General features: G+C 34.2%; 18 protein-coding genes and 2 long non-coding RNA genes across 41 annotated transcripts; 7 read left to right on the top strand and 13 right to left on the bottom strand.

The window, feature by feature from the left end:
• The first annotated feature begins 1711 nt into the window (after window positions 1-1711).
• Window positions 1712-11083, top strand: LOC105341898 (uncharacterized). Of its 4 annotated transcripts, none has more exons than XM_066080784.1 (3): window positions 1784-1809; window positions 8036-8148; window positions 9348-11083. In XM_066080784.1, the coding sequence occupies exon 3, from the start codon at window positions 9369-9371 to the stop codon at window positions 11031-11033; it is 1665 nt and encodes a 554-aa protein (XP_065936856.1). In that variant the 5' UTR covers window positions 1784-1809; window positions 8036-8148; window positions 9348-9368; the 3' UTR covers window positions 11034-11083. The 4 variants fall into 4 exon arrangements, with proteins under 4 accessions (XP_065936857.1, XP_065936856.1, XP_034306925.2 ...); XM_034451034.2 differs by lacking the exon at window positions 1784-1809 and adding an exon at window positions 7144-7680 and having other exon boundaries at window positions 8061-8148; XM_011448655.4 differs by lacking the exon at window positions 1784-1809 and adding an exon at window positions 7144-7680.
• LOC117682750 (uncharacterized) lies at window positions 3151-5410 on the top strand. Its single transcript, XM_066080786.1, has one exon. The coding sequence runs from the start codon at window positions 3166-3168 to the stop codon at window positions 4828-4830; it is 1665 nt and encodes a 554-aa protein (XP_065936858.1). The 5' UTR covers window positions 3151-3165; the 3' UTR covers window positions 4831-5410.
• Window positions 11084-14088: 3005 nt separating the features above from the next.
• LOC117682754 (tripartite motif-containing protein 3) lies at window positions 14089-18031 on the top strand. Of its 2 annotated transcripts, none has more exons than XM_034451070.2 (3): window positions 14089-14629; window positions 15022-15109; window positions 16296-18031. In XM_034451070.2, exon 3 carries the CDS (start codon window positions 16317-16319, stop codon window positions 17979-17981), a length of 1665 nt encoding a protein of 554 aa, XP_034306961.2. In that variant the 5' UTR covers window positions 14089-14629; window positions 15022-15109; window positions 16296-16316; the 3' UTR covers window positions 17982-18031. The 2 variants fall into 2 exon arrangements, with proteins under 2 accessions (XP_034306961.2, XP_034306960.2); XM_034451069.2 differs by having other exon boundaries at window positions 14997-15109.
• Window positions 18032-19471: 1440 nt separating this feature from the next.
• LOC117682752 (E3 ubiquitin-protein ligase TRIM36-like) lies at window positions 19472-25387 on the top strand. The gene is made up of 2 exons (XM_034451036.2): window positions 19472-19680; window positions 23687-25387. Exon 2 carries the CDS (start codon window positions 23708-23710, stop codon window positions 24554-24556), a length of 849 nt encoding a protein of 282 aa, XP_034306927.2. The 5' UTR covers window positions 19472-19680; window positions 23687-23707; the 3' UTR covers window positions 24557-25387.
• Window positions 25388-26340: 953 nt separating this feature from the next.
• LOC105321646 (cysteine and tyrosine-rich protein 1) lies at window positions 26341-39354 on the bottom strand. Its single transcript, XM_011420017.4, has 3 exons — window positions 39034-39354; window positions 27624-27914; window positions 26341-27457 (listed from the first exon to the last, which is right to left on the bottom strand). The coding sequence occupies exons 1-3, from the start codon at window positions 39089-39091 to the stop codon at window positions 27216-27218; spliced, it is 591 nt and encodes a 196-aa protein (XP_011418319.2). The 5' UTR covers window positions 39092-39354; the 3' UTR covers window positions 26341-27215.
• Window positions 39355-52411: 13057 nt separating this feature from the next.
• On the bottom strand, window positions 52412-72510 carry LOC105321665 (sortilin). 3 transcript variants are annotated; one of them, XM_066080781.1, is made up of 24 exons: window positions 72244-72510; window positions 71175-71234; window positions 69644-69708; window positions 69240-69345; window positions 68614-68790; window positions 67923-67943; window positions 66790-66860; window positions 66148-66224; window positions 65687-65829; window positions 64833-64916; window positions 64412-64472; window positions 63753-64003; window positions 63046-63148; window positions 62747-62823; window positions 62027-62312; window positions 61589-61712; window positions 59551-59625; window positions 58778-58894; window positions 57776-57908; window positions 56960-57029; window positions 56858-56891; window positions 56406-56526; window positions 55872-55985; window positions 52412-55767 (listed from the first exon to the last, which is right to left on the bottom strand). In XM_066080781.1, exons 1-24 carry the CDS (start codon window positions 72478-72480, stop codon window positions 55753-55755), a joined length of 2622 nt encoding a protein of 873 aa, XP_065936853.1. In that variant the 5' UTR covers window positions 72481-72510; the 3' UTR covers window positions 52412-55752. The 3 variants fall into 3 exon arrangements, with proteins under 3 accessions (XP_065936853.1, XP_065936852.1, XP_065936855.1); XM_066080780.1 differs by lacking the exon at window positions 56858-56891 and having other exon boundaries at window positions 56926-57029; XM_066080783.1 differs by lacking the exons at window positions 56858-56891; window positions 67923-67943 and having other exon boundaries at window positions 56926-57029; window positions 72244-72509.
• Window positions 72511-73548: 1038 nt separating this feature from the next.
• LOC105349098 (lysine-specific demethylase 7B) lies at window positions 73549-91675 on the top strand. Of its 2 annotated transcripts, XM_011458771.4 has the most exons (22): window positions 73549-73693; window positions 74275-74360; window positions 74594-74652; window positions 74771-74829; window positions 75847-76010; window positions 76637-76778; window positions 77844-78042; window positions 78602-78852; window positions 79118-79224; window positions 79807-79901; window positions 81002-81019; window positions 84044-84193; window positions 84703-84897; window positions 85224-85396; window positions 85588-85769; window positions 86388-86598; window positions 87054-87241; window positions 87506-87592; window positions 87730-87839; window positions 88336-88432; window positions 88873-88941; window positions 89413-91675. In XM_011458771.4, the coding sequence occupies exons 1-22, from the start codon at window positions 73590-73592 to the stop codon at window positions 89493-89495; spliced, it is 2829 nt and encodes a 942-aa protein (XP_011457073.2). In that variant the 5' UTR covers window positions 73549-73589; the 3' UTR covers window positions 89496-91675. The 2 variants fall into 2 exon arrangements, with proteins under 2 accessions (XP_011457073.2, XP_011457074.2); XM_011458772.4 differs by lacking the exon at window positions 81002-81019.
• Window positions 91676-93599: 1924 nt separating this feature from the next.
• On the bottom strand, window positions 93600-204559 carry LOC136274309 (interferon-induced protein 44-like). 2 transcript variants are annotated; one of them, XM_066080769.1, is made up of 7 exons: window positions 103854-103956; window positions 98659-99205; window positions 98150-98235; window positions 96567-96764; window positions 95400-95546; window positions 94598-94769; window positions 93600-94381 (listed from the first exon to the last, which is right to left on the bottom strand). In XM_066080769.1, the coding sequence occupies exons 2-7, from the start codon at window positions 99182-99184 to the stop codon at window positions 94071-94073; spliced, it is 1440 nt and encodes a 479-aa protein (XP_065936841.1). In that variant the 5' UTR covers window positions 99185-99205; window positions 103854-103956; the 3' UTR covers window positions 93600-94070. The 2 variants fall into 2 exon arrangements, with proteins under 2 accessions (XP_065936841.1, XP_065936842.1); XM_066080770.1 differs by lacking the exons at window positions 98659-99205; window positions 103854-103956 and adding an exon at window positions 204119-204559.
• On the bottom strand, window positions 109348-121116 carry LOC105345733 (interferon-induced protein 44-like). Of its 2 annotated transcripts, XM_066080760.1 has the most exons (8): window positions 121009-121101; window positions 120228-120450; window positions 113310-113856; window positions 112813-112898; window positions 111947-112144; window positions 111580-111726; window positions 110834-111005; window positions 109348-110635 (listed from the first exon to the last, which is right to left on the bottom strand). In XM_066080760.1, the coding sequence occupies exons 2-8, from the start codon at window positions 120240-120242 to the stop codon at window positions 110325-110327; spliced, it is 1476 nt and encodes a 491-aa protein (XP_065936832.1). In that variant the 5' UTR covers window positions 120243-120450; window positions 121009-121101; the 3' UTR covers window positions 109348-110324. The 2 variants fall into 2 exon arrangements, with proteins under 2 accessions (XP_065936832.1, XP_034306975.2); XM_034451084.2 differs by lacking the exon at window positions 120228-120450 and having other exon boundaries at window positions 121009-121116.
• On the top strand, window positions 126508-129302 carry LOC136274307 (uncharacterized). The gene is made up of 6 exons (XM_066080758.1): window positions 126508-126647; window positions 127163-127430; window positions 127659-127798; window positions 128049-128252; window positions 128607-128829; window positions 129165-129302. Exons 2-5 carry the CDS (start codon window positions 127234-127236, stop codon window positions 128822-128824), a joined length of 759 nt encoding a protein of 252 aa, XP_065936830.1. The 5' UTR covers window positions 126508-126647; window positions 127163-127233; the 3' UTR covers window positions 128825-128829; window positions 129165-129302.
• LOC136275167 (uncharacterized) lies at window positions 128606-135678 on the bottom strand. The gene is made up of 4 exons (XM_066083490.1): window positions 135086-135678; window positions 130564-130703; window positions 130205-130311; window positions 128606-129850 (listed from the first exon to the last, which is right to left on the bottom strand). Exons 1-4 carry the CDS (start codon window positions 135676-135678, stop codon window positions 128978-128980), a joined length of 1713 nt encoding a protein of 570 aa, XP_065939562.1. The 3' UTR covers window positions 128606-128977.
• On the bottom strand, window positions 140097-142570 carry LOC117689209 (uncharacterized). The gene is made up of 4 exons (XR_004601519.2): window positions 142372-142570; window positions 141831-141900; window positions 141167-141241; window positions 140097-140686 (listed from the first exon to the last, which is right to left on the bottom strand). It is a non-coding gene; the product is annotated as an uncharacterized lncRNA (long non-coding RNA).
• Window positions 153596-165067, bottom strand: LOC136274308 (interferon-induced protein 44-like). Of its 2 annotated transcripts, none has more exons than XM_066080767.1 (7): window positions 164937-165067; window positions 159536-160082; window positions 159030-159121; window positions 157501-157698; window positions 155647-155793; window positions 154582-154753; window positions 153596-154375 (listed from the first exon to the last, which is right to left on the bottom strand). In XM_066080767.1, exons 2-7 carry the CDS (start codon window positions 160059-160061, stop codon window positions 154065-154067), a joined length of 1446 nt encoding a protein of 481 aa, XP_065936839.1. In that variant the 5' UTR covers window positions 160062-160082; window positions 164937-165067; the 3' UTR covers window positions 153596-154064. The 2 variants fall into 2 exon arrangements, with proteins under 2 accessions (XP_065936839.1, XP_065936840.1); XM_066080768.1 differs by having other exon boundaries at window positions 164941-165067.
• LOC136274311 (interferon-induced protein 44-like) lies at window positions 175220-178223 on the bottom strand. Its single transcript, XM_066080775.1, has 5 exons — window positions 178088-178223; window positions 177233-177430; window positions 176866-177012; window positions 176140-176311; window positions 175220-175941 (listed from the first exon to the last, which is right to left on the bottom strand). Exons 1-5 carry the CDS (start codon window positions 178187-178189, stop codon window positions 175631-175633), a joined length of 930 nt encoding a protein of 309 aa, XP_065936847.1. The 5' UTR covers window positions 178190-178223; the 3' UTR covers window positions 175220-175630.
• On the bottom strand, window positions 179557-194434 carry LOC117682758 (interferon-induced protein 44-like). 2 transcript variants are annotated; one of them, XM_066080778.1, is made up of 7 exons: window positions 193901-194029; window positions 193318-193435; window positions 186660-186745; window positions 181900-182097; window positions 181537-181683; window positions 180551-180722; window positions 179557-180335 (listed from the first exon to the last, which is right to left on the bottom strand). In XM_066080778.1, exons 2-7 carry the CDS (start codon window positions 193361-193363, stop codon window positions 180202-180204), a joined length of 783 nt encoding a protein of 260 aa, XP_065936850.1. In that variant the 5' UTR covers window positions 193364-193435; window positions 193901-194029; the 3' UTR covers window positions 179557-180201. The 2 variants fall into 2 exon arrangements, with proteins under 2 accessions (XP_065936850.1, XP_065936849.1); XM_066080777.1 differs by lacking the exon at window positions 193318-193435 and having other exon boundaries at window positions 193901-194434.
• A 1191-nt stretch (window positions 204560-205750) lies between the features above and the next one.
• On the top strand, window positions 205751-207954 carry LOC117681988 (uncharacterized). The gene is made up of 3 exons (XR_010712583.1): window positions 205751-206105; window positions 207009-207060; window positions 207673-207954. It is a non-coding gene; the product is annotated as an uncharacterized lncRNA (long non-coding RNA).
• Window positions 207955-215323: 7369 nt separating this feature from the next.
• Window positions 215324-222472, bottom strand: LOC136274310 (interferon-induced protein 44-like). Of its 2 annotated transcripts, none has more exons than XM_066080772.1 (7): window positions 222390-222472; window positions 218708-219255; window positions 217432-217517; window positions 216927-217124; window positions 216564-216710; window positions 216143-216314; window positions 215324-215927 (listed from the first exon to the last, which is right to left on the bottom strand). In XM_066080772.1, the coding sequence occupies exons 2-7, from the start codon at window positions 219231-219233 to the stop codon at window positions 215620-215622; spliced, it is 1437 nt and encodes a 478-aa protein (XP_065936844.1). In that variant the 5' UTR covers window positions 219234-219255; window positions 222390-222472; the 3' UTR covers window positions 215324-215619. The 2 variants fall into 2 exon arrangements, with proteins under 2 accessions (XP_065936844.1, XP_065936846.1); XM_066080774.1 differs by having other exon boundaries at window positions 222394-222438.
• A 4920-nt stretch (window positions 222473-227392) lies between these two features.
• Window positions 227393-232508, bottom strand: LOC117685517 (uncharacterized). 4 transcript variants are annotated; one of them, XM_066080756.1, is made up of 9 exons: window positions 232308-232508; window positions 231933-232038; window positions 231502-231620; window positions 231296-231370; window positions 231085-231204; window positions 230306-230434; window positions 229811-229894; window positions 229523-229598; window positions 227936-228012 (listed from the first exon to the last, which is right to left on the bottom strand). In XM_066080756.1, exons 1-9 carry the CDS (start codon window positions 232323-232325, stop codon window positions 227987-227989), a joined length of 753 nt encoding a protein of 250 aa, XP_065936828.1. In that variant the 5' UTR covers window positions 232326-232508; the 3' UTR covers window positions 227936-227986. The 4 variants fall into 4 exon arrangements, with proteins under 4 accessions (XP_065936827.1, XP_065936828.1, XP_065936829.1 ...); XM_066080757.1 differs by having other exon boundaries at window positions 232232-232310; XM_066080755.1 differs by lacking the exons at window positions 227936-228012; window positions 232308-232508 and adding an exon at window positions 227393-227906 and having other exon boundaries at window positions 231933-232299.
• A 13554-nt stretch (window positions 232509-246062) lies between these two features.
• Window positions 246063-260306, bottom strand: LOC105344777 (interferon-induced protein 44-like). Of its 2 annotated transcripts, none has more exons than XM_066080766.1 (7): window positions 260175-260306; window positions 249850-250396; window positions 249345-249436; window positions 248544-248741; window positions 248173-248319; window positions 247546-247717; window positions 246063-247346 (listed from the first exon to the last, which is right to left on the bottom strand). In XM_066080766.1, exons 2-7 carry the CDS (start codon window positions 250373-250375, stop codon window positions 247036-247038), a joined length of 1446 nt encoding a protein of 481 aa, XP_065936838.1. In that variant the 5' UTR covers window positions 250376-250396; window positions 260175-260306; the 3' UTR covers window positions 246063-247035. The 2 variants fall into 2 exon arrangements, with proteins under 2 accessions (XP_065936838.1, XP_065936837.1); XM_066080765.1 differs by having other exon boundaries at window positions 260171-260290.
• LOC117689419 (integrase/recombinase xerD homolog) lies at window positions 255078-260126 on the bottom strand. 6 transcript variants are annotated; one of them, XM_066080763.1, is made up of 3 exons: window positions 258916-260113; window positions 257427-257490; window positions 255078-256580 (listed from the first exon to the last, which is right to left on the bottom strand). In XM_066080763.1, the coding sequence occupies exons 1-3, from the start codon at window positions 259357-259359 to the stop codon at window positions 256546-256548; spliced, it is 543 nt and encodes a 180-aa protein (XP_065936835.1). In that variant the 5' UTR covers window positions 259360-260113; the 3' UTR covers window positions 255078-256545. The 6 variants fall into 6 exon arrangements, 4 of the variants coding, with proteins under 4 accessions (XP_065936835.1, XP_065936833.1, XP_065936836.1 ...); XM_066080764.1 differs by lacking the exon at window positions 255078-256580 and adding an exon at window positions 256589-257293; XR_010712581.1 differs by having other exon boundaries at window positions 257427-260126.
• Window positions 260307-260970: the final 664 nt, after the last annotated feature.

Below are 260970 nucleotides of genomic sequence, written 5' to 3'. Positions count from 1 at the left end.
TTTGTCAACCGTCGACCTGTTTCCACTTCGACAGTGGAAAAGTGTCAACTGTCAACCTGTCCTCGGTCGACACTAGAAATATGTTATAGGAAGTGTCAACTGTCAACCGTCGACCTGTCCCCGGTCGACACTAGAAATATGTTATAGGAAGTGTCAACTGTCAACTGTCGACCTATCCCCGGTCGACGCTAGAAATATGTTATAGGAAGTGTCAACTGTCAACCGTCGACCTGTCCGCTTTGCGTCGGTTGACAATGGTTGTCTCGGGGTGTCAATTTCAACAGTTACCCTTCCAAGCAGGCACTATTTATATTATTACACATTCTTGACAGTGTAGTTCACAATATTTTTGGAATGTTTCGGACAAATCGGATAATCAGGGGTATATCCTTTTTAAGTGGAACCACTTTATGATCTTTTGATACATCTAAAATGTAACTAGAAATGGACATTGATAGTAACGTAACAACAAAACTTAATGATAAACGCGATGACTTCAATTTTTCTGTAGTCAACTTTTCTTACTTATGTAACAATATACCTTCATCACCTGCATGCTGATCCCGCCTCTGAGGTTTTCCAGAGGTCCATGATTGCTCTGCTCTGGACTATTGATTGAATACTGCATTGTCCACGGATTTTTCTCCGTTTTTCCCGATCATGATATTTTTCCCAAATAACAACATTTTCCCGATAATGACATTTTTACCGATATGACATTGGGCGCACGGCAGGTGTGACCAGTCAGCATAGGATGCTTACTCTTCCTAGGCACCTGATTTTTGGATTGTTGCTCTGCTTTGAATTTGTATTTATTTTTATGGATTTTTGAGATATTTGACGATTTTTTACTGTCATTTTTTTTTTATTTCTTCTCAACGCAGTCTTTATAAAGATCCGTGTGACAGATACCACAATGCATAGGAGCTGCAGAGGTTTAACATAGGGTGCAGAGACTTGAATGTCCTTGAAAAAGCTTATATTGGTTATGGTGATATAGTTTATTATATTATTATTATATATAATAAAGATCATTCTACGAAGCTGTAAATATTTACGACTTTGTTGTAAGTTCTTTTGTAAAATGCAGTCCTGAATCCAAACAAAGTATTTGAAAATAAGCTGATTTAATATAAAGTAGCAAATGAATGATTAATATTTATCAATAAGAACACGGATAGAACTGGAAAAAAAAACAAAATCAGGATGGACAGGATGAGAAAATATTTTAAAAACATACAAGATTGAAATAAAGAATTTCAATCTTTATTTTTTTATGGTCATGTATGACAGTTGTGACTGTTATAGTTCGTAAAATGGATTTTTAAAGACATTAAGTAGAATAATTCAAGGAAACGTGTATATACTTTCCGTGTGTGGGCCTTTTAGGGCAAAAGAAACTTCATTCTCAAACGATGCACTATTAAAGCTAACTATGAAACTATTAACGGATTTAAACGTTCAATTATCTGGTATTATATTTTTTGTGAAAGCTATACATGTTATAATTTGCGTCAGTTTTAAATAATGGAAAAATGCATGTGTTTTATAACCTTAAAAGTTACCTTTTTGTCACGTGATCAAATTAAATATTTAGAAGTAATTAGACACTTGCATTTTCCCCGTTATTCAAAAACTGACTCAAATAATAGCGTGTATAGCTTTAAAACTGATTCAAATAAAATATTTCACGGTTTTCCCGCCTTTTGACGCAACGGATATAGATCAACTCAAAACTCGTTGTGCTGAAGGAAACATCATCAAACCGAAAGTAGACAGGGAAGAAATACTTTGGACTGATCAAACTGGGTAAGTAATTTTTATAATTGTATCCCACTAGATAATAAATTGTTAGTGATTACAATAGATGATATTCAAGTTATTACTAAGCACCGGCATCTAACAATATTGTATCTATATTTTTGTTTGCTATGTTACAAAAAAGTACACCTCCTTCAAAATTTTTATCCACTCTACCTACTGGATTTTTTTTTTGATTTTGAGCCATATAAGCATGAATAAAATCATCCCGAGTCTTTAAGCTTACTAATTCATACCGTTTTCGCATTCTGTTTTGTATATTGCTAATTTTCAAGTGATTGAACTTATATCCCACTAAGGTCATTGATATAGAGAGAAATAGGTCATCTTGATAAATAGTTGACTTCAGTGGGAATGACGAATATACTGTATGCATTATTTTCAACAAAAAGAAAAGATATTCAAATCAAATAGAGCAAATGTGATTTTTTCATACAATATAACTAATGTCAAGAATTATACAATATTTGTACATGTGCAAATTGATCCCCCTATCAGCTGCATGGCTTCTTTTGAAAAAAAATCAAACTTTTTAAATTGGAATTTAAATAGATCAGAAGCATATTATTTGGCAGTTATAAGTAAATAGATTCAAGTTTTAAATTAAAATTATACGGAAGAAACTATGCAGCTAACATTTTTTGTACTTAAAATATACTAAAATGTAGACCAAATGGTATTTTTTTAAGTGTTTGATATGATATTTGTATATGAAGATTCCCAAGTTAAAAAAACACTTTGTTTGTTTTTTTTTCTTCAAAAACAACAATAGACGTACTTAATAATTTCTATCAAAGATTTAACATTCTTTAGTGTCGATTTTGTATCAAAAAAGCAAATAAAAATTTTCAATATTTAGTTATTCTTATACTAGAACAGTAAGGGAGACAACATTTAATATACATGCACCAATGCTTCTCATGTATATATGCATTTATGATGTAGGCTCTATTTTGAATTATTGATTTATAAGATTTTGTCATCATGACAATTTGCTGACACTCGCATACATTTTCAAGGCTTAAATAATTTATTATGTTTCTAAATAATTTATTATGTTTCTAAATCATTTTTGAAATCGGTTGAACAAATTATTATCTCTAGTTCGAAAAAGAAACAGTGTTTTGTTGTCATTTACCGATTGATTGGTCGTATCTCTGTTAAATAAGTTCTTATTTAGACGGATAAAGTTCAGTATAACCACCGGTAGCTTAATGCATCATTTGTACATCTAAATATTGGGTTAACTTAACATTCATTTTCCTCCCGTTAAATAAATTATCTGGTAAAAAGAATAAAAAGTTTGATTGTTGCTTTATTCAGGGGTCGAATAACAACAGGAAAATGGCTACTGATGCTCATAGCACTTGGGCCCAAGATGTCATCATCTGCGAGCTTTGTGAGACCCCTGCTAGACAATTCTGCAACAGTTGCCAGGTCAGCCTATGCTTAACTTGCATTGGAAAACACATGGACAGTATCCAGACTCTGAAACATGATGTTGTTCAGTTCAAAGACAGAAAAGTACAGCTGGTTTACGAAGAGTGTGGGAGTCACTCTGGCCAAAGATGCGAGGCCCATTGCTCTCGGTGTAATATTCCAATCTGCATGTTTTGTGTCATTAGTAATCATAATGGACACACTATCAAACCTATGAAAGATGTAGTCACTGAATTGAAGAGCGAAATTCAACACGAAACACGGGATATTGAATCCAATCTTCTTCCACTCTACAAGGAGATGAAGAAAAATACTGATAAGGATATTGGTAAATCAACACAAAAATTTAACAGTCTTGAATCAGACATAGAGAAACTAAGAAAATCATGGCAACAAGAGGTAGACGCCATCTTTAACAAATTCTGCTCTTTGAACAAGTCAATGCGAGAGAACCACTTGTTTGTCCTGACATCTCATCAGTCCCTTCTTGAAAACCAAATTCAAGAGATGACCAAAACAGTTCAGCAAAACAAGGAAATTCACCAATCGAACAAGGTTTCAGAGGTCACCAAACACCAATCCAAGCTGACTGAGTACAAAGAAATCCCTACAATCGTACAACAACCGATACCATCCCTGAAAAGCAACACTGACCTCGGAAAAGAATTAACAATAGAGTTAGGAGAATATACAGCTACTCTGAAACAGGCAGAGTTATCAAGTCAGAAAGATGCGAAATTTTCCTCTATGACAACAAGGGATCTGCTGGACAAAGCCAAAGTGATTTCTACTTTTCCTACAGGAGTTGAATCCTTGTGGAGGATTTCCTGTTTAGGAACAGATGAAGCGTGGTTGAGTGGAAAGGGCAAGACCATTACACGTGTCGACGTCGATGGATTTGTTCGAGAAAGCGTCACCAGCACTTGCCAAAAAACTCCAGTGGATATCGCTGTAACCAAGAATGATGAATTGATATACAGCGATTCCGACCATGGAACGGTTAACATAGTCAAAAATGGGGTATCGGAGACTCTGATCACTGCACCACGAGGATGGTCACCAAAAGGACTGTGTTCCACTGAATCGGGGGATATCCTGGTCAACATGAATAGTGGAGTCCAAAATAAGGTTGTCCGCTATAAGGATAGAAAAATTGCGCAGGAAATCTTTAAAGATGATAAAGGAGACCTGATATTTGGAAAAGATAAGTGGATGCTGTTTTTGGTAGAAAACAGAAATGAAGACATCTGTGTTTCAGATTACAATGCCGATAGCGTAGTCGCCGTTGATAAGGCGGGAAGAGTTCGCTTCCGGTATACTGGCTCACCAGCAGGGGGACCAGAGCCATTCAGTCCGAGGCAGATAGTGACCGACTCCCTTGGTCAGATCATTGTGGCAGATTACAACAATGTCTGCATCCACATACTTGAGCAGAATGGACAGTTCCTGAAAAGCTTAGACAAGTGTGGGTTTCACTCACTCTGTGGACTTAGTATCGACAACATGGAGAGGCTATGGGTGGGACTAATTGACAACGGAAACGTGAAAGTAATTCAATACATGAAATAAGTATCGCAGATTTAAAGGGAAATCAGAGGACAATAATATGAATTAAAAAGCAAGTTGTTTGTGTAAGGATTTGTTCAGATGGATGGAAAATCGTTTTTCACGTGACAGAGAAACATAAACTTGAATGCACGTTCTATGCAAAAAGAAAACACAATCCGATGCGTGAAATAAACGTCCCAAATTTAATTTGTAATTGATTGATAACATAAAATAAAAATAGAGATATTGATGGACAATATACTATAGATTTAGCTAGGATTTTAAAACATTTTTCAATTATTTGGATTGATACTAGTAATCGTAAACAGGAATACAATACCAAATTTAGAGTGAACAATATCAAGGGGACGCTAAAGTGTACTAACAGTGAAAACATCTGGATTAATAAACGGTATCTAGAACAATGTTATGTAACGTAAAGACAGATCACGTTCAAAGACCGAATTTATGGAGTTTGTTAAGGCTTCTGATATTTGATGCGACGAAATGTGACTTTTTGGTGCATGGCTTGTCCGATTTATTATCAAAACTTTATAAATATGAATAAATTTCCAGCCCCCCCCCCCAAATAAAAAAAACATTTCATTGTTTTCATAAATCACTACCTCTTTGGGTTAACGGTATTATATTCTTGTAACAACGTTTTTTTAAAGTTAAAAAAATAAAGTTCACTCGTCCTTGGGTTAACTTATATATATATATATATATATATATATATATATATATATATATATATATATATATATATATATATATATATATATATATAATTATTACAACGTCTTTCTTTCTGAAAGTTAAAGAAGAATCGTGAATTTTTGAACAACAAAAAAGGACAAATACGAAAGATGATGTGAAACACCCGATCCTTTATTTTTTGTGAAATAATTTTGAATCAAAACAACAATTTAAAAATTAAAGTATTTGTTTTTAGAATATGAAAATCATTGGTATGGTATGCCTCCATGTCAATTACACTTTATAACACGTCTTTCACATATTGTATATATACCTGTATTATTTTGCATTACTAACCCTTTTATTAATATCTTCCAAGTGTATGGTTGTGATTCTATATGTGCTGTGTATGTTACAATTGTATGCTTTGAATGGATAGTTTTATGAACTTGAAATATAACGTCTAGCTTGTCATTTTATAGAACCATCTTTAACAGGAGGGATCTTAACACAATTTGAAATCATATTTTTTGTTCATTTTCTTTACATTTAAAATGACTGACCAACGATAAAATAATAGACGCCATGTAAACAAAAATGATAATTGTTGTTATGTTTACAAAGCTTAAGCCTTGCAAGCTTTTTATTTACTTTATTCATGGCATAAAAATTTACTTATTCAATTTATTAATAAGTAAATTTATCATTAAAGGAAAGCAACATATGATTGAAAATTATACCAAAATAAAACATATTTAAACAAAAACATGACTCAAATTAAAGAAAAATTCTGAACTCTGTACTTCGTTTTAATTTGCCATTTGACATTCAAACATACGAGGCATTCCAAATACTCATGTATTCCATTCTAAACATAAAAAGGAACTGAAAACTTTGAGCTAATGTGGTTTCTTTTAAAAGTTAATGTTAGTTTCAAATAAAATGTTTTGTTTTTAAATATATTACGCTTAGGTTAGAGAAAAAGAAATTAAGGATTTCGTTTACGTATTGAAATATGATATGCATTGATAAGAAATAGTAAGTTCTCATTTTTCACATTCCCAACGAAACAGGGTTTTTTTATCAGCTTCTCTGAAAATAACACACAAAAAGAAAATAATTGAGGTCTTCTATCTGCTTTTCAATTTTGGAAATTATATATTGGAAGATATACTTTATATATCCGTCACAAAAGGTGGGTCGGTAAATCCACATTTAATTCATTTCTTTAATGTAATACTTTTTCCTTATGATCTCCAGCGTTGATTTTACATATTGATGGCACTTAACACTTCATGATACCTCACAGATTTTTAATTTCATTTCCAAAATCAATAAATCTAAGTTGTAAACTAAGCAAAAACCTTCATTGTTTGCAAATAATATTATGATATTTGTCTTTTTTTCATTACAGTGAGACTATATGAAAGCAAAAAAATTTAAGGAGGTTTCATGTGTTTTGTGTGTAAACAGCACTAGAGATCAAGTAGATGCTGATACAACAAATTAATATTGCGTTTTGCTTTCAGTATGTAGAACGGTCCCAAAAAATAGAAAAAATGTATATATCGGAGTGGTTTTTTTTTTCTTTTCTTTTTTTTTTTTGGTGGGGGTGTTTTGATGTGTTTTGTTTTTAAAAAGAAAACCTTTATTGTCGGTTTAAAAAAAAGCCCCATAATTTATTGGTTAACAATGTGCTTGTGTTGAAATCTCTAGACAGCTCGTAAGTTGTTCTCACTTTTCAAAATTAACTTCATTAGATGATAAGTATGTAATGAATGGGTTTTTCCTCTAGGTATTTGATAACTTCCTACTAAAATTGTCTTCCTTCAATTTCTATTTTAAGATAAAACGACACCTTCCTCCAAACAAAATAATCGACTTCTCAGAACACTAAGCCTTTTTAGTGATGGGTGTAGGAAGGAAATACCATATGCTAGCTATATTGTTAATAGGGTCATCTCGATTGTGTATATTCAAAATCAAAACGGATATATAATAGGGCAAACAATAACAGCCTCCTGATTTCCTGCAGACATGTGCATGGAGGTCGATTTTCCTCTTCAGTCTTCAATATTCATGAAAAGTCTTTACTGTCCTGGCAGAAATAAACGATTAAAATCTACATCTTTGTAACGAGATGGATTCACTATTGTAATTTACAGAAGAAAGGTAACTTTAATAAGTAGACACACTTTTGTTTCAAACGTTTTCACTCCCATTCATAATTGACGCAAATTATATAGCGTGTATAATTTAAGAGGATAACATTATTCTGGAAATCGGACAACCTTAAATACCTTCAGATACAACACAAGTATTATAACTGTAATAAATACATTACCAAGATTAGCCTAATATACGTCAAGCCAAACACGCTATGATTGTATTTTGTCATGCGATTAAATTGAGCATTATAATTAACCGCATAAAAGTAACTTTTATAAGCAATCAAACGCATGTATTTTTCCCGTTATTTAAACTGACGCAAATTATAGCATATACAGCTTTAGAACTCATTTTTCAGATTCCCGCCTTGTGACGCAATGAAGATAGTTCAACTCGAGACTCGTTGTGCTGAAGGAAACATCAACTAACTTTAAATAACAGGGAAGAAGTACTTTGGACTGATCAATCTGGGTAAGTAATTTTAATAAATCATATCTGTAGTCCAGTTGTTATTTAATTGTTAGTGATTACGATAGTTGATATTCAAGTTATCACGAAGAACTGTCATTAAACAATCTTTTATCTATTTATTTTGTTTGTTATGTTAAAAAAGGCACACCTCTTCAAAATTGTTATGCACTTTATCTATCAGTTATTTTCATAGATTAAGATTTTCAGCAACATCTGCATTATGAATGACAATGGTCTCAGTCTTCCAGAGGAGCTTTTCAAACCGTTTTTCATTCTGTATGTTTATTGTTAATTTTCAGAAAATAAAAACAAATTAAATGATGCCCTCAATAAACCACTATATTTTCTGTGTTTTCAATATAGCGTATTATAACCTTCTCAAGCTCTCATTTCTCTCATCTCTCTCTCTCTCTCTCTCTCTCTCTCTCTCTCTCTCTCTCTCTCTCTCTCTCTCTCTCTCAGATATGTTAGTGATTTTACTTGTTTTCCATTAAGTTATTGATAAATAGAGAAATTGACAATTTTGATATATAATTGACTTGGTGAAAGGAGAAAATGAAGAATATATTGTAGGCATTGTTTTTAACAACGGGAAATAAAATTCATATGAAAGAGAGCAAACATGTCCTTTATGATTTAATTATGGTCAAGAATTACTCAAATTTTCCACATATACAAATTAATCCCCAGATCAGCTGGCTACTACTTTTTTAAAGAAGTTTTTGAATTGATATCAAATATATCAAAAGTTCATGTATATGTTATTTGGCAGTGATGTGAATTCAAGTTGTAACTGAAAATGATACGGAAGAAGCTGAAGTACTTGATTTTATGCCAAATACGCTAAATAGAATACACAGACAATTGTATTACGTTTACAGCATAAGATTAAGTCAACACGGCAATTCGCTGTAATACATTCTTTTTAAATATTTGAGGCATCATTGAGCAAACTGATTTATCAAATTAGAAAAAAAAAACCAGATACTGTTTTGTTTTCGTTTTCCAATTAATTGATCGTATCTCTCTGTTAACTTAAATTTCAAGTTTTCATTTACATGGACAAAATCAGTATGCTCATCGGTAGCTTAATGAATCATTTGTACATCTAAAGTTAGGGTAAACGTAACATTCATTTTCCTCCCGTGAAATGAATCTTTTGTAAAAAGAATAAGACGTTTGATTGTTGCTTTATTCAGGGGTCGTATTACAAATGGAAAATGGCCACTGATCCTCACATCACTTCGGCTCAAGAGGTCATCATCTGCGACCTTTGTGAGACCCCTGCTAGACAATTCTGCAACAGTTGCCAGGTCAGCCTATGCTTAGCTTGCATTGGAAAACACATGGACAGTATCCAGACCCTGAAACATGATGTTGTTCAGTTCAAAGACAGAAAAGTCCAGCTGGTTTACGAAGAGTGTGGGAGTCACTCTGGCCAAAGATGCGAGGCCCATTGTTCTCGGTGTAATGTTCCAATCTGCATGATATGTGTCATAAGTACTCATAATGGACACACTATCAAACTCATGAAAGATGTAGTCTGTGAGTTGAAGAGCGAAATTCAGCACGAAACACGGGATATTGAATCCAATCTTCTTCCAGTCTACAAAAAGATGACGGAAAATACTGAAAAGGACATTGGTAAATTAACACAAGAATTTAACAGTCTTGAATCAGACATAGAGAATCTAAGAAAATCATGGCAACAAGAGGTAGACGCCATCTTTAACAAATTCTGTTCTATGATCAAGTCGATTAGAGAGAACCACTTGACTGTCCTGGCATCTCATCAGTCCCTTCTTGAAAACCAGATTCAAGAGATGACCAAAACAGTTCAGCAAAACAAGGAAATTCACCAATCGAACAAGGTTTCAGAGGTCACCAACCACCAATCCAAGCTGACTGAGTACAAAGAAATCCCTACAATCGTACAACAACCGATACCATCCCTAAACAGCAACACTGACCCCGGAAAGGAATTAACTATAGAGCTAGGAGAATACACAGCTACTCTAAAACAGGCAGAGTTATCCAGTCAGAGAGATGCCAAATTTTCCTCTATGTCAACAAAAGATCTGCTGGACAGAGCCAAAGTGATTGCAACCTCTTCTACCGGAGTTGAATCATTGTGGAGGATTTCCTGTATAGGAACTGATGAAGCGTGGTTGAGTGGAAAGGGCAAGACCATTACACGTGTCGACATTGACGGAATTGTTCGGGAAAGCGTCACCAGCACTTGCCAAAAAACTCCAGTGGATATCGCTGTAACCAAGAAGGATGAATTGATATACAGCGATTCCGACCATGGAACGGTTAACATAGTCAAAAATGGCGTATCGGAGACTCTGATCACTGCACCACGAGGATGGTCACCAAAAGGACTGTGTTCCACTGAATCGGGGGATATCCTGGTCAACATGAATAGTGGAGTCCAAAATAAGGTTGTCCGCTACCAGAATAGAAAAATTGCGCAGGAAATCTTTAAAGATGATAATGGAGACCTGATATTTGGAAAAGATAAGTGGATGCTGTTTTTGGTAGAAAACAGAAATGAAGACATCTGTGTTTCAGATTTCATTGCAAATAGCGTGGTTACCATTGATAAAGCAGGAAGAGTTCGCTTCCGGTATAAAGGCTCACCAGCAGGGGGACCAAAGCCATTCAGTCCGAGGCAGATAGTGACCGACTCCCTTGGTCAGATCATTGTGGCAGATTACAACAATGTCAGCATCCACATACTTGAGCAGAACGGACAGTTCCTGAAATGCTTAGACAAGTGTGGGTTTCACTCACTCTGTGGACTTAGTATTGACAACATGGAGAGGCTGTGGGTTGGACTAATTGAGAACGGAAACGTCAAAGTAATCCAGTACATGAAATGATAGTCCCAGATTTAAAGGGAGGTCGATTGGAAATAATTTGAAAATAAAAAGCAAGATTTTTTTTTAAAGGATTTGTTGATCAAATGGATGGAAAATCTTTTTTCACGAAACAGAAATGCACGTGCGATGCAAAAAGAAAACACAATCCAATACACGTCCTAAATTTAATTGGTAATTGATAGGCAACATAAATGTCGTTTTCAAAGTGGCAAAATTGTATACATTTGAATGCATGTGCAAAACTTAAAATGAATATTCCAATTTGAAAGTCATTTTAATGGAAAATAAGAAAAAAATTTAGCTAGAATTTTGAAACATTTATCAATTATTTGGATAGATACTAGTACTCGTAAACAGGAAAACACGTACATGGTTAATAGTTAACATATCCGAAAATATGAAGTGACAAAAGGTATCCATTGATTTTGATGAACTGTAATTCACATTTAAAAAGAAATAATCCAAAAGAAGAATCCAGCATTTAAATCTATGAGTGAAAGAGCCTTAGAGTAGCAAGTGGACGCTAACGTGTTCAACAATATCCAGAATGATGTTCATATCATGACATGACAGATCAGGTTCAAAGCAAAATTCATTAAATTTTTAGGCTTTTGATATTTCATGTGATAAAGCGTGACTTTTGTGGTGCATGGCTTGTCCGATTATCTGTAAAAACTGTTTATGTATGAATGAATTTAGAAATATATTTTGTTTATAAAGCACTATCTCTTTGGGTTACCTATTCTAATATTTTAACATGGTCTTTCTTTTTAAAAGTTTAATAAAAATCATGCATTATAATATGATATTTGTCGTTTTTATTTCATACAGTGAGACTATAAGAAAGCATAAATATAAAGTTTTATATGTAATGGACTGTGTGAAACACCTATATGTCAAATAGAGGCTGTTACAACAAATTGATATTACGTCTTGCATTCTAGTATCTTGAACGATCCCCCACCCCTTCCACCCCCTCCTCCCAAAAACGATCGGAATTTTTTTTCTGTTTTTTTTAATTGCTTGGCTTTTTTTTTGCAGGGGGTGGGGTGTTTTTGTTTTTAAGCAGAATACTTTTTTCGGTTTAAAGGAAAACTAAATTTATTGGTTAACAATGTAAAGAAATTACCATGTTTTTCACAAAATAAATCCTGGCAAACAAATTCAACTCATTCAATTTACCATATTTTAACAAAATAGACTCTGTGCTTGTATGCCTGCTTGTATGCTCTAGAAAGTTCATAAGTTGTCCACAGTTTTAAAAATTTATTACTTTAGATAAGTATTTCATGAATTTTTTTTTTATCTGATTAATAAATTACTATCCAATCGAGTATTCTTCCTTAATATTCTACATACCCTAATGTGTATGTAACAATTGTAGGCTTCGAATGAATAGTCTTATGAACTTGAAATATTACGTCTAGCTTGTCATTTTATAGAACCATCTTTAACAGATTTTGTGTTACATATTGAATGATTCACAATTATATTATCTGCACTGATTATTTGTGTGTGTTTTGTCTTTTTGAATTAAATAAGTTCAATGTATCAACAACCAATTTAGTAGGTGATATTTATTAGGTGAATTTATTAGGTGATATCTTTCATTACCTTAATCTAAAACCAAACCAATGAGAATTCCAATAAAATGTAACTTAATCAAAGGATGGTATCAAATATTTTGCTTTGTTTGATGAATGTTGTACATTGTGCATGTTAAAACACTTTCTTACCTCGCACAATATTTTCCTAACTGTTAACATCAATCGGGAACAAGTTAGTATGAATGAATTGTTAAAGTATACATATTATTATTTTAACCGGAATCATAGATTTGAAAATAAGCAATAATTATTAAAATAAGTTTGAATTTCTTATGGAGGGACCTTAACACAATTTGAAATCATATTTCTTTTTAATTTTCTTTCCATTTAAAATGACTGACCAATGATAAAATAATAGACGCCATGTAAACAAAGATTGTATCTTGTTGCTATTTTAACAAAGCTCGGGCCTCGCTTTTTATTTACTTTATGCATGGTATAAAAATTTACTGTTTCAATTTATTTATAAGTAATATTATCATTAAAAGAAAGCAACATATGATTGAAAATTATACCAAAATAAAACATATGTTAACAAGAATATGACTCAAATTTTCTGAACTCTGTATTTCGTTTTAATATGCCATTTGACATTCAAACATATGAAGCACTCCAAATACCCATGTATTCCATTCTAGACATAAAAAGGAACTGCAAAATTTATGCTCACTGTGTCTAGGTCTCTTTAAAAAGTTCATGTTTGTTTCACATAAAAAGCTTTGTTTTCAAAAAAAAATTATGCATATGTTAGAGAAATGGAAATAAAGGATTTCGGTTTTTTTGTTGAAATATGATATGCGTTGATAAGAAATAGTATGTTTTCGTCTTTCACATTTCCCACAAAAACAGGGGTTTTTTTTATCAGCTTCTCTGAAAATAACAACGCACAAAGTGAGAATTTATAATTGAGGTCTTCTATCTGCTTTTCAATTTTGGAAATTATATTTTAGAAGATATATTTTATATATCCGTCTCAAAAAGGTGGGTCTGTAAATCCATATTTAATTCATTCTTTAATGTAATACTTTTTCCTTTTGATCTCCAGCGTTGATTTTATATATTGATGGCACTAAACACTTCATGATATCTCAGAGTTTTTGAATTTCATTATCAAAATCAATTAATCTAAATTGTAAACTAAGCAACAACCTTCATTGTTTGCAAATAATATTATATTTGTCTTTTTTGTCATTACAGTGAGACTATATGAAAGCAAAAAATATAAGGAGGTTTTTTGTGTTTTGTGTGCAAACAGCAATAGAGATCAAATAGATGCTGATACAACAAATTGATATTGCGTTTTGTTTTTAGTCTGTAGAACGGTCCAAAAAAAAAGAAACAACAAATGTATCGGAGTGTTTTTTTGGTTTTATTTTGTTTTATGTTTTGTTCTGGGTTTTTTTTTTATTTGTTTCTTTTTTTGGTGGGGGTGTTTTGATTTGTTTTGTTTTTAAAAAGAAAACCTTTATTGTCGGTTTGAAAAAAAGCCCCATAATTTATTGGTTAACAATGTCCTTGTGTTGAAATCTCTAGACAGCTCGTAAGTTGTTCTCACTTTTCAAAATTAACTTCATTAGATGATAAGTATGTAATGAATGGGTTTTTCCTCTAGGTATTTGATAACTTCCTACTAAAATTGTCTTCCTTCAATTTCTATTTTAAGATAAAACGACACCTTCCTCCAAACAAAATAATCGACTTCTCAGAACACTAAGCTTTTTTAGTGATGGGTGTAGGAAGGAAATACCATATGCTAGCTATATTGTTAATAGGGTCATCTCGATAGTGTATATTCAAAATCAAAACGGATATATAATAGGGCAAACAATAACAGCCTCCTGATTTCCTGCAGACATGTGCATGGAGGTCGATTTTCCTCTTCAGTCTTCAATATTCATGAAAAGTCTTTACTCTCCTGGCAGAAATAAACGATTAAAATCTACATCTTTGTAACGAGATGGATTCACTATTGTAATTTACAGAAGAAAGGTAACTTTAATAAGTAGACACACCTTTGTTTCAAACTTTTTCACTGCCATTCATAATTGACGCAAATTATATAGCGTGTATAATTTAAGAGGATAACATTATTCTGGAATTCGGACAACCTTAAATACCTTCAGATACAACACAAGTATTAAAACTGTAATAAATACATTACCAAGATTAGCCTAATATACTTCAAGCCAAACACGCTATGATTGTTTAATATTTGATATTTTGTCATGTGATTAAATTGAGCATAATAATTAACCGCATAAAGGTAACTTTTATAAGCAATCAAACGCATGTATTTTTCCCGTTATTTAAACTGACGCAAATTATAGCATATACAGCTTTAGAATTCATTTTTGAGATTCCCGCCTTATGATGCAATGAAGATAGTTCAACTCGAGACTCGTTGTGCTGAAGGAAACATCAACTAACCTTAAATAACAGGGAAGAAGTACTTTGGACTGATCAAACTGGGTAAGTAATTTAATAAATCATATCTATAGTCCAGTTGTTATTTAATTGTTAGTGATTACGATAGTTGATATTCAAGTTATCACGAAGAACTGTCATTAAACAATCTTTTATCTATTTATTTTGTTTGTTTTGTTAAAAAAGGCACACCCCTTCAAAATTGTTATGCACTTTATCTATCAGTTATTTTCATAGATTAAGATTTTCAGCAACATCTGCATTATGAATGACAATGGTCTCAGTCTTCCAGAGGAGCTTTTCAAACCGTTTTTCATTCTGTATGTTTATTGTTAATTTTCAGAAAATAAAAACAAATTAAATGATGTCCTCAATAAACCACTATATTTTCTGTGTTTTCAATATAGCGTATTATAACCTTCTCAAGCTCTCATTTCTTTCTCTCTCTCTCTCTCTCTCTCTCTCTCTCTCTCTCTCTCTCTCTCTCTCTCTCTCAGATATGTTAGTGATTTTACTTGTTTTCCATTAAGTTATTGATAAATAGAGAAATTGACAATTTTGATATATAATTGACTTGGTGAAAGGAGAAAATGAAGAATATATTGTAGGCATTGTTTTTAACAACGGGAAATAAAATTCAAATGAAAGAGAGCAAACATGTCCTTTATGATTTAATTATGGTCAAGAATTACTCAAATTTTCCACATATACAAATTAATCCCCAGATCAGCTGGCTACTACTTTTTTAAAGAAGTTTTTGAATTGATATCAAATATATCAAAAGTTCATGTATATGTTATTTGGCAGTGATGTGAATTCAAGTTGTAACTGAAAATGATACGGAAGAAGCTGAAGTACTTGATTTTATGCCTAATACGCTAAATAGAATACACATACAATTGTAATACGCTTACAGCATAAGATTAAGTCAACACGGCAATTCGCTGTAATACATTCTTTTTAAATATTTGAGGCATCATTGAGCAAACTGATTTATCAAATTAGAAAAAAACCAGATACTGTTTTGTTTTCGTTTTCCAAATAATTGATCGTATCTCTCTGTTAACTTAAATTTCAAGTTTTCATTTACATGGACAAAATCAGTATGCTCATCGGTAGCTTAATGAATCATTTGTACATCTAAAGTTTGGGTAAACGTAACATTCATTTTCCTCCCGTGAAATGAATCTTTTGTAAAAAGAATAAGACGCTTGATTGTTGCTTTATTCAGGGGTCATATTACAAATGGAAAATGGCCACTGATCCTCACATCACTTCGGCTCAAGAGGTCATCATCTGCGACCTTTGTGAGACCCCTGCTAGACAATTCTGCAACAGTTGCCAGGTCAGCCTATGCTTAGCTTGCATTGGAAAACACATGGACAGTATCCAGACCCTGAAACATGATGTTGTTCAGTTCAAAGACAGAAAAGTCCAGCTGGTTTACGAAGAGTGTGGGAGTCACTCTGGCCAAAGATGCGAGGCCCATTGCTCTCGGTGTAATGTTCCAATCTGCATGATATGTGTCATAAGTACTCATAATGGACACACTATCAAACTCATGAAAGATGTAGTCAGTGAGTTGAAGAGCGAAATTCAGCACGAAACACGGGATATTGAATCCAATCTTCTTCCAGTCTACAAAAAGATGACGGAAAATACTGAAAAGGACATTGGTAAATTAACACAAGAATTTAACAGTCTTGAATCAGACATAGAGAAACTAAGAAAATCATGGCAACAAGAGGTAGACGCCATCTTTAACAATTTCTGTTCTATGATCAAGTCGATTAGAGAGAACCACTTGACTGTCCTGGCATCTCATCAGTCCCTTCTTGAAAACCAGATTCAAGAGATGACCAAAACAGTTCAGCAAAACAAGGAAATTCACCAATCGAACAAGGTTTCAGAGGTCACCAACCACCAATCCAAGCTGACTGAGTACAAAGAAATCCCTACAATCGTACAACAACCGATACCATCCCTAAACAGCAACACTGACCCCGGAAAGGAATTAACTATAGAGCTAGGAGAATACACAGCTACTCTTAAACAGGCAGAGTTATCCAGTCAGAGAGATGCCAAATTTTCCTCTATGTCAACAAAAGATCTGCTAGACAGAGCCAAAGTGATTGCAACCTCTTCTACCGGAGTTGAATCATTGTGGAGGATTTCCTGTATAGGAACTGATGAAGCGTGGTTGAGTGGAAAGGGCACGACCATTACACGTGTCGACATTGACGGAATTGTTCGGGAAAGCGTCACCAGCACTTGCCAAAAAACTCCAGTGGATATCGCTGTAACCAAGAAGGATGAATTGATATACAGCGATTCCGACCATGGAACGGTTAACATAGTCAAAAATGGCGTATCGGAGACTCTGATCACTGCACCACGAGGATGGTCACCAAAAGGACTGTGTTCCACTGAATCGGGGGATATCCTGGTCAACATGAATAGTGGAGTCCAAAATAAGGTTGTCCGCTACAAGAATAGAAAAATTGCGCAGGAAATCTTTAAAGATGATAATGGAGACCTGATATTTGGAAAAGATAAGTGGATGCTGTTTTTGGTAGAAAACAGAAATGAAGACATCTGTGTTTCAGATTTCATTGCAAATTGCGTGGTTATCATTGATAAAGCAGGAAGAGTTCGCTTCCGGTATAAAGGCTCACCAGAAGGGAGACCAAAGCCATTCAGTCCGTTGCAGATAGTAACCGACTCCCTTGGTCAGATTATTGTGGCAGATTACAACAATGTCTGCATCCACATACTTGAGCAGAACGGACAGTTCCTGAAATGCTTAGACAAGTGTGGGTTTCACTCACTCTGTGGACTTAGTATTGACAACATGGAGAGGCTGTGGGTTGGACTAATTGAGAACGGAAACGTCAAAGTAATCCAGTACATGAAATGATAATCCCAGATTTAAAGGGAGGTCGATTGGAAATAATTTGAAAATAGAAAGCAAGATTTTTTTTAAAAGGATTTGTTGATCAAATGGATGGAAAATCATTTTTCACGAAACAGAAATGCACGTGCGATGCAAAAAGAAAACACAATCCAATACACGTCCTAAATTTAATTGGTAATTGATAGGCAACATAAATGTCGTTTTCAAAGTGGCAAAATTGTATACATTTGAATGCATGTGCAAAACTTAAAATGAATATTCCAATTTGAAAGTCATTTTAATGGAAAATAAGAAAAAAATTTAGCTAGAATTTTGAAACATTTATCAATTATTTGGATAGATACTAGTACTCGTAAACAGGAAAACACGTACATGGTTAATAGTTAACATATCCGAAAACATGAAGTGACAAAACTTTTCCATTGATTTTGATGAACTGTAATTCACATTTAAAGAGAAATAATCCAAAAGAAGAATCCAGCATTTAAATCTATGATTGAAAGAGCCTTAGAGTAGCAAGTGGACGCTAACGTGTACAACATTATCCAGAACGATTTTCATATCATGACATGACAGATCAGGTTCAAAGCAAAATTCATTAAATTTTTAGGCTTTTGATATTTCATGTGATAAAGCGTGACTTTTGTGGTGCATGGCTTGTCCGATTTCCTGTAAAAACTGTTTATGTATGAATGAGTTTAGAAATATATTTTTTTTATGAATCACTACCTCTTTGGGTTACCTATTCTAATATTTTAACATGGTCTTTCTTTTTAAAAGTTAAATAAAAATCATGCATTATGATATTATTATGATATTTGTCGTTTTTATTTCATACAGTGAGACTATAAGGAAGCATAAATATAAAGTTTTATATGTAATGGACTGTGTGAAACACCTATATGTCAAATAGACGCTGTTACAACAAATTGATATTACGTCTTGCATTCTAGTATATTGAACGATCCCCCACCCCTACCACCCCCTCCTCCCAAAAACGATCGGAATTTTTTTTTTTTTTTTTTTTTGGCTTTTTTTTGGAGGGGGTGGGGTGTTTTTGTTTTTAAGCAGAAAACTTTTTTCAGTTTAAAGGAAAACTTAATTTATTGGTTAACAATTTAAAGAAATTACCATGTTTTTAACAAAATAAATCCTGGCAAACAAATTCAACTCATTCAATTAACCATATTTTAACAAAATAGACTGTGTGCTTGTATGCCTGCTTGTATGCTCTAGAAAGTTCATAAGTTGTCCACGGTTTTAAAAATTTATTACTTTAGATAAGTATTTCCTGAAATTTTTTTTCTCTGATAAATAAATTACTATCTAATCGAGTATTCTTCCTTAATATTCTATTTTAAAATAAAATGACACCTTCCTCCAAACAAAATACTCGACTTTTCAGAACATCAAGCCGGTTCAGTGATGGGAGGAAGGAGATACCATGTCTTAGCTAAATTGTTAATAGGGTCATCCCGATAATAGTTATTCAAAATCAAGAAGGATTTGTAATCAGGCAAAAAATAAGAGTCACCTGATTTCCAGCAGACATGCGCGCAATGAGGTTGTTTTTCCTCTTCCGTCATCAATATTCATAAAAAGTCATTTCTGTCCTGGCATGAAAATAAAACTTATGTTGCTGAAGGAAACATCATCAAACCTTAAATAACGGGGAATAAATACTTTAAACTGATTAAACTTTGTAAGTAATTTTTAAAAATCATATCTGTAGTCCAATTGATATTTATTTGTTAATGATTACGATAGTTGATATTCAAGTTATCACGAGGAAATGTCATCTAACAATCTTTTATCTATTTATTTTGTTATGTTTAAAAAAAGCACACCCTTTCAAAATTGTTATCCACTTTATCTATCAGTTATTTTCTTAGATTTAGATTTTGAGCCACATCAGCATTATTAATGATATTATCCCCAGTTTTTCAGGGGAGCTATTCAAACCGTTTGCGCATTCTGTTCTGTATATTGTTAATTTTGTTCAGAATATTAAAATTAAATTTAATATTGTCCTCAATAAACCAATATATTTACCATGTTTTCCATATAACCTATTGAAACCTTCTCACTCTCCCATTCTCTGTCTGTCTGTCTGTCTGTCTGTCTCTCTTTCTTTCTCTCTTTATCTCTCTCTCTCTCTCTCTCTCTCTCTCTCTCTCTCTCTCTCTCTCTCTCTCTCTCTCTCTCTCTCTCTCTCTCAGATATATGTGATTGCACTTGTATCCCATTATAGTCATTGATATAGGAAGATTTGGACAATTTTGATAAATAATTGACTTCTTGAAAGGAGAGAATGACGGATATACTTTATGCATTGTTTTCAAAGAGGAGAAAGAAAATACAAATGAAGCAGAGCAAACATGTGGTTTTTTCCCTTATGATAAAATTGAAGTCAAGAATTACTCAAATTTTGCATATTTTCAAATTAATCCCCTTATAAGCTGGTTACTACTTTTTAAAAGAAAAAAATTCAAGTTCTTGAAATAAGGAAGGAGTCTTCTCGTTATCAAAAATACTTCTTATAATAAGAAATTCATGAAATTTTGACACAGTCAAACAGATCATATTACCAAATGATTCTATCAGTTTAATCAAATTTGACCTTTTTGTTTCGAATAAAGGTCAGGTCAAGGTCACTACCTTTTTCCGAAATGTAAAGGATGATAAAAATAAGTGAAGCTCTTTGTAGTTCTATAGACTTTTGTTTAAGATTTGAAGATTCTATTCTTCAATGAAATGATAGAATATCAGAATGTCTATCAGCTTACACTACTAAATTGGAATAAATATTTATACTAAAATTGATATCACTTAGCCCGCATTTCCTCTAATTTTCTTAAATTTTGAAGATTATTTTTTTATGCTTCCAATAATAAAATATTTCTGATTTTTATGTATTATGAAGACTTTGTATACAGATATAAATTGACAGAAAAGCTAATATATTGACCATTTAATAAGAGAGAAAAACTGATTTTAGTAATTTTTTTCACAAAAATCAATGTATAGAATGGGCGTTTTAAAAAGCTTATAAAAATGTAATTTGATAGGCAATTCATATTTTAAAAACATATTCTGAAACCTAAGTATCATTTCATTAGTTAACATTAGTAAAATAAATCCAACATTAATGTTACTGTTTTTAAAACGCTAAAACGGACGCATTAATCTGCAGCAATTCTGAATTGCAAAACATGTGATATTTTCCTACGCCAATACTACGCCAAAAATATAGCCCTTGTTAGATTCTAAACATCGATTACTTTTTCTATGCCAAATTGTATGATAGTAAAAAAAAAGAAAAGTATACTATTTTAATTTCCTTTCATCTTGATTTAATGAACAACTAATCAAATTTACGTTTGACAAGTCGAAAACCAGAAAAGACTCCTTCCTTAAAGAGGTTTGTTCCTGTGTTTTTGGGTAGCCATTTTGGTCACCTCTATTCTAAAAAAATATGTATCATATATTTATTCTACTCATAAATTCTAGTCTTATAATGCCAATAAAACTATCTTAAATGAAATAGTAAAGATAAAATTACTAATTCACAGAGTTTGATATGGGACTAAATTTTGTGGCGGAAGGTTTTTAAGAAGAAAATGAACATTTTTCATAACTCAGTTGTTTTAGAGCACCGTCACTTTAGCTTCCTTATTTTCAGTTCAAACAAAAATTTCCAGATAGTTTGTGCATAAGGATATCTTTATTTTGTTAGGAAAAACATAATTTCACAATTTTTTAATATTTCTATCGACATATATTGGCAAATTTAACTTATAATTCATAAAAGTTAAAGAAAAATGAATTCCAGCTTATTCCATGCCATGTCTCAAATTTTACATAATAGACCAATACTTTTTGTTTTATTTTCTGAAATTTTAAGCATTTCCTGACACGTTAATCGTAATTTGAGAAAAAGTTTGAGACTTTTAAATAATTTCATTACATGTTAAATTGGTAATGGATAAAAATAGCGTTTTATCAGTGCATAAAGGTCAAAATATCAATTAGATGAAGAAATTGTAACATTATTCTTGATGATAATTTCAATCTTATTTATTTTAATAGTATAAATTTGTATTTGATGCCATGGTTCATTCCGATTATAAAATATAGAGGGAAAAGCAATCTACACTTTCAGTGCAGAAAGGTCATTTTAAATACACCGTAGCGCCAAATGAAGCATATAGAACCCAGAATTTTGTTTTGAATTTTGATTAAGCCATGTTTGTAGATTTTAAAAAAATACTTTAGAAAAAAACTTTAAGACTTTTGATTGCAGGATCCAACGTCCTTAAAATCAAATAGATCAAAAATATATGTTATTTGGCAGTAATGTGGATCTAAGATGCAACTAAAAATGATACGGAAGAAGCTATGCAGCGGACGGGATATATTAATTTTGTACTTATACACTGCTTCAAATGTAGACCAAATGGTAATTTTAGATGTCAGGATTATTTTAAAGGACACTATTTCATTTGTAAAATTAATTCTTTAATATTCAAAAAACAATAGACATACAATCTTATTTCTTCCAAAGATTTATCATTATTTTGTGTCGATTTTTTTTTTGAGTAAGCAAAAAAAATTTGTAATATTTTGTTTGTCTTAAACGACAACACGAAGGGAAACAATATTTAATATACAACCACCTTGGACTTCTAATATATACATGTATATATGCCGATAATATACATGTGTATTTGAGGCTGCGTTTTGTATTATTGAATTAGATTTTGTCATCACGACAATTCGCTGTAATACATTTTTTTAAAATAATTAAGGCATCTTTGAACAAATTGATTTATCAAATTAGAAAAAAACAAATAGTGTTTCGTTTTTATTTTCCAATTGATTGATCGTATCTCCCTGTTAACTTAAATTTCAAGTTTTCCTTTACATGGATAATAAAAGTACTGAAGTACTGACGGGAGTTGATTTTATCGATTATTATTCATTTTAAATCAACGACATGTTACTTTGCTTGGCAAGTAGTTTATAACTTGTCTTTGAATTATGCACATTTTTATAATATGAATTCTCGGAATTTTCCGACAAGAATTTTTAGAAAAACCCCGTATCGTGTTGTGTAATGATTAAAGATAGAATTGATTCCATCAAACTAGGTATAAGTAATCGAAATATACAAAAAGTTTTATGGATCCAAGCAATAATGACTTCTAGTCTCGTTCAACCAGATGCTCGGCTGTCTCCGTTTATCTCCAGCAAGCAAGAGAATATGTACACCAGGTCACGTGAGAGCTTGATGACGCAAGCTCTAAATATAGAATGATTCTCTGCTTGTCGGAGATTTACGGAGACAGCCGATGGTTGAACGAGACTTTATTGAACTCTGGCGTATGAATACATACGACTGCAAAAAATATCTAAATTGTTCGTACTATTTAACATGTGACTATTTTCAAGGTATTCATAAGTTTTTTTAAAAACTAAATCTTGTCAGCGGTGATGATTTGTGCTTAGGTCCAAACACTGTTTCACTTCGGTTTGCCAGAGTAACTGCATAGGAGAGTCGATTAAAATCAACTCCCAAAATAAATATACTCACCGGTAGCTTAATGCATAATTTATACATCTAAAGTTTGGGTAAATCTTTTCATTTTCCTCCCGAGAAATGAATCTTTTGTTAAAAGAATTACTCGTTCGATTGTTGCTTTATTCAGGGGTCGTATTACAAGTGGAAAATGGCCAATGATGCTCACATCACTTGGGCTCAAGAAGTCATCATTTGCGACCTTTGTGAGACCCCCGCTAGACAATTCTGCAACAGTTGCCAAGTCAGTCTATGCTTGGGTTGCATTAGTAAACACATGGACAGTATCCAGACCCTGAAACACGAGGTTGTTCAGTTCAAGGACAGAAAAGTACAGCTGGTTTACCAGGAGTGTGGGAGTCACTCTGGCCAAAGATGCGAGGCCCAGTGCTCTCGGTGTAATGTTCCAATCTGCATGTTTTGTGTCATTAGTACTCATAATGGACACACTATCAAACCTATGAAAGATGTAGTCACTAAATTGAAGAGCGAAATTCAGCACGAAACACGGGATATTGAATCCAATCTTCTTCCAGTCTACAAGGAGATGAAGGAAAATACTGAAATGGACATTGGTAAATTAACACAAGAATTTAACAGTCTTGAATCAGACACAGAGAAACTAAGAAAATCATGGCAACAAGAGGTAGACGCCATCTTTAACAAATTCTGCTCTTTGAACAAGTCGATTAGAGAGAACCACTTGACTGTCCTGACATCTCATCAGTCCCTTCTTGAAAACAAGATTCAAGAGATGACCAAAACAGTTCAGCAAAACAAGGAAATTCACCAATCGAACAAGGTTTCAGAGGTCACCAAACACCAATCCAAGCTGACTGAGTACAAAGAAATCCCTACAATCGTACAACAACCGATACCATCCCTGAAAAGCAACACTGACCCTGGAAAGGAATTAACTATAGAGCTAGGAGAATACACAGCTACTCTAAAACAGGCAGAGTTATCAAGTCAGAAAGATGCGGAATTTTCCTCCGTGTGAAATAATTTTTAAACTAAACAATAATTTAATTTTTTTAGAGTATGAAAATCATTGATATTGTATGCCTGTCTTGTAAATGACATTGTATAGCATTTTTTCACATATTGTATATACATGTATTTTATATGCATAACTAACTCTCTTATTCATATCTCACAAGTGTGAGTGATTAAATACGTGCTCTATATGTAACAAATGTATGTCTTGAATGAAAAGTTATCTTAACTTGAAATATTACCTTTGATCTTTTACAAAACTATCTTTTATATGCTTTTTTTTGTTGATGAAAATATGAAACGAGTCAGAATTACCCCCCCCCCCCCCGTACTTATTACCCTTGCCTTTCTTTGTTTTTATTTATGGTAAAATTAGAAAAGTACAATGAATAATGTCCCAAATCAAAAACTATTATATTACGTGATATGCATCACAAACGTGTCATTATATTAATCTGTAACCAAACCAATGAAAATTGAGCTCAAATGTTACTAGATCAAAGGATAGTATCTAAGTTGTATAACAATCATATGTCAAATATTCTATTGTGCATTGTCCATGTTAAAACCACTTTCCTAGATCGCACAACATTGTTCCTAACTGTTTTTAGTAATCGATAAAAAGCTGGTAGGAATAAATCGTTAAAGGTTATAGGTTTTAATTTATTATTTTAACAGTGATCATAGATTTAAAAATAAACAATAATTATTAAGATGTATTTCAAATCCTCTTAATAGGACTAAAACAAGATTTAAAATCAAAATTTCTCTTTTTTCTTTTCATTTGCAATGTTAAGTGGGATTTTAAATAACTGTCCAACGTTTGAATAAGAGAGGTCAAGTAACAAGTGAGATTTATATATATATATATATATATATATATATATATATATATATATATATATATATATATATATATATAAGTTATAACTTATATAAACAAAGCTAAAGCCTTCACTGCTTTTTTTGTGTTACAAATAATATACTGTAAAGAAATTACCATAATTATAACAAAATAAATCGTGGCAAACAAATTCAAGTCATTCAATTTACCATATTTTTAACAACATAAATCGTGTGCTTGTATGCCTTAAAGCTATAAAAAGTTCATAAGTTATCCACATTTTACAAATTTATTACTTCAGATAAGTATGTCATGAACGGAATTTTCTCTTATTAATATAAGCTAACATCCTACTAAAGTTTTCTTCCGTAATTTTTTATTTTAAGATAAAATGACACTTTCGATCAAACAAATTACTCGAATCCTCATAATACTATTTTAGTAAAAAATTTTGGAAGGAAATACCATGTGTTAGCTACATTATTAATAGGGTCATTCCGATAGTGGTTTTATATATATATATATATATATATATATATATATATATATATATATATATATATATATATATATATATATATATATATATATATATATATATTGTATGTGATATACTGAACAGTTTTGTTTATCATTTTATTGTTATTACAAAGTGTCGTTGACTTTTGAAATACATTACCAACTACTGCTAAATCAGTATCCTAGTAGACCCTTATGTTAAAAATATTTCAATGGAAACAAAATATGCAATACGATTTTCAGTTTAATAGTTTAATGTTGAAAAAAAACCTGACTTTACATAAAAAATAAAAGGCTGTAATGTAATGCAGCCAGTATTGATAACAACAATACCATACATCTCTCTCTCTTTCTCTCTCTCTTCTCTATCTCTCTCTGTGTCTGTCTGTCTGTCTGTCTCTCTCTCTTTTCTATGTCTGTCTGTCTGTCTGTCTGTCTGTCTGTCTGTCTGTCTGTCTCTCTCTCTCTCTCTCTCTCTCTCTCTCTCTCTCTCTCTCTCTCTTCAAATTTTACAAATATGATGGGTATTTAAAAACGATGATCGATAATATAGCCATTAAAATAAAGTCTAAATTACGCATAGCCATTATTGCACCCGATCAATTTTTCACGGAATAAGACCAGATCAATCTTTTCAAGAATAAATCACAGGTGTACCGGAAACATCCGATAAAATCAGGTCCTGACCAGCATCCCTGCACGTTTGGCCACAAACACAAAACATCGCGCGACGGGGAGCGCCAAAGTGATCAAATCCAGTGTGAAGCTAGATTCTGCATTGTGTGTTGATTGTTTGGTATAATATTGACAGATATCACGAAAAACATTCACTGGGAAAAAAATGAAAGAATAAAATACAACATGCAATGAAGACTAAAATTACTAATTGGTTTTGGTGGCGATAAATTTAGGAGACTGAGGTCGCGATAATTTTTTAGTAAGAATGTATACTAGTATTCCAAAAGTAAGCTACAAATCATTATCAAGACGCCCCTAAACAATTATAAAAAATTAAGGAAATCAAGGCTTTTCTAAATAAACACATGATTGTACACTTATCATTTGTTAAGTAACGAGAACGTTATTAACAAAAAATGTGTAAAAATATATAAAGTTCTCGGATTTTCCAATCGTTAGCAGTTCATTTTATATCACAAAGTCTCATATACACGTATATTTTAATACAGATATATTGTATGTACACGTATATTTTATATACAAGTACATTTGTATACACGTACATTGTATATACACGTACATTTTATATACACGTATATTCAGTCGAACACTCGTCAGTCGTCTAGGACACAGGGGGCGGTCCGTCGCTGGCGTTTGAACGTCCGACCAGGTTATCGTCGCTCCCAATGCTGTGAAGAGTGCTTCGTTGTGCTGGGTTCTTTGCTGAGTAAGGGGGCGGGGTGTTCGAATAAGGGGGTGGGGAATATTTAGGCGCCTCTGGAACTTCAGCACTATAAGGAGGCGGAAACTGTTGATTAAAAGTCAAATCGTAAGGGGAAAATACCGGATTAAGTGTCGATGAACCTGAAATGAAAAAAAAACATATGAACAAAACAAAAACTAGCGAAAATACATAGATAAAAACAATCATATTTCAACATAACATTTAAAATTTCATCTCATTTCCAAGCATATATCAATCCATGTACATGAATAAGGATTTAGATGTTTGGGCAACATCTGCACCTACCTGTGGTGAAAGCCATTGTCCTAGACTGATGAAGCACAGTAACATTTGCTCCTCGACAATTATGATTGGACACCGAGACTGGGTCACGTGCTCCCTTCCTCCAATGCTTTTTAAGCCAGCAGTATACAATCCCGGCAATCACTGCGATGAGCAGCGCCACGCCAATGATGATGCCCACGATGAGCCCCGCGAAAGAGCAGCAGTGCTGGTCCTTGTAGTCCCCACAACAGCCATGTTCACAGGGAAACTTGTCATTCTTGTTGACGCAGAACGTCTCCTCGGCGAACACCTCTGTAACGCACAAAACATTTTATTCAATTATATGCCCATAGGGATTAAGTTCTAGTAAATTGTTCCATGTCTTTTGGGTACCAGATCCATTATAACTTCATAATTGATTTTTTTGTATCTTATTCCCGTTTTTATGACTTAATAGCAATTATGTAGAAAATAAAACGTTCTTTTTGAAATCCTATAGAAAGTAATTCCGACAATTATGTTCAAATAACGTTATTCTATAGAAGGTTTCTAGAGCATTTTATACCGTTCGCCGTTTTTAGAGAGACTGTTGGCATTCTGGTGATATATCATCCGTAAACAAGAGGCGCACGGACCCATCACCCACTTGAACAATAATTCTTATATCATTTTATTTCGAAATGTTTGAATATTGAACTATTTTAAAATATTGTTAAACTCTCATATATTTCAAGATTTGACAATAAATCAAACAATACATAAAAAAGCCTACTTTTCTTACACATATCCTGAGATCTAAAACGCAACTAAGCAACATTATCCTAGGCCACAATGTATCAAAATAACAAAATTGTAAAATGAACTATATGTAATTATTAAAAGTTAAAAGAAAACAGCATTGAAATTATTTCGGTGCACATTTACAAGTCCGGTTTTACAATTAAATATCTTTATGTTAATTTAGTGTCTGGATCACTTTAAAAACTTTATAATTGTAGGATAATTCTAGTATAACTAATCAGTGATATCTACGTGTGTGTTAGTTAACGTATATATCAGACCGGGTTATCCAACATCCAACGGGTCCCACTTTCACGAACTATCGTCATCTCAATTCTCTGTATAAAGATATGTTCTAAATGGACTTGTCTTTCAGGCATTTGAGTTTCCTCAGAACTATAGGATTTATCTCAAGTTTGTGAAGTGGTATTTCAAGGACTAGACTTAAGAGTTACATTAAGCAGTTTCGAAATATTAATGACGGCTTGGTGTTTTTTGTGTCAAAGGTTTGATTTACGTTATCATCTGATATTACATTGATTACATTGATTATCTGTATACTTAGATGTGATTCAATCAATCATATATAAAAGGGATGCAGTGCTTTCGAATTTATTCATTTGAAATATATCTGAGATATCAAAATTTCATCTTTTGATAATCATTTTAGAGAAGGTTCCAAAATTCTGAAAAGAGTCAGCAAGCTTTACATTAAGGATTACGTTTACTCAGGGGCGAAAAAAAAATCCACTAATATGAACGAAAAACTACTTATTGTTCAATGTAGCCCCACTATTGTGGTGCTATTTTTCACTTTAAAATAACTAGGTCAATGACCTACTTTTCCTGCTAGTGACCTCTGAATGTTTTTTGAAAAAATTGTCAAAATTTGTCAAAATTATCCACCATTTGCAAGGTTTTCTTTATTTTGTAATTCTTAGAAATAATACAACAATTTGTAGGTTGTTAAATGATAAAATACGAATAGTTTTACTAATTTTATATTTGATTGAATCGTTTTAAGCTCATATTTTAAGTTTAATTTAGTCCGAATTCCCTCTATAAATTTCCAAAATTTTACCCATTTTTGAACGCGTTTTACAAAAAACTGACTAATAGGAGCTCCAAACCATTGACTGCCTAAAACTGTTTTTATTGTCTGTATTATGTTGACATTAACATTATATAAGGTCAATGATCAAAATTTCGAGATATTCTATCTTGAATCGATTTTATGTAGTTTAAATATTTTTCCAAATGCGTGTCAGCCAGTGATATAAATTTATAGACAAGTAAATACAACCATAAAATTTGTAAAATGATATGAAAAAACATATAGAAACTTAATTTTTGCAATTACATTGGAACAGAAAGTTTTTAAGAGAAAAAAAGAAAATGAAAAAATCAGTCCGAATTTCCTCTGTTTTAATAAATAATCTACCTTTGTCGGAGCATTTCTTTCTCAAATAAGCAAATCATGGATATCACTATCGATATTTGTTAATAACGTTGTTATTTTGTGTTTTTAAAACAACTTTGGACTTCAGATATTGAACTTTGTAAAAATATTTTTTGAAATATCAAACCCTGAGTAAACGTAATCCTTAAGGTCAACATACGTACAAGGTGATAAACCAACGTTACTTATTTGTAAATACTATCCCTTGAAATCCCATAATCTTTAAAGCCATAAACACTATTACCAAAAAAAAGTGATCATGGTTGGGAGGTAAAACTAAAACGTAAAAACCCGTGATATGCAACAATTCTTACAAACATCCGCTTTCAACAAAATATTGATTTTATGCACAGTTAAAAGTTAACGAATTTAAAGTACATTTTGTTTGATTAACACTTCAGTTCGTATGCATACGAAACTCTAGACCACGTGTCATGTTCATTTTATATGTTTGTCGATGTCATTTTATTTATTTAAAAGTGTTTTAGGGCCTATACTTAAGGAATATCATTATAATATTGACTTTTTCTCCAACATGTGATTGTTCGATTGCTATCACATGATCGTGCTAAAAAAATTATGATCTTTTTAATACTTAAAATGGATAATTTTTAACTTTCCTATACAAAAAACCCATTTTCATGACTCACATTGGCGTTAGCATATGAGACATTTTGACGTCACAATAGCGTAATCAACGCCCTTACAATTTGAATCAAAAATTGCATTGTTTTACTATTGATGAAAATAAGAGATTTTATTTATTAAAATAAAAGAATTATAGCCTTTTGATATCGGTCATTACAGTTATGAGAATATATCAACCATGGACTTCGTCCTCATGCAATATGCTCTCATAAGGTCTCTAAAACCATTGCAATCATCAGAAGACTATAGCCCATACGATAATTATCATATTTAATTTAGCCTATATACACTTCTTGTTGTGACTTGGATGACTCAGTGTTGAGAGTAAGAGAGAGGGAGGATTGTCTACAGGAATCGAAAATTTACTTGAAATGATTGGGTTTCGATCCCAAACGTTATTGTCACTTCGCAACATTTTTATGCTAATAAGGTTTAGTAAAAGTGATAATTAAAAAAAGGGTTTTTTTTAGATTTGGGAAGGTCGATCAAACCAGTTGGTATTTTAATTAATATTTTATTCGCACGTCTTGAAACAACTAACGCCACTCTTTCTGCCCAATTGCAAAAATTAAGTTGTGAAATGAATGATTTGAATGAACGACATGTCGACCTGCAGTCACGGAGCATGAGGGACAATTTAATCTTTCATGGAATTGTCGAAACAGATAACGAAAATTGTGAAGACAAGTTAAAAGAGTTCATTGCAGAAAAGTTAGAAATAAGGCACACCGTAGAATTCCATCGAGTTCATAGAATGGGGCGCAGGGTGCACGGAAAAACGAGACCCATCATTGCGAAGTTTGTTCAATTTAAGGAACGGGAACTAGTGCGGAAAGCAGCCTTTACTAAGTTAAAAGGAGAACAAAATAGAAATTATGGAATTAACGAACAGTTTCCGCGTGAAATTAATGAGAAGAGAAAATTACTCTATCCTTACTATAAATCAGCAAAAAGACAGCAGAAGCGGGCCCAACTCATATATGACAAACTTTACATCGATGGCGAATTATTCACACCACCACCCCAAGATGACACAAACAATCCACAACTAGATCCTCCGACACGTTCTGGGCCCACCGAATCGAGACGGCTATCAGCAGCGGCACCGACGTTCACACCAAGACCCAGGGGCGGAGGTCGAGGAGGCAGAGGACAGAGGAGATAGGGAAACCATGGAGGGCGCGATGAAAACGTGATTGATGACCAGCATGATTTCTATGGCACCGACTCTCTTAACTATTCTCAGACTGATACTTCTGATGATGTTAACCTACAATATTCTGGAAATATTCTCAAACTATTATCCATAAACGTCTGCGGTATCAACAGACGTCTCAACTATCCAGAGTTCATAGAACTAGTGAACCGTTATGATCTATTGTGCTTCACCGAAACAAAAACAGACGACCTGGACACCATCGAACTGGACAATTACGTATTGTTTGCGAAAAATAGACAGGTGTGTGCGCGAATCCGGTCGGGTGGTATCGTCGTCGGGTGCCGTGAAAACTTATCTAAATGTATTACGCCTATAGAAACAGAATGTAAATATGTTTATTGGTTTAGGGTGAAGGGTGAATTGTTTGATTGTGAGAATGATGTTTTATTTGGTTTTGTATACATCCCACCTCAATGTTCAAATTATAGTTCATCAGAAGCATTTAACGAAATAGAACTTGAGTACTTAAATTTAATTTCTCAGTTTGACTATGTGTGTTTAACAGGCGATTTCAACGCCAGAGTATCTGACAAGAAAGATTTTTTTGAGGAAAGTGATTTGTCAAATTTTGAAGTATCGATAGACACAGAGTGTGATATCCTAACTGATGTAAACAAGTTGAATATTTTTAACATTAATATTGATAGAAAAAGTTGTGATAAAAAAACAAACTTTTTTGGAAATCAGCTGTTGAATTTTTGTAAAACAAATAGTTTATATATAATGAATGGAAGAGTTAACGGAGATGCAGATAGTGGGAATTTTACCACTACAAGATCAAGTGTTGTTGACTATTTTATTTGTAATGCAGATTTTTTTAAGTTTGTTAAACATTTTGAAGTATTAGATTTTAACTGTCTGTACTCTGATATCCACATGCCATTGACTTGTCAGTTAAGCTGTGAAATGTTAAATAACGAAAATTATAAGGATATATCATATCATGTCAATCCTACACAAAGAATCAGATCATGGGATCAAACCAAGTCGAGCGAGTTTTGCCAAAATATAAATACATTAAATTTATTAAGTATTGAACAAACTATAGATGATAAAGTACGCGACTCTGTCGAAATACAGAAGGGAGATGTAGATTTTTTGTTCAATAGTTTAGCTGATGTACTATTATCCTCAGCCAAAACCACTTTTGGAACATTTTTACCGCGCAATAAAACTTCGGTTAGAAATAGCAAAACAAAACAATGGTTTAATGCGGATTGTTTCACAGCAAGAAAAAATTGTAGGAAAATTAGACGCAAATTCAAGTTATATGGAACCAGCGTGTTTAAATCCGAGCTGCAAGGAGCACAGAAAAAATATAAGCGCATATTAAATAAATCTTACAAAGTTTATAGAAATAACCTACAGCGTAACATTAAAACATTAAGAAGTTCAAATCCAAGAGAATACTGGAAACTCGTGAATGATAAAAGCTGTAACGAATCTAACGATATTAACATAGTAGATTTTTATGACTATTTTAAAACTGTTAACGCGAACGAACATGATTTAGATATTGAATTAGACTATTCTTCCTTCAATGATAGATGCGAAGATACATTTTGTAACTCTTTGCTCAATGACCCAGTTACCGCGGCCGAAATTCTTGAGGCTGTTAAAACTATTAAAAATAACAAATCGCCGGGACCAGATACTGTTGTTAATGAATATATTAAGTCATCCATTAATATCATGATACCATTATATGTTAAACTTTTTAATTTAGTGTTTGATACTGGTATTATTCCGGAAGCCTGGTTGGTCGGAAACATAAAACCAATATATAAGAAAAAGGGTAGTTATGCTGACCCACAAAATTACCGTCCGATTACTCTTTTGAGCTGTCTAGGAAAGGTTTTTACTTCTGTATTGTGTAGAAGGTTAACTACTTTTGCTGATAATGTTAATCTTATCAGGGAAAATCAGAGTGGTTTTAGAGAAAATTATTCTACAATTGACAATATGTTTGTTCTTTACTCCCTGACTGAACTTTTTTCACTTAAGAAAAAGAAACTCTTCTGTGCTTTTATTGATTTTAAAGCTGCATTCGATAAAGTGTGGAGAATAGGATTATGGAAAAAACTCATTGAATATCAAATTAAAGGGAAATGTTTAAGGGTTGTTGTCAATATGTATAATGGTTGTAGATCAAGAATATTTTATAATAATGATTTTTCCGAATATTTCCCTTGTCAAAATGGTGTCCGTCAGGGAGAAAACTTATCTCCGTTTCTCTTTGCATTATATCTTAATGATCTTGAAGATTTTTTATCACATGAAAATGTCATAGGACTAAAAAGCCTGTCTGAAGAAATTGAACAAAATTTAAATTGTTATCTAAGAATTATGATTATGTTGTATGCAGACGACACTGTGCTGATGTCCGAAACCGAAGATGATCTACAATATCAGCTTCATTGTTTTCAAATGTACTGTGAAAAATGGAAATTACAAGTGAATGTTGAGAAAACTAAAATTATTATTTTTGGTAAAGGTAGACAAACCTCAAATGTATCATTTTTATACAATGGTAACGAAATAGAAATCGTTAAGGAATTTAAATATTTAGGAGTTATCTTTTCAAGAACATGCTCTTTCTACAGTACTAGGAAATATGTAGTGACTAGAGCTACCAGAGCTATGTACGCAATAATTAAAAAGTCAAGAGAATTAAATCTATCGATTGATTGTCAACTTGATATGTTCGATAAAATGGTTGTTCCAATTTTACTGTATGGTTCTGAATTGTGGGGTTTTGAAAATTTATGTATCATTGAAAAATTGCATCTTAAATTTTGTAAACTTATACTTAGTCTTAAGACGTCCACACCAAATTTTATGATCTACGGTGAACTTGCTAGATATCCATTGTGTGTGAAAGCAAAAATTAGAATGTTGAATTTTTGGATAAGATTGTTGAAAGGTAAAGAATCAAAATTGTCATATATATTGTATACTTTTTTACATAGCCTAACACAAATCAACAATTATAATTTCAAATGGGTTGAATGTATACAGAATATTTTACATGAATGTGGTCTAAGCTATGTCTGGTTGACGCATAATGTAGAAAATGAAAAATGGATTTTAAATGTTGCTAAGCAAACTTTGATTGACCAATTTCAACAAAAATGGGTCTCTGATTGTAACGCATCTAGTAAAGGATTGATCTATAACTTGTTTACCAATAACACTTTTGTACCTAGAAATTACATAAACTCTGGTGCTTATATGAATAACATTACTACATTAGTTAGATTTAGAACAAGCAACCATAAACTGCCAATTGAGACAGGCAGATGGAACAATGTACCTAGAAATCAACGATTTTGTAATTTATGTAAAAATAACATTGGCGACGAATATCACTATATCATGATATGTCCAGAATTGAAAGAATATAGAAAAGCTTATTTACCATCAATGTATTTTAGACGACCAAATGCTTTCAAATTTTTTGAATTATTTTCATGTAAAAAATTAGCTGTTATTAATAACTTATGTAAATTCATCAATATCATTAATAAGAGAGTCAACTCTCCAGGTTGATGTGTACAGTATACACTCTTGCTTTTTGTTTAATATTGTATGTATTGTATATTTTCTCTATGTTGTTTTATACAATATGAGAATAAATAAAATGAAATGAAATGAATGGTTCTTGTTTTATTTTTTATCAGACATAAAGCTTTGACAAAGAGGTTGGATTGCAGTGGCCGTGGTTTAGATTTATCAATTTGCCTGTTCGGGTAGTCGCTCTCTCCATCATTATCTCTACGACTTGGAGGACACATGAATAATTGATGGAATGAGATGTCACTGGCTTTTATTGTACAATAATCAATAAAAACAAAATTTGAAATTTGTTCAAATTTCGTCGGCTTTAGAGGATACTTTGTGTTATGTTGAAAGATTAATTTTTCATCGATTCATTTTAATGAAGCCGTCAGATTTAGCCTTGTTTAGATAAACCTAAAATAAAATTGAAATTTCTTAGAGTTGAATGTCATTTCTAAAGATTTTCCGATCAATATATATTCTAATCGATTGATTTGCGGAGATATATGCCATCTTAAAGGGGAAATGGAAATCGAATTTATATACAATATAGTTAATTTCCACAGTTCTTTCTCATTAACCATTTAGAGACACGTTGACCATTAGCGTCCAAATGACCATTTTTTAACTACAAAGGGTATTGATTGTGTGATCAAAAATTCTTGAAGAAAAAAACACGAAAATCTAGAGAAATAAGAATTTGAAGAATGAAAATGCACAACACAATAATTAGGTTAACAAACAGGAATATATATATATATATAATTTTTTATGGAGAATTCGTTTTTTATTATTAAGTATTATTGCTTTCAAGTAAAAAATTAAGTTAAATAAAATAAACATAATTTACATTACACGGATGTCAATTTTTTTTTTATAGATTTATCTCTTACCTACGGTAATATTGACATCTATATGAATATCAAATTTTCTTCAGATGTCTGTTAGAATATCTTTTTTATATTTTTGATTACAAATGGGGTTTTTTTCAGAGATATTTGTTTTTATTTCTTGTATGTTATAATGGTTTCTCTTTCATATAGATTATAGAAATGTCAACATGTATATATAAAACCCATCTTTTTTTTTTATTATTAAAAGTGATATCTCTTTTAGATAAAAAAAAATCTTTTCTTTTAATTATTTAAATGTTTGTTATATTAATAATACTGTGGAATCATTAGAATTTGTGGTGGCTAAATGTTCGTGGTATTCAAGGGAAATCGGAATTTTTTTAAAAAAGAATTATCTTAATCCTACTGAAACTACAAATCTCAACGTATCCAAGAAATTACACCCCCACAACAAAGCAAAACGCTCACAATCCACAAAAATTTGCCACCACGAATTTAAATGATTCCACATTATCTTTTTTTTCATTAGATTTAAAGGGGCATGGTCGCGATTTTGGTCAAAAATAATTTTTCCGATTTTAATCTTTACACTGCTTTCGTAAGGCATTTTTAATAGGCAACGAAAATCATAGCGCCATTCGTTGATTTATAAGCGAGTTACAGAGCTTGCAATTCTTTGCTATTTAAACAAAGGGTTGTGTTTACATTTTGAATGTTGAAATGAAAATTTCAGTTTTAGACTTAAATTAAATGTGTTAAACGTTATAAACTGTTTATTTATGCTTAAAATGAATAAGAAGGTAGACAAATCAGCTTGAAAAAGGATTTTTACTGGTATATTAAACCTATGTAAACATAAACAAGGCACGAGCCTTGTTTACATGACAAAGAATTGTGAGCGCTGTATCTTGCTTAAAGCTCAACGACTCGCACCCAAATTTCATTTGATCATTAGAAATGCATTCCTAAAGCATTGTAAATAATAAAAACAGAAGAATCGAATTTGACCAAATCGTGACCATGCCCCTTTAGTTTTTATTATTTTCAATGCTTTAGGAATGCATTTCTAATGATCAAATAAATTTTGAGAGTCAATCGTAGAGTACATATTTCCTTAAAATAGCATGCAAAATGCATTTGAATGCTTATAAATAAAGTTGTATTATATATTTTCAATTGAACACTTTATATCTAAATAAAAAAAGTATCATATAACATAAAAATATAATCATAAAATTACTTAATGGAATCTTCACATTGTGGAGATAAGAAAAAAAGAAAAGAAAAAAGTACTGAAGTACTGAAAGCCGGGCTGCATATTGTTTAGTAAAGACTGAAAATCTCTCTCTCTCTCTCTCTCTCTCTCTCTCTCTCTCTCTCTCTCTCTCTCTCTCTCTCTCTCTCACGCTTTTAATGTCGGCAAAGCGTCAGAGAACGACCAAATTTTGTAAGCGAAAAACAAAAAAATAAATCTGTCTTGTAGAAATTAAAAAGTTCAACAGTTGCTGCCTTGAATTTTGCAATAAGCATTATAAATTCAATCCCAATTTCTTCATCGCGCAGCAAAGAAGTTCATGGAAATTCATGCGCATTGTATGTGTCCAAAATGCAGTCTTGTTTTTAAAACAGGTTATTATTAAGAAAACTAAAAAAAGATAGACAATTCTCTCGAAATTAAAAAAAAGAAAAGAAACAAAATGCCAACACTTTTGACAAAACGTGGCTCTTTGTGTAACTATTTGGTATAGCGGAAGCTTTTACTCTGAAGCTGTTTGGTTTTTTGTTTAATTTAGAAGTTGTGCTATTCATAGTAACATTGGCGATTTGCCTGCCTATAGCCAGGACTCTGCTTTCAGCAGAGCCCGGCTAAAAAATGGAAGATAGGTCGCGTCTGACCTTAATATTAAAAAGCAGATTTGATTTAAGTCATTTTAAAATTTATTTCAACCCAATCGATTCAGATTGCTTAGATTCATTCAACCAATCCAGTTTATTGTTTTATTGACACGTCCATGCCATGAATGCCATTTTGATTTAAATAAATGGGTATGTTATATATCGTGTATCGTTTTCAATCGTTTTTCCTATATTTATTTATATATTGCAGACAGCTCCGCTAGATCATTAGTAATACTTAAAATTCACGTATACCAAAGCCTTTTACAGAGGCTGTTTGGTCAACATATTAACCATTAGACTTGCCTTAAACTTTTAGATGTGATACATTTGGTCATGAACTATTCATTTAGTATAAAAAAAAAATGAAAACATTGTGGTTTTGAAATTTGAACATTTCCCTTTTTTTATATAGAGCTCTTTGTTTAAAGAAGGCAAATAAAGCCTACAAATTACAACGACTATCCAGCTCTCTTAAAAAATCGACACCTCCCTAAAAATGAACAACAACACTGAAAAGAGGTTTAAAAACGCGCACCTGCATTAAACTTTGTATAGCTATCAAACAGGCGTATAGGAGTTCATTATCTAATTAGCACAATTGATTATTGATTCATTTTCTAATTAACCAAGTAGCCAACGAATCAATCAAGTAATGCACCAGTTAATCAACAAAACAAAATGAATCAATCATGCAATCTTGTAATAAATATCACAAAATGTGTAAATTGTGTTCAAAACTCACGCGTATAACAGTAAGATATATAATGTTTATAATATAATGACAGACGGACATATTATCTGAATTTTCTCTCTTCCGTAATCATTCACTTTCCTCCCACGGGAATAATGGACAAATTAAAGGTTTTACAGGATAAATTATCACAATAAAGAGTGATCTCAGGGACAGGTTTCGATCGTTAGAAAAAGAATCATCTCAAGTTTGTAACATTTGAAGTCTCCTATCCCCTTCTGGCCCAACCTTATTCCCCACACCGGGGTTTACCTGTAATTTACCTGTAATTAGGAATATACAGACTGACAGTATCTCCGATACCCTCCACTCTAAATCCATGGAGGCCTCTGTTAGAGAAGTAGTTCCAGACACATCACCAGAACCGGTGTATCCACATCACCGCTCAATTAATGGCCCTCATCCGAGATAGCGATGGATTTTAACAATTATTTAGCTACCAATAATGCACTAAGCCAAGTTTTAAAAAAATCAATCAATTGTTTGGTTGGAGTTCTGAGAGGTTTAATTGCACTGCGTTCGTCTGAAGCCCACTGGCCGGGTCGCCATAGGTACATTGTATAGATGCTATCGATCTATGACGCGGGTGAAATTCGCGTCTGGATCGATCTCGTTTAAAACTGTAAAACTATCGACTAAACTCTTTAAGAAATCGACTTAAAGTCACACTCCGAGGATTTGATAACACGTTTTGATTTATTACAGGTGAAATAAGGCACCGGACTTCCATCTTGGCACAAATATTACGTCATCTTCAGGCGAAATACTCCATTTAACAACAAACGGGAAAAAATTAACAAATATGAAATGATGTCTGTTAGGAAAATTAACTAAATATAGCACCTAACTGACTGCGTGAATTACTAAAAATAAACTGTCAAAGATGATAAAGTCCATCAATTTTTTTATGTGTAAATATACCCAGACTTAACTCAACACAACCACTCAGTGCTTGTATCAAAGGTGTCAGATGTGTAAATGTTTAAGAGGCTTTAATGTTTGTGGTTACTAATAAAAACACAAAAGTTTTTATAATTACGTGAACAATAATAAGAAATAGACGTTTGAGAACCTCTCTATAGCAGATAACGTGTACTAAATCATGTATCCGACATCTTTAATTGAAGACAGGACACAACAATTCTGTGGACTTTTACAGCTTCTATTTAAGTCTGAGATGGAACAAACATTGAAGCAAATTCCCAATTAACGGGAGATTTTTCTTTGTTCACAAATGAAACAAATCATTTCCTGCTTCTTTATTTGGTATTTGTTAAACAATCGATCTTTACGTCATCAATTTTAAATACATCATCAAATTATTCATTTCTATCTTTCATAGGCATTTTGATTTTCGCAACATACTTTGACGCAAATATGATTTATAGATCGACGATAAATTTGGTAAACTAAGCTTATTTGAACAGATTTCCCTTTAAAACCCCATTCAAATTTGTTGGTGATGGTTCATCACGTTTAGAATGAAAGGGCAATGATAGACGAGTTTGGAAGCAATGTCGCTGACATTTATATTTAAGTTCTTGATTTTTTTTTCTTTAAAATCTAAAATGCAATGAATGGTGCATGCAAATGGTTCCAATAACCTCCAGTGACTATTCAATCACCCGAATCGTTTAAAATAAATAATCTTGTAACGTGTAATGTGGGTTTAAACCCCGGGTAATATTTTTCCTTTAGTTTCCTATGTTTCTAAATGATTGTAATTAAAATTATTATCAAACAGAACTAATCAAAAAAAGTCAAATACAATGATTATTTTTATCTCAAATAATCATACATGTATATTTTTTCTTAATGCTATCCTTTACGTTTAAAAATTAAGCCTATGCTCCCGGCCCCAGGATCATGAAGCAATCTTAAACTCAAGTCAAACATTTGAACTCTGTCTTTCTTGATTGAAAATACTGAAATAATTGACAAACCATTAAAAGTGTCTTGATACAACGCCATTTTATGATACACAACCATTTCATGTAAAAACTGCTTCATGATCCTGAGGCCCGGATTATGGTCTAATGTATCACGTGGTAACCTCCCCCTCCCAGTAACTTGGGTCCCGCAAATGAACAACAAACCGCACCTAACTCCTTGGTCGCATGAATTTCCTATTCAATGCTATCTCCTTAATCCTCGATGTTTACAAGCAGACTAACACTGACGCTTCCTGCTATTACCCTTCAACAATTCTGCTGAATCATTTCAGGGCCATCAAAACTACAGCAAACAATGAATAACTTATGATTGACAATATTTTATTGAGACTGATTGCTTTATTTACAAAATCAGGGAAACTTCACAATTTTACATTTAATTTCAAAACGGTTTACAAAAACGTAATGTAATGATGGAAGTATTTTTTTTATTGGAATAAATAACCTTTTAATGACAATGTATATACATTTTGATAGAACCGGTATTGTATATGAAAAAACGACAATAACAAACTGTCAACCATCTAAAAAATCCATAAAGCAAATTACAAATTCAAAGCAGAGCAGCTAAAAGATAGAGGTGGGATCAGGTGCCCAGGAGAAGTTAGCATCCCCTGCCAACCGTTTGCGCCTGTCGTGCGCTCATTGTTAAGATCATGAAAAAAGGATGGAACCGTAGTCAGTCCGGTGTATAAATAATGGTCTAACAAGTATGAAAAACGTCGGCATGTGTCCTAATGAAACATTGTACTTGCTGACAAGGTCATTTTATCGACCATAGAACTTGCATAAAGATGATTTTAATCGAAGTTCTTGATATTCTTGTTCAAACAACTTGATTGTTAGTAGCTTGCCTCGTTTAAGAACTTTTTTACATGTAAAGCATACTCTTGCATAACGAATTATATATATATATATATATATATATATATATATATATATATATATATATCTATATCTATATATATATATATATATATATATAAATTCAGAAGATAATTGAAGGTTGGAGAAGATTCAGAAATTCAAGCATCAGAATAGTTTTTAACAAAATTTTTTTGTAGATTTCGAATAACAAGGTAAGAAAATATATGAGTTCCATTTTTATTGAAGAAACAACTGTCGATGGTATCAAAAAGCCTAGATTTTAATTTATCATGGGAATTGGTTGTATAAAGCGTTGAGAAATCGTACGTTTTGATGTTATTGATTTTGGTAAGATAATGTGACCTCAAGTTTCTAGTAATTTTCAAATTTTACGTATCTACAATTGATTCACACCACTTCTGGAGTATACTGTTGTACGGTACTCTTGAAGTTTCTCCTTCACCACTGTAAGTATTATTGTAGGGAGTAAAGAGTCTTGGTAGAACTTTTACTGGAACCTGTTATATATCTTAATTTGTTTGTAAAGATGTTTGTGAAGGTTTAGAATCCAGTATAAATATGGTAAATCTAATTTATTTTTTTTCTTGGGGAAATTAAAGATATCCAAAACTGCAAATTGTTCGCTTATTTGACACATGTACAGTTAATTTATCACAATATCTTTCATAATCAAATAATTTCTTGTTGATTTGAGTGACTTTTTCCAGGTGTGTTCTGTAAACAGATAGCCATGCTATGACCTTGAATTGCTAGTATTACATAATGGTCACTATGATATTTATGTGTACCTAGATGCTGCGCACTGAATAGTGTTAATGATAATTGACAGAATGAACTCTGTGACTCTTGTAGCAATGCGTAGTATTCCTAAATGATGTTATGAAACCAGGTGCATAATACGGGCATAATAATATCCAAATTGAGAGTTTAACAACATGTGACATATTTGGCGATTCTGTGTCTGCAACGATAGCTCTAGTACTCTATATTGAGTCATGTATTGTGTATTCTATATATTAACCTTTGTAACCTTTTATGCCGTGTATGAATGAACGTATTGTGAGTAAGTGATGCCTCATACTAGGTGGGGGACTCCGAGACCCAGGACTCGGAGACTCAAATCCTGCATACAGACTCTTTGATTGGCAGTTTTGACGGTTTTGTTACTTTATTTAGGAATAAACTATTAATCTTAATTTTGAACACTAAATGCTCACTCATGATCGCCGTAAATGGGCCGAACTAGTCAGAACTGTCCATCATAAGTAAAATGTTATATATACCCATGTAAAATGATGTTGAACAGATTTAGATAGATTCTGCTTATTGAAATGAGATTGAGCAGACTCCTGATTTGGGCTGCTATTAGCTGATGTAATTGTAACTATACGATCACGCTTAATAAAACCGCTTGAGAAAGAAATACTGGACTTGTCATCACTAAGTTTGAGCTGACCCTCAATTGGATCCGTAAGACGGAAGGCTTACATGAACTTTCTTGGTGCCCGTGACCAGGACTAAGCGAAGTCAAAACAGAATAAGGTAAGAACCATTTCTATATGTCTCTTATAGCTATCTCGAAGTAAACAACTTTGTCTAAGCAACCAATATGGCAACAGGTGATGGGTTTGATAAAAAAGAATTTAAAAATCAAATGGAGCAATTAGAAAAACAATTCGCGGGGTTGGGTCAGAACAATGAAAATAAAGGGCAAGAAACAGGTCAAAAGTCCCCAGAAAAAGAGCAGATTAAACAAAATACTTTTGAAACATATCATGATGCTAGGCCGTATGAAACTCGTGAAACTCGACACCGAGTCCCAGATCAGGATGATGAAAAAGATTTTTTTATTGGTCAAGTAAAAGCTATAACAGCCGCACTCTCAGTGCCCCTATCTTCTGTGATAACTCCTTTTGAGGGAGATGCTCAAAAATTTAAACAGTGGATAAAGGAAGTTGAAAAGTACAGTGTTATGTCTGGGAAACAAGGTCATGAAATCCCCATGCTTGCATACATAACGAGTAAGGGTTCAGTTGGGGATTATATTAAAAGGTATTTAGATGAAACAAATGCGTCTGAAGAAATCCCATCTTGGAACGATCTTAAGGAATCCCTTAAAAATAGATTTGCAGAAATAACAGAACCCCAACACGCGTTAGCAGTAATGCGTAAGACTCGACAAAATTCAAATGAAAGTGTTCAGTTGTTCGCCGAGAGACTATTGCAAATCGCGGAAGACGCCTACAGTAATGACAGACTAAAAGATCCTTTGATACAACAACAGTTAGTAGATATCTTTTGTGACGGGTTGACATTCGACTACCTCAGAATGAAAATTTTGCGAGAAAACCCTAAAGATTTAGAATCCGCAATTCAAATAGCAATGCGAGAACAAAATCTGAGACAAAGGCTAGCGATAAGAGGGTCAAATATGACAGAAATTGTACAAAGTAATGACAACAGACGAACTCCTTCAAATTTTGATACTACTCTTCCCTTATTAAAGGATAGAGCAGATAATCTTACCTCAGTAGAAACAAGGCATGTAGAACCAATGGAAATTGACCATGCGCGTAATAGTAGGTGTTTTAAATGTAAACAGACGGGTCATAGGGCTCGATTTTGTACTCAAAATAAATCCCAAGTCAGGTCCCGTCCTCAAATGAATAAACCACTCAGTCAAAACAAACCCGTCCATAATATAGAGCAGAGACCCCGTTCACCTGTGGAATGTTGGAATTGTGGTAAAGTAGGTCATGTGCGTGCAGATTGTTGGGGCTCGCATATGTATCAAAGAACGCAGCAAAATCGGGGCAGACCATCAAATCGTCAAGGCCGAACATATAAATCTAGCGACCAAGTAAATAGGGGATCGTCTCAAAATTTCAAACCTCGCTCTTATTTTGACAATCAAAAACAGGAAAACTAAGACGTTCTTCCTTCGTTGAAGCCCGAAGAAAGAACTTTAAACAAAGACCTACATATGAAATTAATTTTACTAACAACCCCAGTAGCTGTTTATTAAAAGTAGGTAAAAATAAATTTAGAGCTTTGGTAGATACAGGTGCAGCCGTATCTCTAATTAGTAAGAAAATGTATGATAATCTATTTCCCCGCCCCAAGTTGTTTAATAATGACATCCCCTCTTTACAAGCAGCAAATGGCAATTCTTTAATTGCGATAGGGTATGTAAATATTTCCTTTAAGATTTCAGGGTTAACTTTAGACCACAAACTTTATGTGACAAAGGGACTCAACCGAAACATGATTCTCGGTCGTGATTGGCTCAAGAAAAACAACGTTCGTTTATACTTTGATCTTGGACTCATGCGTATTGATGGCAAAGTATACGCGGAACTTAAAGAAGATTTACACATCTCAACTATTGTAAGAACTCCTAAGAAACTTATTATGAGACCAAACACGGTGACTGTATTCTATGGAAAAATAAATAACAATTTTCCTCTGAAAAAAAATGACTTGGTTGAAGTGAACAGCATAGACAATAACTGCATTATGGAAGACCCAGGACTATATTTAAAAGACGCCGTTTGTATAGTTCGGAAGGATAAGAAAGTTCCAATGATCTTCGTTAACCAAACTAACAAAAATTATAAAATTCCAAGAGGCTACATAGTAGGACGAATTACCGCATTAAAACAGAAGGAAATCTCAGAAATACAGACTACTCAAGACACAAAAGAAGAAATTGATGTACCTAGAAGATTTGAACACTCAATCAAAAGACTTGTGAGCAAAAACAATGATTTATTTGCAAAGAAAGACAGTGACCTTGGAGTGACTGATACTGTTAAAATGAAGATAGAAACTGGAGATCACCACCCAATAAAGAACAGACCCTACCGTGTACCCTTAAATAAAAGACAGATAATTGACAAGGCCATACTGGAAATGATGGACGCAAAGATTATTGAGAGATCACAATCGCCTTGGTCATTTCCCTTAGTAGTGGTGAAGAAAAAGGACGGATCAGACCGGATGTGCGTTGACTTTAGAAGCTTGAATAAGATAGTGAAACCAGTATCATTCCCGCTACCGTTGATTGATGACATCCTATGTTTACTAGGTAAGGCAAAATATTTCACTGCACTAGACTTAAAGAGTGGATATTGGCAAGTGAAATTAGAAGATTCAAGTAAAGAAAAAACGGCCTTTGCATGTCACAAAGGACTATTCCAATTCAACCGGATGCCATTTGGGTTGAGTAATGCACCGGCAGTCTTTCAAGAGCTGATGAACATAGTTCTTCAAGGACAAGAGGAGTTTGCCATAGCATACCTGGATGACATTCTTATATTCTCAGAGACACCGGAAGATCATCTTCGGCATATTCAAGACGTTTTCAACCGCCTAAGGAAGCATGGACTTAAAATGAAGCTAAAGAAATGTAGTTTCTTCAGGGAACAGACAGAATATCTTGGTTTCATCATTGATGAACATGGCGTTACACCTGATCCAAAGAAAGTCGAAGCTATAAGAAAGTTACCAGCGCCCACTACAGTCCGAGAAGTTCGTGGCTTTATAGGTATGTGTAGTTATTACAGGAGATTTATACCGAACTTCTCTAAGATTGCAGAACCATTGATTGACTTAACCAGAAAGTATGCAAGGTTCAAATGGACACCATGTTGCCAAAAAGCGTTTGATTTTATTAAAGAAAGTTTAACGGTAGTGCCTTTGCTAGCATATCCAGATACTAATAAGCCTTACATCCTGTACACCGATGCCAGCGACAATTGTATTGGAGCGTGCCTTACTCAAAAGACAGAGGAGGGAGAAGATAAGCCAATATATTACTTATCCCACAAGCTGAGTAAAACTCAAGAAAAGTGGTCAACCATAGAAAAGGAGGCATTTGCAATCCATTACGCCCTTCAGAAGTTAGACCATTATTTACACGGTGCTCAGTTTACTATAAGAACAGACCATAAGCCGCTCAAGTATATCTTAGAATCTCCAATGCAAAATAAGAAAATTCAACTATGGGCATTAAGTATCGCAGGATATAACTGTAAGGTAGAGTACATAGAAGGAAGATTTAACTGCTGTGCAGATCTCTTATCCAGATTACCGACAGTCAACCTCGAGTGTGAAGAGGAAGAACAATCAGAGCATGATGAACCAGATGTTAAGGACAATTTCTTTGAAGTGAACGTACTTAACTCCAATGCCTTTTCGCCTAAGAGATTGGCCAGATGTGAAGTTAAACAACACGACGAATTGGTCAAACCCTTTATTGATCTACCAGAAGAAATCAACATTAAAGAAAGTCAACAACACGATGAGCAGATCAAGAAACTGAAGAATCGGTTAAATAAAGGAACAGCAACAGCAACTGAAGAAAAGAAGTTTCTGGAAATTGATGGTTTAATGTACTATCTTTCAGATGGAGACTCAGAAGGCCCAAAACTTCGCCTGTATGTACCACGTGAGTTAGAACTTTTAGTAGTGCAGCAGTATCATGACAGACTTGGACATATGGGAGTGGACAAAACATATGACGTAATCAGACAAAAGTACTACATACCAAATTTGTACAAAAGGTTATACTCTTATATAGAAGGATGTGTAGTATGCCAGACGAGGAGCAATAAGAAAAATCAACCTCCACTTCAAGAGACAGATATACCACCTTTTCCAATGGCTAAAGTAGGACTTGATCTATCAGGACCATATCCAACATCCTTGTCGGGAAACAAGTACATAGTTTCTTTTATTGACATTTACTCTGGTTGGCCAGAAGCTTTTCCCGTTCCTGATAAGTCAGCTGACAACATAGTACATCTTATCTTAGAAGAAATATATCCAAGATATGGCTGTCCTCTTCAAATCCTCACAGACAACGGAACAGAAAATGTGAATAAGAAAGTGGAAGAAACTTTAAAAGAATTGAATATCAACCATATCAAAACATCTTATTACAGCCCTCAAGGTAATGGTAAAGTAGAACGATTTCATAGAACTCTACATGACGTGATGGCTAAGAAAACAACAGACAACGCTCAAACATGGGATATTCATCTTAATCAGACGTTGGCAGCCATTCGTTTCCATCCTAACGATTCGTCAAAGTTTTCTCCATATTACCTTATGTACAACAGAGATGTCGTATTACCTCTTGATACGTTGATGAAACCTCGAAGGAGATATGCGGGAGAAGATCAACACAAGATCGCCCTTCAAGAACAACATAAAGCTTTCCTGCTAGTACGTCGTAATATGAAGGAAGCCAAGAAGAAACAGAAAGCGCAGGCCGATAAGAAAAGCAAAGACGAAAATTTTCAGGTAGGTGACCCTGTCTACCTTAAGAACAACAGAAGACAAAATAAGTTAGATAAGAAGTGGCTACCATATTATCGAATCATTGAGCAGAAAGGACCAGTTAGTTTCGTGGTGAGAGATCAATTGACTGGATTAACCACCAAATGCCATGCACGACAATTAAGACTGGCAGACATTTCGCACTGGCCCCTTTCACAAACTACTGAAGATGGTGGAAGAACTCTAAGGAAGACTAACTATGTGGTGCCACCAGAAGATGAATCGTCGTCAGAAAATGAAGACATGCAACCAGAGCCATTGGAAAGAGCTATACAGTCCAAACAATGGGAAAGAGAAGGATCTTCAGACGAAGAGGATATTCCCCTAGCAGAACTTCAAAGACGTATAAGAGCTAAGAAGATCATGGATGATCAGCAGTATAAACACGAGAACGATCAGACCGTAGATTCAGAATCGGATGAGACCCATGAGTCAAATCAATGTGGTGAAAATAGTGGTCAAGACTATGAAATACCCTTAGATAACCCTAATGTACCCTTAGATGAAAATATGGAAATAGATGAAATAGTCTCTAAAGTAGGTCTAGGCTTCAAACCAATCCCTAAACCGCGTAAACTAACCCCTAAACCCCGAAAGAAAAAATGCAAACAAGAATATGCTGAAGATTGCTTGGCTATTTTGAAGCAATTAACCAAAGTACTGGAATAATTAAGTTGCTTTAATGTAGATGTAAATAATCGTGAATGAGCTTAGCTTTGTATATATTGCACGTTTTTAAAAATATATGACAGGATGACCCCCTGTGACATTAAACCATGTATTGAGACACGCTGACTAGCAAACGCGAACATAGCCCCTCGGTTATTTGTATAAATATGCGGAGTTGAAGAGATTTAACATATACTCGAAATATATAAAACAGCGAGTAAGTAAGGAAACTATACGACTGATTTTTGTAATGAATTAAAAATTATTGGTAAAAACAATCAAATATTACTATCGACATCTTGAGTAAGGGACACGGTTGCTCAGGTTTTCATGGTTTAATGTTTTAAGACTAAAGATATTAAAGTTTTCCCTATGAATTCACTTATGGCGGAATTGCCAGTAATTAATTTGCAACCCATGAAATCCTCGTCTTGGGTGGGAAGTCCCTGGTTTTATGTGTGTTTAACTTTGGCAGTAACAATAACGATAGGACTTTGTATCAAGAAACGCAAAACTATAAAAAAAAAAAAAAAAAAAGTGGGGTGGTATAGTGGTATATGCTGTGGTGGTTGCTGGACAGGTTGTCGAAAAAGGGGTAGTGACGGAGATAAGAAAGGTTCTTCCAAAGACACTGTATTTTGTTGTGTGAATCCAGAGAAATGGACCTCTAGTGACATTATTGAACTTGAACCAATCCCGAAAGACACTAGGATCCAAGAGAAACCCCGACGAAGCGGAAGAATCGCAACTCGCAAATTGGCCAGTAACACGGGGACCATTTCGACTAAACTAGCACAACAATTTCGTGGAGAGGAGGAAAATGAAGACTATCCATGGACCAAATACTATCGACCGGACCCAGAGCTGGCACGTAAATACCTGGAAGAGAAGGCCGCGATGTCTACGCAACAGAGGAACGCAGGAGACGCTCCGCGAGAAGTCGCCTCGCCATCCGCGCCGACCCTCTATCCACGGGTGCCGATGATGGATGAATAATTGAGCTACAGCCGCGAAGAAGTTGTGTATTCCTTATGAAAGGATTGTGAAATTTAGCGAAAGTTAAAAAAATGTGAAATGTGTAAAGTAGAAATGTGCGTTATCTTGTGCTAATGTAAATCTTGTATTTGTTGATTCACTCTGGAAAAATTCAGGAAGAAACCGATGGACTCCGAACTTATGACGCGAACCTCGCCCCTAGGAAGGAAGAGATATTTTTGTGAACTTATAAGCATGCACTGACTTTGTATATATATATGTGACATCAAGCTTAACCATACTTAGTATTACTTTGATGATGAATTACGATTATATTCAACTATGGTTATTTCATCTTGGTCATTATTATCATACTTTATTCATTATTGTTTTCATGATTGTAATGCGATATAATCAAGCTATATGATTTTATGAACATGTATACATCCTGGGTATAGATTTGTTTTTATAGATAAATGGTGTTCCAAGCCGGAGGTGGAAACATGTCACTTGTTACTATCTCTTAACATAGATGTTCTGACTGGTATGTCACTAGGAAGTTCGTCTGATCAAGGGTAGATCAAGGACGCTTTCCTATTCCGGGCGCCAGGCATGAGAAATCTCCCTTCGGGATATTTCTTTTGTTTGGGGGACGTATGTAAACAGATAGCCATGCTATGACCTTGAATTGCTAGTATTACATAATGGTCACTATGATATTTATGTGTACCTAGATGCTGCGCACTGAATAGTGTTAATGATAATTGACAGAATGAACTCTGTGACTCTTGTAGCAATGCGTAGTATTCCTAAATGATGTTATGAAACCAGGTGCATAATACGGGCATAATAATATCCAAATTGAGAGTTTAACAACATGTGACATATTTGGCGATTCTGTGTCTGCAACGATAGCTCTAGTACTCTATATTGAGTCATGTATTGTGTATTCTATATATTAACCTTTGTAACCTTTTATGCCGTGTATGAATGAACGTATTGTGAGTAAGTGATGCCTCATACTAGGTGGGGGACTCCGAGACCCAGGACTCGGAGACTCAAATCCTGCATACAGACTCTTTGATTGGCAGTTTTGACGGTTTTGTTACTTTATTTAGGAATAAACTATTAATCTTAATTTTGAACACTAAATGCTCACTCATGATCGCCGTAAATGGGCCGAACTAGTCAGAACTGTCCATCATAAGTAAAATGTTATATATACCCATGTAAAATGATGTTGAACAGATTTAGATAGATTCTGCTTATTGAAATGAGATTGAGCAGACTCCTGATTTGGGCTGCTATTAGCTGATGTAATTGTAACTATACGATCACGCTTAATAAAACCGCTTGAGAAAGAAATACTGGACTTGTCATCACTAAGTTTGAGCTGACCCTCAATTGGATCCGTAAGACGGAAGGCTTACAGTTCTTCAAAGGCTCTCCTACCTCTGTGATATAAGAGGCTTTTTTATGTATAAGGGGACATCACTCCTACTCCATTTTCTTTTTCCTTTTTTATGAATTGTCAAATAACTTGAATCCTTCACGACATTGCTGTTTTTCAAGAGTGCATTTGATATTTCATTCTAACCTAATGATATTTCGTTGTTACGTTTTACTTTGTACATTGAGTTGTTAAGACTTTTTTATTATTTTTCGTCAAATTAGAACTTAAATGTCATATAGCCACTATCGGTTACTAGTAACTTAGTTTGCTTTTGCAGTCTTTCAAGATACCATATATTTTAGTTCATCTAAAGCAATATTGAAGCTGAAAATGTTTCACACCCATTCTAATCGATACTTGCTTTGTCATCTGATCATTAGTGTGCGGGTTCCATGACGAAGAAAATCAAAGGATGAATATGAGATTCAAAATTCAAAAATGCAAATTATTTATGTACTTGAAAGTAATACATATGTAACTGTAAGGACTGCGAACGATAGCATTGTCTAGCCGCCTAACTAAAAGTCATTTTTTGAAAGTTGTCCAATTAAAGTTAATTTTTTTTATAATAATGTAAACATTTTTGTATATTTTCATTTAATATAAATGATTTGGTCAAACAAAGAGAGATAACTTTGTATTTTGGGTTAAAATAGCTCATTTCATAGTAGAAAATAGCGGAAAACGGAAATGTTTTTTAAAACATCTTTCCCCCCCCGTGAAACAAAAATTCCTTTTGAGGGGTTTTAATTATTGTTATGTAGCATATTTTTACCAAAGGGTTTGTTGTTTCACGGGGGGGAACATATGTCTACTGACCGCAATACATTCCAAAAAAAGAATTTTGCTTTGTAAATTTTTGAAAACTATTTAACAGATATGAATTAATATGAAATTTTACCTTAATATATATCGTAAATATGTTATTATTAAGTTTTTATGCACATATTGGCCGCTAGATAATATTTTCCTCACTCATAGAGATCGATTTCAATGAAATTTTTTTTAGACCCGTGTTAGCAAAACTTTTGTTTAAAAATGAATAATCTGATTACAAATTTTATTTTGATATAAATTGATTAGGATTTGATTATACTTTTTAGTAGAAAACTTAGTTTTTGAATATCTGACAGGAATTCCGAAATATTTGAATGTAAAATGTAGGCGGGAAACGGGCGTTAGCGTTCGCAGTTCTTTTGAACATTGATTTTGTAATACTTTTGCTAAAGAGAAATGCTCTCCAAGACAAAAGAGATTCCTTCAGGATCTAATTATAAATACATGAGGGTGTCTGTGCCTCATCTAAACCACATTAATATTCCCAACAATCCACTAGTCTTTGGCTGACAAATGGGACAAACAGGTTTGGTCATGTTTTATTATTTAACAAGTAAATAATGAGAAAATAAACAGCATGGTCATTATAACATTGTAAATAGAGAGAATTTATACAACTTGGATTTCTTTGTATCAGTGCTATTTCTCTATTTCTTTCTCCCCTCTCTCTCTCTTATTTCAAATCAAAATCAAACTAAATCTTCTTGTCTTGTTCAGAGCACAAATACTGGTATGTTCTACTTAGAGATAAACAATGAAAGACCCATATAATTTACAAGATTCAAAATTCCAAATAAAAATTTTGTTTCATGCCAGAGTCAGACGGAAACATTCAAAGAAGACTACTGGCCCCTGATGCTAAGAACACGTACAATTCTTGGGTCGGAATATAATCCATATACTGATGTCGAAGAAAACTATTTCAGAAAAATATACCTGGTAACCAAAAATAAAAGGAAAATAAATAATAGAAAATAAATACATACAAATATTCTCTATTCACACACATAAAAATTCTTTGATCTCTTAAAGAGGCTGGCCATCTACAAACTACTCATCAGATCTAATTTAAATTATCATCTGTGATTTTTTGGCTGATATCAATAAGTATTAAGTAAAGACAAGTTCTAAATATCTTTTATTATGCTTTCATGTTAAATACTGAAATCTGATTGGTTTAGACGCAGTTGATAATCCATTCTATTACCCTCAGCATTAGCAACACACTTGGCAACGGGTAACACAACGAATTGTTAAATGCGAGTAAATTATGCGCGTACGGTTCGCCACAGAATTCACTTAATTTTTGTATAAAAGCAGTAAAACGTTCTTTAAAATTAAGACATTCAGTATAATAAAATAAATAGATTCTGTTTGGGAGGTAACTGTTGAAATTCACACCCCTCGAAAACCGTTGTCAACCTCCGCTTCACGTTGGTTGACAATGGTTTCTTCGGGGTGTCAATTTCAACTGTTACCCTCTCAAACAGGCACTATTTATATGATGTTAAGATTTGAGAATTGTCCTACATCTTTATATAAAGCTCTTCTTTTCAAGGAAATAATAAAGTCTGAAAAATGGCCGCCACCAAGCCCTCTTAATCTTCACACAATCATGCAAACGTCACTGTACATAACTGTTCTGTACATATTTAAGACTGAATAGATTATGCATAGTTAAACTTCCAATGAAGTAAGTTACAAAAAATGAAAAATCACAAAACAAAATAATTTGAATTATAAAAATAAAGTAACATTACAAATTCCCAGATTAGCTTATTGCCAATTAACCATTTGGATACATTTAAGATGGCAAAATATTTTTAGCAAAAACAAAATTGCATTCTTTTGTTAATAACACATTAAAAATCTTATTCTTAATTTTTTATTATCAATATAAACTATTCTAATCAATTTTCTCTCTGGCAAACAGTATAAAAGAAAAAAAAATAGAAATACACATTTAGCTACATTTGAGTACAATCATCAAGTGACAATAAACAAAGTCAAATTTGGTCAAGTTAGAAGTCATATTGAATGACTAATGTGAAAGCTTCATCTGACAGATTCAGTCTCAGTGGATTTCATGAAACAAAATACTCTGTACCACTAAACTATGACAATGTACCAGTACTGATAACAGGCCATGGACAAAAAATGGCTATGCTTCTTATTAGGTATATGTAATATAACAGGAATGAATTACATCAAAACATCACGCCACTGCAGTATTGTCATCAATCTCTGGGCAAACAAATATATATTTAAACGCACATAAATAACTAGAAACAAAACAAGATATGTAAACAAGGAGATCCCACATTAAACACAGAAACACAAACCCCAGCAACAGAGTAATTAGATGGCTACACAAGATTACCAGTGACCTAAATCCTCCACACTGCTACAAACAATGTAATGGGGAGTGATCACCTAATACAAATGACTGGGACCCTCTTTACTGCTACATTTAGTGTACAGGGGAGTGATCACAATGATACCTCTTTACTGCCACATTCACTATACAGGGGAGTGATCAATGATTGAGCAGTTAATGGAATGTAGAGTTTAAGAGACATGTGTTCTATCACACAGGTGTAATATTATTCAGGGACCAGATTACACATAGTACAAGACGGGTGTCACTGTGTGTAAGTATACATGGATTACACTGTATTACATTGTACATAGCTATACTCTGATTACAAGTGTTCACAAAGAAGCAGAAACCTTACATATAACATACGTAAAATAAAGTTCCCTTATTATTGCTCAATAAACGTGGTGCACTAAGTAATCTACTATTATATCCAGTGAGTTAATGATACAGAAAATAAAAAACAACCACCTGTGCAATCTATAACATGTTAATATAAAAAGAAACCTCCATAACCTCAAACAGAATAAATTAAAGACATATCCAACACACAAATCCCCATCTGAAACCCATAAATCAAAGCAACTGTATCACAAAAGAAGAAAAAATATTTTAATAATGTGGTTTCATTAATATCCGTGGGTATGAATTTTCATGGATTGAGTAACATTTTAAGGAGACGTAGGTACAAGCGTATGGACAATACTCCTACCAATAAATCTCATCTTTCAAATCCACAAAAATTCAATCTTCAACAAATAAGGATGAGACCACAGTTCACATCAAACACATACTGTAAACCAATTTTTATTTGCGGCGACTTTATTTCGCAATTAACTGCCCATAAACTGGTTCGCGACGACTAATGTTCGCGACCAAGCCTTATTCAGACCTATATTGTTATAAAAACTATAGACAAAGAATTAGTTCGCGGCGAAAAATATTCACGACGACAAGGCTCTCTCTAACCTCGCGAAAATTTCTCGCACGCTTTAAAAGTTGGTTTACAGTAATCCTGGTTAGCACTTCTTATAAATAAAATTGTTTAAACCCATGGACTTCCAACAAACCGATTGCCCTCAAGATTGAGATAACTTGAAAAGTCATCTGCAAATGTTTAAACCAAGACATAACTAAAGATGAACAAGAAAATCTTTGATGGCCCAGACTTGCAGAAATCCCTGCTACATCACAGATAGTTGACAAAATTACAGATGAGTCTATCACTCTGCCAAGAATCCACTTTGGTAATTCTTTGGGAAACAATGTTGTCCAAGAAACAGAATTCCATTTCCTTGGTCTCCGAGGCAACAGTTAAGACAGGAAGTAATTTGTTTCTAGTTTCCATGTTTCTTTTTTTTTTTGGTCTCTGTCCGATATTTTAACACAGGTTTACAGAATATATAAAATTTATATCCATTGAAACCCCCGGGCCCGAGTTTGAAAGTCATTGAGGAATGTTGACGCAGATCTCTCTTTCCTTCTGTATCTATTCCAGCATGTCCTGTAAGGATACAACAGATGATGATTGACAATCACAGTACATTAAATACTTATATACTATAGCACAAGTCAACAAATATCTCTATCAGTTAGAGTCACTCTTACCACGTCAGAGTCATCGTGATAAGACTTTACGACGGTACCATTGGACTCCTTCTTTAATCCATTCGTTAATCCATAGCTTCTATTGTCTTTCTTCACAGCTGGAGAGTTCAGTTCCTGGAAATCAAAACATGGCCACATAATTATAGATACACTTTAATGCAAAACAATAACATAAAAACCAATTTTTAACACATGTAATTTGAAGGTTACCTGAATAATGAAATTATGTCTTAAATTGCAACAGAACACCCTTTTGTGAATGCACAGATTAGTTACATTCTTTACAGAGAAATTTCATAGTGAACCACTTAGACATGAGTTAATACTTTATCATAGGTATAGGCAAAAATTAACCCCATTAAATGTAATGAAAGTTTTTATCTTTATACACAGTGCGTGTTCTGAAGCCTCAACTGATAAAAATATAGGACATACTTTGCAAACTGTGTATGACATTTTTTTTATGCATTGTCTGTTGCTCTTAAATTGGAAATGTAGTTACGATAGCTATTTTTAGGACAGCGATTATCTTACTTCGTCATCATCAGAATCGTGGTAGACTGTCCCAGATGCCGCTGATATGGCCGTCTCAAACTCATTATCGCACCGATCGGCATCATTCTGATTCAGCAGAGAATATCTGTATACTACTCGACTGGAAAAAAAAAAAGGACAAGACTTAGAGCTGTATCCAGCTTTTACCAATTAACAGTGACTCAAGTATGGTTATGTGTTTAATATTCAAATAAATATGGGGTGTGATGCCTGTCCATTTTTGTTGGAAAACAGGCAAACTTCTGTGAAACAGTGTCCAAACCAAATTCATTAAATTCCTCCTAAACAATAAATATCAGATAGGGCTTCACACTGTCTTCTGACACCCTTAACATCCAAATGATTTTGATGAGTCCTCTAAGACCTACCTTTCCTCTCCTGACCCCCCCCCCCCAATAAGATAATAATGATAAGTATATAGATATACTCACTGCCTCCTGAGTACGATACACTTGTGGACCAAGACCACCCCCATAAGATGATAAGTATCTATACTCACTGTCTCCTGAGAACAATATACTTGTGGACAAAGAACACCCCCATCACCACCACTAACAACACCACAATGATCAGCACTGCCGCCACCACGCTACCGTTGGACTTCTGAAATAATAGTTACAATTCTAAGAGCTGTCAACAATACTTTTAAATGTTTCGATTGACTATTCAGGTGAAATATTTTTTTTAACAATGGCAGCTTATTTTCATCCCTGAAAGAACCACATTGCTAAAAAGTTTTGTCTACTGACTACCAGGAAAGGTTATGACTCTGTTAAATTTATTTATTTGTTCCTCTTGATGTCTAACAGTGTAGTAAAAAGTGTAAGACTGACCACTACTCATTAATAAGCACTGTCACACAGTTTATAAACCCTTCTATTTCATCAACCACATAGCACACCTAAATCTTGTGGCCAACAGGTAGTATTCCTTTGGTGGTCTTAGCTTTTGTGGTTTTATTTCTTGATTTATGTACATATTCTGATTGTAAATAATGCATTTAACTGTTAATTTGATGTTTGTTTTCTCCTGGCTTGGAAAAAAGTGTAAAAAAACTGATAATTTCATGATTTTCATCATGACTTAGTAACACAGCAACTAAAGATGTATGTCCACACAGGTGAGACCTCTAGAGCGAAATACTTTAAACTGTTAAGAGTTTCACGACTTACAACGGGGTTGTTGGGATAGCGGTGATGAAAGAGAAAATATGGCTGACAATGTCTTTATTGAGTAGTGTTCAGCTTTCTAGTGTTAGCTACTGATCTCCAAGTCAGGAGTTCGACTTTTTGATGTTATAACATCTAAAACAATTCCAATTTTGAGGTCATCATTTTTTAGATACTAACCGATTTTGTCTGAAACGAGACTTCTTCTATCACAAGCTCTTTGGAGTTTTCAGAGCACTGTATGGCCATATCAATCTGTCGCCCGGTGGGGGAGAACCCTCCCTTACACTTGTCCCCTGGGATCTTCCTGTACCTGTAACAAACGGTTGTACTCTGTATAACAATGTACAGATGATACACAGGTACATTTTACTCATGTCCTCTCAATCTTTCTGTACCTTAACAGAAAAACAATTTTTTAAGTATAAATTGTTAAATAAAGATACAATGACATTACAGAGATTGTAGACACACATACTTTTGTTGGGTCAAAATTCGTTGTTTTTAAATCAAATAAGATTTTGTCGACATTCATTTTCATCATATTGTAATCTCTTTGTATTTATTGATACTTGGGTTAAAAATTCATCAAGGATTTAATTTCGTTCATTTAAACTGCTAATGAAAATAACGAAATTAGATCCTCGATGAATATTTCTGCTTCTACAGTATTTTAAATCAAAGTTTTGGGGTGTCCAAGGCCTTGCATCATTTTATTGGTACATGTATTATAACGAACTCAGAAATAACAATTTTACATCATTCAAATTAATTTTGAGTCCTACAGAAAAAAAATAAAATTTAAACCAGTCTTTTAAAACAAATTGTTTTAGAAAAGAATTATTTTCCACATTAATCTTTCAGTGTGCAAACTGATATTTTTTTTATAAGTGTCTAGAAATTTTAGAATTCAATGCCCCAATGAGCACATACAGGAGACAGGTAGAACACAGGGATCATTGACAAGAGTACAGTATTGCATGTATCTTACATCATTTGGTTCAGTTGTTAAAAACTCATTAAACCCAAATCATGCTAAAAGCTGAGCATATCTATTCTGAAACGAGTTGAAATGCCTGGCTTCAACTGTCACAGATCAAATCATTATAAATCTTTTGAAAACTCTTTAACTGAATAAATCCTTAAATTAATTCTTTCATTGAGTAATGACAGTAATCTTACCCCTCTGTCACTATCTGCTCTTCGTGACCCCGCAGACAAATGTCAATCTGGGGCTTCCTGAACGCCCGGTCTTCCTTACATATATCAGAGCCAGTCTCCCTCAGGAAACCATAATCACTGCAGGGAAAAAAACAGGATTCAGTGAGACACAGCAGGTTCTATGCTCACGGTAAAACACAGTAATAGCGGGGCACCAGGGATAAGCTTTAACACTCAATAATCTTACCATGAAAAATGACAATAACAAACTGTCCACTATCTCAAAAATCCATAAAACTAAATACAAATTCAAGCAGAGCAACATGGACCTCTAAAAATATAGAGGTAGGATCAGGTGCCTAGGAGGAGTAAGCATCCTCTGCTGACCGGTCACACCCACCGTGTGCTCTTTGTCGTAATCGGGGAAAAAACGGAAAAATCCATGTACAGATATAGCAACCATGTATCAATAATCCTTCCCTGACTTACTGTAACATAGCCAGCGACCATGCACTTACCATTCGTAATCTTCACGGGTACAGATATAGCAACCATCTATCATTAATCCTTCCCTGACTTACTGTAACATAGCTAGCGACCATGCACTTACCATTCGTAATCTTCCCGGGTACAGATATAGCAACCATGTATCATTAATCCTTCCCTGACTTATTGTAACATAGCCAGCGACCATGCACTTACCATTCGTAATCTTCCCGGGTACAGATATAGCAACCATGTATCATTAATCCTTCCCTGACTTACTGTAACATAGCTAGCGGCCATGCACTTACCATTCGTAATCTTCCCGGGTACAGATGCACTCGGTGGCTTTCTTTTCTATAGTGTAGTTATATCCATTGGTGCACCTGTTGGAATAAAAAACTGTTTAAATCACACGTGTTACCATAGAAACTTCTATTTTTGAAGCACAATGAAACTAAGTTAAAAATATACTGTGTTTGTGACTTTGTCGGAGCTAAAAGCACTCCGCATCATGAGGTTAATAACTAGGTCAGTTACTGTATATACTCGCTTATAAGTCGGTATTTTAGGAGTAGAAATTTGAATATAAATTAGGGGTCAGACTTATAGGCATGACATACAATCAGATAATTCTTCCACTGAGTAAAACTTCGTTTTTGGGTGCCATTTTGCTTCCAACTTTTGACTTGCAATCCCTATACTTGACATTTTAATTTTTTAATATTACTAAAAAGATAAATACTTAATAAATGCATTGAAAGTTTCAACTGTATTTCTTAAAATATGAACAAGGTTTATTTTATAGTATTTTATATTTAAACAGGCAATTATTTACGCCTGAGGTGATAATAGCTGTAGGTATAACTGTACTTAAAACAACACAAGCCAACACTGAGTTTAGAAGGCTAATTACCAACCCTAATCAGTCAGTAGGGGATAAAATCACTGTCATTTTATTTCCAGTAGCATTTAAAATAGATTTTGAGCTATAATCAAGTTGTAATGAGTGTTTAAAAAATATAATGGCGTCCAAAATCGTAAGTTACAAACTTCAAGAAAGATAACTGTTTACAGAAAACTATTAAAAAACATGGCGTCTAAGGAAAGCGACTTAGTGGGATTACAGAACAGCAATTTCTGTTTAATACTTAAAAATTAAACACAAGAATAATTGCTGGTTTGTTTTTAAAAAAATAAAGATCATTTTATAATTATTCATAATTAATTACACCTGAGGTGAAAATAGCTATATTGGTGGCTGTAGGTGGCATGTCACCTAAAACAACACAAGCTAGCACACCATATTTAAAAGGGGCTATACCATCTTAATCAGTCAACAGGGGATCAAAATCACTATCATTTTATTTTCAATAGGATTTTAAATATTTTTAAAGCTTACACCAAGTTTTCATTAGTGTATCAATAAAAAAAATGGTGTCCAAAATCGAAAGTTATTCATCCAGGATAGATGTCTTAACTGAACACAACACTTTTAAAATGCATTGCATCTAGAAATGATAACAGAGGGGTCAAACACCAGTATTTTTTTATCTAGAATATAGTCATGCTTGATAAAATGTGCTTATTTGATTGACAATCTGTAGACTGATTATCCAGAAAAAATTACCCGACTTATAAGAGGGTCAATGGCAAAATCTTGTAAATAAACCTGAAAAATGGCAACCGACTTATAGGCGAACATATACGGTACTGTTGACTGATAGTAAAAGTAGAGCATACTGTGAGAACAAAACCACAAAAGTGGATGACAAACAAACAACACCTACGCTAGTACATAATGGCTGCTGTGTATTCTAATATGTTCCAGAAACTTGTGACTTGGAAAACCAAACAGTCAACAAACTGTCTAAGGAAACAAGAGCTAAATTTTCAATCCCTAATCATGTGACCTTTGGTCTGACCCCACATCAACTCCAAGCTGACCTCACACAACTGCTGCAAGATCACCACATGTTCTTGGCCGGAAAGAAGTGACTACTACAAACAGCTGTCCTTCTTTAAATATAATACTAACTCTCAGTAGACCCTACATGACAATATCATGTAAAAGTGGTCCTTTACGTGTGGGGGAAATTTACACTAGTTGCGCTTTAGGCCTAAAACCGCATAAAATACCCCCGCGCATATTGGTAAAAATTCAACATTTCAGAGTGGTTTATCACACATCTGCATATTACCGGTAAATACCCAAGCGTATTGCTGACCATAGAAAACACATACTCAACCACCAGCATAAAAAACCTCTTTTACAGTATTTGACCTATAGATGTTCAAGGTCAGTGACCTGACAACAGATTTGACCTCTAGATGTTCATGGTCACCTACCAGTTGTCCTTCTTGATTCGCATGAACTCCTCCCTGAGCCCCAGGAGACAGCCCCTCACGCCCGCCTGCTCCGCCTTCCTCAGCTCAAAGTGAGGCTTCCACACCTCATAGTCATCATGGCCACCTATTGAAACAGGCAAGCATGTCTCTTAACTAAACTTTTATATGTTAATGTTAATAAAACAAATTCATCAAATTTGATTATAATGGAATCATTAAATTTAAAAGGGGCCAATTTTCAATTTTGGATTGACAACTTTTATCGTGGGTTTCTATTTTTTTTTTAAATTTTGACTATGATTGGTGAATGACTCTACATGAAAATAAAATATAGCATCTATTTTGATATACATGTACATGTAGTACAATTTATTTGCAAATACAGATTGAGGGTATCATGGAAGTATAATAGGTCCTGAAGTAGTTTTTAATACTTACATTTCCTTGGAATGGCCTTAGCAAAGTCTATGGCAAACACGGTCCAGGTCTTGTTTGTGGGGTGGTACCCCCACACCCCGACCACCATGGCTCGGTTCTCAGGCTCGGTCAGTAGACCAGTAAGTATGATGGCCTCTGAGGTGTTCTGTATAAATTTGTACTCGTGCCAGCATCGCCCCTCATCCACAGAGAACTTAATGACCGTCGGCTGGGGGTCGGACGTAGAGATGGCCACTAATAGAGCCCCACTGTCAGCTATCTGGTACATGTGGGGACCGTCTAGTGCCTGGAAACAAAATCACAACACCATCAGGCCATAACAAGGTCAGTAATTATAACAGATAAAGTTATTCATTAATGCGTACTACAGGCCTTAGGGTTTTTAAAGCCCATTTATTTTTAAAAATTAATTTAATTTAAATGGAAATTAATAACATTTTGCACATAGTTTGCAATGAAATATATTTTAAATGTATATATATAAATTTATATTATAGAAATTAATATGTTGTTGCATTCTAAGTTAACCTATGCATATGCAAGCTATTTTTAAAACATCGCATATTGAAGTTCTTCTAAACTTCATAAAGTATACATTTTGGGTACTGGAGCATATTCCCTAAATTATGTGCCTCTCATTTCACAATCCCATACCTTTAATTACTACACCTGATTCAGGAAACACACCATTAATTACTACACCTGATTCAGGTAGCATACCTTTGCCCAGCTGTATCCTCCATCACTGGTGACGTACACATCAGGCTGGGTTGTCTGTAAAGCGTCCGCCACGTGACCTGAAAAAACAACAAAGATTACAATGAACCTCTAACACAGTCCCCGTACATTGTTTACCCCCCCCCCCCCCATTCACCACACAGAGTGCAGAATGTAAGGGATGAATGTAATAAATCTCTAGCACACAGTCCCAGTCCTCGCTGATTACAATGAACCTCTAGCAGGTCCCTGTCCCTGAACATTAAATAAACCCCATAGACAGGATGTAAAGGTTTACTTGCCATGGACGAGGACTATCCCTGGAGCAGACTTGGAGCTGAGGGGAGGGCTGGCAGACACACCCCTCTGTATACTGTAGGTACCATGGATTTGTAGATGGCAGGGCTGTTAAACATTTTCAGAAGTCTAATAACAACTGTATCACATCAAAAATATCAAGAAAGCAATCATTCCAGGAAAAAAAATTATCTTAACATTGAATCATGAAAGATTTCAAGACCCACATTGATTGTCTCTATCTTTTCAATAAAGAGGCCAACAAAATTAGTCTTATGCCTCCATAGTGAAAAATGACAAGTCCTAAGTTCTTTTGAATCCAGTGGTCACTGTCTCATCTTTTTCTTGTCCTTACAGATAACGTTTTGTGATCGGAACTGTGGAAGTTACTGTTAGCAATAACAAATTTTGTGGAATCATTAAAATTCGAGGGGGCCAATTTTCGTGGATTGCTTTGATTTTACAGGTTCGTGGGGACGTAATTTCATGTATTCTCGTATACCTACAAATGGAAATATGACTTTATTGCCTTAATTTATTAATTGGTGGAGGATGTTAATTCGTGGATGAGAGGTATCCACGAATTCAACAAAAATTGAGCCACCACGAAATCTGATTATTCCACAGTAGTTATTTCCCTTGGTTCCTGTTACCAATAACTGATCTCCTTGTCTATACACACTGGTACAATAACTTGTGGACACGGACTCACCTTTTTCTCGTCCTTACACATGGCACCCTGGGGTCGCGGGAGAGGCTGCCACGTGGCGCCCCGGTTGTAGGTTATCATGCTATGAATGCTGTCGTCCTCGGACATCTGACTAGTGATGTAGACGCCCCGCATTGACTCAACGCGGTAGAAGTCGGTCACCTCCCCGTAGTTAGGGTACAGGTGTTTCTGGAGAGACTCTGAGTACACGAGTCCCCGCACGCCGGACGTGTAGAGTGTGCCGTGACCGGTATCTACAATAACCAATTAAGTACAGCCTGTAAAGAGGGACTCAGAATAAACCAGGCCCCACATAACCAACATGTACAGCAACATGTACTGGGTCAGAATACACCAGCCCCCACATAACCAACACGTACAGCAACATGTACAGGGTATCAACAATAGTGTCTGCAATGAAGCAATTGAAATTACAGCTTGGAAAGAGGGACTCAGAATACACCAGCCCTTGTACATCCTATCTGTTGATTGTACCATGAAAAGTGTATACAGTAGCGAGACAAAGATAAAGAGTAATAAAAAATACAGCTTATGGCAGAGAACTCATACTTTAACATCAATATAGGAAAAGAGTTTTAAATTTTGGTATATTGTTATCATAGATTTGTCAACTCACAGTTAGGTGGGACTTGCTTGCTTACCTCCAGGGTTATCTACATGCATAAACACCAACTTCTCATTCATATCAAGCACCGAGTAAAACTGCAATAAAAAAATGTATGAATATTTAATACATAATCAAGCAACTGTAATATTCAACAACCATGATGATGATGATGATGATGTTACAAAAATCTGAAGACTTCTTTTTCATGTTTGTTTAACTATACATAATTCTGACCAAAAAAAATTAGAACATAATTTGAAAAGTCAAACTTTTTGTCAACTTCTCAAATACTGTTGTATCCAAAAATCACAATTTTTCTTTATCACAATTTTTCTTTTCACATAACTATAATTTACCCACTTGCTATACCGAATCTATAGATAAGACAGAGAATACATTTTCATGGCTTTACTGATACCTGTCAGTACTTTTAGTACTTTGATTCCTTTCCTTACCCTATCTCCAGTGATCGTTGGTAGCTGGGCTGTATTCCAAGATTTACCAAGATTGGCTGAAATCTTCATCAAACGATTTCCTCTCTACAAAAATAGCCTTTAATTAATACTGATTTCATAAAAGATTGAAAAACTAGCATAATTAGCATGCACATTTTAAAACAACACTCAAGTTTCTAAATTCACATTCTTCTGTGAGAGAGGTAGATATTTATAGTGCTGCTACAAACACTATTACTGTCTTTCCTAAATAAAGTATACACATGAGATATAGGCATTGTATTGCTCTTTCATAGAACTCAAAGGGATATTATTTTCAAAACTCAAAACTTATGTTAATATTGACAATTTAGGCTTGATCAACACACTCGAACCTCAATAAGATACCATCCATCAACAATACAAGCATTTCTATGAAATTTCATTGTTGACAGTAAACTAAAAGTTTTGTTAAGAAAGCACTAAAAATAGAGCACAGTAGTTTGAGTTACTTTTCTTACTCCCAGAAAAGTGACACCCTTAGCCAGTACAAGACTGACCCTCACACTTACACTCATGCCAAGTTTAAGACTTACCCCCAGAGAAGTGACTTCCTTGCTCTGTTTAATATTTGACACTCATGCCCGTTTAGACTTACCCCTAGAGATGTGACATCCCTGGCCAGGTTAAGACTTACCCCCCTAAGAAGTGACGCCTTTTTAATCAGTTTAAGACTTACCCTATGCGATAGGACAACCATGCCCAGTCAAAGACTTTGACATCAAGGCTCAGTATGAGACTTACCACTTGCTCCGAGTACACTGAGACGTACAGGAACTTGTCCTGATGACCAAACGACACAACATGAGACTTACTACTTGCTCCGAGTACACTGAGGCGTAGAGGAACTTGTCCTGATGACCAAACGACACAACATGTTCCAGAATCTTGGTCCGTTTAACTAATGCCCCATCCTTTTTATAGACATATTTCTGGAGAACGTAATGAACTGAGACAACTACAAAGCAAAGAACTTGTATCTTAAAGCTCATGGTAAGGTCAAAATATATTTGTTTACAGTTTTCTCAGGCCAAAATATAATGCAGCAGACTGGGTTTTTTTTTCATTTTCACTGCAAAATTTGCAAAGGGAAATAACTCAATTATAATATTTTAACAGTTATTTCTTTTTATCAATCAATGCAGTGCTAAGAAATAAAACAATTAATAATATAATTATCTTTTTTGATTATTCATGAAATACTATCAAAAATAAACGCCTGACTTGAACTTAAACTGCAGTTAAAACACTGAACACTTTTACGTCATCCACTTACAGGAAGCCAGGAAGGGGTGGGTCTTCTCGAGGTCGATCGTGGCGTAGACTGTCTGTGGATCATCTTCTTCTGTGCCCCTGTAAACAAAGTCAGAGAAAAGACTTTTAAACTACCGGTAAAACAGAGAACAATAAAAAAAAAAACAATATTTTTTTTACTACTGTATGCCAAACTGGTGATATCAATTTAATTCCAGATAAAAATGTCTTAGATGTACATGTACTATGATAATTGCTAGAGATCTTGGGTGTCACAAAATCTCCTCAGGCAGCCTCTGTCAGCGAGTCTACAATCATGTCACTCTTCATGCTACAAAGCATTATTTCACACCTTACAAGAAGTTTGATTGGCCACAACATGTACCATGTAGCATTCTAAGGATCCCCCACACCATGGACGTCTACTTTTTATGACAGCACGTCACAAAATGGCAATTTTAACCCATTGTGAAAAAGTTTATATCGCTGGTGAAACTTCAGTCTAACAACCCGCATGTCCAGAGTTCGAATACTGCAGGGATTTTTATTTTCATGAATAGAAGAAAAATTTAAAAAGTTGATATTTTCCCCAAAATTGAGTCCTCCATTCAAGCCAGTGACACCCGGCCCAATTGTAATTGAACTCAGTCTTTGTATTGGTTACCATTTATAGTTCTGTATATAGGAATCCACCTTCTTCCATGTTCTGCCATTGTTAAAGCTGGCATACAGAGTCTAAAATAGAAACAATTATAGAAACTATATAGTGAGGTGTTTAGTTGTACACGGACATATTACTGACATGTACAATGTACTAACACAAAGGACTTTCTAAAGAAATATTCCTCCCCCTCCCCCATCAGTTCACAGTGCATGCACAGAATACCGGTATATCAGTAGAATACAGCATTGTTTTTCAAAGAGACAATTGAATTTCTGAATATTATGAACATCTCTATCAAATGCCATGCTACAGACACAATAAACAGCTTCTATACACTCGACACAATACACTCAAAAACCAGAGGTCCACAGGCCTGGGTATAAGGTCCCCCATTTATGTTCTATATTCTGCTATTTATATAACACCATAGAAACTATAACAGACTTGGTTGAAATTCATTCAGTAGTTTCAGATAACAGGAGTGGTTTCCTACCACTGACTAATTAATTACTGGTAGGGAGGAATGGTAACAGATTACCAGTGTTTCTGCTGCTCGAATCATATGACTATAAACTATAAGGTAAATGGCATTGTATAGCCATAATTCTTACATATTATGTAAATGATGCAGTGATTGAGAAGGTCTCTATGGTGAATATGTAAATGATGCAGTGATTTAGGAGGTCTCTATGGTAATATGTAAATGATTGAAAAGGTCTCTATGGTGAATACATAAATGATTGAGGAGGTCTTTATGGTAATATGTAAATCATTGAGGAGGTCTCTGTGGTGAATATGTAAATGGTGCAGCAATTGTGAAGATCTCTGTGGTGAATATGGTTGCTGAGTTTGTTATGCTGATGGTGTAAAGATTGTGAAATAACAAAATGGCAGACTAAGGATTGACAGAGCTTGTGAATTTATGACTTAACCTGACTAGGTTTTATATACGGAATTTGAAAAAAATTATTAGTGGGTTTTAGCAAAGTTTACGTGAACATTGATACATTGCTCGAGCTATTAGTTACTATAACAACACTGACACATTCATCGAGCATCTAGATTACAGATACAATACACAACATGGGGATCAAGCCATGACAACGACACCATGACAACGACACCATACCTACCATTAGGTGATCCCCGCTGATCTGTGATGAACAACGCAACAAACATGTTAAATCACTCAGTGCAAAAAGGGCAGTTAGACAATTAGAAATTCTACACAGTTGTTGTGCCTAAATCATTAAGGATTAGTTGTGGAGGAAAAACTTAAAATATTTATGATCTGGCTTGCCATCAATGAAAATGAGTAACAAAGTTAAAGAAATTGCTGTTTAAAAATCTGTAGAGTTCTGTGTGTCTAAATTAAAGAAAATATGATTTTGTCTGGTGATGGAAAAAGTTAGTTTATGATGATGAAAGATTTGTGATAATCAAGACAATGGTTATGATTCGTTTAAAAGTCAAAGCTTTTAAAAACATCTGCAAAATAAATTGTCTTTCCCTATTTCTCAAATAAAAAATACTCTTCCTATTTATACATGTTATATGTACGACAAAATTTACCTTCTTCTAACAAATGTTTCAGATACAATCTTTGACTTATGACTGACATCAGTACACAGTGAGTTAATCTATTAGCTCAACAATAAGTAACATTTTCATTACATTTACGGTACATGTAAATTGGATCACATCCGTATTCATTGTCCAATAACTTTCATCAAACTAATGTAATAAGGGATTGAAAGCTCTTTATTGTTGGGTTAAAATAATCTTTAAAAGATTTAATATTCTCTCTCTCTTTCTCTCTCTCACCTTTGTACTAAGTATGGCTGAAGAAGCTAATAGGTAGTCTTCGTGCTCTTTCCTTGGATAAAAGGTAATGTCTCCCGTCAGTTGGAAAGGAAGGGCAAATTTAAAAAATGTGTCCCCCCCATCCTCTGTGACGTAGAGGGAGGAGCCATACTTGTCACCCACATCCACTAAATACACCTGTAATAGGACATAAAAGGCTCACCTCAACTCTGAATTCTTAGGCCAAAAATGTATCTCAAGTTTCTCAGGTTAAACATTTTTTTCAAAATATAATACATGGGAAAGAGTAAAAACTAATATGTTTTATTTTTTTTAAATCATTTTCAACTGAAAAAAATTCCTTTTTCTTTTTACAATTTAATCGATTGATGCGATAGCAATGAACAAAACTCAGTGGTGCCTAAGAAACTAATAATTGATGTTTCTGAGGGTAAATACTTCCACATTTCCTCTTCATTATTTAAGTACACATCCCCCATGATACTGGCAGTTATATGCAGCATTTGTATAAAGTATAAATTTGAAAATTTATTCTGTAACATAACAAGTCTTTCAGTTGTACATAAAGGCGATAAATCTTTAAAAAAAAAAATTAGATAAATGAACAGAACGACAAACAGACAGACCTTCCTGGTGTTGTGAGGGTTTCTAAACACCCCGTTATGTCGTAGAATCCTAGGAACACCTCCTAACCTGTTGGTCACATCATCAAACTTGGCACCATAGTTAGGGCTGTAAGAAATTAGAAAAGGGAGCAAACTCAGTCGTCAGCTGATACAAGATGTAAACTTGACAGGAACTTCATAAATAATTCATGACGCAAGTTTCAATCTGATATCTCTATATATGTAAAAGGTAGAAACCCTTGATCCTTTCAGTAGATTTTTTTAAACAACCAAAAAAGTGCATGCATGTTTAGCATGTTTAGCATGTTTAGTTTCATCTCCATGGTGAGGACTAATCAGATATAAATGGGAAAATAAAAGATCCCTCGCTTCTCATGTTTCTCTCTACAATCTTCATGTAATACCTTTGAAATATCTTGGAGGGACTAACGATGCCATTACCCTCTTGAGTTATTACTACCAGTAAATCCTGCAAAATAAAGTCAACAATGTACATGTACAAGTAAAACAGTGCATTACACAGTCTACCTGCAATTACCAACACCCAGGGCTAACGATTTTAGAGGCCCAGCTAGCACAAACCTGTTGGGTTTCGGGCTAGTGAATCTTAACCAAAATGAGTCAAATCAATTAAGTCTCAATATCACGTCAACTAAAATTACCTACAATTAAACTTTGTTGGAAAATCCAGATTTTTGTGCACTAAAAAATGTATATGTATAAGCATTGTACGTTTCTATCCTCGACAATGACAAATATTAAACAAGGAGAAGTAATTGATGATTACTAATTGCTATTATCATGAAACTGTTGTGAATCTATTACTGGACCAGCTACTCCAATACAGATTAATTAAAAAATAAAATATATGACATTTATTTAGCAGTTGTATCTTTGGCTATTTATTTCACCTTGTACATTTTTAGTTTATTGTTTTGAAAAGGTTTGTTGGTTAGTAACTATTTACCTTGAGCCAGTAACTTGGTTACTGCCACCTGCCCCGGTCTGGGCTAGTGGCCAATTTTTGTATATGCACACCCCTAGTTTATTGTATAAACTGTATATCATATATAATACTGTACATGCAGTTATTCTAAACATACAAAAATGTTCCTGCATATTCATTAGGCCTTTGCCAATTGTTGTGTTTGTGCCAATAAATATTTGTATTTGTATTATAAGGTTCGTATAAAATCCAGGGGGGGGGGGGGGGGGTTTCTGGGTAAAAGCATGATGGGAAGGGATTTTCCTGCTATTTTTATGCGGTATACATGAAAATCAATTTTTTAAATTTTCAATTGCAGAATAAAGAGGTTTACCTTTCGAATACATGCAAACAGTATGTAGAAAATTTTTAAAGACTAATTTTGCGAGATTCTAAAATAAAGGGAGGTAACTCCAAAAACATCCAGATTTTACACCTGCAGAATTTCATGATTTTTTAGGGGATAATATAGCTCTTGAAAAAGCTGGCGAATGTACCCTGAAAATACTATAAAACGATGCCTTAGGACTTGCTCTTGAAAATGCACAGAAATTAAAAAGGCTAATTTATTTGCATTTTGCTGTTAGGGGGAGCCTTAAATGCATGGATGTTCTGCATTTAGAGGCATCCTTTTGTCTATTTTCCTCATGTTTTTAATGGCCAAATAAAGACCTAGTATTAAGTTACATGTGCATTATTCTTAAATATTTACAAAAATCACAATTTTATCTTTCTGTTGATATTTGTACTTAGATGTATATGTTATTGTCTTTAGAATTTAATTTTATACGGGTCAGTTTTGCTTGTCTAAAAACGTCCTTATAACGTTACATATAAAACAATGTACAAAGTGTTCAATACATATAATTGTATTAACATTTCAGCATATATTAACTTTGTTTGTGTTACATGTATTTGTATTCCTAGTTTATAATGATATCATTTTTTACCCCATTGTTTCCACACCAGGCTAAGGCTAGGCTGTAGTAAGACTCGTTTCCAAAGGAATGCTGAAAAGGAAAAAAAAAAGGAACATTAGAATGCAAGCTGTTGCCGATCTGCGATTGGCATCCAATATATACAACTCCTTGGCTTCTGCAGAAAGCAAAAGTTCCTCACAGTTATGTCTGTTGGTCTTGGTAAAAAACATAGTGTTGTAAATTTTATAGTCTGTCCCAAGTTATTCTTGCCGCATATTTTCTTAAATTATTCAATATCTATAAATAACTCTTGATTCAGACAATGTTCATTCAATACTATAAAAAAAATTCCAAAATTTCTCTTTTGAAACGCCCCCCTTTAGCTTGTCAGGTTTCAATATACGGCTAAAAACAGAAAGTCTACAGGGATTTTGCATTGCATCAGCCATTATTAAGCCCGGATGATAATGTTGAAAAATTGTGCGAGGTATTCCAAGTGACTTCCAAATAGAGAAAAGATGTCAACATTCCCCATTATAAATCTCCGTAGGAAATCTGTTTTCGTTCCTGTGAATTTTTACGGGGGTAAAATGATAATGTGTGAATGAAGTTATCTTGGAAATTTTCCCTTTCATCGATTTTAATTGCACTTCTTTCACAGGTATGTGTATTTTTATTAAAAATCGTCCAAATGTGCAGCATAAATATCTTGGGACAGACTATAGATGATTACAAGAGAAATAGACAAAGTTTTTTGTGTAAATTTTAAAGTAAAAAATAATTAAACTGCAGGAGAAACCTTAAAGAAAAATCATTTATAAAGATCGGCGCAAGTAGGCTAATTCCTTTTTCTTCACTTCTCTAGAATGCCTGAACCATTTCTTTTTAGAGAAAAGCCTTTATTCTCATTTGGGTTTTTCATACAATTACACTACCATAGATTTTGTAGTTAGGATCATGCGAATTTCCTCTGTTTTATGTTATATAACCCAAATCCCCATTGTTCGGTTGTCAGATTCGGGCGAAAGTTAATGGCAGAGATATTGTTCCACGGTTATTCAATTACCAAGATATGTGATCTTGTGCGAGTAATACAAACCTTCTGTTCTAATTTAACTTTTCCTGAATTGACTTCCTGCAAAAAGCTAGACTCCTGTCTTTGGCACGCGGCATCTGCGAGGTCTCGTCTGCTCCTGATGGCAGACTTATACTCTACGGACTGCGTTAGATGTCTAAGATCAACCTCGAACTGATGGACATGTGTGGCAATACACACATACGTTATGCATAACGAGAGGAAGACCTGGGAGAGAAACGACAGCTCTGTAGTCGCCATGTTGTTTTGATGATTCGTACATCACGTGAGTATGGAGCGACCTCTACAAACACTACTCGTATCCGCTCTCTTCCCCCCCCCCCCCCCCACCCACCCCCCGCCTTGGCTAACTTGGCTAACGAGGGGGGGGGGGGGCATAGATCCGAAGAACTTGTATTAAAGTCTTCACTTTTTATTTAAAACTGTATACGGTTTATTTAGTATGGAGCGTAAACATACTAAATAAACCGTATAAAGTTTTAAAAGCAGCACAAACATGGAGTCCCCCCCCCCACTTTTCTGCGACCCTTTAAAAATTGAATTGGAAATTAGGAAATAAACAGTGAAATTGAAGATTGAAGTGAAAATTTCTTTTCTATGTCAAGATTTTTTGGTTGAGTTTGCCTCCACTTTCAAAAACGATGCTACGTGCCTGAAAAGGAAAAAAAAACTACAAACACACATTAGTTCATTTTTTTTTTAAAAAATAAAGTAAGATGGAATAAAATTAGAAAAAAATAAAATGAAAAATATAAATAACTACTAAGTAAATAAATTTCATTTTTAGAGAGCAAAGAGAATAACATGAAGGTTAAAATAGTTCCGCTTTAATTTTAAATTTAGTTTCACATTCATGAATGTTAGTTGTAGTTTTAAATAATTCAGATCAAATGGTGAGGTACATTGTAACTTGCCTTTTTAGTGGAAATTTTATACCATAATCTGGATATACTGTGTAAAACATGATTTTCAAAAATTATTTTGGACTAATTAGCTAGCAAAAAAGCTTATCTATAATTTGCTTGAAGCAGGTATATTGATAGGCAGATTGAACCTGTAAAATAACTTCATCCGCCAGCACCTAAAGATCTGGATAATGTACAACTTTTGTCGCCTATAATTTATTTTTAAAACGTTGGAATAGGTCAAGCTGTTGTTGAAGATTTAAGATTGTAACATTTACTTGGAATAAAGTATCTAAATTAATCATACCCCACCCAGTAAACCACATTATTTTCTGTACACCCATGAGAATATTCTGGATTTTGATTTGAAGTGCCCGCTGGGTTCAAACTTTTTAAAAGTTTGCGCATGCGGAAGCGGATGTCTTTGTCCCGCAAATTTTCAACATGGCGTCAGACGAAGAAACTGTATATTGTTTATGTCGAAAACCTTACGATGAAAACGAGTTTATGATCGAATGTGACATATGCAAGGATTGGTTTCACGGAAGGTAATGTTATTCCATATCTGTGTATTGAAATTAAAAAGAGAACCGTTTTCATTAGCATGGAATCTGGATTATATCGTTTGACAAGTGCAATGTTGACATTTGTTGTAAAAACAATTTATAGTATAAAATTCCTCAATGACGTTTGATTCTCGGTATACTCGAAATAATACCAACTTTAACACTAGAATTCTGCAACTCGTACTTATTATATAGTAGTCATGGTAGTACGTTTGAATTATGATACTTATGTCTTTGTTAACTGGGGAAAAAACAAACCCGGCCATTAATGTCACATTGTATTTGGGTCATGCAAACTCACTAACAGCACAACTGCTTACATCACTCATTGCACACGTCAAAATTGATGCACGTTATTTAGTTCAGAAAAAGTTTAGTTGATAACAGATTTTCATCTTAAATAACCTGTGCAGTGTACAATACTAACTTGGAAGATATTTTTTTAAGAACAAAAATCGAAATGTTGCATGAAATATAAAAGTAGTAGGTACAATCAAGACAATATGATACATATCATGTTTTACAGGTCTTGCAAATTTAAACTATCTGTCTTTTTTGTTTAGCTGTGTTGGGGTTCAGGAGTACCAAGCCACAGACATTGAGATTTATCACTGTCCCAACTGTCAGCTAGCCCATGGACCTCTAGTCTGTAAGTTTTATGTAATAGCTTGGCATTGTAATGGTATTGAAAAAAATATGTCCTAAGGAATTGCTATTTGGAAGGCAAAGCCAAAAAACACCGTCATATTTTCAATGTCTTTTTGTGATTCATTTGAAACATTAAAAGTTGGATCAATTAATTTCACTAAAGGTGGCATGAATGATGTGTACTGTGAAGTAAGTAGTTTTTGTAACAAATTAAAATGATTAATATTTTGACAGTGAAGAAAAGAAGAAACTGGCACAGACATGATTATTCTGAACATGATGACTCAGGGAAGGTAAACATACAACAAGTTCTACTAATGCTACTTGGAATAAAACCATTCAATTCATGAATTGTTATCATCTATTGGATTTCATATTTCCAAGGTTACATTATTCATCTCTCTTTGACAGGCTGTTCAGACAGGGACAGTGGTTTTCATCAAGGAACTCAAAAACAGGACATTTCCAAGGTATGAACTATACATGTATGAAACAGGTGACGGAATCAGAGCATTTCTCAGTATATCAAGAAAGCTCTTTAATACAAAAACTCCCTTAAACCATCATTTAAAGGACAGTGAATTTTTAAGGTGAGCATGAAAGCCCAAAAAACACTAATCACTTGTCTTTGAGGTAAAACAAAACTAGTATAAACCTACCAGCGCTTTAACTATAAGGATAATTGCTACTGCTAAATCTATCTATCCCTCTACCTCAATTTCACCCCCTACCCCTCCCCCCCCCCAAAAAAAAAATTGCTAGGTATTTAATTAAGAAATAAGTAGAAAAGGAAAACACAGGATATATTTTTGAATGCAGTAAATGAACATTAAAGCTTTAATGACAAGAAAACCAGGAAATTTGTATTGACATATTTATGTAGAAAACACAAACAATCCAATGCAATTCACAGCAAAATAAAACAAACCAGGACATTTTTGAGGTAGGTAGAAATGTCAGATCAGGTGGAAAAATAAGTGAATGAGTAAATATAAAAAAGAGGGGAAAAATAAGGACAATATATAATTAAGGCAAAATCTTTATTTCAAGATTATAGTGTATTTTTAAGGTAAAATAATTCAATTGAGGTGGTATGGGACATCTGTCAATATTTTTGTGGATTAACATACATAAAGATTTAAATACTCTCACAGGTTTAGAATTTTCAAGTTTTACACTATTTAACCAAAAAAAAAGGCTTTTGAAAATTTTTGGAGAGATAAAAAATGTAAAACCTCTTGTGGGATTCAAACTCATGAATTACAGATTCGTAGTAAACCCTCTAACCCACTGCGCTACATTGTTAGGTGACAATATAGAGAGAAAAAACTACCTAAAAAATTAAACTTAATATTTATTATTTCGATAAACAATACGTCACAACATGAAGGTGTCCCATACCACCTTGACATATTACTTTTAATGTTGATGTTAGATGTATTACACTATTTATAGTATGAGTTTGCAAATTTTTGTGTCTGTTTTAGTGCGGACGAGATTCCTATAGCCAGGCTTCATGGCAGCGAGTTAAATATAGAATACTTCAGAAAGCATGGATTTAGTGCGCCCATGGTTGTAGAGAAGAAAGATGGATTGGGACTGGTTGTCCCCCCTGCTCAATTCACCATTCAGGATGTAGAGAATTATGTTGGTACGGTAATGTAGAGAATTCCATGTATGTTGGTATGGTGACATGAGAATTATGTTAGTATGGTGACATAGGAACTACATTGTTAGTTCTGTAATTTGATGTTATTGTGAAACATTATTCTAAGGAAAGCATGAGCGTGGCAAAGGCTAACTATAAAATGTAAAATGAGTGTAAAATCAATGCACAAATCTCATTTCTCACAAAGTTTGAAGAAAGTTTAACATTTTCATCCAGTAACATTATATATGAATAATAATACAGTATGTGAAAATAACAATCATCCCATATTTTAAATGATGAATAAGGTAGAGATGATCAGGATTTCCACAGATATTGATTATATTAATGAGTTGTAGTCAGTGAATACTACTGCCTCATCCTAAACAGTCTTGATACATTTGATCACCTCTAGTTAAGGGCAGTAACTCTTAATTCAGTCTTCTCTTTACTCCGCTGTATCTAAAGCAATTAAAATACTCAAATCAATTATTCATATTACTGACCAAATCTACATTTAAGACTTATGTTTTCAAGAAGATCAAGTTTGCATTTGAATTACTAGATGCTTCTTCAGTTGTAGAATTTGAAATGATCTTTCATTACATCTTTATTGTGATTTAATTTAGGTTCCATGAGAGAGGTGGATGTCATTGATGTAGCCAAGCAAGAAGACTACAAAATGTTGATGAGAGAATGGACAGAATATTACAATAGTCCCAATAGACACAAAGTCTACAATGTTATCAGCTTAGAGTTCTCTAACACTAAGTAAGTACTACAGTAGTCAACAATGTCTTCAGCCTAGATTTCTCTAACACTAAGTAAGTACTACAATAGTCCCGTAAGACACAATGTCTACAATGTCATCAGCCTAGATTTCTCTAACACTAAGTTAGTACTACAATAGTCCCGTAAGACACAACGTCTACAATGTCATCAGCCTAGAGTTCTCTAACACTAAGTAAGTATTACAATAGTCCCAATAGACACAAAATTTACAATGTCATCAGCCTAGAGTTCTCTAACACTAAGTAAGTACTACAATAGTCCCAATAGACACAAAGTCTACAATGTTATCAGCCCAGAGTTCTCTAACACTAAGTAAGTACTACAGTAGTCAACAATGTCTTCAGCCTAGATTTCTCTAACACTAAGTAAGTACTACAATAGTCCCGTAAGACACAACGTCTACAATGTCATCAGCCTAGAGTTCTCTAACACTAAGTAAGTATTACAATAGTCCCAATAGACACAAAATTTACAATGTCATCAGCCTAGAGTTCTCTAACACTAAGTAAGTACTACAATAGTCCCAATAGACACAAAGTCTACAATGTTATCAGCCCAGAGTTCTCTAACACTAAGTAAGTACTACAGTAGTCAACAATGTCTTCAGCCTAGATTTCTCTAACACTAAGTAAGTACTACAATAGTCCCGTAAGACACAATGTCTACAATGTCATCAGCCTAGAGTTCTCTAACACTAAGTAAATATTACAATAGTCCCAATAGACACAAAATTTACAATGTCATCAGCCTAGAGTTCTCTAACACTAAGTAAGTACTACAATAGTCCCAATAGACACAAAGTCTACAATGTTATCAGCCCAGAGTTCTCTAACACTAAGTAAGTACTACAATAGTCACAGTATACACAAAGTCTACAATGTAGTTACAATAGTGCAATAAGACACATTAAACATTCAGAATTTTTAGTTTATACATTAGATAATTTTCTCTTTAGAATATGATGATTATTATTGAATTGTTTCCTTTATGGCAAAATCTCTCCCTTTCAATTTCTTCAGTACTGTATGCTATGTTTTACAACAGGTTGTCTGAGTTTGTCTCCCCGCCATCGATAGTCAGGGAACTGAGCTGGGTCAGTAACTACTTCCCCGAGCAGTTACCCGAGGACTGTACCTACACTCGCCCCGAGGTCCAGAAGTACTGCCTGATGGGGGTCAGGGACAGCTTCACCGACTTTCACGTAGACTTTGGAGGGACGTCCGTTTGGTACCACATCCTGAGGGTAAGGTCTGGCAATGTGAATGCATAGATTATCCCAGTGTTCAATTACCACGTGGTTCCAAATATTATATGACACCGGTAAGGACATCAATGAGATATACTGTAAATCTGGAAATTTTTATGGTAGATAAATTTCTAGCAAATTTGCCATGCTCTGCATTCGCCAGAAAAATTTTCTTAAAAATTAATTAACAATAAAATAAAGTTTAAATTTGTTTTACCTAAGACTGGTCTCTACTGCTTACTATATGCCTTTGGTACATGTATTTTTGATAGGATATCCTCTAAATGATTGAAATTAATTTAAAAATGTATACACGTATGATTAGAATGAGTATTTTTGTTATAAATCTCTACACTTGTATGTTGAGATTACAGATGTGTAATGAAAAATTTGCACTTGTAATTAAAGCGAACACCATTTTGATAGGTGCTTAAACATGTCACATGCTTTGAAAATTTACACCAGTAAAATAAGAAGCTTGTGTGATAACTTGTACACTAGCACCTGTTGAATTAATGTTCACTCCTGTGTTACCAAAGTATACATCTGATTTCAGGGGGAGAAAGTGTTCTACTTGGTGAGACCCACCCAGGCAAACCTCTCGCTGTACGAGACCTGGGTGTCTTCGGCCAATCAGAGCGAGACGTTCTTCGGTGACCAGGTGGACGTGTGCTATAAGTGTGTCATCAAACAGGGACAGACTCTGTTCATCCCCACTGGGTGGATCCACGCTGTCTTCACCCCCATTGACTCCCTTGTGTTCGGAGGGAACTTCCTGCATGACTTCAACATTTCCTTACAACTTCAGTGAGAAAAGTCCATTGTTTGTTTTTAAGTCCTTTGAATATAATTTAAATATGTTTGTAGACTGAAACACTTTGATTTATTGATTTAGTGTAAATTTAGTAATTACCAGAGTTCATTTTCTTTAAAAAAATTGATGTATTTGTTTTGTTGAAGAAATATTTTAAAATTCTTGAAAATTAGGCAGCTATAAGAAAGCTGCTTAATAATCCCCCCCCCCCCCCCAAAGTGATACTTAGAGTAACCATTTGATGTTTGGTGATTGCAGGGTGTACGACATAGAGAAAAGAATTAAGACCCCGTCCAAGTATCTGTTCCCAAGCTTCGAGACAACTCACTGGTACGCTGCTAAACATGTGCTGGACACAATCAAAGGTCAGTCAATACGGTACAGTAGACACGCTTATAGCGAACATACTTATAGCAAACATGCTTATATTGAATTGACGCTTATAGTGAAGTGATTTTCATTCCCTGTAGCTTTCAAACATCTGTGAACCTATCGAATATATAACGAATGAAGTTTAAAGCCAAGCAAAATCACCCATCCCTGTCACTTCGTTATAAGCATGTTTTACTGTATAGTAAGTGTAACAACTTACTGGTATATGACCTGACTCTGTTGGTTGATTATCATCTATTGGACTCCTTTATCACAGAGAAACGTACGTCATTGTAATATGGAGTTTGAATGTATTGTATAACCTTTATGCCTAAGGGGCAGTAAGTCTTGAATTTATATCTGTATGAAAGATTAACATATGCAATTTACAAATTATTTTCTTAAAAAATAAGCACGGATACAATAAATGAGAATAAATGTATTATGCAAAGCAAAACCCCGCCTTCCTTGAATTTGAGGACAACTTCAAAGAAATTATGTTTTCCAGCATATTGAAGGAGAAAAATATTTTCTACATACCATGAGTTTGATGAGATGTTGATTTTGTATCACAGATTACACAGAGGAGGGTAGGCGGCCCCCGGAGTACCTGCTGAGTGGTGCCAAGTCACTGACCATGCACCTTAAGTCCTGGACACAGCGCAAAGACGTAAGTCATACCGTGACCAACTATCATGGCTAAAATTATGTCATAGAACAAAATCCTCAGGAGTGCTGTGAGGAATGTTTAGGGGTTTATGATATTATGTGGCATTTATATCAAGGTTAAGGAATTTAAAATATCTTTAAGCATTCACTTTGTGATAAGGGAATTCAGGATGTCTTAAATCAATTTTCAGTGATTTAATTCAATTAATATTCAAATATTCTTATTAATTTTGGATTATTTTAAACTTTTAAGTAAGAATTTAGCCACTTCCATTATTGATTGTTAATTTAATCGAATATAATATTATGTTCTTCATCATAATTTTTTTGTACTATGATTTTTCCAATATGGATTGCTGGACTTGCATTGTATATGATGATTACATTAGTTCAAACAAAACTCAGCCACTGGTGATGTGAAATGTATATTCAAATAAGTGAGGCCTGTGAATTGACTTTTGGGCGTTAGGGCATTTATATTAACACGTTTGCAGATTAATGGCGCAGGTTATGTTAAAATTAAGGAGAATACGGATTATATGAAGCAGAGTTCAGTATGGGGGGCGGTGAACATGGTAAACTAGACAAATCGGTAGATGGATGTAGGCTGGTGCTGTTATGAAGGAAGTGCATGCTTAATCTTACTAAGGGGAAATAGGTATTGCTATCGTTGTATGATGGTTAAAACATAAAGGTAATAAATTTGTTAGACAATGTTATCCAAGAACTGCATAATGTAATTTTCAAACTCCAAGTGTTCTAGCAGGCTGTATATTTTCAAAGATTGAAAATCGTGTGGGAAGTAAAGAATCTCCATTCAAACTTTTTAAAAAGCTGGTTCTGTTTATAAATTTTTATCTTTTTATAAAATAATGGCTAGAATATGTTGTAATCTAATGATTATTAGACCAGACTTAAGTTAACTGAATAAAATCAACTTGTCTGGAATTTTTTTTTTTACATCACCAGTGGCAAGCATTTCTTTGAAAATGGAATTGGTTCTATGCATAGCCAGTGGCTGGCGTTTCTTTGACGCTGCTCTACAACCCTGGGCCTGTCATGAACTACTGCTCTAATATTCAGATTCGCTTCCTTTTACAGTTAAACAACTCCTATCTCGTGAGTGACCTTTGACCTTCAAGCTTGTTGGTTTTGTAGCCTCCCCTGATTTGTACAGCTTTGTTTACGTTGTTCTGGGTTTTTTTATTATTGTATTTTTTTCTGTATAGAACTTTTAGCATCTCTTTTTACACTTGATCACAGTTCTGCTTTTTCTTTGGGTGATTTTTTATTTTTCATTACTTTTCCAAACCTTTTTTTTTTCATTAGAAAAAAAAATTAAAGGTTAAGATGATGATAAGTGAGTTTAAGACATACATAAACATTTGTCGTGGCAAAGATCAGACAGGTCAGAGAATTTTATACACATGTGCAGCATTTTCAAATGCATATTTATGCAATATATTAAGTTAAGGTATTTTAAGTTTATATGATAACCTTTATAGATACCGTACTTGTATGTGCTGAGAATATAAACCTACTCAGTTTGTTAAAATTATGATATTACAGAAGTTAATCTGTTGTCCAGATAAGATTGATATAATTATTATACCCCCGCTCCGAAGGAGAGGGGGTATACTGTTTTACCCTTGTGTGTCTGTCCGTCCGTCTGTCCGTCCGTCTGTCTGTCCGTCCGTCTGTCTGTCCGTCCGTAACAAAAATTTCTGTCGCATTTATCTCAGCAACTATATATCGCAGATGCTTGAAATTTTAACACAGTGTTTGTTAAGGCATGCCATATCGTGGGATATATTTTTGTACCAATCGTGAGTCAACTTCCTGTTAAATGACGACTTTGCTTATTTTTTAACCAAAATTTTCAAACAAATTTTCGTCAAAGATTTCTCAGCAACTGTTTATTGCAGATGCTTGAAATTTGTACACAATATTTGTATAGGCATGCCATATCGTGGGATATATTTTTGTACCAATCGGGCGTCAACTTCCTGTTAAATGACGACTTTGTTTATTTTTAGCCAAAATTTCCAAACAAATTTCCGTCAAAGATTTCTCAGCAACTATTTATCGCAGATGCTTGAAATTTTAACACACTATTTGTATAGGCATGCCATATTGTGGGATATATTTTTGTATCAATCGGACGTCAACTTCCTGTTAAATGACGACTTTGCTTATTTTTTAACCAAAATTTTCATCAAAGATTTCTCAGCAAATATTTATTACAGATGCTTGAAATTTGTACACAATATTTGTATAGGCATGCCATATCGTGGGATATATTTTTGTACCAATCGTGAGTCAACTTCCTGTTAAATGACGACTTTGTTTATTTTTAGCCAAAATTTCCAAACAAATTTCCGTCAAAGATTTCTCAGCAACTATTTATCGCAGATGCTTGAAATTTTAACACACTATTTGTATAGGCATGCAGTATCGTGGGATATATTTTTGTACCAATCGGACGTCAACTTCCTGTTAAATGAGTACTTTGTTTATTTTAGCCAAAATTTTCAAACAAATTTTCCTCAAAGATTTCTCAGCAACTGTTTATCGCAGATGCTTGAAATTTTAACACACTATTTGTTTTGGCATGCCATATTGTGGGATATATTTCTGTACCAATCGGATGCCAGCTTTCTGTTAAATGTCGACTTTGCTTATTTTGCATATTCACATCAGAGGCGGGGGTATCACTAGTGAGCATTGGCTCACAGATATCTTGTTGGCTACAAAAATCCAGAGAAGTAGCTATAAACTTAAGACAGTTATGCTTCATATTAAGTATCTTGCATATGCTCTAGACTAGCTATCTTTCATGATATGTGGATTCTATTGTTATTGGGGTTTTCTTTCGAGGGGGAGGGGGCAGTTACATTTTCTTACGGTAATAAAAACAAACAAAGAACCACAAGGCAGAATGAGGACCAAAGTTAATGTGGACAATGAAAAAATAAACTGAAAGTAAAAGAAGGAAACAAAAACTAAAAGTAAAAGCAGAGAAATCGGAGATTCATGATTAGCTCACTTGTTTGTCATTCTAACTGTATATGTAATTCTTCACAAAGTAGAATTTGTCTGTCTATCTGTATTATTAGCCAATCTGATGTTTGTGCATGATCACAGTATAGCACTATATGAGAAGAGTGATTCCAGTTAGCTGTGACACTATAACTTTTAGGATAAATCTTATTTCATGAATGTGCTATCACAAAATCTTTAAAATTGTGTTGTAACATCCTCAGAATGTTGTGAGGGTTGAACGTTGCTAATTTAGCATACATTGGCCAGTTTCACCTGCTGTTAGAAACAGTATCATTAGTGAATGTATCCAGGTGTAACATAGAGGGTATGTGCGGTGGTCACAGACAATCTGATTTTGCTTCCTGATAAATGACAGAAGGAGCCAATGATTCTTGCTGTGCGACTTCATTACTCAGTGAATGGTTCCACAGATTAGACTGTTCAGTTAATGTCCTGCTTAAACACTGACAAGTACCTTTTGAACATCCCCCCCCCCCTCCCCCTTTCATAAAAAAATTTAAAAACCCAGTTAAAATAAGACTACTGTGAAGTACCACAGCATTTTTACTGATCTTATGAGTGATAAATCCCAAAGGCTGGCAATTGAGTACAGGCATGATGAAGTAAGCCAATGTATTGAGCTATTTATAAGGACATTTCTCAGAACTTGTCAGAGTTAGGTTTGACTGTATATTGTCCCCCATGTAATGTAGAGCACACACATGTTAATTTCTTAGAGCTATTAACAAATCCTGCTTCTATAGTGAAACATCATGATATAACCAAGATGGGGCATGGGAAACTTCTATATAGCAAATGTACAAGTGTTTGTAAACCTTAAAATGGGCAAAATTTCACAGACTTGTTAGATGCTTATTTTTCTTTATGCGCATGATTTATAAATATGTGGTTTATCTGCTCAAAAATATTTCTTATACATACTGCTTTTTGAAGAATAGGAATGTAGAATGAATAGTATCACAATAAATTGTTTTTTATATTTTTAAAATTTTGCCAAAAATGAATAAACAGTAATTTGAAAAGCAGTTCACCTTGTTGTACACCAGTAAAATATAAAAAGTGTGTGCCATGTTTTCACAGTTCCTGAAGGATGCGAAACACGACGTTCCGGAGCACCTAAATTATGGTCGCCTACTGAAGGACCTTCAGAAGGAGATCCGTGCATTCGACAAGGAAATTCGCACGTCTGACAGTGACCTCCAGAGGGAGCTGCTGTCCTTCCAGACCTCAGTACGTACAGGAAGTTACAAATGCTAAACGTTGTAACAAATGCTAAAAATTGTAACCAATGCTAAACATTGTAACAAATACTAAACATTGCAGCAACTACTAAACATTGTAGCAAATGTTAAACATTGTAACAAATGCTATAAGTTGTTCTGTTAATCCTAGCCAGAGAGGTGACGGGATGGTGGCAGTATTGTTGACTGATACTTTTATGTATTCAGTGATGGGATGATGCTGCAGTAATGTAACTTTGAATTGGTTTAATGTGGAATAAAAAAGTTTCACATTTTATTGTTAAAGTTTATAATATGATGGTTTTAATTTCATAATTTGCTTGTTTTTGTGTTGTATTAGAATATACTGGAGTCTAAATTTCACCTTGAAAGAAAAACCACTGTTGAAAAATCTAGTGTCAGCTTGAACACTAGAGAAACTTTTAAAGCCTTGAGAACTTATAAATGTGCTTTTTTATCAAATATATTTAACCAGGTTTTTATTCCACATTTTTTTAGCCAAAGGTCAGTCCTGTGAAACTAAGGGCAAAAGGTAATAAGTTAAAGGTAGAGAAGGTGAGAGGGGATAGGAAGAAAAAGAAGAAAAATCTCCCGACCAAGAAACAGATGAAGAATATCGATCTTCTCCATCAGCACACCACTGAGGCCTTACAAGCAATGGAGGAGGAACAGAAACAGTCCTACTCCAATACAGTAAGTGCTTGGCTAATACTCCAGTACAGCGATACAGTAAGCCCCTGGTTAATCCAATACACTATGTCCCTGAATAATTCTCCAATACAGTCTCTGGACTACAATGCAGTCTTCAGTCCCTTGTTTATATAATCCAACATGCTAACTCCCTGGATAAAATTCAAATACATGTAAGTTCCTGGTTTAAACTCCAGTACCGTAAGATCCTGGCTATTACACTAAATCAGGAGAAAAATGCCATAAATTTAAAACATTCAAACCTGGCTTTTTTCCAGTTTTTCAATAGTGACCAAACAATAAATGGTTTTCTATTCTCTGATTTGTAGGATGATGATTCTAACTCAACTTCTCTGAAAGTGAGAATTCCAAAGGCGGGTGCTTACTTAGATTCCTCACTGAAGAAAGAGAGGTTTGTTAAGCTGGATCCAGATGTCAAACAGGAAGTCGAGGACCAGGGAACAGGACTTAAACTGAAGGTCTCAAAAGGAAAAATCATCAGGTATACAAATGGTGCATCTCAAAGTTCAATATTATGAGATATACAAGCATAAATGCTCGAAGGAAAATCGACATTAACAAACTGAGGTACTTCTTCCACTCTTTAAAGAAAAAGAAAAATTCGTCATTTTAAATTTTCAAAAGTTCAAGCTCTATCATTTCCCTGTGTGTATTATAAATTTGATTTTTTAGTGATGCAAAAGAGAAGTTAGGCCACCCAAGTCATCCCAGAAGGAAGGGTGAGAACGAGGAGAATGACAGCGACTCGGATAATCTGGTTGTGGATGAGAATCCCCGGAAAAACAAGAGGCCCATGGGATCTCCCTCCTCAGCCTCCACCATGAAACCAGGCTCGCTCAAACTCAAGTTGTCTTGTAAGTTAGTCAAGTTATCCTGCAAGTCAAATAAGTTGTTTTTTAGGTCACATGTCATAACATACTACCTCAAGCTCAAGTTGTCATGTAAGTCAGTCAAGTTGTCTTGTAAGTCACACAAGATATTGTTTTAAGTCCCTAAAGTTGTCATGTAATGACATGTACATCACTTGTCAAACAAAACTTCCTCAAACTTAAGTTATCATTGAAGTCATTCAAGATACTGCTTGAAACAGTCAATTTGTCACGTAAGTCATATTTCGAAGTACCGTATATATGGTAATTTTCGCGATGATCTAATTTTCGCTTTTTTCGCAATCTCTATTAAATTGCAAATAACTGTATACGCAGAAATTATATCCTGTATCATTTTCTATAAGAAACTTTTACAATAACAAAAATTGACTGATGCAAATTAAAAATGTTACAGATTTTCCTCATTTTCGCAAATTTTGTGACACACAAAAAAACCCCGGATCTACGGTATACTCCCTGAAATAAAGTTGTCCTGATAGCCAGATGACTGAGATTCTAATCTAGCAGAAACCATGATATTTACTTTCTTTAAACTCAAACAATTCTGATTTTTTATCAAATGATCTTTTTTGCTCTCCCCAGTTGCTGGTAAGGCATTGCCCTCGGACCTTTCCTCGGGACAGGGAAGTACCCAGGAGTCCGAGACAGCCACAAGTCAGAGCGAGGCTGAGGAAGCTGGGGGGATTCCACGGGCGAACCTTCCCACAATCCAAGGCGGGCTCAACTGTAGTATATCAGACATCTTGGAGGCCAGTGGTTATGGAACAGAGACAGATTTCATTGTTGACAATGAGTAAGTTACAATAATGTTTGAAACTTGTTTGGATTCATTAAGTAATCTCCCCTTGCGTTTATTGTTAAAATGTACTGGTTGCAAATTAAACTTCTGTAAAAACTACTCAGAACTTGAATGTTTCAAAATTTACGTGACATGAAAAATATTATAGTTAAAATAAAAAATGCCCACACAAAATGTTAAAATGGAAAAGTTTTTTTTTTAATTTTATACCTATGCCATGATTACTTATTACTATATCCATTTCAAGCATGCTTGAGGCCATACAGGGCATGTTGTCCATGAGTAGAACCTAATACTGTGTTATTTTTTCACTAATTAACATAAACTTATAATTGTAGAAGGACATCCTCGCCAAGCATGCGGGATGTCATACAGTGCATGCTGTCCATGAGTAGAAAATTGTATTGTGTTTTTTTTATCACTAATTAACATAAAACTGGTAATTGAAGAAGGACGTCCTCACCAAGCATGCGCGATGCCATACAGGGAATGCTGTCCATGAGTCGGATGGGGGACGATAGGCAGCAACTGTTCCGTAACAAGCGATCAGCCGCGGCTCAGCGACTCCAGCAGCGGAACCAGATGATCATGGAGGAGGAGGCCAAGCTGGAGCAGTGTTATAAAGACGAGGAGTTCAGTGAGTGGTGTAGATTCCTAATGATCTACGTAAATACATCTGTCTAATTTTGCATTTGCAATATTATTAATATAACTTGAAATAGATATTGAATTGTTTATTGTATTCCATACAATTTATTTAGAAACGCAAATATGAATGTACACAAATATTAAAAGTTGGAGTTTTAGCTCATTTTTGGGAGATTTCAAAATGCGAAAAAACCTGATATATGATACATGTAGTTATTGAAGTGATGTTTCACTAAGCAATGATGTTTTATAGTATACCCTGGACTTGATTTGTCTGACGATGAAATGGAACAGACACGTGACAACAAAAGATCCAGGGACGATAACTGGAATCCCAAAGGTCAGCAGGTCATGAAGTGACCAGCCAATCAGAAACACTGTCTTCATGTCTTGATCAGCTTTTGTTGTAGAATTGTAATGAAAATGGACATTTACATTATTGTCATGCTCTTAAGATAGTTTTTCTCTGAATAACAGCTAGAGTTCAGGTGTCAGGGGTCAAGGGTGAGCGACCACAAAGAGAGGGAGTAAAGAAGGAAGCCGTGGAGCAGGTGCTTGCTGCCGCCGCTGCAAAGCCAGCCCCATCAGTAAGTGCTGAATTTCTTGTCACAAACTTTGATTAAATCTGTAACATTTGTGATGTGAGCAAGTAACTTATTTGTGATTTAGAAGACAAAACCAGACACAAGTTCAAAAAAGCCCAAAAAACGGATTATCACAAAATTAACCAGATATACTGATCGTCAAACCTTAAAAAGAAAACTCTGTTCAAAGCTCAGAAAAAAACCTTTCCTTGATATAAAACAGAGAAACAGTAGAAGGGACCTCTTTATTCACTTCTAGATATCATAGTGTTCAAGTATTGATAATTGAGATACCAGAATAAAAGTGAAACCAATATTTACAGAAATAGGGCTAATACAAATGTACTATTAGTTATTTATAGCATTAGTCTAAAGTAATGAAACCTTGATGCACAAAGCTAACATACATGTACATGTAGGCATACTGTGTACCTGTATTTACTGTATAATTATATTGTGTACCTATATTTACTGTATATATTGTTCTTTACCCATCCAGAAGCCAAAGAAGCCGAGGAAGCGGTTAAAATCGGAGAGTTTTTCTGAGAGTGATCCCAGCAGTGTGCCAGGAACTGCCTTATCTTCTTCTGCTCCAGGTATGCAATGGGTCAGAATGGAATTGCAGACAGCAGCAAAGTCTAGACTTATTACAGTTCACCTTCAATCTTCTAAATCTTTATGATTCACAAATTTTATTCATTGTTTACTTGATAAATTGGGTTCATTTTGTGGGAAAAACTTTACGTAGTTGAATATTTATCGATACGTCCTGTGAAGTTTTTGATTCTATTCAGTATAAAAAAGTTCTAAAATTACTGTCGCCTATTGTATTGCATTCTTTAGTCACATATATTTGTAAAACTTTCAATTATTGTCAAATTTTCAACCTTTTCGTTGGTATTTTTCTTGAGTAAAATTTCAAAATTTTCTGTATTGATTATTTTAACAGCTATGTTTCTTGCAGCTTATTGATAAATAAACATTAGTTTCCTGTGGATATTGTCATTTATGATCAATATTCATTATTTTTTTTCAGGTTCAGCATTCCGTCCAAACCTAGTCAAACCAGCCAAACCTCAGGGTGAAATGTCCAGTCCCGTCAAAGGTACGTACAGGAAGCACGGGGACCAGTTTATGTTATGGTGTCAACCAATGAGATGTCTGGGATTTAATGTTATGTACAGGTAGCATGGGGACCAGTTTATGTTACGATGTCAACCAATGAGATGTCTGGGATTTAATGTTATGTACAGGTAGCATGGGGACCAGTTTATGTTACGATGTCAACCAATGAGATGTCTGGGATTTAATGTTAAGTACAGGTAGCACGGGGACCAGTTTATGTTATGGTGTCAACCAATGAGATGTCTGGGATTTAATGTTATGTACAGGTAGCACGGGGACCAGTTTATGTTACGATGTCAACCAATGAGATGTCTGGGATTTAATGTTATGTACTTTAGTATACTTATCTGAAATAGAATCTATAACTTTTAAGACCAACTTTGCTTGGTTTTGACCAGCTATTGAATGTCATTAATTTTTTTTTTTAATTGTTGTAATTTTCTGATTGCAGCCAAAAAACCAAAGAAAGGATTAGCAACAGCAAAACAGAGACTAGGGAAAATCCTAAAAATCAACAAGTTAGGAATGTTTTGATCACGTATGTCTTCTTCAACTGTCAGTGTGCAATCTCTGGAATCCGACAGCCTTCCTAATTAACTGTTGTAATTAGAAAAGAAACAATCAGATGTGGATACGCTGCTACTTGACAAAGAGCAGGGAGACTTAGTATGGGACCATTCTCTGGATTGTTTTTTGTTTTAAACTAACAGCTGTGACAGCTAATTTTTTAAGTAGAATTGCCCTGTTGTGAGGTTATGGGAATTGTTTCTTAAATTGAAGTTCATTCTTCTGAAGATACTATATTTTATGCCACATGCATTATATTTATACCAGACTTGTGTTTTGTGCAGGAGTTATACTAAACTCTAGACAGGGACTGTTTTCTACTACAGTCGACTCCCCTTCGTTGTGTCTGCTATGCAGATATATAGAGGACGGTGTTGGAAATTTGCAATAACCGAGATCTCAGGACTCCACAATGTTCTAGGCTTCATCACCTGTCAACTCATTCATTATCAGTCATTAATACAATCAGTCATTTGTGGTGGATGCCAGCTCTGTTTTCATTGCCCCTCTGCTTCTTAAATTCTGATTTGAATTTTGAAATATCAGTTTTGGTTCTACCATAGAGTTATATGAACAGAACCATTTTAAATGTTTTTTTATTTCTAGTAATGCTACCTAATGATTTGTTTATGAAGTGTCTGCTTTTTCTTTGTTGGTTTTAATTAACATTTGTTAAGACTATTTATTTAGAATAGATGAAGTGAAAAGTGGCAATGCAGATATTGGATAAAGACTTTTGGGGACGAAGAAACATATGTACATACAGAGTATAAATGATGCTCAGTTTAGAATCAGTGGGAGGGTGTTGTTGAAATAATTTACTGTACTATTAGTACTACGTGAGAAACAGGTACTATTTGATAACTTTTGTGGGTTAATTTATTGTATAGATAAACTTGTGGTCTGTTATTAAATTATGCTTATTTATTAGTCATTTTAAGATTAAATGAGTGTTAATATATTATATTTTTGTTGATATTACATTATATTTATATTGTTTATCATGTGTAAATACAGAGGATTTGGCAGTTTTTAATTTTCAGAAAATAATCAAAATATTTTAATGTGTCTTATGTGTATAATACTGTCCAGTTGTTTTGTTTCCATTTGATTTTGTTGTTAGATGTTAGAGAGAGAGATAAGAGAGAGAGAGAGAGAACTTGACATCGGTTTTTCATTTTAGGATGAAAAAATTAATTTTTAATTAGTTTTCAAATAATGTACTATTTTTCACTTAAATATGACAGTATCATATTTATTATTATGAGTTTTCTGTCAACACATTTTTCATATCTATTTTTTTTCTCAGCCCATCTTTTTCTCAATAAGGGTACTGTGGCAATACATTCTGTCATGTAATGTTTTATAAAGTATTAAACGCACAAAGATAAACAACAGTTGGCGGAGCTTGATGCACATTATATTCCACGCACAACTTTACAGAGCTACAAGTGTTGCTTATTCCTCAAGTAATGGTTATATATGTTACTTTCAGGCTTACACCTCATGAAATAAGTACTTTAATTGTCATTTTATACAATGCTACACGGCTTCAGTAAATCAGTATTTTTTCTGCTTTTTATTGACAATTGCACTGATACATGTACATGTACCTCTTGAAAATGTAAAAATCAATTTAGATTTATAATAAAAGTATATAGCAATAGTAAGTCAAATGTAACAGCAGCTTTATTAGCAAGTGCTGCATTGTTTGTACATCTGCTTTTTCAATTGAGTTTTTTACTACTCAGTTTGAAATGATAAAAAAAATTCACTGTTTAATTAGTGTATATTTTTTTTCTGATCAAGGCTGTACTTAAGTTTTAAGCATTATCTACAAAATACTTCATTTTAATTTCATATATTACCAAATTATTTTATCACTTATGTACAGATTATGGACTATTTGTTCAGAAGCCAGCAATAATTTCTCTTTGATGACAAAGTTGTACAATGTACACGTAGTTTAAAATCTTTTATAGATCTTGGCCTATGGTTTGTCACTGAACTCATGGCGTTCATCTACATGTATCTGTAACCATTGATCTAGTTGACAGACTTTGTACTTTCTGCTACAGGTACCCTCAGACAGGCAGCAAACATCCCACATTGTACAGTGTGTAAATAAACCACATATCACATCACTACCCACCACTTCTTGTTGTTTGTACCAGTCGTCTTAAAGCATTCAACATTTGTTGCTATATCGTAAAACATTAATTTTTCCAATTTTAATTTATTTGGAATGGGGGGGGGGGGGGGGGTGAGAGGAGGATAACTTGCATCATAAGGTTTATTTTTAATCACCACAGAATGTCAAGGCATGCTACAAAGTTGACTTGCAAATGAGTGACTAAACCTGCTTTGCCATAATAGTGTGTATTCATCAGTAAGTCTGCCTACAGTTAGTCATGTTACCTTGTCAGCAAAACCCAATATAACCGCTCAATGAGGTGAATAAACGTTTTGGTAAATAAGTGCATAATGTCCAGTCTCTCAGTATAACTCTCCTAAAATTGCTAACTAAATTTTTGAAACTCTGTAGCTTCTAGGAAATGTCTCAAAAATTTGCAGGAATTTCTTCCTCTATAGATGTATGTCCTGCTCTTGCAAGAGCAACTTCACTGAAATCCCTCAACAGAATATTATGAAAATTTGTTGTCTTTTAACTGAATTTGTCTTCTGGTGATACCTCTTGCCCTACATATAAATTATATGTAGAATCAATTTGATAAGCCATTCCCAAATACCACAAATTCTTAACTAATGATTTCAATGGTAGTCACATGCAGACAAAAAAATATGAAATATTAACTCTTTGAAATTTATATTTATAATTAAGGCGTTGATTTGATTTGATTTGAACATATTTTTATTGTACAAAAATTACAACAGGGATTGGACACAAGTTCAAAAACTTAGATCGCCCTCTCCCAATCTGCTTTAAATTAAGGCGTTATGGGACACCTTTCAATATTGGTCATTTCTTGTATATCTCTTACAATTTTATGCTATTTTAATATATCCTATAAGAATTCAGTGCAATGCTATGAGATTTGTATGCTAATTAAGCTATGAGAATTTGAAATGAAGGGCTTAATGATATGGTATGCTATGCTATGAGATTTGAGCAAAAAACGCCTCCATATACAGAAGAGTTCTAAACATTTAAATTAAAATGATAAGAAGCCAAAGTTTACCACAAATCTGCAATGTGAAGATTTATTCTTTTAATGAAAGCATTTAAAACGGAGTTGTATGCTATGCTATGAGGAATGAGAAGCTATGAGATTGAATATGCTATGGTATTAGATTCCAATGCTATGCTATGTTGCAAAAAATATGCTTGAAATGACTGTAATATGGATAAAAGAACACAATAATCAAATTACTTTCTCAGTTTTAGAATTTTCAAATTTCACAATATTTGGCCCAAAAATAAGACTAGTTTTAACAATTTTTGAAAGGTAAAAAGTATAAAAGCCCAAGCAGGATTCATATAATGACTTACAGATTTGTAGTTAACGTTCTAACCAATTGCGCTATGCTGTTTAGTAACAATTTCAGGAAAGAAAAGAATTATAAAATTATACATGTACTTGATTTTGTTGTTTATTACGATCAGAAATATGTCACAATATAGAGGTGTCCAATAGCACCTTAATTAATCAGTTTAATTTTTTACTGTGTTGTTTGCATGTGGTCATATTCAATTCTGTTGGGAATGTGACCATTTCGTTGAAAAAATTACACTGATCAAAAGAGGGATAACTCTACTAAGGAATATTGGTGACAATTTTGACACTATATATTAAAAAATGAATGCCCGACATAAAAGAAAATTAAAATGTCAAAGATTGAACTTGTTTGAAAATAAAAGCAGGTCCCGATGCCGACACCAACGGTATAGCATAAGCTTCCCCCAACTTCGTCTCGGAGAGCTAAAAAATATATTGGGTAAACAATGCATGCTTACCGCCCCTTGTTCTTTCCAGTGGTGTTGTCATACTGTATCAATACACAGTGATCCAAATGTCATAAGTTTCCTTGCAGATAAAAATAACACGACAATTTTGGGGGTTTTTTTTATATCATAAAATGTCCTTGTATTTAGGTCCTGCTAATATAATACAAACTAAAAACAAAAGACACTGTGTTTTCTTTTTCACTTAGAATCGAAAACAATAAAATTGCACAAAAAGTTTTGATAAGATAAACTTATCATTAAATCACGAGTAACACGATGTACACAATGATGAATCCAGTGTTGTTCTTAGTTAAATCATTGACAACTGATATTTTTCCCCTCTGCAAATCTGCTCATATTAAATCTGTTTTGATAAGTTTTGCTGTCAACATTCCTGGTATTTTATTTCGTATTAACTTCACAGTCTTTCAATTTAAAAAACTGTCTGGAATAGTGCATCACCATTTACTGTTTGTTTTTATTCTCTTGTCCATTTTGTGCCAACAGTTTATCAACTCGCTTTTATAAACTTTTTAGTCTTCGGTTATGTTGTTCTTAAATGGTGCCATTACCATTTACTCTTTCTCTTTTCTTCCTTGTCCATTTTCCGCCGCCATTTTTTCAACCTGTTCTTCCATGTAGTCGTCAGCAAAATCTGCTGTCTGCTTCAAAGCTTTCAGAATCAAAATATCTATATTCTGATCTAAAATAGTTTCACTCTCGTAGTTTTTGATTGGTAGAACAAAACCACGTGGTAGTCCCATGACGTCAGCTATTTTATCCACGGCTTCACGGATCGCTGAACTGTGGAACGTGTGACCTGCATCCTCCTCCACCATTGGACAGACTTTGTCTAGCTTTGTCAGGTAGACCACTTGAGGGATGTCTGCATTGTTAAAAAAGAACTGTACGTAAGAAATAGTAATTTGACTGCATTGTTATCCATGATGACTAATACTAAACTAGGCTGACTAATGATATTATACATGTACAATTGTTTGGTCATTAAAAACAAAAACAAAATCCATGAATGCAACAGAGAATTTTAGTATTATTCATATTCATAATTTCAATCTTTTGAATTTGTGCAAGTTGTATTTACTTCTCTGGTTCATCCGACTCTGCATGGCTTTCATTTGTTTGAGGATTTTCTCTGGGATAACATCAATAGTACTTCCGTCCACTACAAAAGCCACACAATGAATCCTGTCCCCTAGATGGGGGTTCCTGATGAACCCAAACGTCTCTGTAGTAAACGGGGCTGAGGGGTTAAACTGAAAATAAAGATTGCTTCATTGGACTACTGAATACAGGGAAATATTTGCCCCATTTTATTTTCGCCCCTTTCACCCTCGTTGTCAGCGGGCCAATTTAAGACTGTGCGAATCCCAATGTCTCATATCAAATCATAGTACTAAACACAAATGTGTCTGGGCGAATTCAAGACGGGACGAAACTGTTTGAAAGTGTAGAAGGGCAAAAACTTCCCAGGGAAAAAATAAACAGGTAATATACAGTATTTGTGTTTTACCATTCTATTTCAAAAGCAGTTTCTCTCCAGTCTTTGGGGGTCCTATTGTGAACAGTTTGCCAATAATTTCATTTCTGAAGTATATTACCTTTCCCTTAAGACAAGTTGATTCAATTTAACAAAAAAACTGAGCAGAGCATACGTACATGTTTAACTTCTACCCCCCCCCCCTTCTCTAACATACCTGGTATCTGTACTAACATACCTGGTATCTGTACTGACATACCTGGTATCTGTACTGACATACCTGGTATCTGTACTGACATACCTGGTATCTGTACTGACATACCTGGTATCTGTACTGACATACCTGGTATCTGTACTGACATACCTGGTATCTGTACTGACATACCTGGTATTTGTACTGACATACCTGGTATCTGTCCGGTACATTGCCGTCCAGTATGTGAGATATCTCCTGGGGGTCGATGGTAAACTCCTCCTCCAGACCGCGTGTGTCACACAGGCGAATCTTCAGAGTCTGACCAGAGTTATGGTCCTTTACGTTGTACTTGCGGTACTGAAACAAGATATCTGTGAGCCAATGCTCACTAGTGATACCCCCGCTCTGAATATGCAAAATAAGCAAAGTCGACATTTAACAGAAAGCTGGCATCCGATTGGTACAGAAATATATCCCACAATATGGCATGCCTAAACAAATAGTGTGTTAAAATTTCAAGCATCTGCGAGAAATAGCTGCCGAGAAATCTTTGAGGAAAATTTGTTTGAAAATTTTGGCTAAAATAAACAAAGTACTCATTTAACAGGAAGTTGACGTCCGATTGGTACAAAAATACATCCCACGATATGGCATGCCTTAACAAACACTGTGTAAAAATTTCAAGCATCTGCAATAAATAGCTGCTGAAAAATCTTTGGCGAAAATTTGTTTGAAAATTTTGGCTAAAAATAAACAAAGTCATTATTTAACAGGAAGTTGACGTCTGATTGGTACAAAAATACATCCCACGATATGGCATGCCTATACAAAAACTGTGTGAAAATTTCAAGCATCTGTGATAAACAGTTGCTGAGAATTCTTTGACGAAAATTTGTTTGAAAATTTTGGTTAAAAAATAAGCAAAGTCGTCATTTAACAGGAAGTTGACGTCCGATTGGTACAAAAATATATTCCACGATATGGCATGCCTTAAGAAACACTGTTTCAAGCATCTGCGATAAATAGTTGCTGAGATAAATGCGACAGAAATTTTTGTTACGGACGGACAGACAGACGGACAGACGGACGGACAAACAGACGGACAGACAGACAGACACACAAGGGTAAAACAGTATATCCCCTCTCCTTCGGAGCGGGGGTATGGGGGTATAATAAATTATCTATGTTTTACCATGATAATATTCTTTTAAAATCTTTATCTAAAGACAAGTCTTAAAAGTTTAACAAGCCTTTTCCTGTCATGTAAAAAAAAAGTTAAAAATTTAGATTAAAAAAAAATAACAATGAAATGTTTTTGTTGTTGATTGAAGGGACTTTGTGCATTGTGCACTGATAAATTTCAATTTTTAATCTTACGACAGTGGTGAGGCTATGTTCAAAGCTTCCACTCCGCGCCTTGCTGGTGATTTTCCCTCGGAATATTGAGTTGACAGAGTTAAAGAAGCTTGATTTTCCCGCACCAATCTGACCAATCAGGAGAATGTTTGCTGCTGTTACACCTGTCTCACTGTCCGGTCCATAGTCCACCAGTTCTTCTTTAAGTTTGTTTGCCATCTTTATAAATTAAATATTTAATCAATTGGATATAAATTAAATCAGTAAATTGAACAAATAAATTAATGAGCTATCAAGTAACTTCTATTTCTACCAACATATTTTTAAACAGAATCAACCACTTTTGAATTCAAAGAAAATAATGCTTTATATATATTATTTATGGTGCAAATACAAAATACAATAAAAGAACAAGTGAAAAGCTGTCAATGTGACAGCAAACCGGGTTTTCTTTTATGTAAACTGTATCCATAATCCATGTCAACCCTTATCCAGTGAAATGGAGTACCCTACATGTATATGCAACATTTTGCCAAAAAATGACTAAGTTCAAAAGCTGGTATTTTTTTCATAAATTATCGGAAATCAAAATCCTAACAATATGCACATCTCTGATATATGTACCATTTGATCTGCAAAAAAACAACTTCTTATCTTGAGAACTGTAGGAGGAGTTATCCGTACAATGAGGGTACCCTATATGCAATATTTTGCCAAAAAATGACTAAGTTCAAAAGCTGGTATTTTTTCGATAAATTATCAGAAATCAAAATCCTAGCAAAATGCACACCTCTGATATATGTACAATTGATCTGCAAAAGAACAACTTCTTATCTTGAGAACTGTAGGAGGAGTTATCCGTACAATGATGGTTCCCTATATGCAATATTTTGCCAAAAAATGACTAAGTTCAAAAGCTGGTATTTTTTCGATAAATTATCGGAAATCAAAATCCTAGCAATATGCACACCACTGATATATGTACAATTGATCTGCAAAAGAACAACTTCCTATCTTGAAAACTGTAGGAGGAGTTATCCGTACAATAGGGTACCCTTTTGGCAGCCGCCCGCCCGCCATTTTCATCATTTTAATAACCGGATTTTTCCGTTGGAAAACCCGGTTAAAAATTACATTGCAATTAAATTCCTTCGCTGTGATGTTTGGCTTACTGACTACCAGTGTTGTAAAGCAGCACCCCCCCCCCCCCACCCCCATAGGAACTTTAATTCTCCAAAGAAAACTTGCTACTTGTTTATGGTAGTCTTCCCTTGCTAAGATTTTACAGTTTATCCCTAAAATGTATGGCTTTTGGGGGATAATGGGGTAATGAATTTTGCAATCTTTGAACCCCCCCCCCCCCCCTTTCTCAAAAAGATACACACCAGTCCAAATTTGCCAAGTAGTTTTAATAGAAGCTAACTTTTACCACCCAGTATTATGAGTAATCAATGTTTTCTCAGATATCGCTAAATATTGCTATGAATGGTTCATCATAAACATGAAACCATGAGGAAAATATTTATTTTTAGTGGGAAAATCTATGATACAGTATGCTTCGGTGAGGGATTGCCATCATGATATGTACAAAACTAATTCTTCACCTCTGCATTAAACTCAGGAAACTTTCTCCATGGTTTGTCTAGAAGTGAAGATTCAGCCATCTTTGTTTTCTTTGGATCAGGTCCATCTGTGAACAAATCCATAACAAATTGTTATAGTTATTCCATCCTTTTTTTTTTAAACTGATTATTTAAAAAAACAAAATTCAAATTTTTTTTATCAACTTTTTTGTTAATGACCTTGCAAACCTTTTGGTTTACATGAATTGTTTTGGAGGAAACATACAACACCGCTGATTATCATACACAATGGGCCTGAAAGTGTATTGAGCATGCAATTTTTAAAGTAAAATTTAAAACCACCAAGGCAAGGACTTCAGTGGAATTCGGATATAGTCAAAATGGTAAGCTTTCTTTCTATAGTGCACATAAAAGGAGCAACTTTTTCCTCCTGAAATTGTTCCTGAAATTGTTTCTTTTAAAAGAAATTTTCTTTAAATTATCTAAAAGGAAAAAAAAAATTAAAGCATAGAATAGAAATGAAGATCTACCTAAGACTTGATAAACTTCCAAATCAGTCACTTGGAGATTGTTGTTAGTGATAGAGGTGTAGTTCTGACCATTTAAGCTGTAAGAACTTCCCATAGAAGTGACATATCCATTTAGAGAAAAGTAGCTTCCGGAAGAGTTAACAGTTCCAGAAAAAGTGACGAAGTCATGACCACTCCCAAATATAGGACCATAACTGCTGTTTCCTAATCCAGCATAAGCTGCACTGCTGACAGGAAACTTCAATGGATTATATGAATTGTTATACTGAAGACGGAAGAGAAAGGCGTTCGGATCATTTATCCACCCACCACTAGATTTCCAGCTCTGTGACAGGTAGCCGCCGTATATCGTGTTGTTTGTGTTGTACAGGACTGTTACCGTGGCGCCCTGATTGTCACACTTCTGGTGAAACGTCGGGCCCGAACATCCGTCCCTGCTGATTTTGTACAACAACCGGAAGTGACAGGGCCTACCGATCCACGTGACCAGCTGGTCTCTGTATTTCTCATTCAACAGTTCCGTCATATTCCCAGAAATGGAATTAGACTAAAATTAGCATTTAATTTAATTTTATAAGACATCACTTAATTTTTTTTAAATAGTTTTTGCATTGAATGGCGATTAAATATATAAATTAATTACATGTAATTTGTTTTGGGGCTATATTTGAAACAAAAATTTTAAATATGTGCAAGAATAATCACATGATTTCACCAATATATATTAACATTTGCAAATATGCTTCCTTATATGAACCTATATAATAGCGAAAACGTTCAATTCTGTATGAACATTTTTGTGACGTCACAATGATAACTGCGCGCGCTAATCGCTTGATGGTTGCAATATTGTAAACTTAAAACACCGTTTTATTAATGATTCTGAACGTTTTGCCATTCTCAAACGTAAATATAAATACAGAATGATATAAATATGTAAATAATAAACAGCTATGTTAAAAAGTTCACCAGGATATGACCTTGGTTGGTACGTGATCAAATCTTCTGAGAAGCCCTTAATTGCTGTTCTTAAATAAGAAAGGGGAAAATTCCATGCAAAGTTAGATTACTCTTGAATTTCATTATAATTTAACACTTGTATAAATTATCATTCTTATATTATTTGTTTTCTTTTTTTTATATATGAATTACACTGCACTGTAAATTCATCAGATCCAGCATATGTATTAGCACCACTCACACTGTTGATTTCCACTTATAGAATTTTCATTTAAATATTCATAGGTTAAATTTCTTTTATCAAATGTTTATAGTTATACAAAGTATGTCAATTTTTTCCTTTTTCCCTAGTATATATTTCATTGAAAACAACACTTATTTTAAAACCGTTTTCTGTTGTTATAGCAGAAATATATTGATTGTAATTACATGTGTAGGTCAAATCACAAGCTGTACTTTATACTTTTTTTTACTTTATACCCATTTTGTTAAATATCATCATTTTTTATGTCTGTAGTTATACATATGCACGGCTTAATTGGTCTATATCTTCCTTGAAAATTCTGTAGCCGCCAGTCTCCGATTAAACCAGTGAAAAAAACATGACAAGCTATAGTCCTCTCCTTCAAGGTCCTTTCTAAAAATGGAGACAGATTCACAAAATTGGGCCATCAACTGTTACCACAGATAGAATAGACTTTACATTTTTTTTCTTGTGGGCCCACAGTCATTGTACACACTACACAGGAGCAATAAAAGATCTTCATCAACTCTGACCTTGACTAGATACCTTCCAGAGAGATTCTTATAATTCCCTCCAAATAATCACTTGGCATCCAGAGCTAAGAAGCATACAGCACAACAGATACAGTAAATTAAGTTTAAATCCTGACAACATGCCAGATGTCAGTTGGACATTGTTTTGCCTTGACTTACTTGACTAATTCCTGTTTGCTCCTTGGGGAGCATAGGGCCATAGGGACATTGTTTTAACTGTTTGAAACGGTTCTTCAGAATTTTAAAAAAAAAACCTTGTTGGACTTTCATTATTTCTTCAAATTATATCAATGGGTGTCTTGGTTGTGGGTGAAAACCCTTTACCAAGGGATGAATTTGGTGATAAGCATGAAATATCTGATGAACTATCATATCAATTTTATGTTTATAAGTTAAAAGGACTTATACGGAATGCAGTTTATGTATTAAATGGTATGAAATGTAGAGAAGGGCAAAATTCATCCCTTGGTAAAGGGTTTTCACCCACAACCAAGACACCCAATGATATAATTTGAAGAAATAATAATAATCTAATCTAAAAAACAGAAAACTTGTGTCTACTCAGGCTTCACTTTGGGTCTTTCGTGGTTTACTCAGGGTTTGCTGTTGGGGTCCAGTTAACGCACTGAAGTGTGAAACAGACCCTTCTTTTATCTTGCCATTTTACCACCTGGAATTCCTGCCCTTTTTACATGTAGCATCTGCTTGTAGGGGTCTACTTCTGATCTGGGTTTGCTCTTTAAGTCCACTCTGCGTTTTCTTTGGGTTTACTCAGGGTCTGCTGTAGTAAACCCCGAAAGAAAACAGGGTTTAGTAGGGGTCTACTTTCTGTTAGGTTGGGTCTGATCAGTATTGTAACTAAATTATCAGGCCTCAAAGATTGGACCAAAACTTTGAGACTGTCCTTAGCTACTTGGGGTAACTAATCTGGCATAACATATTGAAGAATTAATGTTTGCAGAACTTTGCCTGCCGACCAATCAAAATGCACCTAACTTAAATTCTTTTCAGCTTTTTATGTGAAAGGGACTTCAGTTATGGGAAACTCCTGGATTATGACATTAAAGAAATTATAGACCGGAAAAACTTTATATTAAATTCTTAGAAGGAGACACACCTACTCACTCTTAATGTAAGGCACTGTTATCAAAGAATTTGTTTTTAAGCTAATTAGCCTTGTACAACTTATCAAGGGACAGAACCATGTTTAGTAATTGGATCTATTTGGATCATGGATATTATCTACCAATTAGGTAGTTCAGTGGTAAGTCTCCTGACCACAAGGGTCACAGGTTTGATTTCCGTTTTCAATTTTTTTATGTGCACTGCTCATTCCTTCTTTCCTAATATGAATGCTGTAATGGGCATGAGAAAGATTTTTGAAATATTATCTTAGAATTATCCAACAGGTGACAAAGTGGGCATAATAACTTGTTAACTTGCTTGGGATTTATTACTCGTAATTGGTTATAAATAAATTTATAGTTTAAAATTTTTTTTTTTAAATATTTTTGTAAATTTTTAAAATAAACCTGCATAAAAGTCTTTCAAGTACAACAACTTTTGGTGGGCAAATTTTCCTACAAGTCTATAGTTTTTCAGATTGATATTCTAGACCAAGCTCCCTAACAGTGGGGTTAAAGAAAAAGTTCTTAACCAAAAGTAGTCATATTTCTATCTAAAGAGTGAAAAGACCCCTTCACAGTAGCTGCCGTACTGCTCTTTTGCAGGGCAAACTGACATAGTTTGGTGAAATGTGACGTAACGTCAATTGTTTCATTTACGTCATTTAATTATCTACTTACTTAATCTTCGCAAAGTATACCAATTTGCCCTGGAAGAGAGCAGTACTGAAGTTATCGTGATGGGGTCTATTATTTTCATTTATTTATACCATCAGGGTTATATTATCCGGAAATGGCCAATGCTATTGTATCCCATTTAATCAAGTGGTCCTAACCTATCCAAATATCATTTCTTTGACCGTAGTAAACTAAAATCCTGTATAGCCTAATTAGACAAGTTATTTAACTATATTTTCCTTTGTCATAATGTCAGCGAGATTTGTCGAGAATAAAAAATGTTTAATTGACTTCTCTACAAGTGAGAAAGAACAGGGGCGTACAAGGTGTTGCATATCCCCCAAACGGGGCAATGAAGAAGAAAGAATTTCAATTCAAGTTAGAATATTAATTTTTGACTTGTATGCATTGTTTTCATTATAAATTTCATGATGGAAGTCAATATTGTGCTTTCATTCTATAAACACAACAGGTATTGGTTTCCAAATTAAGCTGCACATCGTTGTTTGCCTAAATCATGGATCATTTACTGTTCTTAATTGCAAAATTAGGTATGAATGGGTCCTGACTCCATCCTAAAAGTACTTTTATTTAAAGAATAAGTTTATTTTGATTTTTATTATTGGTTTTTTAAAATGGAGTCTAGACCCATAATGGGTCAAATTTATGATTTTCACCAAGAGCGTTTTACTTTATTGATTATTGTTAAAGAGTTAAATTTTTTCACCCTTACTATAATCTGTCAACGTAGCTCACTGTGATAGGCAGAGGCTCGTAATCCATCCTTCTCCATGGAGAGGGTGTTCGAATCGTATAGACGGTGTTTTATTTTTAATTCATTTGCCTTTAAGTAAAACTTGTTTTGCTTTTTTGTTGATTATAAGAAAAATATCTACTACCATTTAGGGCTGGGACGATACTGTACTGAGCCGATTCGGTACATATCACGATACATGAGATGCGATACGATACATATCACGATACATTGCAATTAAATGAAATCATGAATAAAAGTTTAAAATTTATTCAACCTGCCGATGTATTACCGCATGTCCAAAGTTATTTTGTTATATTCATAATGAGCGTTGCACAATTTACAAATTACTTTAGTCTCGTGTACACTAGTTTTTCATAAACAAGTACTCCAAAAGTTTTCCACACTCCATATATGCAGTTCTATATTATACATGTTTCAAATGTAAAGAAATGGCTTATAAACATATAAAAATCAAAATCCTGGGTACGGGGGGATTTGTCAGGCCTTGTACGCTCTTGTCCTTTTTAATCTCAACGAATCAAGGACTTGTTTTGTCTTCTTAGTAGGTGACCATCCTCCATTATATACTTAAAAACACATCAGGTGTAGTATAAGGGGTGGCTGCCAGGCCATAGTTAAAAAGCAGAAAGATGACCAAGTGGCGAGCCCGTGTAGACGAATCTTGAAATCGTCAGCTGTTTAGTTAAAATTACCCCGGGCCCAGTCTACCATGCCATTCGTATTTCTCTTTCTTTTTTATGTACTGTAGAATTCAATATACCGTAGCGCAGCTTAACATGCAGTTAGTAGGCCTATTTTTTTTATCAATATGTTAGCATAACAATTGAAATCACTGATAAAATGATGCATGCCATTGGATTGTAAAAAGAGTTACTTACAAACAAACAAAGGTCTCGATTTGTTGTGAGCTGTGTTCAATGGGCGAATATTATGGCGCCAGCCGCGTTTTACTTTCGATTTATCTTTCAAAGAAAGTCACGATAAATTTTTCTTAAAACCGAAAGTGCAAATAGTTTCTCAAAACAAGCACGTAGCATAAGAAGGGGGGGGGGGGGGCAGGGGGGCTTGGTCCCCTAACTTTTTTGCGCAGCAAAGATTTTGCTTAAATTTAAATACAAAAAATTGAAATAATATGGAGTTGGTCCCCGTACTTTTCTGTGACCATGTAAAAATCAAGTGTATAAAATAAGTAAAATAAACAGTGAAATTGAATTGAAAAGTGTATCCCCCTTCCCCCCACGGATTAGGATTTTGGGAAGTAGCCTTTTTCCTTTTGAGTCTGCCCCCCCCCCCCCCCCCCCCCACTTTCAAAAACGATGCTACTAGCCTGCAAAATCAGAGGGTTTTTTAAACGATGCTGATTAGGATATATTTTACGGCGGCGTGGAAGGGCCAGATGAAAAAAAAATCTTATTTATTAGGACGAATTAGGATTTGTTCTGACGAATTATAGGTATTCGTTCGAACAAATAAGTTACTTGTTCGGACGAATAAGATATTCAATCTGAATAAGTTAAAATTTATTATAACAGAGAGAGAGAGAGAGAGAGAGAGAGAGAGAGAGAGAGAGAGAGAGAGAGAGAGAGAGAGAATTATTTCATAAACATGGATAGGCAGATGTGAATAGTCTAACTCGGTTTACGAGATCATGCACAGATCCAGGAACATTTCCCGATTTGGGGGGGGGGGGGGGGGTAAGACAATTTTGTTTGTTCACCCCCAGCCCCACTCCCCTTGAGATCTTGAGATGCATCCCCTGAAGATGTCCATTAATTCTAGGCAACGCAGGTTTTTCCGAAGTAACTAACAAAAAGAGTTCGCTTTATGCCATAACCAATAATATTTCCCCAAATGGATTTTCGTGAATTATGTGCTTACACATTATATATATAGATTCTCTATTGCTCATAAAATATATGAGATTAGTTGTTTCTAACTTACAACTTGTAATTGATTATCAAAGCTGAAGAACGGTAATTCTTTAATGTCGAACTTATGTAAATATATTACACTGTTGTCAGATTGTCAAAAAATGCCAGAAACATGTAGACCTATAAACACAGTACTGCACTTAAAGTCTTGACCGTGTAAACAATTAAGTTAACACTTCGCCGCCCATTTAACAAAAATTGCCGTTATCATCGCCACTCCAATCAATACAGATCGCTGTTATTTTTAAATCATTTTTAGGCATAATTATTGGGGCGGCGACCGCCTCTGCCGCCCCTGTTCTAACACCATAGAAATGTCAGTGACTAGTAAATGTATAAAATTTAGGTGCTATCAATGGAAGGGAAAACAATATTCCAGGAAAAACCCAGGGTGGCCTGATTACAGACTCTCTCCCCTTTTATCATCTACATTATTGCCAAATCAGATAGTCTTGTTAATTATTCATCAAAAATTCTGTTCTTATATACAAATATAACTTATTCGTCCGAACAAATAGCTATTTTGTCCGAACAAATCCTAATTTGTCCGAACAAATAACTTATTCGTCTGAACAAATTATGGCTAATTCGTCCGAACAAATCGTAATTCGCCCGAACAAATAACGTATTCGTCCGAACAAATAGCTAATTCGTCCGAACAAATCCTAATTTTTCCGAACAAATAAGATAAGTTTTTTTCATATAGCCCTTCCACGCCACCGTTATATTTCAATATCTCTTTAGTAATTAAAAGGAAACGGTCTTTATTTTTCTAAATTCAAACTACATTTACAATGAACGAGCAAATTTCGGCAATTTAACGTTTTACCATTCGGTATTGAAACGTTCGATTATATCATTTTTGGTGTCATCCATGAGCTTAACATGCGGCTAGAATGGTACATCTATTGCACAAAGATCAACAGACATGTTTATCCAAATCTTGTTTGGTCTAGAAGAACATTGTCATGTTGTAAATTTTGAATTTACTGGGTGGGTGTAAATACAAAATTTACAACATGACAACTTCAAAATTTACAACATGACAACTTTAAAAAAAATGGCACTGCGTTTTGCATCCATCTCGTGATCAATATATGTCACAGGGTCGTAAAGAAATAACGATCGAAGTCTGGATTCGTGCTTATATATGCTTTTATGTGATATAAGAAAAGAAACCTAAAAACACAAAAAACACATTCACAACATAACACACACACGTTGACGAAAGACAATTACATGTACTACATATATTTAACTAAATTACAAATACAATGGTTTTCCAAATTATAATACCGGTGATTTACCGAGAGTATCACTGAATACGATGTTACAATAATATGTTTAGAAGTGATCTTACCAGGTATCCAGGACTTTAAATAATAAATGGAATATACTGAATCTTTGAAGATCAGAAAAGATCAGAAGTACATTAGTGCATGAATCTAGCGCCGTAAAGGGTAGAATCTGTGGGTTCTGGATTTGGCGGGACTTGCGCTTATATATAGTGAACAAAGTTAGTAAGACATGCATATTAATGACTTAAAAGTCGTCTGTCATTGGTCAATGAGACATATATACCTGGTCAGTAATAAAAACCATGTGACATATCACAACATTCACACGTGCATTCATTCATACATACAGAAATGCGTTCTATCAGCAATGCACGCTTATGAACATTAAATAAATAAATATATATAAACTGTGACATATATTTATACTATTTTAACAATAAAATGCATTCTTTTAATTGTGATTCATTGTGGGATATGAAGGTGGCGACTTTGCAGAAAAAATGTGATACAAATATATGGGAAAAAAAATAATTTTCGGAACAATTAATTGAACGTCATGCAGATTTAATACAAATAAAAACCCAACATCAAAACAGCATAATTTTATAACTTATTCTTATTTATAAAAAAAAAAGTTACAAAAACAATCTACGCGTAATAAAAATGTTTTCCACCTTTGCAACATAGGAAATGCATAGTTATTTTTCACATATCTGAGAAATGTATATTAAAGCTAGTGTCTTAGATCTTTGTAGCTCATTCTCTCTTTTTGTTGTCTCCTGTTTTCAAACTTGTATTTACAGTTGTAGATGTAGTATTACCAATTAATGAATTAAAAGTCATTGAAATTAGCAGTGTTCTCGCTTGTTTTAATATGAAAATCTTGAAAAAATACAACAGTTTTCCATAAGTAATATACATTATTGAATAGCAACATAAAATGAAATATTCTACTAAGTAATTGCAACATTTTATGTGATTTATATAGATTCAAAATACGATACAATATTTATTTACATAGAATAAAGTTTGATTACATGATATATTTTACGATTTGAAAGAAAATAGACACATATATCATATATCACATATATCACATTGTATAAAAGCAAAACATTAAATTTCTTGTGTCATTATGATATACAACATTAGCAATGATTTTGTTAAATATGAAGTTGTTGGTCTCATGCAGGTAATGACCTCCGTAAATAAAGAATACCTATGTTGACAAGATCCGATTATACTACATGATTCATTCCACCTTACACCGGTCAATTGGACTAAGGAATTATTTGAGATGTGAAGTAACTAAGACAAATACAATGCTCTTGAAAAAGTTACACTTTAAAAACATAAACATTAAAAAAATTCAGGTATAGTGAAGTGCATAAAAAGTAAAGAAAATGTCGAATGATTTATTTTCGACATAAACTGTTGCTTTTAACATAGTTCAGAAACAATACTCCTGGCACCAACACACGCCGCACAGAACTATTTGACTTCAGTGTTAGATACAACAACCCGTCATCCTACATACCTTCATAGCAAAATATTCAATATCCAGGCGCATATGCACAAAATGTCATTTGACAATGCGAAAAAAGGTTTTTTCTAGCTGTCACTATCCATCAATATTTAATATCCGTTTTTATTAAGTGGCGTCAAACATGGTGGCGCCCATGTAAGATCAGAATACAGTCGCCTTTTGCACAATTCTGTGAAAATGGATTCTACTGTTCAATCAATTAAACGATTATCTTTTTAAAAGCCAAAGTTGAATAATTTAGAAATTAGGAGTTGACAAATATTTCCAATAGATGGACTGACTGTTTCTAATACTACATATAGTAATTCATTTCATTACTGGTATGAGGTCTTGTATTCTCTTCTCGTTTATTTATAATCACCACAGAATGTCAAGGCATGCTACAAAGTTGACTTGCAAATGAGTGACTAAACCGGCTTTGCCATAATATTGTGTATTGATCAGTAAGTCTGCCTACAGTTAGTCATGTTACCTTGTCAGCAAAACCCAATATAACCGCTCAATGAGGTGAATAAACGTTTTAGTAAATAAGTGCATAATGTCCAGTATCTCAGTATAACTTTCCTAAAATTGCTAATTTAATTTTTGAAACTCTGTAGCTTCTAGGAAATGTCTTAAAAATTTGCAGAAGTTTCTTGTTAATTTCTTCCTCTATACATGTATGTCATGCTCTTGCAAAAGCAACTTCACTGAAATCCCTCAACAGAATATTATGAAAATGTGTTGTCTTTTAACTGAATTTGTCTTCTGGTGATACCTCTTGCCCCACATATAAATTATATGTAGAATCAATTTGATAAGCCATTCCCAATAACACAAATTCTTAACTAATGATTTCAATGGTAGTCACATGCAGAAAAAAATGAAATATTAATTCTTTGAAATTTATATTTATAATTAATGCGTTATGGGACACCTTTCAATATTAGTCATTTCTTGTATATCTCTTACAATTTTATGCGATTTTGATATATCCTATAAGAATTCAGTGCAATGCTATGAGATTTGAATGCTAAGCTATAAGAAATTGAAATGAAGGGCTTCATGATATGGTATGCTATGCTATGAGATTTGAGCAAAAAACGCCTCCATACACAGAAGAATTCTAAAATTTTCGAAGTAAATTGATCAGAAGCCAAAGTTTACCACAAATCTGCAATGTGAAGATTAATTCTTTTAATGAAAGCATTTAAAACGGAGTTGTATGCTATGCTATGACGAATGAGAGGCTATGAGATTGAATGCTATGGTATTAGATTCCAATGCTATGGGATGAGATTCCAATGCTATGGGATGAGATTCCAATGCTATGCAATGAAATTTCAATGCTATGCTATGGTATATGTTGTAAAAGATATGCTTGAAATGACTGTAATATGGATAATAGAACACAATAAAATACTTTCTCAGTTTTAGAATTTTCAAATTTCACAATGTTTGACCAAAACAAAAGACTAGTTTTAAAAAATTTTGAAAGGTAAAAAGTATAAAAGCCCAAGCAGGATTCATATAACGACTTACAGATTTGTAGTCAACGTTCTAACCAATTGCGCTATGCTGTTAGGTAACAATTTCAGGAAAGAAAAGAGTTATAACATTATACATGTACTTGATTTTGTTGTTTATTTCGATCAGAAATGTTACAATATGAAGGTGTCCCATAGCACCTTAATTAATCTGTTAAATTTTTTACTGTGTTGTTTGCATGTGACCATATTCAATTCTGTTGGGGATGTGACCATTTCATTGAAAAAACGTGATATAAGGAAAAATTTCACTGATCAAAAGAGGGATAACTCTATTAAAGAATATTGGTGACAATTTTGACACTATATATTAAAAATTGAATGCCCGACATAAAAGAAAATGGAATTGTCAAAGATTGAACTTGTTTGAAAATAAAACCAGGTCCGGATTCCGACACCAACAATATAGCATAAGCGTCCCCCTACTTCGCTTCGGTGAGCTAAAAAATATATTGGGTTAACAATGCATGCTTACCGCCCCTTGTTCTTTCCAGTGGTGATGTCATTCTGTATCAATACACAGTGATCCAAATGTCAAAAGTTTCCTTGCAGATAAAAATAACACGACAATTTTTTTTTATATCATAAAATGTCCTTGTATTTAGGTCCCGCTAATATAATACAAACTAAAAACAAAAGACACTATGCTTTTTTTTTTACTTAGAATAAAAAACAATAATATTGCACAAACAGTTTTGATAAGATAAACTTATCATTAAATCACAAGTTATATGATGTACATAATGATGAATCAAGTGTTGTCCTAAGTTAAATCATTGGCAACTGATATTTTTCCCCTCTGTAAATCTGTTCCTATTAAATCTGTTTTGATAAGTTTTGGTGTCAACATACCTGGTATTTTCATTTCGTATTAACTTCACAGTCTTTCAGTTTAAAAAACTGTCTGGAATGGTGCATCACCATTTACTGTTTCTCTTTCCTCTCTTGTCCATTTTGTGCCAACAATTTATCAACTCGCTTTTATAAACTTTTTAGTCTTCGGTTATGTTGTTAATAAAAGCTGTCTCTTAAATGGTGCCATTACCATTTACTCTCTCTCTTTTCTTCCTTGTCCATTTTCCGCCGCCATTTTTTCAACCTGTTCTTCCATGTAGTCGTCAGCAAAATCTGCTGTCTGCTTCAAAGCTTTCAAAATCAAGATATCTCTATTCTGATCCAAAATGGTTTCACTTTCGTAGTTTTTGATTGGTAGAACAAAACCACGTGGTAGTCCCATGACGTCTGCTATCTTATCCACGGCTTCACGGACCGCTGAACTGTGGAACATGTGACCGGCATCCTCCTCCACCATTGGACAGACTTTGTCTAGCTTTGTCAGGTACACCACTTGAGGGATGTCTGCATTGTTAAAAAAGAACTGTACGTGAGACATAGTAATTTGACTGCATTGTTATCCATGATGACTAATACTAAACTAGACTGACTAATGATATTACACATGTACAATTGTTTAGTCATTAAAAACAAAACAATATCCATAAATGCATTAGAAAATTCATAATTTCAATCTTTTAAATATGTGCAAGTTGTATTTACTTCTCTGGTTGATCCGACTCTGCATTGCTTTCATTTGTTTGAGGATTTTCTCTGGGATTACATCAATAGTACTTCCGTCCACTACAAAAGCCACGCAGTGAATCCTGTCCCCGAGATGGGGGTTCCTGATGAACCCAAACGTCTCTGTAGTGAACGGTGCTGAGGGGTTAAACTGAAAATAAAGATTGTTTCATTCGGCTACTGAATACAGGGAAATATTTGCCCCATTTTATTTTCGCCCCTTTCGCCCTCGTTGTCAGCGGGCGAATTTAAGACGGTGCGAATCCCAATGTCTTATATCAAATCATGGTATTAAACACAAATATGTCTGGGTGAATTCAAGACGGAACGAAACTGTTTGAAATTGTAGAAGGGCAATAACTTCACAGGGAAAAAATAAACTGGTATACAGTATTTGTTATACCATTCCATTTCAAAAGTAGTTTCTCTTTTAAAGTTATATACATTAGGCCTCCAGTCTTTGGGGGTCCTATGGTGAAAATTTCATTTCTGAAGTATATTACCTTTCCCTTAAGACAAGTTGATTCAATTTAACAAAAAAACTGAGGAGAGCGCACCTACATGTATAACTTCTACCTGCCCCCCCTTCTCTAACATACCTGGTATCTGTACTAACATACCTGGTATCTGTACTGACATACCTGGTATCTGTACTAACATACCTGGTATCTGTACTAACATACCTGGTATCTGTACTGACATACCTGGTATCTGTACTGACATACCTGGTATCTGTCCGATATGTTGCCATCTAGTATGTGAGATATTTCCTGGGAGTCGATTGCAAAGTCCTCCTCCAGACCGCGGGTGTCACACAGGCGAATCTTCAGAGTCTGACCAGAGTTATGGTCCTTGACGTTATACTTGCGGTACTGAAATAAATTATCTATGTTTTACCATGATAATATTCTCTTAAAATCTTTATCTAAAGACAAGTCTTAAAAGTCTAACAGGCCTTTTCCTGTCATGTTAAAAAATAAACAGTTAAAAATTTAGATTTAAAAAAAATAACAATGAAATGTTTTTGTTGTTGAACAAGAAGGGACTTAATTCGTGCATTGTGCACTTATAAATTTGAATTTTTAATCTTACGACAGTGGTGAGGCTATGCTCAAAGCTTCCACTCCGCGCCTTGTTGGTGATTTTCCCTCGGAATATTGAGTTGACAGAGTTAAAGAAGCTTGATTTTCCCGCACCAATCTGACCAATCAGGAGGATGTTTGCTGCTGTGACACCTGTCTTACTGTCTGGTCCATAGTCCACCAGTTCTTCTTTAAGTTTATTTGCCGTCTTTATAAATTAAATATTTAATCAATTGGATATACATTAAATCAGTAAATTGAATGAATAAATTAATGAGCTATCAAGTAACTTCTATTTCTACCAACATATTTTTAAACAGAATCAACCACTTTTGAATTCAAAGAAAAAAAATGCTTTATATATTATTTATGGTGCAAATACAAAATAAAATTTAAAAAAATCACATTGCAATTAAATTCCTTCGCTGTGATGTTTGGCTTACTGACTACCAGTGTTGTAAAGCAGCACCCCCCCCCCACCCCTATAGGAACTTTAATTCTCCCAAGAAAACTTGCTACTTGTTTATAGTAGTTCCCCCTTGCTAAGATTTTACAGTTTATACCTCAAATGTATGGCTTTTGGGGGATAATGGGGTAATGAATTTTGCAATCTTTGAACCCCCCCCCCCCCCTTTTCTCAAAAAGATACACACCAGTCACACAAATTTGCCAAGTAGTTTTGAGGGAAGCTAACTTTTACCACCCATTATTATGAGTAATCAATGTTTTATCAGATTTCGCTAAATATTGCTATGAATGGTTCATCATAAACATGAACCCATGAAGAAAATATTTATTTTTTAGTGGGAAAATCTATGATACAGTATGCTTCGGTGATGGATTGCCATCATAATATGTACAAAACTAATTCTGCACCTCTGCATTAAACTCTGAAAACTTTCTCCATGGTTTGTCTAGAAGTGAAGATTCAGCCATCTTTGTTTTCTTTGGATCAGGTCCATCTGCAAACAAATCCATAACAAATTGTTATAGTTATTCCATCCTTTTTTTTTAAACTGATTATTTAAAAAATGAAAAAAAAATTCAAAAATTATCTCCCAAATTTTCTAACCACTTTTTGTTAATGACCATGCAAACCTTTTGGTTCACATCAATTAGGAAACATACAACACCGCTGATTATCATACACAATGGATCTGAAAGTGAATTGAGCATGCAATTTTTAAAGTAAGATTCAAAACCACCAAGGGAAGGATTGCATGGTTCTAGTCCAAATGGTAAGCTTTCTTTCTATAGTGCACATAAAAGTAGTAACTTTATCCTCCTGAAATTGTTTCTTCCAAAAGAAATTTTCTTTAAATTATCTTAAAGGAAATAAAAAATTAAAGCATAGAATAGAAATGAAGATCTACCTAAGACTTGATAAACTTCCAGATCAGTCACTTGGAGATTGTTGTTAGTGATTGAGTTGCTGCTCTGACCGTTTAAGCTGTAAGAACTTCCTATAGAACTGACAGATCCATTTAGAGAAAAGTAGCCTCCGGAAGAGTTGCCAGTTCCAGAAAAAGTAAGGATGTCATGACCATCACCAAATACAGGACCATAATTTATGTGTCCATACCCAGCATAGGCTGCACTGCTGACTGGGAACTTCAATGGACTGGATGATCCATTATACTGTAGCCGGAATAGAAAGGCATTTGGGTCACTAATGAATACATTATTAGAGTTCCAGCTCTGTGACAGGTAGCCACCGTATATCGTGTTGTTTGTGTTGTACAGGACTGTTACCGTGGCGCCCTGACCCTCACACTTCTGGTGAAACGTCCGAGCGGAACATCCGTCCCTGCTGATCTTGTACAACAGCCGGAAGTGACAGGTCTTACCGATCCATGTGACCAACTGATCTCTGTATTTCTGATTCAACAGTTCCGTCATATTTCCAAAAATGGAATTAGACTAAAAATAACATTTATCAGACATCGATTAATTTTTTTTATATAGTTTTTGCATTGAATGGTGTTTAAATATATAAATTAATTACATGTACCGGTAATTTGTTTTCGGGCTATATTTGAAATAAAAAAAATTAATATGTACAAAAATAATCGGCGCATGATTTCATCAATATAAGAAAGGGGAAAATGCCACACAAAGTTAGATTAATCTGGAATTTCATCATATTAATTTAACACTTGTATAAATTATCATTCTTTAATTATTTCTTTTCTTTTTTATATATATGAACTACACTGCATTGTAAATTCTTTAGATCTAACATATGGTTTATTCTTAGTTCTTTTTTACGTGAACTGCTCATTCCTTCTTACCTCATATAAATGCATCAATTACTGTAATGGGCGAGAAAGATTTCTGAAAGATTGTCTCAGATTAAAACATTTTTGTTATGTAATCTTTTATGTTTTTGGTACATAATATAGCGTAATATATTTGGATTTTTAAAACCTGTACATTAAGTTACCTGTAGCTGTACATTAAGTGGAAAAAACTTCGATTCTTAACTTTATTGACAGCTTCTCCAACTTTATGTACAGCTACAGGTAACTTAATGTACAGGTTTTAAATGTTGAAAGCAATACACACACATGGTCCTCAACAATTAGGAAAATTTACTTTAATTCAGATATAAACATAAAAACATTAGTATTCAAAATATTATTTTACAACAATATGAATTTATCATCCCCAGAGAAAGGCATACATGCACAACAAATATGCTGACCATTTCAATGAATGGTTCTGTAAATGTGCAAACCATTTTTTTGTTAGGCCTTAGATGAATGAGAAAGACATATTTCCAAAGGTTATATTAATTTCACTAGGTGCACTGCTATTGGAATCACAGGTATAGTACATTTTCATCTTTATTTTCACACTGACCATCACTTGAATTTCCCCTTTTCCATCTCTTGATTTTCCCCCTTTTCCTTCACTTGAATTTCCTCCTTTTCCATGAATATTTCACTCACTCTTTGTTGTTGTTTTTTTTCCATGTCTAAAATATCACTCAAAATGCCATCCATATTTACACTTTCTTCTGGATCTCTAAATTTTGATTGCGTCAAAAATATACTTTCTCAATCTGATGAAGACATCTTTTCTCATTGAGTTTTACCCAGAATTAGAAAGTAGTCAGAAATCACCTTGGGTATCATATAAATATAAACTTACATGGCACTGTCCATTAAGTTCAACAATACACCATTATTTTCATCCCTTTTGCTGTTTTTTTTTTATAAATACAAAATAAATAGTGTTACGTAATCTAAGCAATCATTCAAGCCAACACCTGAGACAATTTATTAAGTAAATAACAATGGAGAAAATGTTTTAAGTAGGATAAAATTCTCAAACTGTCCATTCAGTGAGAGAAAGAACTGTATTCGGCCCTTCGGGCCTCGAACAGTTCTTTCTCACACAGAATAGACAGTTTTCTGATTTTCTCCTTTACATAAACCAACTATGGAGCAGGTGACAAAGTGGACATAATAACTCGTTAACTTGCTAGAAATATATTGCTCAAAATTGGTTATAAATAAATTTGAAGTTTAAAAATCTCTTTTTTAAAAATGTTTTTGTAAATTTTTAAAGTAAATCTGCATAAAAGTATATCAAATACAATAACTTTTGGTTAGCAAGTTTTTCTACAAGTCTGTAGTTTTTCAGATTGATCTTCAAGACCAATCTCACTAACAGTGGGGTAAAAAAAAGTTGCTAACAAAAAGTAGTCATATATTTCTATTCTAAAGAGTGAATTATTTTCATTTATTTATCACCTTCTTAATTACCCCCCCCCCCATGCTATTGTATCCAATTTAATCAAGTGGTCCTAACCTGTCCAAATGTCACTTTTTCCATCATAGTAAACTTAAACCCTGTATAGCTTATGTGAACTGTTTGCCTTTGTCTTGCAAAATGTCAGCAAGATTTGTTGAGACTAAAAAATGATTGACTTCTCTACATTTAATTGAGTGAGAAATTTTTAGTCTCAAAGAATCAAGGACTTATTTTGTCTTCTTGATATGTGACCATCCTTTATACCTAAAACACACAAGGTGCAATTATAGTATAAGGGGTGGCCACATAGTAAGAGGACAAAAAGTAGACCAAGTGGCGAGCCCGTGTGGACGAATCCTGAAATAGTGAGCTGTTTAGTTATATATTAATTAACATGCAGTTAGTATTTATTTTTATCAATATTGTGGTACAAGTACCCTTTATAGTATCTTACTATTGTCATCGGGTTCGGGGTGCTATTAATATATATATATATATATATATATATATCGGGTTCGGGGTGCTATTAATATATATATATATATATATATATATATATATATATATATATATATATATATATATATATATATATATATATATATATATATATACAGACCCTCACTACGTACATGGAACAGAACACAAGCAAACAAACGCCGCTGGAATGATATGCACAGACGCAAGATGTGTGAATGGATGAAATGGTTTATTAGATTTCTTCATTTATTTCGAAAGAATATAGAAACGGCGAGAAGTTGTTGTGATATGTTTTTATATTTTAGTAAGTTTGAAAGATTCCGTTCCGTTCCGTTAAATACCAATATCCACACGGGTAATGGTATTTTGCGGAACGGAACGGAACCGGAAGAAAATTATTGAGAATAGAGATTACTTCAATTTTTTTTAATCGATGTTGCGCATAGATCTATTGAGTTTGGTTTTAATCTCAAATTTATATGTTCAGGGTCAATCTTGCATCTGAAAAAACCCCAGTTCGTTTTGGGTTTATTTAGGGAAAGAAACGTGTAATGACTCATAGGGCAATGCGTGGCATATTTCATGTACCCGGTAATACACTTGTGGTACTTTAAAACATCAACATTTGAGAAAAAAACATTCCATATAAGACGGGGTTAATTGAAATAATGGCGTTTTTTTAAATTTCAGTTTCCCCGTTAGGGGCCTCTTAACTGGTTCCGTTCCGTTCCGCAAAGTACCAATAGCCGAACAGACCAGACTCCTCTCCGAAGTCTTAGTTTGACCTGTGTATTCTATGGTTTGTGTGTACATGCACATACCTGTCAATAAATATTGATACTATTCACTCGTCTCACGACATCTGGCGTCGCCCGGACACGGATCTACAATTTGTTGTATTTTTTTCCCCGAGTCAGTTGAACTATCGGCACTGACTCAGTTCACTCAGCTCATGCACGTGTTTCGTCGGAAATTCACCTTTTTTGACACGTGTTTCTTTATTAGTGTAGGTTAACGTGTTCCCCTTTAGTTTTTGAACGTTTTCAATCTATCTAATATTTTTTCTGATAAATAATTTGGAAGATACGAATTTTTTGTAGTTCGCTATTTTTGCACAAAACACGTGCTAGCCATTTTGGACTGGAATTGAGCAAGACGGAAGCACGTGACCGCCTGACCGGAATTGGTCATCGCAATCGAAAGTACTTTCATTTTGAAACTCAGTTTGTAAACAAATCAAGTTTTTGGTAAATTTCACGTTATTCTTACAATTTCTTAGGATTATTTGGGAAATTTTAATAAAAAGTTAGCCACGTTATATATTTTGTGTGATATTAAAGGTTAGGAACATTTTATTGAGAAATAATTGCCCTTATTTCAACATTACTTTATATATAAAGTAGGTTGGTAGGGTCAGAGACTCTGAAATTGTTTTGCGTTATAAACCTTTTCTCAAATATTACGGTTACACACATTTGTACAACTATGGCTGTCAATATCTATGCTGCCAGTGCTCAAGAGTTGCGGACATTGGAGGGTGTTGGAGAGAAGAAAGCAGCCAGAATTATCAAGCTGCGTGAAACTGAAGAAGTTACAGAGGAAAATTTAGCTGCTGAAATTCAACTTCCCATAGAAACAATTCAACAGTGGATACGGGAAAACAAATTGTCATTGCTTAAGATACCAAAGTCGTTGCCGATCCCCCAAGAAGATAGTGGTTTGCCTGCAGACCAAACGTCATCTGGAATGCGCCTTAGTCGTCTGGAGACCATTATTTTCCAGCTTGGACAGTCAGTGCAGACAATTGCAGAGGAGATGAAATCCCTGAAGGACTCAACCCTAGCCAGTAATGAAACAGTCCAGGAATGTCAGGAGATAATTCAGGAACCTGACCAAATGGCAGCTTACAGTACAGAGAAACAGCAACAGAAATTCAGTCCAAAAAATCAACAAGACAATATCAACAAATTGCTAGACGCTATCCCATCAAATGGAATATATCAAACAGCCGCAGAAGGAACTTTTCCCAAGGGAACCACAGATGGCAGAGCAAGCTATCAGAAAACAAGTACACCTATTTCGGGTAGCTGTGGAAAACCTGTGCCGTTCTCGTTAGCTGCTGACTCCATGTCCCGTGTAAAGCCATTGGATAATATTTTGCATGGCGATTCAACCAGGTTTTTCTCAGTTTCCGGAAGCCTGCCTACCATGAGCAAACAGACAATCTTACACTGTGATGTACCTCAAGTCTCTGAGGATCTCATGCATGTATCATCAATGCCAAAAGTCAGTGTAGTAAATTCAGCCCCGACCGTGCCATTTGCAGCCAGCACTACAGTGGGGTCAATGGCTCCCGTAGCTGCTCCTAGTCAAAGCACATCATCCAAGAGAAGAAAGCGACATCGATACAGATCCAGCTGATCCTCATCAGATAATGGTGATTCTGCACCTCGAAACGCCCAATTTGCTGCCAGCACTGAACGTGGTCATGGGAGTCGAAGGGACAGATCAAGAAGCCATTTGAATATAGATATTCCGGAGTTTCGTGACCTTCCAGTCAATGCCAGAACTGAGCATGGAAATGAAAGACAAAGAGATAGATCCAGAAGCAAAAGCACAAACATACCAAAAATGGCCACCTTCAAAGGAACTGACTCGCCTAATTGGGAAGCTTTCATCTACCAATTTGAAAGAACAGCTGGTAGGAGACAGTGGTCTGACAATAAGAAGTTGTGTCGGTTGCTGGACTGCCTGGGGGGTGTTGCATTGGAATATTCCCATCGAGTTAATGTACACAATGACTACAATACCCTCAAGAAGTATTTAAAGAGGAGATTCAGTACAACGGAGGCTCAAGTTGTAGCTCGCAGACAACTTTCATTCTTAAAACAACATGAAAATGAAGCAATGGAAGAATTTTCTCAGCGAGTTTATTCCCTAACATTAGATGCTTATGAGGAATGTGAGGGTGATATCATAGAAGAGATGGCAGTAGAGACTTTCCTGAGAGGCTGCAGAGAGAAAAGTGCGGCAAGACATGCAATGGATATGGAACCTCGTACCATCCATAAAGCTTTAAAGTTTGCTAAAACTGCTTTAGCCAATGATAGAGCACTCTTTGGAGGAGGAGCTAATGCCTACTATCACCGCCAAGTCACATTTCAAGATGATTCAAATAAGACAGCTTGTACAGGTTCCACTGGTAACTTGCAGGAACAAATTGACATTCTTTCCAAGGCAATTGAAACTCTAAATACAAATCTAAGAATGCCAAATCAATACTCTGGGCCTGACAGCAGACAATATTGGTTCAGGTCACCAAGCCCAAATATGAGAGGGGGAGCGCAAGAAGATTTTTAGATGGTCTGCAGGCTTAGTGATCTGAGCCCTATGCGCCATCAGTATGGTCAAGAAGACAAGTCATCCGCAATGTCTTACTATCAACAGCACGAGACCCATTCACAGCGTAGGGCACCCTCGCTCTCACGTGTAGGAATGGGTAGTGCTAAGTATGAGGGTTTAAACACCAAAGGACCAGATCGACAGGCCTAGATTTGTTCCACGAACAGAAAGGCCAAGTTCTTGAAGCTATGATGAGAAAGTCGAAAGGAAAAAAGCCTAGTTATAGATGCAAAGTTCAATTCAACGCCATTAAGGGCCATTATAGACACAGCAGCAATGCTGACCCTAGTCAACAGGAAGCATGTTAAAACCCAGAGTGGAAATCATGAAGTAGTTAAACTGAAGGGCATAGGAGGACATACTATAATGGGGTTTAAATTCTGCAAACAAAAGATTCAAATTGGCGCCCTTTCTTTTACCTGGGACTGTTGCGCTGTTGCTATGAATGATGACACCATAATAAGACTCGATTTCTTGGAGGCTCATCATGGGATTGTCAACCTTAACAACAAGACTCTTTCTCTAAATGGCTGTCTAGTACCTACAGAGCGAAGTAAGGATGAAGAGTCATTTGCGAGGTGGATCTCTAGAGTCACCTTGCCTTCCAGTCAAGTTATTCCCCCCAATACCATTTCAAACATACCAGTTACCTTGGAACAAAGCATTCCGTGTGGTGGACGTGGTTACTGTGTAAGGGCCCATAATCAATGGTCAAGATTCGCAACGGATGTAGACGATGTGGTCACCCTGTCAAGGACATGTGCCCCAGCAGACATTTTTTAGACGGGAAAACCAGACAATGCTTTCAACATCCTTGCAACCAAATTACAAGATGATTCCAAATTGCCATTTGATTTTAGATTGAGGGGTACTCTGCAGAAGACATTGACACTATGCAGCGAGAGGATACAGATATTGGCATCATCAGGACATGCGGCCCGCCTTTATGAACATTAATTTTTTAAATCAGTATTTCCATATGCGGACTATAACTTTTCATAAATGAATAGATGTTAATGTGTTTTGCAAATGTTCTATGTGCATTTCATTTTTTAAAATTTGTTTGTCTATCTTTAGGAATCATCAATATTTCTGTTTATATTTCAATCAATCAATTTTATGCATTTGTTTTCAAGGAGGGGAGGAGTGTGGTACAAGTACCCGTTATATTATCTTACTATTGTCATCGGGTTCGGGGTGCTATTAATATATATTAATATATATGTATACAAACCCTCACTACTTGGAACAGACCAGACTACTCTCCGAAGTCTTAGTTTGACCTGTGTATTCTATGGTTTGTGTGTACATGCACATACTTGTCAATAAATATTGATACTATTCACTCGTCTCACGACAATATGCTAGCATAATCATTGAAATCAATGATAAAATGATGCATGCCATTGGATTGTAAAAAGAGTTACTTACACGCAAACAAAGGTCTCGATCTGTTGTGAGCTGTGTTCAATGGGTGATGATCGCGCAAGCCGCGTTTTACTTTCGATTTACATTCCAAAGAATTTCTTAAAACCGAAAGTGCAAATAGCTAGTTTCTCAAAAACGGTCCTCAAAAACAGGATAAACGATGCTGATTAGGATATATTTTACGGCGGCGTGGAAGGGCCAGATGAAAAAAAAATCTTATTTGTTCAGACGAATAAGTTATTTGTTCGGTCGAATAAGATATTCAATCTGAATAAGTTAATTAATATGTTTTACGGTGCGACCGTTGGGGCGAGCGCAGCATATGATCAAATAATGAATTATGATAAATCAATAAAAATAAAAGTAACGTAAATGAATTTGAATGCAAAATAAAATATAAACATGCCTATTTTTTCTAAGAAATTTTCATTATTCATAATTTATGAAATTGTTTATTTATCTAAATAGAATTTATCTCAGATACAATGTTGTTTAATAAAAAAGATTTTAACATAATGTTCATTGCAGTTTATTTCCTCTTTTCTTGCAGCAGACATTTTTTTAAACTTACATATAAAAATTGACTTATCATAGAGCCCCCCCCCCCCCCGTTTACAAAAAAATATAATTTACGTATAAAGAAAAATTTGCTGATCATATAAGAAAAACGGTTTTGGACCCCCCCCCCCCCGGGAGGATGCAATAAATGTGAAAATAAAGATACTATTGAGAAGTTAAAGAGCTAAATGCATACAACGCACTCACCATTCCTCACCCGGATTAGAATTTCCCTGATTTTGAGAATTTCTTTTTCATTTTGCTTTTAAATATTTTTTGAATGATGCTGCCAAATGAGAGCAAGTTACAACTGTTTCCTATTTAAAAAAAAAAGGATGTCCCCATTCGTTAGCTCTGCAAGATTTTGAGAAGATTTTGGTATTTATATTTCAGCAGATTTACAATAACTACTAAGAGTAATTTCCCCTTATTGTGACGTCATAGTTCACGTCGGTCAAGTGTCGTCTGTCTCTTTGAAAAAACCCTGAAAAAAAAACTAAGTGAAATACTTAAAAAGCATGATATTCTTGAAATTACACAATTCATCTGTTTCTCAAAAGTTTTACTTGGATTCTCGCGAGAAGGAATCAAGTCTAGTGAGATCGTCCGACATTGATAAATTGCATTGTTGGTCGAAATTTACTGACGCCGAAAAATTCTGTGGGATCAATGTGCAAGAAATCCATTGTGACGTCACTCGAAGGAACGACAACTCTGTTAGTCTTATGTAATGGAATTATTTTTTTACAATGCATGATGTACATAGTCTTTTATCTTGTTCTCGTGAGAGTGTGAAATGGGAAACCATATTAACAGGGAATTACTGGGACGATTAAAACAAGGCATTACTGGTCCGATTTACTGACGCCAAAAAAATCCGTTGAATGAATGTGCAACTAGTCCGAATTATCTATTCACACATGCCTTGCCGATAGAGCTCGCTTCGCGCCGGCGCTGCGCTCGCTATTATAAGAGAGAAAGAGAGAGAGAGAGAGAGAGAAATTTATTTCATAGACATGGATATGCAGATGTGAATAGTCTAATTTGGGTTACGAGACCATTCACAGATCCAGGAATATTTCCCGATGGGGGGGGGGGGTAATATTATTTTGTTTGTCCACCCCACCCCCATTCCCTCTCAGATCTTGAGATGCATCCCCTGAAGATGTCCATTCTAGGCAACGCAGGTTTTTCCGAAGTAACCATAGGGACCAAGCCCGTTTTAACATTAATTTTAATGTAACCGTTTTAACATTAGTTTCATTGAAATTAATGTTAAAACGGACTTGACCCCTGTGGAAATAACTAACAACAAGTATTCCTTTTAAAGGAATGATTCGGCAATTATATATATATATATATATATTGATAGCTAGAAGCAATCAACATGATCAGTTTGATGTAAAATAATTAAACAAGAGGCCCAGGGGCCACATCCCTTACCTGAGCAATAATTGCCTGATCAAATTAGCATTACAGTATCAAAATATCTTGACAACTAAGTACAGTAGATCTTGCTAAAAAAAATTGAAAATCTGCCACTTTGTATCCACCTCTTTTTTTTGGGTAAATACCAAGCCCCTTTTGGTGTTGTACCTGTTACAATATTTTTTTCTATTCCTATATACCCCCCCCCCCCCCCCACATTTCGTTGCCCCACTTTTCTCTAGGGAATCATGGTTTCATCAAACTTAAATCTGCATTACCTGTGCTTTCACAGTACTGAGTTTAGTACTGAAAACTTTCCCAGAATATTTTTAGATTTTCTCTATATATTCCTATGTAAAAATTCAAACCGCCCTACCACTGGAGACTGTGATTTTGCAAACTTGAATTTACACTACCCAAGGATGCCTCTACACAAGTTTAAGCTTTTCTGGCCAAATAGTCTTTAAAAAGAAGATTTTTAAAGATTTTCCCTATATATTCCTATGTAAAAATTCATCCCCCATTGGGGCCTCACCCTACCCCTGGATTATTATTTAAACAGACTTGAATCTACTTATACGATCTGGCGGTGATTGCACTCAAATTTGGGCTTTTCTGGCCTAATAGTTTTGAGAAGAATATTTTTAGAGATTTTCTATATATATAAAAATTTATCCCCCATTGTAGCCCCGCCCTACCCCAAGGGACCATGATTTGAACAGACTTGAATCTACATTATCTGAGGATGGTTACACGCCAATTTGAGCTTTTCTGGCCAAATGGTATTTGAGAAGAAGATTTTTAAAGTTTTTTTCTATATATTCCTGTATAAAAAATTTATCCCCCATTGTAGCCCCGCCCTACCCCCAGAGACCATGATTTGAACAAACTTGAATCTACATTATCTGAGGATGGTTACACGCCAATTTGGGCTTTTCTGGCCAAATGGTATTTGAGAAGAAGATTATTAAAGATTTTCTCTATATATTCCTATGTAAAACTCGATCCCCCAATTTTGGCCACATCCTACCCCTGGGGACCATGATTTGAACAAACTTGAATCTACACTACATGAGGATGCTTCCATTCTAGTTTGGGCTTTCCTGGCCTAATAGTTTTTGAGAAGAAGATTTTTAAAGATTTTCTCTATATATTCCTATATATGTAAAACTTGATCCCCCAATTGTGGCCCAACCCTACCCCCAGGGACCATGATTTGAACAAACCTAAATCTACACTACCTGAGGATGCTTCCATATTAATTTGAGCTTTGCTTGCCTACTAGTTTTTGAGGCCTAATAGTTTTTGAGAAGAAGATTTTTAAAAAAATGTCTCTATATATTCCTATGTAAAACATGATTCCCCTTTTGTGGCCCCACCCTACCCCCGGGCACCATGATTTGAACAAACTTGAATATACACGACCTGAGGATGCTTCCATTTTAATTTGAGCTTTGCCTGCTAATAGTTTTTGAGAAGAAGATTTTTAAAGATTTTCTCTATACACTCCTATGTAAAACTTGATCCCCCTATTGTGGCCCCACCCTACCCCCAGGGACCATGATTTGAACAAACTTGAATGAACACTACCTGAGAATGCTTTCACTCAAATTTCGGCTTTCCTGGCCCAATAGTTTTTGAGAAGAAGATTTTTAAAGATTTTCTCTATATATTCCTATGTAAAAATCCATTCCCCCCTTGTGGCCCCACCCTACCACCAGGGACTATGATTTGAAAGACATGAATCTACACTACCTGAGAATACTTTCACTCAAATTTCGGCTTTCCTGGTCCAAGAGTTTTTGAGAATTTTTTTTTTTAAATTTTCTCTATATATTCCTATGTAAAACTTGATCCCCCATTGTGGCCCCATCCTACCCCCAGGGACCATGATTTGAAAGACATGAATCTACACTACCTGAGAATGCTTTCACTCAAATTTCGGCTTTCCTGGCCCAATAGTTTTTGAGAAGAAGATTTTTAAAGATTTTCTCTATATATTCCTATGTAAAAATCCATTCCCCCATTGTGGCCCCACCCTACCACCAGGGACTATGATTTGAACAAACGTGAATCTACACTACCTGAGGATGCTTCAACTTTAATTTGAGCTTTTCTGGCCTAATAGTTTTTGAGAATTTTTTTTTTTAAATTTTCTCTATATATTCCTATGTAAAACTTGATCCCCCATTGTGGCCCCATCCTACCCCCAGGGACCATGATTTGAAAGACATGAATCTACACTACCTGAGGATGCTTCAACTTTAATTTGAGCTTTTCTGGCCCAATAGTTTTTGAGAAGAAGATTATTAAAGATTTTCTCTATATATCCCTATGTAAAACTCGATCCCCAAATTTTGGCCCCATCCTACCCCCGGGGACCATGATTTGAACAAACTTGAATCTACACTACATGAGGATACTTCCATTTTAGTTTGGGCTTTCCTGGCCTAATAGGGTCTGTAAGTCTCGTCACGTGACTAGCGAGAATTCGCGTGAAAGACAACTTCCGGGTACATGGTTGAGAATGGCGCTTTCAGTTTTGTATTGGGTGAATTACGTTGAGGGGCATACTAAGTTGACAAGGAAGAGCGAGGCTGCGGTGGAGAGCGGGAGAGTTCTACGATTTGTTGTCGACGAACTGCGCGTTATTACTGCATGTGTGCAGGCCTTTATGAGGGACACGTCGTACAAAGTACAGGTAATGTCATGTCAACATTCTTCACTTTTCTAGAACTTTTCTGATGGCGAAGAAAATCCAAAGAGCACACTTTTGTTTAGCGAGAGTTTTGTACCTGTTGAAAAATAAACAAACCAAGGCATTTTATAAAGGCGTGTGGGTTTGCGTAGGTGTGCTCTCGAAAAAGCGACGGGAAGGGGGGGGGGGGTGAGGTACATGTAATACAGGTTTCTCGTGAATGATAATGCGCGGATCCAGATGGGGAGAGGGGGTGCCTAGACTCCACCTGCAAATTAAAATTTACATAATAAATATGCCTCAGACCTTTCTGTCAAGCTAAATTGTCGGATCCCCCCCCTGGAAAAAAAACCTGGATCTGCGCATGTTAAATGTGTTTATTCACAAAGGCCCTTGAGTTGCATATGCTTTAAAAACTATAATCATTTTAACAAATAATGAATGAAAAAATGTTGCAAAGAATATCCAGAGACACATTACAAGCATTAATTTTAATTTGGAATTTGTAGATATTTTTGGATAATGAAGATACAGGAGTGGTAAAAGATGCAACCTGCCAGTGCCCGATGGGACAATACAAGTGCCATCATATTGCTGCAGCACTGTTTACTTTTTAAAAAATCAACCCATTATTTTAGTAAACATGTTTTATTTAATTATGAAAATGGATTTAAGGTATGTACAGTGAAAGCTAAAAATATGTTTTAATTTTAAAACTTGTCATTTTTAAAAAGAATTGAAATTATTTTACAAACCATTCAGTATACATAAGAATGATGTGTTCCGTTCATATTAATCATATTTATCTTGATAGAGAAAAGTTTATATTCATTTACAGTTATAAAAGAGCGAGCAAAACCGACATTAAATGTAGTTGGCTGAAGCATCCAAAGTCAGCGCCACCGAAATCTACTGTTACTATGTCTGACCTGTATCCACCAAAGCAACAGGAGTACAAGTATGTATTTATAAATAAACTGCTAGCTAAGGAGAGAGAGAGAGAGAGAGAGAGAGAGAGAGAGAGAGAGAGAGAGAGAGAGAGAGAGAGAGTTAACAAAGTTGATAACCATATATATATTAAATAAGAATATATATTTTTAATGCTAAATTGTTTAGAGCATTGAAAAAAAAAGTAACAGACGAAGACAGATCATTTTTGTATCATCAGCTGGGACAATTGGGGCGCTTCACAGGTTGCCATTCTGTGCATTGGAGATTACTTTTATTTATTTGTTTCAGTTTCCAATTCTATGTTATTGTTGATGTTGCAGTTTGATGGTTTTGTTTTGAATTTTGTTTATCTTGATAATGTCTAACTTTGAAGTAACTTGGTATCTATTGTCATGTACCTGATTATTATTCAAAAATCCAGGTGTCCAAATTAAGAAATTGAAGAAAAAAAATCCATATGTAAAATAGTATTCACCACTGCTTTTATCAATACTAATATATATTAAACAAAATGCATTGTAGCTTTACATTGGATTCTTTCTGAGGAGCCAAAGTCTGAGGAAAGTCCAGTACCTTTGATTGAGGACTTACTGATGAGTGAGGGGTACACTAATGCTGAAGACAGTAGAACATGGCTTCGAAAACATCTTATTCTCTCTCCAGAGAAGATAATGGAGGCAGCATTCGCATCAACTGGTCAGAGAGAAAACTCTTTGTGGGCAGCTGTAAGGAAGCTTCGATTTACTGCGTCTAACTTTGGACAAATTATTGAAGCGATTAGACGAAAGAGGTATTTAACACCCCAACACTCCCAAAAAATATTTTAAAATGTCAACAAAATATATTTTTTAAATACAGTGTGATTTTATAACATTTATACTGTACACAAGTATGATCAGGTGCCATGTATGTTATTTTATTTCTATAGCATTGTAGCATTATATAATTTGACTTTGAAAGGTAAATGTATGACTGATTTTGAAATAGTGAATTGTAAGATCTGATTGTTCTTTTGTAGATTGACAGAGTCCCTTAAGAAACGAATCTTAAGTGCCTATAATTTGGAAAGAAGAGCTCCTATTCAGTGGGGTATCACGCATGAGAAAGTGGGTGTTGAGGAATATTGTAAAGCTGGTGCAGTCACCGTTTTGCAGACAGGCAAGTTTTGTGTTATTGTGCTCTATCACAAGATGGGAACCACTTTTGTTTTATATATGATGTGATGATTGAAATTATCTTAAGAGACTAAACATGAAATGAGAATGTTTTATTTCTGCAATTAGCACAGCTTTAATGTCAATATTATCACTATTCGAAGTCAAATTACAGATATTTATAATTTTACTTTGTTTAGGCTGTTTAACTTTTTTTTTTCATTTGTGTACATACTACTACTTGTGTACTTCAGGAATTTGGCTTCACGAATCAGGTGTTTTGGGTGCATCACCTGATGGCTTTGTCCAAGGAGATTTTCATAAAACTGACATTGTCCACCTTCAGCAGAACGACCAACCAGCAACTCTACCGACTATCATAGAGGTCAAGTGCCCATTCACAGCTAAGGTCAAGACCATAATGGAGGCGTGCTCCTCCGTCAAAGATTTTTTCTTGGGTAGTTAGATAATTTATACAAATCTTATCGTATGCACACTTTGTTATCTTTTTTGCATCACATAATATTATAAAGTAAGGAGAGAATGCATGAAAATGTTTATGTAATGGCATATGTTGCTTATTGAATTAAGTTGTAATGAATTGCATCAACTACACCAAAATCAGTATGAAAGTAGTACATGCAAGACAAATATTAAAATTCTTAATTTGATAAACTTCTTTATCTTTGACCAAAATTAAATTTACTTATATATATATATATATATATATATATATATATATATATATATATATATATATATATATATATATATATATATATATATATACATCTATATGTGTGTATTTTCAGTTGATAACAATGGAAGTTTGTCGTTAAAGACAACACATGATTACTGGCATCAAATCCAGGGCCAGCTTTACCTGACTGGTACAGAGTGTTGCGATTTAGTGATATGGACAACCAAAGACATGCAGATTGTAAGAATTGTAAAAGACAAGATGTGGGCCCCAAACATTTCTGCCATGATAGACTTTTATTTCATGGTGTTTTTGGAATCACTGAAGTAAATTAGGTTAGTTATATCACTGATGCGATAAGATCATATGATGAACATTCTTAGTTATTAATAAAGAATTTGGTTTTTCTTTACATCTGTAAATAAAAGAACAATACTACTTGTCAAGTTGAAACATTTCTAATATCTTTAATAGCATAATTATTTAAATTTCGTATTTATCTGAAATTTCCTTGAGAAGTGGTGCCTGAATGTTTACGAGACAACAGCATAACTGAAATATTTTAGTAGACATGTGTCGATACTGAGCTGGAATGTGATTAAGAATCTCATAGTTTTTGATGCGCTCATTTGCTCTCTCGACATGAATCCTGGCTTTTCCTATCTTGTAGCATAATGCTGCCTCCTCCTTGGTGAAGTGTGCTTTTTGTGAAAGAAATGGTGGAATATTCAAGGAGACACCAGAAGGAAGTTTGTCGTAGATGTTGAAACCTTTATCGGCTAATATGAGATCTCCGGCTTTTAGCTGCTGCAACACTCCACAGTGATCAACGATGGCTGCATCTGAAGTTGAACCAGGGTACAAGTCAGATGAGAACACAAGTGCACCATTGGGTGAAACACATGTAACTGCCTTGACAGTATGTCTGCTCTTATAACTACTGTAAGACATGGACTGTGAGTTCATGTCAGATGGCACATCTTGAATAATCTCGGTAGCATCCATAGCTATTCGAGCTGACGCGAACTCTTCAAAGGACTTGGGCATTGATCCTTTGCACTTAATCTGACTTGGAATACATTTTTCCTTAAGAATGCTGTCAAAGAAGATTTCATGCAAGACTGAAACATAAGTGTTAATGATATTTGACACAGTTGCCCTGCTTGTTGTAAATCGTACCGACAAGTCCAAGTCACGATAATTAAGCCGCAGCTTCATTAATGTTATTAACAATTGGTCCTCAATGGAAAAACAGGTCACAGCCCAACCAGAGTAATAGTTAAATGGTGCCATTCTGTAGAGCATACTGACAACAACTTGAAACACATCAGCTGGGAATGAGGTGTAGAGCAACATCTACAAACAAATTAAGTCTTTTATTTTACGGGCCATTGTCAGTGTTGATAACTGTATGTCCTGACCACCTGTATCCAATTTATTATGTTGTGTACATTTCATATTATTTGTTAAAGGCCACTCCTTTATATGTTAAAGCTTATACATTTTTCTTGTCAGTGTCAAAGCCACATTAAAATGTACTTACATATACAACAAACACAATTTAGTATGCACTGTCATTTTTTATTTATTTTCTTTTTCTAGTATAACAAGTATTTCATTATGCACATGCATATAAGTTTAACAATTATAACTCTACAAAATGAAGCATTTAAAATTTTAAATGTCCATGACTCCATTTATGTAACTTACCTTCTCAGTGTCATTTATTATATCTTTGATTGACATTTTGGGTGTTTGTATTTTCATATTTTCAATTTCTTCTTGGAGACTCGCGATCTGATTCTTTAAGATTGACACTGTAATGTGCAATTCATAAGATTCACTCATTTTGATACAAATATATTTTTAGTTGATCCTCTCATACATTTTAATTTTTCATTTATAATTGATTGTAATTAGAAACATTTTAGTTTTTCTGATCAGTCTTTTTTCTGTTGCAGAGTGTTGTCAATAAAAATTCAGTTGTTTGTGAATTAATTATCAATATATTTTTTAATGATGTTTTTTAATATAAGATCATAATTATGTTTATAACTATTTTTAATTACCCTCATGTGAATGATCTTGTGTGTCATCATGATGGTCACAGTAATTGTGATCCAGAGCGGGATTATGTCCAACATCTGACCCTGAAGCTGAATCACTTGGCATCTGGTGGGAAATGGAGGATACACTGTCCACTTTCTTTCTAGAAAATTTAATAAATCAGAGAAATATTTAACATTTTACTTTCATATATATAACTTTGTTTGAATCATATAGTACATTTTATTCTTAAAAACTGGTGTAAACTGTAATTATCTTGAATGCAATAATAAATCAATGTTTATCATGCAGTCCTTCTACTTCACTTTATTACCTTTTAGGTGTGTACACCTCTTGAAAATACCCCACATTTTTGCTATATGCAAAAATGGTAGGTCCAAATTCTTTCTTCCCATCTTTGAAATGACAGCTGCACAACCTGTCATTATTACTGTACTCTCTGTCTGCTCGTCTGAAAAACGAGCTCAGTGTAGCGCCGTCGAGCGGTAAACGGCTCTATACTATGAAATCCACAGGTAATTAACTCATATTTTAACTAATTCCTTGAGATAATAATGCTCCAACCTCTAAAGCATACGCTTTAGTTTAATAGAAACACAAAGTAGAACTAGTAGACTAATTGTTCTCGAACAATTAGAGGTCTTTCCACCTCATTGTTTTTTATGTTTGAAATAAGATTGCTTCAATAGAATAAAATATTTCTTCTGCGTTACTTCATTTAAAAAAGTGTCAAACGATTAACTTTGCAATTTTTTATTGCTTGACGACCTTGACCTTTGACCTTTATGTCATTTTCATCTGACAAGGTAGACGCTTCAATACCAAGTGGTCCGATGTATCTATGATTATTGATTCAAAAGTTATTTGTGTTTTTATTGAATGTTCGAAACTTATAGGGGCAATAACTGCTAGAAAGGGACTTTGGACCCTGTTGGTATGAATAAATTGAAGAAGCGCCTAAGTGTACTGAATACATTAGTAAAAGTTTCAAGTCTGTATCTCTAACGGTTAATGAGGAGTAGCGATAACAAGCATTTTGTACAATAGGGGCAATAACTCTATAATTGTTACATGGTAAGGGTTAAAGGTTTATATTTTGAAATGTCTTAAGATGTTCTACTACATCCATGAAAAACTTTTTCTCTACCATCCTAAACAAAAGAGATACAAAAACTCATTAATTAAGAGATTTCCAAATGACCTTGACCTTTGACCTTTATGTCATTTTGTTCGGCCAAGGTAGACGTTTCCATCCCAAGTGGTCCGAAGTCCCTATGATAAGTAATAAAAAATTTGGAAGTGATTTTATAAAAATGTAAATACTTTCAGGGGCAATAACTACTAGAAGGGGGGCTCAGATCCTTTCGGTATGAATAGATTGAAGAACCCTCTAAGTGTACTGAAGACATTGATAAAAATTCCAAGTTTCTATCTCTTATGGTTTCAGAGGAGTAGCGATAACAAGCTTTTCGTACATAAGGGCAATAACTTTGTAAGTTCTGGGAGTTATCGAGCAAAGGGTCATTTGGTACCATAACTTTTAATGGCCAATAACATAAAGAAAAAATTGTTTCAATATCTCTTAAAATAAAAAAGCTGTCCCTGGAAAAAAAGAGAAGAAAAAAAAAAATAATAATAATAATAATAATAATAAACTAGTAGGCTAATTGTTCGAGAACAATTAGAGGTCTTTCCACCTAATATTTTAATGAATTGCTAGATTGCTCTATAAGATTTACAAAACATTACTATACCTAAGATATATGTTGTACTATAAAATGGGAAAACCACAAGGCCATTAATTGATCAATGGTTTTAAAAGAGATTTTTTATTTTTATTATTATCAAGCCATTTTTTTTTTAAATTCCATGTTGTATATAACGGTAAAGATTTATCTAATTACTTTTCTGAATTTTTTTCCACTTACTATGAACAAAACTGAGCCAAGTGAATATTCTTTACACAATCGTATAAACAGTAAAGCTAACAATAGAAGAGAGTGTTCTACAGGCTAGCTGTCTTTGTACAAAATGAATAACAAGTTCCACCTGAGTAACCACAGGACTTGATGTGATACCTGGCTGACCCAATTGAATACCTTATTGCGCAATCCAGCAAGCTATTGAAACCCTTACTATAATTCTGTATTTCAAATGATATGAAAATTCATTAATTAAAAGACTTCTAAATGACGTTGACCTTTGACCTTTATGTCATTTTGTTTGGCCAAGGTAGACGCTTCTATTCCAAGTGGTCCGAAGTCTGTACGACAAATAATAAAAAAGTTGGAAATGATTTTATAGAAAATTAAAAACTTTCAGGGGGAATAACTACTAGAAGAGGGCCTCAGATCCTTTCGGTATGAATAGATTGAAGAACCATCTAAGTATACTGAATACATTGGGAAAAGTTCCAAGTCTTCATCTCTTATGGTTTCAGAGGAGTAGCGATAACAAGCATTTCGTACAATAGGGGCTATAACTCTGTAATTATTCAAAGTATGAGCCGAAGGGCTATATTTTAAAATGTCTTAAGATGTCCTAATACATCCATGAAAAAGTTTTTTCTCTATGTCATTTTCATCGGACAAGGTAGACGCTTCAATACCAAGTGGTCGAATGTATCTATGATTATTGATTCAAAAGTTATTTGTGTTTTTTATTGAATGTTCGAAACTTTCAGGGGCAATAACTGCTAGAAAAGGACTTTGGACCCTGTCGGTATGAGTAGAGTGAAGAAGCGTCTAAGTATACTGAATACATTAGTAAAAGTTTCAAGTCTCTATCTCTAACGGTAAAAGAGGAGTGGTGATAACAAGCATTTTGTACAATAGGGGCAATAACTCTATAATTGTTACATGGTAAGGGTCAAAGGGTGATATTTTGAAATGTCTTACGATGTCCTACTACATCCATGAAAAAGTTTTTCTCTACCATACTAAACAAAAGAGATACAAAAACCCATTAATTAAGAGATTTCCAGATGACCTTGACCTTTGACCTTTATATCATTTTGTTCATCCAAGGTAGACGCTTCCATCCCAAGTGGTCCGAAGTCTGTATAATAAGTAATAAAAAAGTTGGAAGTGATTTTATAGAAATGTAAATACTTTCAGGGGCAATAACTACTAGAAGGGGGGCTCAGATCATTTCGGTATGAATAGATTGAAAAACCCTCTAAGTATACTGAAGACATTGGTAAAAGTTCCAAGTTTCTATCTCTAATGGTTTCAGAGGAGTAGTGATAACAAGCTTTTCGTACAAAAGGGGCAATAACTCTGTAACTATTTAAAAGAAGGAGCCAAGGGTATATATTTTAAAATGTCTTAAGATGTCCTATTGCATCCATGAAAAAGTTTTTCTTTACTACACTAAACAAAAGAGATCTAAAAACCCATTAATTAAGAGATTTTGAGATGACCTTGACCTTTGACCTTTATGTCATTTTGTTCGGCCAAGGTAGACGCTTCCATCCCAAGTGGTCCGAAGTCTCTATGATAAATAATAAAAAAGTTGGAAGTGATTTTATGGAAATTCAAATACTTTCAGGGGCAATAACTACTAGAAGGGGGTCTCGGATCCTTTCGGTGTTAGTAGATTGAAGAACCCTCTAAGTGTACTGAAGACATTGGTAAAAGTTCCAAGTCTCTATTTCTTATGGTTTCAGAGGAGTAGCGATAACAAGCTTTTCGTACACAAGGGCAATAACTTTGTAAGTTCTGGGAATTATCAAGCAAAGGGTCATTTGGTACCATAACTTTTTATGGCCAATAACATAAAGAAAAAATTGTTTTAATATCTCTTGAAATAAAAAAGCTGTCCCTGGAAAAAAAGAGAAGAAAAAAAATAAGAATAATAATAATAATAATAAAAAACATAAGAAAAACAAAAGGTCTTTCACCTGAAAGGTGGAAAGACCTAAAAACATAAGAAATACAAAAGGTCTTTCACCTGAAAGGTGGAAAGACCTAATTATTAACAGTTTATTCACATTACGATAAAAATCCAAAGTTTCACAAATAAAATATCAAAACATCACTGGCTGAACTGCACATGTATCTCCCGCAATAGAAAAATAGTAAGACTCCCCGTAATTTGTGCCCGTCCTATATATACATAATATGCATTGCTCGCGAGGAGCAATCTTTCTAAACGGGGTCAATTACGTAATGACATTGCTCGCGGAGAGCAATGATAAATAACTTACGTAATAATTAAAACAGAAGAATAATATAATTTTAAAATACCGTTACACATCCCCCTACTTAAGGTTTTGACTCCGTTCAAAATGAATAATAATAATTAAATCTGCAATTAAACAATATCTAACTTAGGATAATTATACAAAATATTACTCTTTACACATTAAGCAGGGTATCGGTCACTCATAAATATGTAAAATGCAGCCAGATAATTCAACTTACAACAAAAATAAATAAATAAAACATTAAACAAAATTGTACATCGCAGTTCATATATACAGTTCATGATATATACAAGTCAGTTTAACCAATGTTTTATTACACAGACAGATCCCCCCTGACAATTCTTACGTTGCCGTGCTCGAAATGTTTGGGAATTTCGCGTAATATTTCACTGACCACATCTCTGAAATCGATGTCCTCTGGATTTAAGTCCTTGGAATATACGATTTTAGAGTCTCTAATTTCTTCTTCTGTCCCGTCCGGTTTGCGTATCACCGTTTTGTTTAATGTTAGGCATATTGCCGATCGTTCTCGGATTGTGACGTTGTTGTTTTCATCAGTCTTTTTACTTTCATCACTTACGTCACTGCAATCGTCGCTAGGACTGTCGCTAATCACATCAGTTTCGTTACGCACTCGTTTGTCCCCGTCTTCTTCATTATGCACTTGCTGCTCATCAATGTTGCCTTCACCTAAGATTTCTTCGACGAACGCCTCGTCCACACTACTCAGCTCCGCGAACTCGCAAGAACTAATGGAAAGATGCTCGAGGTCATCTTCAGCAGTGTTCGTTTTGTCCAAGGTTTCTTCTTCATCTGATGAGATGTTTTCGTAGAAGTCACTAAGTACGTACACTGGCTTCTTTGCTTGCATAAACATCTCCCGGTCAACAAGCTTCCTTTTAGAACTCATTGCTTCACTTAATTGTTCACCATGAAGTCCATGTACTGATATTAAATGTCTCTTTAAATTGAATTTCCTTACAAAAAGTCTTTGGCAAAAACTACAGTTTAAGCTGTTTACACTGTCACTGTGTTGCTCCCTACGATGCTGATGAAAATTACTAGATGATGTAAACGTTTTTCCACAATCCTCGCACAACATTTGATAACGACTATTCTCTGTACCGAATGGGCTTCCTTACAGGTCGTCCCCTACGGGTCATTTTCAAACTTGGTTCTGATTGGTCAACATCTGAGTCGTCTGTTTTCGGGGGTGGAGCTAGCGGTAACTTCAAACGCCGCCGGCCAGAGTCCGGCGCGTGCCGTCGTTGACCATCTGGTGTCTCGCCAGTTGTATATTCGGATCCATTAGCTGGTCTTGTTAGTTCCGCTGTCTCGCCAGTTGTATATTGCGGCTGCTGTCTTTCTCCTCGGTACGGTTTGATGTTGTCGGCGTGAACTATAACCGGTTTTGATTGTCTTGATTGCTGAATTTGAAAAAGCACATCACTTAGTCTTTTAATTATTATCCACGGTCCAGTCCATTTCCTTGATAGTTTTAATTTTTCTCCTTTACCGACTTTTGGCTGACTTCTTCGTACTAATTCCCCAACTTCATAATTAGTCTCCCGTACATTACGATCAAAATAATTTTTCTGTCTTTGAGATGCTTCTTTTGTAATTTCCCTTGCTTGTTCATGAATTGTGGAAAGTTTTTCTTCTAAATCACGCACATAAACTGCTTTGTTTGCCTCTTTCTCAGAAGTTGTAAAGTTCTCATTTTCAGTTAGAACATTTATTGGTAGTTTAGCCTCTTTCCCAAAAACTAGTCTATATGGCGAAATCCGTGTAGTTTCATGCGGAGTGGTGTTATACGCAAGAACAATTCCGTCCACAAAACGATCCCAGTCGGTTTGGTTTGCATTAATGTATTTAGATAGCATGTCCTTTATTGTTCGATTCATCCTCTCTACCATTCCGTCTGACTGGGGATGATATGGTGTAGTTCGAGTTTTGTCAATTTGAAATAGTCGACACATTTCCTGGAATAGCCTACTTTCGAATTGTTTTCCTTGGTCCGAATGAATAGATCCAGGACATCCGTATCGCTTTATCCATCCTTTAAACAGAACGTTAGCTACCGTTTCAGCTTCAATGTTCATTAGCGGAAATATCTCGGCAAATTTTGTAAAATAATCCATCACGACAAGAATGTAAGAATATCCATTTTCTGACTTCGGGAATGGTCCTGCTAAATCCAGTGCTATTCTTTGAAATGTTTCACCACTTAGGAAAGTTTTCATACGTGATCTCTTTTTCCGTGGCGGATTTTTCCTTTCTTCACACACATCACACGCAAATACATAGTCGTGAACAGTTTGACGCATCCTAGGTCAATAATAATCGGAATTTCTAACTTTTTCCAAAGTCTTTTTGATGCCCATATGACCTCCAACTCTCGAGTCGTGAAGGTGCCATAACACAACTTGACGCAGATTCCGTGGTAGGCATATCTTAAGTTCTTCACTATTGTTTGAAATCCAGCGAATACACAAAACACCTTTATCAATACACAATAAATCCCATCTCGAATACCAAAATTTGCACTCAAAGTTTTCACCAGACACAGTAGATAATGGTGGTTTTTCATTCTTTTCCATCCAACGTAAAATAACACGCATTCCAGGGTCATTTTGTTGTTTCTCATGAATATTTGCTCGGTTTAGGGGTTCGTCCGGCTGTTTTCGAATCTTCGCTCTCATTGGTCTGTTTGTCCGATTCTTCTTAAGAGGCAGTCTACCATAGAACCATGCAAATGGCTATCAATGGAAGTATATCGAAATTTCATGAGACTTGGCACAGATATTCATGATAACCTAACTTGATTATAATGAGAATGATTTTTATTACATTACATCAGTAACTATGGAAACGGATGGCACTTGGGTTTTCCCCTTGTTCTATTTATAGAACTTTTGAAAAATTAGACAGCATACAATTCTTTTAAGTTTACCGGAAATATTACACACTGCAATTGAATGAAACCCGTTTCTTCACATTGTGAAAACCCATAGGTATTCTGAATAATAAGGAATTTAAATTTCTAAACACAATACACAAAGATATGTGGGCCTTAACTTCATGAAAATACTGAAATTTTACCAAAATTGACCTATTTGCACTAAAACTGGCATAACTGCCCAAGAAACGCATCAATTAATATAATATTTTGTCAGCTTATATGGTCTTTATTTGTCTTTAATCTGGTTGAGGGAATTTGGTTGCAAATGAAATTCAGTGGAAATTTTGGGGGGTGGGTGGATTTGGGAGGGGGTTGGGGTGGACATGGTGCACTTTTATCTAGGGTAAGAAAAATGCTATTACATAATTATTTAGATTTTCCTTGCCAAATAAAACAAGAAGTAATGGAGAATTAAGTAGTCTTACAAATTAAACACACAGAATTACTATGAATTGCCCTCAGGCGGGGGGGGGGGGGCTGCAATTGAAAGGAAACTTGGACCATTAAGTTTGTCACCTAACAGCGACGCGCAGTGGGTTAGAGGGTGTACTACGAATTTGTAAGTCATGAGTTTGACTCCCGCTCTGGGTTTTTACAACTTTTACCTCTCCAAATATTTTTAAAAGCTCTTTTTTGGTTAAATATTGTAAAATTTGAAAATTTTAAACCGGTGAAAGTATTTCAATCACAATGTACATTAATCCATATTAAAATCGAATTATGTCCCACAGCACCTCAATTTATATAAGCATCCGCTTTGACATAAAACTGTTAAAATACAATAACAATGGATTTCATGTTACATGTATTCAAATTTAAATGAATGTACATATCAAACATTTTTTTTATCATATACATTTGTATTTTTGAGCAGAGTTTACAACATAAGTATATTGTTAAGATGATATCTGAGAAGAACACAGCAAATAACAATCTTTAACTTAATAAATAACCTGTTTAATATTCATGGATTATTTGTTACAGTTATAAACTTCAAAATGTACATATAACCACCTGATATGAAAAAATAAATCCTGAAAAGCCTACATGTAACACTCATTAATAAGAAATACTTGTAATGAGCCTTTGCTTCAAATGGAGCAAAAAGCAAAGACCAAATTATTGCAGTTATTTTCATGAAATATGAAAAGCCATTGTTTACAAAGCTATGAAATAAAATATGCAATACAACCAAATTTCAACCTACAATGAATACATCGGAAAGAGAATTTTAATTTCAGAAAAAAAGATACAAAATCAGTGAATTGAAATATTCATTATTCAGTTACATACGAAAAAAAGACAGAGATGTGCAATTAATTTAAATTTAGAAAGTTATCATCATCAATTAATACATGTATCCCTATTAGCCAAATAACATCATCAATAATACATGTAGTGCTATTAGTCAAGTAAAATCATCAATTTATACATGTAGCAATAGTGGACAACTATTATCAATTAATACATGTATCACTTTTGGCCAAATAACAACATCAATTCATACATGTAGTGCTATTTGTCAAATAAAATCATTAATTTATACATGTAGCCGTATAAGACATCCATTTTCAATTCATACATTTAACACTGTTAGACAAATACATGTATTACCATCAATTTATACATGTAGCACTAATAACCAAACACCAACAATTCACACATGTAGCACTTATCTTTTAGTCAAATAAAATCATAAATTCATACATGTGGTGCTATTGAACAACCTTTATCATCATTCATACATGTTGCACTAAAAGCTAAATAACATTATTGATTCATACATATATCACTGATAACCAAACAACATCAATTCATACATGAATCACTATTTGCCAAATAACATCATCAATTTAAACATGTAGCAATGTTAGACAACAATGATCATTAATTCATGTATGTACATGTTTCACTATTGGCCAAATAACATCATTAATTCATGTAGCGCTGTTAGCCAAATACATGTAACCTCATCAATTCATACATGTGGCGCTACTAGTCTAAGAACATCATCAATTCAAACGTATAGCACAATTAGCTAGCCAGGTAACACCATCAATTCACACTAGTGCTATAAGTCAACTTTTATCATCAAATCATTCATAAAGTTTACATCCTCAATTGATACACGTAGCGCTATTGGCCAAATAACAATCAATTCATACCTGTAGCGCTATTAGTACAAAAACATTATCAATTCATATATGTGTAGTGCTAATAGAGGACTAACATCATCATTCGTACATGAAATGCTATTATAGAACAGACAACATCAATTCATATATTAATTATGTAATGTTTTTAGCAAACTTACATCATCAATTCCTTCTTGTAGCACTATTAGACAAATAAAATTATCAAAATAACTAACATCATTAATTCATACATGTAGAGCTACTAGCCAACATTCATACATGTAGCACTTTTGGCCAAATAACATCATCAATTCATACAAGTGATGTTAGACAACTCTTATCATCAAATCATAAATGAAGTGCTATTATCTAGCTTACATCCTCAATTGATACATGTTTGTCTATTAATGGCCTAAAATAATCAATTTATACCTGTAGCGCTATTAGAAGACTTACGTCATCAACTCATACACATGTAGTGCTATTAGAGGACTAACATTATATAAATAGTGCCTGTTTGGGAGGGTAACAGTTGAAAATGACACCCCAAGGACACCATTGTCAACCGACGCGAAGCGGAGGTTGACAATGGTTTTCGAGTAGTATTTAACATGAAAATATAATAATATGAATTCATGCATGTATCACAATTCTCTTTGAATACTGAAGTTGATCAAGATTCATAGATGGCTGTGATTTTACAGGGGAGTACTTTCCATATGACAATAATTTCACAGCTTCATTTAAGATTTCATGCTCTGTTCTTTCATCTTTGGACTGATCAGACCCCACAGTTTTCTGAGATGACAGAAGATCAAAATCTGAAAATAAATATATACCGGTATATTCATTAAAATATATGTATTCAAAGTATTAGACTAAACTCAGCTGTTGGATACACACATATATGTACCACTATAATACACATGTAAAGCATTGACAGCTTTCATAACAACTATATGACATTTCAGAAAAAATTATGCATTGTAAAATTTACATATGATAATCATTTCAAGTGGCAGCCAATCTTTGAATGACCTCGATCCCTAAGATGATCACAGTGACTTTTATCTACATTTAGCATTGTCCTTGTGCCTGAATCACATTTAAACTCATTGAACTGTAAAACTGAAATTCAACCATACAGTTCAAGAAACATATATACCACCCATGCGGCAATAATGAAAATTTAAGGGTCAAAAAATTCATATTTGGAATATCTATGATAATCTATGATAATAATGCCAAGTATGCGTCATTAATCATCTTGTACATCATGTAATATTTTTTCACTGTTATACCTCTTGGGTTAGAAAAAGATATATCAGCGTCCATTGCTTCAGAATCTGTAGTTCTCTCTAGTAAACAGCATATTTCTACAAAAGAGTACATTTAATGTATATCTAATATACCGGTAATGTATATGTAGTCTATATATTAACAAAAATATAGCCAAATCTTATTTCTGATTTTCATACACAATATCTAATGTACATATACAAGTATCAATTGGATATCCCAAATGTTGATTAGTTGAACTCTCAATAGACATATTGTATAATAACTAAATATAAAGTGTAGATGATTGAAGATTTTTAACCATTAAAAGACACTGTTATTATCAGTTAATCTAATGTTGTCCAGCTAAATAAGTTTTTAGCATGAATACAAACTATAATGCTACAAATGTATCTTAATGGGACAAATACATTAACCATTTGAAATTCCCTTTGATTTTTAAGACATTTTTATGTATAAACCTGTTTTTCTCTAAAATACTTAAATGAAAGATCCAGGCCTGGCGTGCCCCCCCCCTAAATATCTTTGGACAACATTTGTTCTTACATGTAGTACTCCTCAACTCCTTTGTATTTATATTTTCTGTTTCATATGTAATGTACAACAAAGTTTTATGAGTTGAATACATCATAATAATTCAGTCAATCAATTGTGTAAAAAACACACCTTTCAACTCCTCCTTCAGATCTGTATTAATCTTGACACAGTTTTCTCTCAATGCGTTTTCTGCGAACACCTATTAATGGTAAAATTCCAAACATCTGATCATTCTGATGTGTCCATTATGCATTAATTTCCCCGTAAACGTTGGTTCATTTAACAGAGTTTTTGTTCATAATCAAAACAATAATTTATCAGTGACAACAGGTAAGGAAATTGAGATCAAGCATGGGTTTATAAAAGCACTAATTCATTCCTTGAATAATAAAAATAGGTTTTCAAATTTGTATGAGTATTTCAACAAGTAAATTTTAAGTTTAGAACACTATACCACTATAAAAACTGAACTGTATATCTTTTCCATAGATATCTAATCAAATTGGGAGGGGGGCAGTTTTAATCTGATATTGATGTGCATTTATTTTATGCATATACATACATGTAGTTTGTCCTATCAATATTTACTGGTACACATAAGAGTACTGTTATATAAATATTTTTGGTTTGTTAAGAATTATGTCATTGGGTAAAGGCAATTTTTTCTTACCAGAACCAGTTGGAAAATGTGTGCTCAGCTTCATCCATATCTCTCGGCTTTGAATGAATGTAATTCCACTCGCGATTATGCCAGATTGAGATTGTTTATGTAGTGAATGACATCATGTTCTCCTTTTCCTTTTCCACTGAATTCCATATTCCTGCCTGTGTTTAGCACATGTACGCCCGCTGAAAATTGACAGCCTCAACCCATGCAGACAGCCTCAACCCATGCACACCAGCACGATGATTCTGGTATTTGTACAAAATCTGACTCAGAGGTACATTTAAAAAATCTCAAGTGTGCTGAAGTGTTTTTCTTACAATCCTAAAGTATATTATCTGCTTTCTCTTTACAATTTTCACCAAAACTACATTTCAAACCATCCATTTTGTTGACATCTGGCTTTCTCCAATCATTCTTCTTTATCTTCTTTACACGAGAGTTCCACAAAGGGAGATAATTTAATTTGTAAAAATCCCGAATTTAAACACCGGAATATAAGCTTAATATTTATTTGCAACCAAATTCCCTTTCAAATATATTTTTTATGGATAATTCTATTGTTTGAACCAAGAAACTCTAAATTTAAAACGTTTCTTGAGGTTTTATATCCTACTAAGAGAAGTAGTGTGTTTTGGACATTACCTATCTTATTATAATATTTGATCATCTAGCTTAAAATCAACGAATGAATTAAAAAATATGTGTGCACCAAATCAAAGGTATTTGTATCAGATGTTATGTGAATCTGACTCCATGTATGATTAAACTCTATTTAATACTTAAATGACTCTATGAAATTAGCCTTATTCATGCATGAAATTTATTATGAATAATGAGCTAAAAATAGAAATGGTCTTATCTGGGGGATTTCAGTGGTGCAGATAAATTTAACCATGAAAATTTGATAAAATAGACAATATACTTTAGATATATCCAGATAAACTATGAAAATTAATCTACACCCTTCATTATAAAATTTTGATTTTGCATGGTTCTATCGTAGACTGCCTCTTAAGAGGAGAAATAATTGCACAATCCGATACTTTTTCTGAATCTGTGCTGTCGTTAAACAATGCACTTAAATTAAACACGTGATTGTTAACTTCTGTTGAATTATATGTACTGGTATTTCTTAGTTCAGAAACGTGTTTATATTTCTGATTTTCAGTTCCTTCATTTTTCTCACGTTTACACTGTCTGCAGTTCACCTCACAAGAAACACGTGACAATGCATCTGCATTTCCATGTCGTTTTCCGGCTCTGTGTTCAATCTTAAATATGTACGGTCCAAGTCTCTGAAGCCACCGCGCAATTTGTCCATCCGGTTCTCGGAATTTATGGAGCCATACTAATGATCCATGGTCTGTTCTTAGCAAAAACTCTCGCCCAAGTAAGTAGTGTTTAAAATGTTGAACGAAATACACAACAGCCAGCATTTCTTTCCGAGTTACACAATAATTTCTTTCAGAATTATTCAACACACGGCTTCCGTAAGAAATCACAACTTCTCTTCCATTTTGAATTTGCGATAGCACAGCGCCTATAGCGTCATTACTAGCATCAGTATCTAGTATGAAGTCACCAGCAGTCACATCGGGATATCCAAGAATAGGTGCAGATTTTATTTCTGTTTCAAAGTTTCAAATGCTGCATCACATTCATGCGTCCAATTCCATTCTTGATTTTTCCCAGTAAGGATATGTAGGCATTTTGCTATTTTAGCAAAGTCTTTTATGAATCTCCGGTAGTAGGCTGCTAGTCCCAGAAAACTTCTAAGCTTTGTCACATTATCCGGCGTTCTCCAATTCTTAACAGCTTCAATTTTTGAAGGATCCGTTTTAATACCCTCCTTTGAAACGATGTGTCCAAGAAAACTTACTTCTCGCCGGAAAAAGTTGCATTTCTTTGCTTTAAGTTTCCGGTTTACACTCTGTAATCTATCTAATGCTAAACTAAGATTCTCTAAGTGTTCATCAAAAGTACGGCTGTACACAATAATGTCATCCAAATATAGCACTGTTATATTCCATTGTAATCCGTTCAACGCATGTTCTATCACTCTTTGAGATGTCGCTGGTGCGTTACATAATCCGAATGGCATTACTGTATAATGGTAAAGTCCACCACGTGGTGTAGCAAACGCTGTTTTCTCTTTATCCTTCTCACTCATAGGAATTTGATGGTATGCCATATTGAGATCTAATGACGAAAACCATGTTGATCCAGAGAGGGCATCGAGATCATCTGCCACCCGAGGTATCGGATATGCATCTTTGATGGTATTCGCATTTAATTTCCGATAATCAACACAAAGCCTCCAGCTTTTGTCCTTTTTCTGCACCAACACGATAGGAGCTGACCAGGGACTGTTGGATTTCTCAATTAATCCTTGATCCTCTAACTTCTTGATCTCCTTGTCCATTATCTCCCTCTTAAAAATAGGAACTCGGCGGACTGCTTCCTTAAAAGGTATCTCCTCCTTCAGCTTAATACGATGCTCACCAATCGTTGCACGCTCCACTAGTTTGTTTGGATCCGCAAATGCATTCACACGAGCTAAGAGAAAGTCTTTAAACTTTGCCGCTTGCTCTTCAGTTAAATTTTCACATGCTTCCTTATAAACCTGTTCAAGATGCTCTGGTATATCGGCGCCTCCTGACATTACGCTATATACTTCCGGAATCTCCACAGTTGATACATTTTCCACAGGATCAAACACTGCTATCTCAGTACGTTTCTGTACATACACGTCACGATCACATGGATTAAATACACGCACATATATATGATTTTCACCACATGTAGATTTCACTACTTCTCGTGCAACCGCTAATCCATGGTTAAGTACAAATGTTTTTAGAGGTAACAAAATCCCATCACTAGTATCTACACTACTGTTAAATGTAGCTTTTAAAACACTCTCATGATGCGCTGGTACGACATTATCCTCCACGCTAACAATAGAATATCCCCGCAATACTCCATCAGCATCTGCTTTAAGGTGGCACACATTAAAACAATAATCCCATTGACAGTGAAATTTGCTAATAAAATCTTGGCCAAGTAAATTTGATTTTACGTCTGCCACAAACACACGAAATATTACTTGAAATTCTGGAAAGGATAACAACATTTTTGCAGTTCCAATGACTTTAAGTTTTCTTCCGTCGGCTGTAGTAAATTGCTTTTTAGCGCGCTCCAGCACAGGTCTATGTTCTGGAAGAATGCTCCTATAAACATCTTCTGTTATGAACGTGTTCATTGCACCCGTGTCAAATCTCCACTCTAACGATGTGCCTTCCACTAAGCCATCTAACCTCATTCCCTGCTTTCCTCTGATTTCCATAATTTGACATTTTTCATCGTTAGAATCATAATTCAAGTGCAAATTTTCAACATCTGTTTGCGTTGACACTGCAGATATTTCTTCACTGCTATCATCACGATGTTGTAATTCTCCTGTACTAGGCCGCTTCACTAAATGCTGTGCCGACACATGGCCTACTGCCTCGACACCCTTACATTTAAAGATTTCTCATTAGTGATTTTCCGCTTTGGACAGTCTTTGTACAAATGCATAACAGAATTACATCCGAAGCACTTTTTCGCTATCCTTCTCTTTTCTTCTGACTCCGCGCGGTATGGTTTCTTAGTAACTGGAACTTCGGCATTCCTGGGGAATTCACTAACTCCGTAAACTGGTCTAATAGGGTTGTTTTCCTTGCTTCTTAAATTCCTATTCTCCGTCATTTGAATGCACTCCTCCTGCATCGCCGCAGTCACCGCTTCCTGTAAGCTCTTTGGTCTAGTGCGCTTTACAGCCAACCGGAAATCGTTATCAGCATTACAGTTGTCCATAAAAGTTTTAAGGCTAGCTTCTTCCACATAGTCGCGATTTCCGGGATGAGCTCTTCTATATAAGTCAGCAATAGCTTGGGCAAAGTCCCTGAACGATTCTGTAGGCAGCTTCCTTCGCATTTTTGCCTCAACTATGTAACTCTCTTTCATCGCAGTATGTCCGAATCTAGTGTCCATCTGCAGTTTTAGCTGGTTATAGTCCTGTAAAATACTGTCCGGTAATCCGTATGCGAACGCTTCCGCTTGTCCACGGAAAGTAGTGATGAGAACTCTGCGCCTCATATCAATAGACCAGTTATTTAATGTCGCAACATTCTCAAAATATCGCACAAATTCACTCCACACTTCTGTTCCTTCTCCTTTAAACGTGCGCTTGACGTGAAGGTTTAATCCTGATCCTGTCAATCCAACCTCCTCATTATAACTCGCGGTATCCTGATCTGAAGTTCTTCCAGTTAAAGTATTTCGCATCATATTAGGTATCCGGGCAGTCCTTCTCTTTGTAGACTGATACAATTTCCACAAAATTGCACACACAATTATGCCCAAAAATATTATCGATATATTTCCTAGCGCTTCATGAGTCAAACGTAACAACAGTTTTTGCGGAGAATAACGAAACACGCTTAACACAGTCAATACTAATGCAGATATTCCACATGTCCAATACATAAGTCCTGAATACCATGAACTCTCATGCTCCACCTCAGTGCAGTTCTCTCTGTTCGCAAATATCTCCTGAACAGGGGGCGAATTGGTGACAACAGGAGTCGGTAATTCATTTTCAAAATCCTGTATCAGATTCTGTCTTACAGAAGTTCTTGGTCTTGGCGTAGTTTGTGGTACATTAGTAGGCGTACTATTCGTGAAATCCATCTTAGCTGGAGATTATATAGTGCGGTCACCACCTTGAAATATCTTTAGAAAAAGAGCACAATGCACTAAAAACACAAATGTCACAAACGGATCCAGTTTGAAAATTAATAGTTTACGATTTCCTCCGGAAATGCTTTCACTCTGCATTTGCAGCACGGGCACCGGTAGAAGAAAATATCTTTATTTCCTCGCTTGGCGCAGTTGAAATTGTCCTTACGGTTAAACATTAAATAACAACTTGGACACTCTTTGTGAGCAAATAGGTCCATTTGTCCCACAACCACACGATGTCCATTTTCATCAAAATCAATCACATTAACAAACCGCTGTCTTTGCACAGAATTTCCCGGATTTAATTCCATTGTCACAAAATGTTAATATCCAGCATAGAATAGTTCACAAAAGTTCACAATTAATATCCGTAACCCGTAAAAAGTATAATGATCCCACCGCTGCCACCAGTTGTAGCGCCGTCGAGCGGTAAACGGCTCTATACTATGAAATCCACAGGTAATTAACTCATATTTTAACTAATTCCTTGAGATAATAATGCTCCAACCTCTAAAGCATACGCTTTAGTTTAATAGAAACACAAAGTAGAATTATTAACAGTTTATTCACATTACGATAAAAATCCAAAGTTTCACAAATAAAATATCAAAACATCACTGGCTGAACTGCACATGTATCTCCCGCAATAGAAAAATAGTAAGACTCCCCGTAATTTGTACCCGTCCTATATATACATAATATGCATTGCTCGCGAGGAGCAATCTTTCTAAACGGGGTCAATTACGTAATGACATTGCTCGCGGAGAGCAATGATAAATAACTTACGTAATAATTAAAACAGAAGAATAATATAATTTTAAAATACCGTTACATCAGTATTATTTATTTGTTTTAAATATCAATTTAACTATTTTGAATTCAATACAATACTGAAGGCATGTGATATTGAAAATTAGAACTGGTTTTATTTTGAGGGGAAAGTAAAAGGTCCAGAATAACATGGCATTACTGCATTTGTGGGAAGGGGTTTTTAATCTCAACATTGCCAGATAAAAGTATGCAAATCAAATGCTAGGTTTATAGAAACGTTTGGCCTGAACATATTCGTCTTAAATTTCTTTAAATACACTCACGATTTGACGAAAAATTGTTTTAATGCATCTTTTTTTCGTGACCTCTAAATAGCACTGAATATAAAGACAATGATGCGTTTTATTTGTAGTTTTTATGACTTACCTGCACCTATCTATCCATTTCTTCCTTTCCCTAACATCAGTTGGGAATCTAAACAAACTGCATGTCTGCTTTCCGCCAGTACGATGCGTACAACCGATTGCGAAACAATACACCATTGCACAGGAATGTCGCTACGAACGCTGATGTACCCGGAAGTTGGAAAACGAAAGTGAAAGTAAACGAGACTTACAGACCCTATAGCTTTTGAGAAGAAGATTTTTAAAGATTTTCTCTATATATTCCTATATATGTAAAACTTGATCTCCCAATTGTGGCCCCACCCTACCCCCAGGGACCATGATTTGAACAAACTTAAATCTACACTATCTGAGGATGCTTCCATATTAATTTGAGCTTTGCTTGCCTACTAGTTTTTGAGGCCTAATAGTTTTTGAGAAGAAGATTTTTAAAAATTTTCTCTATATATTCCTATGTAAAACATGATTCCCCTTTTGTGGCCCCACCCTACCCCCGGGCACCATGATTTGAACAAACTTGAATCTACACGACCTGAGGATGCTTCCATTTTAATTTGAGCTTTCCTTGCCTAATAGTTTTTGAGAAGAAGATTTTTAACGAGTTTCTCTATACACTCCTATGTAAAACTTGATCCCCCTATTGTGGTCCCACCCTACCCCCAGGAACCATGATTTGAACAAACTTGAATGAACACTACCTGAGAATGCTTTCACTCAAATTTCGGCTTTCCTGGCCCAATAGTTTTTGAGAAAAAGATTTTTAAACATTTCCTCTATATATTCCTCTGTAAAAATTCATTCCCCCATTATGACCCTACCCTACCACCAGGGACTATGATTTGAACAAACTTGAATCTACACTACCTGAGGATGCTTCAACTTAAATTTTAGCTTTTCTGGCCTGATAGTTTTTGAGAATTTTTTTTTTTAAAGATTTTCTCTAGATATTCCTATGTAAAACTTGATCCCCCAATTGTGGCCCCACCCTACCCCCAGTGACCATGATTTGAACAAACTTAAATCTACACTATCTGAGGATGCTTCCATATTAATTTGAGCTTTGCTTGCCTACTAGTTTTTGAGGCCTAATAGTTTTTGAGAAGAAGATTTTTAAAAATTTTCTCTATATATTCCTATGTAAAACATGATTCCCCTTTTGTGGCCCCACCCTACCCCCGGGCACCATGATTTGAACAAACTTGAATCTACACGACCTGAGGATGCTTCCATTTTAATTTGAGCTTTCCTTGCCTAATAGTTTTTGAGAAGAAGATTTTTAACGAGTTTCTCTATACACTCCTATGTAAAACTTGATCCCCCTATTGTGGTCCCACCCTACCCCCAGGAACCATGATTTGAACAAACTTGAATGAACACTACCTGAGAATGCTTTCACTCAAATTTCGGCTTTCCTGGCCCAATAGTTTTTGAGAAAAAGATTTTTAAACATTTCCTCTATATATTCCTCTGTAAAAATTCATTCCCCCATTATGACCCTACCCTACCACCAGGGACTATGATTTGAACAAACTTGAATCTACACTACCTGAGGATGCTTCAACTTAAATTTTAGCTTTTCTGGCCTGATAGTTTTTGAGAATTTTTTTTTTTAAAGATTTTCTCTAGATATTCCTATGTAAAACTTGATCCCCCAATTGTGGCCCCACCCTACCCCCAGTGACCATGATTTGAACAAATTTGAATCTACACTATCTGAGGATGCTCCCATTTAAATTTGAGCTTTGCTGGCCTGATAGTTTTTGAGAAGAAAATTTTTAAAGATTTTCTCTATATATTCCTATGTAAAACTTGATCCCCCTATTGTGGCCCCTCCCTACCCCCGGGGACCATGATTTGAACAAACTTGAATCTACACTACCTGACGATGCCTCCGCACAAGTTTAAGCTTTTCAGGCCGAATAGTTTTTGAAAAGAAGATTTTTGAAAAACACATAAAATTTTCAAAAATTCTCAGTTATCTCCCCTTTAAAGAGGGCGTGGCCCTTTATTTGAACAAACTTGAGGTCTCGTCACCTAGTGGTGCTTTGTGCCAAATTTGGTTGAAATCTGTCCAGTGGTTCTTGAAAAGAGGATGAAAATGTGAAAAGTTTACAACAACGACGACGACAACGACAGACAACGGACACATTGCTCAGGTGAGCTAAAAAGTACTGTATTTTAACAGAATATAGAATATTTTGAATATGAACACCATAATTTCATCTTTATAAACCGTCAACAAATTTAATTTTGAAATAAATTTGGGGAAAGCCGTTCGTAAACTCCTTGTCTAGTTTTATATTTTTAACGTAATTATTAAAATGTTAATGTATCTTCTTCTTCTTCAGAATACTGAGTAGGGATCTTCAAAGAGCATTAACACATATACAAAGAAAGAGTTGTATTAAAATAATTTAATGCAACTGAAAAACTTTGAATGCCATCATTACTTGCTATTGAGGTCGCATTATAACGTAACCTTGTTTATAAATCAAGCCACCTTCCTAGCTACTATTATGCAACATCAATAGATCGAGGTCAGTTCTTGGAGCATCTTCTTATGATTGAGGTCAGTTCATCGAGGTCAGCTGCATTTCTGAATGAATCTTTCTATCGAAATTCTTACGCGTTAGACAAAATGTGCATTCTTGAATTCACTGGTCGAACTGTATTTTATGTATGTTTGCAGCTCTTAAGGTAAATGAATTGAAATAAAACTGAGTAAAATGTTATATAAATACTAAACCAAACTTCAAGTTTTTATAAGAACTACTTATGCAAGCGAAATGTGTGCGCACTTGGAAGCATTTGCCGGATGCCTCATATGGACACAATAGTGATCGGCCGAAGCCGATTACAAAAAGAAATCGCGCGTTGCCATAACAAATATTATTATACTTTCATGTTAAATACTGAAATCTGATTGGTTTAGACGCAGTTGGTAATCTGTTCTATTACCCTCAGCGTTAGCAACACACTTGGCAACGGGTAACACAAAGAATTGTTACATGCGCGGGAATTATGCGCGTACGGTTCGCCGTAGAATTCATTTCATTTCTATATAAAAGCAGTAAAATTTTCTTTAAAATTAAGACATTCAGTATAATAAAATAATTAGTGCCTGTTTGGGAGATTCGCGTCGGTTGACAATGGCTTTCTCCGGGGGTTTCAATTTCAACAGTTACCCTCCCAAACAGGCACTATTTATATAATATTACCCCCGCCATTTTACGACATGCAAAATTTTGACAGATTTTGAGGCAAACTTATATTCTGGTATCATAATATGATATATATTGTATAAATGCAGGGGCATCGAAGTATATTTCACATTTGGGCAGCGAAATTGATCGACAAGTTGGGGGTGTTTTTCATCTGTTTGTAATTTTAGGATGAAAAATTATTTTTAAATAGGTAGATTTTTCAAATAATGTACTATTTTTCACTTAAATATGACAGTATCATATTTATTTTATAAGTTTTCTGTCAACATATTTTTCATATCTATTTTTTTTCTCAGCCCATCTTTTTCTCAATAAGGGTACTGTGGCAATACATTCTGTCATGTAATGTTTTATAAAGTATTAAATGCACAAAGATAAACAACGGTTGACAGAGCTTGATGCACGTTATTTCACGCACAACTTTACAGAGCCATAAGTGTTGCTTATTCCTCAAGTAATGGTTATATCTGTTACTTACAGGCTTACACCTCATGAAATAAGTACATTGTCATTTTGTACAATGCTACACGGCTTTAGTAAATCAGTATTTTTTCTGCTTTTTATTGATAATTGATAATTGCACTGATACATGTAAATATGACATGTACCTCTTGAAAATGAAGAAATCAATTTTGGTCAATTTAGATTTATAATAAAAGTAAGTAGTAATAGTAAGTTAACTGTAATAGCAGCTTTATTAGCGAGTGCTGCATTGTTTGTACATCTGCTTTTTCAATGTAGGTTTAATTGACCAAGGCCTAAAGAATTTTCTTCATTTTTTTCTTCTTAATTTGAAATGACAAAAATAATTCATGTTTAGTTTATATTTTTTTCTGATCAAGGCTGTACTTACATTTGATGCATTATCTACAAAATACTTCATTTTAATTCCATATATTACCAAATTATTTTATCACTTATGTACAGATTAAGGACTGTTTGTTCAGAAGCCAGCAATAATTTCACTTTGATGACAAAGTTGTACAATGTACACGTAGTTTAAAATCTTTAATAGATCTTGACCTATGGACCTTAGGGTTGTGAGCCAATTTGTCGCCAACCTCATGGCATTCATCTACATGCATCTGTAACCATTGATCTAGTTGACAGACTTTGTACTTTCTGCTACAGGTACCCTCAGACAGGCAGCAAACATCCCACATTGTACAGTGTGTAAATAAACCACATATCACATCACTACCCGCCACTTCTTGTTGTTTGTACCAGTCGTCTTAAAGCATTCCACATTTGTTGCTATATTGTAACATTTCTGCAATTTTAATTAGGTTGCAGGGGGGAGGGGAGGCACCAGCATCATGAAGTATATTTTTAATTAGCACAGGGATGCAAAATGTTCAGGTATGTAACAAAGTTGTTACATGGCAGACATGAATTGCAAATGAGTGACTAGACCTGTTTTGCCATAATAGTGAGACATTGATCGGTAAATCTGCTAGGTCAGTCATATTGACAGCAGACTCCTCTAAATTAGACCATTCCATGAACAATCTGATTAAAATCACTTCATTGATCTGCTCCAACAAATCTGATGTCGCTACACATCAGATTTGTCAGAGCGGATCAAAAGATCTTATTTTAATCAGATTGCTCCATGAAGTGAAAAAAAAAAGTTTGATTTATAAGTACAAAATGTGCAAAGTCTCTCGGTATAGCTAATTTTTTGAAACTCTGTAGCTTTAAGGAAATACTCTTTAATTTTGCAGGAGTTTCTTATTTTGTTCTTTCTGAATTTTGAAGTTTTTTCTCTATATGTCCTGCTCTTGCAACAGCAACTTCACTGAAACCCCTCAACAGAATTTAGTAAGACTGTGTTGTATTTAACCGACTGTCTTGCCCTATATATACCGGTATGTAGAATCAATTTTATAAGCCATGAATTTTTTTTTTAAATACATTTGGCAAATACTGCATGCTTACTGCCCCTTGTTCTTTCCAGTTTGTGTTGTCATACCATATCAATACACAGTGGTCAGAATGCCATTAATTTACTTGCAGATAAAAAAAAATCAAACAATTTCTAAGTCTTTTGAGAAAAAGAGCATTTTTAATTGATATGATAAAGTGTCCATGTATATTTAGGTCCTGCTAATACAAAACAATTTAAAAACATAAAGACTCTGTGCTTTCTTTTTCACTACGAATTAAAAGCCAAGATATTTCACAGTTTTTCAATGATAAACCAGAATCAAAAGCCAAGATATTGCACAGTTTCTTCAATGATAAACCATAAAAATAAACACACGACATAAACTATGAGTAAACTATGATGTATACTGGTAATTATGATGAGTCCTGTGGTATTCTTTCATTATCCTTGTATCTGAGCTTAAGAGTTTTCAAACAATTGAGATTTTTCCCCCAGTGAATCTATTCATGCATCTGTTATGATCAGTGGAGGAATTTTTGTATCCATGATATTTTGTCTATATGAACTATTCAGTTTTTGGATATATTGTTTAAAAAAACTGACTCTGGAAAGGTGTATCGCCATTTACTCTTTCTCTTTTCTTCCTTGTCCATTTTCCGCCACCATTTTTTCGACCTGTTCTTCCATGTAGTCGTCAGCAAAATCTGACGTCTGCTTCAAAGCCTTCAGAATCAAGATATCTATATTCTGATCCAAAATGGTTTCACTTTCGTAGTTTTTGATTGGTAGAACAAAACCACGTGGTAGTCCCATGACGTCTGCTATTTTATCCACTGCTTCACGGACCGCTGAACTGTGGAACATGTGACCTGCATCCTCCTCCACCATTGGACAGACTTTGTCCAGCTTTGTCAGGTAGACCACTTGTGGGATGTCTGCATTGTTAAAAAAGAACTGTACGTGAGACATAGTAATTTGACTGGTCATTATTATCAATGATGAATAATACTGAACTAGGCTGACTAACGATATTAAACATGTACAATGGTTTGGTCATTAAAAACAAAATCCATGAATGCAACAGAAAAATTTAGTATTATTCATAATTTCAATCTTCTGAATATGTGCAAGTTGTATTTACTTCTCTGGTTCATCCGACTCTGCATGGCTTTCATTTGTTTGAGGATTTTTTCTGGGATAACATCAATAGTACTTCCGTCCACTACAAAAGCCACACAATGAATCCTGTCCCCGAGATGGGGGTTCCTGATGAACCCAAATGTCTCTGTAGTGAATGGCGCTGAGGGGTTAAACTGAAAATAAAGATTGCTTCATTGGACTACTGAATACAGGGAAATATTTGCCCCATTTTATTTTTGCCCCTTTCGCCCTCGTTGTCAGTGGGCGAATTTAAGACGGTGCGAATCCCAATGTCTCATATCAAATCATAGTACTAAACACAAATGTGTCTGGGTGAATTCAAGACGGGGCGAAACTGTTTGAAAGTGTAGAAGGGCAAAAACTTCACAGAGAAAAAATAAACTGGTATACAGTATTTGTTTTACCATTCCATTTCAAAAGTAGTTTCTCTTTTAAGGTTATAGACATTAGGCCTCTAGTCTTTAGGGGTCCTATTGTGAACAGTCTGCCAATAATTTCATTTCTGAAGTATATTACCTTTCCCTTAGAACAAGTTGATTCATTTAAACAAAAAAACTGAGCAGAGCATACCTATAACTTCTACCTGCCCCCCCCCCCCCCCCCAACATACATGGTATCTGTTATTTGCTATGCCTGTTACCTGTTATATACCATTATCTGTACTAACATACCTGGTATCTGTACTGACATACCTGGTATCTGTTCTTTGCTATGCCTGTTACCTGTTATATACCATTATCTGTACTGATATACCTGGTATCTGTACTAACATACCTGGTATCTGTTCTTTGCTATGCCTGTTACCTGTTATATACCATTATCTGTAATGACATACCTGGTATCTGTACTAACATACCTGGTATCTGTACTAACATACCTGATATCTGTTCTGACATACCTGGTATCTGTACTGACATACCTGGTATCTGTACTGACATACCTAGTATCTGTACTAACATACCTGGTATCTGTACTGACATACCTGGTATCTGTACTGACATACCTGGTATCTGTACTAACATACCTGGTATCTGTCCTGACATACCTGGTATCTGTCCGGTATGTTGCCGTCCAGTATGTGAGATATCTCCTGGGGGTCGATGGTAAACTCCTCCTCCAGACCACGTGTGTCACACAGGCGAATCTTCAGAGTCTGACCAGAGTTATGGTCCTTGATATTATACTTGCGGTACTGAAATAAATTATCTATGTTTTACCATGATAATATTCTCTTAAAATCTTTATCTAAAGACAAGCCCTAAAAGTCTAACAAGCCTTTTCATGTCATGTAAAAAACAAGAGGCCTATGGGCCACATCGCTCACCTGAGGAACAATGTGTATGATAAAATCAGCTTAATGAAGTCATAATACAAACAATCTGGCTCCGGGATCATGAAACTGTCTTAAATCTTAAGTCATACTTAAGTCAATAAATTTGCACTTAAATTTTAAGATTGTTCTTAAAGTGGATCACAAAAAAATGACTTAGGGTTAAGTCTTAAATATTGTCTTAAATCTTAAGACTGCTATTAGGCAGACTTAAGTTTATAGATTCTTACTATGTAAGTTCAAAATGGCGACACTCGTTGGATTTTTTAAGAAGAAATGATCAGCAAAGAAGGTTGCTCCCTCGTCCTCGGGTTTTCTATTTATAGTCTAGGTTTTTCCCCTTTGTGCACTTGCTATTGAAGTTATTTCCCTTTGTTAAAGTGAAAGTGTGTAAACACGTCTGTATAATGACTGATATGTTATCAAGTAAGAAACTGTGCTAATATTTGTGTGAAGCATCTTTTAAATATAATTTTTTAAACTTTGTGATATATGATAATGTTTACGATGCAGCCGATAGGAATCTTCAAAAGAAGAAGAGTTCCACTTTTAACAAATTCTGTCGAAAAATCGCGCGAGTTACTATGGAGTTTAGCTAAGACAAATCTTAGCTAAGTTTTTTCTTAGATCGTTTTGTGATCCACTTAAGTAAGCAATCTTAACTATGTCTAAATTTAAGATTTAAGACAATATTCTAACTTAAATTTAAGACAGTTTCATGATCCCGGAGCCTGGACAATGTACAATAACACATGTAGATCCTGTAAAAATAAAATCCATTTTTCCCCCTGGATATTCTTATGTTTATAATCATTAGTCCCTTTTCTAACAGGATGATTTTATAGTCATATCACATGTTGAGTATTGCAGTCCTCAAAAAGATCCTTTACAGTTGTTTATATATGGGATATTAAGCTACATCAAACTCTGAACCTTCTTGTGAGGCCGAAGAATTGTCCTGGAGCCAAAGTCTTAACAATTATAAAGAATCATCTGGCTGATTAGTTTCTGAAAAGAAGATTTTAAAAGATTTACTCTATATATTCCTTTGTAAAACTTTGACCCCCCCATTGTTGCCCAATCCTACCCCCGGGGGTCATGAATTTCACAACTTTGAATGTACACTACCTGAGGATGCTTCCACACAAGTTTCAGCTTTCCTGGCTTTCTGGTTCTTGAGAAGAAGATTTTTGAAAATTTCTCGACATTCTTCATTAATTTCTAATTATCTCCCCTTGAAAACAAGTGTTGCCCTTAATTTTCACAACTTTGCGTCCCCTTTGCCTAAGAATGATTTGAGCCATGTTTGGTTGAAATTGGCCCAGTAGTTCTTGAGAAGATGTTGATAGTGTGAAAAGTTTACGGACAGACGGACGGACGGACGGACAGACGGACGACAGACAAAATGTGATCAGAATAGCTCACTTGAGCTTTTAGCTCAGGTGAGCTAAAAAACAGTTAAAAATTTAGATTTAAAAAAATAACAATGAAATGTTTTTGTTGTTGATTGAACCAGAAAGGACTTAATTCGTGCATTGTGCACTTATAAATTTGAATTTTTAATCTTACAACAGTGGTGAGGCTATGCTCAAAGCTCCCACTCCTCGCCTTGCTGGTGATTTTCCCTCGGAATATTGAGTTGACAGAGTTAAAGAAGCTGGACTTTCCCGCACCAATCTGACCAATCAGGAGGATGCTTGCTGCTGTTACACCTGTCTCACTGTCCGGTCCATAGTCAACCAGTTCTTCTTTAAGTTTGTTTGCCGTCTTTATAAATTAAATATTTAATCAATTGGATATAAATTAAATCAGTAAATTGAATAAATAAATTAATGAGCTATCAAGTAACTTCTATTTCTACCAACATATTTTTAAACAGAATCAACCACTTTTGAATTCAAAGAAAACAATGCTTTACATATTATTTATGGTGCAAATACAGAGTACAATAAAAATCAAAGTACTGAAAAACTGACGGGAGTTGATTTTGTCGATGTTTATTTATTTTAAAATCAATGATATGTTATTTTGCATGACAAGTACATGTAGTTTCTAATTTGTATTTGAATTACGCACATTTTTATAATATGAATTTTTGGACTTTTTCGACAAGAATGTCGAGAAACCCCCATATATATGAATCGTGTTAAATAATATTTAAAGATAAAATTAATTCAATCAAACTATGTATCAGTAATAGAAGTATTTCTCGAAAATTGAATGGATCCAAGCAATATTGAACTCTAGTCTCGTTCAAGCAAACGCTCGGCTGACACCGTAAATCTCCGACAGGCAAGAGAGACTCTCTGCTTGTCGGAGATTTAAAGAAGACAGCCGAGCGTCGAGTTGAATGAGACTATATTGAACTCTGCAGGCGTAGAAATACATACGACTACAAAAAATATCTAAATTGTTTGTACCATTTAAAATCTGACTATTTTCATAATATTTATAAATAAGTCTCCTTGAAAAACAATGCTTTAGCATACATTACATCGAATTTATCAATTATTTTCAAGAACTAAGTCTTGTCAGCAGCGATGATTTGTGCTGAGGTCCAAACACTGTTTCACTTTCGGTTTGTCTGAGTAACTGCATAGGAGAGTTGATTAAAATCAACTCCCAAAAATTACATTCCAATTAAATTCCTTCGCTATGATGTTAGGCTTACTGACCACCAGTGTTGTAAAGCAGCATCCCCCCCCACCCCCAAGGCAACTTTATATCTCCCAAGAAAACTTGCTACTTGTTTATAGTAGTCTTCCCTTGCTAAGATTTTACAGTTTATACCTAAAATGTATGGGTTTTGAGGGATAATGGGGTAATGAATTTTGCAATCTTTGAACCCCTCCACCACCTTTTCTCAAAAAGATACACACCAGTCAAAATTTGCCAAGTAGTTTTGATAGAAGCTAACTTTTACCACCCAGTATTATGAGTAATCAATGTTTTTTCAGATATGGCTAAATATTGCTAAGAATGGTTCATCATAAACATGAACCCATGAAGAAAATATTTATTTTTTAGTGAAAAAATCTACGATACAGTTTATTCGGTGAGGGATTGCCATCATATTTTGTACAAAACTAATTCTGCACCTCTGCATTAAACTCTGGAAATTTTCTCCATGGTTTGTCTAGAAGTGAAGATTCAGCCATTTTAAATTTTGTTTTCTTTGGATCAGGTCCATCTGCAAAAAAATCCATAACATATTGTTACAGTTATTCCATCCTTTTTTTTAAAAACTGATTATTAAAAAAATGAAAAAAAAAAATCAAAAATTATCTCCCATATTTTCTATCCACTTATTTGTTAATGACCATTCAAACTTTTTTATTTACATCAATTAGGAAACATACAACACCGCTGATTATCATACACAAAGGATCTGAAAGTGAATTGAGCATGCAATTTTTAAAGAAAGATTTAAAACCACCAAGGCAAGGATTTCATGGTTCTAGTCCAAATGGTAAGCTTTCTTTCTATAGTGCACATAAAAGCAGTAACTTTTTCCTCCTGAAATCGTTTCTTCCAAAAGAAATTTTCTTTAAATTATCTAAAAGGAAAAAAAAAATTAAAGCATAGAATAGAAATGAAGATCTACCTAAGACTTGATAAACTTCCAGATCAGTCACTTGGAAATTATTGTTAGTGATTGAGTTGCTGTTTTGACCGTTTAAGCTGTAATAACTCCCTATTGAATTGACAGAGCCATTCAGAGAAAAATATTTTCCTGAAGAGTTGATGGTTCCCGTAAAAGTTATCATGTCAGAGCCACCTCCAAATGATGGACCATAACTTCTGTCACCATATCCAGCATACGTTGGCTGATTGATTGGAAACTTCAGTGGATTGGATGACCCGTTAAACTGCAACCGGAAGAGGAAGGCGTTCGGGTCGTTTATGTAAGCACTATTAGAGTTCCAGCTCTGTGACAGGTAGCCGCCGTATATCGTGTTGTTTGTGTTGTACAGGACTGTTACCGTGGCGCCCTGACCGTCACACTTCTGGTGAAACGTCGTGGCCGAACACCCGTCCCTGCTGATTTTGTACAACAACCGGAAGTGACAGGGCTTACCAATCCACGTGACCAGCTGATCTCTGTATTTCTGATTCAACAGTTCCGTCATATTTCCAGAAATGGAATTAGACTAAAAATAGCATTAATTTTATATGACATCACTAATTTTTTTTTAGAATAGTTTTTGCATTGAATGGCGATTAAATATATAAATTAATTACATGTAATTTGTTTTGGGGCTATATTTGAAACAAAATTTTTTAATATGTGCAAGAATTATTGCATGATTTCACCAATATATATTTACATTTGCAAATATGCTTCCTTATATGAACCTATAGAATAGCGAAAATGTTCAATTCTGTATGAACATTTTCGTGACGTCACAATGAGAACTGGGCGCGCTAATCGCTTGACGGTTGCAATAACACCGTTATATTAATGATTCTGAACGTTTTGCCATTCTCAAACGTAAATATAAGTAATAAACAGCAATGTTCAAAAGTTCACCAGGATATGAACTTGGTTGGTACGTGATCAAATCTTCTGAGAAGCCCTAAATTGTTGTTTATTTCTTAAATAAGAAAGGGGGAAATTCCATGCAAAGTTAGATTACTCTGGAATTTCATTATAATTTAACACTTGTATAAATTATCGTTCTTAAATTGTTTTCCTTTTTTTAAATGTATATATGAACTACACTGCACTACACTTCTTCAGATCCAGCATATGTATTTGCACCACTCAAACTGTTGTTTTCCATTTATAGAATTTTCATTTAAATATTCATAGATTAAATTTCTTTTATCATGTTTATAGTTATACAAAGTTTGTCAATTATTTTCTTTTTCCCTATATATTTCATTGAAAACAAGACTTATTTTAAAACCGTTTTCTGTTGTTATAGCAGAAATATATTGATTGTAATTACATGTGTATGTCAAATCACAAGCTGTACTCTATACTTATTTTGTTAAATATCATCATCTTTTATGTCGGTAGTTATATAATATATAGGCACGGCTTCACTGGTCTCTAACTTCATTGAAAATTCTGTAGCCTCCAATCTCCGATTAAACCAGTAAACAAACATGTCAAGCTATAGTATCTCTCCTTCAAGGTCCTTTCTCAAAATGGAGACAGATTCACAAAATTGGGTCAGGAGCAGAACTTAGCATGCCAATTAATTAAAATGCACCTGACCTAAGAACTTTTCAGCTTTTTATGTGAAAGGGAAAGTTAAGGGAAACTCCTGGATTATGACATTAAAGAAATTATAGACCGGAAAAACTTTATTAAATTCTTTAAGGAGACATACCTACTCACTCTTATTGTAAGGCACTTTTATCAAAGAATGAATGTTTTTTTAAGCTTGGCCTTGTACAACTTATCAAGGGACAGAACCATGTTTAGTAATTTGGGCTATTTGGATCATGGGTATTATCTACCAATTAGGTAGTTCAGTGGTAAGTCTCCTGACCACAAGGGTCACGGGTTCGATTTCTGTTTTCAATTTTTTTATGTGCACTGCTCATTCCTTCTTTCCTAATACAAATGCATCAATTACTGTAATGGGCGTGAGAAAGATTTTTGAAAGATTATCTTAGAATAAACCAACTACGGGGTAGGTGACAAAGTGGACATAATAACTCATTAATTTGCTTGGGATTTATTACTCGAAATTGGTTATAAATATATTTGAAGTCTAAAAATTTTTCTAGAAAATATTTTTGAAAATATTTAAAATAAAACTGCGTAATGTATTTCAAATACAATAACTTTTGGTTAGCAAGTTTTCCTACAAGTCTATAGTTTTTCAGATTGATCTTCAAGACCAATCTCCCTAACAGTGGGGTTAAAGAAAAATTTCTTAACCAAAAGTAGTCATATTTCTATCTAAAGAGTGAATAGACCCCTTCACAGCAGCTGCAGTACTGCTCTTTTGCAGGGCAAAATTACATTGTTTGGTGAAATATGACGCAATGTCAATTGTTTCATTTAAGTCATTTAATTATCTACTTACTAAATCTTCGCAAAGTACCGTTATATCAATTTGCCCTGCAAGAGAGCAGTACCGCAGTTATCGTAAAGGGGTCTATTATTTAAGGAATGAAGTCAATATTTATTAGTTTTATACGATATAAAATGGTTTGGGGCAGCTTACGCTTTATAAACCGCGAAGCTAAAACTAATAAATATTGACTTCATTTCTTATAATTTAATTTTTGTGTCTATTAATTGTTGATAAAAACAGTCGTTTGATCTTTAAAATGACATTAAATTGTACAAAATTCAAGGCGGATTGATACGTTTTGATGTTAGTCTTACTATGACTTAGGCAACTTTATTTTATACGATATAAAACCATTTTTTAGCCAATCAGAAAGCGTGTTACAACCAGAATTAAATTATTTCATTTATTGTCACCTTATTCATTATACCATCAGGGTTATATTATCCGGGACTGGCCAATGCTATTGTAACCCATGTAATTGTAGCAGGAATGGTTCAATTCACGTTATGTATTCCCTATTTGCCCCTCCTTTTGTTTATAATAATATTTGGAAGTTTCTAGTTTATATACTTACTTCCGTTGATACTATAAATAGGTTTGTTTTGACATATAGATCAATAATAATCCTTCACACGTGTTCGATCCTCATAGGAAATATCCAGTTTTTGTTTATACTTTAATATACCGGAAGTAACCCTTTTTGGGTGGTGCTAATTACAGTCAAAGGTCATACCCCTACAGTCTATTCACTAGATTTAACGTTATATTTTTCTATTGTCGTGGTTTGCTATATAAAGTCCTGAAATTTATAGTTTCTTGGGGACTTGTTAAGCATTGATTTGCTGTAAGTTTCTCACTTCTCTAACATGGTTTATTAGATATTTAACAGGTTGCACCCGTTAAGAAAATAACTGGATCATTTTGTCGTCGTCATTTGCTCCTGTTGAATTATTTTCGGTCCTTAAAGTAAAAGTTAGGTGTTAGGTTCTTATTAAAAGGGATTTTTGTATTAAACCTAGGCCATTCCCCCGGCTAGGTGGGCTAGCGTTCCCGTACGCTAGGATGGGGGGTGATTTTTGTTGATTATTTTGATGGTGGTGTTCATAGGAATTTTTTTATAGTAACATTTTTTTGGTCTATACTCGGCAGGAATTTACAATTGTTTATTAAGTCGTAGATAAATATTGTTGTTTGTTGAGGCTGGCCTGGTGTTTTTCATTACAGTGTGTTGAACTGTGTCAAAAGGTGAAATATATATTATTTAACTTAAAATTAAGACCAAGCAGAATCTCAAATTATAAAGAACCTGGGAAATAAATTATAATACATAGGAAACGGTATACATATTTCAGAGTGTAATTCTGACCTGACCTGTCCTATTACATAGTGGTCCTAGCCTGTTCAAATGTCATTTCCCCGACCATAGTAAACTAAAACCCTATATAGCCTAATTAGACAAGTTACCAAGTGGCGAGCTCATGTAGACGAATCTTGAAATAGTCAGCTGTTTAGTTAAATATACCCAGGCCCAGTCTACCGGGTGTTGCTAAAACGCGGAACGGAAAACGGAACGGAAAGCGGAACGGAATGGAAAATATCATCACGTTTATCGCTTAAAAGAATATAGACTGGCCAGAAACGATTTACTTTGTATCTTTTATTTATATCTAATGAATGATTATCAACATGTTGTGATCTTATTAATATTCATATGAATGTCGATCAATTATAGCATCGTATTCGTTCGGCTTTAGTTGAGTACGGAAACGGAAAAATCAAATGTACACGAATTGTCAAACATTAACATGATTAAACGAGCAAATTAGCTATAACTTTTTACTTATTTTTCTTATATGGTATTGCTGGCATATCAGCGTTACGTACGCAGTTAGTGAAGGCGTTTTATGCGTGTTTTGAGTATTTTTATATTTCAAATATGATGTACATGTATATACTTACATCAAAATTGAATTTTCGGTGTTCTAGACGATCTGTTATCATACAGACGATACAGTATCATTGAGATGGAAGTAAAAAAACCGTAGGACTGACGACATTAAAAATTAAAATACAGTAAACAATAAAATACCCAGTAATTTGTGAAACTAGTAATTTGTGAAACTAGTATTTTTAGCAATGCAATTTTGTTTATGTTTGCATTACTAAGCAGTTGTTTATTCCAGCAGCAATATACATATGATCCGAATAGAGAGCTCTATACGTTGCCTGGTTTGATTTTCCGATTATATATTGGGACTATAGTCTGTCGATCCCAAAATATTCATGCAGCACATTTGGACGATTTATAATGGAAAATGTTGACATCTTTTCTCCATTTGGAAGTCACTCAGAAAACCTTGCACAATTTTTCAACACTATCATCTGGGTCTGTTGAAATGCAAAAACCCGTAGCCTTTTTAATTTTTAGCCGTGTATTTATACCAGCTGATAAGCTAGAGAGGATGTTTTAAAGAAAGAATAATGAGATTGTTTAATGCTTCTAAAAAAGAATTGCTTGAACCCTGAGGTATATATAAATATACAGCAAAAAGTGAATCGAAAATATTTTGGGACAGAATATCTTGGTCAATGCATGTACTGTTAATTTTGAGGAAATAAATATTCTTGAATAAATAATCTAATATTGCCAATCTTTCAAAAAAAAAAAAAACTAAAAAGGTACATAAAGTATATCGTTTTAGCATGCTTAACAAATCTATGAGGTAAATAACATAAGATAAGAGTTTCCGTATTCCCTTCCGTTCCGCTTTCCGTTCCGTTTTCCGTTCCGCGTTTTAGCAACACCCCAGTCTACCATGCAATTAGTATTTCTCTTTCTTTTTTATGTACTGCAAGATACTAATAGTTCAATATACCGTAGCTTAACATGCAGTTAGTATTTATTTTTATCATAATTGAAATCAATGATAAAATAATGCATGCCATTGGATTGTAAAAAGAGTTACTTACATACAAACAAAGGTCTCGATTTTGTTGTGAGCTGTGTTCAATGGGTAATGGCGCCAGCCGCGTTTTACTTTCGATTTACCTTTCAAAGAAAGTCACGATAAATTTTCTTAAAACCGAAAGTGCAAATAGCTAGTTTCTCAAAAACAGAGGTTTTTTTAAACGGTTACGGCGGCGTGGAAGGGCCAGATAAAACAAAAATCTTAGCCTATTTGTTCAGACGAATAACATATTTGTTCGGACGAATCTAAGGATGTGTTCCTATGGGGCGACGTTTTAATATTTTTGAGGTATTTTCTGATATCAGAAAATGATTTTTTTATATCAAGAATTCGAATTTCTGATATCAGAAAATGATTTTTGATATCAAGAATTCAAATTCTTGATATCAGAAAAAACGATCCATTTTTCGATATAAAGAAATCGATTTTGTGCAAAATATCATTTCCTGATATCAGAAATTCAAACTGTTTTTTTTTATATCAGAAAATACAAATGATTTCTTGATATCAAAAAAATGATTTTCTGATATCAAGAATTCGATTTTTAATATCAAAAAATCAACTTTAATTCTTGAAAAAAAAAATCTATTTTGTGATATCACAAATTTATTTTTGATAACAAGAATTCGAATTTGTGATATCAAAAAATGATTTTCTGATATCACAAAATAGATTTTTTTTTATATCAAGAATTATGTTTTGATATCAATAATTTTAAATATTGATATCAAATATCTATTTTTTTATATCAGGATATACCTCAAAAATATTAAAACGGCGCTTCATATACTCCCACCATTTATCGACATGCAAAATTTTGATAGGAGACAAGCTTGTATTCTGGCTGCAAAATATGTCAGATATTGTATAAATGCAGGGCCATCGATCGCGCGAATTATATTTCATATTGGGGTAGCTAAATTGATCGATAAGTTGGGGGGCGTAACCAGATTTAAGTTGTTCAATTATTCAACAGTGTGTCAAATTATTCTTATATTTGATAAATTACATTGTCGCTTATTTGATGCCACTTTATTAAGAGACAAAGCAAAGTTGTAGTTAATCTAATACGTTTATCAAGATATATATTAAAGAAAACGTTCAAAAATCCTAAAATGGATTTCCGTGAATGATGTGCTTACACATTATATATATTTTTCAAAGCTTATAAAATATATGAGATTAGTTGTTTCCAACTTACAACTTGTAACTGATCATCAAAGCTGAAGACCAGTATTTCTTTAATGTCGAACCTATGTAATTATTCCACTGTTGTCAGATTGTCAGAAAATACCAGAAACATGTATCATATACTGCTCTCTAAGTCTTGACCGTGTAAACAATAAAGTTAACACTTCGCCGCTCCATTTAACAAAAATTGCCGTTATCATCGCCGCTCCAATGAATATAGATCGCCGTTATTAGATTTCAATTCAGTTCATTTTTGTGCAAAATTATTGGGGCGGCGACCGCCTCTGCCGCCCCTGTTCCAACACCTTTGAAATGTCAGTGACTAGTACATGTATAACATTTAGGTGCTATCAAAAGAAGAAAAAAACACCATTCCAGGAAAGACCCGGGTGGCCTGATTACAGACTCTCTCCCCTTTTATCATCTACATTATTGCCAAATCAGATAGTCTTGTTAATTACTCATAAACAATTCTGATTATATATACAAAAATAAATTATTCTAATAGCTAATTCGTCGGAACAAATCGTAATTCGTCCGAACAAATAATTTATTCGTCCGAAATATCCTAATTTGTCCAAATAAATCGCAATTCACCCGAACAAATCGTAATTTGTCCGAACAAATCGTAATTCGTCCTAACACATCGAAATTCGTCCGAACAAATAGCTAATTCGTGCAAACAAATAACTTATTTGTCCGAATAAATAGCTATTTTGTCCAAACAAATCCTAATTTGTTCGAACAAATCCTAATTTGTTCGAACAAATCCTAATTTGTTCGAACAAATCCTTATTTGTCCGAGCGAATTACTTATTCGTCTGAACAAATTATAGCTAATTCGTCCGAACAAATCGTAAATCGTCCGAACAAATAACGTATTTGTCCTAACAAATAGCTAATTCGTCCGAACAAATCCTAATTTGTCCGAACAGATAAGATAAGTTTTTTCTCACCTAGCCCTTCCACGCCACCGTAATATTTCCATATCTCCTTAGAAATTAAAAGAAAACGGTCTTTATTTTTCTAAATACAAACTACAATAACAATGAACGAGCAAATTTCGGCAATTTTACGTTTTGCCGTTCGGTATTGAAACGTTCAATTATATAATTTTTGGTGTCATCCATGAGCTTAACATGCGGCTAGAATGGTACATCTATTGCACAAAGATCAACAGACATGTTTATCCAAATCTTGTTTGGTCTAGAAGGACATTAACAAAATTGGCACTGCGTTTTGCATCCATCTCGTGATCAATATATGTCACAGGGTCGTAAAGAAATAACGATCGAAGTCTGGATTCGTGCTTATAGATGCTTTTATATGATATAAGAAAAGAAACCTAGAAAACACAACACAACACAACACACACACACGTTGACGAAAGACAATTACATGTACTACATATATTTAACTAAATTACAAATACAATGGTTTTCTCAATTATAGTTCCGGTGATTTACCGACAGTATCACTGAATACGATGTTACAATAATATGTTTAACAGTGATCTTACCAGGTATCCAGGACTTTAAATAATAAATGGAATATACTAAAGCTTTGAAGATCAGAAGTACATTGGTACATGAATCTAGCGTCGTAAAGGGTAGAATCTGTGGGTTCTGGATTTGGCGGGACTTGCGCTTATATAGTGAACGAAGTTAGTAAGGCATGCATAGTAATGACTTAAAAGTCGTCTGTCATTGGTCAATGAGATATATATATACCTGTAGGCATGTTCACGAAACTTTCCTTAGATATGACCTAAGTGTGTTCCTAAGATATGACTTAGGAAAAAAGTTAGGAACATCCTAAGATCAACTTAGGACACGTCTTAAGATGAAGCTCGACGGTTACTTAGGAACATCTTAAGTCAGGATATCCTAACCTTCTACAACAATTCTTATTTTTCACATTTATCCATACATATCGAATTTGAGAGACTTTTGTAGGGATAAATCATTAAATATTTTGCAAAAGAAAAGTGTACGTGTCGGTAGTTAACACAATTTAATATACTTTAAACCAGTAAATTTAATGTATACATTTTTAAAAATTTACAAATACTAAATTTACACAACACCTGTGCATTCTTCGAGTGTAAATTATTTTTTTTCATAAAGTTAACGTTACATATAAAAAACACACACGTGCAATCAGAACCTATATTATCCTTTAATCTGCAAAATATAGAACACACATATTAAGTAAGAAATAAGTTGTGATGTATCTTGAAAATACATTAATACAGTTTATTCAACATTCAAATTTTATAACGATTATTTTTTTTAGATTGATGTGATAAAAATTAGGAATGATCGCGCATGGCTTATATAAACCAATGTAAATTTGCTTTTTAGCGAAGGACATTTGAAAAATTTCCAAAAGTAATCAGAACAAAGAATGTAACTCAATTAGTGTACATAGTAGAAATTCAAAATAAGTGACTAATTTACATTCGCCAAACAATAAATGAAGCATGTAGCAACGGAGAAAGGGGGGGGGGGAGGGGGTTTGGGTCTCTTTCCATATAGTTTTGTTAAAAGTAACATGCATGATAGAATCAATGACTCTGCCCCCCCCCCTTCTTCCTCCCAAATTGGGAATTTGAGGTTTGTCGGAAATGCTGGAACTGTATAAATATTGCTTTATTCGACCGGCCTTAAGAAAAACTTTCATAAATATATAACTGCCCCAATATTCCCACAAAAATGTAATTTTACAACCTTAGGATGATCTTAGGGCAAGGTAAATGATGTCCTCGAGTTAGGACAAAGTTATGGCGGTTCCTAAAGTTAGGAGAGCTTCGAAAAACAGACTTAAGACTAAGACATGTCCTAAGATGTACTTAGGACGCACCATAGTCCTAAGATTGCTTCGTGAACATGCCTGCAGATCACTAAGAAAAACCATATGACATATCACAACATTCACACGTGCATTCATTCATACATACAGAAATGCGTTCTATCAGCAATGTGCGCTTATGAACATTAAATGCATAAATATATATGAACTGTGACATATATTTATACTATTTTAACAATGAAATGCATTCTTTTAATTGTGATTCATTCGGGATACGAAGGTGGCGACTTTGCAGAAAAAATATGATACAAATATCTGGAAAAAAAATAATTTTCGGCACAATTAATTGAACGTCATGCAAATATAATACAAATAAAAACCCAAGATCAAAACAACATAATTTTATAACTTATTCTTATTTATAAAAAAAAGTTACAAAAACAATCTACGCGTATTGAAAGTGTTTTCCACCTTTACAACATAGGATATGCATATTTATTTTTCACATATCTGAGAAATGTATATTTAAGCTAGTGCCTTTGATCTTTATAGCTTATTCTCTCTTTTTGCAGTCTCCTTTTTTCAAATTTGTATTTACAGTTGTACATGTAGTTTAACCAATGAATGATTTAAAAGTCATTGACATTAGCAGTGTTCTCGCTTATTTTAATATGAAAATCTTAAAAAATACAACAGTTTTCCATAAGTAAAATACATTATTGAATCGCAACATAAAATGAAATATTCTACTAAGTAATTGCAACATTTTATGTGATTTATAGAGATTCAAAATACGATACAATATTTATTAACATAGAATTAAGTTTGATTATATGATATATTTTACGATTTGAAAGAAAATAGACACATATATCATATATCACATATATCACATTGTATAAAAGCAAAACATTAAATTTCTTGTGTCATTATGATATACAACATTAGAAATGATTTTGTTAAATATGAAGTTGTTGGTCTCATGCAGGTAATGACCTCCGTAAATAAAGAATACCTATGTTGACAAGATTCGATTATGCTACATGATTCATTCCACCTTACACCGGTCAATTGGACTAAGGAATTATTTGAGATGTGAAGTAACTAAGACAAATACAATGCTCTTGAAAAAAGTTACACTTTAAAAACATATAAAACATAAAAATAAATTCAGGTATAGTGAAGTGCATAAAAAGTTAAGAACAATTCTGATGTCGAATGATTTATTTTCGACATAAACTGTTGCTTTAAAGGGATCAACATAGTTCAGAAACATTGCTCCTGGCACCAACACACGCTGCATGGAACAATTTGACTTCAGCGTAAAATACAACAACCCGTCATCCTTCATACCTTCATAGCTAAACATTCAATATCCAGGAGCATATGCACAAAATGTCATTTGACAATGCGAAAAACGTTTTTTTTTCTGCAACTATACATCAATATTTAATATCCAGGCGCATATGACGAAATGTCATTTGACAATGCGAAAAGAGTTTTTTTCTGCAACTATCCATCAATATTTAATATCCAGGCGCATATGCACAAAATGTCATTTGACAATGCGAAAAAAAGTTTTTTTTTCTGTCACTATCCATCAAAAGAAGATGGGCAGATAAGGCGTGTAAAATGCCCATACGAGGTCGGACAGGCTACTGAAAAATTAAAGTATCAATAAATCTGATGGGTTTTTTCAAATCATTGAAAACAATATATATTTAACGAATCATTGATTTTTAACCTATAGGTATGTTCAATACTTGGAATATGTTGACTCAAACAGGCGTGTACGTATCAAAACCTGCAAATACTGTCATTTTTTAGAACTTCAGGGCATTTTCTTTTATAGAGTGGGTCTGTGCTCCATGTTTTTCTCATAGTCTAATTAAACTCTATTGGAAAACAAACCAATTTCAATCAACAAAAACGTGGAAAGATGACCCACTATACATTAAAAATATCATTTTGTATCCCAACAATTGAACGTTTTGAAAAAATAATACAAGTCCGGTAGTTCGTGGCCTTAGTCACACATAATATTTAAAAAGCCCACTGTGTTGTGTCTGAAATGGCTCAGTGGTTAGAGCACCTGGCATATGCTAACCTTATATATCTAGGGGTTTTATGTTACGGGTTCGATACCACACAAATTTCCGACAATATTTTTTTCTTCTTATTTTTTGTTTAATATATTAAAAACTGACTATAGTTAGAAATTTTGCTTTTGCAAAGTTTTATTATAATATATTCGAAGAGATTTAATTGGGGGAAAATAAATTCAAAATTGTATTTCACTACTAAACCGAATGGACATTTGCGCCATCTTATTCCCCCATCTTCTTTAATATCCAGGCGCATATGCACAAAATGTTATTTGACAATGCGACAAAAGGTTTTTTTTGTCACTATCCATCAATATTTAATATCCTGGCGCATATGCACAAAATGTCATTTGACAATGCGAAAAAAAGAAGGTTTTTTGTGACACTGTCCATCAATATTTAATATCAGTTTTTATTAAGTGGCGTCAAACATTGCGGCGCCCATGTAAGATCAGAATACAGTCGCCATTTGCACAATTCTGGGAAAATGGATTCTACTGTTAAATCAATTAAACAATTATCTTTTTAAAAGCCAAAGTTGAATAATTTAGAAGTTAGGAGTTGACAAACATTTCCAATAGATGGACTGTTTCTAATAACTCCTTTAATTACTGGTATGAGGTTGCCTGAACATCTTGTATTCTCTTCTCGTTTATTTTTAATCACCAGAGAATGTCAAGGCATGCTACAAAGTTGACTTGCAAATGAGTGACTAAACCGGCTTTGCCATAATATTGTGTATTGATCAGTAAGTCTGCCTACATTTAGTCATGTTACCTTGTCAGCAAAACCCAATATAACCGCTCAATGAGGTGAATAAACGTTTTGGTAAATAAGTGCATAATGTCCAGTCTCCCAGTATAACTCTCCTAAAATTGCTAACTTAATTTTTGAAACTCTGTAGCTTCTAGGAAATGTCTTAAAAATTTGCAGAATTTTCTTGGAATTTCTTCCTTTTTACATGTATGTCCTGCTCTTGCAAGAAATTCACTGAAATCCCTCAACAGAATATAATGAAAATGTGTTGTCTTTTAACTGAATTTGTCTTCTGGTGATACCTCTTGCCCTACATATAAATTATATGTAGAATCAATTTGATAAGCCATTCCCAATACCACAAATTCTTAACTAATGATTTCAATGGTAGTCACATGCAGACAAAAAATATGAAATATTAATTCTTTGAAATTTATATTTATAATTAAGGCGTTATGGGACACCTTTCAATAATATGTTTTACGGTGCTACCGTTCTGGCGAGCGCAGCAAGAATTACACATACCTAGCATCATTGTCAACTTATAGTTTTATTTAGGTATCAACGAACGTCAAAGAACTTTTGAGAGAGTATGCCAAAGGCACTAATTTTAATGGTTATGATACATACAGCGCAACCCCCTACCCCGAGAGAGAGAGAGAGAGAGAGAGAGAGCGGTTCCTGTTTGTTGGTGTGTAATTTCCCAATTTTAAATTTGATGGTCTGACTATATGCAATATCTACATAAATTATTTAACTGTTTATTTTTTCATTTTATTCCTTTTTATTTAATTCAAAATGTCCTATTGTTTATTTCCTCCCTATTCATATACTTACCTGCCTACTGTACATGCATGAACAATTAGCTTAAAAATGGATCGATATGACAGTAAAGTATGACTCTTGCTAGTATATATACATGAAATCTCTATATTAAAAAAAATTAAAAACAAATCATATGTCAATGAGGCAGGTATCGCAGTCTATACTGAAATAGCCAGTACACTCATTACAGATGTTTGATCCACCTCTAAATTTATCGCGGGAAATATAGCGCGAGTGCACTGTGACGTCATTCATGACTTTTTTCGTCTTTGTTTACGTTTCTCGACTCAATACGGAGGTATGGAAGCTTGTAACAAATCTTTTGAGTCTCTCCAAAGCATATGCGGCACTCAAAACGTGTCTTCAAACTTTAAGTCACCGTAAATTACGAGTTAAAAGTCGGCCATTTTTGGCATAGCACCACGGGTGAAAACATTAGAGAGCATTATGGGACGTAGACAAAAAAATTTGTTTGATGAACTGTAGGTTAAGCTCGTTCTTTTTCCCGCGCACACTGGTTCTTAGAGCTCGCTTCGCTCGCTATTAGTCATTTCTTGTATATCTCTTACAATTTTATGCGATTTTGATATATCCTATAAGAATTCAGTGCAATGCTATGAGATTTGAATGCTAAGCTATAAGAATTTGAAAGGAGGGCTTCATGATATGGTATGCTATGCTATGAGATTTGAGCAAAAAACGCCTCCATACACAGAAGAATTCTAAAATTTTCGAAGTAAATTGATCAGAAGCCAAAGTTTACCACAAATCTGCAATGTGAAGATTAATTCTTTTAATGAAAGCATTTAAAACGGAGTTGTATGCTATGCTATGACGAATGAGAAGCTATGAGATTTAATGCTATGGTATTAGATTCCAATGCTATGGGATGAGATTCCAATGCTATGGGATGAGATTCCAATGCTATGCAATGAAATTTCAATGCTATGCTATGGTATATGTTGTAAAAGATATGCTTGAAATGACTGTAATATGGATAATAGAACATAATAAAATACTTTCTCAGTTTTAGAATTTTCAAATTTCACAATGTTTGACCAAAAAAAGAGACTAGTTTTAAAAAATTTTGAAAGGTAAAAAGTAGGGATGTCAAATCGGTCAATTTTTAGTACTCGGTTACTCGGACGTTTTTCGGATCGAGTACCCGGGTACTCGGTAAAAGTGTAAATAAATATGAACAAGTACATTGACGGTATGTAGAAGTTTGGTGGAACGATGGACATCAGTTTTTTAAAGCCTTTGCCTTCGACCATTTGTAACGGCATGTAATCAAACACAACCATATCAACAATCGCACGTGTAATATCATGAATATCATCTGTCTCTTTTCCCGAGAATTTACGGCTTCTTGGAGAATTGACAAAATTTGTCGTTCCCCCCGTAAAGGATGAGTTTACTTCGCACAACTGACATTTTACGTTTTTTGAATCTTCAGTTCTTTTAAAATATTTCCAGGCCTTTGAAGTCGGTGGCAGCATTTTGGGTCTGTTCAATTTCTCTTCTGTGTGCTATCTAATTTATATATTAGACTATATAAACGATGTTCATTGAAAACAAATCATTAAAGTAAGCCAAAAATAAGGGTAGAAGACAGCCAAAGGTGAGAAAAGCTAGGTAACCGGTGGTTGGTCACGATAATTACTATATAAACACTGCCACAGGCGATAACGGTCATTTAGTATATTTATAGGCGTAGGAAATTCTAATTACTGTATGTACAAGTGCAATGGACATTTTAAGTTTTTAAACCGATGTTTTAATGCATTATTAAATCAACTTAGAAATATTAAAAAAATATACATCCGAGTACCGATTTTAGTATTCGATACTCGGACGTTCGATCGAGTACCCGGTTAACCGGGTACTCGTTGACATCCCTAGTAAAAAGTATAAAAGCCCAAGCAGGATTCATATAATGACTTACAGATTTGTAGTTAACGTTCTAACCAATTGTGCTATGCTGTTAGGTAACAATTCCAGGAAAGAAAAGAGTTATAACATTATACATGTACTTGATTTTGTTGTTTATTTCGATCAAAAATGCTACAATATGAAGGTGTCCGATAGCACCTTAATTAATCTGTTAAATTTTTTACTGTGTTGTTTGCATGTAACCATATTCAATTCTGTTGGGGATGTGACCATTTCATTGAAAAAAACGTGATATAAGGAAAACTTTCACTGATCAAAAGAGGGATAACTCTACTAAAGAATATTGGTGACAATTTTGACACTATATATTAAAAATTGAATGCCCGACATAAAAGAAAATGGAATTGTCAAACATTGAACTTGTTTGAAAATAAAACCAGGTCCGGATGCCGACACCAACAGTATAGCATAAGCTTCCCCCTACTTCGCTTCGCTGAGCTAAAAAATATATTAGGTTAACAATGCATGCTTACCGCCCCTTGTTCTTTCCAGTGGTGATGTCATTCTGTATCAATACACAGTGATCCAAATGTCAAAAGTTTCCTTGCAGATAAAAATAACACGACAATTTTGTTTTTTTATATCATAAAATGTCCTTGTATTTAGGTCCCGCTAATATAATACAAACTAAAAACAAAAGACACTATGCTTTTTTTTTTTTTTTACTTAGAATCAAAAACAATGATATTGCACAAAAAGTTTTGATAAGATAAACTTATCATTAAATCACAAGTAATATGATGTACATAATGATGAATCAAGTGTTGTCCTAAGTTAAATCATTGACAACTGATATTTTCCCCCTCTGTAAATCTGTTCTTATTAAATCTGTTTTGATAAGTTTTGGTGTCAACATACCTGGTATTTTTATTTCGTATTAACTTCACAGTCTTTCAATTTAAAAAACTGTCAGGAATGGTACATCACTATTTACTGTTTCTCTTTCCTCTCTTGTCCATTTTGTGCCAACAATTTATCAACTCGCTTTTATAACCTTTTTAGTCTGCGGTTATGTTGTTAATAAAAGCTGTCTCTTAAATGGTGCCATTACCATTTACTCTTTCTCTTTTCTTCCTTGTCCATTTTCCGCCGCCATTTTTTCAACCTGTTCTTCCATGTAGTCGTCAGCAAAATCTGCTATCTGCTTCAAAGCTTTCAAAATCAAGATATCTCTATTCTGATCCAACATGCTTTCTTTTTCGTAGTTTTTGATTGGTAGAACAAAACCACGTGGTAGTCCCATGACGTCTGCTATCTTATCCACGGCTTCACGGACCGCTGAACTGTGGAACATGTGACCGGCATCCTCCTCCACCATTGGACAGACTTTGTCCAGCTTTGTCAGGTACACCACTTGAGGGATGTCTGCATTGTTAAAATAGAACTGTACGTGAGACATAGTAATTTGACTGCATTGTTATCCATGGTGACTAATACTAAACTAGACTGACTAATGATATTATACATGTACAATTGTTTAGTCATTAAAAACAAAACAATATCCATAAATGCATTAGAAAATTCATAATTTCAATCTTTTAAATATGTGCAAGTTGTATTTACTTCTCTGGTTCATCCGACTCTGCATTGCTTTCATTTGTTTGAGGATTTTCTCTGGGATTACATCAATAGTACTTCCGTCCACTACAAAAGCCACGCAGTGAATCCTGTCCCCGAGATGGGGGTTCCTGATGAACCCAAACGTCTCTGTAGTGAACGGTGCTGAGGGGATAAACTGAAAATAAAGATTGTTTCATTGGACTACTGAATACAGGGAAATATTTGCCCCGTTTTATTTTCGCCCCTTTCGCCCTCGTTGTCAGCGGGCGAATTTAAGACGGTGCGAATCCTAATGTCTCATATCAAATCATGGTATTAAACACAAATGTGTCTGGGCGAATTCAAGATGGAACGAAACTGTTTGAAAGTGTAGAAGGGCAAAAACTTCCCAGGGAAAAAATAAACTGGTATACAGTATTTGTTTTACCATTCCATTTCAAAAGTAGTTTCTCTTTTAAAGTTATATACATTAGGCCTCCAGTCTTTGGGGGTCCTAAGGTGAAAATTTCATTTCTGAAGTATATTACCTTTCCCTTAAGACAAGTTGATTCAATTTAACAAAAAAAACTGAGGAGAGCGTACCTACATGTATAACTTCTACCTGCCCCCCCTTCTCTAACATACCTGGTATCTGTACTGACATACCTGGTATCTGTACTGACATACCTGGTATCTGTACTGACATACCTGGTATCTGTACTAACATACCTGGTATCTGTACTGATATACCTGGTATCTGTCCGGTATGTTGCCGTCCAGTATGTGAGATATCTCCTGGGGGTCGATGGTAAACTCCTCCTCCAGACCGCGGGTGTCACACAGGCGAATCTTCAGAGTCTGACCAGAGTTATGGTCCTTGACGTTATACTTGCGGTACTGAAATAAATTATCTATGTTTTACCATGATAATATTCTCTTAAAATCTTTATCTAAAGACAAGTCTTAAAAGTCTAACAGGCCTTTTCCTGTCATGTTAAAAAATAAACAGTTAAAAATTTAGATTTAAAAAAAATAACAATGAAACGTTTTTGTTGTTGAACAAGAAGGGACTTAATTCGTGCATTGTGCACTTATTAATTTGAATTTTTAATCTTACGACAGTGGTGAGGCTATGCTCAAAGCTTCCACTCCGCGCCTTGTTGGTGATTTTCCCTCGGAATATTGAGTTGACAGAGTTAAAGAAGCTTGATTTTCCCGCACCAATCTGACCAATCAGGAGGATGTTTGCTGCTGTGACACCTGTCTTACTGTCTGGTCCATTGTCCACCAGTTCTTCTTTAAGTTTATTTGCCGTCTTTATAAATTTAATATTTAATCAATTGGATATACATTAAATCAGTAAATTGAATAAATAAATTAATGAGCTATCAAGTAACTTCTATTTCTACCACCATATTTTTAAACAGAATCAACCACTTTTGAATTCAAAGAAAAAAATGCTTTATACATTATTTATGGTGCAAATACAAAATAAAATTAAAAAAAATCACATTGCAATTAAATTCCTTCGCTGTGATGTTTGGCTTACTGACTACCAGTGTTGTAAAGCAGCATACCCCCACCCCTATAGGAACTTTAATTCTCCCAAGAAAACTTGCTACTTGTTTATAGTAGTCTTCCCTTGCTAAGATTTTACAGTTTATACCTCAAATGTATGGCTTTTGGGGGATAATGGGGTAATACATTTTGCAATGTTTGAACCCCCCCTTTTTTTCTCAAAAAGATACACACCAGTCCAAATTTGCCAAGTAGTTTTGAGGGAAGCTAACTTTTACCACCCATTATTATGAGTAATCAATGTTTTCTCAGATATCGCTAAATATTGCTATGAATGGTTCATCATAAACATGAACCCATGAAGAAAATATTTATTTTTTAGTGGGAAAATCTATGATTCAGTATGCTTTGTTGATGGATTGCCATCATAATATGTATAAAACTAATTCTGCACCTCTGCATTAAACTCTGGAAACTTTCTCCATGGTTTGTCTAGAAGTAAGGATTCAGCCATCTTTGTTTTCTTTGGATCAGGTTCATTTGCAAACAAATCCATAACAAATTGTTATAGTTATTCCATCCTTTTTTTTTAAACTGATTATTTAAAAAATGAAAAAAAAATTCAAAAATTATCTCCCAAATTTTCTAACCACTTTTTGTTAATGACCATGCAAACCTTTTGGTTCACATCAATTAGGAAACATACAACACCGCTTATTATCATACACAATGGATCTGAAAGTGAATTGAGCATGCAATTTTTAAAGTAAGATTCAAAACCACCAAGGGAAGGATTGCATGGTTCTAGTCCAAATGGTAAGCTTTCTTTCTATAGTGCACATAAAAGCAGTAACTTTTTCCTCCTGAAATTGTTTCTTCCAAAAGAAATTTTCTTTAAATTATCTTAAAGGAAAAAAAAATTTAAAGCATAGAATAGAAATGAAGATCTACCTAAGACTTGATAAACTTCCAGATCAGTCACTTGGAGATTGTTGTTAGTGATTGAGTTGCTGCTCTGACCGTTTAAGCTGTAAGAACTTCCTATAGAACTGACAGATCCATTTAGAGAAAAGTAGCCTCCGGAAGAGTTGCCAGTTCCAGAAAAAGTAAGGATGTCATGACCATAGCACAGTGATGCAAAATGTTCAGGTATGTAACAAAGTTGTTACATGGCAGACATGAATTTCAAATGAGTGACTAGACCTGTTTTGCCAAAATAGTGAGACATTGATCAGTAAATCTGCTAGGTCAGTCATATTGACAGCAGACTCCTCTAAATTAGACCATTTCATGAACAATCTGATTAAAATCACTTCTTTGATCTGCTCCAACAAATCTGATGTCGCTACACAAACATCAGATTTGTCAGAGCGAATCAAAGATCTTATTTTAATCAGATTGCTCCATGAGGTGAAAAAAAACAGTTTGGTTTTAAGACCAGTACACAATGTGCAAAGCAGTCTGACTAAAGCCAGCCCCTACTAATTCACTTCGTTGTAGGTGAATTAGTAGGGGCTGGCTTTAGTCAGACTGTGTGCAAAGTCTCTCAGTATAGCTAATTTTTTGAAACTCTGTAGCTTTAAGGAAATACTCTATAAATTTGCAGGAGTTTCTTATTTTGTTCTTTCTGAACTTTGAAGTTTTTCCTCTATATGTCCTGCTCTTGCAACAGCAACTTCACTGAAACCCCTTAACAGAATTTAGTAAGACCGTGTTGTATTTAACCGACTGTCTTGCCCTATATATACCGGTATGTAGAATCAATTTTATAAGCCATGAATTTTTTTTAAATACATTTGGCAAATACTGCATGCTTACTGCCCCTTGTTCTTTCCAGTTTGTGTTGTCATACCATATCAATACACAGTGGTCAGAATGCCATTAATTTACTTGCAGATAAAAAAAAATCAAACAATTTCTTAGTCTTTTGAGAAAAAGAGCATTTTTAATTGATATGATAAAGTGTCCATGTATATTTAGGTCCTGCTAATACAAAACAATTTAAAAACATAAAGACTCTGTGCTTTCTTTTTCACTACGAATTAAAAGCCAAGATATTGCACAGTTTTTCAATGATAAACCAGAATCAAAAGCCAAGATATTGCACAGTTTTTTCAATGATAAACCATAAAAATAAACACACGATATAAACTATGAGTAATATGATGTATACCGGTAATCATGATGAGTCCTGTGGCAGTCTTTCATTATCCTTGTATATGAGCTTGAGAATTTTCAAACAATTGAGATTTTTCCCCCAGTGAATCTATTCATGCATCTGTTCTGGTCAGTTGAGGACTTTTTGTATCCATGTTATTTTGTTCATATGAACTTTTCAGTTTTTGGATATATTGTTAAAAAAAAACTGACTCTGGAAAGGTGTATCACCATTTACTCTTTCTCTTTTCTTCCTTGTCCATTTTCCGCCACCATTTTTTCGACCTGTTCTTCCATGTAATCATCAGCAAAATCTGCCGTCTGCTTCAAAGCCTTCAGAATCAAGATATCTATATTCTGATCCAAAATGGTTTCACTTTCGTAGTTTTTGATTGGTAGAACAAAACCACGTTATAGTCCCATGACGTCAGCTATTTTATCCACTGCTTCACGGACCGCTGAACTGTGAAACATGAGACCGGCATGCTCCTCCACCATTGGACAGACTTTGTCCAGCTTTGTCAGGTACACCACTTGAGGGATGTCTGCATTGTTAAAAAAGAACTGTTTGTGAGACAAAGTATTTTGACTGGTCATGATTATTATCAATGATGAATAATACTAAACTATGCTGACTAACGATATTATACACGTACAATGGTTTGGTCATTAAAAACAAAATCCATAAATGAAATAGAAAATTTTAGCATTATTCATATTCATAATTTCAATCTTTTGAATTTGTGCAAGTTTTTTTTACTTCTCTGGTTCATCCGACTCTGCATGGCTTTCATTTGTTTGAGGATTTTCTCTGGGATAACATCAATAGTACTTCCGTCCAACACAAAAGCCACGCAGTGAATCCTGTCCCCTAGATGGGGGTTCCTTATGAAGCCAAACGTCTCTGTAGTGAACGGCGCTGAGGGATTGAACTGAAAATGAGGATTGTGATGTAATGGCTGTTTTACAATCCAAACAATTTATGAATGGTATCTCTTAAATCTATAGAAGTTCTACTTTTTGGGAGCCCTTTAGTAGTAAATAAGTCTGTCCATATGTCATTCAAATTTTATTTGTCTGAACTCAACACAATCAGAAATTATGAGAGGAGGGAATGCAATGACCTTAAGGACCATGGACCTAATTCTGTCAGGTACCAATGTTGTCTGACATACCAGGTATCTGTACTGACATACCTGCTATATGTACTGACATACCTGGTATCTGTACTGACATACCTGGTATCTGAACTGACATACCTGGTATCTGTACTAACATACCTGGTATCTGTACCGACATACCTAGTATCTGTACTAAAATACCTGGTATCTGTACTGACATACCTGGTATCTGTACTGACATACCTGGTATCTGTACTGACATACCTGGTATCTGTTCTCTGATATACCTAGTATCTGTACTGACATACCTGGTATCTGTACTGACATACCTGGTATCTGTACTGACATACCTGGTATCTGTACTGACATACCTGGTATCTGTACTGACATACCTGGTATCTATACTGACATACCTGGTATCTGTACTGACATACCTGGGATCTGTACTGACATACCTGGTATCTGTACTGACATACCTGGTATCTGTACTAACATACCTGGTATCTGTACTAACATACCTGGTATCTGTACTGACATACCTGGTATCTGTTCTGACATACCTGGTATCTGTTCTCTGATATACCTAGTATCTGTACCGATATACCTGGTATCTGTACTGACATACCTGGTATCTGTCCGGTACATTGCCGTCCAGTATGTGAGAAATCTCCTGGGGGTCGATGGTAAACTCCTCCTCCAGACCACGTGTGTCACACAGGCGAATCTTCAGTGTCTTACCAGAGTTATGGTCCTTGACATTATACTTGCGGTACTTAAATAAAATAATCACAACATTATGATTTACAGTGATTCCATTCTCTTTAAAATGTTTGACTCAAGACAGTTTTAACGTTACTTTTCCTTTCATGCAAAAAGAAAAGTTAAAGTTTAAATTCAAATTTTAGAAAACCAGTGAAACTTCTTTATTGCTGATTGCAGATTCTATTACAATTATTCAAAGAAAGGAAATTCTTATTGTTTATCTTACGACAGTGGTGAGGCTGTGCTCAAAGCTCCCACTCCGTGCCTTGCTAGTAATTTTTCCACGAAAAATGGAGTTGACAGAGTTGAAGAAGCTGGACTTTCCCGCACCAATCTGACCAATCAGGAGGATGTTTGCTGCTGTTACACCTGTCTCACTGTCTGGTCCATAGTCCACTAGTTCTTCTTTAAGTTTGTTTGCCGTCTTTATGAAACAAATAATTTATAATTGGATAAATAATCAGACGACCGTTTAAACCTTATATAGTGAAATGAACTATTCTATTGAGATGTAAATTTTGTTTCTACATACACATTTTTAAATAGAATTGGGCCCGTCAATTTCACAGAAACTAATGCATTAAAGTTCAAACCCAACATTGCACCAGTACGTACATTGTACAGTATACAATTAAGAATTAAATCCCTTCTCTATCTGTGATTTTGGCCAACAGTTCTATATCCAGTAATATTGTATTTAAGTATATAGATTTATTTGTATATATTTACATGTTCTATTGTCTTTGCATGTGATAACACTACTTATCAATTTTGTACTATATAACCCATAATAAAAATGACGCCAAATTGAGGCGCCAGCGGGGTTTGTTATTTAATTTAACGAGGCCGAGTACAGAACGAGTACGCACGCTTTCGCGCAGCGTTTCATTTGTATTGTGACGTCATATTTTTGCTTAGTTGACGCCATGGCGTGATAGTTTCAACTGTAGATATTCAGCGAAAATTGTTGAAAATATCTCGTTTGATGCGTAAAAATAATGTTATATTGTGGAATAAACATAAATGTCTCGAAGTATAAGCTATTGGTCGAAAACGTGAAGAGGGTTCAGCAAGCCTATCCCTCTGTTACGTTTTCTTAACCCGCCTAAATATAGCTTAATTCATACATTTCAAGACAGTAACCATGTATTTTATATTAATGACCCTTAATATGTGAAAGTATATATTTTTTTATTACTTAAATATGTTTAAATAATACTATATAGACAACCTTTTTCGCCTTTGTCATATAAAAAATAGCCATTATCTGACGAATCTGGGAAATTGGGCATACAAAAATCAACTTTGATAAGACCCCTGGAACAATCCAGGAGGTAAAAGTTTTTTTTTTATTTGACCATTTCATGCCCTTTAGCAATAACTTTAATATGTATAACAGAAAAAGAAATCCCTAGGGCAGAAGTTTTGAAAAAATGTAAAAAATTTGCAAAATTGATACATTTCAAGCAAAATCCCATAGGGTCCTATGTTAAAGATTAACAAACTTTGAGATGACCCCCTAAACAAACGGTGTGGTAAATGTCTTATTTTTTAATCTTAAAATAATAATTATATCGGTAGAATTTCATCCAAAAATCTAGGGCAGAACAAATTAGACCCGGCCTCGTTAAATATATAATTGTACGATGGCTAAAAATTATATAAATATAAGTAATAAGTCATCATTTTTTTAATATTATGAGGTGATAATTTTGGTCGGGGCATGATCAAATCTATCATAAAGCCCTTCGGGCTTTATTGGATTTGATCACGCCCCGACCAAAATTATCACCTCATAATACTCAAAGAATGATTCCTTATTCCTTATACAAGAGGCCCATGGGCCACATCGCTCACCTGAGCAACAATGGCGAACTATATTGACTTAACACACTTTACGGTCAGACGCGACCTATCTTCCATTTTTTCTATTTTTTCCTATCTCCCCAATGTGAAGATTTCCACCAAGTAATTCCATAATTATATTTTCCTGTTATATGATACTTTTTTTTATTTAGATATAAAGTGTTCAATTGAAAATATATACTATGACTTTATTTATAAGCATTCAAATGCATTTTGCATGCTATTTTAAGGAAAATTCTAAATATTATAGCTCTAAAAATAGCCTGGTAATAAACCTTAAATTTTTGGGGATTAACAGGTTTAAATGTTAATAAATAAGGATCAAATAATTTATCAAGGAAAATTATATAAAATTGAGGAACGTCTCGTGTGTCCTTAAATAATTAAGAACAGTTAAATTTAATATTTAGCAAAGTTAAGTACCATGATAATTTTCTGACCTAAAACTCAATATTTTATAAAGGGGTAGGGGTGAAAATATATATTGTGATATATTAATTATATATAACACCGGTATATTATTTCCTACAGTTTTTGCACATATGTAAACAGTATCAGCTCATTTCAGATAAAAAATCATACATTTCCTAAGACGTATATCAGTTAAAAAATCAGCACCCATTGTGGGCCTACCTTATTGTGTGTAATCATAATTTGAACATTTTGAATCTACACAATTAAAGGATGCCAACATTTTATTTCATTAATATGTTGTCATAGAGGCCATGCAATGCATATTTATTTTATATGATGAAAATACTGGAAAAGGTAGTTACCATTTACCTGCAATATTTCTTGTTTGGTATATTGGTATCTATGAAAAAACATATCGAACTTAAATTAGTGTAATTTTCATTTTCCACATATAAGTGAATATTTTTAGTGTGTTTATTTAAGATGCCAAGCTCTATGAATATACCATGCAGATGAGATTTCATTTTCACAGCTGATATCTCATATGTGAAAGTTAACAAAGATTAACGGACAGAGAATCGCCAGCTAGTCTGGAAGGCAGTACGCAGTGTTTGAACTCTGTGGAAAAAGTTGCTAAGGCTACAGTAAAACACTTAATTGGACTTCCCTTAAATACTTGTTTACCTGATGTAAACTTGTGTGACGTTTTATATCCTTACTCACTTGATCGATGAAAACATTTGACTGGAAAATGTTGTCACATGATGTGTTAAAAAGCTATATAATTTGATGTATTGTCAGGCATACAGGTATCAGTTTTGTACTAAGGCCCATTAATTATTTCATATTCCCTCAAAAACAACAAACGGCTACAAACCAAGATGATTTTCTGCTGCAATATTTTCTTTAAAATAATGATAATGCACGGATATCCTCATAATTATAATGTGTCAGAACTGTTTAAAAGAAGTTTTTATTTACTTGTTTGAAAAATACCAAAATTGTTGCAGATTTCAAATTATTTATCAAATGAGAAAGGACCCCAGAAAGTAGTTATAGCACATCATCCTTTTGACTTTTCTGTACACAAGTATATAATGTTTATCAAGACAATTCCAATGATCAACAAACATTTCAGCGTCAGTCGTAGAATGATAGGCAACTTTTAAAAACTTATCCAATTTGTTAAATTTCATTTTTTAATGCATTCATACATTATAAAGATAAAATGTTTTGTAATTGAGTTAGCCAGGTGACACAAAATCAGTTTATGCACTGTGTATTTTGGAGAAATTAGTCCTACCCTTAATCCGAGATTCCTCTGACTCTAACCCCCGCTTTTATATTGGGACGGACGCACGTCCCAATATAAAAGCGGGGGTTAGAGTCAGAGGAATCTCGGATTATCCTACCCTATGACCCAATTACAACAGTATTTAGTTTTGAAGATAACTGTAAACAAACGGTTTTGCATTAATTTGGCAGAGTTATTAAATAATTACAAGTTACCTTCTAATTGTAGAATCAACAAGAAATGTAACGATTATCGATTGTAATTTTCAATGCACGGTATATGTGTTTGCATCACCCGTATTTATAACCTCTAAAGATAAGACAGTCGCGGGTGATTAATCACAACATGGTTTAACTGAGGCTGTGAAAACGTCTTTTTAAATTCTTAAACATCTTTTTATTTTCTTTGGATTTAATTTACACGATTATGAACTCGGAATACATGGCTACTTCAAATTCTCTTTCGGAGGAAATTCCGGCGAAGTTGCCGATCAAAAATCGATTGTTTCAACCAAAGTCGCTCCCTTGTTTGATCTTTGTTGGCACAATTAGAAATTAATAAACAATAAAAACAGAGGGAAATGCGCTTTAGTACGTTGTTAATGCATCAGATTTTATCATTTTCGCAGGTAAACAATCAATTGCCTATTTACCGAAGTCTAATGTTCCAAATACAAAGCGATTGTTTCCCAAGTTAAAAAGCAAAATGAAACGAAAAAAATCAAAACAAGCTAAAACCACCCTCACAAGTGAAAATGACAACGCGTTGAAATATTTAAGCTCAATTTACTTCACAATAATCGGCACCAATGTTATTTCCATGTTTCAGAGATTATATTCGCACGTGAACTGTTGCACAACAAACTGCCAGCTTCAAACAAAGAACCTCGTTTTCGAGATGCGGTAGACTGGCGATGCCTGTCATAAGACCATTCTTTCGCAATGAATTGCCAGTCTACGATACATGGAATAACGAGCCATTCTTTATTAGTATTTTCGCAATTATCTCAAATTTGGAACAGAAATCGCCTATAATTTTTGCAATTTATATTTTCCTTTCCCTAAGGATGATTTATGCTAAATTACGTTAAGATTAACTCAGTAGTTCTTGAGAAGAAGATTTTTTTAAATGCACCCCTCTTTTTTACAGTTTCGAGGTTTTCTCCGCTTTGAATACAATCTGGCCTTTTATTTTTGCAATTTATATTCACCTTCTTATAAGGATGATTTGTGCCAAATTTGGTTAAATTTAGCCAAGTGGTTTTAGAGAAGAAGATCAAAATATAAAAAGTTTACAGACGGACAGACAGACGGACGGACGGACGGACGGAGAGACGGACGACGGACAACGGGTGATCAGAAAAGCTCACTTGAGCTTTCAGCTTAGGTGAGCTAATAAAACTAACACTGTACCTCTGCTTTAAACTTAGGAAACTTTCTCCATGGTTTGTCTAGAAGTGAAGATTCAACCATCTTTGTTTTGTTTGGATCAGGTCCACCTGTAAAAGAAATTCCTTAACAAATGAAATTCATATAAAAAAGTTTATGAAAAATAAGTTTTTAAATGGTATTGATTAATTGGGGAAAAAAAAGTTGTTTTCTATATTTGGGGGTGTATAATTAGCAAAAATAGCGTGAATGTTTTGTTCTAATTTGCAATACTCTGTAACTGTAGAGTGCCCTTTATTTCATAAATTACATTCTTGATTTTTGAGGGAAAATTTACAAGAATGGTAATAACAGTGAAATTGCACCTGGAGTTGTCTTTACGCCATTTAACTAGATTTCAATGAAACAAGGATCAGTAAATAACAATACTTCTGTTTATGTATATATAGGGCCTTTGCCAATTATTGTAATTGTGTTTGTGCCATTGATAAAATATTTGTATTTGTTAATGCAGTATTATATAATGCAGGTTCTAGTGCATTATTGAAAACTGCGCAACAGAACAAGTAATTCAGTTGGGGGTTAGATTGTAGTAATGACTAACATAGGATGGGAGTTATTGTGCTTCGGCCGATCACAGTTGTGTCCATATGAAGCATCCTGCAAATTCAACTATTTGCGCACGCATTGCGCCTTGCACTATTTTATTTACTTTGCAATGACAACCGTATTCTAATCTTTTATTAGACGTAGAATACTTAAACGGTAATCTTATCCGTTTACCCTGAAAATAAAACATTTATAGAGTTACATACATAGTGATTCAAATCACATTTTTACATATGCATAAGAATATTAGTCGGAAGTATAATTCGCCCACTAAAAGTAAAGCTCATTCATGCCTTGCCATTTCGGAAATCAATAAAACAGTGCTATATATAGTTTACTGCATGAAGCGTATATTATAAAAACAGAGCTGACCAATGATATTTAATGCAAATCATTCCTTGTATATTCAAAATACACATGTAGAATCTGTTTGCAGGAATTTATAACTTCTGATATATGGGTTTACTCTATAAGTCCACTCTGGGTTTACTTTGGGTTTACTCTGGGTTAATACTGGGTCTGCTGTGGTAAACCCAGAGCACACCCCGAAAGTAAACCCAGGGTTTAGTTGGAGTCTACTTTCTTTTAGGTTGGGACTGATCGGTGATTGTAACTAAATTATCAAGCCTGAAAGATGGACCAAAACTTTGAGACTGTCCTTAGCTACTTGGGGTAACTAATCTGGCTTTAACATATTGAAGAATTAATGTTTGCAGAACTTTGCCTGCCAACCAATTAAAATACACCTGACTTAAATTCTTTTCAGCTTTTATGTGAAAGGGACTTCAGTTAAGGGAAACTCCTGGATTATGACATTAAAGAATTTATAGACCAGAAAAACTTTATTAAATTCTTAGAAAGAGACACACCTACTCACTCTTATTGTAAGGCACTGTTGTCAAAGAATGTTTTATAAGCTTGGCCTTGTACAACTTATCAAGGGACAGAACCATGTTTAGTACCGTATTTTTTTCGACGATTAGTCGGTATTTTTTTCCTCTGCAGCAGAGCACCCGACTTATAGCCTTGTACGACTTGTCGTAGGCTTGAGGTCAGAAAATTGTTAAAAATAGCATTAAAAATCTTGGTTTTAATTATTTTGAGTTGGCTGTGTGATTGAAAATGACGTTGTTGAATTCACTGTTCATCTTTAATAATTATCATTTTCACTCATCTGTTAACACTAAATACTTAATAATAACAGTTATTAAAAAATGGTTCATTGTCTTTAATCAATGAAAGGTTTTACCGTTCCGTTTTAATATAAACACATCGTCACATGGTTCCATGTATCACTAGTGGAAAGATAACATTGCGCAGTAAAATTGAAACCAAATTTGAATAAAAGAAAATATTGCAGTAGGTCCAGGGGATGTTTTTTAAATTTTATTATTTTATTAGTAAAGAGTTGTTAGTGTATAAGTATAAATCAGAAATATTTTATGGTCATATTCAATCTTAAAATACGTAATCGGCAACTATCAATGCTACTGTTTATACAATAGGCTGACACTGGTTGTGTTAATAATCCTGCCCTAAGGCTGAGATTTTTACGGCAATTTCACTCCCTGTGTTTATAAAGAGTACCGTTATCAGAGTGATTATAGTTCATTGATTAATTACTGTCAAATTCTTTGATTATTGTTAGATAAAAATTTTAGGAAACGTATGTATGTCGTATATCGTCATTTTCAAGTCGTACAAATGATCAATCTATTTCTAACAGTGTCTATGTAAAACAATAGCGTGTAACTGCAGTACTGGATATCAAGTAAACAAGTTTCATCAAATCATAGTAATTGCTAAGCTTTCTGCACTTGAGATCCCCCTTTGAAGTCCGACATGAGACAGGTGCATGCCTCTGACACCGGAAATTGTTAAACAAACATTGACCACGTGCGAGTCAACAGGTGGCTGGTTACGCAATGGCGAATACACTGGCGATGGTCAGAGTGGATAATTATTTTGATGCATGGGAATAAAATATTTCTGACAAAGTAGGTTTAGTTTTGCAAAACACGCGATATCGGGACTTGTTTAAAATGCAAGTGACTTCGTAGATGTTGCCGGTATTTGAAAATACGATGCATAAGTACCGGTATAAAGTGTAATTGTTTAAATGTTAATCATTACTAATAATTGGTAGCAATATCGGGGACATCGTGGCATCATACACTGATAATGGTACTGCAGTTTTATACGCCATTTTGAAGTGATAAGATCGACGTATGGTCTGAATCGACGTAGCGTAGGATTTTGTTAAAATTTTGGCTAAAAATGAGCAATTCGACTAGTCGTCCGCATCGACGATTTGTCGAGAAAATACGGGTAGTTGGGGCTAATTGGATCATGGATATCTACCAATAAGGTAGTTCAGTGGTAAATCTCTTGACTACAAGGGTCCCAGGTTCGATTTCCGTTTTCAATTTTTTATGTGCATTGCTCATTCCTTCTTTTCTAATCCTTAATGCATCAATTACTGTAATGGATGTGAGAAAGATTTTTGAAACATTATCTGAGAATAAACCAACTATCCAACAGGTGACAAAGTGGACATAATAACTTGTTAACTTGCTAGGGATATATTACTCAAAATTGGTTATAAAAAAATGTGAAGTTTAAATTTTTTTTTAAAATATTTTTTTTTCATTTTTAAAAAAATCTGCATAAATGTATTTCAAGTACAACAACATTTGGTTGGCAAGTTTTCCTACAAGTCTATAGTTTTTCAGATTGATATTCTAGACCATGCTCCCTAACAGTGGGGTTAAAGAAAAAGTTGTTAACCAAAAGTAGTCATATTTCTATTCTAAAGAGTGAATAGACCCCTTCAAAGTAGCTGCGATACTGGGGCGCGTTTCAGTAAAAGGCGTACACCCGGCGTAACCTTACGCCTGTCGTAAGTCCGGACTTAGGTCAAATATTTGGACTAAGGTCCGTTTCACTAAAAGGCGTAACTTTGCGCCCGCCTTAAGTTAAGACAAAAATCTACGCCTAGCCAAGGGTAGTGGTAACTTATGGTGTAAAAGGAATTAACTGCTAATTCTGTTGCTGAGAATATCGGTGCTGACCGTAATGTTAAATTGTACAATTTGTCATGTAAATTTTATTAATTTCATATGAAATTAAGAAAATAGAGAGTTTTTGATAGGTGGTACCAATTCTCGAATAGAAACTTTCTTACCATGATTTTTGCACATTCTTTTTATATTTGCACTTGCCGTTTACATGGTAAAAGACATATTTAGACAATCGATATATAGTTTTCATTCGATTATTTTTATTCAATAAGATTTACGTTTCATATATTTTAGTAAATTGGGCAATGAATAATGCAGAAAATATACATACATGATGCACATGTAGTACACAGAAATGTCTAGCATTTCAAGCATTTCATCCCCCTCCCCAACTTCCACGCAAAATATGTGTGAGCGGGATATATTGAAATTTAAAACTCACTAAGTGAATTTTTGAATTTTATATTTTACTCTTTTTTTATTTCAGTTTTGGTTAGTTAAAGGTGTAAGCTTAGGTAGTTAAACGAAAGTTAATCACAAAAGTATTTTCAGTATTGTTAAAATGTAAATACCAAAATATGATGAAAGCTCCAACTATGATTTAGAGTCGTCAAAAGTCCCTAATTTTTTTTTTAATTATTAGATAATGTATTTATCATATAACCGATGCAAAACACTGACTCCAGATTAAATAGATTTTATTTCGTAGGCTACATACACCTACTCTTTATTAACTTCGCATTTATATGAAGCCTCGTTCAACATGTTCAATATACTAAATACAAATATAAGTGTACTTGGGTAGTTTATGTTTATGTCCACAATGCGTCTGACACATACATCTGTACATTGGATCTGATAACTTTGGTAAAACATTGACAAATAAACGTGCATGCACTTATGGTTTGTATGTACCTTTCACTTAAATAATTAAAAAAAAACCCTGTTAACTTCGGAAACAAATTGTGTTAAAAAAAAGACTTGGAATTCACCAATTATTTTTTCTCCACATTTTACCTTGACACAAATTTTAATATGAAAGTAATAAATATATTTATCCGAGCCTCTTCCTTTTTTCTTCGTTTTTTTTCTTTGCATGAATATTAAAATTCCGTTATTTTAAGTATCTGTTGTATATTTTTTTGCTTAATATTGTCCTATCCATGGTGAAACAGCTCATTACTGCATTAATTCGCTATATTTTCTATTTTTAAACTAATTCACTGATTTTCATTCAATGATATAGCAAGAGGAAACCAGAAAATTTAATAAGAAAATATTTATACTCGGGCCATAATTGACGCATGATCAGAAGAGAAATTCCAAGGGTGTTCGAAGCATGGTTAAATCACCGTAGATATCGATAACAAAATAGTTCTATTGAGATAATAGTTTTGAATGAATATATCCTATATGCCTCATCAAATATATCTTTCAAATAAAACATTTTAGCAAGTTTTGCTGTGTGATTTTGTCACTTAACAGGATTACTATGACTGAATACTTTACGTCTCTCTCTCTCTCTCTCTCTCTCTCTCTCTCTCTCTCTCTCTCTCTCTCTCTCTCTCTCTCTCTCTCTCTCAAACACAAAGTAACTAGCTAAAACCCTGTATAGCCTAATTAGACAATTTATTTAACTAATGTCAGCGCTCGAGGTTTGTTGAGAATAAAAAAACATTTAATTGACTTCTCTACATTTGAGTGAGAAATTTTTAGTCTCAAAGAATCGAGGACTTGTTTTGTCTTCTTGATATGTGACCATCCTTTATACCTAAACACACAAGGTGCAATTATAGTATAAGGGGTGGCTGCCAGGCCACATAGTTAAGAGAAAGAAAGATGACCAAGTGGCGAGCCCGTGTAGACAAATCTTGAAATCGTCAGCTGTTTAGTTAAATATACCGCGGGCCCAGTCTACCACGCAATTAGTATTTCTCTTTCTGAGTTCAATATACAGTCGTTTTGCCGGTAACAAATATTTGCCAGTATCGAATAATTTTTAGAAAAATTATTGGTGGAAGACGAAGTTGAGGTTTTAAAAAATCTTACCTAGGTAATTATAAAGCAGAAATAAATATCCTATCAGTGCGTGAAGTTGTTTGCCATTTGCACGATTATTTACCGAATTGTTTACAAATTAAAAATGTGACCCAGATATGAGCTGCCGGAAGTTCAAAGCAGAAAAAATGAAAATGTGAAAACAATTAAGCCCAACTATGAAAATAAGTTTGTTATTGATCCCTATTTAGTGGATAATTAGTAAATATAATTCATTTAAAAAGATAATGCATCATATTAAATAATAATGGAGCTTTGAATGAAATTACGACTTCAAATAGAACCACGTGTAGTTTTCCTAGTTTCGGTTCATTGCGACAGAAGTATAATTTGGCTGCATATATTGATAGATATACGGGAAAAACAAAGAAAAATGGCAACTACTTATCATCAATTACTATTATAAAGTGTTTTTATGAAAATTCAATATTATAAAGTAACGCAAATGAAAACTGTTCAAGTCCAGTTTCAATTTGACGGGAAAACGGTATGATAAAAATAACGATCATATTATATGTTTAAATGACATATTCCCACAATTGTTTTTCCCTCTTCATTTATAAGTCCATTAACATGTACCTTTAGTATATATTTTTGAAATTAATTGGCCTCAAAATATTTGGTCAGAAGTGATAAAGGGCGCTTAATTAAATACTGGGAAACGAATTCGAAACTAGGAAAATGGAGGGGGTGTTGAAATATATTCTGTCTCCGAAATTCATCCTTTATATTTTCGGAAGTTTGATACTACAGTTTAAAAGGATAAAGAAACGCGATTTAAACAAAAAATAAAAACATTTGGAATTCCGATAATAATAGTTGCATGCACGACGAAACTGCATACTGATTCGTTACCGGGAAAATGACTGTACCGTAGCTTAACATGCAGTTAGTAGGCCTATATATTTTTATCAATATGCTAGCATAATAAAAAAAAAATGTGAAATCAATGATAAAATGATGCATGCCATTGGATTGTGAAGAGAGTTACTTACGAACAAACACCACAGGTTTCGAACTGTTCTGAGCTGTTTTCGACATGTTCAATGGGTGATGGCGCCAGCCGCGTTTTACTTTCGATTTATCTTTCAAAGAAAGTCACGATACATTTTTCTGAAAACCGAAAGTGCAAATAGTAAGTTTCTCAAAAACAGAGGTTTTTTTAAACGATGCTGATACGGATATATTATACGGTGGCGTGGAAGGGCCAGATGAAAAAACAATCTTATTTGTTATTTGCACCTTGCACTATTTTATTTACTTTGCAATGACAACCTTATTCTAATCTTTTATTAGACGTAGATTACTTAAACGGTAATCTTATCCGTTTACCCTGAAAATAAAACATTTATAGAGTTACATACATAGTGATTCAAATCACATTTTTACATATGCATAAGAATATTAGTCGGAAGTATAATTCGCCCATTAAAAGTAAAGCTCATTCATGCCTTGCCATTTCGGAAATCAATAAAACAGTGCTATATATAGTTTACTGCATGTAGCGTATATTATATAAACAGAGCTGACCAATGATATTTAATGCAAATCATTCCTTTAAAAGGAATACTTGTTAACCTTTGATTTGATATACTTCAAGATCAGTCACTTGGAGACTGTTGTTGGCAAAGGATGCACTATTCTGACCATTTAAGTTGTAACAACCTCCTAAACCACCGAAATTTCCATTTTGAGAAAAGACACCTCCAGACGAGTTGATAGTTTCAGAGAAAGTGCACATGTCATGACTACTTCCAAAGAAAGGACCATAAATGCTGTTTGCTATTCCAGCACAACCTGCATTGCTGACTGAAAACTTCAATGGATTAGATGAACCATTATACTGCAGACGGAAGAGGAAAGCGTTCGAGTCAGATATATAACCACCATTAAAGTGCCAGTTCTGTGACAGGTAGCCGCCATATATCGAGTTGTTTGTGTTGTACAGGACTGTCACAGTGGCACCCTGACCGTCACATTTCTGGTGAAATATCAGGCCGAACAACCGTCCCTGCTGATTTTGTACAACAACCGGAAGTGACAGGTCTTACATATCCATGTGACCAGCTGGTCTCTGTATTTCTGATTCAACAGTTCCGTCATGTTTTCAGGAATGGAATTAGACTAAAATTAACACTTATCAGGCATCACTTAATTTATTTATTTAATTTTTGAATTGAATGATGATTAAATATCTGTTAAAATTAGTTTCTTACATGTAATTTGTTTGGCACTGATATTTAAAACACAAATTTGTAATATGTACAAGAAAAATTGCATGGATTCATCATTAATATAAAGACCCTTGGAAAATGGCACATAGATTACTTTGGAATTTCATAATAATTTAATACTTGTATAAATCATCATTCTTTAACTATTTGTTTTCTTTTTTTATAAACTGTATATGAACTAACACTGCATTGTAAATTCTTCAGATCTAGTATATATATTAGCTGCACCACTGGAACTGATGATTTCCATAAGCTATAAGATCTATAAAATTTTCATTTAAATATTCATAGGTTAAATTTCTACTAGTTATACAAAGCATGTCAATTATTTTCTTTTCCCCTATATATTTCAGTAAAAATAAGACTTATTTTAAAACTGTTTTCTGTTATTATAGCAAGAACATATTGATTGTAATTACATGTGTATGTCAGATCACAAGCTGTAATTTATACTTTTATTGTTAATTTAAATATCATCATATTTTATTTCAATAGTTATATACAGCGTAACTGGTCTCTATCTTCCTTGAAAATTCTATAGCCCTCAGTCTCTGATTAAACCAATAAACAATCCTTTCAAAAAATGGGAACAGATTCACCAAATTGGGTCATCACTGTTATCACTGATAGAATAGATTGTACTTTTTTTTTCTTGTCTCCCTTCTGAGTAACGTACACACTACAAAGTTTTAACTGTTTGAAATAGTTCTTTAGAATTTTTGAAAAAACCTTGTTCGATTTTCATTATTTCCTCAATTTTTCTCCTTGGATGTCTTGGCGGTGGGTGAAAGCCCTTACCAAGGGATTAATTTTGCCTTTCTTGACGGTTCTTACATTTAATATATAAACTGCATTCTGTACTATTCTTTTTTCCATGGATATTCTGTTTATTATTACACTCTTTTTGTCACTGGATGATTTTGTAGTCATAGAGCATTACAGTTCTCATGAATATCTTAATCAAATGGGATATAAACCTACATTAAACTTGTGAAGCCCTAAAAGGGGCCAAAGTCTAAACAATTTTAAAGAATCAACAAAATGACAAAATGCTTTCATATAAGAAAAAGACATACATGTATATCATATCATTTAGGTTTTCATGAATCTAAAATGATTTCCTTTGTAAAATTGGAACCCTCAATGTGGTTCCATCCTACTCCTGATAAACATGATTTTGACCAATTTGAATCTATGCAATCTAAGCTTGCTTTCACTGAAGTTGCACATTTTCTATAAAAACAGAAGATTGTTCTATACATATTCCTATGTATAAATTTAACAACAACAACAACAACAACCCCCCCCCCAATTGTGCCCCCACCCTACACCTAGATCATGACTTGAACAAACATGAACCTACCCTACCTGAGGACACTTCACACAAGTTACAACTTTTCTGGCCAATCGTGCTCTGAGTCGAAGATTTCAAAAACAAAATTCTCTATATGTAAAAATTTTACCCCCCATTGTGGCCCCACCTTTCCCTCGAGGACAATGATTTGAACAAACTTGAATCTACAATATCTGTTGATTATTCCACACAAGTTTCAGCTTTTCTGGCCAAATGGTTTTTGAGAAGATTTTAAATTTTAATTAACTCTATACATTCCTATGAAAAACTTCAACCCCCCCCCCAATGGGGTCCGTTATTTGAAAAAAAAAACCCTTGATTCTATGCTATCTGAGATGCTTCTACACAAGTTTCAGCTTTTCTAGCCAAATGGTTTTTGAGAAGAATATTTTTGAAAAAATACCAACAAACTTTCAATAAATCCTAATTATCTCCCCTTGAAAGAGGGCATAAGTCTTCATTTTAACAAATTTGAATCCCCGTCACCTAATGAAGCTTTGTGCTAAGTGTGGTTGAAATTTGCCCTGTTGATCTGGAGTCTGGAGAAAAAGTCAAAAATATAAAAAGTTTACAGCCAGACTGACAGAGAGGGGGCGGACGGACTAGTGATAATGGAAAGCTCACTTGAGCTTTCAGCTCATGTGAGCTAAAAAAAAAGGTAGAGTGGAATTGAATCACGCAATAAACATAATGTAATTCCCACCCCTTGTATATTCAAAATACACATGTAGCATCTGTTTGCAGGAATCTATAACTTCTGATATGGGTTTACTCTATAAGTCCACTCTGGGTTTACTCTGGGTTAATACTGGGTCTGCTGTGGTAAACCCAGAGCACACCCCGAAAGTAAACCCAGGGTTTAGTTGGAGTCTACTTTCTTTTAGGTTTGGTCTGATCGGTGATTGTAACTAAATTATCAAGCCTGAAAGATGGACCAAAACTTTGAGACTGTCCTTAGCTACTTGGGGTACAGTGTAACTAATCTGGCGTAACATATTGAAGAATTAATGTTTGCAGAACTTTCCCTGGCAACCTATTAAAATACACCTGACTTAAACTCTTTTCAGCTTTTATGTGAAAGGGACTTCAGTTAAGGGAAACTCCTGGATTATGACATTAAAGAATTTATAGAGACCAGAAAAACTTCATTAAATTCTTAGAAAGAGACACACCTACTCACTGTTATTGTAAGGCACTGTTATCAAAGAATGTTTTTTTAAGCTTGGCCTTGTACAACTTATCAAGGGACAGAACCATGTTTAGTACCGTATTTTTTCGACGATTAGTCGGTATTTTTTTCTCTAAGCAGAGCACCCGACTTATCGTAGGCTTGAGGTCAGAAAAAAGTTAAAAATAGCATTAAAAATCTTGGTTTTAATTACTTTGAGTTGGCTGTGTGATTGAAAATGACGTTGTTGAATTCACTGTTCATCTTTAATAATTATCATTTTCACTCATCTGTTAACACTAAATACTTAATAATAACAGTTATTAAAAAATGGTTCATTGTCTTTAATCAATGAAAGGTTTTACCGTTCCGTTTTAATATAAACACATCGTCACATGGTTCCATGTATCACTAGTGGAAAGATAACATTGCGCAGTAAAATTGAAACCAAATTTGAATAAAAGAAAATATTGCAGTAGGTCCAGGGGATGTTTTTTGAATTTTATTATTTTATTAGTAAAGAGTTGTTAGTGGAAAGTATAAATCAGAAATATTTTATGGTCATATTCAATCTTAAAATACGTAATCGGCAATTATCAATGCTACTGTTTATATAATAGGATGACACTGGTTGTGTTAATAATCTTGCCCTAAGGATGAGATCTTTACGGCAATTTCACTCCCTGTGTATATAAAGAGCACTGTTCTCAGAGTGATCATAGTTCATTGATTAATTACTGTCAAATTCTTTGATTATTGTTAAATAATTTTTTTTAGGAAACGTATGTATGTCGTATATCGTCATTTTCAAGTCGTACAAATGATCAATCTATTTCTAACAGTGTCTATGTAAAACAATAGCGTGTAACTGCAGTACTGGATACAAAGTAAACAAGTTTCATCAAATCATAATAATTGCTAAGCTTTCTGCACTTGAGATCCCCCTTTGAAGTCCGACATGAGACAGGTGCATGCCTCTGACACCGGAAATTGTTAAACAAACATTGACCACGCGCGAGTCAACAGGTGGCTGGTTACGCAATGGCGAATACACTGGCGATGGTCAGAGTGGATAGTTATTTTGATGCATGGGAATAAAATATTTCTGACAAAGTAAGTTTAGTTTTGCATAACACGCGATATCGGGACTTGTTTAAAATGCAAGTGACTTTGTAGATGTTGCCGGTATTTGAAAATACGATGCATAAGTACCGTATTTTTCGGGGCATATGCCGATGCGGGGCATAGGCCGAATTGCTCATTTTCAGACAAAATTCAGGAAAATCCATAGACTACCGAATAGGGGGATAAGCCGATTTTCAATCGATGATTACTATGGTGAAAGTATGACCGCTGATTAAGGAAGTTGTCGTATTAAGTATATACTTAAAGAATATCGATGTAGAAAGTCAAAAGAGTAATTAAAGTTATTAAATTTGCTTAACATATATATTTTAAACATTTTAAACAAATATATCTGTGTTTTGTGGCTGTTTGGTCTCTTCCGTATTCGTCGGTATATATCGTTAGGCATCGTAATTTTACATAGTTTAAATTTAATTGCAACACTAACCTCCGTGATACTGTCTGATAGAACTAAGTATAATATTTTATCAAACCTTTTATATTTTATTAAAACCTTACTGCTCAATTTCATTTAATCAAGTTATACTTTGAAAGGTACTTGTAAATCGGGGTATGGCGTCCTTTAGCTCAACACGTGGATTCATATTCAAATAGAGTTATCCCCCGTAATCGCATGAATGAGAAAACGAAATACCACACATAAAATATTTAATTTGTGTTCTTTTCCATTAATAAATTAAATAGTGACTTGCCGTTATGCAGAGAAGTTGTAATGTTAAAACACAATTAATGTGGTGAGGTGTAACGGTGTACACTACGTGCCCCCAGGCTGTGTTTTAGTCACGGGTTTCACACTTTTGTATATACACACGACACCAGAATACCGTTATTTCATCCAAAAGAAAATTAACTGTAAAAACACAAAGCATTTGATTTATTCTGCACCCAAGACCAGTGATTCCCACGAACGCAGACATGAAGAAATTCACAAAAGTTCCGTCATATTACATTCTACCCGGTTTCTATTTTTTTTTTTACTACGCAATAACAGTTTCCAGGGTTCATACATGAACGTGGGGAAAAAAAATTCTTTTGATTCGGGTTGTAAAGAAATACCTCGTACAGTACTGTACATTTTATTACTCACAATGCCATTACAAAAATTATCAACGGGACGACTATCAGGGACGTATATACTAACGGGCTCTGTTATATCTATGTTTCTGCAACTATCGAACAATAGTTCAAACGGACGAAAAAAACCCAACCCTGATGATAAACTGCTAAAAACAGTGGATTTAATAATTGACTGTTTAATTTTTTCAATTTTGAGCCTACGAAAAGCCGGTCCCGGGGGATAAGCCGGGGCTCGCGCATTGGAGAAAAAAAATACCGCCCTATGCCCCGAAAAATACGGTATTAAGTGTAATTGTTTAAATGTTAATCATTACTAATAATTGGTAGCAATATCGGGGACATCGTGGCATCATACACTGATAATGTTACTGCAGTTTTATATGCCATTTTGAAGTGATAAGATCGACGTATGGTCTGAATCGACGTTGCGTAGGATTTTGTTAAAATTTTGGCTAAAAATGAGCAATTCGACTAGTCGTCTGCATCGACGATTCGTCGGGAAAATACGGGTAGTTGGGGTTAACTGGATCATGGATATCTACCAATTAGGTAGTTCAGTGGTAAATCTCTTGACTACAAGGGTCCCAGGTTCGATTTCCGTTTTCAATTTTTGTATGTGCATTGCTCATTCCTTCTTTTCTAATATTAATGCATCAATTACTGTAATGGGTGTGAGAAAGATTTTTGAAACATTATCTGAGAATAAACCAACTATCCAACAGGTGACAAAGTGGACATAATAACTTGTTAACTTGCTAGGGATATATTACTCAAAATTGGTTATTGTAAAATTTGAAGTTTAAATTTTTTTTTTAAATATTTTTATTTAAATTTTTAAAAAAATCTGCATAAATGTATTTCAAGTACAACAACTTTTGGTTGGCAAGTTTTCCTACAAGTCTTTAGTTTTTCAGATTGATATTCTAGACCATGCTCCCTAACAGTGGGAGTTGTTAACCAAAAGTAGTCATATTTCTATTCTAAAGAGTGAATAGACCCCTTCACAGTAGCTGCGGTACTGGGGCGCGTTTCAGTAAAAGGCGTACGCCCGGCGTAACCTTACGCCTGTCGTAAGTCCGGACTTAGGTCAAATATTTGGACTAAGGTCCGTTTCACTAAAAGGCGTAACTTTGCGCCCGCCTTAAGTTAAGACAAAAATCTACGCCTAGCCAAGGGTAGTGGTAACTTATGGTGTAAAAGGAATTAACTGCTAATTCTGTTGCTGAGAATATCGGTGCTGACCGTAATGTTAAATTGTACAATTTGTCATGTAAATTTTATTAATTTCATATGAAATTAAGAAAATAGAGAGTTTTTGATAGGTGGTACCAATTCTCGAATAGAAACTTTCTTACCATGATTTTTGCACATTCTTTTTATATTTGCACTTGCCGTTTACATGGTAAAAGACATATTTAGACAATCGATATATAGTTTTCATTCGATTATTTTTATTCAATAAGATTTACGTTTCATATATTTTAGTAAATTGGGCAATGAATAATGCAGAAAATATACATACATGATGCACATGTAGTACACAGAAATGTCTAGCATTTCAAGCATTTCACCCCCCTCCCCAACTTCCACGCAAAATATGTGTGAGCGGGATATATTGAAATTTAAAACTCACTAAGTGAATTTTTGAATTTTATATTTTACTCTTTTTTTTATTTCAGTTTTGGTTAGTTAAAGGTGTAAGCTTAGGAAGTTAAACGAAAGTTAATCACAAAAGTATTTTCAGTATTGTTAAAATGTAAATACCAAAATATGATGAAAGCTCCAACTATGATTTAGAGTCGTCAAAAGTCCGTAATTTTTTTTTATTATTAGATAATGTATTTATCATATAACCGATGCAAAACACTGACTCCAGATTAAATAGATTTTATTTCGTAGGCTACATACACCCACTCTTTATTAACTTCGCATTTATATGAAGCCTCGTTCAACATGTTCAATATACTAAATACAAATATAAGTGTACTTGGGTAGTTTATGTTTATGTCCACAATGCGTCTGACACATACATCTGTACATTGGATCTGATAACTTTGGTGAAACATTTACAAATAAACGTGCATGCACTTATGGTATGTATGTACCTTTCACTTAAATAATTAAAAAAAAACCCTGTTAACTTCGGAAACAAACTGTGTAAAAAAAAGACTTGGAATTCATCAATTATTTCGTAAGTCATTTGTTCTCCACATTTTACCTTGACACAAATCTTAATATGAAAGTAATAAATATATTTATCCGAGCCTCTTCCTTTTTTCTTCGTTTTTTTTCTTTGCATGAATATTAAAATTCCGTTATTTTAAGTATCTGTTGTATATTTTTTGCTTAATATTGTCCTATCCATGGTGAAACAGCTCATTACTGCATTAATTCGCTATATTGTCTATTTTTAAACTAATTCACTGATTTTCTTTCAATGATATAGCAAGAGGAAACCAGAAAATTTAATAAAAAAATATTTATACTCGGGCCATAATTGACGCATGATCAGAAGAGAAATTCCAAGGGTGTTCGAAACATGGTTAAATCACCGTAGATATCGATAACAAAAAAGTTCTATTGAGAGAATAGTTTTGAATGAACATATCCTATATGCCTCATCAAATATATCTTTCAAATAAAACATTTTAGCAAGTTTTGCTGTGTGATTTTGTCAATTAACAGGGTTACTATGCCTGAATACTTTACGTCTCTCTCTCTCTCTCTCTCTCTCTCTCTCTCTCTCTCTCTCTCTTTAGCAAACACAAAGTAAACTAGCTAAAACCCTGTATAGCCTAATTAGACAATTTATTTAACTAATGTCAGCGCTCGAGATTTGTTGAGAATAAAAAAACATTTAATTGACTTCTCTACATTTGAGTGAGAAATTTTTAGTCTCAAAGAATCGAGGACTTGTTTTGTCTTCTTGATATGTGACCATCCTTTATACCTAAAACACACAAGGTGCAATTATAGTAAAAGGGATGGCTGCCAGGCCACATAGTTAAGAAAAAGAAAGATGACCAAGTGGCGAGCCCGTGTAGACAAATCTTGAAATCGTCAGCTGTTTAGTTAAATATACCGCGGGCCCAGTTTACCACGCAATTAGTATTTCTCTTTCTAGAGTTCAATATACAGTCGTTTTGCCGGTAACAAATATTTGCCAGTATCGAATAATTTTTAGAAAAATTATTGGTGGAAGACGAAGTTGAGGTTTTATAAAAATCTTACCTAGGTAATTATAAAGCAGAAATAAATATCCTATCAGTGCGTGAAGTTGTTTGCCATTTGCACGATTATTTACCGAATTGTTTACAAATTAAAAATGTGACCCAGATATGAGCTGCCGGAAGTTCAAAGCAGAAAAAACGAAAGTGTGAAAACAATTAAGACCAACTATGAAAATAAGTTTGTTATTGATCCCTATTTAGTGGATAATTAGTAAATATAATTCATTTAAAAAGATAATGCATCATATTAAATAATAATGGAGCTTTGAATGAAATTACGACTTCAAATAGAACCACGTGTAGTTTTCCTAGTTTCGGTTCATTGCGACAGAAGTATAATTTGGCTGCATATATTGATAGATATACGGGAAAAACAAAGAAAAATGGCAACTACTTATCATCAATTACTATTATAAAGTGTTTTTATGAAAATTCAATATTATAAAGTAACGCAAATGAAAACTGTTCAAGTCCAGTTTCAATTTGACGGGAAAACGGTATGATAAAAATAACGATCATATTATATGTTTAAATGACATATTTCCACAATTGTTTTTCCTTCTTCATTTATAAGTCCATTAACATGTACCTTTAGTATATATTTTTGAAATTAATTCGCCTCAAAATATTCGGTCAGAATTGATAAAGGGCGCTTAATTAGATACTGGGAAACGAATTCGAAACTAGGAAAATGGAGGGGGTGTTGAAATATATACTGTCTCCGTAATTCATCCTTTATATTTTCGGAAGTTTGATACTACAGTTTAAAAGGATAAAGAAACGCGATTTAAACAAAAAATAAAAACATTTGGAATTCCGATAATAATAGTTGCATGCACGACGAAACTGCATACTGATTCGTTACCGGGAAAATGACTGTACCGTAGCTTTACATGCAGTTAGTAGGCCTATATATTTTTATCAATATGCTAGCATAATAAAAAAAAAATTGAAATCAATGATAAAATGATGCATGCCATTGGATTGTAGAAAGAGTTACTTACGAACAAACACCACAGGTTTCGAACTGTTCTGAGCTGTTTTCGACATGTTCAATGGGTGATGGCGCCAGCCGCGTTTTACTTTCGATTTATCTTTCAAAGAAAGTCACGATACATTTTTCTGAAAACCGAAAGTGCAAATAGTAAGTTTCTCAAAAACAGAGGTTTTTTTAAACGATGCTGATACGGATATATTATACGGTGGCGTGGAAGGGCCAGATGAAAAAATAATCTTATTTGTTATTTGCACCTTGCACTATTTTATTTACTTTGCAATGACAACCTTATTCTAATCTTTTATTAGACGTAGATTACTTAAACGGTAATCTTATCCGTTTACCCTGAAAATAAAACATTTATAGAGTTACATACATAGTGATTCAAATCACATTTTTACATATGCATAAGAATATTAGTCGGAAGTATAATTCGCCCATTAAAAGTAAAGCTCATTCATGCCTTGCCATTTCGGAAATCAATAAAACACTGCTATATATAGTTCACTGCATGTAGCGTATATTATATAAACAGAGCTGACCAATGATATTTAATGCAAATCATTCCTTTAAAAGGAATACTTGTTTACCTTTGATTTGATATACTTCAAGATCAGTCACTTGGAGACTGTTGTTGGCAAAGGATGCACTATTTTGACCATTTAAGTTGTAACAACCTCCTAAACCACCGAAATTTCCATTTAGAGAAAAGACACCTCCAGACGAGTTGATAGTTTCAGAGAAAGTGCACATGTCATGACTACTTCCAAAGAAAGGACCATAAATGCTGTTTGCTATTCCAGCACAACCTGCATTGCTGACTCTGAAAACTTCAATGGATTAGATGAACCATTATACTGCAGACGGAAGAGGAAAGCGTTCGAGTCAGATATATAACCACCATTAGAGTGTCAGCTCTGTGACAGGTAGCCGCCATATATCGAGTTGTTTGTGTTGTACAGGACTGTCACAGTGGCACCCTGACCGTCACATTTCTGGTAAAATATCAGGCCGAACAACCGTCCCTGCTGATTTTGTACAACAACCGGAATTGACAGGTCTTACATATCCATGTGACCAGCTGGTCTCTGTATTTCTGATTCAACAGTTCCGTCATGTTTTCAGGAATGGAATTAGACTAAAATTAACACTTATCAGGCATCACTTAATTTATTTATTTAATTTTTGAATTAATTGATGATTGAATATCTGTTAAAATTAGTTTCTTACATGTAATTTGTTTGGCACTGATATTTAAAACACGAATTTGTAATATGTACAAGAAAAATTGCATGGATTCATCATTAATATAAAGAAAGGGGGAAAATGGCACATAGATTACTTTGGAATTTCATAATAATTTAATACTTGTATAAAATATCATTCTTTAACTATTTGTTTTCTATTTTTATAAACTGTATATGAACGAACATTACATTGTAAATTCTTCAGATCTAGTATATATATTAGCTGCACCACTGGAACTGATGATTTCCATAAGCTATAAGATCTATAAAATTTTCATTTAAATATTCATAGGTGAAGTTTCTTTTAGTTATACAAGCATGTCAATTATTTTCTTTTCCCCTATATATTTCAGTAAAAATAAGACTTATTTTAAAACCGTTTTCTGTTATTAGAACAAGAACATATTGATTGTAATTACATGTGTATGTCATGCAGATCACAAGCTGTACTAAGTCTTTATACTTTTATTGTTAATTTAAATATCATCATATTTTATTTCAATAGTTATATACAGCGAAACTGGTCTCTTCCTTGAAAATTCTATAGCCCTCAGTCTCTGATTAAACCAATAAACAATCCTTTCAAAAAATGGGAACAGATTCACCAAATTGGGTCATCACTGTTACCACTGATAGAATAGATTGTACTTTTTTTTTCTTGTCTCCCTTCTGAGTAACGTACACACTACAAAGTTTTAAATGTTTGATATAGTTCTTTAGAATTTTTGAAAAAGCCTCGTTCGATTTTCATTATTTCCTCAATTTATCTCCTTGGATGTCTTGGCGGTGGGTGAAAGCCCTTACCAAGGGATGAATTTGGCCTTTCTTGACGTTTCTTACATTTAATATATAAACTGCATTCTGTACTATTCTTTTTTCCCTGGATATTCTGTTTATTATTACGCTCGTTTTGTCACTGGATGATTTTGTAGTCATAGAGCATTAAAGTTCTCATGAATATTTTAATCAAATGGGATATAAACCTACGCAGGACAGATAAGGCAACACATCGTTTTGATATGCTAATGAAGGGATAATGAGTTATGACGTCATAATATACGCCCCGCCTCTGTATTACCATATATAGAATATATACCGAAAACAGGAGTTTAAGCATAAAATACGGCTGATTTAATACTTCATAAGCAAAATATAACTACGAATCACTCATGTGTGTTTTTATAAGTTTACAACAATCAGAATATACGAAGAATTTCCATAACGCATCTGTCGTATGGGTGTGAATCTGCGTCCCAAAAGCGCTCGTCAGACGATGTAAACACGTGTAGCTGGTATTCCCGATGATGGCGATCTTTTGATGATTTATCAGGTATGTAGATTAGATATACAGTGTATTTGTAATATACCAGATAGCTCAATAACTATTTTATTGTGATTTTATACTGTTGATGCATTTCTGATCGACTTAATGTGTTGTTTTGTTCAAAACATGAGGAGAGACTGCATTGTTTACATTTAGGCCTATACAATGTACATTGTACATGTAGCTTTATTGCCAGTCCGTTAAATTGTTGATCATTTTCACCAATCGACACGAATCAGTTCATAGTACCTGTACTGACAATATTTAGCTTTACACAGCTGTTTGTTTTTATTTCAATTTGTAAGTAAACAATACAAAGACTGTGTGAAATCAGCTGATTTGATTTTCTGAAAATCAGTACAGTGCAGGCTAAAAGATGCTGATTTCACTTTCTGAAAATTGATGAACAGCTGATCAATAACACCTTTCTACTGTGTTCAAAGTTCTTCCATGACAGTTCATTTATATTGTTTACACATTCATCCAGTTGATATATTAAGATGTTTATGCACATTAATTCTTAATTATTACTATAGTTTGTTTTTAGAACTCAGTATATTGCTACGTCCATAACACTGTTTGAAATCTTGAAATCACCTGGGTTCATACTTATGATGCTGTACTATTGGTAATAAAAAAACCCAAATAATAATAAACAAATGACTGCATGTCTCCATCTGATTTTCTCTACACGAGGAATCTACATTCATGGTCATATATGGTATTGTTTGTGTAGAATGTGCATATGTAACTTTCAAATAAAATTTGAAGTGTTGGTCATTTTACCCATCCATGCATAATATATTATGTAGACCTTTCGCAAAAATGTTCAAATTACTGTTGACATATCCTTATATGCATGTAAATTAAATTGTATGACTTCTCATAATTATATTTTGTTATTTGCAGAGTAATTTGAAAAGTGTCACACTGATTTGAAAAAAAAAGGCTGGAAGAAAATGTAAGTTAATAACATACATGTATAAGTTCAATAATTTATCATTGAAATAATGAACAATCTGATTATTCTATGAGACAATTCAATTAGAAAGAGTATTTTCAAGTACGAATGGTTTCATTTAATGTTTTAAAATGATTGATATAAACCTATGTTATTTATAAATCTACAATTTTGAATATTGCTCATCAATAAATCAACAATACATGGTATTTTTTAATTCACACTGACTGCACCAGCATTATATAATATCAATCAATCAAATCAGTTGTGAGAGAGAGAGAGAGAGAGAGAGAGAGAGAGAGAGAGAGAGAGAGAGAGAGAGAGAGAGGTGGTGTGCATTTTTAAGGTCAGGCCGGGTAAAATAAAGGGGTTCAATTAAACTAATATCATGCACATATCAGGGGTGAGGATGTGAATAATTTCAAATCGATCAAACTGAATAGCTGTATTTGAATTTGTGCAAAATTAAATGCACATCTAAACATAATGAAATGTTTATTAAGATAAATAAATTCCATTGAATATCAAATTGTAGAAAATCCTCCATTTCAGTCTTTCAGCCATTTTGATAACAAGTTAAACTTACTGAAATATATATAATTTTCATTTTAGCTGGTACCTGCTTTGTCTTGAGATTTACAATGATGTTCTTATTGGTGATCATTTACCCGCACCCTTATCCTGGTGTCATATACAAGATGAAATGATGGAAAGAAAAACCTGAACTTTAGAAACAGGAAGACTGTGTTTTTGAAGAGAGAAGAGGACCAGAACTAAGAAGTCATACAATAAACACATTGACATCATAAAAAGAAATTGCAATTTTGAGTTTGCATGCTTATGTCAGGTTTAAATGTTGTCACAGAATTTTTTTCAGAAAGTCCCTTTTAATATCTTCTTGAATTAATAAAACAAATGAACCAAATATAATTGTTTATATATATATAATTTTGTCGGAGAAGTGGAAAGGGGATGGTATGTAAATGGGCGGGAGAGAGAGTCTCTCACATAGGAGAATTCAGACTTATTTAAATTCAATATATTGATGTGAACCAAAAATGGCTTTTGATCGCCTTGTTGTAGGATTTACACACTCTCTTTCCTTTCTCGGTAATGAGAAATGAGCGTTTAGAATTTATTTTGTGAATGAATAGATATGCTGACCCTCCCCCTCTCCTTAATCTTAATCATTCTGCATGTGTTAAATAAAAATAAAAGTCAATTTTAATGACTGTTTAAATTACAAGTGAAACATGTGTAATACAAAGGTGAATACTGTTGATTGCTTATGGGGGATGGGAAAAGGCCTCATACATGGGCAGATCTACATGTATAGTCCCCGTGGCAAATTCTAATTTAATTCACAATTTACATAGTAAAACACTATGGTACCTGGCCCCTAGCAAACAGAATAAAGTTACCCCTTTGAACCCCCTCCCCAGAATAACAGACCCAAGCAGTGCTATAGAATATGCAGTCATTGGGCAAAGGCTGCACATAAATAATGAAAAAAATACTCCATATCTTATTTTTTAATATATATTATGAGAACAATTTAGTTAGTTTATTAATATCAGGGGCTTCATTTGTCTCTGTTGACATCTAATCGCTCAAATAATTGTGTACAATTAGCTCTTATATATTTTTCTCCCATTACTAACAAAATATTAAGAAACCAATAACTCCGCGAATGCGGTTAACCAAGAGAACTGATACACAACGGTTTTTTGTTTACATCCATGATACAACAGAGGAAATACGGACGATTCATCGTAACCATCTTTTCTCTTTTGAAATAAATAAAACAGAAGCACTATGTTTAAATAACCATTTACATAATGTACTGTTGAAACATATCCTAAAATTTATTCGGATTATGTGATAAAATGACATCGCGCCTATATCAAAAGAGTTATCGCTCAAAGAGTTACCTCCCCTTTTGGGATCACTTGTGCGTTTGAAATGTGTATTGATTTGAGAGGACTTCTAGATTGAGAAATTAAATGCAAAAGTTCAAGTGCAAGACGGCTATAGATATTATTAAACTCGGTATGATTTTCTTCCCTTTTACGAGTTCTTTATAAAAACTGATGCTCATTTGTTGAGAGATGAAGGTTTACTTTGTAATTGCAATGAAAATATACAAAAATGCACTATTTTAGGAACAAGTAGCCAGTTTTTAAAGAAATTTTCATAACTAGTAAACTTTACAACTGAATGAGCATTGATTTCTATGATGTATGGATAATTTTGAATATGTTGCCATATTACTTACTCTTAAATTTCTTTGCCTTGCCCTTGAACTTTTTGTCTCATTTTAGCATTGACGATTTTTGTCTAAAAGACGCCCACGTGACCCTAAAAAGTCACGTGACCGACAAATTTAGACATGGTCAAGTAAAGGAGACCCATATCTTTACAATAACACCCAAAATAGTTTAGAACTATTCATTATGCAGAAATGAATAGACAAATGCAAAACGACCTCCTTTTACTGCTGTTTAAAAGCAAAATGTTGCCTTAACTGTCCTGCGTACATTAAACTTGTGAAGCCCTCAAAGGGGCCAAAGTCTAAACAATTTAAAAGAATCAACAAAATGACAAAAACATATATCATATCATTTAGGTTTTCATGAATCTAAATTCGACTAGTCGTCCGCATCGACGATTTGTCGGGAAAATACGGGTAGTTGGGGCTATTTAAATCATGGATATCTACCAAGTAGATAGTTCAGTTGTAAATCTCTTGACTACAAGGGTCCCAAGTTCGATTTCCGTTTTCAATTTTTTTATGTGCATTGCTCATTCCTTCTTTTCTAATATAAATCCTTAATGCATCAATTACTGTAATGGGTGTGAGAAAGATTTTTGAAACATTATCTGAGAATAAACCAACTATCCAACAGGTGACAAAGTGGACATAATAACTTGTTAACTTGCTAGGGATATATTACTCAAAATTGGTTATAAGAATATTTGAAGTTTAAATTTTTTTTTTTAAATATCTTTTTAAATTTTTTAAAAAAATCTGCATAAATGTATTTCAAGTACAACAACTTTTGGTTGGCAAGTTTTCCTACAAGTCTATAGTTTTTCAGATTGATCTTCAAGACCAATCTCCCTAACAATGGGGTTAAAGAAAAAGTTGTTAACCAAAAGTAGTCATATTTCTATTCTAAAGAGTGAATATATAGACCCCTTCACAGTAGCTGCGGTACTGTTCTTTTGCAGGGCAAAATGACATTGTTTGGTGAAATGTGACGTTACCTCATCTAATCATACTCGACCGTAGTAAACTAGCTAAAACCAAGTATAGCCTAATTAGACAATTTATTTAACTAATGCCAGCGCTCGAGATTTGTTGAGAATAAAAAACATTTAATTGACTTCAGTTCTCTACATTTGAGTGAGAAATTTTTAGTCTCAGCGAATCAAGGACTTGTTTTGTCTTATTGATATGTGACCATCCTCCATTATATACTTTAAAACACATCAGGTGTATTTATAGTATAAGGGATGGCTGCCAGGCCACATAGTTAAAAGAAAGAAAGATGACTAAGTGGCGAGCCCGTGTAGACAAATCTTGAAATCGTCAGCTGTTTAGTTAAATATATCGCGGGCCCAGTCTACCACGCAATTAGTATTTCTCTTTCTAGAGTTCAATATACCAAATATACCATAGCTTAACATGCAGTTAGTAGGCCTATTTATTTTTATCAATATGCGCGCCGGCGCGAAGCGAGCTCTACCGGCAAGGCGTGTGTGAATAGAAAATTCGGACTATATGCACATTCATTCAACGGATTTTTTTGGCGTCAGTAAATCGGACCAGTAATGCCTTGTTTTAATCGTCCCAGTAGTTCCCTGTAATTATGGTTTCCCATTTCACACTATCACGAGAACAAGATAAAAGACTATGTACATGCAATGTAAATAACACAACGCCAATTCCATTACTTTTAAGATTAACGGAGTTATCGTCCTTTCGAGTGACGTCACAATGGATATCTTACACATTGATCCGACAGAATTTTTCGGCGTCAGTAAATTTCGACCCACAATGCAATTCCTCAATGTCGGCCGATCTCACTAGCCTGGACACCATCTCGCGAGAATCAAAGTAAAACTTTTCAGAAACAGATAAATTGTGTAATTTCCAGAACATCATGCTTTTTAAGTGAACTAAACAGTATTTTTCGCGTAGTTTTTTCTAGTGTGTTTCACAGACTAGATCTGACCGACGTGAACTTTGACGTCACAATAAGGGGAAACTACTCTAAGTAATTATTGTAAATGTGCTGAAATATAAATACCAAAATCTTCTTAAAATCTTGCAAAGCTAACAAATCGGGACATTTCTTCAGAGATAGGAAAAAGCTGTAACTTGCTCTCATTTGGATGAATGCTCACATTTATTTTATTCACTTTATTTACGGTAATTTCCAGGAACGTTTTTAAATGGGGCGTGCGTGGCAACATCATTCAAAAAATCTTCACAAGCAAAAAGAAAAATAAAATTCTCAAAATCAGGAAATTCTAATCGGGGTGATGAATGGGGAGTGCGTGGTATGCCTTTAGCTCTATAGCTGCTCAAAAGTGTCTCTATTTTCACTACTATATACGGTAATATGTTTTACGGTGTGACCGTTGGGGCGAGCGCAGAAGGAACCACACATCTGTCATCATTGTTAAATTCAACCCTTGGACATGCCCTAACCAAAAAAACTCTGGCTTTGTCTCGAAAACGTTTACCACCGCAAGAAACCCGTTATCAAACTTTTATTCCAATGGTCCCTTCCCAGGCTTATACACTTAAACAAACTACCACTGAGCATTTATTCAATAAAATGTTAAACAGACTTATTAAAATATTTTGATAAACACAAAGCCGTTTAGGTTTTATTTTATGTAAATACAATTATGTTTTATCATTCCTTTACCTTTTTAATAATGATCAGTAATCAAAAAAGTGTTTGTCTGTGTCATTTCTAATTTTGTTCCTTGTTGTTACCTGTGTTTTAATTATTTTCCTCTGTGAGATCAATTTTGTTTTTAATCTTTTTAATTTTTGTACGCTATATAAGCGTTGAAGACATGTGCCCTCATCCTTTTTCAGTGTGTGATACCCAATATTATTGAAAGGTTTGACCACATATGCAACTATAACAAATACATGTAGATATTTTAACAGTTTCATGTTTTCCTTTATCTATTAATTACAAAATGTCGTGGCTGCACGTAGATCTAATAATGATTGGACTTTTCTTTTTTGATAATTTTTTGTCACCTTCCTAACGTATGCATATATGATTGGATCAATATGACAGTAAATTTAGCATGGAACTTGCATGTGTGTTTACTAAGCAAAACAATTTATTAATTATACGGTGACTCTTTGGCTGGTTAGTTTTGTCATGTTTGTTTTGATAATTTCTTTGAACAATGTGCATATTTCAACTCGAATTTCCTCCGTTCGTACACGTTGTCTATGGAGCTCGCTACGCGAGCGGCGCTTCGCGCCACCTCGCTGCGCTCGCTATTACATGCTCCCGGGGATTCCATTTTTCTCATGTGATCAACAAATTTTTTTTATACGTAAATTTGATTTTTTTTAAACGGGGGAGGAGAATCGGTGATAAGTCAATATTTATTTGTAAGTTTAAGAAAAATGTCTGCTGTAAGAAAAGTGGAAATAAATTGCAATGTACATTATGTTAAAATCTTTATTATTCAACAACATTTTATCTGAGATAAATTCTATACTGGCGTGCGACCAGTATATAAACAATCTAATTAAAATCAGATCTTTGATCCGCTCCGACAAATTCTGATCTCGCTACACTTTGTTCAGCGACTATCAGAATTTCGGAGCATTACAAAGATCTGATATTAATCAGATTGGTATATAAATAAATAAAAAATCTTATGAATTATAAGTAATGAAAATTTACTGGAAAAATAGGTATATTTATTTTATTTTGCATTGAAATTCATTTACTTAACGTCACTACTTTTATTTTTATTGATTTATCATAATTCATTTTTGATCACCTGCTGCGCTCGCCCCAACAGTCGCACCGTAAAACATATTTTAAAAAATTGAAATCAATGATAAAATGATGCATGCAATTGGATTGTACAAAGAGTTACTTACGAACAAGCTCAGAGGCCTGTTCAACAGAGCGGGTGCTCGCGAGCGCTCGCCAAAATTCCCTATACCCGCAACGCAAATTTTGGCGAGCGCTCGCGCCCGCTCTCTCTGCTGAACACGCCTCAGGTTTCCATCCTTCCGACAATACTCGGCCAACCGAGGGATGACCTGTAACGTTATTGGAAGAAGATCTCGAACAGGACATGTTCAATGGGTGATGGCGCCAGCCGCGTTTTACTTTCGATTTATCTTTCAAAGAAAGTCACGATACATTTTTCTGAAAACCGAAAGTGCAAATAGTAAGTTTCTCAAAAACAGAGGGTTTTTTAACAGGTCTAGGCAACCTCCGTTTTTGGAGGATAGCTCAATTTCAAGATGGCTGCCAATTTTTACCATATATGGAAAGTTGCTTTGAATTGTGGGTGAAATTATCCTCCATTTTTGGAGGATAGCATGGGTATATTTTATTGGCTTCGTGCATATATTTAATGGGAAAACTCTCCTAAAATTGCTAAATAATATTTTTTTGAAACTCTATATCTTCTAGGAAATGGCTTTAAAATTTGCAGGAATTTCTTCCTCTGTACTACATGTGTGTCCTGCTCTTGCAAGAGCAACTTCACTGAAATCCCTCAACAGAATATAATGAAAATTTGTTGTCTTTTAACTGAATTTGTCTTCTGGTGATACCTCTTGCCCTACATATAAATTATATGTAGAATCAATTTGATAAGCCATTCCCAATAACACAAATTCTTAACTAATGATTTCAATGGTAGTCACATGCAGACAAAAAATATGAAATATTAATTCTTTGAAATTTATAACTAAGGCGTTATGGGACAATAATAGTCATTTCTTGTATATCTCTTACAATTTTATGCGATTTTAATATATCCTATAAGAATTCATTGCAATGCTATGAGATTTGTATGCTAAGCTATGAGAAATAGAAATGAAGGGCTTAATGATATGGTATGCTATGCTATGAGATTTGAGCAAAAAACGCCTTCATATACAGAAGAGTTCTAAACATTTGGAATTAAAATGATAAGAAGCCAAAGTTTACCTCAAATCTGCAATGTGAAGATTTATTCTTTTAATGAAAGCATTTAAAACGGAGTTGTATGCTATGCTATGACGAATGAGAAGCTATGAGATTGAATATGCTATGGTATTAGATTCCAATGCTATGGGATGATATTCCAATGCTATGCAATGATATTTCAATGCTATGCTATGGTATATGTTGTAAAAAATGTGCTTGAACTGATTGCAATATGGATAAAAGAACACAATAATCAAAATACTTTCTCAGTTTTAGAATTTTCAAATTTCACAATATTTAGCCCCAAAATAAGACTAGTTTTAACAATTTTTGAAAGGTAAAAAGTATAAAAGCCCAAGCGGAATTTATATAATGACTTACAGATTTGTAGTTAACGTTCTAACCAATTGCACTATGCTGTTTAGTAACAATTTCAGGAAAGAAAAGAATTATAAAATTATACATGTACTTGATTTTGTTGCTTATTTCGATCAGAAATATGTCACAATATGGTGTCCCATAGCACCTTAATTAATCAATTAATTTTTTTACTGTGTTGTTTGCATGTGGCCATATTCAATTCTGTTGGGAATGTGACAATTTCGTTGAAAAATCGTGATATACGGAAAAATTACACTGATCAAAAGAGGGATAACTCTACGAAAGAATAATGGTGACAATATTGACACTATATATTGAAAAATGAATGCCCGACATAAAAGAAAATTAAAATGTCAAAGATTGAACTTGTTTGAAAATAAAACCAGGTCCGGATGCCGACACCAACGGTATAGCATAAGCTTCCCCCTACTTCGTTTCGGTGAGCTAAAAAATATATTGGGTAAACAATGCATGCTTACCGCCCCTTGTTCTTTCCCGTGGTGTTGTCATAGTGTATCAATACACAGTGATCCAAAAGTCATAAGTTTCCTTGCAGATAAAAATAACATGACAATTTGGAGGGTTTTTTTAATATAAAATGTCCTACTATTTATAATACAAACTAAAAACAAACGACACTGTGTTTTCTTTTTCACTTAGAATCGAAAAAATGATATTGCACAAAAAGTTTTGATAAGATAAATTTATCATTAAATCATGAGTATAAATACGATGTACATAATGATGAATCCAGTGTTGTCCTAAGTTAAATCATTGACAACTGATATGTTTCCCCTCTGTAAATCTGTTCATATTAAATCATATTAAAACTGTCTGGAATGGTGCATCACCATTTACTGTGACTTTCCTCTCTTGTCCATTTTGTGCCAACAATTTATCAACTCGCTTTTATACACATTTTAGTCTTCGGTTATGTTGTTAATAAAAGCTGTCTCTTAAATGGTGCAATTACCATTTACTATTTCTCTTTTCTTCCTTGTCCATTTTCCGCAGCCATTTTTTCAACCTGTTCTTCCATGTAGTCGTCAGCAAAATCTGCTGTCTGCTTCAAAGCTTTCAGAGTCAAAATATCTATATTCTGATCCAAAATAGTTTCACTCTCGTAGTTTTTGATTGGCAGAACAAAACCACGTGGTAGTCCCATGACGTCGGCTATTTTATCCACGGCTTCACGGACCGCTGAACTGTGGAACATGTGACCTGCATCCTCCTCCACCATTGGACAGACTTTGTCCAGCTTTGTCAGGTAGACCACTTGTGGGATGTCTGCATTGTTAAAAAAGAACTGTTTGTGAGACAAAGTATTTTGACTGGTCTTGATTATTATCAATGATGAATAATACTAGATTAGGCTGACTAACGATATTATACATGTACAATAGTTTGGTCATTAAAAACAAAATCCATGAATGCAACCGAAAATTTTAGTATTATTCATATTCATAATTTCAATCTTCCGAATATGTGCAAGTTGTATTTACTTCTCTGGTTAATCCGACTCTGCATGGCTTTCATTTGTTTGAGGATTTTCTCTGGGATAACATCAATAGTACTTCCGTCCAACACAAAAGCCACGCAGTGAATCCTGTCCCCTAGATGGGGGTTCCTTATGAAGCCAAACGTCTCTGTAGTGAACGGCGCTGAGGGATTGAACTGAAAATGAGGATTGTGATGTAATGGCTGTTTTACAATCCACACAATTTATGAATGGTATCTCTTAAATCTATAGAAGTTAGAGCTCTACTTTTTGGGAGCCCTTTAGTAGTAAATAAGTCTGTCCATATGTCATTCCAATTTCATTTTTCTGAACTTCACACAATCAGAGATTATGAGAGGAGATAATGCAATGACCTTAAGGACCATGGACCTAATTCTGTCAGGTACCAATGTTGTCTGACATACCTGGTACCTGTCCGGTATATTGCCGTCCAGTATGTGAAAAATCTCCTGGGAGTCGATGGTAAGCTCCTCCTCCAGACCACGTGTGTCACACAGGCGAATCTTCAGTGTCTTACCAGAGTTATGGTCCTTGACATTATACTTGCGGTACTTAAATAAAATAATCACAACATTATGATTTACAGTGATACCATTCTCTTTAAAATGTTTGACTCAGGAGAGTTTTAACGTTACTTTTCCTGTCATGCAAAAAGAAAAATTAAAGTTTAAATTCAAATTTTAGAAAACCAGTGAAACTTCTTTATTGCTGATTGCAGATGCTATTACAATTATTCAAAGAAAAGAAATTTTTATTGTTAATCTTACGACAGTGGTGAGGCTGTGCTCAAAGCTCCCACTCCGTGCCTTGCTAGTAATTTTTCGACAAAAAATGGAGTTGACAGAGTTGAAGAAGCTGGATTTTCCCGCACCAATCTGACCAATCAGGAGGATGTTTGCTGCTGTTACACCTGTCTCACTGTCCGGTCCATAGTCCACCAGTTCTTCTTTAAGTTTGTTTGCCGTCTTTATGAAACAAATAATTTATTATTGGATAAATAATCAGACGACCGTTTAAACCTTATATAGATTAATGAACTGTTCTAATGAGATGTAAATTTTGTTTTTACATACACATTTTTAAATAGAATTGGGCCCTTCAAATTCACAGAAACTAATGCATTAAAGTTCAAACCTAACCTTGCACCAATATGTACGGATACAATTAAGAATTAAATCCCTCCTATATCTGTGATTTTGGCCACCAGTTCTATATCCATTAATATTGTATTAAAGCATATAGATTTATTTGTATATAAAACTAACACTGCACCTCTGCATTAAACTCAGGAAACTTTCTCCATGGTTTGTCTAGAAGTGAAGATTCAGCCATCTTTGTTTTGTTTGGATCAGGTCCATCTGTAAAAGAAATTCCTTAACAAATGAAATACATATAAAAAAGAATATGAAATATAATTTTTTAAATGGTATTGATTAATTGGAAAAAACCCACACCAATTTGTTTTCTCTATTTGGGGATGTAGAATTAGCAAAAATAGCTTGAATTTTTTGTTGAAAAACTGAACTTTATTTATTTTACAACGATTGATAAGCAAGTTCTACAACTTATATTAATATCTCTCGTTGGCACGGATGTTAGCGCGAGGTGGTCATTGGTGTGGGAATAAGCCGGAGTACCCGGAGAGAACCCACGTGTCCAAGCGGGCAACCGCCATACCCTATCACATACAACCACTGTCGATCACGGGTATAGAACTCGGGTCGCAGCGGTGACAAGCGAGTGCGTTGTCCACTATGCTACTTGGACACCTAATTTTTTCTTCTAATTTGCAATACTCTGTAACTGTAGAGTGCCCTATATTTCATCAATTACATTCTTGATTTTTGAGGGAAAATTTACAACAATAGTATAAATTATGAAATGAAATGGCATCTGGAGTTGTCTTTACGCCATTTAACTAGATTTCAATGAAACAAGGATCAGTAAATAACAATACTTCTGTTTAAGCCAATTATTGTAATTGTGTTTGTGCCATTGATAAAATATTTGTATTTGTTAATGCAGGATTAATGCAGGTTCTAGTGCATTATTGAAATCTGCGCAACAGAACAAGTAATTCAGTTGGGGGTTAGATTGTAGTAATGACTAACATAGGATGGGAGTTATTGTGATCAGCTTCGGCCGATCACAGTTGTGTCCATATGAGGCATCCGGCAAATTTAATTATTTGCGCAAGCATTGCGCCTTGCACTATTTTATTTACTATGCAATGACAACCTAATTCTAATCTTTTATTAGACGAAGATTACTAAAACGGTAATCTTATCCGTTTACCCTGAAAATAAAACATTTATAGAGTTGCATACATAGTGATTCAAATCACATTTTTTCACATATGCGTAAGAATATTAGTCGGAAGTATAATTCACCCACTAAAAGTAAAGCTCAATCATGCCTTGCCTTTTCGGAAATCAATAAAACGGTGCTATATATAGTTTACTGCATGTAGCGTATACATGTATTATATAACAGAGCTGACCAATGATATTTAATGCCGATCATTCCTTTAAAAGGAATACTTGTTTACCTTTGATTTGATATACTTCAAGATCAGTCACAAGGAGACTGTTGTTGGAAAAGGATGCACTATTTTGACCATTTAAGTTGTAACAACCTCCTATACCACTGAAATTTCCATTTAGAGAAAAAACACCTCCAGACGAGTTGATTGTTCCAAAGAAAGTACACATGTCATGACCACTTCCAAATAAAGGACCATAACTGTTATTTCCTATTCCAGCACAACCAGCATTGCTGACTGGAAACTTCAGTGGATTGGATGATCCATTATACTGCAACCGGAAGAGGAAGGCATTTGGGTCGTTTATGTAAGCAGCATAAGAGTGCCAGCTCTGTGACAGGTAGCCGCCGTATATCGAGTTGTTTGTGTTGTACAGGACTGTTACCGTGGCGCCTTGACCGTCACACTTCTGATGAAAAGTTGGGGTGGAACATCCGTCCCTGCTGATTTTGTACAACAACCGGAAGTGACAGGGCTTACCAATCCATGTGACAAGCTGGTCTCTGTATTTCTGATTCAACAGTTCCGTCATATTTCCAAAAATGGAATTTAGACTAAAAATAACATTTATTAGACATCACTTACCCGTAATTCTTTAATTTAATTTTTGCATTGAATGACAAATATATGAATTAGTTACTTACATGTAATTTGTTTAGGGGTTATTTTTAAAATACAAATTTTTAATAAGTACAATGGATTCATCATTAATATAATAATTATAAGAAAGGGGAAAATGGCGGGCGCCTGTAAAGTGCGAAACGAAATCGAAACGAAACGAAACGAAATCGAACGAAACGAAACGAAACCAATCGAAACGAAACGAAACCAACCGAAACGAAACGAAATCAAACAAAACGAAACCAAAAGTCGAAACTGAACGAAATGGATTTTAAACAAAACTAATATCAATTTTGACTACATAAAAGTGAAAATAAATTCATTGAAAAAAAATTTTAAATCATAAAATATAACTACCTGTATGTTTCAGATTGCCGCTGTAAATTTTTAAGTCGATTATCTGAAATTTGCAAAAATTATATAATTATGTAAATAAGTGTTGTACATTCCTCCACCTTTTAATGTTTCTAATCTGTTTCATTAAATGATAAAAATGATATTCAGACGTTTTGAGAGAGAGAGAGAGAGAGAGAGAGAGAGAGAGAGAGAGAGAGAGAGAGAGAGAGAGAGAGAGAGTAAGAGAGAGAGAGAGAAAGAGAGAGAAATGCCTTAAAATTATCAGCGACATCACATGGCAAAGTATATACGCAAGTTTGGGAGAGAAAGAAAGAAAGAGAGAGCTAGAGATATGATGATGATGGTGGTGATACTGAATGGGGAAATTCTAACACCAATTCTCTTTCTATCGATTTGAAATATTGTTAAAAAGAAACGATCGAATACAATGTGATTGAGAGCATACTGGTTGGTTACCAGTTTCGAACATATAATAAGAATTGTTGTAATATGTATAGCATGAAATTGGACGTCGTAATTTGACAAAATTAACGTGCAATATAAAGATGATTATACTGTAAAATATATAAGTAGATAAAAAGGTAAATTCAGAAATGCGCTGAATCAAATCCATCCTACTTGTTGATAAATTATATTCCGCCAAATATTGTACACCCTAATTATAGTGCGTTTACATTATTTACGGAGATATTCCAACTACACGATTTTTTTATATCGATATGAAATGTTGTAAAAATGATTCAAATACATTGTGCGTGCGTGTGAAAGGGAGAGAAAAAGGGGATTATGTTTCATTTAAGGTAAATCACAGGTAAAAAAAAAAACCTCTTTATCTTGCACGTTAATTTTGTCAAATTACGACGTCCAAATTCATGCTATACATATTACAACAATTATCATTATATGTTAGGAACTGGTAACCAACCAGTATGCTCTAAATCACATTGTATTCGATCGTTTCATTTTTACAATTTTTCAAATCGATAGAAAGAAAATTGTTGTTAGAATGTCCCCTTCAGTATCATCATCATATCTCTATCTCTTTCTTTCTTTCTCTCTCTCCCAAACCTGCGTATATACTTTGCTATGTGATTTCGCTGATAAGTTTCAAGGCTTCTCTCTCTCTCTCTCTCTCTCTCTCTCTCTCTCTCTCTCTCTCTCTCTAAACGTCTGAATATCATTTAATGAAACAAATTAGAAACATTAAAAGGTAGAGGAATGTACATTACTTATTTACATAATTATATAATTTTTGCAAATTTCGGATAATCGGCTTAAAAACTTACAGCGGCAATCTGAAACATACAGGTAGTTATATTTTATGGTTCAAACATTTATTTCAATGAATTTATTTTCACTTTTATGTAGTCAAAATTGATATTAGTTTTGTTTAAATTCCGTTTCGTTTCGATTTTTTGTTTTGTTTCGTTTCGATTGGTTTCGTTTCGATTGGTTTCGTTTCGTTTCGTTTCGTTTCGATTTCGTTTCGCACTTTACAGGTGCCCGAAAATGGCTCACAGTTTAGAATTTCAAAATAATTTAACACTTGAATAAATTATCATTAATTATTTGTCTTCTTTTTTTATACACTGTTAATATGAACTACACTGCATTGTAAATTCTTCAGATCTAACATATGGTTTATTGTAAGTTCTTTTTTATGTGCACTGCTCATTCCTTCTTTCCTCATATAAATGCATCAATTACTGTAATGGGTGTGAGAAAGATTTTTGAAAGATTATCTTAGAATAAACCAACTATCCAACAGGTGACAAAGTGGGCATAATAACTTGTTAACTTTATTTGCTAAAGATATATTACTCGAAATTGGTTATAAATAAATTTGAAGTTTAAAATTTTAAAAAAAAATATTTTTGTAAATTTTAAAATCTGTATAAATGTATGTCAAATGCAACAACTTTTGGTTAGCAAGTTTTCGTACAAGTCTGTAGTTTTTCAGATTGATCTTCAAGACCAAGCTCCCTAACAGTGGGGTTAAAGAAAAAGTTCTTAACCAAAAGTATATTAATTAAGTCATCTATTTCTATTCTAAAGAGTGAATTATTTTCATTTATTTATCACCTTACATTATCCCCCCTGGGTTATATTATCTTGAAATGGCCTATGCTATTGTATCCTGTTTAATCACGTGGTCCCAACCTGTCCAAATGTCATTTTTTCATAGTAAACTTAAACCCTGTATAGCTTTTGTGAACTGTTTGCCTTTGTCCTTCATAATGTCAGCGAGATTTGCTGAGACTAAAAAATGATTGACTTCTCTACATTTGAGTGAGAAATTTTTAGTGTCAAAGAATCAAGGACTTATTTTGTGATCTTTTAAATATGTGAATATCCTTTATACTTTAAACAAACAATGTGCAATTATAGTATAAAGGTTAATCAAAAGTAAAACGCGGCTGGCGCAATCATATCGCAATTTTTCGATATATCGAAAAATTCTACCCCTACTATATATAGTCGGGGTAGAATTTTTCGATATATGACTTATTAAGCGACTGATTGATAAAAAAAAAATCACATTTTTATCAATCAGTCGCTTAATAAGTCACTGATTGATAAAAATTCAGGTGCCTGTAACCGTAGCTTAACATGCAAGTGATATTTATTTTTATCAATATAATGCTAGCATAATATTTGAAATCAATGATAAAATGATGCATGCCATTGGATTGAAAAAAGAGTTACTTACATACAAACAAAGATCTCGATACTGTTGTGAGCTGTGGTTCAATGGGTGATGATTGCGCCAGCCGCGTTTTACTTTCGATTTACCTTTCAAAGAATTTCAAAAAAACCGAAAGTGCAAATAGCTAGTTTCTCAAAAACAGGTACATGTATATAAAAAATAGACTATTCTATACCTCAAAACAGAGACAATCTCTCACCAGAGGGCGCGTTCTGCAAGCTTCACTAAATCGCAACTTCTCGGGCCTTTCCGACAGGCTAGGAAAAACACCTCGAATGTATTTCCTAGGCGTCCATGACAACCCCCCTTTTTAGCTCACCGAGACAAAGTCGGGGGGAGCTTATGCTATACCCTCGGCGTCGGCGTCCGGACCTGGTTAAAGTTTTTGTTGCAGGTCCTGTATCTAAGCTATTACTTGTCCCATCTTCACCAAACTTGCATGGATGATCGATGTATCTGAACCTACTTGTGGACTTGAAAGACTTGGATGCTGAATCTGGGTCCTAAATTTCAGATGCTGAAGGAGGTTAAGGTTTTTGGAGCAGGTTAAAGTTTTTGTTGCAGGTGCCCTTTGATAGCAATATCTAAGTTGCATGGATGGTGTGTCTTATGATACTGATGCACCAGACAGGTTTGAGTGCTGAATCTGAGCTATAGGTTTCGGACGCTGGAGGAGGTGAAGGTTTTTGGAGCAGGTTAAAGTTTTTGTTGCAGGTGCCCTTTGATAGCAATATCTAAGTTACTACTGGTCCTTACTTCACCAAACTTGTATGGTTGGTGCGTCTTATGATACTGATGCACCAGACAGGCTTGAATGCTGAATCTGAGCCATAGGTTTCGGATGCTGGAGGAGGTTCAGGTTTTTGGAGCTGGTTAAAGTTTTTTGAGCAGGTGCCCTATAATGATTATATCTTAGCTACTCCTGGTCCAAACTTCATCAAACTTGTGTGGATGGTGTGTCTTATTATACTGATGCACCAGAACGGCTTGAATGCTGAAACTGAGCCATAGATTTCGGATGATGGAGGAGGTTAAGGTTTTACGAGCTGGTTAAAGTTTTTGAAACAGGTGCCCTCTGATGATGATATCTTAGTTATTACGTGTACTAACTTCACCAGATGGTGCATTTTATGATATTGATGCACTCGACAGGCTTGAATGCTGAGTCTGAGCCATAGGTTTCGGATGCTGGATAAGGTTAAGTTTTTTTTAACAGGTCACATGTAACATATAGATAATAGTACTATTTCAAACTTGCATAGTTGATTAAACTGTAATATGAATGAAACGCAGAGGTTGATTCAGATGCAGAGCCTGATCTCCATTATCAAGGATGCTAAAGAAATCTCCTACCTCACTTAAACCTGCTTGATAGAAAGATGTGGTTGTTGTTAAATGATATAACATGATTCCTATGATAAAGTATTGTATGATATGAAACACTATTGTCCAATATGATACAATTAATATAATATCATATGTTATATTGTAAAAAGTTATATGATACGATTATGATATTGTATCAATTTTTTGATATTTTATGATATGATTTTGAATCATGATATTGTTCTGTATAGTATTGTATATAATGATACAATATTATATAATATTATATTGTATCTATGATATTGTATGATATGATATAAAATGATATTGGTTTCTGTAATATACAATTATATCACATGAAATTATATTATATGATATTGTAATATTATATATTATCCTATCATACAATATTGTAGATTATTATACTTTCATTTTAAATACTGAAATCTGATTGGTTAAGACGCAGTTCATAATCCGTTCTATTACCCTCAGCGTTAGCAACGCACTTAGCAACGGGTAACATTACAAATTGTTACATGTGCGAAAATTATGCGCGTACGGTTCGCTGTAGAATTCACGTTATTCCTTTATAAAAGCAGTAAAATGTTCTTAAAAATGAAGACATTCAGTATAACAAATTAAATAGTGCCTGTTTGGGAGGGTAACAGTTGAAATTGACACCCCGAGAAAACCATTGTCAACCGACGCAAATATGATATTGGTTTATAATTATGATATATTATTATATCATATGATACAAAATATATGATAATATATATAATATTGTATTATATAACATTTTGCTTTATCACATGATATTGTATCATTTGATATGATACAATGTTATATCAAATTATATTGTATCATATGATACAATATCATATTATGTATCAAATATTATTCAATATCATACGATACAATATCATACTATATTATACAAAATAATATTATATGTTTCAATGTTATGATGTATCATGTAATATGATATTGTTTCATATAATACACTATTGTATTATATATAATGATGTTGTATTATGTGATCAAGACAATAAGGTTTAAAACAATACAATGTCATTTCATATTTACAATATCATCTTTGTTTATTACAGTATTTTATTGTATTATATGATATATATTGTAAGTATGATAGGATGCAATATTTAATATTATATTATTATATTGACTAACATATGAACATATGATTATCATATAATTTTTTAACAGATAATATTTGCTTTTTTGTCAAAACAGAATCCATGAATATCCAAGATCATAAAGTATGATTTTCATATAATATGATAAAAGTGGTCTCGTAAAGGTGTTTGTAATGAAGAATAATGACCTCCGTAGAATAATGACCGGGGGTCATTATTCTACGCAGAAAAATGACCCCCCGGTCATTATTCTACGTAGAAAAATGACCCCTTTGCCTGAAGAATAAGTGTAATTTTCATAAAAATGCGCACACTCCACATGAAGAAAAGTGACCCCTGTAGAATAATGACCCCCTTGTAGATTAAAGTTGTTCAGTATTTTTATTTAATTATTTGTGATAAGTCTTTACACTATTGTAATATTCACTGCTGCAGTTTACAGAAAGTAACAGAAATTATAATTCATATTCAAATAAACTTAAAGTGAAAGAAGGGGTATATCTTAGAAAATAAAAATCATTCCGTTATAACAAGATATTGACGTATTGCATCGGGGTATGGTTGTCACCTAAACAATTACATTTACATATATCTATGGTGTTCCGATATGGCCACTTCGACCTTAGGGCGAAGATGCGAAGTTGCAAAGGCGATAGTGCAAAGGCGAAGGAGCAAAAGTGCGAAGATGCGACGACGAAGTGCGAAGATGTGATGCCTAAAGTGCGAAGATGCGAAAGCGAAGGAGCGATACTACTATCGTTTCTTCCTGACTTTGCACTCTGGACTTCACATCTTCGCACTTTCGCATTCGCCTTATTTGATTGCATTCAGCAAGTCTCGGTCGATTACATAGAATTTAATACAGGCACGCAATCGCCAAGGTTTTCCGATTAATCCATGCTATTATTGGTACGCATGCGCTAGGCCATTGCGCTTACTATGAGTGTTTATCAATATTTTAATGTGTACATTTAACATATATGTTTATCAGTGCTGGCTATGCCTAATCATTATCTACTCCACACAAAATTTAATGTCCGCCATAATGTGTACATATGCACTTCCAGACTCCTGTCACTTACCAGCTATTTGTTTACCGTGGACCAAACACAGTAACATTCTAATTTCATTATGCGACACTCTTTGCTCATGCATGGATCTAGAGGGGGAGCCCCCCCCCCCCCTCGGAAAATTCAATATTAATAATTTCACGCAGTAAAAGGGGAGAGGGAATCCTGACCCCATCCCCCCGGAAAATTTTATTTTATTAATTTTATATAATGGAGAGCTCCGCAGTTATAAAACATAGGTAATCACAGATTACAAAGCTCACCAAGACGAGGCATCCCCTTTATGAGACCACCTTTATCATATTATATGAAAACCATCCTTTATGATCTTGGATATTCATGGATTCTGTTTTGAAACAATATCGTATATCATCTGTTAAAAAATTGTATGATAATCATATGTTCATATGTTAAGCAATACAATAATATAAAATTAAAATTGCATCCTATCATACTTACAATATATATCATATAATACCATAAAATACCGTAAAAAAAATTGTGATATATGATAATGTGACGTATGATATGACATTGTATTGTGTTATACATTATTGTATTTGATAAAAAAAATACAATATCATAAAACATTATACAATATTATATTATATGAAACAATATCATACTGCAATAATACATCAAAACATTGAAACATATGATATTATATTGTATAATTAAGCATTGAATTATTATTTTTTTAAAGATGTGGTTTCATAACTGCAACGGTGTGTGGATACAAATTGTATAACGCGCGGTAGCGCGTTATGAATATTGTTCGCATTCATCGTTACAGTTATGAGACTACATCTCTGGAAAAATGATGATTCAATGCTTATATTTACGTTTTTTAAACATGTATTTCCTTCCCGCAAATATTATTTTTGTTAAAGGCTCTGTCTTATTCAACGAGTAATGCGAAATTAACGGAATGGCCACTCGAACAGCCGAAATATGCTGACAAAAATAGTGCACAGCGTTTTAAATTCTAATAACACAATTTTATTTTTCTTTCTGTAATTTAATGAATTTACTCTTGGTATACTAAGAAATTAATCAATTGAATTCATTTAACTGTCAAAATATATTTTCATCAATGAAATATTTATCAGCGTAAGTATAATATCAGGTCGTTATCCGGTTTGAAGTCGCGAGAAGAGTCAGTTCTTGTTCTTTAAGAAATACTGAAGGAATACTGAATGTATTCATACGCACCAGATTTGGTGATTGGGTCTTCTGTGTTGTGCGTAAATATCACTCAAATCAACCAATGCAATTTAATAGAGGGAAAGAAAGTCAATGTAAATATTATAGTATGATATTGTATTGTATGATACTGTATCATATTTGATACATAAAATGATATTGTATTATATAATACAATGTTATTTGATAAAACATTGTATATTATCAAATGATACAACATCATGTGATAAAGTAAGATATTATATAATACACAGCAAAATGTGCCACGTACGTATCACATACGTTAAACATGTGTGATACGTACGTGATCTCACGTACGTTTAACGTGATTTAAGTACCACGTGTGTTTAACGTACGTTTTAAACCGTACGTGGTACATACGTTACACGTATGTTTAACACACGTTGTAGATACCTTACGTTTAACCTACGTGGTAAATACCATACGTTTCATATACGTGGATCATAACGTGCGTTTAACATATGTATATCTTTTATATGTATATTTAATGTGACTCGAATCTCATGTGTTTCTCATAACATGCAACATGTATGTATGTATTCTATATATAAAAATATTCGAGTCCCATCTGTATACGTAACAGACACATGATCCAGGTCTTTGATTAAATGTCTTCAAATGTTTCTTTTGTCTTTCAGTTCAAGTTGTTAAAATCCCTGAACTCCCTGCTTTAGGCTCTTCAAATAACTATTTTACTTCCCCATCAATGGAACTACATGTAATCATGTGTCAAACCATCTGCTAATCTAAAATTACAATAAGAAGGAAAAACAAATTTTCACAATTTAAATTCTGATTTATTTTTCTTTACAGTAACACTAAACAGTCACTCTTCAGTGTTTCCAGAGTTTTCTGAAAATAAAAAAAAAAACATGACTGCAAGATCATTTTTTTTTTATCATAATGTTCTAACACAATGTTATCTTTTTTATATAGTCCTAAGTATATGTATTGAGCATTCAAAAATGAGGCCACAAATCCTTATTTTTGTCATGAACAGTATTTGGCAACCTTACACAAGGTATTTCTCAAAACGAGGCTATTGTGACCTACTTATGACTGTTACATCCCTTTCCATATGATGAACCAGCTGACCAAGTTTGAAAGTCCTAGTCCACCCAGTTTAAAAGATATAGCATAGACAGTATTTGGTAACGCTATGCCAGGTATTTTTCAAAAAGAGGCTATTGTAACCTACTTTTGATTGTTACATCCCTTTCTATATGATGAACCAGTTGACCAAGTTTGAAAGTCCTACTCCATCCAGTTTAAAAGATATGGCACAGACAGTATTTGGTAACGCTATGCCAGGTATTTTTCAAAACGAGGCTATTGTGACCTACTTATGACTGTTGCATCCCTTTCTATATGATGAACCAGCTGACCAAGTTTGAAAGTCCTACACCATCCAGTTTAAAAGATATAGCAGACAGTATTTGGTAACGCTATGCCGGGTATTTTTCAAAACGAGGCTATTGTGACCTACTTATGACTCTTACATCCCTTTCTATATGATGAACCAGCTGACCAAGTTTGAAAGTCCTACTCCATCCAGTTTAAAAGATATGGCACAGACAGTATTTGGTAACGCTATGCCAGGTATTTTTCAAAATGAGGCTATTGTGACCTACTTATGACTCTTACATCCCTTTCCATATGATGAACCAGCTGACCAAGTTTTAAAGTCCTACACCATCCAGTTTAAAAGATATAGCACAGACAGTATTTGGTAACGCTATGCCAGGTATTTTTCAAAACGAGGCTATTGTGACCTACTTATGACTGTTGCATCCCTTTCCATATGATGAACCAGCTGACCAAGTTTGAAAGTCCTACACCATCCAGTTTAAAAGATATGGCACAGACAGTATTTGGTAACGCTATGCCAGGTATTTTTCAAAACGAGGCTATTGTGACCTACTTATGACTGTTGCATCCCTTTCCATATGATGAACCAGCTGACCAAGTTTGAAAGTCCTACACCATCCAGTTTAAAAGATATAGCACGTACAGTATTTGGTAACGCTATGCCAGGTATTTTTCAAAACGAGGCTATTGTGACCTACTTATGACTCTTACATCCCTTTCCATATGATGAACCAGCTGACCAAGTTTGAAAGCCTACTCCATCCAGTTTAAAAGATGTGGCACAGACAAGTTTGAGAGGGACAAGAAAATATAAATTTCTATCAGAGACAACATTAGATGCCAAACAAATTTTGATATAATTTGGCCCAAGAAAGCTCAAGTCAGCTAAGAGCTAAGCTTTAGCATTATAATTTATTAAACATATATCAATGGATATTCTAAATGAATTGGTTTAAACATTGATTTTAATAAATTAAAAAAAAGATGTTTTTACCTCTTGCCCTTTCAGTTCTCCTCTTATCAATTTCTTCTAATCTTTCCCATTTCTGAGGCCTTCCATCCTTTTCAATCTGAAATGTTAAAAACAAATACAGTTTTGCAATATTTTATTTGGAATTCTTTTAAATCTATGAGCATCTTTGCTTTAAAGAAATGATTTCCAAATTTGAAGTTTACAATTTTTTTTTTAAAACAATCAAACTATAAACTGTTTTTTAAAATAATTATCATAATGATTTAATTGTTACTCCATGAAAAATTGAAAATGTATTTGATAACTTACTTCTTCCCAAAAAGACCTAAATTCCGCCCAGAAAGATGCCGAAGTCCCATCGTTAAAGTACCTCTTCTTGTGAAGAAAGTGTCTCTGAAATTAAACAAGATTAACAATGAACAATCCAGATGATTGAAACAATGTCTCCTTTTCCTTTTAGTTTCCACAAAAGTAGATGTTCTGATCCCAACAGGTCTCTCTCTCTCTCTCTCTCTCTCTCTCTCTCTCTCTCTGTGAACTGCTTTTACATACTTCTTTAAATCCATCATTGCATATTGGTAATTAGAGCATAAACTTAACCAAGTAATATCAGTGGATCTAGACATAAGAGCTGCAGATGGATTATATAAAAAAGACAATACAAATATGGACAATGAAAATTGTCAAAGATCAAGGATGGTCCATCCTTTTTTCTGCAAGTTCTACATTTTTATATTAAAAAAAAAATTCTTATCATATAATTTTTTTTTCCAAATATTTTGCTTACTGATTGTTAATACTTACCAACAGAATTGTTGCATGCATCCTTTCCTGGGACAGGGTGCATTCATCGGCCTTGGAGTAGCTGTGAAAGATGTCATAGCACAGCTCTCCAAGGCCTTTACAAGGAATACTTTGTTTGTCTGCCAGAATCTATGCAAAAATAAATTTAAAAAAACATGCATATATTTTAGCACTTTTTTTCATATATCAAGATGTAACCAATTAATATTAACCTTTTTGTTGTAATTTAACCAGTTGATCATAAAAAAAGGAATCAGGAATAGAGCATATCTGATATGTTTGTATCTACCCCCTCTATACACAAATACACAGGGAATTTATGCACTTTTCCTTCCAGTGATCTTGAACTTGCCCAAATGACCTTTGTTTAGACTTACATTTTACTCTAAGGTAGGCTGCATACACAATTTTTGTGTGAAGAGACTGATTTTGATATTCCATCATAAGAAAGGTCTATGGATGGGACACAATTGCACTGACAGTGACCCATAGATAAACAGACGGACAAGGTAGTTCTTATATACACACTCCCTCTCCCTTCCCATAAAAAAGAACTTTGTAGGGGGTATAACTATTTGTCACATACAAGTATTATGGAGAGTTGGTTTTTTTTTTAAATTTTAATGCTAGAGAATTATACATACATTCACCTACTGTAAATCCTGAACAAATTTTTACACATACAGACTTTTTACAACTCATGTAAAATAAAGTGAACATGAAAAATTTGGACAACAGATAGCAGTCAAACACACATTTTTTATCAAATGATTACACACCTTTCTCCTAAATTGATTCCTGAGCTCCGTGAATTTGTGTAATGAATGGGAGACCATTCCCTGGAATGCTGCAGGATTGGTTCTCATGTCGTCCATGGCCAGGCAAGTGTGAACTTCATTCTGAAATATTTACATTTATACATACATAAATTTATCACAGATTACATTAAGCGGGAAGCCCCAGAGAACAATCAACCTCCAGATTTTTTACCTTAAAGTCATCACTTTTGACTTCCAGCCATGGGCGACATGAGAACCTACTTCTTAAATATAGGTTGAACCTCCTCTAAAATACAAAGTCAATCAATGCATGTAAACACACATCCATGTGCATGAAATTATATAAAAAACTTTTATAAAGGCATATCAGCAAATGTATTTTAAGGTTTTGATATTGACAACAAATTAAATTTGAACCTTGCATGAAGCCGTGTTAATGTTGAATGCTTTGGCAGACGCAGGTGACTTGCCCCTCAGCTCTGCCACTTCTCTTCGCAAAAGGGCAACGTCACCTGTGAGCTTGTCCAATTTTCTAACTGCAAATATAATATGCTATATATGTACATATAATGAACAAAAATGACGCTTTTGAACATTTTTATCGAGTAACATGGCGTGTTTTAGCTTCAATTCTTAGCAATTTTTTTTATATATATATATATAAAGACCTGAACACTGCATATAAATCTAAAAAAAAAAATAATAAAATGCTAATACTAGCTGTTCCCAGATTTACAGCTATACAACAAACATATAAAGTAACGCTTGTGTGATTTATAGTATTGTTTTGTATTTTGAGAACAAAAACATGAAAAATATTTAGGCTATAGGCCTATATAAAATCTTACTTATTTCATCTGTTCTGTCATTCCTGACACTGGCCGGAGGATTAAGGAAAAGATCCTGGGAACCACCTGCAACTGACTCCGTCTCAGGAATAGTCTCTTGGGAATCCTTTTTAGGATAATACAAAATAATTGATATAAAACGAAAAACTAAACATTTGCCTGGTCCTTGTAAAAAGGTATGACACGAATACATAACGTTACATATATGTGTAGGGGCCGGGGGTAAACAACTTTAAAATATATATATACTGCACTGATAGAGTTTACATTGACTTAAAAAAACATAAATTCAAACAAACCATTTGTTAATATCATTTTCAAATACATTAACACACGTCAAACACAGCTGACATTTTGGACCTATTTATAACTCACCGCAAATGCGTCTATCATCTTCGGATTTTCCCTTATGACGTCTGCTTCTAAAGGGGTCCGTAAGGGATGTTGTAGTCGTGTATCTTCGACTTGCGCATTATTTAAAACTCACTTCCGATAAAATATATCACTTGTTGTGTTTTATATTTAATAACGTTTACAATATTTGTTAGGTCTCCTTTTCAAGCGTAACTGGGTAAACGCAATAGTGCGTCAATGAAAATTGCTATGATACACCCCTACGGTTCTCAGTGAAACCAATGTAAACAATGATGGCGGGCGCGGATCCCGCAGAAGACTTGAATTGCAATGTATGCAATTTTCAAACAAATAGAAAAGCATTTTTTCACCGGCACATACAATCTGAGAGACATAAAAATATGGTATTTCTTCAAAATGAGCAGCATTCTCCGACAACAGAGGACACCGTATCTTCAGAAAAATGCCAAGAAACTTCCGCAGAACTTCTACTGTCAGAAGACGAGACTGAATTACCGTCCGATGAGTATAGGCCTAGCAATCATGAAAACAATGAATTAACCTTACAATGATATAAAGTGTCATACAATGTTTAGACATGTATGATGTAGGTATTTTCATTTCCAAGGAGGGGGGAGGGGTCCGGACCCCCCTCCCCTTTAGATCCGCACATGCAGATAATTTTAATGTTATTCATATGCATGCCTTCACACATGTAAAACATATTATTAACGCACGTGTAACATATGGTTTTTAGAACTCATGTTAACCATGTGTTTATTAACAAAAAAAATCTACATATGTAAAACATATGTTTCACGTACGTTTCACGTACGTTTAACATATGTAAAATCTTACGTATGTTAAACGTATGTGATGTTGAACGTATGATATCACACGTATGTTAACCATGTATTTCTCAACGTATGTGTAACGTATGGTTTGACTTCACGTGTGTGCCACGTATGTTTAACGTATGTTTCACATGTGTTCAGTTCCAACATATGTGAAACGTACGTGGCACAATTAGCTGTATACAATCATATTATACACATTGTATCATATGATACAATAATACATATTAAAATATCATAAAATACAATTTTATATGATATGATAATATATCATATAAACCAATATCATATGTTATAGTATCAAGTGATTAAATAATTAATAAATAATACAATATAACATTTTATAATATTGTATCATAATATACAATACTATACATAGGAATATCATGAAACAATATCATATCATATATAAAATACTTTAAAAAATGATACAATATTATATCGTATCAAATAACATATGGTATTATATTGTATCCTATTAAACAATAGGGGTTTACATCATACAATACTATACCATAGGAATCATGTTACATCATTTAACAACAACCACATTTATCTATCAAGCAGGTTTGAGTGAGGTAGAAAATCCTTGATAATGGAGATCAGGCTCTGCATTCGAAGCAACCTCTGCGTTTCATTTATAATATAGTTAAATCAACTATGCAAGCTATCATCTATAAAACATGTGACCTGTTTCAAAAAAACTAAACCTCATCAAGAATCATAAACCTATGGGTCAAACTCAGTATTCAAGCCTGTCAGGTGCATCAGTATCATAAGACGTACATCCATGGAAGTCTAGTGAAGTTAGGACAAGTAATAACTAAGATATCATCATCAGAGGGCACCTGTTTCAAAAACTTTAACCAGCTCTAAAAATCTTAACATCCTCCAGCATCCCAAACCTGTGGCTCAGATTAAGCATTTAAGCCTCTTAGGTGATTCAGTATCATAAGACGCACCATCCATACAAGTTTAATGAAGTTAGGACCAGTAGTAACTAAGATATTATCATTAGAGGGCACCTGCAACAAAAACTTTAACCAGCGGCAAAAACCTTAACCTTCTCCAGTATCCGAAACCTATAGCTCAGATTCAGCACTCAAGCATGTCTGATGCATCAGTATCAAAAGACACACCATCCATTCAAGTTTGGTGAAGTACGGACCAGCAGTAACTTAGATATTGCTATTAAAGGCACCTGCAACAAAAACTTTAACCTGCTTTAAAAACCTTAACATCCTCCAGCATATGAAAGTTAGGAACCAGATTCAGTAGGTCCAGATGCATCATCCATGTACGTTTGGTGGAAAGAGAGGACAAGTAATAGCTTAGATACAGGAGCTGCAACTAAAACTTTAACCAGCTCGGGACGCCGACGCCGGGGGTATAGCATATGCTCCCATTGACTTCGTCTCGGTGAGCTAAAAAGGCGAAAGCGCGAAAGTTCGAAGACGAGAGTGCGAAGTTGCAAAGGCGAAAATTACTTCTTCGCCTTCGCAACTTAGCACTTTCTTCTTCGCATCTTCGCGCTTCGCCGTCGCATCTTCTATACTCTTCATATTGTTCATGAATTGAGGATTTCCACAATACAAACTGCTGGGTATACAAGTGTATCACCCAGAATTAATGATGAAACCAAAATTATGAAAAGTTTACTCCACTGTTAGGTATTATAACCAAGCTTAAGTTAGTAGGCACCGACAGCAGCCATTACGCCAGTAGAGGTTAACGGCCAATAAGGAAAATCGTCAAAGTACTGAGAGTATTCGTACAGAAAATAAATTTTACTTTATCATCGGCATACTTTAGTAAGTTTAGTTAATATCAAGACGATTAATGCATCAATAGTTTGTATGAGCATTGGTAAATTTGGATACAATAAAGATCGTGGGATCAAAATCAAGCGGGATATAAACCCCTAACATGGGCCCTAACATCTTATCAACGCTTTTAGAAACAATCTTTTCTTATTATAATCGATCAGTATTTATTATTTTTTAAGATTTACTATAGTCAGGTACTCTTCACAAATTTGCTATAAAAGAATAAAGTCTATTCATGATCACAAATACAACATTACAACAAATTTTTCGAATATTGATGTTCATGTATTACGTAGAAGAAAACAAAACTAACGCAGAATAATTTTAAAAAAATCACTTTCCCCAAGAAATGTAAATAAGAAGTATTCATATCTCTACGTTACCTGTCCCCTTAGTCTTTTTTCCATAAAGATATATACATGTATCATTCTACGATTGACATTTCATTCACCAATAAATATTGCTTATATTATTACAACAATTGTTCTTTCATGATTATTGTTCGTTAATTATCACACAATATCCTCATTGTGTATGAATTTTTCTTTGTATGCGTCATTTCCCGCCTTATGTCGACGAGAGAAGTGGCGTAACTGTAAACAATCAATTTGTGGCAATGAAAGAGTGAACATTTTGTGTGTGCTTGCTACGGATATGAAATACTATATACAGCAATTTATTTACAAGTTCGGTGTTTATAACTTCAAAATCAGTTGAACAGAGTGAAAAATTAAGTAATTTCAAAGTCATATCTTGGATACGGGGTAACCAATTTCTATTCATGTTTACGGGGGGGGGGGGGGTCATTTCTTATGGGGGTCATTTTTCTTCATGTTTAACATGAAGAAAAATAACCCCTGGGTCTTTTTTCTTCAGAAAAATCCAATTATTCTTCGGCTAGGGGGGTCATTTTTCTACGTAGAAAAATGACCCCCGGTCATTATTCTACGGGGGTCATTATTCTTCATTACAGTGTTGTCTCATAAGGGTGATGCCTCGTCTCGGTGAGCTTTGTAATCTGTGATTACCTATGTTTATTAAACTTGATATAAATACAACACATTTTACGATCTGTTGAGATGTAAGCTAGACTTCATTAAAGTAAATGATATGCCCTAAAATATAACACAGAAGCGACTTATAAGGCTGTCTAGCCGATATTTATTTTAATGGGAAGCGACTCCATTTTGTACGCCCTCTTTTAAACCGATGCTAATAAGGATATGTGGAGGGGCCAGATGAAAAAAAAATCTTATCTGTTCAGACGAATGAGTTATTTCTTCGGACGAATTAGGACTTGTTCTGACGAATTATAGCTATTTATTCGAACAAATAAGTTATTTGTTCAGACGAATTAGATATTCAATCTGAACTATTATTACAGAGAGAGAGAGAGAGAGAGAGAGAGAGAGAGAGAGAGAGAGAGAGAGAGAGAGAGAGAGAGAGAGAGAGGGGGGGGGAATTTATTTCATAAACATGGATAGGCAGATGTGAATAGTCTAACTCGGTTTACGAGATCATTCACAGATCCAGGAATATTTCCCGATGGTGGGGGGGGGGGGGGTGTTAAGATAAAAAAAAATTATGTTTCAATTACAATGTACCTTTTCATAATATAAAAAAAATTTTAGTCATATATTTACTAGTTGTAAATTCTTGTTTGTTTCCCATACAAGTGTACAAATTAATAAATAACCTACTAACAAGTAAATACTGTCTTGTGGCCGCAGTCAGCGCGCAGAGCACGCCGTGGACGCGCGGTAAAAACTCCTAGCATGTCATGAGCCTCGGCGGAGACTCAGTGAGAGCGCAGTTAATCGCCAAGTAGAACTCCGTGGAAACGCAGTTACACGCCGTGGGAGCTCCGTAAGAACGCCTCGGTCGCTGTCAGGACGCCGTGACATCTCCACTTGTAAAATTTTCAAATCAAGTAAAGAAGATGGGGGAATAAGATAGCGGAAATGCCCATTTGGTTTTGTTGTAAAAAACAATTTCAAATTAATTTTTTTCCAACCAAATATACTAGATGATGTTATATTACAAGTTTACAAAAGCACGATTTCTAACTATATTCAGTTTTGAATATTTTAACAATCGATAAGAAAAAAAAAATTCTAAAGTTTTGATGGTATCGAACCCACAACCTAAAAACCCTAGCTCTATAATGTTACCTCATGTCTGGTGCTCTAATTTTCCTTGCGATCCTACGGCGATTCCATGAATTTTACAACGCGGTGAACACGCCGTGGGGACGCAGATGGGTGTGACAGGACCTTAACAAAAAGAATTCGCGTTATGCCATATATATATAACAAATAATATTACTCCCGCCATTTATCGACATGCAAAATTTTGACAGATTTTGAGACAAGCTTATATTCTGGTATCATAATATGTCAGATATTGTATAAATGCAGGGGCATCGAAATATATTTCCCATTGGGGCAGCGAAATTGATCGATAAGTTGGGGATGGGGGGGGGGGCGTTAAGCCATATTTAAGTTGCACTGGCGTCGGAAGCAAATTGAAAGTGGGGGGGGGGGATAGACTACTCCTCAGAAATATTGCGAAACCATTAGTATTTACCTACCAAAATTTCCCCCCCCCCTCCAAATCATGAAAATCCTAATCGGTGGGGGGGGGGGGGTTATACCTATACTTCCAAAACATAAATTTACCTACCCAAATTTTTCTTCCCCCAAATCATGAAATTCCTAATCTGTGGAAGAGGGGGGGGGGGAGTAGACCTATTACTCCAACTTTCTCAATCTTTCAAGGTTAAGTTAGGAACAACTATATTTCTGGTGATAAAAAGTGGGGGGGGGAGCTAAACCCTCTATGATGCTATGTGCCTGATGGTTTGGTCTACATTTGCAAAAAAAGTACCTAAGTAGCTAAGCCCCCCCCCCCTGCCGCCCCTGTTCCAACACCCTAGAAATGTCAGTGATTAGTAAATGTATAACATTTAGGTGCTATCAATAGAAGGAAAAAAAAACATTCCAGGAAAGACCCGGGGTGGCTTGATTACAGACTCTCTCCCCTTTTATCATCTACATTATTGCCAAATCAGATAGTCTTGTTAATTACTCATAAAAAATTTTGTTTTTATATACAAATACAACTTATTTGTCGAACAAATAGCTAATTCGTCCGAACAAATCGTAATTCGTCCGAACAAATAATTTATTCTTCCGAAATATCCTAATTTGTCCAAATAAATCGTAATTCGCCCGAACAAATCGTAATTCGTCCTAACACATCGAAATTCGTCCGAACAAATCCTAATTTGTCCGAACAAATAACTTATTCGTCTGAACAAATTATAGCTAATTCGTCCGAACAAATCGTAATTCGTCCGAATAAATAACGTATTCGTCCGAACAAATAGCTAATTCGTCCGAACAAATCCTAATTTGTCCGAACAAATAAGATAATTTTTTTTCATCTAGCCCTTCCACACCACCGTAATATTTCAATATCTCTTTGGTAATTAAAAGGAAACGGTCTTTATTATTTTAAATTCAAACTACATTTACAATGAACGAGCAAATTTCGGCAATTTTACGTGCAATTGTATCATTTTTGGTGTCATCCATGAGCTTAACATGCGGCTACAATGGTACATCTAGAAATAACGACCAAAGTCTGGATTCGTGCTTATATATGCTTTTATGTGATATAAGAAAAGAAACCTAGAAAACACACTCACAACACAACACACACACGTTGACGAAAGACAATTACATGTACGACATATATTTGATTAAATTACAAATACAATGGTTTTCCAAATTATAATACCGGTGATTTACCGACAGTATCACTGAATACGATGTTACAATAATATGTTTAACAGTGATCTTACCAGGTATCCAGGACTTTAAATAATAATTTGAATATACTGAATCTTTGAAGATCAGAAGTACATTAGTACATGAATCTAGCGCCGTAAAGGGTAGAATCTGTGGGTTCTGGATTTGGGACTTATACAGTGAACGAAGTTAGTAACGCATGCATATTAATGACTAAAAGTCGTCTATCATTGGTCAATGAGACATATATACCTAGTCACTAAGAACAAGAGGCCCATGGGCCACATCGCTCACCTGAGGAACAATAGGTATGATAAAATCAGCTTAATGGAGTCATAATACAAACTATCTGGACAATGTACAATAATACATGTAGATCCTGTATAAATAAAATCCATTTTCCCCTGGATATTCTTATGTTTATAATCATTAGTCCCTTTTCTAACAAGATGATTTTATAGTCTTATCATATGTTGAGTATTGCAGTTCTCAAAATGATCCTTAACAATAGTTTATATATTAGATATAAACGTACATCAAACTATGAACCTTCTCGGGAGGCCAAAGAATTGTCCTGGGGCCAAAGTCTTAACAATTATAAAGAAACATCTGGCTGATTAGTTTCTGAGAAGATTTTTAAAGATTTACCCTATATATTCCTTTGTTAAATTTTGACCCCCCCATTGTGGCCCCACCCTACCCCTGGGGATCATGATTTTCACAACCATGAATCTACACTACCTGAGGATGCTTTCACACACGTTTCAGCTTTCCTGGCTGATTAGTTTCTGAGAAGAAGATTTTTAAAGATTTACTCTGTTTATTCCTATCTAAAACATCGACCTCCCATTGTGGCCCAAACCTACCCCCAGGGTTATGATTTTCACAAATTTGAATCTACACTACCTGAGGATGCTTCCACACAAGTTTCAGCTTTCCTGGCTAATTAGTTTCTGAGAAGAAGATTTTTAAAGATTTACTCTATTTAATCATATGTTAAACTTCGACCCCCCATTGTGGCCCCATTCTACCCCCAGGGGTTATTATTTTCACAACTTTGAATCAACACTACCTGAGGATGCTTCCAAAGAAGTTTCAGCATTGCCGGCTGATTAGTTTCTGAGAAGAAGATTTTTAAAGATTTACTCTATATATTCCTATGTTTAACTTCGATCCCCCATTGTGGCCCCACCCTTCCCCCGGGGGTCATGATTTTCACAACTATGAATTTACACTACCTGAGGATGCATCCACAAAAGTGTCAGCTTTCCTGGCTGATTAGTTTCTAAGAAGAAGATTTTTAAAGATTTACTCTATATATTCCTATTTTAAACTTCGATCCCCCATTGTGGCCCCACCCTACCCCCGGGGGCCATGATTTTCACAACTATGAATCTACACTACCTGAGGATGCTTTCACACAAGTTTCAGCTTTCCTGGCTGATTAGTTTCTGAGAAGAAGATTTTTAAAGATTTACTCTGTTTATTCCTATCTAAAACATCGACCTCCCATTGTGGCCCAAACCTACCCCCAGGGTTATGATTTTCACAAATTTGAATCTACACTACCTGAGGATGCTTCCACACAAGTTTCAGCTTTCCTGGCTAATTAGTTTCTGAGAAGAAGATTTTTAAAGATTTACTCTATTTAATCATATGTTAAACTTCGACCCCCCATTGTGGCCCCATTCTACCCCCAGGGGTTATTATTTTCACAACTTTGAATCAACACTACCTGAGGATGCTTCCAAAGAAGTTTCAGCATTGCCGGCTGATTAGTTTCTGAGAAGAAGATTTTTAAAGATTTACTCTATATATTCCTATGTTTAACTTCGATCCCCCATTGTGGCCCCACCCTTCCCCCGGGGGTCATGATTTTCACAACTATGAATTTACACTACCTGAGGATGCATCCACAAAAGTGTCAGCTTTCCTGGCTGATTAGTTTCTAAGAAGAAGATTTTTAAAGATTTACTCTATATATTCCTATTTTAAACTTCGATCCCCCATTGTGGCCCCACCCTACCCCCGGGGGCCATGATTTTCACAACTATGAATCTACACTACCTGAGGATGCTTTCACACAAGTTTCAGCTTTCCTGGCTGATTAGTTTCTGAGAAGAAGATTTTTAAAGATTTACTCTATATATTCCTATGTTAAACTTCGATCCCCCATTGTGGCCTCACCGTACCCCGGGGGTCATGATTTTCACAACTTTGAATCTACACTACCTGAGGATCCTTCCACACAAGTGTCAGCTTTCCTGGCCGATTAGTTTCTGAGAAGGAGATCTTTAAAGATTTATTCTATATATTCCTATGTAAAACTTCGATCCTTCATTGTGGCCCAACCCTACCTCCGGGGATCATGATTTTCACAAATTTGTATCTACATTACCTGATGATGCTTTCACACAAGTTTCAGCTTTCCTGGCTGATTAGTTTCTGAGAAGAAGATTTTTAAAGATTTACTCTATATATTCATTTGTTAAACTTCGACCCCCCCATTGTGGCCCCACCCTCAGGTGAGCTAAAAAGGTTAAGTTTACAATACAATAAGTTGTTAAAGTTGGTTTCTGGAAGAACAGACTTTGAAAATTTTCTTAATAAATATTGACAAATATTTTACTTTTTTAAGCTTTAGTTTTTAAGATCTGTGTACAAACATAGAATTGTGAGCAAATCGCTGTATCTTGCTTATAATTCGAAGCTTAACACTCAAATATGGTTAGTAAATAGAAATTGTAAACAATTAAACACAAGAAACATGCACTACATGTATAACAAATAAAGAACACAATTTATTTTTTCGAAATGAATCATATATATATACATGTATATACCTACATATTTCCGTCAGCGATATCAAACTCTATTTAAACTGAATAAACTCGAAAAAATGCCGAGCATCTCAACAAAACCTATTGCATTAATCTACATGTACCATTACGCAAAAGATAATGCCGAATTACCGATAGAATGAATTGTATTTCAGTACCCGTCCCCTACATCCGATTTTGCTTAATTTGCGCAGGTAAACAATTAACTGTTTGATTTACCGAAGTCTCTGTTTGATTTGATACGTAAAAATCACGAAATACAGACGATAGTTTCCAGGTTACAAAGCATAATGAGAACGAAACGAAAATCAGAACAAGCTAACACCAACGTCATGTGTGAAAACTGTCAACGCATTGAAATATTTAGCCTCAATTTACTTCACAAAATCGGCACCAATATATTTTGTATGTTTCAAAATTTCCCTTCATACGCGAACTGTTGCACAACAAGCAAATTCATCATAGTCAGATCGACCCTTTTTCGTATAATGTCATGGCTGCTTTAAACAAAGAACCTCGTTTTAGAAGTACGGAATCATTTTACCGGATGCCGAACCCGAAGCTATTAAACTGATTGAAACACGCATTTCCTTTATTATTATTTTCGTAATAACTCAGATTTGAAACAAAATTTCCACTTAATTTTTGCAATTTATATTTTCCTTCCCATAAGGATAATTTATGCTAAACTATGTTGAATTTGCCTCGGTAGTTCTTGAGAAGAAGATTTTTAAAAATGCACCCCCCTTTTTCTACAGTTTCAAGGTTTTCTCCGCTTTGAATACAGATCAAACTTTTATTTCTGCAATTTATATTCGCCCTCCCATAAGGATGATTTGTGCCAAATTTGGTTGAAATTGGATAAGCGGTTTTAGAGAAGAAGTTTAAAATGTAAAAAGTTTACAGACGGACAGACGGACAGACGGACGGACAGACGGACGACGGACAAAATGTGATCAGAATAGCTCACTTGAGCTTTCAGCTCAGGTGAGCTAAAAACCATGTGACATATCACAACATTCACACGGGCATTCATTCATTCATTCATTCATACATACAGCAATGCGTTCTATCAGCAATGCGCGCTTATGAACATTAAATAAATAAATATATATGAACTGTGACATATATTTATACTATTGTAACAATAAAATGCATTCTTTTAATTGTGATATGAAGGTGGCGACTTTGCAGAAAAAATGTGATACAAATATCTGAAAAAAAAATAATTTTCGGCACAATTAATTGAACGTCATGCAGATTTAATACAAATAAAAACCCAAAATCAAAACAAGATAATTTTATAACTTATTCTTATTTATAAAAAAAAAGTTACAAAAACAATCTACGCGTATTAAAAGTGTGTTCCACCTTTGCAACATAGGAAATGCATAGTTATTTTTCACATATCTGAGAAATGTATATTTAAGCTAGTGTCTTAGATCTTTGTAGCTTATTTTCTCTTTTTGCTGTCTCCTTTTTTCAAATTTGTATTTACAGTTGTAGATGTAGTATAACCAATTAATGATTTAAAAGTCATTGAAATAAGCAGTGCTCTCGCTTATTTTAATATGAAAATCTTCAAAAAATACAACAGTTTACCATAAGTAATATACATTAGTGAATCGCAACATAAAATGAAATATTCTATTAAGTAATTGCAACATTTTATGTGATTTATATAGATTCAAAATACGATATAATATTTATTAACATAGAATTAAGTTTGATTATATGATATATTTTACGATTTGAAAGAAAATAGACACATATATCATATATCACATATATCACATTGTATAAAAGCAAAACATTAAATTTCTTGTGTCATTATGATATTAACAATGATTTTGTTAAATATAAAGTTCTTGGTCTCATGCAGGTAATGACCTCCGTAAATAAAGAATACCTATGTTGACAAGATTCGATTATACTACATGATTCATTCCACCTTACACCGGTCAATTGGACTAAGGAATTATTTGAGATGTGAAGTAACTAAGACAAATACAATATCCAGGAGCATATACACAAAATGTAATTTGACAATGCGATAAAAGGTCCTTTTCTGCCACTATCCATCAATGTTTAATATAAGTTTTTATTAAGTGGCGTCAAACATGGCGGTGCCTATGTAAGATCGGAATACAGTAGCCTTTTGCACAATTCTGTGAAAATGGATTCTACTGTTAAATCAATTAAACGATTATCTTTTAAAGGTCGGTAGCGGGTTTAAAATTTTGCACCCTCTGCGCAGGGTATTGCGCATTACTGTCGTAAAACGCAAATGTAAAGTAAAATGTTCAAATATAAAGGTTATCTTGTGTAACGTTTTTATGTTAAAAAATGATATTTAGTGTAAAGAATCGTTAGAATAATGTCAGAAGTATTTTAATCATCTCGCCGCTTCTTCAAAATCGACGTTATTGTCGTCGGAATCAACGTCTTACGATGACGTCAGTTGATACTCTGACGTAACAATTGACAAAAATAAACGTCGTGCACTTTCTATTGCAGCGTCAATAATTTAAATCAAATTTATAATTTGCAAAATAAAAACATATACGCGATCCTTCTACGTTTTGTGTGAGTGGAAAGGTATTTTTCTTCTACTATGAAAAATTGAATTTGATTCGTAAACATCTTCTTTCTTTTTTTATACATTTCTATATGTAAAATGGCTGGCACGGCACGTTTATAGAATCAAACTATGAGGGCGGATAGCCTAAAAACCATCCGGTTAATTTCGTTTTAATTTGGCAAAAAGTTTACTAATACGTTAACCTTTCATAGCTGAAAATTAGAAGAAAATCGTATGTTTGTAATTTTTTAAATATGAAATTGAAAATGAAAACCCTCATTTTCCTATATAATTCTATATAGAATGTTGGTGATGAATCGGACATACGACCAAAATTTGAGCGCGGCAAACAGATAAACTATCCGGTCAATTTACTTTATATTTTGCACATAGTTTTCTCATAAGTTGGCATTTCACTGTAAAAAAAATTAAAGGAAATCGTATGTTTGAAACATTTTCCCCCGAGACTCCTTAAAAGTCAAGGTTGAATAATTTAGAAGTTAAGAGTTGACAAACATTTCCAATAGATGGACTGACTGTTTCTGATAACTCATTTCATTACTGGTATGAGGTCTTGTATTCTCTTCTTGTTTATTTTTAATCACCACAGAATGTCAAGGCATGCTACAAAGTTGACTTGCAAATGAGTGACTAAACCTGCTTTGCAATAATAGTGTGTATTGATCAGTAAGTCTGCCTACAGTTAGTCATGTTACCTTGTCAGCAAAACCCAATATAACTGCTCAATGAGGTGAATAAACGCTTTGGTAAATAAGTGCATAATGTCCAGTCTCTCAGTATAACTTTCCTAAAATTGCTAATTTAATTTTTGAAACTCTGTAGCTTCTAGGAAATGTCTTAAAAATTTGCAGAAGTTTCTTGTTAATTTCTTCCTCTATACATGTATGTCATGCTCTTGCAAAAGCAACTTCACTGAAATCCCTCAACAGAATATTATGAAAATGTGTTGTCTTTTAACTGAATTTGTCTTCCGGTGATACCTCTTGTCCTACATATAAATTATATAAACTATATGTAGAATCAATTTGATAAGCCATTCCCAGTACCACAAATTCTTAACTAATGATTTCAATTGTAGTCACATGCAGAAAAAATTGAAATATTAATTCTTTGAAATTTATATTTATAATTAAGACGTTATGGAACACCTTTCAATATTAGTCATTTCTTGTATATCTCTTACAATTTTATGCGATTTTGATATATCCTATAAGAATTCAGTGCAATGCTATGAGATTTGAATGCTAAGCTATAAGAAATTGAAATGAAGGGCTTCATGATATGGTATGCTATGCTATTAGATTTGAGCAAAAAACGCCTCCATACACAGAAGAATTCTGAAAATTTCGAAGTAAAATGATCAGAAGCCAAAGTTTACCACAAATCTGCATTGTGAAGATTAATTCTTTTAATGAAAGCATTTAAAACGGAGTTGTATGCTATGCTATGACGAATGAGAAGCTATGAGATTGAATGCTATGGTATTAGATTCCAATGCTATGGGATGAGATTCCAATGCTATGGGATGAGATTCCAATGCTATGCAATGGAATTCCAATGCTATGCTATGGTATATGTTGTAAAAGATATGCTTGTAATGACTGTAATATGGATAATAGAACACAAAAAAAAAATACTTTCTCAGTTTTAGAATTTTCAAATTTCACAATGTTTGACCAAAAAAAAGACTAGTTTTAAAAATTTTTGAAAGGTAAAAAGTATAAAAGCCCAAGTAGGATTCATATAATGACTTACAGATTTGCAGTTAACGTTCTAACCAATTGCGCTATGCTGTTAGGTAACAATTTCAGGAAAGAAAAGAGTTATAACATTATACATGTACTTGATTTTGTTGTTTATTTCGATCAGAAATGTTACAATATGAAGGTGTCCCATAGCACCTTAATTAATCTGTTAAATTTTTTACTGTGTTGTTTGCATGTGGCCATATTCAATTCTGTTGGGGATGTGACCATTTCAATGAAAAAACGTGATATAAGTAAAAATTACACTGATCAAAAGAGGGATAACTCTACTAAAGAGTATTGGTGACAATTTTGACACTATATATTAATAATTGAATGCCCGACATTAAAGAAAATGAAATTGTCAAAGATTGAACTTGTTTGAAAATAAAACCAGGTCCGGATGCCGACACCAGTATAGCATAAGCTTCCCCCTACTTCGCTTCGGTGAGCTAAAAAATATATTGGGTAAACAATCCATGCTTACCGCCCCTTGTTCTTTCCAGTGGTGATGTCATTCTGTATCAATACACAGTGATACAAATGTCAAAAGTTTCCTTGCAGATAAAAATAACACGACAATTTTGTTTTTTTTTAAATCATAAAATGTCCTTGTATTTAGGTCCCGCTAATATAATACAAACTAAAAACAAAAGACACTATGCTTTTTTTTTTACATAGAATCAAAATCAATGATATTGCACAAAAAGTGTTGATAAGATAAACTTATCATTAAATCACAAGTAATATGATGTACATAATGATGAATCAAGTGTTGTCCTAAGTAATATCATTGACAACTGATATTTTTCCCCTCTGTAAATCTGTTCCTGTTAAATCTGTTTTGATAAGTTTTGTTGTCAACATACCTGGCATTTTTTATTTCGTATTAACTTCACAGTCTTTCAATTTAAAAAAACTGTCTCTTAAATGGTGCCATTACCATTTACTCTTTCTCTTTCCTCTCTTGTCCATTTTGTGCCAACAATTTATCAACTCGCTTTTATAAACTTTTTAGTCTTCGGTTATGTTGTTAATAAAAACTGTCTCTTAAATGGTGCCATTACCATTTACTCTTTCTCTTTTCTTCCTTGTCCATTTTCCGCAGCCATTTTTTCAACCTGTTCTTCCATGTAGTCGTCAGCAAAATCTGCTGTCTGCTTCAAAGCTTTCAAAATCAAGATATCGATATTCTGATCCAAAATGGTTTCACTTTCGTAGTTTTTGATTGGTAAAACAAAACCACGTGGTAGTCCCATGACGTCTGCTATCTTATCCACGGCTTCACGGACCGCTGAACTGTGGAACATGTGACCGGCATCCTCCTCCACCATTGGACAGACTTTGTCTAGCTTTGTCAGGTACGCCACTTGAGGGATGTCTGCATTGTTAAAAAAAGAACTGTACGTGAGACAAAGTAATTTGACTACATTGTTATCCATGATGACTAATACAAAACTAGGCTGACTAATGATATTATACATGTACAATTGTTTAGTCATTAAAGACAAAACAATATCCATAAATGCATTAGAAAATTCATAATTTCAATCTTTTAAATATGTGCAAGTTGTATTTACTTCTCTGGTTCATCCGACTCTGCATTGCTTTCATTTGTTTGAGGATTTTCTCTGGGATTACATCAATAGTACTTCCGTCCACTACAAAAGCCACGCAGTGAATCCTGTCCCCGAGATGAGGGTTCCTGATGAACCCAAACGTCTCTGTAGTGAACGGTGCTGAGGGGTTAAACTGAAAATAAAGATTGTTTCATTGGACTACTGAATACAGGGAAATATTTGCTCCGTTTTATTTTCGCCCCCTTCGCCCTCGTTGTCAGCGGGCGAATTTAAGACGATGCGAATCCCAATGTCTCATTTCAAATCATGGTATTAAACGCAAATGTGTCTGGGCGAATTCAAGACGGAACGAAACTGTTTGAAAGTGTAGAAGGGAAAAAATAAACTGGTATACAGTATTTGTTTTACCATTCCATTTCAAAAGTAGTTTCTCTTTTAAAGTTATATACATTAGGCCTCCAGTCTTTGGGGGTCCTATGGTGAAAATTTCATTTCTGAAGTATATTACCTTTCCCTTAAGACAAGTTGATTCAATTTAACAAAAAAAAACTGAGGAGAGCGTACCTACATGTATAACTTCTACCTGCCCCCACTTCTCTAACATATCTGGTATCTGTACTAACATACCTGGTATCTGTCCGGTATGTTGCCGTCCAGTATGTGAGATATCTCCTGGGAGTCGATTGCAAAGTCCTCCTCCAGACCGCGGGTGTCACACAGGCGAATCTTCAGAGTCTGACCAGAGTTATGGTCCTTGACGTTATACTTGCGGTACTGAAATAAATTATCTATGTTTTACCATGATAATATTCTCTTAAAATCTTTATCTAAAGACAAGTCTTAAAAGTCAAACAAGCCTTTTCCTGTCATGTTAAAAAAAAACCAGTTAAAATTTTGGATTTAAAAAAAATAACAATGAAATGTTTTTGTTGTTGATTGAACCAGAAGGGACTTAATTCGTGCATTGTGCACTTATAAATTTGAATTTTTAATCTTACGACAGTGGTGAGGCTATGCTCAAAGCTTCCACTCCGCGCCTTGCTGGTGATTTTCCCTCGGAATATTGAGTTGACCGAGTTAAAGAAGCTGGATTTTCCCGCACCAATCTGACCAATCAGGAGGATGTTTGCTGCTGTGACACCTGTCTCACTGTCCGGTCCATAGTCCACCAGTTCTTCCTTAAGTTTATTTGCCGTCTTTATAAATTAAATATTTAATCAATTGGATATAAATTAAATCAGTAAATTGAATAAATAAATTAATGAGCTATCAAGTAAATTCTATTTCTACCAACATATTTTTAAACAGAATCAACCACTTTTGAATTCAAAGAAAATAATGCTTTATATATTATTTATGGTGCAAATACAAAATACAATAAAAAAATCACATTGCAATTAAATTCCTTCGCTGTTATGTTTGGCTTACTGACTACCAGTGTTGTAAAGCAGCATCCCCCCACCCCCATAGAAACTTTAATTCTCCCAAGAAAACTTGCTACTTGCGTTTGGGGGATAATGGGGTAATGAATTTTGCAATCTTTGACCCTTTTTTCTCAAAAAGATACACACCAGTCCAAATTTGCCAAGTAGTTTTGATACAAGCTATAGCTTTTACCACCCAGTATTATGAGTACCGGTAATCAATGTTTTCTCAGATATCGCTAATTATTGCTATGAATGGTTCATCATAAACATGACCCCATGAAGAAAATATTTATTTTTTAGTGGGAAAATCTACGATACAATTTATTCGGTGAGGGATTGCCATCATAATATGTGCAAAACTAAATTCTGCACCTCTGCATTAAACTCTGGAAACTTTCTCCATGGTTTGTCTAGAAGTGAAGATTCAGCCATCTTAAATTTTGTTTTCTTTGGATCAGGTCTATCTGCAAAAAAATCCATAACATATTGTTACAGTTATTCCATCCTTTTTCTTTTTTTTTAAACTGATTATTTAATAAAATAAAATTCAAAAATTATCTCCCATATTTTCTATCCACTTATTTGTTAATGACCATTCAAACCTTTTTATTTACATCAATTAGGAAACATACAACACCGCTGATTATCATACACAATGGATCTGAAAGTGAATTGAGCATGCAAATTTTAAAGAAAGATTTAAAACCACCAAGGCAAGGATTGCATGGTTCTAGTCCAAATGGTAAGCTTTCTTTCTATAGTGCACATAAAAGCAGTAACTTTTTCCTCCTGAAATCGTTTCTTCCAAAAGAAATTTTCTTTAAATTATCTTAAAGGAAAAAGAAAATTAAAGCATAGAATAGAAATGAAGATCTACCTAAGACTTGATAAACTTCCAGATCAGTCACTTGGAGATTGTTGTTAGTGATTGAGGTGCTGTTTTGACCGTTTAAGCTGTAATAACTCCCTATTGAATTGACAGAGCCATTCAGAGAAAAATATTTTCCTGAAGAGTTGATGGTTCCCGTAAAAGTTATCATGTCAGAGCCAGCTCCAAATGATGGACCATAACCTTCTACACCAAATCCAGCATACGTTGGCTGACTGATTGGAAACTTCAGTGGATTGGATGACCCATTATACTGCAACCGGAAGAGGAAGGCGTTCGGGTCGTTTATGTAAGCACTATTAGACTTCCAGCTCTGAGACAGGTAGCCGCCGTATATTGTGTTGTTTGTGTTGTACAGGACTGTTACCGTGGCGCCCTGACTGTCACACTTCTGGTGAAACGTCGTGGCCGAACACCCGTCCCTGCTGATTTTGTACAACAACCGGAAGTGACAGGGCTTACCGATCCACGTGACCAGCTGATCTCTGTATTTCTGATTCAACAGTTCCGTCATATTTTCAGAAATGGAATTAGACTAAAAATAGCATTAATTTTATAAGACATCACTAAATTTTTTTTTAAATAGTTTTTGCATTGAATGGTGATTAAATATATAAATTAATTACATGTAATTTGTTTTTGGGCTATATTTGAAACAAATTTTTTTAATATGTGCAAGAATAATTGCATGATTTCACCAATATATATTTACATTTGCAAATATGCTACCTTATATGAACCTATAAAATAGCGAAAACGTTCAATTCTGTATGAACATTTTCGTGACGTCACAATGATAACTGGACGCGCTAATCGCTTGACGGTTGCAATAGCACCGTTATATTAATGATTCTGAACGTTTTGCCATTCTCAAACGTAAATATAAGTAATAAACAGCAATGTTAAAAAGTTCACCAGGATATGAACTTGGTTGGTACGTGATCAAATCTTCTGAGAAGCCTTAAATTGTTGTTTATTTCTTAAATAAGAAAGGGGGAAATTCCATGCAAAGTTAGATTACTTTGGAATTTCATTATAATTTAACACTTGTATAAATTATCATTCTTAAATTGTTTTCCTTTTTTTACATGTATATATGAACTACACTGCATTGTAACTTCTTCAGATCCAGCATATGTATTTGCACCACTCAAACTGTTGTTTTCCATTTATAGAATTTTCATTTAAATATTCATAGATTAAATTTCTTTTATCATGTTTATAGTTATACAAAGTTTGTCAATTATTTTCTTTTTCCGTATATATTTCACTGAAAACAAGACTTATTTTAAAACCGTTTTCTGTTATTATAGCAGAAATATATTGATTGTAATTACATGTGTATGTCAAATCACAAGCTGTACTTTATACTTATTTTGTTAAATATCATCATCTTTTATGTCGGTAGTAATATAATATATAGGCACGGCTTCACTGGTCTCTAACTTCCTTGAAAATTCTGTAGCCTCCAATCTCCGATTAAACCAGTAAACAAACATGTCAAGCTATAGTATCTCTCCTTCAAGGTCCTTTCTCAAAATGGAGACAGATTCACAAAATTGGGTCAGGAGCAGAACTTTGCATGCCAACCAATTAAAATGCACCTGACCTAAAAACTTTTCAGCTATTTATGTGAAAGGGAAAGTTAAGGGAAACTCCTGGATTATGACATTAAAGAAATTATAGACCGGAAAAACTTTATTAAATTCTTAAAAAAGACATACCTACTCACTCTTATTGTAAGGCACTTTTATCAAAGAGTGTTTTTTTAAGCTTGGCCTTGTACAACTTATCAAGGAACAGAACCATGTTTAGTAATTTGGGCTATTTGGATCATGGATATTATCTACCAATTAGGTAGTTCAGTGGTAAGTCTCCTGACCACAAGGGTCACGGGTTCGATTTCTGTTTTCAATATTTTTATGTGCACTGCTCATTCCTTCTTTCCTAATACAAATGCATCAATTACTGTAATGGGCGTCAGAAAGATTTTTGAAAGATTATCTTAGAATAAACCAACTACGGGGTAGGTGACAAAGTGGACATAATAAGTCATTAATTTGCTTGGGATTTATTACTCGAAATTGGTTATAAATATATTTGAAGTCTAAAATTTTTTCTAGAAAATATTTTTGAAAATTTTTAAAATAAATCTGCATAATGTATTTCAAATACAATAACTTTTGGTTAGCAAGTTTTCCTACAAGTCTATAGTTTTTCAGATTGATCTTCAAGACCAATCTCCCTAACAGTGGGGTTAAAGAAAAAGTTCTTAACCAAAAGTAGTCATATTTCTATCTAAAGAGTGAATAGACCCCTTCACAGTAGCTGCAGTACTGCTCTTTTGCAGGGCAAAATGACATTGTTTGGTGAAATATGACGCAATGTCAATTGTTTCATTTAAGTCATTTAATTATCTACTTACTAAATCTTCGCAAAGTACCGTTATATCAATTTGCCCTGCAAGAGAGCAGTACCGCAGTTATCGTAAAGGGGTCTATTATTTAAGGAATGAAGTCAATATTTATTAGTTTTATACGATATAAAATGGTTTGGGGCAGCTTATGCTTTATAAACCGCGAAGCTAAAACTAATAAATATTGACTTCATTTCTTATAATTTAATTTTTGTGTCTATTAATTGTTGATAAAAACAGTCGTTTGATCTTTAAAATGACATTAAATTGTACAAAATTCAAGGCGGATTGATACGTTTTGACGTTAGTCTTACTATGACTTAGGCAACTTTATTTTATACGATATAAAACCATTTTTTAGCCAATCAGAAAGCGTGTTACAACCAGAATTAAATTATTCCATTTATTATCACCTTATTCATTATACCATCAGGGTTATATTATCCGGGACTGGCCAATGCTATTGTAACCCATGTAATTGTAGCAGGAATGGTTCAATTTACGTTATGTATATTCCCTATTTGCCCCTCCTTTTGTTTATAATAATATTTGGAAGTTTCTAGTTTATATACTTACTTCCGTTGATACTATAAATAGGTTTGTTTTGACATATAGATCAATAAAAATCCTTCACACGTGTTCGATCATCATAGGAAATATCCAGTTTTTGTTTATACTTTAATATACCGGAAGTAACCCTTTTCGGGTGGTGCTAATTACAGTCAAAGGTCATACCCCTACAGTCTATTCACTAGATTTAACGTTATATTTTTCTATTGTCGTTGTTTTCTATATAAAGTCCTGAAATTCATAGTTTCTTGGGGACTTGTTAAGCATTGATTTGCTGTAAGTTTCTCACTTCTCTAACATGGTTTATTAGATATTTAACAGGTTGCACCCGTTAGGAAAATAATTGGATCATTTTGTCGTCGTCATTTGCTCCTGTTGAATTATTTTCGGCCCTTAAACTAAAAGTTAGGTGTTAGGTTCTTATTAAAAGGGATTGTTGTATTAAACCTAGGCCTTTCCCCCGGCTAGGTGGGCTAGCGTTCCCGTACGCTAGGATGGGGGTGATTTTTGTTGATTATTTTGATGGTGGTGTTCATAGGAATTTTTTTATAGTAACATTTTTTGTTGGTCTATAATCGGCAGGAATTTACAATTGTTTATTAAGTCGTAAATAAATATTGTTGTTTGTTGAGACTGGCCTGGTGTTTTTCATTACAGTGTGTTGAACTGTGTCAAAAGATGAAATATATATTATTTAACTTAAAATTAAGACCAAGCAGAATCTCAAATTATAAAGAACCTGGGAAATAAATTATAATACATAGAAAACGGTATACATATTTCAGAGTGTAATTCTGACCTGACCTGTCCTATTACATAGTGGTCCTAGCCAGTTCAAATGTCATTTCCCCGACCATAGTAAACTAAAACCCTATATAGCCTAATTAGACAAGTTACCAAGTGGCGAGCCCGTGTAGACGAATCTTGAAATAGTCAGCTGTTTAGTTAAATATACCCAGGCCCAGTCTACCGGGTGTTGCTAAAACGCGGAACGGAAAACGGAACGGAAAGCGGAACGGAATGGAAAATATCATCACGTTTATCGCTTAAAAAGGGTATAGACTGGCCAGAAACGATTTACTTTGTATCTTTTATTTATATCTAATGAATGATTATCAACATGTTGTTATCTTATTAATATTCATAAGAATGTCGATCAATTATAGCATCGTATTCATTCGGCTTTAGTTGAGTACGGAAACGGAAAAATCAAATGTATACGAATTGTCAAACATTAACATGATTAAACGAGCAAATTAGCTATAACTTTTTACTTATTTTTCTTATATGGTATTGCTGGCATATCACCGTAACGTACGCAGTTAGTGAAGGCGTTTTATGCGTGTTTTGAGTATTTTTATATTTCAAATATGATGTACATGTATATACTTACATCAAAATTGAATTTTCGGTGTTCTAGACGATATTTTATCATACAGACGATACAGTATCATTGAGATGGAAGTAAAAAAAACCGTAGGACTGACGACATTAAAAATTAAAATACAGTAAACATTAAAATACCCGGTGATTTGTGAAACTAGTAATTTATGAAACTAGTATTTTTAGCAATGCAATTTTGTTTATGTTTGCATTACTAAGCAGTTGTTTATTCCAGCAGCTATATACATATGATCCGCATAGAGAGCTCTATACGTTGCCTGGTTTGATTTTTCGATTATATATTGGGACTATAGTCTGTCGATCCCAAAATATTCATGCAGCACATTTGGACGATTTATAATGGAAAATGTTGACATCTTTTCTCCATTTGGAAGTCACTCAGAAGACCTTGCACAATTTTTCAACACTATCATCTGGGTCTGTTGAAATGCAAAACCCCGTAGACTTCTTTATTTTTAGCCGTGTATTTATACCAGCTGATAAGCTAGAGAGGACGTTTTAAAGAAAGAATAATGAGAATGTTTAATGCTTCTAAAAGAGAATTGCTTGAACCCTGATGTATATATAAATATACAGCAAAAAGTGAATCGAGGATATTTTGGGACAGAATATAGTGGTCAATGCATGTACTGTTAATTTTGAGGAAATAAATATTCCTGAATAAATAATCTAATATTGCTAATCTTTCAAAAAAAACCTAAAAAGGTACATAAAGTATATCGTTTTAGCATGCTTAACAATTATGTTCTCCTTCGTTTCACTCATCCGAACATAAAGTATTTCTATTCTAAGTATTTTATAAATAACAACAACACAGGTGTTAGAGTGAGTGAGCTATCAACCAGTTTATTCGCCGTAATATACAATCAGCACGCGACTTTAATAGCGATGAACTGGAATTAGGCCCGATAATTGTATATTTCCAAATATATCTACAAAATACAATGTAAATTTTTTATATAAGTACATATCAAGTATACTTCATCATAGGTACATGTTCCTATAAACAAAAAAAAAAAAAATCGTGTTCGAAAGGGTTGATTGCTCTTCGATGACCTGTCTATACCTGATCGGTTCTATATATACTACAGCCAAACAACTACTTGTATAACTGCGCTAAAAGAAGTAGTCCGTAAAAAATACAACTTACAGAAATTTATTTATGTTCTCCTTCGTTTCACTCATCCGAACATAAAGTATTTCTATTCTAAGTATTTTATAAATAACAACAACACAGGTGTTAGAGTGAGTGAGCTATCAACCAGTTCGACACCAAAGGTATACTAATTATGCAATTAAGAAATTAAAGATATCATAATCCAAGATTCAAAGTAACATATAACTTTTCATTAATACTGTCCAAAACATATCCATCTTTTGCATTTTCTGAACGCCATCTACCATGTACTTTAAAGAGTCTGTCTGGAACGTTATTATTAGCTGCTGCTGTAGCTCCCCCACTTCTCAAACTATGCAAACCATATTCTTTGAAATCAACTCCAACAGTTTTAAGAGCATCTAACAAAAGTTCTCTCGCTCTAGTATATGTCAAAGGCTTGTTTATTTTACTCAACCTGTAAACATTTTCTTTCTTAAAAAATGTGACTGCTCTGAAAATAAATTCTTCAGACTGAAACACAAGACCAGTGTACGATATATATTTTTCAAGATAACTAACAGGACATAGTTTATTTCCTGTTTTAGCTATAACGACTATGTTACCTTGTCTAAACACATCTGTTTTACTTTTTTCAATTTTGATTTCAATATGTGAACCAGATTGATGAAACTTAATATCACACATCTTAATATGTACAAGTTCATCGTACCTCAGAAAACCAGCATAACCCACTAGTACCATGCAAACAAGTCTGGAGTGATACAAATTTTCAACCTGAGAAAACTTATCCATAATTTTTTCTAAAATTTCTGGTGTAATAGGTTTCTTCTTAACTATAGGTTTGGACCTTAATCTTTTTCCGCCTTCTAAAATTAAATTCACTAGACTGTTATCGCACGGATTGTTACACAGGTTTATGCAATGAGTCCATTGAATACTATAGTATGCTGCATCAATAACCGCTGCTGAAGAATTGATCTGTATCAAATAAGATAAATAAACTGCGACTGTAGAGGGTGAAGCAGGTAAATCCTGAAAATCAAATGTTCTACACCAAGCCTTGAATTTCAGAAAATAAGTTCTATACTTTTTATAGGTATTTTCAGATCTGCTGTTCAGTACTATATTACCCATTCCCAACACTGTTTCCTTTAGTCTTGGATCTTGAATCTCTCTAATTTCTTTCCAATGTGAGAATGTACATGCAAGCTGAAAATATAAATAATTAAATAATGTTTAAGACATAAAACTATCATAGTACACACTACAATGCCCAATTAAGGCCAAAAAAGAAAAATGCCCAATCTAGGCTGAATTAAACATAATGCCCCATCAAGGCTATATCAAACACAATGCCCAATCAAGGCTAAATCAATCATGTATATGCCCCATCAAGGCTATTAAGTCAATGTGCCCCATAAAGGCTAAATCAAACACAATGCCCCATCAAGGCTAAACAATTCATATGCGCCCCATCAAGGCTAAACAGTTCATATGCCTCATCAAGGCTAAATTAGTCATATTGCCCAATCAAGGCATAATATTATAAAATAAGGAATACCAAAGCAAAAACTTTTCAGAAATCTGTACAATCGATACGAAGTATCAACACGTTACTTTGAAATTGTGGTTCAGCAAATACGCTCTCTTCATGAGACCCTTTCTGAAAAAACATATGAGGCTTATAATATTCCACCCATTCTTTAACAAAATCTTGAAATTTTCCAGAAATTGGTTTAACCAAAATAGGCCAAAATGTTGCTGTCGGCCACTTTGGAACAATAAGAGTCCCTCTTGCTTTGCACAATTTCAAATGATTAATCGTTCTTGCAATCAAATTAATTGGAGGTACAATCCAATTATTACCAACTGACCAGTCAAACCCAAAAGCATCTACTCCTGCTGTATTTGGATTCCAAAATCTGGAATAAAATTTTTCCAATTTATTGTTATTACAATCTGCAAATAAATCATACTCATAAGGACCCCATTTCCTATTAAACAATTCAAAAATATGATCACCCACTGACCAGTCATCAAAATCAAAAATCTTACTGTAAGCATCGGCAATTTCATTCTCATATCTTGGAATCCATTCTGTCTCTAATCTAATTTTGTTCTGCAAACAAACAGTAAAGATTGACAGTGCTAAATTTTGTAATTCTTTGTTCATACTGCCTTTCCCTACAATTCTTACAACATTTTGGTTATCTGTGTACAACTTAACTAACCTATTACTCAACATATTCTTAAGACTTTCTAATGTAATTTGTACAGCTTTAAGTTCTCTCCATGTAGAACTTTGACACCTCTGCTCAGGTGTCCACATGTAATGAACTACAGAATTAAAAGTTCTAACAGAATAACCTGCTCCTGCCGTGTTGCTTGCATCTGTATATAAAATCTGCTCAGGAGGATTATCACTTACAAAATGACACACTCTGGCTAGAAATCTACAATTGTTTAACCAAAACATAATTTCTTGAAGTATATTATCATTGAATAAGATAAGCTGATCCCAAGATAAACATTCTGCTATTGCTATGTGCATGTATCTAGACATAATATAACAAATATTACCAAGGCTAAATGAAAATGAAACAATTTTCCCTGTAACTTTAGCCAACTGTCTTGCTGTAACAGAATTTTTGTTATGAGCAACACATTTAATATCTTCCTGAAATTTTAAATATTTTTCGTCTGGTACTGCAAGAGTTCCATAGTTTGTATTCCATACAAAACCTAACCACTTAATAACTTGCTTAGGTTTAAAATCACTCTTTTCTTTATTCACTACAAAACCTGCACAATGCAAGTCTTTTTCAACTTCCATAGCAACCTTTACACAGGTAGCATAATCTTCAGCTATACCCCATCCGTCATCTAAATAAACAATACATTTAAATCCTTTACATCTTCAAAATTTGACCAAAGGTCTGAGTAACTTTGTAAATAAATATGGAGCACTTGATAATCCAAAAGGTAAACATGTAAAAATAAAATATCTGGTTTTGTTTTCAAACTTCCATGAAAATCCTAGATACTTTTGATGTAATTTATGAATATCAACATGATGATACCCAGACTTTAAGTCAAATTTGTACATGAATCCGTTTTTCATAACCATTTGTAATGCATGCACAATACCTTCCATTTTAAATTTTCTTTTGTCAATACATTGATTAACGTGTCTAAGGTCTAAAATCAACCTACATTTACCTTCCGAGTTAACAGCTACAGATAAAGGATTAACAACAAAAGGTTTATCTGTCTGCTCCTCAACTATTCCTGAAACTAATAACTCATTAATAGCAGACTCCACAAAATCTCTGTGCTGAAATGCAGATTTGTTATTCTTCAGCAACACTGCTATCGGCTCAGTTACAAATGGAATAAAATAACCATACCGTATAACATTCATAATAAAATCTGAAGCATGTATTTGGTTTTCCCAAAAATCTGAATGCATTTTTAAATTGCCTTTAACTTTGGAGGAAGTAGAGTTTTTAAATTCAAACACATTGTACAAAATACAGTCTCTCACCAAGTCATTGTTTGCTGCCTGATGCTGTTGCTGATGCTGTGTTTGTGAAACTGCCGTTTCCCTTTTCCGGACATTTGTTGGCCCAGTGTCCGAACTTGTTGCAGTAGAAGCAGATGTTCCTGGCTGCTGCTCCGCTACTTCCACTTGAAGATGATGCCGCCTTTCTGTACCATTGCTGAGATGAAGTGAACGGCTGATAATAGGGATATCTTCCATACTCTGCTCTGGTGCAACTTGATCCAAAATCCTGCCCATGCGGACGAAAAAACTGTCCCGGAAGTCCCTGCGAATCTTGTCCAGAATACGAACGGTTGTTACGCTCATAAGGCTTCCTGTTGTTGTTTCTTTTCTTTGCTCTAAAAATAGCTTGTCTAAGCTTAGTAGCATCATCAGCATCATCAGTAATAGGGTCATCTTGATATTCTTGAACGACATCCCACCCATACTTGTCGGCAATACGTACAACTTTATTTCTTTTGTTCAAGTCTTTTACAACAGAATTTAAAGCGTCAATTGCAGATTCAACGTTATTGCCTTTTAATAAATTAACTGCTTTAAGAATGTCATGTTCTCTGTCCGAGTTAAATTCAAATTGGATCTTGTTACTTTGAAACTTAAAGTCCGGTACCTTTTTCTCCGTAGATTTTGAAGTCAAATTCAATTCGTTGACAATCTCCTGTTTCTGCCTTCTCAGCACTCTCTCTAGCTTGTCAGAAAAGATATCCAATGCTTCCGCAGTCGTAAAATCATCCATGGAATCTTGAACGGGCCCGTGTTGTGAACCTCTAGGCGCAGCATGAAAAGCCCGCTCTTCTCCCACGTGGCTTGAACTCGTCTCAGTCATAAGTACGGCCAGAAAAAATCGTGTTCGAAAGGGTTGATTGCTCTTCGATGACCTGTCTATACCTGATCGGTTCTATATATACTACAGCCAAACAACTACTTGTATAACTGCGCTAAAAGAAGTAGTCCGTAAAAAATACAACTTACAGAAATTTATATCTATGAGGTAAATAACATTAGATAAGAGTTTCCGTTTTCCCTTCCGTTCCGCTTTCCGTTCCGTTTTCCGTTCCGCGTTTTAGCAACACCCCAGTCTACCATGCAATTAGTATTTCTCTTTCTTTTTATGGACTGCAAGATACTTATAGTTCAATATACCGTAGCTTAACATGCAGTTAGAATTTATTTTTATCATAATTGAAATCAATGATAAAATAATGCATGCCATTGGATAGTAAAAAGAGTTACTTACATACAAACAAAGGTCTCGATTCTGTTGTGAGCTGTGTTCAATGTAATGGCGCCAGCCGCGTTTTACTTTCGATTTACCTTTCAAAGAAAGTCACGATAAATTTTCTTAAAACCGAAAGTGCAAATAGCTAGTTTCTCAAAAACAGAGGTTTTTTTAAACGGTTACGGCGGCGTGGAAGGGCCAGATAAAACAAAAATCTTAGCCTATTTGTTCAGACGAATAACATATTTGTTCGGACGAATCTAAGGATGTGTTCCTATGGGGCGACGTTTTAATATTTTTGAGGTATTTTCTGATATCAGAAAATGATTTTTCGAATTTCTGATATCAGAAAATGATTTTTGATATCAAGAATTCAAATTCTTGATGTCAGAAAATACGATCCATTTTTCGATATAAAGAAATCGATTTTGTGCAAAATATCATTTCCTGATATCAGAAATTCAAACTGGTTTTTTTTATATCGGAAAATACAAATGATTTCTTGAAATCAAAAAAATGATTTTCTGATATCAAGAATTCGATTTTTTGATATCAAAAAATCAACTTTAATTCTTGATAAAAAAAAAATCTATTTTGTGATATCACAAATTTATTTTTGATAACAAGAATTCGAGTTTGTGATATCAAAAAATGATTTTCTGATATCACAAAATAGATTTTTTTTTATGTCAAGAATTATGTTTTGATATCAATAATTTTAAATATTGATATCAAATATTTATTTTTTTATATCAGGATATACCTCAAAAATATTAAAACGGCGCTTCATATACTCCCACCATTTATCGACATGCAAA

The sequence above is a fragment of the Magallana gigas genome, chromosome 4, assembly GCF_963853765.1.
Source record: "Magallana gigas chromosome 4, xbMagGiga1.1, whole genome shotgun sequence".
In the NCBI taxonomy this organism is placed as follows: domain Eukaryota; kingdom Metazoa; phylum Mollusca; class Bivalvia; order Ostreida; family Ostreidae; genus Magallana; species Magallana gigas.
The sequence above is the reverse complement of the archived record's forward strand: the minus strand, read 5'-3'. Positions and strand labels throughout refer to the sequence as shown.

Excerpts from the sequence above, each read along its gene's own strand:
- LOC117682750 (XM_066080786.1), top strand. The coding sequence starts at position 3,166 with ATGGCTACTGATGCTCATAGCACTTGGGCCCAAGATGTCATCATCTGC.
- LOC105341898 (XM_066080785.1), top strand. The coding sequence starts at position 9,369 with ATGGCCACTGATCCTCACATCACTTCGGCTCAAGAGGTCATCATCTGC.
- LOC117682754 (XM_034451070.2), top strand. The coding sequence starts at position 16,317 with ATGGCCACTGATCCTCACATCACTTCGGCTCAAGAGGTCATCATCTGC.
- LOC117682752 (XM_034451036.2), top strand. The coding sequence starts at position 23,708 with ATGGCCAATGATGCTCACATCACTTGGGCTCAAGAAGTCATCATTTGC.
- LOC105321646 (XM_011420017.4), bottom strand. The coding sequence starts at position 39,091 with ATGGATTTAGAGTGGAGGGTATCGGAGATACTGTCAGTCTGTATATTC. Across the intron at positions 27,915-39,033 it reads CTGTATATTCCTAATTACAG|AGGTGTTCGCCGAGGAGACG; the intron begins GTAAATTACAGG and ends TGTGCGTTACAG. Across the intron at positions 27,458-27,623 it reads GACAATGGCTTTCACCACAG|GTTCATCGACACTTAATCCG; the intron begins GTAGGTGCAGAT and ends TTTTCATTTCAG.
- LOC105321665 (XM_066080780.1), bottom strand. The coding sequence starts at position 72,480 with ATGGCGACTACAGAGCTGTCGTTTCTCTCCCAGGTCTTCCTCTCGTTA. Across the intron at positions 63,149-63,752 it reads TGTGTAAGGACGAGAAAAAG|CCCTGCCATCTACAAATCCA; the intron begins GTGAGTCCGTGT and ends AATGTTTAACAG. Across the intron at positions 61,713-62,026 it reads TAAGGCCATTCCAAGGAAAT|GTGGCCATGATGACTATGAG; the intron begins GTAAGTATTAAA and ends CTGTTTCAATAG.
- LOC105349098 (XM_011458771.4), top strand. The coding sequence starts at position 73,590 with ATGGCGTCAGACGAAGAAACTGTATATTGTTTATGTCGAAAACCTTAC. Across the intron at positions 74,361-74,593 it reads AGCCCATGGACCTCTAGTCT|TGAAGAAAAGAAGAAACTGG; the intron begins GTAAGTTTTATG and ends ATATTTTGACAG. Across the intron at positions 84,898-85,223 it reads AACAGTCCTACTCCAATACA|GATGATGATTCTAACTCAAC; the intron begins GTAAGTGCTTGG and ends TCTGATTTGTAG.
- LOC136274309 (XM_066080769.1), bottom strand. The coding sequence starts at position 99,184 with ATGACGGAACTGTTGAATGAGAAATACAGAGACCAGCTGGTCACGTGG. Across the intron at positions 98,236-98,658 it reads GGAAGTTTATCAAGTCTTAG|ATGGACCTGATCCAAAGAAA; the intron begins GTAGATCTTCAT and ends ATTTGTTCACAG. Across the intron at positions 94,770-95,399 it reads ATGTACCGGACAGATACCAG|TTTAACCCCTCAGCCCCGTT; the intron begins GTATGTCAGTAC and ends CTTTATTTTCAG.
- LOC105345733 (XM_066080760.1), bottom strand. Across the intron at positions 111,727-111,946 it reads AGCATAGCCTCACCACTGTC|TACCGCAAGTATAACGTCAA; the intron begins GTAAGATTAAAA and ends AATTTATTTCAG. Across the intron at positions 110,636-110,833 it reads GAGTCGGATCAACCAGAGAA|ACATCCCTCAAGTGGTGTAC; the intron begins GTAAATACAACT and ends TTAACAATGCAG.
- LOC136274307 (XM_066080758.1), top strand. The coding sequence starts at position 127,234 with ATGAGTGAGGGGTACACTAATGCTGAAGACAGTAGAACATGGCTTCGA. Across the intron at positions 127,799-128,048 it reads AGTCACCGTTTTGCAGACAG|GAATTTGGCTTCACGAATCA; the intron begins GCAAGTTTTGTG and ends TGTGTACTTCAG. Across the intron at positions 128,253-128,606 it reads CGTCAAAGATTTTTTCTTGG|TTGATAACAATGGAAGTTTG; the intron begins GTAGTTAGATAA and ends GTGTATTTTCAG.
- LOC136275167 (XM_066083490.1), bottom strand. The coding sequence starts at position 135,678 with ATGAGTTCTAAAAGGAAGCTTGTTGACCGGGAGATGTTTATGCAAGCA. Across the intron at positions 130,704-135,085 it reads GTCAGGGGGGATCTGTCTGT|AAAGAAAGTGGACAGTGTAT; the intron begins GTAATAAAACAT and ends TAAATTTTCTAG. Across the intron at positions 129,851-130,204 it reads TAATAAATGACACTGAGAAG|ATGTTGCTCTACACCTCATT; the intron begins GTAAGTTACATA and ends ATTTGTTTGTAG.
- LOC136274308 (XM_066080767.1), bottom strand. The coding sequence starts at position 160,061 with ATGACGGAACTGTTGAATCAGAAATACAGAGATCAGCTGGTCACGTGG. Across the intron at positions 157,699-159,029 it reads TTCCAGAGTTTAATGCAGAG|ACGGCAAACAAACTTAAAGA; the intron begins GTGCAGAATTAG and ends TAATTTATAAAG. Across the intron at positions 154,754-155,646 it reads ACATACCGGACAGATACCAG|TTTAACCCCTCAGCGCCATT; the intron begins GTATGTCAGGAC and ends CTTTATTTTCAG.
- LOC136274311 (XM_066080775.1), bottom strand. The coding sequence starts at position 178,189 with ATGGATTTGTTTGCAAATGAACCTGATCCAAAGAAAACAAAGATGGCT. Across the intron at positions 177,431-178,087 it reads TTCCAGAGTTTAATGCAGAG|ACGGCAAATAAACTTAAAGA; the intron begins GTGCAGAATTAG and ends AAATTTATAAAG. Across the intron at positions 177,013-177,232 it reads AGCATAGCCTCACCACTGTC|TACCGCAAGTATAACGTCAA; the intron begins GTAAGATTAAAA and ends AATTTATTTCAG.
- LOC117682758 (XM_066080777.1), bottom strand. The coding sequence starts at position 194,063 with ATGTGCACTTTCTCTGAAACTATCAACTCGTCTGGAGGTGTCTTTTCT. Across the intron at positions 182,098-186,659 it reads TTCCTAAGTTTAAAGCAGAG|ACGGCAAACAAACTTAAAGA; the intron begins GTACAGTGTTAG and ends TGTTTCATAAAG. Across the intron at positions 180,723-181,536 it reads ATGTACCGGACAGATACCAG|TTCAATCCCTCAGCGCCGTT; the intron begins GTATGTCAGTAC and ends CCTCATTTTCAG.
- LOC136274310 (XM_066080772.1), bottom strand. The coding sequence starts at position 219,233 with ATGACGGAACTGTTGAATCAGAAATACAGAGACCAGCTTGTCACATGG. Across the intron at positions 216,315-216,563 it reads ATATACCGGACAGGTACCAG|TTCAATCCCTCAGCGCCGTT; the intron begins GTATGTCAGACA and ends CCTCATTTTCAG. Across the intron at positions 215,928-216,142 it reads GAGTCGGATTAACCAGAGAA|ACATCCCACAAGTGGTCTAC; the intron begins GTAAATACAACT and ends TTAACAATGCAG.
- LOC117685517 (XM_066080754.1), bottom strand. The coding sequence starts at position 232,125 with ATGTATTCGTGTCATACCTTTTTACAAGGACCAGGCAAATGTTTAGTT. Across the intron at positions 231,371-231,501 it reads TTAACACGGCTTCATGCAAG|AGGAGGTTCAACCTATATTT; the intron begins GTTCAAATTTAA and ends TTTGTATTTTAG. Across the intron at positions 229,599-229,810 it reads TTAGGTCTTTTTGGGAAGAA|ATTGAAAAGGATGGAAGGCC; the intron begins GTAAGTTATCAA and ends TTAACATTTCAG.
- LOC105344777 (XM_066080766.1), bottom strand. The coding sequence starts at position 250,375 with ATGACGGAACTGTTGAATCAGAAATACAGAGATCAGCTGGTCACGTGG. Across the intron at positions 247,718-248,172 it reads ACATACCGGACAGATACCAG|TTTAACCCCTCAGCACCGTT; the intron begins GTATGTTAGTAC and ends CTTTATTTTCAG. Across the intron at positions 247,347-247,545 it reads GAGTCGGATGAACCAGAGAA|ACATCCCTCAAGTGGCGTAC; the intron begins GTAAATACAACT and ends TTAACAATGCAG.
- LOC117689419 (XM_066080761.1), bottom strand. The coding sequence starts at position 259,359 with ATGGGTGGGATGTCGTTCAAGAATATCAAGATGACCCTATTACTGATG. Across the intron at positions 256,581-258,915 it reads AGGCAGCAAACAATGACTTG|CTTGCATGTACATTCTCACA; the intron begins GTGAGAGACTGT and ends TTATATTTTCAG.